Source organism: Engraulis encrasicolus, chromosome 5 (genome assembly GCF_034702125.1).
Source record: "Engraulis encrasicolus isolate BLACKSEA-1 chromosome 5, IST_EnEncr_1.0, whole genome shotgun sequence".
Lineage (NCBI taxonomy): Eukaryota > Metazoa > Chordata > Actinopteri > Clupeiformes > Engraulidae > Engraulis > Engraulis encrasicolus.
Window position 1 is genome coordinate 51309958 of NC_085861.1, and position 249337 is coordinate 51559294.

At 42.7% G+C, this 249337-nt stretch overlaps 10 protein-coding genes across 14 annotated transcripts; 3 read left to right on the top strand and 7 right to left on the bottom strand.

The window, feature by feature from the left end:
* Positions 1-3218: 3218 nt before the first annotated feature.
* On the bottom strand, positions 3219-12841 carry macc1 (MET transcriptional regulator MACC1). Its single transcript, XM_063199676.1, has 5 exons — positions 12755-12841; positions 10059-10175; positions 7813-9863; positions 7286-7474; positions 3219-4092 (listed from the first exon to the last, which is right to left on the bottom strand). Exons 2-5 carry the CDS (start codon positions 10171-10173, stop codon positions 3889-3891), a joined length of 2559 nt encoding a protein of 852 aa, XP_063055746.1. The 5' UTR covers positions 10174-10175; positions 12755-12841; the 3' UTR covers positions 3219-3888.
* A 5304-nt stretch (positions 12842-18145) lies between these two features.
* On the bottom strand, positions 18146-19955 carry LOC134448659 (transcription factor Sp8). The gene is made up of 2 exons (XM_063198323.1): positions 19935-19955; positions 18146-19569 (listed from the first exon to the last, which is right to left on the bottom strand). The coding sequence occupies exons 1-2, from the start codon at positions 19953-19955 to the stop codon at positions 18220-18222; spliced, it is 1371 nt and encodes a 456-aa protein (XP_063054393.1). The 3' UTR covers positions 18146-18219.
* A 5381-nt stretch (positions 19956-25336) lies between these two features.
* On the bottom strand, positions 25337-27105 carry LOC134448661 (transcription factor Sp8-like). Its single transcript, XM_063198324.1, is given in 3 exon segments — positions 25337-26361; positions 26363-26719; positions 27085-27105. Coding segments are annotated over 3 exon segments (1371 nt in total). The 3' UTR covers positions 25337-25368.
* Positions 27106-105403: 78298 nt separating this feature from the next.
* LOC134449841 (rap guanine nucleotide exchange factor 5-like) lies at positions 105404-130221 on the bottom strand. Its single transcript, XM_063199949.1, has 18 exons — positions 130141-130221; positions 129729-129882; positions 123603-123681; positions 122134-122281; positions 120320-120414; positions 118133-118199; positions 117304-117653; positions 116801-116958; positions 115122-115271; positions 109737-109834; positions 109286-109408; positions 108689-108867; positions 108118-108208; positions 107447-107497; positions 106680-106767; positions 106447-106511; positions 106112-106166; positions 105404-105522 (listed from the first exon to the last, which is right to left on the bottom strand). The coding sequence occupies exons 1-18, from the start codon at positions 130219-130221 to the stop codon at positions 105404-105406; spliced, it is 2151 nt and encodes a 716-aa protein (XP_063056019.1).
* A 1268-nt stretch (positions 130222-131489) lies between these two features.
* Positions 131490-140577, bottom strand: zgc:153896 (uncharacterized protein LOC569930 homolog). Its single transcript, XM_063199950.1, has 5 exons — positions 140331-140577; positions 138730-138875; positions 133974-134606; positions 133018-133300; positions 131490-132005 (listed from the first exon to the last, which is right to left on the bottom strand). Exons 1-5 carry the CDS (start codon positions 140575-140577, stop codon positions 131929-131931), a joined length of 1386 nt encoding a protein of 461 aa, XP_063056020.1. The 3' UTR covers positions 131490-131928.
* A 1127-nt stretch (positions 140578-141704) lies between these two features.
* gask1a (golgi associated kinase 1A) lies at positions 141705-150222 on the top strand. The gene is made up of 6 exons (XM_063199951.1): positions 141705-142044; positions 145842-145976; positions 146227-147471; positions 148156-148278; positions 148611-148714; positions 149306-150222. The coding sequence occupies exons 1-6, from the start codon at positions 142042-142044 to the stop codon at positions 149508-149510; spliced, it is 1815 nt and encodes a 604-aa protein (XP_063056021.1). The 5' UTR covers positions 141705-142041; the 3' UTR covers positions 149511-150222.
* A 4104-nt stretch (positions 150223-154326) lies between these two features.
* pomgnt2 (protein O-linked mannose N-acetylglucosaminyltransferase 2 (beta 1,4-)) lies at positions 154327-164034 on the bottom strand. 2 transcript variants are annotated; one of them, XM_063198326.1, is made up of 2 exons: positions 163953-164034; positions 154327-156554 (listed from the first exon to the last, which is right to left on the bottom strand). In XM_063198326.1, exon 2 carries the CDS (start codon positions 156511-156513, stop codon positions 154753-154755), a length of 1761 nt encoding a protein of 586 aa, XP_063054396.1. In that variant the 5' UTR covers positions 156514-156554; positions 163953-164034; the 3' UTR covers positions 154327-154752. The 2 variants fall into 2 exon arrangements, with proteins under 2 accessions (XP_063054396.1, XP_063054395.1); XM_063198325.1 differs by lacking the exon at positions 163953-164034 and adding an exon at positions 158517-158801.
* Positions 164035-168435: 4401 nt separating this feature from the next.
* snrka (SNF related kinase a) lies at positions 168436-195342 on the top strand. Its single transcript, XM_063199677.1, has 7 exons — positions 168436-168624; positions 170242-170546; positions 171359-171758; positions 179617-179758; positions 186138-186350; positions 188784-188918; positions 189434-195342. The coding sequence occupies exons 2-7, from the start codon at positions 170358-170360 to the stop codon at positions 191064-191066; spliced, it is 2712 nt and encodes a 903-aa protein (XP_063055747.1). The 5' UTR covers positions 168436-168624; positions 170242-170357; the 3' UTR covers positions 191067-195342.
* A 2197-nt stretch (positions 195343-197539) lies between these two features.
* ano10a (anoctamin 10a) lies at positions 197540-224794 on the bottom strand. Of its 2 annotated transcripts, XM_063199678.1 has the most exons (14): positions 224596-224794; positions 220741-220891; positions 218496-218693; positions 217669-217803; positions 217228-217347; positions 215385-215954; positions 214532-214587; positions 214291-214365; positions 213752-213937; positions 211993-212184; positions 210965-211093; positions 204313-204429; positions 203559-203575; positions 197540-198496 (listed from the first exon to the last, which is right to left on the bottom strand). In XM_063199678.1, the coding sequence occupies exons 1-14, from the start codon at positions 224611-224613 to the stop codon at positions 198445-198447; spliced, it is 2016 nt and encodes a 671-aa protein (XP_063055748.1). In that variant the 5' UTR covers positions 224614-224794; the 3' UTR covers positions 197540-198444. The 2 variants fall into 2 exon arrangements, with proteins under 2 accessions (XP_063055748.1, XP_063055749.1); XM_063199679.1 differs by lacking the exon at positions 203559-203575 and having other exon boundaries at positions 224596-224793.
* abhd5a (abhydrolase domain containing 5a) lies at positions 216439-242474 on the top strand. 3 transcript variants are annotated; one of them, XM_063199682.1, is made up of 8 exons: positions 216439-216518; positions 236078-236163; positions 236430-236558; positions 239000-239246; positions 239410-239564; positions 239703-239814; positions 240286-240472; positions 241038-242474. In XM_063199682.1, exons 2-8 carry the CDS (start codon positions 236124-236126, stop codon positions 241125-241127), a joined length of 960 nt encoding a protein of 319 aa, XP_063055752.1. In that variant the 5' UTR covers positions 216439-216518; positions 236078-236123; the 3' UTR covers positions 241128-242474. The 3 variants fall into 3 exon arrangements, with proteins under 3 accessions (XP_063055752.1, XP_063055750.1, XP_063055751.1); XM_063199680.1 differs by lacking the exon at positions 216439-216518 and adding an exon at positions 225208-225441; XM_063199681.1 differs by lacking the exon at positions 216439-216518 and adding an exon at positions 235893-235959.
* Positions 242475-249337: the final 6863 nt, after the last annotated feature.

Below are 249337 nucleotides of genomic sequence, written 5' to 3' on the forward strand. Positions count from 1 at the left end.
CCCAGCAGGTAAACGGCCAATTACATTGCGATGAATTCCATATAACCTGCCAAATTATGTTGATATAACAATTAAGATTCCTCTTACTGCATCCGGCTCATACTGTAAATAGGCATCAAACAAATATAGATTTTCGTTTTTTAAAAAGTATTTTTTTTATTGTACTGGCTCAGAATTACCATCAATAATCAATCATTTTGTTGCAGAATTGCCCATACGTTGGGGCCCACAACGAACTGTAGCTTAGGGGTCCATGGCCATCTTGATCTGGCCCTGGGGATGGGGGTATAGGTTGTTAAATGATCCAGGCCAGGGGTGCATTTCACGAAACTGTAGTGGCCCGCTACGTTACTTACTTTGTTGTTTGCAATGCAATTTCCCATTGACAGCTACCCAAGTTGCTAACTGGTTAACAACTACGCTTTCCATAAACACACCCCAGATTTGAACTGGGATACCCATGGGCAACTTGTCCATATGGTACTGAAGCGGTCATACATTAAGCACATTGCGCTCCAGTACCCCCTGACCTATAATTGCTCGGCCTGGCCAACCTCACAGACCAAGCTGTCATAACTTCAACATTTTCAAAGGGCAGTCTTAACCCACGCCTGTGCATCAAATGCCTCTGTATGTTACTGATGGAGGCTACAATCACTCACATGGTTGTTTCCTCAGAGCCAGGTACTTTGTTCTGACTTTGCTACCAGTGGGGCCAAGGACATGGCTAGTGCATCATTCCCACGTGAGAGGGTAGCCCAGGTAGCCCACCCACGACTGGGGAAGGGCTGGCTGCTGAGAGGCAGGGGAGGGCTGAACTGTTGGTGGCATCAGGCATCAGCCTGAGGAGCTCCAATTCTGAACAGCATCTTTACCAAACCCAAGTCAACCAGATTCTGGAATTGTCTATGTTTTATAGACATGCCCATTCCAATGGTGATTTGAAACTGCAATATCCAGCTGGGCCAGATTGACTTGGTCACACAAACTTCATAACGTATCACAGGAAGTATTTGTTGGGCCCAGGCTAAACTTTTCTGAAAATTAACAATCTTATAAATCCAGTAAGTATTTATATGCAACATTATGATCAGTAAAATAAACAGTCATCCAGACAGAGAAACTCAAGTCCAAAGTACATAATCTTCTCTAGCATCAGAATAATTTCTCTAACTGACTTCTCTAATAGCAAGTTGAAAGGAATGAATTTACTCCCACAAAACAGATAAGGATTAGTAGAGTACATAGTATAATAACGATTTCACTCGCTATTAACTCATGAAGTGTTTCAGTAAAACTGTGTCAGCTTAATACAAAATATATATACATCCAAGTTAGCTGTTTTGCTTATGTTTGTAGAGAATGTTGAAGTGATGACCTCTAAGCAGAATATTACAGCAGTTTTCCAATTGCAGTTGGTCAGGTATTAATGCTGTTGTAACCACTGCCCCTGGCTTAAGCTAATCTTTTCTGAAATTTGATTTTTGTGTAATGCTGGTGACAGACAAATAAACAGGCAAACAGACAGAGAAACAAACAACTTGAAAACAACACCACTAGTCACTTTGAAAACGTCAATTTTCGTCTAATTCACTTAGGAGGACATAAGAAATCACTGTTCTAATAAACAAATGTTTACCTCGGCGACTATAATGTTTAGTAGTACATACTTGTTGTAATAATGGCCTCAGTGTTTCACTTACACTGTCTATACCATTTTGATGTACAGTACATACCCTACTATACAATTCCAAGTTAGCCATTTTGCATGTGTTTTCATTGAGAGAGTGCTGAGGTGATGAAGCATTTTATTAACATCGTTTTCATAATTGTGTTGATGTGGCTGTAATAAATGGGTCAAGAGGTAGGCCTATTCCTTCTCTTGTGATCATTGGCACTGGAACCAGACTCCCACAACCACAGAAAGTACTAAGCAGCTTTACGTTGGATTTTGATTTATTGTCCACCCTCACCTGAGTTAGATTTGGCATTTCTGGCTGGATATAACACAGTACCTGCACAGCACACCAAGTACCAGCAGGGACAGATTACTGCATGGGCCTACTGGGCCCAGGGCCAGGAGCCAAGGAGCCAAGGAGCCAAGGGGGGGCCAGAGGGCCAAGTCCCCACACTACAAAAAAAAAACCCTACTTCATTATTGGTGTACAGTTTGTGTTCTCATATTGTGTTAAAATTGCAATTTTTAAATAATGTATTTTCATATTGGCCCGGGGGACAAATGCCCAAACCCTAATCGACAAGCGCACTAACATCTTTGCTGAACCCCCAAATCTTTTGGAACCTGGCGATGCCAGGGGGGGGGGGTGTTCTTGTTGTCTGGCCCAGTTGCCCAAGGAATCATAATCCGTCCCCGAGTATCAGGTAACATGGTGTCCAAATGGTGCAATTAACTTTTACATTCTAAAAGATATATTAACAAACTTGAGTCAAGCAAAGCAGATTCGCTCTCCCAGAAAGTAGCCTATAGTGGAACCTAGACACATGTCCACATCAAACTTTGACTGTCACTATATCTCTCTTTTAAAAAAAAGTAACAACAGGGTTAACTGAGGCCAACAGACAACAGGGCCAACAAATAATGCCAAAGCTTATCAGCAAGCTAGGCTTGAGCAAACATGACCAAGATGATTTCTCAAGAAGTCTAGGCCTACAAAGTGCACAGGACAACACTCATGCTGCATACTTAAAAGCTTAAGAGCTGTGAAAAGTACATCAGTGTTCAAGAGAATATTGTAGTGAGCGGTCATCTGTTTGGAAGGTGCAGGATTTAGTGCAGACTTCTAAACAAAAAGGAGAAAGTCTGCACACTTCTGGTCTTGCGTACAGTAGCTTTACTGGGACTGCAAGCTCTTGGTCTGTTAGAATTTCGTCAGGCAGAGGCATGAAGTGGGCAGATTTTTTGTTTAGAGAGAGCATTGTAAAACAATGGTAGTGGGAGGCCTAGAACCTAGGACCTAGAAATGTGGCATTTCTTCTTATTTTACATTTCTTGAACGGTTACATTTGTCTTCATATCAAATGTCACAGAAAAGTGGATTGAGACTTCAATTAATGAAATTATTGGAATATGTGTAAATCTGCTCTAGTAAGATGGCTAAGATGGCATTTCATCTTTGAACATGGAACATCTGTGGTGGAAGACCAAATGAATGGAATTATCCTCATGCACACTTTAACCGACACAAACAGCCGTGGTGTAAAATAGTGGAGAATATATTTATTTTTGTACATAAAGTGAAAAACTATATGTTGGCATTACATACTTACAACGTTGAATAAATGAATTGTCAATACAATGACAGTAACAGCATCTCAAAGCAAGTCGTAAGTGCACTGTAGTGTACCCAAGTGTTACTTTGCATTACATAACAACAATGTAACATTTTCTGGAAATGCAGAAGTGAATGTAATTGAATGGATTTGTGACACAAAGAGTTAAGATGATGAGATAACTACACAATGAAAAAACAAAGTGCCTTGAAAATTGACACAACGATACTGGCCGTATATATACATACATACATCTACAAAAAAACAGCACACTTAAGATAATGGACATTTTTCTTAGCTTCACTATACTTTATCATTCTTTTAAAAAATCATACATGGTAAAATCACACAAGGTAAAATTAGGAATATAACGCAGTGTTCAGCCAAATCAGGGCATCAGTACATTTGACGCGTGATCATGTATTTTGCAGTTTTTCAGGTGTCACGAGAATCTCTTGACCAGATTTCACATTATGACATAGGACGCTGGTGGAGCGAGAAAAAAAAGAAAAGATCTGCAATTTAGAGTAACAGGTCACTCCCAAGTACCCAGATAGTACTTCGAGCTGGTCATCTTCCCTCCATCCGTCACAGCAGCTACTGCTTTGTGAAGGCTGCTGCTCTCAAGATCTCCATGCAGTTGACTGTGATGAGGGCCCCGGTGATCTGCCTCCATTCCCGCGTCACTGGAGTCTTCATCTTGTCTAGGGCCAGGTGGAGGTCTTGGATCATGTCTCTGTAGCCTTCCCCGTACCGCAGGCTCCACAGATGGAGGAAGTCATATGCAGGTTTCCACATGGACTAAAAAACACACGAAAGAAGGTGACAAGCAGATGAAAGGTTAAAAAAATGATTTTAGTCCTGAAGTTCCATACAGTTGAGAGGTCCTGGCTAAGAGAACATTTGGTGTTGGGTGCTGGTGTGTCATCTTTGGCATCTTGTGAAATGCTGAAATTCAGAAGCTATTGTACATGTAGATAGTACATGTGGCAAAAGGTTAGTTGGGCAAGTTAAATACATGTGGCTGGGCACTGGACTGTTACACTGGTGACCTGAGCTCGATTCCAGTCCGGGTCATTTCCCGATCCTTCCCCGTTTCTCTCTCCCATCTCGTTTCCTGTCTCTCTCCCACTGTCCTCTCTGTAAAAAATATTTAAAAAATATCTACAGTCCAACTCCCTAACCATTAGACCATGGCTGGTCTCTCACAAGTGTCTTTCAGATCGGGACGATTGTGCAAGGCAGCATGGGATTTCCCAGGCTATGCCATTACTGAGATTCCACCCACATAGCTGCACTCTCGTTGTTAATCATTAGCAGCTCCCCATACATTTCACTTATCTGTATTTACTCTGCTTCCAGCGTGGTGTGCAAAAAAAAAATCATGCACCTACGCAAAGACTCACAAAAGTTAGCCTTCCAAATTTCATGATACAAACATTTAAAAGTTGTCCCATGCATCACAGTGTATTGGCAATCCATTCTAGAACATGTAGCACCCTAGACAGGTGTTGGAAAAGCCTGCTAGATGATGATTACTACCGTCATCAGGATATATTTCATCCATCTCAGGGCCTGCTTACTACTCCTGGAAGAATATTTCAGTGGTGGGATAACTTCACTGAGTGAAGAAGGAGGTATTAAAGTTATAAAAACAAAGAATGATCATATTTGAGAATTCTAAATCAACCATAACTATGTCACAGAATGTACACACAGAATGTAGAGTTATCAAAAGTTTTTTTCACGAAAAAGGTTATTCTGGTTATAAACATGAACTCAAACATGAGCTCACAGTTCCGTGAAATGGACCATTGTGGCACAAATTCTCTGGCTGTTTCACAGATTTTGCCAAAATTCAGTGACGGAAGACATGGAAATGCTTTCTGTGATGGACCCATGGAAGTGCTTTCTCTATATTCATACATTTTTATATACATTTTTAACTGACCGGAGGTGGAAAAGGTGCGTCTCAAAAGCATTTCTTTAATGAAAGGATTGTCAGTAAAGAAACGTTTCACAAAGCTTTTGTGACACCAAACACTGCCACAGATTGTGTTTTTGGGGCTTTTATTTTAGCACAAAACGTTTCATAGTTTATGAATGAAATTCATGAGTACATGTCATTAAAACCTCTTGTATTGACCGACTGGAAAAGGCTACATCACCACCGGTTTGTCAGTTTTCAAATGATAAGATTCACATACGTAGCGCTGAGGGAACATACAGAAAGCACTTCCGTGGGTCCATCATGGAAAAGACTTTCAAAAGACACAGACATTTGGTAAAGATTTTGCAAGAGGTTGAGTGAGTGTGTACTTAACCTCAGACACCACAGTCCTGAGCATGAGCCACTTGAATCACTAGTTTGTATTGGACAGTCCTGTTGATTGAATCCCTTCCTTATAGTGCATAGCTTTACTGATTGAATCACTTGCTTTTAGTGGTGTGTCTATGTGTGTGTGTGTGTGTGTGTGTGTGTGTGTGTGTGTGTGTGTGTGTGTGTGTCTGTGTGTGTCTGTGTGTGTGTGTGTCTGTGTGTGTCTGTGTGTGTCTGTGTCTGTGTGTCTGTGTGTGTGTGTGTGTGTGTGTGTGTGTGTGTGTGTGTGTGTGTGTGTGTGTGTGTGTGTGTGTGTGTGTGTGTGTGTGTGTGTGTGTGTGTGTGTGTGTGTGTGCGCGCGCGTGCACATGTGGTAATGTTTGTCTGAGAAAGAGTAGGCCATTTGCTGGAAGGTTAGGTGTCTTTATTTGTGTTTGTTTCAGAGTGTGTGTCTTTGTGTTTGTCTGGACCCACCAGGATAACCCCAATGTGTGCTCATGTGTGTAGTAGTTATACTAAATGTAAAGGTACATTTTTTATCCTTGGAAGTATAACAAGAATAAATGTTGTTTATATATAAACATAGTTCTGGAGGAAGTCTGAGAGTGATTGACAGCAGTCATTACTAGCTCCCGCCTTCGTGCAAATTTAAATCCCTTCTTCCCTCCTTCACCCGTCATGCGCGAAGGCTGTCAAAATTGTCCCACCACCTCCCCCTACTCCTCCATTCAACTAGATCACCCGAATACATTTCCCCTACACTTAAATGGGGGGGGAAAGTGGATCTCATACCGCATGAGCTCCATGTAAAGCACCCCAAGACCGAGGCCAGCTAACATGCCAAACATGCCTATTACTTATGCCTACTGCACACAAAGCACTGGAGGGCAAACTCATGAATATAAAGTTGTCTGGTTAATAACATGTTGTTAACCACCAAACAACTTTATATTATTCTTATAAGATGTAACGAACAAGACAGGCAAATTAAAGTCAATTCTGTGCGTGACCTGCAAAAGGCTATGCTTGAGTGAGCTCAGCATCCAGTGGAAGGATGGGCAACAGCACCACAAGAGCTAGATGCATGCGGGCATCTAGGGGGCTTGCATCAAACTTCACAAGAGTGAAGAATCGAGTGGCTTCAACAGATAACAACCAAATGGTTACCAGAGCAATGAAATTCCACTGAACCCATAGACACGTTTGACCCTGGGTGGCTGGGTAGAACAGCTTGCAAGTTTCTGGTTTGCTGTTATGTTAATATCGCACCATGTGCACACGTCTGTGTCAGGTGTGCCATCTCACACAAAATTTACATAAAGTACACATGGCAACACGTCATACACAAAATGCACATGAACATGCACCCATATCCTACGTCAAGCATATTCCGGGCCTTACAGTTATTCAGTTAAAGGGGAGGATTGCAATCAGAGGATTGCAGGTTCAAATCACACCCTTACCAAAACACCTTCATCCATGGCTGAACTGCCATTCAGCCGGGCACCTAACCCCACACTGCTCCAGGGCCTGTAACCAATACCCTGTACCTAAATAACTGTAAGTTGCTTTGGATAAATGCGTCAGCAAAGTGTAGTCACGTGTAATGTAATGTAATGCAATGCAATGCAATGCAATATGCAAGAGTGGACATGAGGTAGAGAGAGGACTCACCTGGGCGCTGACCTCTCCACTCTTCCCCCTGTGAGGCATCTCATAGGCTGCTATCTGGGCACTAGAAAGGCGTCCGAGCCGCTCTGCCAGTTCTCTCCACCTCACACCCAGTTCAACAGCAGTGGATAGGATCACAGTGTTCTGGATGAGATGAGCGATCAGACCCTGGGCGTCCATCTTCAACAAACCCTGAAAAAGAATGCACAGCATTTCAAACTCTGCTCAGAGTCCCGTGTTTGATTAAGTCGTTTCCCCCCCTTACCTGTGCTGCCCATTAGAATGATCATTTTCAGGAATACTTTCAAAGTAAACAGACCACTGTGATATTCACTGGAATGTCTGATAGAGTGAGCCTAGGTCAAAGATGTCAATGACTATCTGCATCTAATTTACATTTTACATTTACATGGGGAGGATCCACGTATTCATGTGAGAGAAGTGAAAATTGAAGCACATTTGGTCATGTGTTATACTACATGATTTATTGATACAAATGAACCACCACCACAACGCCACAATGAACTTACACTCATCAGTTCGTACTGAAACTTCATCCGGTGTTTGTCCGTATGGCAGTCTTCCTTCAGCTTCTCCAGCACACAGGCCACCTTCTCAGGCTCCGTCTCGGCGTGCCTTCGTATGGTCGTCTCCAACGTCTCCTCCGAGTAGCCCAGAGCTTTAGCGAAGGTCCTCCAGCTGGTGATGTGCTCCGTCACCAGCGTTTCGATGGAGGAGTACATGTAGGTCAGCTTCTTGAACGGAAGGGTCATGTTGTCCAGAAGGTTCTGCGTGGTGACCTTGATCCCGGAGAAGTCGATGACCTGTTGTCTGGTGATGAGCTTCACGTTCTTGCAGTGCACCAATCCCACTCTGCCGCGCAGGAAGCCTATATACCACTCTTTGACTTTGGACTGGCCCACAGACCTGACCTTCTCGCTTGAGAGGAGTGCCACAGTGTCGCCTTTAAAATACTCCAAGAGATACTCTACTCTTGGCTGACGTAAGACTGATTTAAGTGCCACGCCATACGATTGCACATTTACTGTGCGCTGCTGGAAAGGTGTGGTTTCTGGAACTATGTCTTCTGGAATGGTTGCCGAATGTACCGCTTCCCGTTGTTTTTCCACTCGTCTTTTGCCTTGTTTTTCGTGCCGCACAGGAGTGGCAGGGGGAGAGTTAATGGTGAAGTCCACTACCGTCTCACCCTCTAAACTCTGCAGCCGGATGTTCAAAGCAAATGGTCGCAGTTCACTCTTGCCCGATTTCAAAACTTCAAGGGGCAAATGGACAACTCGTCCTTGCCTGAGCAGATCTTGCTTTACCTCCTTGTTTTGATCCGCAGCCTTCACAACAAACTCGGCCTCAGCCACATCCGTTTTGATGCACATGTCCTTTAACTCGTCCAGACTGCATTCGTGCTTCCCCCACAACTGCAAGACGAGAGGCGGTAGGTTCTTAATGCCCCGTCTCACGTCAGAGTATGGAAGCCGGATGGGAACCTTGTTGTGACAGGAGATCAGCATGATTGCCTTGAAGGATGGATGGATGTGTTTGGGTCCATAAAAGGCCACCGTGACCTGACGGTTCAGATAGTCCCACACAGAGGTAGCAGGAGGCTGGAGCACAGACGCTTCCGCTGCCGCAACAATGTAGAGATGGGGCTTCAGATTATTCAGCTTCATCTGTAACATATTTTCCCGGATTTGACATTCACTGACCTTTTGATAGGGCCCCTCTTTCTTATGGGCAATAAATCCCACAAACGAGGTCATCACTTGACTTATCGTGTCTTTTTTCACCTCCGCCGCCACCTTCATCTCCAACAAGATGTCTCCCTTCAGGTTCAGGCTGCTCAGGCTCAGTTCCAGAAGAGGACTCACTGTGGTCACATAGTTGCTGTTGAGGCCTTTCGGGGGGTCCAGGCTGGTTTTCAGAGCGATCTCTTGAACATCCCCTGGCGAGACATTGCCCTGTGGTATGTGGACACTGATGTCCGAGTCTGGCAACTGCACTGAACCACCGCTGTGACCGATTTTGCATATGATGTGGGTGTCGGCCGCCTGGGTCTGTGCCCAACCTGGACTCTGACTCATCATGCCCAGGTCGAGGCAGGATCGCGTCAGCTGCCTGTGACTCAGCCAGGCCATCTTGTAGGCCTCACGGTCGTTCTTCAGCCATTCGAAGTCGGGGTTGAGAAAGTCTGGGCCGCCTGACGAACTGAGATTGCTGTTCTCCCTCTTGGGCTGCTTGTTCTCCAAGCCGTCCAGGATGTCGGAAGCACTCCGCCACTTTGCAGCCTGCTTGAAAGAGTTCCTTTTGGGTCGTAAAATATGACTGAAGTCATTTTCGTCTGAGGAAATACTGGCAGAGTCTTCGAGGTCACCACTAAACAGTCCCGACGGATCTTCCTTCACAATGGGTAGGTTATTGTTGGAGAGCACAATGTCATCCAAGAAAGGGTTTGAGGCTGAGAGCTCTTTCCAAAACGGGTTTGTTGCTTGTTTGTCTGGGTGTTGGACTTCTGGCTGCAGGATTGGCCATTCATGATGTTTAATCAGGTCACTGCTAATGTTGCTGCCTGAGAATAAAAGACGCAGTAAATGTTACAAAAATGACCATCTTTTAAATCAATGCTCATAATATTTAGTAACTTATGACACATTGGTACATGACACAATGCATGCATAACTACGGCGCTTTGTCTCAAAATGACATGGCTGAAAAAGGAATTAAATGTATTTGATGAAAAAATAAAAGTATAATTCAAGATTACCATAAATGTTGTTGTTTATGGTAACACCATCGTCAAGATCTATCAAGGTTCCCTCTGACCGGCTTCTCATCAGACTCCCTGTCCGATGAAATGACTTTGTTCTCGCAGCTGCCATACCTGTAATTGGAGGATAATTAACAGTTTGTCACTCTGTATTCAAGCACAAAGCTTAGTAGGTGTTGCAGTGTTGAGTCAACACTATTCTGAGGGTCCTATTCCATGTAGTGTTAAATTAAACACTTGACAGTTGAATTATGACTGTGGAAATGACACCATAAAACCAAGCTGGTTAATTCCACACTTAGGGAGTTGAACACTTTTGGAGGGTTGATAGATACATAGGTGCACTGGTGCAGTAGGCCTGTAATATTTTCAACAGTTTATTTTCAGAATTTATGCAGCTCATTCGCAAATGTAACCTTCTTCACTAATAGCCTAGCATACACAATCAAATTCTTTTCTTTTTTTAAAAGATTTGTTGTCTTTTTCAACTTTATTTGATGGGACAGTGTGAGAGGTGGACAGGAAACGAATTGGGAGAGAGACGGGAAGGGGTCGGCAAAGGACCCAGGCCGGGAATCGAACCCGGGTCAGCCGCATGGCAGGCGAGTACCCTATCGGTTGGCCACAGCAGGGCCAATCACCATCAAATTCTAAATATTCATCATGACTGGGAAAATTACATTTTTCATACATGAAAAGGTGGCTTTTCTCCATGTCCACTATTTTCAATTAACAGCAATAGACATTTTAGCTGCAAAACATGCGGTACTTTGGTCATATTAATAAATATTAGTTTATTACTTAAATATTCATGAAAAGATCAAATTTGGCAATAGGCAGCACAGTCGCAATGACAAACATAGCTGCAATATCTACTCTGGCCACAATCCTACATGGTGTACCTTTAAAATTATATCAAATGGGAGTGTGAATGCTGCTCAGAACAGTCTTGACTTAACAGTGCAAAATGTACTGTGGACACACACTTTGTGTTGTTTGTAGTGAAGGATAGCACTGAATTCAAGGGCCTTCAATCCAGAATGACATGTCAAATCATACGGTTCCAACTAATGTGGTCAAGAGAGGCCATAACAACACCAGAGTTGTGCTAATGCTGACCAAAGTAAAAGTCAAAGTGTGCTTTATTGGCAAAGGTATAGTATGCAATAGATGATTGAAATTGACACACACACACACAGAGACACACACACAGAGACACACACACAGACACACACACACACACACACAGACACACAGACACACACACACACACACACACACACACACACACACACACACACACACACACACACACACACACACACACACACACACACACACACACACACACAGTTCTATTATTGTCCATTACCTCTTGAATAGGCTATGTATAAAAACCTTCACACGCACAGCTCTTAAAAGTCCCCTAAAGATCCTTCAGTTTTCTGTGTCAGAACCCCAAAACAAACTAAACACAGGTTACTGAAAATGGCATTATCACTAATGGCAGGCGGTGTTGTGTTAATGGTGATGTTGAGAATGTGTGGAGCATAGTATTTACCATTACAGCTTTTGACAAAAGGATGCCCACCACGGTCTACTTCACAGATGCAGGATAGCCTATGTCTAAATAAGACTCGACAATAAGGCTATTCAACATTGTGGTGCAATTGTGGGGTATATTGATGAGAGAAACAGAGAGCTTCATAGGCTACAATATATGTTCGAATTGCTCACATCATCTGATTTCCACAATGGCCTGTTAGGCCATCCAACTGAATTTTGGGTAGGCTGGCTAGGCCATCAAGAAAGTTAAAGCCACTGTTGTGCGCGCGCGGCACAGGTTGGCACACTTTTACTCCACCACCTCGGTCAACATGAATCAGATTAGCAAATCATTTCTGTTGTTCCAGACAGTACGATCAGGTGCCAATTTTGGTAGCCTACTCTGGCACCACAACAGCGGTGAATTTAGGACAACGCACAATATATTGACAAAGAAAACGCAAAATAGCCTACTGTGGTTACTGAAAGGATACGGATAGGCTACCGCTGCCTAAGTACAGAGCAGAAAACAGATAACTGTATTTTGTAGGCTATGTTCTTCTTAAAAACCTGTGCTTGTCGCAAAAAAGAGTTTGATTTAACCTGGAGGCATAGCCAAAATGGTCTAGCTCTACTACTTAACTGCCGAAACGTCAAACACGCCACCGCAACACTGACATGAGTGCGTGGACCATGGCTGACAAAATGAGTAGGTACACACACACACACACACACACACTCCCAGACCACACCAAAACAGGTTAGTCTTGTCTGGCTTTCAACAAGTCCCTACAAAAAGCTACCCCTCTGAATAGGCTATTACATCGATGGGTGTCGAGTCAGCCAAGCCTATTCAAATCACCTTTCTTTAACACGCAACAAACTATCGAGTGGAGCAAAACACCTGTTCACGCGAAGGCGCAACCTGGCCAAGGGACGCTGGTTTTATTGCAAGAACACCTTTGAATTTGCCTACATCTTTAGAATGGTTTCAAATCATTTCCCATTTAGACAAGTCGGCTATAGTATTATAAACACAGACACATGGGAAAAGTCTGAGAAAATTCAGAACCCCGATATGCCTTGGCATATGTTCAGTAGACTACCATTCATAAAGATTTCATATAGGCTACTTCGTGGTGACTTACCTATGGCGACAATAGGAGATGTTTTTCACTTGTTAAATATATCCGACATAACTCCAGACACAAGGCGCGACTATTCGTTATGGTGAGGGAGTGCCAACTACAGCAGAAATGAACTGCCTTCATTTGCATATCAGCCAATGGGTTGTGGGTCTGGTAGTTCTACTGGGCATGGCTGACCATTTTTTTACTCGTAACTTCCTGCTTCAATGAAACTTCAATACCCATGACCCCGTCGCCCACTCAGCGTCGCACCACCTGAAACTTCAGGGGGCAGGTAGTTTCGGTGAGTAAGTGTGGTTTATGAATCAGTGTCGTTTTTGTCACCTTTACAATGCCTTAAAAAGTTGTGAAAGTTCTGCTGTGAAAGCCCTTTACGAGTTAGACTATATGAGTTTATGAGTCATGACCCACACATGCATTGAAACATTCAGTAGCCTAGTAACCTGTCCATTGGCACTACGATCTCTCTCTCTCTCTCTCTCTCTCTCTCTCTCTCTCTCTCTCTCTCTCTCTCTCTCTCTCTCTCTCTCTCTCTCTCTATATATATATATATATATATCCTATATATAATGAATAATATGATAATTGACATATAGCCTGTGTGTGTGTGTGTGTGTGTGTGTGTGTGTGTGTGTGTGTGTGTGTGTGTGTGTGTGTGTGTGTGTGTGTGTGTGAATTATCACTCACACAGTACTGTGTGGCCCATGCAAAGCCCATGGGTATGTATGTACAACCAATGGGATAGCCTGTAGTAGGCAATGCCGCTACCTGTAATAGTAGACCTTTTATTTAGAAAATATTGCGACCTTTAAACAATCATTTCATTTAGGCCAGAGTTGAGTGCTGTGTGCCCCGCTAGGAGAGAAGCCAGCACTGTGGAATGCAGCTAAGCACAGCTGAGGAGCTTATGGACCGTATCCACCTTTCAAGGCAGAGGATGGACCTTTACTCCAGGCTACCTGTTTCAATAGCAATAGCCAACTTTGACATCCAGCAGACAAAAATAGCAGCAGTCACCCAAGACAGAATTTAGTCACAAGTAGGCTACAATTTCATTTCGATGTCTAGTTAATAAGATTGATGTTTAATTTCCTACAATGTGTTCTTCGGCTTACTAAAGTATCATTGCATTCATATGGGCAGACAGTAGTCTATCATATTGCCCACAGCCTGCCTTGAATGCCTTTGAGTACTGACACTTTGCTTCAAGGGACTGACCTCAGCTGTTATCCGATTCTTGTTGACCATTGGAAATGGGGATGGCCTGCCCCCTGCTGGTACAAATCTGCAGTCTCAGAAAAAGAGATCTAAGCAGCCTAGATGTGCAATAATCTACTTATATGTGCTCTGCCATAGTTGGCCATAGCAATATACCCTCAAGTGATCTTCCCTTGTACTCCTTATTGCGTCCTATTTGCACAAGAAAATAATGTTTTTTCTCTTATTATTCTTGGTACATAGATTGCACAAATGCACTGCTAAGCAGATGAGGAGGCTTCAATCACATAATCTCATCATTATACTATGCATATTGCTCATTATATATATGTTTAGTAGTTATTATTTTTATGTAGGCCTATTCACATCTGCAAGTTGTCATGTAATAATGTGCACTGCATTGTCCCTGCTAAATAAACTCCAAATAAATAAATACAATTACACAAGGGATTTTGTGCTTTTAATGACGGGACAGTGAAGAAACGACAGAAAAGAAAACATAACCTCCTTGGCGTAGGTAATTAGTTGCAGAGGGAGACATTGTGTATAGATGTATGCTATGTAAACATTTGCTGGTATTTGTCATCAGAAATGTTTTGCACGATGGTAAAAACTGTGTCAGACTTGACCAAAAGAAGTGACATCATATTCCTTTTTAGACAAATTTAGCTGCTTACAAATATTTGCAGGCAGAACTGGCCTGAAAATGTTGCATGATGGTAAGAAATTGTGTCAAACGTGTCACCACAACGTGATTGTGGCACATGACCCAAACAACAGGTGCCACTTATATTCAGGTGCGCTTTATTGTCCAGAGATGCTCAAATACCAGACACAGACCAGCTACCCTTGCATGGCCAATCACAGGCAGCCTTAAATCTACATGATTAATGGGGAGCTTTTGGTCAGTGGAGGTTGTGTTGCATTGTTTATTTATTTTTTAACATCTGTTATTATTCTTTATTCCTTGAACTATTTGGCTTTGTGTGCCTTTGTTATTCATTTGACAGTAGATGACAACGGGAAGAAAGTGGGAGAGGGAGATGGGATATGGAAATGAGCCAGGCCGGCTCCAACCTGGGTCCCCATGGACATGCGAGCCCATTTGTGATCAGGACAGAAGGGACAGAAGGGACGGAAACCACGTATAGGCCTACAGTTAACATAATTCTATAGATTGGTTAGAAACAGTAGGCTATTCAGTGGTTATGTATACGTACGCTACTTTTCTTGGAAATTTCAAATTGAAGTAAAGTGATGTTATTGGACCAAAAAGTGTATGTGTGTGTGTGTGTGGGGGGGGTGTCCTTCTTCAGGCGTTCTCTTTTTATCTTGTCATTTTGTCAATGTCACACACTTATATGTTGTTGGGGCATTTTTTTTTAGCTTCGACTATGGTTCGCATTTGGTCTTGCATTGTTTCAATAAACAATCTGGATTGATTTCTGTTCAGTGTTGTATTCGGTTTTCATCTAGATGTTGTATTGATGATGGTTGCATTTGAATTCTGTGCAAAGCCTTCTCCAGCACATGCCAAATATTCTCAGTTGGTTTAAGGTCTGGACTCTGGTGGCCCACCCATGCGTCAAAATTGTGTCTTGTGCTCCCTGAACCATCTTTCAAAATTTGTGCCTTAGTTTTGGGACTTTTATGTAGGCCTGCATGTGGGATTTGGGTGCCTTGCCAAGCCATAGATGATGGTGTGTAGTCTGACCTGAATCCACATTGGCCCTACGGATTAGCGATTTGAAACGGCAAACTTGATTTCAAGAACTGCTACCCAAATAGATTATTATTGTTCCTGTCGGTGGTGGTGGTGTTGCTATTATTATCGGTGTTGGTATTGTTATTGTCAGTAGTTGGTTTAGCACAGCGTTGCGATAGGCCTCTACAATTGTACTTTTTATTGTGGGTTTCGCTTGGAAACCTTGCTTATAATCCTAAACCCTGCGTCTACTTGCGTGCATCTTTTCAACACGCGAGGGCGCAATGAGTGTTCTTCACAAAGGTGCGGCTGTGCCTGAGAGAAAATAGAGAGAGTGGCGACAAAAGCTGCAAACCTCCTCGAAAGTAAATAACCTAACTGATTTTAACCATGCATCTCGCTTTGATTATTATTATTATTATTATAATCTGGTTTGAGTAGCTAGAACTACTCCATAACTAATCCATACAGATATGCAGCCTTTGCTTGCATATCAAGTGAGATTGAACAATGTTTTAATTTTTTTTAAAACAACTCTGTTGAAGTTTTGACTTTTCCTGTCAGTTCTACTCCATTATAATAAGCACATTTTCAACAAAACTATTGTAGGCCTACTTCGATTGGGCTCTTTTAAAAGTCGCCTGTGGCTTCAACATAGGCCTACACGTGGAGGATTTGAACCTTCATAAGCCTACATTTTTCAGTATTAATTCAACAACATGGCCCCACTCAGTTAAATGTGAAATTCAACTCTTCGAGTGTTTAATTAGTCTAACACTTAGCCTATGGTTATATTTAATAAAGCATATGGCTTCACCATACCAATTCAACACTCAGAGTAAAATGTAGTCTAACACCGAAATCGAGTGGGAGCATGTGCTCAGAATATGTTGAATTGATACAGCAACGAAGTAAGTTCAAATCGTCCTGTATAATGTAGAGCTACAATTTAGGCTGGTAATTAAGTTATTGTCTGCGCCTGTTGCCCAAAACACCACCAAGTTCAAATGGTTGCACTGTGCTCAAATAAGGCATCATATGTCCATACTTTTCAATAGATTTCATTAGGATAAGTGTGCTGTAGGAGGCCTTGGAATGGAAACCCCGCTGAAACGCATCATACACAGTTCATTCCTCCTCCCCCCAAATCATTCGTAATAATAAAAAAAATACTGTGTCGTTAAATGTGTGATACCATAGGGCCTACTTCTCTGACTTCAATATCTCTAATTTCTTGTGTCTGAATGTACTGAATTAAGACTGTGTTTATCCTCATAAACTTTATTTGGAGTTAAACTGGACACTTTCTAAGGGCATTAATATAGGCATATAGGCTACATTTCTCCATTTTAATTTACAAGATCCATAGCCTAAAATAACATTTGTTAAATACGATGATGTATGATTTTCCATTTAATCTGTTGTGGGTTGCCTACCATGTTGAAGCCTTATATCATATGGCTGCCTAAAAATAGTGCGCATCAGATACCAGCTACATATAGCCTGATAAACCAGCCTTTTGCTGTTCATGTTAAGCTTTCGTCCATTGCCTACGTTTTAATAAAATTCATTGAGTCCAGATTTCGTCTCCATTTTCATTTTATTGATGGCTGAATTTGAGCCCAAATCTAGGAATGTATTATGGTGAAATTAATACTCACTTTACAAATATGTACATGCTTAAATATAAACGCAATGAATCACCAAACATTTCAACATTTGTATTTCTAAAATATAACCAGTAAATTCAAAGTGCCTGTTCATTACACTTCAGAAAACGAGGCTGCTTTTTCCATAAATACAACTCCAGCAGTATTGGCAAATGTAGGCCTATCACGAATGACAAAATAAAACGAAAACAAAACAAATTTCACGTCAATGACGTTTGAGTTATTTACTAGAAGAAATGTACACCTAAAGCCTCATTTTGCTTAAAAAAAAAAAAAAGTTTCTCCTGGACAAAAGTCACATTTATTTTACCTCCGCGTAACGACTCGCTAAACTATTGCATTATTACATACACTTCAATTCCTTTTTATACAAACTTGGATCAGATTCTGGTATTATAACACAGATATATTTCTCTTAAATCTTAAACATAAGAGAGCAAACGACGAAATGAAAACTACAAAAGAACACACAACTTCTTACAAATTGCCCTGGTAAAGGCACACGTTCGTCGTAAGCAGTGTCGCTCTATAAAGTGCCAGTTTGATGTTAAGAAAACATGTTCGTGAAATACTGCAGTTCTAATCACTTTATGAACTTTGAAAGAGTTTTCTGACCAATTGGTAGAGATTTATCCTCAAACCAAACCGTGTTCAGGCCACACGTTAATATTCATTTGCGTGCGTAATTGTTTTAGACAGTGCTTACTTGTCTTTAATTTAGAGACACATTTGGCAGCTCCTAAACCTTAATCAGTCTTATCTCTAGACAAACATAGTGCATCCTGCGTGTGGCCCAAACAGAGTGCATCCGAATAGTTCATGGAACATGTTAAAGCAATGTATTGTCACATGTTTCCTGCGTAAAATCTAATTTAGTCCAAAGAGTTGCTAAGAGCGCGTATGCTTGTTGTAGGACCGGAATCACGAGGCGACAGTAGGTCAGGCGTATGACATGGAGGGCTTCCCGGGGTGCTGTGCTCGCTGTCAGTGTCACTTCCCCGTTTGCCCCCACTGCCACCCGAACCAGATCCCACAGAACCGCCCGCACTGTGCGTTTTGACGTGTTTACTTAAATGGTCGCTTCGCATGAAGCGCTTATTGCAAACGGGACAGGCAAATCGTTTTTCTCCAGTGTGTGTCCGCAAGTGTCGCTGAAGTTCATCTGACCTCGTAAACCTCTTTCCACAGAACAACCAATTACAAACAAACGGCCTCTCCCCTGTATGCCATCGCAAATGCGCCTTCAGGTGAGAAGTTTTACCGTACACTTTCCCACACCCGGGTATGTGACAGCTGTGAAGTCCTTTTCGTCGTAGGCTCGCTCCCGCTGGACCCAACCTCTCCGCCTCCTGACAGTTGGGGCAGTCACAGGTGGCCCTCCCCGAGTATCGTCGCGCAGAGGAACGAGGGGATCCCGCTAAGGAAGCCGCTGCGCCTCCAGGCAACACGGTGCCACCTGTAGCGCCTAGTGGAGACGGACTTGAGTCGGGATAAGAGGAAAGCACTGGTTTGAAGCCATCCATCAGATGTTGACTGGTGGTCAGGAGATGAGGAGAAGGACTGCTGCTGAACGCTGAATGACTCAAGCTGGAGTAGTCCGAATTATAACCTCCTAGAGGGGAATGAAGTGACGTTTGAAGTCCCCCTGAATGCAAGGAAGGCTGTAACGTGGTCCCGTTTGGATTCTGGACGTCAATCCATCCTGCTCCAACATCCCACCACGTAGAGCCGCCGGTAGTGCCCACGTCCCCAGTCTGAATCCCCGGGTGGGGCGACTTGAACCACGACTCGTACGGGTGCGTAACGCTCATTCTCGGGTAAATACTTTGTAAACTGTCCACTGAGGTGTGCACTTTGGAAATGAACACAGGCTGGTGACTGGCCTCTTGTGAGCTATTTGAAACTGTCGCCTGGAAAACGGAATAGTCGTTTCCAAAATGCGAATTTGTAGGAGTACCAGGTGTTAAGGAAAAAGCACTTGATCCACCTGAACTGTTGCTTCCGAATGATTCCGACAGTCCCGATCCGTTGCGAGAAACTCCAAACGAAGATAAACCACCACCCAAATTGCAACTGGCTGTGGGTCGTTTCCAAGGATGAAAGCCTTTCCCGAACACAGCAGGGTTATCTGATATCGAAGAAGGTGACGGGCTTGGAGTCCCAATCTTGTTGCACGTCGCAGCCAACATGGCCAAGGGAGTCGATCCTAATCTCGGCTCCTCCTGGAAATAAAACGCAAAAGATGCAAAATGGTTAAGAGTTGAGTTGCTGTGAATCGCAAGAAACGAATAGTTATTTAACAGTCTTAGGACATACGTATTCCTACCTGCAGATCGAATGCAACTAGGCTAGCCCGCGGGCGAAAACTAAACTCTCAAAGTTTATGGCGAACCTGTGCTTTCTCCTCGCTCGAAAACACTTCAATGAAACTTTCTGGCGTGGTGATGTTGCGTTGCGCGCTTCGGTCAAGAGACTGTCTACGTTAAAGCATTATCAACCTGCCTCATTCTCCCCGGGGTGAGTTTAATCCCCCCGAGTGGATAATAAAGGCACTAATTAAACCCAGCAAGAAACTCCTTAGACTCACCCCGAGAAGTGAAGTTGCCATCACAAAAAAACCTGCCTTCAGTTGAGGTTCTTTTTATATTTATCAATCAGAGCACTGTTTTTTTAAAAGAGGTATGCCACACAATGATGAGATACGCCCATCTCAGCACAATTGTAGGTCCTCGCTGGCTTTGAAGGACCGATGCTACAGTCGACCAATCACAGAGAGCGGTGCTCTTCCTCTGGACTTTGAAGTGCGTCTGCCTCATAGGACACCAATCAAGATCTCGGGAGCTGCAATTGGCCGCAACCATAAGGTCAGTGGTGGAGCTTTTTCAACCATCGACTTTCGGCATCTCCTCCCCTGCGAGCTCCCCCTACTTTTACCCTTTTTTTAAGTTAAAGTTTCCCCTAAAACATGACCAGCATGGCGCAGAAAATGCTGCTTATCGGAACACGTGGGTTACTTACATCTGACACTAAGTTATCCACTTAATCGAAGTTTTACTTTTGACAAGTTTACAAAACGTTATAGCAACAGCAACTGTTTTGTCGTGGAAAGTGTACTAGCAGCAAACTGAAAACTAACTGGAACAGTCGCGCGCGCTTGTGTGTGTGAGAGAGTGTGAGAGAGAGATAGAGAGGGGGGGGCGTAGGCTACTACATGCGTGCGTGGGAGGTTTCTTAACTCCAAACTTACAGGCCATATTCACAGAATCACCATAAGTCATCCGAAGAAAGAAACGAGTTCTCTCTCTCTCTCTCTCTCTCTCTCTCTCTCTCTCTCTCTCTCTCTCTCTCTCTCTCTCTCTCTCTCTCTCTCTCTCTCTCTCTCTCTCTCTCTCACACACACACACGCACGTATGCACGCACGTACGCACACACACACACACACACACACACACACACACACTTCAATTTGTACAGTCATTCCATTTGAATGACCGCTTTTATCATTAAAATCATGGGCGACATTCGTTTGGTGTCGATTTTCATTCACCATAATTTGCCAGTATAGAGACGTTAATTTAGACTGAGCGTAACATCAACCAGGCCTGGGCTATATCTAACGTTTGAGATTTATTTATCAGTTAAACCATAGTTTGCAAACTATTCACTCGTTTAAAGAAAGGAGAAGCTCTGCCAAATCTATAGGCTACCAAGCACGCATACCATATTTTTTGGGGGGAAAAGATAAACTAAGTGTAGATAAAACACATGTTGTAAAGTTTCACTCACTTAATTGCCGTTACCATACAACCCAATTAATTGCCGTTATCATACAACCCATACCATAGACTAATGTATCCTCTTAGACGTCACCGAATGTGTGTTGTGACAAAACTGATGCAACATCATGGGTAGCTAACATATAGCCTACAAACAAGGAAACCTTTACGTAAGGACTTTTTAAACGGGTATGTAATTAATAGACAGTGTATACTGGAACGAATGCAGCAAAAAAGCCGTCCTTACCGTTTGTGTGCAAGTATCTTTTAAATAGTTATGTTCGTGGGACTTGTGCGTCCATCGTCATCATTTCTGTCGCCGCGTACGGAGGCAGCTGGAGCGCGCGGACGAACGCCAAGGGACTCCTTTTCATTGTGACCAGTGACCTAGCCTACTCACTGCCTCGAACATAAGCCTACTTACTGTAGGCTTGAAACTTCTGTTGTAATTTCCCAAATGTCCATGCTGCTGTACCCTTTTCCTTGCAAGCAGCACAGTCACATGTAACAAGTTGAAAATATGTTGTGGCTCTGCTGAATGCTGTGTGTTAATTTCTGTTTGTCAAACTCAGTTATTCAGTGATTCCACCACATAGGACCTGCTATCCTGAGTGGATTAAGTTTAAAACTGTTTAGCTTGTTTGAGGTTTACGCACAAGGTTTAAGTCGCGGGGCCATGCGTAAAAACATGTATTTTTTGAAGTTTTCGTATACACAATGATTGACTATGTAGTTTACAGCATATTTGAGTGCCTGGTGTATTAGAGATGTAACCTAATTTCCGCTGTGTGTGGTAGGTAGTACCCCAAAACAGCGGTATAGTAATGTTGCTGTGGGCTAACAGGCCTATACGAATTTTGGAAGTTTAACAATTATTTCATATTGACACGACCACCACATAGGCTAGTTCATATTGAGTAAGTGCACCAGTTGTGAAAGTGCTGTTTGAACTAATTTCAGAAATAAAGGCAAGGTGCTGCTGCACTAATCATTTATTTATTCATTTATACAAGTACCCCTTTTACATTACTTCTCCACGGTATATGGAGGAGTTGAGGCAGAATGCGGTGAAGCAGAGAGGGAGTATGTGTGGTGGTGGAGGAGGAGACGTGTGTGTGTGTGTGTGTGTGTGTGTGTGTGTGTGTGTGTGTGTGTGTGTGTGTGTGTGTGTGTGTGTGTGTGTGGGTGTGTGTGTGTGTGTGTGTGTGTGTGTGTTATGGAGAAGCAGGAGGAGATGTGTTATGGAGGACAAGGAGCTTTTATGCAGGACCTGAAGCAGGGTGCTCTGTGTGATGGAGCAGGGTAGGGCATATGTGGAGGAGAGCAGGAGGAGACGTGTATGGAGGAGAAGGAGGTTGTGTCGTGTGGTCAGAGCCAGAGCCAGAGCCAGAGCCAGAGCAGGAGGTGTTGTGTGGTGGAACAGGACAGGAGGCCGTATGTGGGGAGAGCAGATGTCCGCCTGCTCCCTTAGCTGCCAAGTGCATCCGGAGGAGAGAGAGAGAGAGAGAGAGAGAGAGAGAGAGAGAGAGAGAGAGAGAGAGAGAGAGAAGGAGAGGAGAGGAGAGTGGTGTCCACACCGTGACACGGGTCCAAATGGTGTGACAAAAGGCTGGGATGTGCAGGAAGCCTCTCTCTCCGGCTGGGTGAGCCTCACTGAGGGTCCCGCGCGCCCACTGCCAACCAGCGAGCCCCCACTATCACCACACCGCACCACACACCACACCATTCTCACACACATACGCTCTCTCTCTCTCTCTCTCTCTCTCTCTATCTCTCTCTCTCTCTCTCTCTCTCTCTCTCTATCTCTCTCTCTCTCTCTCCACACACTTACAACAAACAGCAAACATGGGAAACACAGATCTTTGCTTGTGTGTGTGTGTGTGTGTGTGTGTGTGTGTGTGTGTGTGTGTGTGTGTGTGTGTGTGTGTGTGTGTGTGTGTGTGTGTGTGTGTGTGTACATTGATACAGTGCTTTAAAGTGAGTAAAGTAGACCTAAGTTTAGTGAGTAATGTGCAGTAATGCACAGTAAGTGAGTGATATAGCTTTTTCATTCACCTGATCACCTCTGCCATTCACAGTCCCTTTATTTATTCATTTGAAGCATTCTTTCCTGAAAACAAAATAAATACTAGGCTATAGTCTGTCAGATTTGAATTCTTTTAGTGCATCAAGGGACATAGTAACAAGCTCACCCTAAACAGTTTAGAGTCTAAGTCATCATACGTATAGAGTCAAACAAAGCCAGAGAGGTTAAGCGAACTAAGAAGCTAAAGCTATAGCTGGTCAGTAATCATTGCTCCATAAATCTGTAGCCTCTTCCTGTAGAGTACCCCGCCGACGAGTCTATTCACTCACTTGCTGAAAACACTCAACTACACAACAACATGGCTGTGGCACAGAGCGTCTTAAGTGTCATTACAATTTTGATGACAATAAGGTTGTAACAAGAGGCTCTGCACAAAGGGGTCGACAGACATTTCACTTTATCTTGCATTTTGTAAACGTTTAATATGAAATCATTGCCAGAATGGAAGGTGTTTCGTGTCCTGGTGGTCATTATCCCTTATTTTGGCCAATCACATTAAATCGAGTTAACCAACATCTTAGACACACATCAGTGTTTGTGTGTCACTCGGTGTTGTGGGAGGCACTTGTTCTTAACATAATTGTTAGTTATTACTTGAACTGCTGTGTGGTTAGTGCGACACACAGACCAAATCACTTGTGTTTTGCCACCGATGCGTGAAATGCACATGTCAAACTTGATACACTTTCCCAGTGATGGAACAGACCACGCAACGAGCCGCTCCGCATGGTGGTAGATTAAAGGGGGCTGGGTGGGGTCCTTGGGGGGGGGGGGGGGGGGGGGGGGGGGGTCACAGATAACCTTTTGGTGGGTGTTGCTTGGGTGAAGGTGGTTGGGGGGGGGGGGGGGGGGGGAAAGTGGCAAAGACACAGGTGTGTAGTGGGCTACAGCTGAAGGAAAGCATTCAGGCAGAAATAACAATATAAATGTCTGGGATATAAACTGGTTAGTTAGTCTATTTGACTGGCCTAACCTCTGAGTCTTTGTCAAGGATTGATCAGACAGCTGCGTGTGTGTGTGTGTGTGTGTGTGTGTGTGTGTGTGTGTGTGTGAGGGAGATGGGTGGGTGGGTGAATGTAAATGTCTCCCTTGCCACACAAATAAATGGGGCTCTCCTTTCTCTCATCCTCCATACCCTTATTATATGTTCCTGTTAAGCGTTCGTCCATTGCCTACGTTTTAATAAAATTCATTGAGTCCAGATTTCGTCTCCATTTTCATTTTATTGATGGCTGAATTTGAGCCCAAATCTAGGAATGTATTATGGTGAAATTAATACTCACTTTACAAATATGTACATGCTTAAATATAAACGCAATGAATCACCAAACATTTTCAACATTTGTATTTCTAAAATATAACCAGTAAATTCAAAGTGCCTGTTCATTACACTTCAGAAAACGAGGCTTCTTTTTCCATAAATACAACTCCAGCAGTATTGGCAAATGTAGGCCTATCACGAATGACAAAATAAAACGAAAACAAAACAAATTTCACGTCAATGACGTTTGAGTTATTTACTAGAAGAAATGTACACCTAAAGCCTCATTTTGCTTAAAAAAAAGTTTCTCCTGGACAAATGTCACATTTATTTTACCTCCGCGTAACGACTCGCTAAACTATTGCATTATTACATACACTTCAATTCCTTTTTATACAAACTTGGATCAGATTCTGGTATTATAACACAGATATATTTCTCTTAAATCTTAAACATAAGAGAGCAAATGACGAAATGAAAACTACAAAAGAACACACAACTTCTTACAAATTGCCCTGGTAAAGGCACACGTTCGTCGTAAGCAGTGTCGCTCTATAAAGTGCCAGTTTGATGTTAAGAAAACATGTTCGTGAAATACTGCAGTTCTAATCGCTTTATGAACTTTAAAAGAGTTTTCTGACCAATTGGTAGAGATTTATCCTCAAACCAAACCGTGTTCAGGCCACACGTTAATATTCATTTGCGTGCGTAATTGTTTTAGACAGTGCTTACTTGTCTTTAATTTAGAGACACATTTGGCAGCTCCTAAACCTTAATCAGTCTTATCTCTAGACAAACATAGTGCATCCTGCGTGTGGCCCAAACAGAGTGCATCCGAATAGTTCATGGAACATGTTAAAGCAATGTATTGTCACATGTTTCCTGCGTAAAATCTAATTTAGTCCAAAGAGTTGCTAAGAGCGCGTATGCTTGTTGTAGGACCGGAATCACGAGGCGACAGTAGGTCAGGCGTATGACATGGAGGGCTTCCCGGGGTGCTGTGCTCGCTGTCAGTGTCACTTCCCCGTTTACCCCCACTGCCACCCGAACCAGATCCCACAGAACCGCCCGCACTGTGCGTTTTGACGTGTTTACTTAAATGGTCGCTTCGCATGAAGCGCTTATTGCAAACGGGACAGGCAAATCGTTTTTCTCCAGTGTGTGTCCGCAAGTGTCGCTGAAGTTCATCTGACCTCGTAAACCTCTTTCCACAGAACAACCAATTACAAACAAACGGCCTCTCCCCGGTATGCCATCGCAAATGCGCCTTCAGGTGAGAAGTTTTACCGTACACTTTCCCACACCCGGGTATGTGACAGCTGTGAAGTCCTTTTCGTCGTAGGCTCGCTCCAGCTGGACCCAACCTCTCCGCCTCCTGACAGTTGGGGCAGTCACAGGTGGCCCTCCCCGAGTATCGTCGCGCAGAGGAACGAGGGGATCCCGCTAAGGAAGCCGCTGCGCCTCCAGGCAACACGGTGCCACCTGTAGCGCCTAGTGGAGACGGACTTGAGTCGGGATAAGAGGAAAGCACTGGTTTGAAGCCATCCATCAGATGTTGACTGGTGGTCAGGAGATGAGGAGAAGGACTGCTGCTGAACGCTGAATGACTCAAGCTGGAGTAGTCCGAATTATAACCTCCAAGAGGGGAATGAAGTGACGTTTGAAGTCCCCCTGAATGCAAGGAAGGCTGTAACGTGGTCCCGTTTGGATTCTGGACGTCAATCCATCCTGCTCCAACATCCCACCACGTAGAGCCGCCGGTAGTGCCCACGTCCCCAGTCTGAATCCCCGGGTGGGGCGACTTGAACCACGACTCGTACGGGTGCGTAACGCTCATTCTCGGGTAAATACTTTGTAAACTGTCCACTGAGGTGTGCACTTTGGAAATGAAACACAGGCTGGTGACTGGCCTCTTGTGAGCTATTTGAAACTGTCGCCTGGAAAACGGAATAGTCGTTTCCAAAATGCGAATTTGTAGGAGTACCAGGTGTTAAGGAAAAAGCACTTGAGCCACCTGAACTGTTGCTTCCGAATGATTCCGACAGTCCCGATCCGTTGCGAGAAACTCCAAACGAAGATAAACCACCACCCAAATTGCAACTGGCTGTGGGTCGTTTCCAAGGATGAAAGCCTTTCCCGAACACAGCAGGGTTATCTGATATCGAAGAAGGTGACGGGCTTGGAGTCCCAATCTTGTTGCACGTCGCAGCCAACATGGCCAAGGGAGTCGATCCTAATCTCGGCTCCTCCTGGAAATAAAACGCAAAAGATGCAAAATGGTTAAGAGTTGAGTTGCCGTGAATCGCAAGAAACGAATAGTTATTTAACAGTCTTAGGACATAAGTATTCCTACCTGCAGATCGAATGCAACTAGGCTAGCCCGCGGGCGAAAACTAAACTCTCAAAGTTTATGGCGAACCTGTGCTTTCTCCTCGCTCGAAAAAACTTCAATGAAACTTTCTGGCGTGGTGATGTTGCGTTGCGCGCTTCGGTCAAGAGACTGTCTACGTTAAAGCATTATCAACCTGCCTCATTCTCCCCGGGGTGAGTTTAATCCCCCCGAGTGGATAATAAAGGCACTAATTAAACCCAGCAAGAAACTCCTTAGACTCACCCCGAGAAGTGAAGTTGCCATCACAAAAAAACCTGCCTTCAGTTGAGGTTCTTTTTATATTTATCAATCAGAGCACTGTTTTTTTAAAAGAGGTATGCCACACAATGATGAGATACGCCCATCTCAGCACAATTGTAGGTCCTCGCTGGCTTTGAAGGACCGATGCTACAGTCAACCAATCACAGAGAGCGGTGCTCTTCCTCTGGACTTTGAAGTGCGCCTGCCTCATAGGACACCAATCAAGATCTCGGGAGCTGCAATTGGCCGCAACCATAAGGTCAGTGGTGGAGCTTTTTCAACCATCGACTTTCGGCATCTCCTCCCCTGCGAGCTCCCCCTACTTTTACCCTTTTTTAAGTTAAAGTTCCCCCTAAACATGACCAGCATGGCGCAGAAAATGCTGCTTATCGGAACACGTGGGTTACTTACATCTGACACTAAGTTATCCAGTTAATCGAAGTTTTACTTTTGACAAGTTTACAAAACGTTATAGCAACAGCAACTGTTTTGTCGTGGAAAGTGTACTAGCAGCAAACTGAAAACTAACTGGAACAGTCGCGCGCGCTTGTGTGTGTGAGAGAGTGTGAGAGAGAGATAGAGAGGGGGGGGCGTAGGCTACTACATGCGTGCGTGGGAGGTTTCTTAACTCCAAACTTACAGGCCATATTCACAGAATCACCATAAGTCATCCGAAGAAAGAAACGAGTTCTCTCTCTCTCTCTCTCTCTCTCTCTCTCTCTCTGTGTGTGTCTCTCTCTTACTCTCTCCCTCTCTCTCACACACACACACACACGCACGTCCGCATGTGCGCACGCCCACACACACACACACACACGCACACACACACACTTCAATTTGTACAGTCATTCCATTTGAATGACCGCTTTTATCATTACAATTATGGGCGACATTCGTTTGGTGTCGATTTTCATTCACCATAATTTGCCAGTATAGAGACGTTAATTTAGACTGAGCGTAACATCAACCAGGCCTTGGCTATATCTAACGTTTGAGATTAATTTATCAGTTAAACCATAGTTTGCAAACTATTCACTTGTTTAAAGAAAGGAGAAGCTCTGCCAAATCTGTAGGCTACCAAGCACGAATACCAGATTTTTTGGGGGACTAGATAAACTAAGTGTAGATAAAACACATTTAATGTTTCACTCACTTAATTGCCGTTATAGAACAACCCATACCATAATATAGACTTGTGTATCCTATTAGACGTCACCAAATGTGTGTTGTGACAAAACTGATGCAACATCATGGGTAGCTAACATGTACAAACAAGGGAGACTTTACGTAAGGACTTTTTAAACGGGTATGTAATTAATAGACAATGTATACTGGAACGAATGTAGCAAAAAAAAGCCGTCCTTACCGTTTGTGTGCAAGTATCTTTTAAATTGTTATCTTCGTGGGACTTGTGCGTCCATCGTCATCATTTCTGTCGCCGCGTACGGAGGCAGCTGGAGCGCGCGGACGAACGCCAAGGGACTCCTTTTCATTGTGACCAGTGACCTAGCCTACTCACTGCCTCGAACATAAGCCTACGTACTGTAGGCTTGAAACTTCTGTTCTAATTTCCCAAATGTCCATGCTGTACCCTTTTCCTTACAAGCAGAACAGTCGTAACAAGTTGCAATATGTTGTGGCTCTGCTGAATGCTGTGTGTTAATTTCTGTTTGTCAAACTCAGTTATTCAGTGATTCCACCACATAGGACCTGCTATCCTGAGTGGATTAAGTTTAAAACTGTTAAGCTTGTTTGAGGTTTACGCACAAGGTTTAAGTCGCGGGGCCAAACGTAAAAACATATTTTTCTGAAGTTTTTGTATACACAATGATTGACTATGTAGTTTACAGCACTCCTAATTCCCGCTGTGTGGTAGGTAGTACCCCAAAACAGCGGTATAGTAATGTTGCTGTGGGCTAACAGGCCTATACGAATTTTGGAAGTTTAACAATTATTTCATATTGACACGACCACCACATAGGCTAGTTCATAGTGAGTAAGTGCACCAGTTGTGAAAGTGCTGTTTGAACTCATTTCAGAAATAAAGGCAAGGTGCTGCTGCACTAATCATTTATTTATTCATTTATACAAGTACCCATTTTACATTACTTCTCCACGGTATATGGAGGAGTTGAGGCAGAATGCTATGCGGTGAAGCAGAGAGGGTGTATGTGTGGTGGTGGAGGAGGAGACGTGTGTGTGTGTGTGTGTGTGTGTGTGTGTGTGTGTGTGTGTGTGTGTGTGTGTGTGTGTGTGTGTGTGTGTGTGTGTGTGTGTGTGTGTGTGTTATGGAGAAGCAGGAGGAGATGTGTTATGGAGGACAAGGAGCTTTTATGCAGGACCTGAAGCAGGGTGCTCTGTGTGATGGAGCAGGGTAGGGCATATGTGGAGGAGAGCAGGAGGAGACGTGTATGGAGGAGAAGGAGGTTGTGTCGTGTGGTCAGAGCCAGAGCCAGAGCCAGAGCCAGAGCAGGAGGTGTTGTGTGGTGGAACAGGACAGGAGGCCGTATGTGGGGAGAGCAGATGTCCGCCTGCTCCCTTAGCTGCCAAGTGCATCCGGAGGAGAGAGAGAGAGAGAGAGAGAGAGAGAGAGAGAGAGAGAGAGAGAGAGAGAGAGAGAGAAGGAGAGGAGAGGAGAGTGGTGTCCACACCGTGACACGGGTCCAAATGGTGTGACAAAAGGCTGGGATGTGCAGGAAGCCTCTCTCTCCGGCTGGGTGAGCCTCACTGAGAGTCCCGCGCGCCCACTGCCAACCAGCGAGCCCCCACTATCACCACACCCCACCCCATTCTCACACACATACGCTCTCTCTCTCTCTCTCTCTCTCTCTCTCTCTCTCTCTCTCTCTCTCTCTCTCTCTCTCTCTATCTCTCTCTCTCTCTCTCCACACACTTACAACAAACAGCAAACATGGGAAACACAGATCTTTGCTTGTGTGTGTGTGTGTGTGTGTGTGTGTGTGTGTGTGTGTGTGTGTGTGTGTGTGTGTGTGTGTGTGTGTGTGTGTGTGTATATGTGTGTGTACATTGATACAGTGCTTTAAAGTGAGTAAAGTAGACCTACGTTTAGTGAGTAATGTACAGTAATGCACAGTAAGTGAGTGATATAGCTTTTTCATTCACCTGATCACCTCTGCCATTCACAGTCCCTTTATTTATTCATTTGAAGCATTCTTTCCTGAAAACAAAATAAATACTAGACTATAGTCTGTCATATTTGAATTCTTTTAGTGCATCAAGGGACATAACAAGCTCACCCTAAACAGTTTAGAGTCTAAGTCATCATACGTATAGAGTCAAACAAAGCCAGGGAGGTTAAGCGAACTAAGAAGCTAAAGCTATAGCTGGTCAGTAATCATTGCTCCATAAATCTGTAGCCTCTTCCTGTAGAGTACCCCGCCGACGAGTCTATTCACTCACTTGCTGAAAACACTCAACTACACAACAACATGACTGTGGCACAGAGCGTCTTAAGTGTCATTACAATTTTGATGACAATAAGGTTGTAACAAGAGGCTCTGCACAAAGGGGTCGACAGACATTTCACTTTATCTTGCATTTTGTAAACGTTAAATATGAAATCATTGCCAGAATGGAAGGTGTTTCGTGTCCTGGTGGTCATTATCCCTTATTTTGGCCAATCACATTAAATCGAGTTAACCAACATCTTAGACACACATCAGTGTTTGTGTGTCACTCGGTGTTGTGGGAGGCACTTGTTCTTAACATAATTGTTAGTTATTACTTGAACTGCTGTGTGGTTAGTGCGACACACAGACCAAATCACTTGTGTTTTGCCACCGATGCGTGAAATGCACATGTCAAACTTGATACACTTTCCCAGTGATGGAACAGACCACGCAACGAGCCGCTCCGCATGGTGGTAGATTAAAGGGGGCTGGGTGGGGTCCTTGGGGGGGTCACAGATAACCTTTTGGTGGGTGTTGGTTGGGGGGTGGGGGGGGGGGGGAGGGGGGGGGGTGGAAGGTTGCAAAGACACAGGTGTGTAGTGGGCTACAGCTGAAGGAAAGCATTCAGGCAGAAATAATAATATAAATGTCTGGGATATAAACTGGTTAGTTAGTCTATTTGACTCTGGCCTAACCTCTGAGTCTTTGTCAAGGATTGATCAGACAGCTGCGTGTGTGTGTGTGTGTGTGTGTGTGTGTGTGTGTGTGTGTGCGTGTGAGGGAGATGGGTGGGTGAATGTAAATGTCTCCCTTGCCACACAAATAAATGGGGCTCTCCTTTCTCTCATCCTCCATACCCTTATTATATATATTTTCAGCATTATTATTCATAATTGAATGCTTGTTCTACATTCCAAACACAAGCTTTTCTGGTTTGATTTCTTACTTTTTATTCCCCCAAAATATTCGGAATGTGTTGGAGAAACTTCAGCGGCAACCGGTCAGATACATTTATGCATCTTTAATCAACGCCAATTTTCTGTTTTAAAAGAGTTAGTTAAAATGAATTTACATTAATTTTTGCATTACATCAAACATGTTCTTTAGTACATGATCCTTCGTATTTTTGTTTAATATTGGGGTTTTGAGAAAACTGTCTCATTGGATAGCACGTCCAAAATATTATAAATGCCAATATCTATTTTTGCTTAGGCTATTTGATTTTTTCATGTGTGATTTAGTTTTGTATTTTGACTGCTGGTGCAGAAAGAATTCTACCTTCGCATGTATTAGATTCCTTGTTTTAGAGATGTCATATTATGTAGGGGATAAACAATGAATGAAAAGTTTATATTTTTGATTTAAAATATATTCAACATAAGTTACGTAAACAAACACTTAAATTCTTCAAAAAATAATTTCCTACAGCCTAATTTGCTCTCAGAGACTGGTCTTGAGTGTTGAGGATGAGACGTGGTAGGTTACATGTAGGCCTATATGTGAGTATATGTATTTGGTAACACTTTATTTTAGGGATACATCTATTAGCACTAATACATACAACGTGCCTGTATAAGTAACTTATAAGGCATGTACAAAGCAAAATCAAACATTTGTTAGGCATGTATTCACAAATGTCTTGTTCATGTACAATAAGGGATTTATTACCAATTTAACCTTAGTAAGGACCTAGTAGGCCTTAGCGTTTGCTTAGTACATGCCTTACAAGTTACTTATGCAGGCTTTAACATTGTATGTATTAGTGCTAATAGATGTATCCCTAAAATAAAGTGTTACCGTGTGTGTTTCTTGTGTCCGTGTACAAGTGTGCGTCATCGGAGGAGCGATGGGTGGGGAGGGAGGGTAGAGCGAGGGTAGACTATGTAAAAACCTGGGAATATTCTGCAAGTCTTCTCACCCTGCAATTTAATCACTGTATACCCCGGGACTGTATTGACAGTTGTCCTGTGGAAGCTATTAAAGTTGCTGTCCAAGGTTAAATGAAATGGCAGTTTATCAGGGAAGCTTTGAGGGAAAATAAGCAAATCTACTGGTGGTGCCGGCTGATTAATGGGCTGCAGGATCAACACAAGGGCTTCATTAAGCAATACATCAGCGGAGTCATTTAACATGTCATCTAGCCAGCCAGCCAGTGTGCGTGCGTGCGTGCGTGCGTGCGTGCATGCGTGCGTGTTCTCTCTGTCTGTCTCTCTCTCTGTCTCTGTCTCTCTCTCTCTTTCTCTCTCTCTCTCTCTCTCTCTCTCTCTCTCTCTGTCTCTCTCTCCCCCTCTCTCTCTCTGTTTAATTGTGTTTATTTGTGTACATGTGTTTGTGTGTAGGCTAGCTGATTGGGGTTAGTCTGAATGCATGTGATGGCAGCTTGTTTACACGAGTGAACACAGGTGTTGAGCTGGTAATTTGTACATGGCTCAGCCATGTGATGCAGTGGGGGGCCTGCTAACTGATGCAGCTGTCCCAGGTGGCATCTTCCAGGCATTAGAGCACACAGACACGGGCCCTACATACGTGGATATTACACTACAAGTTCACAATATAAGAACTCTACACATCACAAAATGCACTCAAACACATCACTAAACACACAGATGCAAACACAGACACAGGCACACAATCACATTCAAGAGGTAATGGACAATAAGTGTGTGTGTGTGTGTGTGTGTGTGTGTGTGTGTGTGTGTGTGTGTGTGTGTGTGTGTGTGTGTGTGTGTGTGTGTGTGTGTGTGTGTGTGTGTGTGTGTGTGTGTGTGTGTGTGTGTTATTGTCCATTACCTCTTGAATGTGATATAGAAACATTTTCTCACACAGCTCTTGTTCCTTTGTAAATAATTAAAAGTCCCCAGAAGATACTTCAGCTTGCTACTGTGTCAGGAAGACCCCAAAACATCCTCAGGGGAACCGAAACGTTTTCTGAGGACCCTAAACTTTATGGGGAAGAACCTTCAAGTTCCTCAGAGAACCTGTAGGATGGTTCTCAAATTCCTTTGAACAAATGCCCCCTTAACCTCATAATAGGCCTGCCTGCTTGCAACTGAGAGCCCCCCTCACCTGACTCCTTTTCAATGCCCCCTATATAGGGCAGTGGCATGCACAGATATTTTGGGGGGCAGGTGCTTGAGGGGATGCTGGGGTGGGAATTGGCACTTCTAGCTACCTTGATAGAGTATAGAATAGAGTCTACTATTGTGTCAGGGCATTGTTGCCACAAGCTTTTGATCGTCAAGAATTTGTAGATAATCATGTCAACATGGACCACAGTATAAAAAAAGAACGTTCAAAAAGGACATTTTTTGTCCAGTAGGGCAAAGGGGATGGTGCTTTAGCACCACCTCACCCCTATCTGTGCACGCCTATGCAATATGGTTCCAGCACAATGACAAGCTGAAGCTGAAGCTTTCTCAAAGAACTTCTCTGAGGTACAGTATCTTCAATAACCGATTTGTCACCTGCATGTTCCTGGGAGAAATATTTAGGTTCCTCGGAAAACGTTTAGGGGTTCCCAGGAGAAGGAAGAGGGGGCAAGAAGAAGTGAAAATCAAATCCAATAGAAATATTTTTTTTAAAAATCAGAAGAGATTAATTATTTATTTCGTATCAGTCTGTTATATAAATAATAACAGATACAGAACTACAATCATCTGCTGAAATAACATAGAAAATACAAACTTCTAGGGGGAAAAACCTTACTACTCAATGGGTTAAACAGTAGCATGTTTTATATGTGATTGTTTTCTTGTGCATAAGTAAACAGATGCCAATAAAACCTGGGATCCCTGAGCACTCCCCCAATCACGGTGGTTTGTTTTACGGAAGCTGACTGAGCGATGGGGCCTTGGGGACACTTGGGACAAATGAGACGTGGATCACGGTGCATCACGCTGACGGATAAGGAGCTCGAGACTCCCACTAATGAAGAGAGGGCACGAGAGACCAATTGTATGCAAAGAGATTTTACTGTTGTTAATTGACACTAATTGGTTAATCTGATGTTCTCCCTTTTATTTAACAGCTACCAGAGAGAAGCTAACGGAACAGGCTCATTACGTTCAGCTCTGTAAGCAGCAGTGTCCAGGTTAAGTGGGTAACACTTAAGAATAGGGTTCACATGTTGGCCACTAATGCACTAATAATGACTGTCTCAATGAGGGACTTATAAGAAATGTGTGAAGGGCCTAGGTTACTTACCATACTTACCACACTTACCATAATATCAATAATAAATGCCTCATTGGCAGTGAACAAGGAATTTTGGGAATACAGGCCTAACAAATGATTGGTTTTGCTTAACACGTCTTTTAAGTCACCATACAGTCACTTAGACATGTGTTAGAGGCAAGTGTACTTAATTTTCCAATTCTTCTAACAACTGACATTACACAGAAGATTTGATTCTCTTTCTTTCTTTGTCTTTCTTTTTCTTTCTTTCTTTTCTATACATGCTCACATGTACACAGTTCCTCTCTGCCTTCCTATCGTGTCTCTGTTTTTAACAGACTGCTTTTATTGGAGATTGTTTTAGTGCTGTATTGAGCATTATCTGCATTCCAATTAGCATTTATCTTGTCCGTGTCTGTTCTCAATGAACACTTCTGATTTATTGGCCAGGGGCTACCTTTACTTTGTGCTAATAATTGGATGCTATTGAAAGGATGAGTTTCATTGATTCGGAGGATGACTGCAGATGTTACTGGCACAGGACATGGATTGTCGGCAGGCTACGCAGGCCGCCCGCCAGGATCGATGTCTGTGAATCTTCCCCTCTGCTTTTTTTTATTTACCTGAGGTCATATCGATTAAAACATGCAATAGTTCAGGGTGATACTGTCACGCTGTGGTCAAGTTTGGCTTCATTGAGTCTTTTGCTGTATCTATCTAAATGAAATGCATAAATGCAATGCGGAAGCACTCTTTTAAATATACAGTATCGTAGAATTGAATGAAGACATGGTGTGAATGAATGAACGTTAAAATATAAAAGTATTGGTAACTGAATGGGAAACTTCGGCAGCGCTCTCTGCCACCTTTTTGTGTATTCAGACAACAACTCCTCGGGGCAATCTGGTGTGTTTTTGATTCATGAGTCAAATCTCCATTCCCTGTTGCGGTGATGCTGCTCCGCTCAGCTCTGTCTCCACATAAATATCCAGTAGGCTCCAACTGGCTGCTGCCTGTGCGCATTAGATTTACCATACACCACTGTCAGAGCCTGGGCGTCATGCAGAAGGCAGAGCCTTGCATCTGATTGTATTGGTTTGGCGAGAGGAAAGGTCACTCATCGGACCAACTGGGATTCTTCTGCTTGAATGCAATCAGCGCAGGTTTGTTATTCTGGGTGGGGGCAGTAGTTTCTTTATGTGCTGGCCGAAGAGTTAATTTCCCCTGTGACCTTTTTTGTAATAAAAGCAAAGTATCTCTCGCGTTCAGATAGAGCAGAGTGGGATGATTAGCTTTCTCTGGTGCTTTTTTAGGTCTGTTTAGTTTGCATGTCTTATGTGTGTGTGTGTGTGTGTGTGTGTGTGTGTGTGTGTGTGTGTGTGTGTGTGTGTGTGTGTGTGTGTGTGTGTGTGTGTGTGTGCGCGCGCGCACGTTTATGTGTTTTTGTGTGTGTGTGTGTGTGTTTATGTGTGTTTGTGCTTTTGTTTGTGTGTGCGCGCATGCGTGTACCACTTTTTCTGACATACCAATTTATAATTAACCAGAAGAGTACTACTTACAATATATTTCTGGCAGTGTGTATGCCTTCCAAGTATAGTCTTGCTTAAGTGTTTTGAGTGCTATTTTGATGCCTGACCCCTTCCTTTCACCCTGCTTACGTCACCCCATAACCCTGCTCTTCCTTCACTCTCTCAGGCCCCTTAATCCATTCCCCTCGCTCAAAAAACAAATTCACTTACACACCATTTCATCAAATTTGTGGACTCCACCAGCAGATTTCACATCTTAAAATGCAAGTATAACATGTCTAAAATGCAAGTTCTATTTCCCTCTTTTGTTCCTCTTCAGTGAAATCACAGCACACGATTTCATGGAAATTCTGATGTTTGATGATGCTGTTTAGGGGCTCAAGATGCTAAACTTTCAGGGAATCATAGGCCTGCATCAGATGACCGAATCTATCGTTCTCCTCAATTACTCTCAGTGCCAGTTTTAGACACACGTCATCCACCTGTAGCCTGTAAACAAGAGCGTGAGAGAGAGAGAGAGAGAGAGAGAGAGAGAGAGAGAGAGATTAAGAGAGAGTGAAGCAGTGAGTAAAGAAAAAAAACATCAAGGGTGGAGAGAGCGAGAGAGAGAGAGAGAAACACACAGAACTGCTCTTTGGAGGGAAAAAAACTGGAGGTGAATGAAATGCTTTACTGACCCAAGGAATCTCCCCTTTTATTATCCAGCCCATTGTGTCCATGCCTCCTCTCCTTTGGATAGCCCCCGTAGCCCTCCATTCATAGCCAGTCACAGGCAAAGTGCATTATCCCCCCGCCTGGCCTGGGACATTCATGCCTCTTTATCCCATTGTGAGGGCCCCTGCCTCTGCCTGCTATACCCCCGGTGCCCTGCCCTGTGCAGGCTGGGAGAGGGGAGAGCCAGCGCAGCGCAGCGCGGGGGCCCATTGTGTGGCGCCCGGAGCCCCTTCATGTGCCCTGCTGGAGACTTCCTTTCTCATGTCAGGGGAACCCGTCGTGCGGTGTAATCCCCACTGCCCAGCGCCCAGCAGGGAGGGATGCTTATTAAAATGGGCCCTAATGGCTAGTTAATAAATACCTTCCCATTTTACGCCTATAGGGACTAGGCCCTCTAGGCCTTTTTTCATGTTGTCTGGTGCAAGAGAGACAGAAACAGACAGAGAGAGAAGGGTGTAGAATACGGACTGGCTGGTGATAAGACCGGTGGGAATACAGAAGGGCATGTGTTTGCTGCTGGTCATTTGACAGAAACAAAACACGAAGTTCCTTCAGAGACCAGCATCTGCAACAGTTTTTGGGGATAGAGACACAGAGTGTTACAAGGTGGATGTGTTTGTTTATGTGCATGTTGACCAGAGCAAGTTTCTCTCTGTCACAGGCATCCAAGATAGAAATGGGTGCAAGAGTGTGCATACTATCTATATAATACATACCTACCATCTATATCCATGGGGAAACCTGCAGGAGAGGCGTGGCCTATTTGTGGAAGTGGGGAGGGGATCCATAGACATATAGGCCTATTTGTGGAAGTTGGGAGATCCAAAGGGAGTCTGCAGGTTTTAGCAAGTGAAATATTAGACTTTTTAAGACATTATTAGACCACCTTGGGTTAAATTTAAGTATGAAAAATAAGGAAAATCAAACCCGGAATCGGGTTCAAAGGGATTATGTTTATTGTCTGACAAAAACATGACCCAGTGATTCTAGGGTTTCCAATAAAACTAAATTCCAATAGGCTACAATTAAAAGCTTTGCAGACCTACATCAAGAGAAGGTCTAGAAAGCAATGGGGATGGGGTGGGGTATTACAATCTATCAGCACAGAGTATAGGATGACCATAAGGTGCAATGCAATTCAATGTAATGTAATATGACAGATGCAGTTCTCAGTGATGCTTCGGCATATCAATCAAGGCATGGATTGTCTGAAGATGGATTTATTTTTTACATTTATACAGATAGCCTATTTTGTACTGTACTGTTCGTCTTAAATTTCACAATGTCGCTTTAGACACACGGTACGTCAAATACATCTGTATTTTAGACCTGTATTTAAAGTTTTTCTTAGGCCTTCAATTTAAGTTATGATTTTTTTCACTTTTTTAGACTCTGCAGACAACTTGATAAAGATTGTACAGGCCTGTGTAATACAGTATGACATACTATACTGTACAGACACACTATGAAGACATACTACACATACTATCTCCTACGTACTACTACTACTCCACAGGTCTTTGGGGAGGTTGGGGAGAGCTGCCTGCTGCACGGCCTGCTGGGTGATCTCATTAGGCGTGACACCTTCAGCCCTGTCACCCAGCAAGGGGGGGTGATGGAGGTCGGCCTCACAAGCAGCCTGCTCCAACAAACACGCACGCACTCACGCACACATACACGCACGCACGCACGCACGCACGCACGCACACACACACACTCATCCAAAAAGCTGGATTCAGATTTGCATACAAGGCAGTTTTTTGTGTATTAAAGAGTTGTGCGATGACCACAGAGCCATTCATCTAATGGGCATTACTGGATATTTATATACCTATGGTGTTTTGTCAAACAGATTAAAGGTAATTTGAACCAATTAGCTCGCACAATGATATTTGTTCCATCTGGGGGAAAAAACCCCACTGGTTCTCTCTCCACCACAGTGAAATGTAGTGTTCAATAGGCAGATGCAGAGCACTGTGTGTATTGATTTACAAAAAGTGTGATGGCTAAGGCTGAGAAAAACTGGTGCTATAATTGTAGAGAAGTAGTTATGAAGTTAGTGTTTACGGTTTAAGGATACAGACATACAGGTATGTAACTTTATATGCATTAACACACGAAAAACTGTAATCATAATGTCCAGAAGATAAAATTACCTAATCTCATCAGCTAGTCCAGCAACAAGGAACTTGCGCATACCACTGATGCTGAAATTAAAGAATTTTAATGCATGAAGAAAAGAAAAAAGTGCTAACAGTGTCGTGCAAAAACTTTCAGACCATCGCCAGTGCCAAATCAGTGCCTATTCTCATCAGCTACATTGTTTATTGGGACAAGTATGAGCCTACCTCATCTCTCTCTCTCCCACATACAGGTATGTAATCTCTCATGCCATCCTGTCAAATAAAGTCCAGAAATGAAAGGGTAGCATAGAGCCTGAGCAAACTTTGTCAGTCAGCCATTGCAGCTTTTTATATCTGAATGGGCAGTTACAGCAAACTCAAAGCTATCAGTGATGCTGAATAAAGCTAGAGTCATATAAATGACCGCAGAAGGTCACATGTTAATAGATCTGACGTACACCCACGTGAAACAGTTTTCAATAATGGTGGAGTGTAGAACAAGCCTATTCAGAGCTACGTGAAGAAGAAGAATGGTTGTGAAGTCTCATGTAGTTGTGGTCAATGCACAGGTCATACACGGAAATTGAAATTACGTTTTCTCTCTATACCATGAAAGGACATACAAAAGACATAGGCCTACACAGGACTGACATTTACAGACTAACATCAAATTGCAGACAGGACAAGTAACAGTGATGGTCCAATACCAGTAAAGTGATGAAGTAAATACTGAGCATTTAACATTGGTGAGTGACAGTGATGGACCAGTGATAACCAGTAACAATAAGTGATAGAGCAATAATTAACATTTAACATTTAACAAGGCATTTTCCTCATTCAACACTTAGAAAACAAGGAGTTTTTTAAGCGCTGAATGAGGAAAATGCCATGACTAGTTCACCACAACTACCATTGGTTCCACAGTTTCGTCAGTGGTGCGGTGCCAGACTGCACTTTTCCTGTTATAGTCTGATTTGCCAGGTCTAGTAGTTTTAGTAGTTTATTTCCCAAGTTCATGCTTGCAGCCTTTTTCATTAATATTTACCACCACCATCAAATTCTAAGTATTATGACTGGGAAAATTGCACTTTTCATACATATGAAAAGGGGGATCTTCTCCATTGTCCGCCATTTTTAATATCCAGAAAAATGCTACACTAGAATTGTGCTTGATTTGATGATTTTCGAAAGTTTAATCACATACAGTGTGTGAATATGAAGCACACACACACACACACACACACACACACACACACACACACACACACACACACACACACACACACACACACACACACACACACACACACACACACACACACAGAAGAAGAAGAGAGGGAGAGAGAGATTATTACAAAAAGAAAGCTCCTTCTCATACAGGAGTGTGTTGTGCTTCAATAATTCTCAGTAGGGATTTTTTTCCCAAGCTATCCCACCTGGAAATCTTCCTTACCGAGTGCAGCCCACTTCATCAAAGCTGAGGAGGACATCCAGGCTATCAGTGGCGGATCTCTTCATCAGATACAGACGTGTGCGGCAGCCTCTGGTGGACAGCAGGCCCCTGAGCAGGAGAGACTCGAACCACCGTCAATAAAAAGCAGAAGGCGCCTCGCCTTTCTCACTCTTTATCTAGCGTGCTTCTCTACTGCTGCCCTTGATTTCCTCTTCAGAAAATTGATGCAACCCTGAAATTGAGGACTTGACAGGCAATGGTTAGCATGATAACCATGCGCCTCCGATTTCCTCAGCCAATCTCAAGTCTCTCTCTCTCTCTCTCTCTCTCTCTCTCTCTCTCTCTCTCTCTCTCTCTCTCTCTCTCTATGTGTGTGTGCCTGCCTGTGTGCAATTACTCAGACTTTCAAATAGATACCCTATCAACTGTGAAGACAGAGGTGACAGCCGTAGGCTAGTATCACCAAGGGAAACACCAACATAATGATCACAGCAGCATTATGAACCTCTACACCACTATACTTGTATGAGTGGAACATCATTTTAGTCATCAACTATTTCATGGACAACCAGAGCCGTAACCAGAAATGTTCAAATACCGAAGACAAATACTGCGTGCTGCTGTACTGCATTAGGCTACTGTACATTTAGAATGCTTCAAACACTTCAGTCAAACTCTTAAGTTTGTTTTCATTAATCACTGTCTTGAGGATAAATGGAGGTAGCGTATACAGAGTGAGTTTAAAATTGTTAATCATATATTGATTTTCATTGAATTTTACATGACTGAAAAAATACAGAGCATATGACCTCTGTGTCCTCAATGGTAATTACGGCCATGTGGACAACTATATTGATCACAAAAGAGCAACCAAAATAGATAATATACTATGTAGACTAACTGAACTCAGATACTACAATGACAATGACGTAGTAAAACTATTTATATTGTGCAGCAAAGAACTCACCATTACAAGGTCAAAATGATTTTCTGCAAGCTGGATGCTCCATTCTGAGCCACAATCATTTGAATTTACTAGCATTTCTGGACATATAAATGAACTTGTAAAGCGGGGTGGTAGATATTTGTGTGCAGTAGGTCCTCCACATATCAGTCACATTTGAGCTTATCCGTGACCAAGTAATTTATTTTCTTTTTTTGCATAGATCTGGCTGAAGCTGTATTTAAGGGAATCAACACTGCTGTATTCTTGCCATCACCAACATAGACACTCCCCAAGTATATAGAGTGTTGTTTATCCATCCAATAGCAATGATCATGGGTAATACAAGCACCATGTTTTTTTCCCACATAAAAAATGGAATGTTTCTGACAGAGATTGTTTTTTTCCGTTCACGAGGAGGAAAAACAGCTGTGCTACCCTTTACAATGCATTAAGTCATTCATTCTTTTAGATAGTTCAATTGTGCGTGAAATGTTGCTGGCGACGAGGGTCTCTGGGGCTGGGATGATTAGGCAACATCTGTTACACGGGGACAAATCTGTGTCTTTGCTAATTAGCTGTCAGCTAAGGCCCCGGTGTGCCTGATGGTGTTTCGGAGCCGACTCAGGACCCACTTTCTCATACTGTCATCTGCTTGGTACTGCCAACCCAACAACAACACGCCTTACACACTATTACTTGGACACACACAAGGGGGCACACACACACTTTTATAAACACACACAGACACACAGACACACACAGTCTTGTTTTTGCAACATTGTTAGAACCTTCCATTGACTGCAAAGCGCATTCAAATCTAGTAAATGTTAAACTGTGCCCTAACCAAAACATTCCCTAAACCTAACCTGTCAGTAAACAAATGTTTTTGCACTTGAAGTTTTTTTTTCATCAACAACAAAACAACATATTTATAGCAGCTTTTCCTTCTTAGGATCCTGGTGTAGGTCCTGACTTTGACATCATTTTACAGTTTCTAGTCCTAACAATGTAGCAAAAACAAACACACACACACACACACACACAGACACAGACACACACACACACACACACACACACACACACACACACACACACACACACACACACACACACACACACACACACACACACACAAACCTTTCTCCCTGTCAGTTGAGAGCCAGGTTCCTCTTGGCACCTGTGATCGCCGGGCCTCAATACTGAAGTGTAATTACAGCAGGTCATCATAGCCCCGGTGACACACAAACACACACACACACACACACATGCACGCCACACACACACATACACACACGCACTCACACACACTCTCTTTCTCTCTTTCTCTCTCTCTCTCTCTCTCTCACACACACACGTAATTGCAGCAGGCAGGTCATCATAGTCTCTGTGGTAGACCACGTGCTCTGACCTTGTGGTGGACCTGTCATTCGCCATGTCAATACAGAATGCACTCCAGACACAAAAAGTCCTGCTGTTCCTGCTCCCACCAATCCCCTGCCTTATGTCCGCTGCGTAGTACAAACACACACACACACACACACACACACACACACACACACACACACACACACACACACACACACACACACACACACACACACACACACACACACACTACTAATAGGCATACTCAATTGGAGATGTGACTTTGTTGGTATAGGATGTGCAGGAAGAATGCTGTTAGTACAGAGAGCAAAATTAAGTAATAAGGCTCTCAACACCTCAAAAAGACTTGACCCCAATCTTGACAGAACACCTGACTGTCAAGTATGGTTCTGTTTAGAGCTGAAACAGTTGGTTAAAATGCAGGAAATTGCATCTAAGAAATATACATTTCATGAGGAAGTGTCCAGGTTTTTTCACAGACAGTTTCTCCTACTCAAGATGGGCTGTTTAGTCAAGATGAGCTAGGCTGTTACGCTAACATAGCCCAAATTCAAACCCTAATCTGCCAAAGGGTGCTACGATACATCAGTGCTTTTTAATGACTTTGTATTGACTAATTGTAATGGTAGCTCAGTTTGGCAAGTAGCTCATTTACACATAACTCCGACTAGAATGGCAAAAAGCAACTTTACACTCTAGTCAACTTCTCACAGCAGTTTTATCCATATGATTTTCGCGACAGTTTTCTGTTAGTTTTAAGCCCACATTTCCCCATTCATTTTTAAAGGGTCTGGTCATAATAATCCAAAAAGATTCCCAAAGGCGTCATCAAGATGGCCGCAGAGTAAGATACAGTGAGGAGAATAAGTATTTGATCCCTTGCTGATTTTGTTGGTTTGCCCACTAATAAAGACATTATCAGTCTTTAATGTTAATGATAAATTGTATTCTAATATGGAGAGACAGAATATCAAAAAGAAAATCCAGAAAATAACTTTGAAGAATATATATTTATTGATTTGTATTCCATTGAAGAAAATAAGTATTTGACCCCTCTAGTCAAAGTCACACTTTCATGTATGATGTTGGAGAAGGTGTTGTTCTTGGGATCATAGGCAGCATTTCTTTTCCTCAAAACACATCGAGTTGTGTTAATGGCAAACAGTTTGATTTTGGTGTCATCTGATTCCAGCACCTCCCAATCATATCTTAATCCAGTTTGATGTTCATTGGCAGACCTCAGGTGAGCCTGAACAGGTTCCTTCTGAAGCAGGGGTACCATACTGCACTGCAGGATTTTAATCCACTGTGGTATTAAGTGTTTCCAATAGTTTTCTTAGTGATTAAGGTCACAGCTACCTTGAGATAATTTCCTAGCTCTTCCCATACAGATTTAGGGTGCTTTATCTCTGTTTTTTCTGGTTATTGAATCCCCACAAGGTCAAATCTTGTATGGAACCACAGACAGGCCTAAGATTGATGGTTGATTATCATGTTGCATGTCCTAACGTTTGGAAGAAATGCACAAACAGTTTGCTCCTTAATATCCAGGAGCCCATTTCAGCCTTGTTGAGTTCTAAAATCTTGTCCCTGACATCCTTTGAGAGCTTTTTGGTCTTTCCCATGTTGGCGAGTTTAGTTTGATTGATTGACTGATTCTATGGACTGATTCTGCAGATTCAATGTGTCTTTTGTGCAGGTTACTATTAACAGGTGTGTTCAGTAAGGGTTAACGTTCGGCGAGAAGGTCGCTACCGTGGAATAGCAGCACGACAGAGAGAATCTTTAGACCCCGACGCGGAGCGGAGGGGTCTTGTTCTCTCTGAAGTGCTGCTATTCCACAAAGCGACCGACTCGCCGAAAGTTAACCCGCTTATTATATGGATATACTTAAATGATTCACACATGCGGGGTCATTTCTTTAGACCTATTTAATGTTAAGATTGTTGCTGCGCAAAACAAAACAGTGCCGTTGTGCTAGGTAGGCTAGCCAGGACAACAGGTGTTGTCTATCACAGCAGCTGATTAGAGTGACAAAAGACCGGACCCCCTGCGGAGTGATATGAAACATTCGCTTTAGCCACTGACTTGTATACAAGCCAGTGGCTTTAGCAGTGAACGTCTTGTTGCCATTGACAGCGGTAGCCAGGACAACGGGTGCTGTCTATCACAGCAGCTGATTAGAGTCTTGATGAAAAGTCGCTTTAGCAGTGAAAAGTCTTGTTGCCATTGACAGCGGTCTGTTATAGACCAACCCGTCCGTTATCGAAAAATAACAGACGTCCGAACGTTGGGGAGCCCCGTTGAAATGAATGGAGCATTCGACAGATGACGTCACAACCATATAATAAATTCAGATAACAAGTTGATTGGAAGTGCCATTTGATCTGCGGGATCAGAACTCTTAATGGTTGGCAGGGGATCAAATACTTATTTCCCTCAATGAAATATAAATCAATTAATATATATTCTTTAGAATTAATTTCTGGATTTTCTTTTTGATATTCTGTCTCTCCATATTATAATACATTTTATCATTAACATTTAAGACTGATCATGTCTTTATTAGTGGGCAAACCAACAAAACCAGTAAGGGATCAAATACTTATTCTCCTCACTGTAACTAAGATAGAACAACTTTGATGTACTGTTTAACTTGATATAATGATGAAAAAAGTCCACTTCAATCAGGATTTTTCTACTCACACTTAAAAAAAAACTTGTAACGTTTTGGGTGAAAATCCTTCTTCAGACAATTTTTCATATTTTTATCTTGTTAATTGGTTGTCCTGCTCCCACCCAGGTCAGACGTTTTAGATGTGCCAGCTGTACTACTTCAACTGGATATGATGACCAGCACAGTCACCATATTAAACCTAGAGACCGGCAAAAATATATAAAATAAAAAATAATCCTGTTACACACAAGCAGAGCACTGTGAATGAAGAATTTATGTCCTTTACGATGATCTCCTATGGTGACGTGTTAGAGTAGACCAACTCACCAGGAAAAACAAACATTTTCTGCCACTATTGACACGTTTGTCTAGTGGCCCAGCATGAGACTCAGTTAGTGTTGATGACTGTGTAGATTTAGGCATATGGGTATTTGGAAAGGTGGTTAGGTGACGCAACACCATCTAATGTGCATAAATTAATTAGTAATTAATGGTTGATTTGCTGCAATTAATATGCTTCTTAGATAGTCCACTAAAACCAAACGAGCAAAAAAAAAACCCATACAATAGTTGCACTGTCGCTGTCATTTCAGCGTACTGAAATTTGGAACGCCTAGTAATTAAGTACACAGCATTTATTCTCTGCTCACTTGTCTCCAGTCAGACATTTTCTTTCTCTCTCGCACCCACCACCTCCCCGTTCACCTCCCTTCCATCGCTGATCAGTCGATTCATCAGGCGTCCTGCCCTAGCTTCCTCTCCAGTTCACCTTATTCCTTTGCTCTCTGACCATCATAAGGCCGGGGAGTGTCCGCTCAGAGCTCACACATGTCTGCGGGCTCAGATACCCCTTCCGAAAATCGACCATGGTAAACCATGTTTTTTTTTTAGCTTTTTCTCCCCACAATTGTTGAATGAATCATGGTTCGTTTGACTATGGTTTAACAATAAAATTAACTGTGGTTTTACTCTGAAAACTAACCATGGTTTTATCACGGTTTATAATTATTCATTAAATTACACTGCTGGCGCTTTTTTATCGAACACACATATTGGTGACAGTCCTTGGAGCAATGTGGGGTTAGGTGCCTTGCTCAGGGCACTTCAGCCATGGGTGGAGGTGAAGGTAGAGGTAAGGGACGGATTCAAACCTGCAACTCTGTGATCTTCAGTCCAACTCCCTTACCATTACACCACGGCTGCCAACAAGTTTTCATTTTTTTTGGGTAACCATGAAACCCACAATTAACCATAAACCATAGTCACAAACCATGCAAACCATGAATAATCATGATCCATAGTTACCGCACGAATAGACCAAGTGTGACGCCATTGAAGCGACAGAGAATCGCTTCTGTGCAGCAAGAGCGATACGAGAGATTGAAGCGACTAGCGTATGTCCGTTACAAGCAGAAGGCAAAGCATTCAAACATTCCCAATGGCTGTGGTCACTGACCTCTATCAGAGATAGTCTAACCCAGGGGTGTCAAACTCATTTTGGTCCAGGGGCCGCATACAACCCATGAGGACCTCAAGCGGGCCGCATTAGTAACATTATCGCAAAAAAAAAACCCCATAAAGCAGAGGGTTAGTTTTCAATACTATCGCATTATCTTTTCAGCATGTTTTAAAAGTGTGTCGAATATGTAGAAAACAATGCAATACTGATAATCCTGTGCAAAATTTCATTGATTTCATTCATTCATTGGCAACTGTCAATTAATAAAATAGTGGACAGTTGATTTTGGCGGGGGGTCTGGGGGTCTTCCCCCAGAAAATTTTGTATTTCTTAGATGTAATTTCCTGCATTTTAACGCATTTGAGCTCAATACGAACCAATACAAACACAGTTACATTTATTATTTAATTAAAAACAATACCAATACAATACAAATAAGAAGTATTAACATTTGACATCTATATATGAGGTCTATATATGAGCTTTATCAAATGCCTGTCACAGTACAAATTCACCATTTATACTAGAAGTCTGATGTGCACTTTTCTACAAATACAGTGTAAGAGAGAGAGAGGACCATTGGGTTAATGTCATGCAGGTCTCGATTCTGCCCCCACTGGCGTAATTGCGCATATCGGTTAGTTCTTTTTAAAAAAAAGAAAAAAAAAAATTTTACAAAGAACATCCGGCCCGGATGTAAAAAAAAAAGCAAAAAAAAAAAAATATATATATTTTTACATCCGGGCCGTTTCGAACCTTCTGGCGGGCCGGATGCGGCCCGCGGGCTGTATGTTTGACACCCCTGGTCTAACCAGAGATTAAACACTTCGGGGGGAACGGGGGAAATTGACTACGCTAATATGGTGCGTGCTTGCATATATCCGACCTGTCCGGCAACAAGAGCCAATTGCTTGCTGAGCTGCACTGTCATTTATCAAATCATCTCGCCGCCTCGACGCATGCACTTTTACGATATCTCAAAACTAATCCGTATGCTCTCAGAATATGCTTCCGCTGGTTGGTTGCTGATGACATGTGCGGTTCACATCCGGTAACTACACTTCTGATTTTTCAACAGAGTCCGCGGACACTTGATCCGCGGCGCAGAACGTGTCTCGTGAAATTCCGTGCATGAGCAGTTCAACACATCAGTAAGAAAATTATGATTTACAGCGTTGCTTTCATATATACGGCCAATCTGAGATAGCCATTGTGAACTAGTTTTCATTGTGATTCCAACCATATGGGTTGTGGGTCGCTCCTTTGTTCCATTTCTGTGTAATCATTCATTTTAGGACGCCCAAACATATCCCCCCCTTCTGGTTTTCCAAAAAATCGCACCCTGGTCTTACTTATCTGAATTAGAAGCCCCGAAGACGCGTAGCCAATATGGCCGCCGAGTGTTCTATCTCTGCTTAGACTATCTCTGCCTCTATACAGTCACTGGCTGTCGCGGCTGGTCGCCGAATCGCGTCATAGAATATAGCCAGGATTTCAACTTCAAACTGTCGCTCTCGGCGTGCGAATCGCTTCTAGTGTCCAGAATCGCTTTTGTCACGCGACTCAATACAATGTCAATTACTTCCATCGCTCGCCTCGCTCATGTTGCGCTTGGTCTATTTGTGCGGTTAGTCAGGAACCACCGTTTTCATGGTTGAGCTTTTCAAGTGCAGTTGCTCGCTCACGCGGACCCCGTGAAGCACTTTTGATTATCAGTCCACCGCAGGACAGCTGTTCTCCAGAGCCGCACGATCACGGGAAGGCGGTTCTCCAGCGAGAACGAAGATGTATGCATACATGATTTATCCAAATTTCAGATAGTGAACTAATGAAATGGGTATTCCTGTGAGGTTGTGAAACCCTACCTTTAAACAAGTAGTAGGTCTTTTAAAGAATAGACAAATGAGGTGGAACATAGTATGCATTATTGGTGTATAGTACAGTGATACGGTCATATGCATCACTATAGGAGGTGCATTGCATTCAAAGAGGTTTTAATGTCTTTTGTGAAAAAGACGGATCTCAAAGATACTCAGTGGTCAGAATGGAAAGTTGTACAATGTGTCTAGAGAAAGCATGAGCATTTTATCACTGCATGGAAAAATCAAGCAAACAGTCAGAAGGTGAGGAATGGCAGGGCTGTGAATCGGAGAATGTCACAGCAATTGCGGAGCCATCATGGCCAGGTCTTGGAGGTGATTGCTCTGTGTTTATGCTGGGAGAGAGCCCGGGGGACATGGCTCACCCTCTATGCTCATCCCTGGGCAAACCTCCACTGCTGACATTTAAAGTGTTGATTTTTGAGCACTTATGCTAATTGTTGTAATTTTCCTGATGAGGCGGCCATTCGTATACCTTGATACAACGCAGATAGGTTTTTTTTTTAACGTTTTCCATCATGCATAGTCTTTTTTCTCTCCATTTTGTCCGTGCAGTGTCAGCTTGGAGTGGTACTGAAAGCCTGTGAAAATTGCGAGGAAATTGCATCAGATTGCCAACATTGTGAAAAGGTAAATTGCTTGCAAATCTATTTAAACCACTGGCCCTATTTTCATCAGCTATAGTACTTGGTATTCATGATTGCTTAATTGGCGACCTTTTCTATTGTGTAGTGCTTTCTGGTGTGAGGGAAAGCGATCTTTACCAAACCAATTACCCCCCTTTCTCTCCCTTTCGCTCGCTGCCACATTAGAACGCTGATTGCGGCAGTGAGTCCTTTTGTAAATGAACTTTCAGATGTATTTTTTTAAACACTGATGGAGAACAAAGTGTCATTTGTTTGTCCATGGTGTTGCATTTGAAAGCACTTTGTAAAGAGGTTTGTCAAAGCAAAGGGAGACTAGATGTCAGGGCCCTACATGGCAGCGGCGTGTCATTACCTTGCAGGCTGGCTTTGACTTCTGTAGGCCAATTAGGACTTCTTTTACTGTTTTTATTATGTTCTGTCATCACATCACAAACGAATCCACTGGAGTTTTGGGATTCCATGTGTGTGTGTGTGTGTGTGTGTGTGTGTGTGTGTGTGTGTGTGTGTGTGGTAGTAGTAGTAAGCTTAGTATTAGTAGTAGTCATTGTACTTTGTAGTATAGTAGTAGTGGTGGTGGGTTTTTTCCATTTTCAATTTATTGTTTTACAAAATAAAACAAGTATTGCAATTCTGCATGAAACAGCATTAGAAAATATACGTATATAGACATATTTTCACGTACACAAATTGGTATTTTTAATGACCTGAAAAGCGGGCTTTTAAAAAATATCAAATTTGACCTTTAAGCTCAGCCTACACCTGCACCTAGATTCCACCTGTGATTCCAAGGCCGCATCATCTTGCATCATTCACTACTATAGTGTTCGCTTGTGTCTGTATGTGCATGTGCAGTCTCTCTGTGCATATGCGTGCGTTTTTTGTAATGCATTACGGGGAAAGGCAATAATGTACGACTCCACATACAGTATGAAGCGTCTACAGGCAGAGGGAATAATCTTTTTATTCATTTTGACAGTAAGAATAGTGAGATGCTCAGGAAAGGAGTCAGAAAAACCCTGAACAATAATCTGCAGGGATGGCTCAATTAGATAGGGCAAGGGTGTCAAACACAAACTGAATGAGGGGCAACATCAAAATCATACATTTAGTCACGGTCCAAACTCAATATTTATTTAAAGAAATGCACCGAAATTGTGAGCATGCACTTAATGCGCATAGTACATTTCACACACATTCTTTTCCACCATATGTATAGGGTAGGTCAAATGTGCCAGCACATTCTGTGACACACCAAATTTCATGTTCAAGTCTTGTTACGCTATTCATTAATTGTGTATGTGGGCCAACTTTAATACGCATTTGAAATGATCTCGCGGGCTGAATGAAATGACTTCCCCGGCCACATTTTTCCCCCAGTCCTGAGTTTGACATCCCTGAGCTAGGGAGCTGAGCTAGGGAGCTGGATCTTGGCCCTAGGATGGGGACATGCTTGCTGCAGGATATGCATGTGTGTGCACTTGTTGTGCACAAACAAGTTGCCATGTGAATTTTATGTCAATTCTGCACACGGTAGAGCAACTGACACAATGTACACAGACTCGTGTGTACGGTACAATATTGAGAGTACCACTGTAACTCTCTCTCTCTCTCTCTCTCTCTCTCTCTCTCTCTCTCTCTCTCTCTCTCTCTCTCTCTCTCTCTCTCTCCACGGCAGTGCCCTTGAGCAAGGCACCTGTAATCCCTGCAGCAACGTATGTGTGTCTTTATGGAGATATTATTTACATTTCAGCTTTTAATGTTGTACCATGCAGTGCCACTATTTCCTTACAATACCACTATCATAGTACATTAAAACATGTTGAATTTGAAGATAGATAGATAGATAGATAGATAGATAGATAGATAGATAGATAGATAGATAGATAGATAGATAGATAGATAGATAGATAGATAGATAGATAGATAGATAGATAGATAGATAGATAGATGTTCTATTGTCCCTTGCCAAAGTTCAAGTTAAGAAGATTACATTTCACCTTCTCCCCTCTTTCTTCAGCGTTTAGTCTTATCATATACTGGATCTGTCCTTTGGCATATTTTTTGGATGATTTAATGAGGTTTCACGGTCGTGTTCCTTGTTAACCTTGGGTCTTTTCATCTATTACATTAACATTCTTCCCGAAAAGAGGCCGCAGTCATCAGGGCTGTGTTTGATTGATGGCCGGGTAATCTCGGCTGCCATTTGTCACTATCTGTCTGCTTGTGTTTTTCCTGATGAGTGCTTATGATAGGCATACTGATCATGGGATGTGTGTGTGCGTGTTTGTGTGTGTGCATATGCGTGTGCGTGTGCGTGTGTGTGTGTGTGTGTGTGTGTGTGTGTGTGTGTGTGTGTGTGTGTGTGTATGTGTGTGTGCGTGCGTGAGTCTGTGCATGCATGCATGCAACAAAGTGCTATCAATATGAACAAGCTGTTGTCACTGTTGTCCATGTAAATGACACTTGCCATTGATGACCGTGATGCTCCAACACAGAATAACTCAGTGTAGAACTCCTCACTATAGAACAGTGGTACCAAACTCCTTACTATAAAACACGGGTTCTTAACTAGAATATTCTTGGGACACACAATTTTCCAACATTATGTTATGACCCAATTGTTTTGTTACGCTGTCAACAACTGGTCTATTCATTTTAATCATCAAAAATATAATACAGTAGAATACGTCAGTAGAATACCTGACTGTAGAATACCTCACTGTAGAATAGGCCTACCTCACTGTATACCTCACCCTAAAATACCTAACTGTATACTGTACCGCTCCTCACAATTTCAGCCAATACTTTCACTGTTCTCTACTGGCAGGCATTTACACACACACACACACACACACACACACACACACACACACACACACACACACACACACACACACACACACACACACACACACACACACACACACACACACACCTTGCTCCACGTGGGGCCCAAAGTCTGGACCCCACGTGTTTTGACCCTTTTTTGCTGGGGTAGCTTTGTTGTTACCAATACAAGTAAAAGTGTAAAATCAGTTCCTCATTGACAGGTTAAGGTCAGGGATTGTTTTGGTTTGGACAGTTTAGTATTCTTTAGCTATTGTTGGGGTTAATATGAATGGAAGTCAATAGGAGGGCCTCACAAAGATTTTGTAGTGGGGCTGTGTGTGTGTATGTGTGTGTGTGTGTGTGTGTGTGTGTGTGTGTGTGTGTGTGTGTGTGTGTGTGTGTGTGTATGTGTGTGCGTGCGTGCGTGCATGCGCATGTGCGTGTGTGTGTGTGCGTGTGTGTGTGTGTGTTTGTGTGTGTGTGTGTGTGTGTGTGTGTGTGTGTGTGTGTGTGTGTGTGTGTGTGCGTGTGTGTGTGTATGTAGAGGGGCCCGTCATTAATCTGTCAGCTGAATCGGGGTCAAAATATGGAGCCAAGTGCAGAAAAAATCTTAAGTGCCCAAAATGATAAAGAAAATTAAAATAACATCAAAAGGTTGATGTTTATTTCTGGAGGGGATGTTTACATTTTGGATTTGTATCTGATTCACAACAATGCTGCCTCATTTATGTGTCGCATCATTTACTCATTACTTTGTGAGTGTGTGTGTGTGTGTGTGTGTGTGTGTGTGTGTGTGTGTGTGTGTGTGTGTGTGTGTGTGTGTGTGTGTGAGAGAGAGAGAGAGAGAGAGAGAGAGAGAGAGAGAGAGAGAGAGAGAGAGAGAGAGAGAGAGAGAGAGCGAGCATGCCGATCCCAATAAAAGTATTAAAATGTGTGCGTGCAATAACGCACAAGTTGATAAGCGTTCCAGGCTCCCATGGTGTTCTGAGAGAGAGAGAGAGAGAGAGAGAGAGAGAGAGAGAGAGAGAGAGAGAGAGAGAGAGAGAGAGAGAGAGAGAGAGAGAGAGAGAGAGTTTCCAGCTGACTGCTGTTCCCATGGTGTCCTCCAGCAGGAGGGGAAGCAGGGCTGAGCAATAAACTGGGTCTTTTGTCAGGCTGCAAAGCCCAGTCGAGTCCCCCCCATTGGGATTCAAGGGTGTCTCTTTCACCTCTCCCTGCACTGCACTAATCACAGCCTCGCTCCTTTTAATTGCAGCCATTTGGGGAATGTGCTGCTGCAGAGCACTCACCCTGATCCCCTGCCCTCAGCTCACCTCCCTTATCCATCTCTTACACTTGCACGCACGCACGCACGCACGCACATACACACGCATGTACACACATACACCCCCCACCCCTCTCACTTACATGAACATACTCCTTACTCACATAGTCCTTACACACACACAGACGCACGCACGCACGCAAGCATGCACGCACGCACGCACACACGCACGCACGCACGCACGCACACACACACACACACGCACACGCGCACACACACACACACACACACGCACACACACACATTTGTATTGTAGGCCTATTTGCCCTATTTGCATTGTGCTGTACACTAAAGGTACGATTTGATTTGAATTGTATTGTATTGAATTGAATGAAGGACTGAACTGAATTGAATAAATTAAGAACTGAACATCCTTTTTTTGTCTTCAGCTCCATTTGTTTTCTATCTGCACAAACTGTACCAAGTCGCACATGAAGCCAACATACAGTAGGCCTATGTGTCATTGTCAGATAAACTGTGTAGGGCCTATTTGCTGTTTTTGGAATACACTCTGACTTCACTCTTACTACACTCTCTATCTGAATACACCCACACGACAACGTAACAAGAGTTTTTTACTTGGTAAAAAAAATGCGTCGTCCCTGGCAACAGATCAGGAGTGCGTTTCTCGACAGTGTCGTTGGTAACTAAGTTAACATCTTAACTTGGTTGCAAAGCAATTTTCCATTGGCAACCTACTAAGATGCTAACTGGTAAGCAATAGGGATGCAAATTATCGATTCATTCATTAATCATTAGTTGATAGCCTTATCGATCGACTTACGATTAATTGATAAGTGGCGTTTTCGCCCCGAAATCTCAATGTTTCTCAAAAAAATGCCTACTAAATCTAAAGAATTTCTTTAAAAATTGATATAAAATATCACATTTAAATTAATTCTATTTCAATTCTTTAATCCTAAAGTGATTTAAATAATCCCACTATTCACACCCCTCTTCACACACACTCTTCACATGCCGATTTCACCTGGGTCTCTTGTCAGTTGAATTGTCGATTAATTGTGATTAATGTTTTTTAATCGATTAACACATTGATCGATCGATTAATCGTTTGCATCCCTAGTAAGCAATGATGCTTTCGAGAACGGGGTCTGGTAAAATATAGCGTAAAATCAATGCAATGCTTGCTGAAAACGATGCAATACACCTCACCTCTATGTGCGCTGTAAAACAGTACCACCGGATACACCAGAACAATATAGGAAGTATCGGTGAATCCCATTACACTCCTTAGCCCTACGCCTTTCCCCACGTGTAGGGGTAGTTAGACGGTGGGCTAGATTTCGTAGCTCCTTTAGAAAATGAGTTTCGTTCTCACTCTTGAGTGGCAACTTGATTTTTCTAATATGACCTCCTGACAATATGTAAAGCAATATTCTGGCTGTTGCCACGCTGAAAAGTTGCACGTTGATATTAAAAAATAACGAAAATAAAAAAGACTGGGGTGACGTCACATAATGCACAGTCAATGGGAAGTCTCCGCCCCTCAAAGTTGAAAAGGGAATATTTATCCGCATATCGGCCTTTTTTCATATGAAGATAATTCACCTAATCATTGAAACAACGTAGGCATTTCATTCCTGACCATTTTCCTGTTACTGGAAAAAATAACACAGCTTGCATTTCTTTACTGACAAGTAGTTTTTTTGGCGAATTGATCTACCCCCGTCACCTCATTGCTCTATTGCTTTGAGGGAACAGACCTGTCCTCTTTTTGACATTTATCTCTCGTTGCCCAATGATAGTCAGACAGTCGAACACTAACAGCGAAAAAGAGCACTTCTGAAAGTTTGAGAAAAATATTTTTGTTTGCATGTTCACAACAAGTGAGCCCACTTACCCCCCAACTTGTAACTTTTTGCCATGAAATCTGACGGTTCCGGGTAGCATGCACGCGCTAGCTGTATTCTGCCTCGTTGACTTTGCATTGACGTGACGTCACTCGGTCAGCTAGTTTTTGTTGTCATTTTTATAAATCAATGTGCAAGTTTTGAGAATGGCAACAGCCAAAATATTGATTAATGGGTTGTCAGGGGGTTATATAAGCAAAAATAAAGTTGCCACTCGTTAACACCAACGAAATGACAAGATATGAGACTGGGCCCACCACCTAAGAGGCATCCGGATTCACGTTCAGACAGATGGGTAGGGGTACGTCGAAGGGCTTTCCACCCCTCTGCACGGAGATTTTCCAACACCAGAGGACACCGGAGGGCTACAACAGGTTTCCATGAATGCATTGCGAGTTCATTTAAAAATTGGCGGCAAGCCGCGGCACCCACAACAGCACACAAGTTCAAGTATTTTCGCCGCAATTGACGGTTTTAAAGTGGTAATAATTATTCCATTGTACTAAGTTTAACATTGCCCTAATGTGTGATGTTTGAAAAATGTGTGAAAAAAATCGCTAGTAACGTCAACCTAATGCATGGAATTAGTGACAGCTGAGCTGTGAGTGTCATTCCATGATTGTTGAAGGGGTATTCGTAGCGGTTGTGTTTCAAGCCCTACACCTTACAGCTTCGTTGGAAAGCACGAGGGGCATGGGGAAGGCCTAGGGGTAGGGGTAGAGATTAGTAATGGGAAAGGCCCTATGTCACATACACTTCACACAGCATTTACCCATTGTATAGTGCATTATGAGCGTATTTATAATGAATTATAATGCACATCATAATTAGTAGTGGTGTGGATTGGCACTTCCCTCACGATCTGATTCGATCATGATTCGGGAGGTAGCGATTCGATTCGATTCGATTCTATGCGATTCGATCCGATCCGATTCAATTCTACAATGCATTGCAATGCATTACATTTACTGAAAGCAAAGCAAATGTTTCATCAGTCATGATGAGGCAATACAAGTAGTCAGATACTGAGCAACAATTTATTGGCTGTTTTCTGTATCAGTCTGGATCAGTCTGTATCAGTCTTGCAATGCTTTGAAGTAGGCTACTTTTATTTAATTTAACATTCATTTGCTCCCGAAATATCCACGGAAGTAATTGAAACTTTAAAAAAATTGCCGGATCGATTCTGGAAATTGCCGGATCGATTCTGGATCGTCCATGCCCCGCATTGGATTGCATCGCCGAATCGATCATTGTTGACACCACTAATAATTAGTCACAATGCATTATGGCTACACTCATAATGCTTCATGATGTACGTATCATATCAACAGTTATAACTATACATCTAGCTTATAATGCCTTATAATAAAACTGTGTAAACTTGCATAGTCTTCAAACATGTCATCATTATAACATGCAATATTGTCCCTTATGAAATCAAAATTGATCATTCTAAACAGCTGTGGTTGCCCCCCCAACAATGGTAATTGAATCAATTGAGTCTCTGTGTGTTCCTTGAAAAAAGTAGAGATCTTCGGAATGAAAATTGTGCCAAATGCATAGAATTGCCTGTGGTGGTTAGAAAAAGCTGTGTGTTAGAACTGAAATTTGAGTTAAAAGCAGGAATTGTGCTTGAAGTTCATTGGTTGGTGTTGGTTAATGGGTGACCTGTGGTCATAATTGTGTCACAAGTACCAGTAATTGTGGGCAAATAATAAAAAAATAACAGATCCAAAATCAGCCTACAAATATATGTTCGAATGGCTGTTATTGCATTTTGTAGGAACTTCAGCCAAAACTCCGGTGTTCTCCCTGCTTCCTTTACAAGCTTGAAAATGACAACTTTAAAATAAAGGCAACAACCTTCATCTTTTTTTCATCAGAAATTGAACTTCCACTATTTTTCAAAACTATCATGATAACAACAAAACAAAACAAGAAAGTAAAAGTAAAAGTAAAAGTTTAATCAAAGTTAAACCCGTGCAGTATTTTGGCCTAATTTTAAAGTTGGCTGTCTCATTTTCTGTTGCAAGGCGTTCTTTGTGAGTTGTATGTATATAGCTTTGGGTTTTGGACTCTTTATTGCAGCGTGTGTGAGCTTGTGTTGTATTTAATGGACCAGCAAACAATGTCCCGCAATGACGCTCTTGAAAGTGCCTGTCTGTCTACTATAATGGAGATAAGCTCATGAATTGCAGGCCCCAAAATGGGGAGCTCTGGACACTTTGGGCGCAGCCATTATGTAGAGCCAGGGTCACTAACCTGAGGATGGGGTGAGAGAAGATTTATTAAGAAGCTTCTCTTCTCCATCGTCTTCTTAAAGATGAATAAAAGAGTGACCTATGTGGAGTCATAGCTCCTAAACTCTCTAAACCTAATCTGTTTTTACACCCCAAAAAGCTCTGCATTCACCATGTCTGAGCGTGATGCCCTCTCTCTCTCTCTCTCTCTCTCTCTCTCTCTCTCTCTCTCTGTTTTCTTGCTTTCACTGTTCCACGATCATTCTCGTTTTTTTCTCTCTGTTTTTTCTATTTTTGTCCCCTCTTTCTTTGTTCTTCTCTTCTCTGTCCCCTCCCTTTTCCCCAACGGAATCTTTTATTCATTCTTTTATAAGTGCTTCAATCCACACTGTGGCAGAAAGGAGAGACTCTTTAGTTACCCTTTCTCTCTCTCTCTCTCTCTCTCTCTCTCTCTCTCTCTCTCTCTCTCTCACACACACACACACACACACACACACACAAACACACACACACACACACACACACACACATTTCTCATTCTGTGCCGATTTATCGAATGGTTAGGCTTGTTATTGGTTTCAATTTTATTGGTAAGTTTAATATCCCTATCTTGTGTGTGCGATGTGGTTATTGAGTGGGCACCTGTGTGTGTTGCATACTGTGAGTTTACTGTTATGTTTTGTATGTTATGCCAATGTTATTGTTATATTATTAAGTTGTTCTAGCGAAGCTATCTCTCTCGGCAGCCATCTTGGCGACGCCACTGGGGATCTATTTCAGATTAGTAAGACCAGACCCTCTGCTGGAAATGCAAGTTAAGGACTGTCCGATAACTGACGATTGTGAAAATCATATGATTAAAGCTCCCATGACATGTCTATCAGAAAAGCGTGTTTAGTTAGTTGCTTCTTGTGAAAGCGTCTTCTCATGGGTTATTTTGACACTGCGTAGGTGCAGTATTTCCATAATAAAACAAGGAGTACAGTGGCACGCAAAGCTGCAAGATGATTGGAGTAGGCTACTATTTGTTCGGTTTGGCATATTGATTGGCTGTTGTCAGTGGAACAGGTGGGATATTTACACACACCCACCATACTGCTGTTACAAACTGTCCCCATTCCGTCCTATGGGTGATTTTATCAGTCATTTTTAAGTAGTTAATGGTGAATATTTCGTTTACGTTTTTTGAAGAGTTTATTGTTTTAATGCTCACGCTATCAGTGCATGTTTTTCCCCTCTGTGCTGCTGCTGCGATGCATCAAGTGTATAACTAGACTAGAGGCATGTCGGCGTGCGCCCGGCTCCACATGCATTAGCATGTTGACGTCTCGGCCCTTGGGAGCATTGAGGGGGGTAAGCACAGCGTGAGTTTGTCCTCAACAGCCTCCGGGGCAAGAGGAGAGCTCCTCAAATCCCCACGGCAGTAAATGGCTCCCGCTGTGATGCAGAGCAAGTCACTTAACCTCTCCGCTGTTTGCTCAGTGCGATCCCTCACACACTCTACTCCCGGGCCTCAACCCAAACCGCACAGTTCAGCTGCCATCATGACATGACATGACTGACACCCGCTGGTCTATCGGTTGTGCATGCTTTGTTAGGATAGCATCTTAAAAGGTAGAGTGTTATGCATCTTTAGTAGTTTAATTCCAGAATTTATGATGAGAATTGTTTTAAAATTTAACCATCAATTTAAGCATTCATTATGACTTGGAAATGTACACTTTTCATACATGAATAGCTGGATCTTAATGTTCAGATTGGTTTAATTAATCAGAAATGTAAAAAAGTGGTATAATGAAACTAAATTTGGAAAAATACATTCCACCTCCACAAGGATGACATACGTCAGTTTAGAGCTTGCATCACGGCAACATTTCACTGCAGTGCTTTATGTGTTGACATCAGTAAAGGAGGCCTGCCTTCTCATCTGCTCCATCCGTAAGGGTGTTACTCCTGAGGAGCTCCTGAGGAGCTGGTTGGGAGGGAGGTGGAATTGTGCGACAGGTTCCTGTTTTTACAGAGAGCAGCGGGAACACTATAGCCTTCCACCTACCACCTTCCTCCTACTGTTCTACAATTTTACTCGAACATTCTACGGCTCTCATTGAACTGTGTTGAACATCCTGCAGCGGTGAGGGCACTGTGGCGCAGCACGCTAAGCCCCCCACACTTGGGCTTGCATGTCCACCCAAGGGGACCCCGGTTCGAGTCCGGCCGTGATAATTTCCTGATCCTCCCCTGTCTCTCTGTCCCACTCACTTCCTGTCACCATCTTTGACTGTCCTATCAAATAAAGGCATTACAAAAAATAAAATATCCTGCAGCGGATTTGTGACATCACAGTGCAAACTAAACATTTTGGTAAAATTCGAATCACTTTCTATACATGATCGCACTCCTCAAGGAACAAATGGTTAAGAAGAGCAGTGTGAACATTGTAGCAAAGTGCAGCAAAGCTCCCCCTTCCTAGTTCCTATAATCCCACCCATCATAGGACTGTTTAAAGGGCCTGGTTTATTATTGGTCTGTGAGCTCGGGTCCTCTGTCAGAGAGGGTTGGGGGGGTGGTGGATATGTAGAGAAAGAGAGAGGGGGAGGGGGGAGGAGAGATGATGGAGGATGGAGAGAGAGAGGATGGAGGGAGGGACAAAAGACAGGGAGAGAATGAGAGAGAGAGAGAGAGAGAGAGAGAGAGAGAGAGAGAGAGAGAGAGAGAGAGAGAGAGAGAGCCTACTAGACAGCTGTTCATGTACTAGCCTAACTTTTAATATGGATATGTATGTTAATATCGGCCGCTGGGGTTGACACAAGGAGCCTGCAGTGTAAGGCCCTGTTTTGAGCCCCACATCTCATTTAATCTAGTCTCCTCTCCTCTCCTCTCCTCTCCCCATCTCTCCTCTCAACTCCTCTCCTCCTCTCCGCCTTCCCCTCCTCTCATCTACTCACAAACTATCCCCTCTCCTCTACTCCTCTCCTCTCCTCAATGACTCTGCTCTCCTCTCCTCTCCTCTCCTCTCTTCTCCTCTCCTCCATGACTCTCTTCTCCTCTCCTCAATGACTCTGCTCTCCTCTCCTCTCCTCTGCCCTTCTCTCTTCTCCTCTGCCCTCCTCTCCTCTGCCCTTCTCTCCTCTCCTCTGCCCTCCTCTCCTCTCCTCTCCTCTCCTCTCCTCTCCTCTCCTCTCCTCTCCTCTCCTCTCCTCTCCTCTCTCTTCCATGGTTCTCTTCTTCAGCACGCCTATAAAGAGGGCCACAAAAGGAGCAGTGGAGGGGCCAGCTCCGGCCCCATCTCCCGTCTTTGTGTCTTGAATTAGTTCTGCAAGCAGTGAAAGTGATCTTTTCTCCTCCTCTCCGGCTGACAGGGGAAGTCTGCCGATGACTCGCTGAGCTCATTAGCACAAAAATCTGTGGGACAGATAATTGACTGATGCAAATCCTCACACATCCACACACATATGAGAGCACACACATATACACGCACACACACACATGTGCACGCACGCACGCGCGCGCGCGCACACACACACACACACACACACACACACACACACACACACACACACACACACACACACACACACACACACACACACGTGCGCACACGCACACACATGCATGCACACAGACACAGACACAGACACAGACACAGACACAGACACAGACACACACACACACACACACACACACACACACACACACACACACACACACACACACACACACACACAGCCTGGCCAAACTGTCTTGTTACAAACTGTTCAGTATCAGTAATATCTCACAGAATTGAACACAATGAACACAAAGGAGCTACCATGATAGTCGCAGAGCTGTTGTGCCCAAGTGTGTCACTTCAAACACACAGCAAGAGAGAGGGGACAAATGCTCACACATCCCACCAGAGCAGGTGTTGGACCTAAACCTAAAGTCTGCTTATTTACACAACATTTCAGAGATGTTGTCCTTCTGTCCATTTCAGTATGACTGTGCCATGAGACTGATTGAAGTGTTGCTCTGGGCCCTACCGTGGCCTAACGGTAGGGCACTTGCTTACTACGCCGGCGACCCGGGTTCGATTCCGGCTCGGGTAATTTGCCAGTCCTTCCCTGTCTCTCTCCCCACTCGTTTCCTGTCCCTCTCTCACTGTCCTATCACAAATAAAGCAAGAAAGCCAGCAAAAAAAGTATTTAAAAAAATAAATAAATGAAATCCTGCTCTGTAGAGTGGTGCTATGTCGCTGCACATCATAGTTTGCAATGATCATTCAACAGCTAGAGAGTCAAATTTAACACTCAAAGTGTTGGTCCTACCTACTCTATCACCGTTTTAATTACAAGCGCACAATTCACTGTGTGATGATGTTGTGGGGAAGCCCCCAGCACATTATGTAGTAAAAGCAGCCACCTTGACAGCAAACTCCATCAACACTAGGTCCCCTGAAAAGATCCAATATTTTGTATTGTGAAGGTAATTTCATGACTTGCTTTAATAAAATGGTATATGGCTAATTGTTTTTGGCGCGTTCCATGTCATATTATACATGAAATGGCACAACATAGCGTTTCCAATAACGATAGTCACAAGTCTCTGACATCTTCTAAAACCACACACACACACACACACATGCACACACCCTGACTACCAAATGTTCTACACTGTACAGTCGGTACAAAACACTTGCACCCGGCCCACAACCAGACGGTGGTCATCTACATAATAGCTGCCTAACTGCCATTGCTAAATTGACTGGAAAATGCCATTTTAATTGTCATGTTAATTGTAATGGACAAATTGTTAATATATTCTGGACATGGAATGGAAACATTAAATGGGACTTGGGTCAAAAGCATGTCGAGATTTCCTGAAAGATGATGACACTGACTGAGAGATTTGTTTTTTGGGGGATTTTTTTTCAGAAAGATTAATTTCTTGGTGATAAAACTTCTGTATATAGTTAACCGAGATAAATGTTATAGTTTACATAATTTGGAGTTTTATCCACTTTGCAGTAATTAAATTCAAATCAAAGGGAATAAGATAATGACTGAATGAGAGAGAGAGAGAGAGAGAGAGAGAGAGAGAGAGAGAATGAGTGAGATGGAGATTGTGTGTGTATATGTATTTGTTTTCCTGTTTTTCTTTTTCTATCTCTCTCTCTTTCTCCCTCTCTCTCTCTCGTGTGTGTGTGTGTGTGTCTGTGTGTGTATGTGTGTGTATATGTGTGTATATGTGTGTGTGTGTGTGTGTGCGTGTGTATGTGTGCGAGCGGAGGGAGATGGGGAGGGGTAAGGGTGGACTTCTCACCCAACTGCAATCTATTTCATCAGCAAAAGAATTTTGTCAAGCAGCTAAACAGGGCCCATTCTCCACGCTCCTGGCCCTCGCCGGCCTCCACTATAGAAATTAGCCCTTACGTCTCCTGCCTCTCACACATGGATACACACGCCTTTTTTTTAAACGTGGACACACAAGGCAAAAAAAAAAATCTTTTCTTCTGTCAGCATTCCGGCCCAACAATGGCTAGATTAGTGGAGGTAAGGGCCCCCAGCGGGGCGGCTCATTGAGGGCCAGAAAGGGGCCCTGCAGGAACAGCTGGTGGGGGTTAATGGTGGCTGCCCCCCCCCCCCCCTCTCCCCTCCCCCTAGAGCGCTCGCCTCCCTTTTGCTATTGTGTGGCCCCCTATTTCATGGGAAGGACGGAGACAGGGGACAGGGGACAGGGGAAGGCCACTGACAGTTTTGTGTGTGTGTGTGTGTGTGTGTGTGTGTGTGTGTGTGTGTGTGTGTGTGTGTGTGTGTGTGTGTGTGTGTGTGCGTGTGGCACCGCAGCTCCCTGGAACATCAACTAGGGTCACCAACACCCTACCCCCACCACCCAAATGTGAGCTGGTGGGGGTGGAGGGATTGAATGAAGGATAGGGATGGGGGGGTATAGAGGACCTATCCCCCAATAAATAAATAAATCAATAAATAAATCAAATACGTCACTAGCATCTCATCTATGGTTGCCCACACTGTGTAACAAAGAAGGTGGGATGAAGTCAGGGGAACACTGTACAGTACATGAAACATGTGTCCTGTGTGTCCTGTGTGTGTGTGTGTGTGTGTGTGTGTGTGTGTGTGTGTGTGTGTGTGTGTGTGTGTGTGTGTGTGTGTGTGTGTGTGTGTGTGTGTGTGTGTGTGTGTGTGTGTGTGTGTGTGTGTGTGTGTGTGCGCGCGCGTGCGTGTTTGTGTGAGTTTGTGTGTGCGAGCACATAAGTGTGTTCTGACCAGTGGTAGTGCAAATGATGAATTATAACTAATTATAACAATTTGAAATATTATTATTACAGTAATAATTGAATCAGTTACACCATAAATCAAGGGTAAGAAACACAACTGAATACAGCCAGTTGTTATTTTGCAAATTGATCTTCAATGTATTTTACACTAATGTGTCCACCGTTTTGAATGCTTACATTTCACTGTTTTTGTGTGTGTGCGTGTGTGTCTGCAAGCATTGGTGAGTGTGTGTGTGTGTGTATGTGTATGTGTATGTGTGTGTACTGTACTGTACTGTATGTGTGCATGTGTGTGTGCATGAGAGAAAGAGAGAGAGAGAGAACGAGTGTATGTGTGTGTGTGTGTGTGTGTGTGTGTGTGTGAGAGAGAGAGAGAGAGAGAGAGAGAGAGAGAGAGAGAGAGAGGTGTGTGTGTGTGTGTGTGTGTGTGTGTGTGTGTGTGTGTGTGTGTGTGTGAGAGAGAGAGAGAGAGAGAGAGAGAGAGAGAGAGAGAGAGAGAGAGAGAGAGAGAGAGAGAGAGAGAGAGAGAGAGAGAGAGAGAGCATGTTTGGGCATGGTGGCAAGAGTGTGCCTGGGCTGTGTCTGTCTGGCTGGCTGGCTGCGTGTGTATAATCCCCAGTACGGAGCACGCTCATTAGCCTGCTGATTATGACGGTGCTGTATGTGGTGTAATGTCTAATCGAGGCTGACACCTGATTCACCTCGCTCCCCAAATCCCCTCCAGGCAGATTGAGACGTCGCTGTGATGGGGTGATATGGAGAGATGGATGATGAAAGAGAGGAGAGAAGCTCTGGGTTATTTCCCTCTACATACTAGACACATTTCCAGAAAAAAAAACTCAACACTGTAACATGTATAATCCAAGCATGTTAAATCCAACTAGCCCGGTTCCCACACTGATTTTGTAGTTTTTGACCATGTAATTGCAAAAACAAAATGGCTGCCAAAAATGACAATTATTGGCACTGTATTTGAGATGTTTCTGGGATGGTGTGATAGATAGAGATGGATGAGTCTGGTTTTATATTCTCCTAACCGCACAGCAAAAATTAAATATTAGTCAGTCACCTGTTTTCAATAAAAATTATTGAATTGCTTATATTGATTATATCCATTTTTTTTAAAATTATTTATTTATTTAGTTATAACTTGTTATAAGTCTAAAAAATAGTGTTTCTAGTTCTAGTTACTGGGTGATTTTGTCTAAAATCAAGATTAACTAGATGTTTTTTTTATTGAAAATAGACAACAAAAGATGTATTTTATGTAGTGTATGTTATGGTTGCTTCAACTTCCAACTACTTTGGTGTTGAGTTTCTCCAGGAGAAAGCGGTCAGACTCAAACCCTCGATGTGATAACACAATTTACTAGCACCGTTCTAAACGCTCAAAGACTCTTCACAAAGATCTTGAAAACAAAAAGTCAAAGCACAATAAAACCAATATGAAAAACAAAGTAAAATCGATTAACTACACTCTCTCTCTCTCACTCTCTCTCTCTCTCACACATACACACACACACACACACCCACACAGTTTTACCAATAAGCTGACCACGAGGTACCCTAGGGCCCCACCAAATTTGCCCATTGTCGGGTCCCCCAAATCGTCAGCCTGCAAAAGAAATTTAAAAAACATGTAATAATGTATATATTTTTCTAGGGTACCGAAGTGGGTAGAACTGCTGCAGCACATGCACACGCACACGCACACGCACACGCACACACGCACGCACGCACGCACGCACGCACGCACGCACGCACGCACGCACGCACGCACGCACGCACACTTCCTAACCCTTCAGTGCCCCCTCACCCTCATTCTACACTCACACATATACAAACAACTCTCTCAGCGATGAGAGGGAGAGGGAAGCTTGTGGTGTTGTAACACCATACAACCCCCACCCCTCAACAAACACCCGCCCATATCATCACAGTAAACATTTCATTTCCTCAGCCTGTCACTGCTCTCTTTGTGCAGCACTTGTTGGCCTAGTTCTAATCTGAAACACAAACTCTTGTCTCTAGATTAAGTGTCTCGTCTTTCCGTGAGCATGTCAAACTGCCTGCCCGTGTGCCGTGTCCCCCCCCTTCTCAGGCCCTCTTCCTCCACTGTCACCGTGCTTGTCTCCTCACTTTTTGGCAAAGTCATCTTCTTTCTCTGGGTTCTCTAACTTGCCAATCAAGCTCAACACCCAGCCCACTCCGAGCATAGCCTATGTGTAATTGAGTTGTTTTTATCTCAGTTGATAATTACAAGTTTGTTGATTCATTCATGTGTGCATGTGTTCCATGTGTGCCAGCTTACAGTCAGTGTAATTATTTCGTACAGGACAGGTTTCTTGAAAATAGTTTCAGAGGATACACTGAGATTACATGTAGGGGCTTATAGTATGAGATCTTATAGTGCTACACGATAAAGGAATAAAGTCATTCGGAATTGAACAACCACTTCATTCTGAATAAAGTTTAATTCTGAATACGTTTATTTCAGAATTGTTAAAGGGGTATGCCACTATTTTGGGGCTTAATACAGTTAAAATCGTTGGCCAGGGTTTATAAAGGTGGTAAAGTGTCTTGTTTTTAATGTTAAGCGTTGTCTTGCTTTAAGACAAGTTAAAAGAGGGAATATGTCGCTAAGCTAGTGAAAGTCAATGGATCCATGTAGCATGCTACAATGCTACACGGATACATTGACTTTCACTAGCTTAGCGACATATTCCCTCTTTTAACTTGTCTTAAAGCAAGACAACGCTTAACATGAAAAATAAGACACTTTACCACCTTTATAAACCCCAGCCAACGATTTTAACTGTATTAAGCCCCAAAATAGTGGCATACCCCTTTAAGTGTTAATATGATCTCTTCAAAGCGGAATTCATTTTTAATCGGAATTAACCTTTAATTCGGAATTAAACATCCAATGTAAACAAGGCCAGTGACTACATATTTTCAGCAGTGGCAGGTCTGTAGAATAGAATTCTGAAATAAGATCTTAATATGCTGACTCCAAGCACTGCTCTAATGTATAGCAGATATACACTGCATATCTTCTGCCATACGCTAACACTAACAAAGAAGTCCTAGTTGGCGTTGTTAAACTCTTTACAAATATCTTTTAAAACCTTTTTCATCTCGTACTTTCTTGGTGTTTAAAGGACTATAAGTCTTAACTGCACAAAATATAAATGTTAGAGTTTCCTTTAACAGTGTGAGCACAACATGAAGCTATGGATTAGCTGTCATGCTCAGTGGTGCTCTTTATTGATGGCAGGGGAATGTGAAAGTAGTTGGTGACCTGGATGTAAAGATCACAATTTATTGCCCCGAATCAGTTGAACAATTTTATCAAAAGCCTATTCCGCGTTGACATTTTTTCCCTCATAAATCAGGCGGCAGCGGAGAGCCATCAGCTGGGGCTGCTGGGAGATAGATGAGCAGGACGAGGGGTCAGAGCTGATTTTTCACCCCCGAGGTGTTGTCACTGCTGGACCCAACCGCTGGCCTTCTCCTGTTTCATGGAATAGCTCTTTTTACTCGCTTATCCACTTTTTTTTATTCGTTTCAGTCTGTTCGGGTAGCCTCTTACTGCAGATGGGCCCATCGACAGGCCCATTAACTCTTTGCTGAAAGCACTCAACTACATCATAACAACATTGCTATGACAATGCAGAGGGTCCTAAGTAACTGATTAAGACTTGTTCATTACCCTTTTGGTGACAATAATGTTATAACAGAGGCTCTGCGCTAAGGGGTTAAACACATACACCAGGAGTAGGGAACCTTTTACATTCGAGGGGCCACTTCAAATTGCTCCAAAGGCCGTAAAAGTCCTCCAAGGGCCGTACTATGAACACAAACCAGGATTTCTCCCTGCACTTTAGGTCTATATTGAAGGCAGACACCTTTAAAACAGACGCCACTTTATCTAGGTCCCCTGAAATACACTGTAACTTAATTGTATTGCAAATGTAATTTCTAAGACTCCTTTACAAAACATGTCATATTTCATGTGAAGCTGCATAACATTAAAATTATATCAGGGGGCCTCAAGGGCCCCCGGGCCATATATTCCCCACCCTTGACATACACTAACAAGGCATTTACACTCTTCTGCTCTTTATCCACAGTTGGTATCAGCAGAGGTGGACTGACCTCTTTGTGCAGCCTCCGTTATACACATATTGCCACCAACACTGTTCTGTAATGTCATCACTATTGATCATAACTTTAGTTTGGAAATCTTGTTGACAGGTTGTTGTTATTGTGTAAAAAAGGCTGGCTGTGTATTCGAGGGAATCTGAAACACCAGCGACACAAAATATGGGTATTTAGTGACTGAGTTCAAATGTGTTATCAGCCAGTGTACAAGATCCCTCCCTCCATTGATAACCCCTTTCAGATAAGTAGAACTTCCTGTGCTGATGTTACAATTGCTTCCAGACTAATGTTAATTAACTATTTATTACTATACCGTGTGTGTGTGTGTGTGTGTGTGTGTGTGTGTGTGTGTGTGTGTGTGTGTGTGTGTGTGTGTGTGTGTGTGTGTGTGTGTGTGTGTGTGTGTGTGTGTGTGTGTGTGTGTGTCCGTGTGTATGCACTTTCTCACGGTAGCCGCCCGAGCTGGTGTGCTAATGTGAGAATATGTGTATTTGAAAGCACTTTGATTCAACCGTACCATATAGTTGTGGTATTTCTGCTATATAAACACAAGTCATTGTTGTTGTGTGAACAGCCAGTTCAGGTTGTGATATAAGTGTGCCATAAATCTTGATTCAATCTTAAAGTGATTGTAAGTTCTGTATAAATTCCATATTTTCATCATAAATAGTCATGGCCTTACCCTTTCCATATTTGAATTGAAATTGCAGTAGTGTTCCATACCATAGTGCTAAGCAGTCAGCATGGACCAAGTTAAAGACATTAAAGACACACAAAACACAATATGGCCTAGAGTCTAGTAATCTAGGACAGTTTATGGACCTAGATGACTAGACTCTATAGGCCATATTGTGTTTTGTGTGTCTTTAATGTGCCGTTACATGCGGATTGTGGAGAAGTGTCATGCAAGACAAACTTCTGTGCAAGCAGACAATAAAAGTTTATCTTATCTTATCTTATAAGTTATGAAATGTAACAAAAAACATCTACAGGTAGGCCTAAAATGTAACAGACCATTTTTAATGTCACCCTAATCGTACAGCTAATCTAATTTTGTTGTTACCAAAACAACAATGACTAAATAATAACTAATCAAAACTGAAATGTGTAACACAGTAGTAGTGTAATACTATGGTAGTAGCCTTTTGAATGGATAGTGAAGCATTCCACGGGTGGTGGAACAGGGTGTATTAGGAGGCTACATTGGGACACATGAGGCCTTTTAGAACAGTGCTGTGCTTTTCTTGATTATGCTACACATCACTCAAATGTCCTTGGAAGCTATAACCCTAACCCTTTTTTTGCACAGAGTCTATTTAGAAGGTCTGAATCTGAATCTGGAGCTTGCTGCTCCCTTGCTGTATGCATCATTGATTTATTAATTCATTCATCATTGCTGTCAACCTTTTTGTGAGCTCGCACAGTCACCCTCTCTGCACTGATTGAAGGCCTTCATTTGCTATGCACTCATGTAAAGCACCAGAACACTGACCTTGGCTTTCCAGCTGCACTCATTCAACCCACACCAACCCCCCCAAACACACACACACGCGCACACACACACACACACACACACACGCACACGCACACGCACACGCACACGCACACGCACACACACACACACACACACACACACACACACACACACACACACGTCACACCACCACACGTCACACACAGTTACAGGGCGGCATATGTCAACTCAGATGGAATCACTCGCTATGGGACTGCACCTGTTAAACTGGCTATCACGATATAGTTCCCAAATTGGTCTAGTACTGCACAGATGGAAGTCAGACACAAAAGGAAGGCAAGTCTGTCCCTCCAATCACAGCACAACATTGAAATCGTTGAATGGGGCCTGGCAGGATGACACCACAGCTATGCAAATAACAGCATGCAGAAGAAGTCTGAATAACTGTTTCTCACCCTCAAGCTGCTTTCTGACTGGTGCAACCAAGCACTACAGATCTACGTATATCTCTGCTTGACTATTTTGTGCAACTTGAGCTATTCTCCTCATAGTACACTTGTCCCAAATGGCAAAGTGTGGTTGTATATTTTCCACTTACGTAAATAGCACAACTTACTTTTTTCAGATGTGGGTTTTTGGCCAGCATGAAACCATTTCTCTCACCAGCACTACGCACTGGCTGTAAATTTTATACCGGAGCTGCGCACCTGTGCGCATCCGTCTACTTTTACCACTGCGAGCCACACTAAACTTCTCATGTTATGTAGTTTCATGCGACTAGCCAGAGGGTGTGTTGCCCCGGGCGCCAGTCAGTGTAGGATTGTTGGTGTGTCAAATGGGTTCAAAGTATTTAATTGCTTGTAATAAGCCAGCACAACTGTGTCATCACCATCAATAAGCCCACAACAATGACTCACATTCAAAAGACCAGGTACACACAGTATTGTGATTGAAGGTGAAAATATTTTTTCCCCTGTAGGCGTGTTCATCCAGTTTACATCTACCCAACGTTTACAGTGTTGACACAAGACAGAACATGCTGAAAAGTATGTCAACTACAATGTGTACATTACATCTTAAAGGTGCACTGTGTAATATTTTCAGCAGTTTCTTTCCAGAATTTATTCTGCCCATTCACAAATGTTACATTTTTTCATTATGGCTGAGAAAATTGCGCTTTTCATACATGAAAAGGTGGATCTTCTGTCCGCCACTTTGAATTTCCAGAAGTAGCCATTTTTTAACTACAAAACTGACTGTACTTTGGTCATGTAAATGTCACATTCAGTAAATATTCACGAACAGATCAAATTTGGCCATAGGCCGCTCAGTTTCAATGAGCAGCATAGTTGCAATAACTACTCTAGCCACCATCCAACACAAATGCACCTGTAAGGACCATACAGTGCAAATTTGCTCTCTGAAATACACCTGACACAAATTACTATCACTCTGGTTGGAATGCCATTGAATTGGGTTGTCATTTGTTGGCCTGGGTTCATTTTCAAACTGGATGAAATGATACTGCATCTTTATGATTTCTCAGAGAAAAAAACATTCCAAAGAGGTTTCCCAAAAAGAAGAGGTATGCCTGCTTTTCTACTTGCTTGTTTGCTAGGTTCCTGGGCCAATGTTGTGATGAAATAAATAGCCAATCAAATCAATCACAGGTTAACAATGGTCTCCAGACCAACGGGCAAGTTGTTGGCACAGCCCAGTTGATTCGAGTCAATCAAGCCGAAAGATGCGAAGCCTCTCTGTCCAGTGTCATTCATCTGCACTCAGGCCGGGATCAGCTAATGGGGGAAATTACTTTCTATAAGCTCTGACCGACAGGCAGTGATTGCAATTGGCACCGCATCCCTCTTTTATGGTCCGAGTCTAAGGCTCAGCGTCATGGAAGCAAAATAGCAGAAATCATGAGGAAGTGACTTCTGTTTTTGAAACATTAAACATTCAGTACACACATATAGTAAGAGTCTACCATCTTATAGTACATTTATCAGAATAGAGCCCTGAATCAGAGATACACATAGCACTGGCAAGATATTGAAGTCTGGAAAAGAAAGAAGAAAGAAGAAGGATTTAGGCTTTGGAGACATGTTTGAGGGTGTGATATGGCAAACACTGTGGCAAGCAGTATTTTAAAACACACACCTTTATGTTATTTGCCAATAAATTTCAGATACAGATTTTGTATAGATATATACATACTGTATTTGAGCATGAGAGCGCTCTAAAATAAGACACTATGTCAACTGGTGTTTGTGAGAGCTGAGAACACACAAGCATTCACAATGTTGTCAATACATACAATAAGTAGATTCTGTATGTGTAAAAGTCATCCTTTTCAGTAGACCCTCTCTGGTGTAAAGCCCAATTTGTTTGATAACAACCTGACAGCGCCTCATTATGTTCTTCTCTCAGCTTATGCGCCGTCCCGTCTGCCCTGTGACATGTGAATGTGCTGGGAAGGGTAGTCTTAATAACGACTCCAACAGCCCCCTCTTGATTTCAGCGCCACGCAGATGGGCGATGGGATGCGATGCAGCACTGGCCTGATTGCATAGATCCCTGCTCCTTGATTGTTGATTTTTGGGTTTTTTTTCTCAGGATGTGTGACCACAAAGTGTTAAATTATGGCCCCATCCTCCATTTAAAAAAGTGCCAGTCTCCTTTTGATAGCCTACATGTTGCTATAGCAACACAAATTCAAGCTTCCTTTTGTGTTATCAAGCTTTTTTTTTTTTACTCGCTGGAAATTCTGTTGTGCATCTGCATCTCTGTGATTACTGTGCGCCGGGTGCCAAAGGGTTGGGGTTATGAGAGAAAGACTATCATTATGGTGAATGGGGGTGGGTGAATACCCAGAGAGCTGAGCCAGTTCTAGGAGCTGACGGAAGAACAGTCCCGCATGTAAGAAGAGCTATCAGTCTTGAAGGACAGCCATTTCTGTTATCAACTAAAAATGATCTACAGTTTCAACAGCTTCATTTCTTTGTAAAGTTTGTTTATTTGTATCAATAAGCACCACTATGTAAAAAAACCCAGCTGTGAGAACAACAGGATTGTCCAGACATAAATTATATTTTGATGTCACTAAGCTGACACTTGAGTCTTTTTGCAGTACACACAATTTTCTTCAGGTTTCGGAGACTGTGTTTATGTGCAGTGAGAAGCTGTTTTGCAAGTTATGCAACATCAGCAGACATCTGTACCTTTAGGGAAGATATTTGGAGTACCAGACGTCTAAAACATGTGAACAAACTCATGTCCCCATTAGCCAAGATCTCCAGGAAAGGGCTGAACATGCATCTGACAACTTGACAAGTTTGAAATGCGCATTAACATTGAACACAGTTTCCCTTTAAGACAATGTCATCACAGCTATAAAATGAGGGGAAAACATGCACAATAAAACAAGAATTGTGAGTTATGGGGGTGGCTTAATTGGTCTTCTTTGCATCAGAAGGTGGCAAGTTCAATTTCCCCCTCACCTCTCCCTACACCTCCATCCATGGCTGAAATACCCTGGAGCAAGGCACCTAACTCCACATTGCATCAGGGACTGTAAACCAATACCCTGTAACTAATAAATAACTGTAAGTCACTTTGGGTGAAAGCGTCAGCTAAGTGTAACACTATGTAATATGGATCACTTTCATGTTTTCAGCCTTTCCTTCCTTTGGTATATGCCAATTATTCACAATGCATCAAAGACTCAAAGGTATCTCTATGAAATAAACATTCCACCAGTGACTTGGCTCCAGAGAAAGGCAGATAAGAGACTTTTAAAGGACCCCCTAGAACTGTATAATTAGTCGATGCTTTCTTTGCATGTCAATGGTCACTTCAACTTTGAAAGCTCTCATTGTCTCAAAAGTCTCTTCAATCTCATCCCCTGCTCCACGCATCCGCTTAAGCCTCACCATTGAGGAGGGAATCAAAGGTCCAACATGAAAATTAAGGCTAAGAGGCTCTTGCTTTTGCAAATCAAGGGCTGTTAGCTGTTTTTTTGTTTCCTCATCTCTGCTTTGTTATTTAATGCAGACTAGACTTAAAAGAGCAGCACAGGACAAATAACAGTAGGGTAGGCTTCCATCATATACGATGTCACATGTGTGTCTCTCATATCTCGAGCCCCTGACCTCTGCCTCCAATGTTACTTCTCAATTGATATCATCATTAGTATCCGTAAACATTCTCCTTCTTGATAGAGACAGTGTAAGGGCGGTTAATCTTTACAGGAATGTTCGGACAACAAAGCTGTAAAGCACATTTTTTTTCAGAATGCTGAAATACTCACTCCCCTAACTTGAATTGGAGAGAAGATCATTCAGGTGCATCCAGTGTACTATGTAATGATATGAGAAAGAACCTAAATGACTTCCAAATATAATCTCAATTCACGTCCTTCAAATGAATACTGTAGCTTCCCAATTTATTTTTATATTATGAACAAACGTTTTAATGTCATTATTGATGTGCACGAAGCTTCGCAGATGACTGGTGAAAAATATAACATTATAAAGCCAACAAAATCATTCTGAATGGAAGGTATTAGGTTAGAGGTCATTATAGGCCCTGTGCTGATAGTGTTTTGCTTCTGTCTTTGAAAGGGCTTCCATATTTATGCACCAAACAGTATACTGGTGAATGATTAAAAAAAATGTTTTTGAGATATTGTGTGTAAAGTTATTACATTATGTTTTATAATGTAATTGTATGTATGTCTTGTGTGGATAATCTGGACCTTGAGTCTGTTTAATAAAAATGTATACAATGGTTGTCATGATAAACAGGGGTTGATTTTTTCCAAAAATATGCAATGCGAAAGTTATAACCTGATCTCATGGATTCTACTTTTGTTCTATATCATGGCCAGTCTTTAATTCAATCATTTGTTGACAGGTGTCCAAATTGTTCAAAAAATATTTCTATATTTATTAAGGTCATGTCATGTCAAATCGCCTTTTCTCAAAACCTCTGCATGAAGAGGGGAACTTACCTACCTACAGGGTACTGCTATAAAACAACAAACATGTAAAGACACAGACACTCTTACTTTGAGAACATACTGTATGCCTTCCCCAAAATGTCATCGTAGTGCCTGGTAGCAGGGAAGTCGAGAGAGGGGAACAAATGGGTACTTTGTCCCGGACCCAGGGATAGAGGAGGGGCCTACAATTGGGTCCACATTACATTGCATGTGTTGAGTGGGGGGGACTTTTTGTGATGGCTTTGTCCCGGGCCCAACCAAAGCTGTCAGTGGCCCTGGCTGGCAGCATTACAGCTGGTGTATAATGATGGGGCAAAGCGGGCGGGAATGCTACTCCTCTTTCATTACCTACAACAGGATTTACGAGCAGGGATTCCCCTCAACCATCCCTTTTTATGCCATTGAGCACCCAGTAAAATATAATGATAATAGCATTAGATGAATTATGAGTATTGTTGTTTTGTTTCCATTCTGTACAAATGAAACACTGTATAGGTGTTGGAGTGGATGGTGTCCTAGAGAAATGCACCTAACTCCATGTTGCTCTACACTGTCTGGCACTTCATCTAATTCAATATGCTGTGGATAAGAGCATGGGGTAAACAAAGTGTCATTTCATATTGTAATCGTTGTCAGCCCGTGATCTCTTCTACTCATCTTCTATTATCTCATCTACTTTTTCCCCTTTACTGTTGTGTTATAAATGTAAAAAATAAATACACTTACAAATACAACTAACCACTCTGCTCTATCTGGTATCTCAGAGGGAATGAACCTTGGAATTTATTAGGGGATAAAACAGCAAATAAGGATGTAAAGAGAGAGAGAGAGAGAGAGAGAGAGAGAGAGAGAGAGAGAGAGAGAGAGAGAGAGAGAGAGAGAGAGAGAGAGAGAGAGAGAGAGAGAGAGAGAGAGAGAGAGAGAGAGAGAATGTGTATCAGCATGAGATTTTACTGGACAGCCGTCTGAGAAGCCATTAGACTAAAACCTTACTCTCCAATAATTATGAAGTGCAAAGCTCAGGACATAAATGAGCCCTTTGACCTTTGCGGTGGGGGCTGAGCAGTAATTCTGCTGGACTGTCTTGAGCCAAGCGCCATCCCATGTCTACCAAATGTACACAAGACAAGAGAAATGAACACGGGTAGAAGTCTATACTATGGCACAGTGCTGTAAGCCCACCACGTCTGGGCTTACATACCCATGGGGACACAGGTATGAATCCGAAGTAATATTCCAATCCTACCCCATCTTTCTCTCCCACTGACTTCCTGTCTCCGTCGTCGGCTATCCTGTCGCAATAAAGGCTTAAAATGGCCAAAAAACAAATATATATTTTCAAATGTTAAAAAAGTCCACAGCACACACATATGTGCCAATAAAATGTATTAAAATATCTTATTGAGTAGTGTCAATTAGAAGCAGAATCTTCAGAGGTAAGTACCTCTATACTGACTTAATTTCACTGTGTGTGTGTGTGTGTGTGTGTGTGTGTGTGTGTGTGTGTGTGTGTGTGTGTGTGTGTGTGTGTGTGTGTGTGTGTGTGTGTGTGTGCGTTCGTGTGTGTGCGTTCATGTGTGTGTGTGTGTATGTGCATGTGTGTGTGTGCGTGCGACTTAATTTCACTGTGTGTCTGAGTGTCTGCGTGTGTGTGTGTGTGTGTGTGTGTGTGTGTGTGTGTGTGTGTGTGTGTGTGTGTGTGTGTGTGTGTGTGTGTGTGTGTGTGTGTGTGTGTGTGTGTGTGTGTGTGTGTGTGTGTGTGTGTGTGGTCATGCCGACAGACAGAGACATATAGAGAGACAGATATAATAGTATGAGTAAGAGTAGCAATGTCTGTCTCATCTGTTGTGTGTGTGTGTGTGGGGGGGGGGGCTTAGGGGGCAGTTGCTTGTGGAGATATTTCAGGTAAGTGGAGTCGGTGTTTGCATTTTAAGTACATATTGACCTATGCACCCCACCACCTACACCCAACCCAGCCCAACCCACCGGCTCCTCTCCACCTCCTGCCCTGCCTCCGCCGGATGGATACTGCGCATATTAAAAGTTTTAGCTGGACCCTTCGGATCAAGCCAACACACACACACACACACACACACACACACACACACACACACACACACACACACACACACACACACACACACACACACACACACCTACCTCTCCTCCCCCTGTTTTGGACCCCAGTGCCACAGTCACATAAATCACCGTCTGTGAGTTGAATACCATATCGCCTCATCGCGCCGCTGCGGCATCACATCGCTTAGCTGTGGAGTGGGGAGAACAAAATCAAAAGGGTACACACTTTGACACACACACACACACACACACACACACACACACACACACACACACAGCTCTCCGATCCCTCAGCCAACAGCAAGTGCCCTCAGGGCGTTGCAGTCTTCAGGTAAAGCAGAATTGATGTGAGCTCCTGACTGACTTGTGTTAGTTTGGTCATTCTGAAATGTTTCTTTTCATTAAGCACTAATTTTCTGTAATTTCACTTGTTTAGGGCTTCGTGTCATATTATGTGTATCATCTATGTCAATGTCAAAGTCTATATTCTTGTTCATTGCACATTTGCTTGTGTTAGACTGCCTGTCTCTGAATTAAGAATTCCTGCCTTGTTGTGTCTCTACCATGTTTAGCTTATATTTAGGCTATTCACTTTTTCCCCCACCTACCTGCTTGCATCGGTGTCAGTGTTGATGGTCACAGGGCCGATTATGCCTATGTGCCTCCTCTTTGTTTGTTGTTTAGAATAGGCCTACAGTTAATATTTCAAATAAATAAATAGACTAAACAAATAAGAAGGATGTGCTTCTGTATGAAAAATTGAAGAAATACAAAAAAGGGAGTTCAATCTTTGTCTGGGGTTAGACTTTTCTTTCAAGATGTGCCATTAACGCGCGCGCAATATTAGGCTAAACTAAATTACACAACTTTGCCATGCTAGGTTACGAGACTATGGTACGCTACGGGCAAACCATTTGCGCTCTAATGGGCACCTGTGGCGACATCCTGCTTAGCGTCAGCTGAGGGATCCATCATCAGATGCCCTCGGGGTGTAAGATAACAAATTCGTTCTCTTTGAAGCTTACGTAAAAGCGCGAGAAACTCATCGGAAACCGCGGGAGAGCATCCGGATCTCGTGCATAGGAAATTATTTCGGCTCCCCTGAATTGCCTTGAGGCCAAAACAAACACTGTTTCCTGTTTTAAACTATCATGTTACATATCTGTATTTATTTATTTCCATTTGTTCAATGAAAAATTGGCATTTTATTTTGCCTCATTCTTACCTAAGCCGAGGGAGTATACTCGTGCACCAAGCTGCAATTGTGTTGCGGTGTTGGTGATGCAGTAGGCCCATTGCTGAGGTCATGTTTTTCTCTAACGGTAAGTCACCAGTAAGGGCATGGGCATGGGCTATGTTGTGAGATATATATTTGCAATTGCCTAGGCTACTTCTTCTCAATCACAAGACCTTTAAAACCAAACAAACAAAAAATCAGCTCCCACCCCAAAATTAACGTCTTAAGTGTTTTTAACCAGACCCAATAGCGTCCTCTTCAGGATAAAGGTAGCAGTCACAGCAGATATAAGCCGCCTTCTCTTCTCATGGATGGTAAACTAGCAGTGCTGCCATAATGTTTGGTGTAGTAGAGTTTGAGTTTAGATTTGGGTGCATTGGCAAGGTTTGATGTGATAATGGGTGCGCTTGTTATCTAGAAGGCTGCAAACCTAGGCTTAGACCAGGCGTGTCTACTGTTGGCCTGAGTTTGACATCCCTGGCCAGGGCCGCTGACATATTTGGCCAGGCCCGGGACAAAGTCATCTGTAAGGGCTCCCCACCTAATAAATGTGGACATTTGAGCCTTAGATTAGCAACAACATTAGTGGCAAACTTGTGTTCCATTTCTGCCTCCATGCACTTGGGATTCACTCCCTTTTGCCTTGTGTTCTTGTTTTCCCCTTTCAAATATGCAATGCAATTTGAGGAACATTTGTATATGTCATTATTGTTCAACTTCAGAATTGTCAACTGAATGATTAGGCTACTGTATGTGCACTATTCTGCGCAGATGAAGCCCTAAAGACTATGCAGGGATTATCATTCAGATCAGTGTTGAGTTCTTAATTGGATTAGGGCTGATTATGAAAAAGTTAACAATTAGATATGCCTATACCCTACCTAGAGAGAGGTTTAACATAGCTATCAGAGGGAGAAAATTGTAAATGGAGCTAGTTGTCAGATTGGAGAATATTCTTATAGCTTATTCAAATATTTTTGATACTCTTGACTGCATAAGCTGTTGGCAAACAATCTCCATTTCACTTTGTGTGTAGATTTTCTCTCAAGCTCCCCAGGTCAGCCCACTCTCAGTCATAGGCCGCCTATAAGATATTTTGTAAGTTGCCATTTTTGACATTTTGTCCAGCACATTTGCTGGATTTTTTTTAAAGTTAAGTTTGTAATAACACGTGAGTTTGAATGACAGGGTGTCTTGAATGAATACTTTCCTTCCATGCTTGACATAACAAAAGCATTGAGGCTATTATCAATCAAGCCCTGAGCCATATCCCTTCAATCATGCTGATATGACAAGGAAAATCTGATATGGCTTTGATTAATTAACACAGCAATGTTTCTTTGAGACAACATTTACCCTGATCAATAGTGTTCTGGTTCTTCGCAGGCTATTGATCTCATTTAGCCTTCTTCACTCCTCTACGGACTTCGACAGGAATAATTGTCACATCCCATTAAAAACAACTTGGAAAATATGTCAATGCCATATCCATTTTAGCATGGTGTTCATCAGACCTTATCAACCCAACCAGACCATAGTACAATACAGTATACCAAACATGGGAGACGTTGATCTCTGCAGGGTTTGGTAGTGCAAAGGAAACACTGTCTTATACCACAAGACTGACTAGATATTCAATTCACCACATCCCCCAGCTCAGTGAGAGAGAGAGAGAGAGAGAGAGAGAGAGAGAGAGAGAGAGAGAGAGAGAGAGAGAGAGAGAGAGTGCGCAAGTGTGAGAGAGGGTGCTTGTAATATGCCACCGTAACATGACGGCACACTGTAATCACCGGTGACCTGTTGGCTTGGGGTCAATCCCCCCGGCGCAGGGCAAGCAGTCAAGGTGGAGGGTGGGTGGGATTGCGGCGCTTTATTGTGCGACGGCTTGAGAAATGAGGGACATATGTAAATAGGACGTGGAGCGGCAGTTGATTAATATTGACTGCGGGCCACAGGGATAAGCATGGGTTAAGACTACAGATGGCCGCGGCGCCCCCTTCTCTAGAGGGAACTATTTATTAACCACTCCCTCCACTCAGGCTGTTAAAAAAAGGCACGCTACTGCATTACAGCAAACCAAAAACAAAGCACATTAAGAAAAATGTTAAGGGAAACCATGTATGCAGACATTTATTATGCCAACACCTTTGTATTTGGCGGTATGAACAAATCTCTTGTTCTTTCGGTTTTATTTTGGAAAAAAAAGTTTGCCAAGTAGGCCTACATACCGTTAGCCTTATTTTAGTTCAAGGTAACAAATCAAATTTTGTGAACACATTTGGATGATTATTTAACAATGCTGTCTTCTCTTTGCTTGCTCTATTCAATAAAGGCATGAAAAGTCCACCTCCAAACTACTTGGCATGTAGGATCATTACCCGGCCTATGCAAGTACATTATATTTCATAAACTTAGTTGCTATGTCACAACACCATACAGTACATTTTCACACAGCTCCAGCACATCTTAAACTGCAAAACTTACCGTACTTGGTCAGGGCTGTGTTTCCCAAAAATATTTAAGTAGTACTTAAGGCTATAGTACATAAGTAGAGGTGCCCCTAGGCAATATATGACATCTAAAAGATTAACCCCTTAAGATGCGGCCTTATAAATTAGCTGTTACCAGAATGGCAATGACCAAGTCGTAATGTATTACTGAAGGCCCCGTGCACTGTCATAGTAGTGTAGTACTATAGTAGTTAACTTTCAATGTCTATTACAGCGTGCCACAGGAGGTACGGCGTGCATTTAGGGGCTACAGGACCATTTCAGCCAATTTCAATATGCTGTTGTATTTCTCACGCAACCCTTGACTTGTCAGTACCCGATGATGCCACATTTTTTGGCTCAGCCCTTTCCGAGATATGCTAGTCTAATGGGGGCAGCGTTTGGTTACATTTTTTTTTTTAAATGTAACATAGGCGTACTCCAAATATTTTCCCAAAAGGTACCGCTGTTTGCTAGTTGTCTGCTGATGTTGTATAACCTTTCGGATGTTTTTGGGAATAAATAAAAATGTTTTTTAAAATGTAAACAAAGCGCTGCCCCCATTACAATGACCAGGATCTCAGAAAAGGCTGAAGAAGAAAGAAAAAAAATCTCAGGTACTGACTAGTCCAGGGTAGTGTGAGCAATACAACTGCATGTTGAAATTGACTGAACTGGTCCTTTAAAAGATACAATAATTTTAAAGGTCTTCACACAATATTTTTTTTCGCACATTGCGAAATTTTATTTGCACAGCCCTGACCTAGTACAGTACGTTTTGCAGTTAAAGATGTGCTGGTGCTGTGTCAACAAGTACTGTATGGTGTTGTGACATAGCAAAGGTAAAATAGTGTATGTATAAAGTTGTATTGATGATGTGAGGCCTATTTCTGATATAAGCTTACTAGCAAAGGGGCACCTCATACCTACGTACTACTTAGGCTTAAGTAGGCCTGCTACTTTAAAAAGAGTTTTGGGGAAAAGGAGGACCAGTAAATATAACCTTATTACTTATGTAGTAAGTAAATATTCATGAAAAGATCAAATGGGCAGCACAGTAAGCAATGCCTACTCTGGCCACAATCTTACGAAATCTACTTTTAACACTGATGCATTTACTGTCATAGAATGGACTGCCATGTGGTTCCTCCACTTTCCATTTCCTTAATGTTTCAGCATTAGAGCACCATAGCAGTGGAAAGCGGTGCCGCATATTTCTCACAATTAGTTCCCCCATAACATTCTAACTAATGGCCAATCACACGCACAGTGACACACATTCATTCCTTTTGTTTGTGTGTGCGTGCGCGCATGTGTGGGTGCGTGCATGTGTGCATGTGTGCATGTGTGTGTGTGTGTGTGCGTGCACGTGTGTCCGCGTGTGTGTTGTCTTTGCAGCACTGGAACGATCACTAAGCATCATCATCATCTTGGTTAATGACAACACTGGTGATTAATCAGCTCCCACTCTGACCCTCGGAGGACTCGCACCTGTTCACATCCAGAAACGGGGTACGCCTGGCTGCGCACAGTTTGTGCATCTGTAAGTACAAGACCCTGTTTAAACCTTTGAGAAGTATGGGCGTTTTCCAAGTCCCTCTAGAATTTTACTCAAACATTCTACAGTTCCCATGAAAATTTCTGATAGTATCGAGAGAACTCAAAAGGGCGTGTCTCCAAAGCTGATTTAGTCAGAGCAAGACGATACACATTCAAATACAGGGGAATATTCCAGGAAGCAGGTTTAGCCAGTTAACGAGTTAGTTAACTGAACAAGTGGCAAATCTACCCATAGAGTGTGTACAGTGAAAACATAAATCTCTTATTAAGATAATTACTCCTCTCTCTGATTTAACATCACTGACTTAACCACCTGTATGGATAGGCCTCAGGAGTCTATTCTATTGCAAAACTGCAGTAACTGCATGCTCTGTATCTACTCTGTACTGTGTGGTCGTTCTAGAATGATGTTGTATTATGGAAATATTCTGAAAATGGTTTCACTGGAGAGGTCCAACAGTTTGCGGTGTGTATGGTGTCTATCCAAGTGTATACCTCCATGCATGCCTGTGTGTGTAGAGTATTAGTTAAGAGTTTCTTTATGCTGCCTTGCCGTCTCCCCAAGGGAGCACAGATGAGGGTGAGGGGATGGAGGCTATTGCAGCAGTCTCCTCGCGGACAGCACTTGAGTGTGGAGGAGAGGGGGATGGCTCATCCAGTCCAGCCTCCAATGATGATCTCCTTTTGTGCATCTGTATTCTATATGTTGTTATAGGACAAAGGACCTCCATAACCTGACTGTCAGCCATTTGTCCTGTGTGTGTGTGTGTGTGTGTGTGTGTGTGTGTGTGTGTGTGTGTGTGTGTGTGTGTGTGTGTGTGTGTGTGTGTGTGTGTGTGTGTGTGTGGAGGTGCCATTTGTTTACAGGTCTCTATTGATTACCAATCAGTTGTGTAAAAAATCTGAATATATGATCTTGGTGAAAACAAACACCCAACTACTCTATCTACTTGCACACTAAAGGTTACAAACAGTGCTAATAAACACTATTCCGGGAACAAGTTCAATTCTCTCAGTGTTGAATTACCCCTTGGAGAGTTGAATTCGACATTATTCTACAGCGTGTATGGTTCCAAAGAACAGTGCTCAGAATCGTGTTGAATTAACTCAGCAAAATTCACTCTTTGAGTTGAGAGCAGTAGTACAAAGAAGAATAATGAACTTACTATACCTCCCCTTCGTAAGAACCACGTCATGTTCTTTACAACATCTTTTCTCACTCCAAGTGGTGAAGTCTCATTAGTCCTACTCCCCTGTCCCAACACCTAAATTTCAGTTTGAGTAACTCGGCCAGTGCACACGGCGGAGGAGCGCGGCGGAGAGAGAGAGCTGGAATAATTTAAAGACGAAGTCAGAATTTATGAAGATAATATTTCTGAGGCCATCAAGTGGGGAGATGTTAAAGTACACTCAATCGCAATGATCAGCCAGCTATCTTCAGCACACACTCTCTCACACACACACAAACATGGTGTGTGTGTGTGAGAGAGAGAGAGAGAGAGAGAGAGAGAGAGAGAGAGAGAGAGAGAGAGAGAGAGAGAGAGAGAGAGAGAGAGAGAGAGAGAGAGAGACTCAGTCGCTTATGTTTACTGCTGGCTGTCTAAGAATCCATCAGTCTTTCCTAAGCGTGTGCCTGGACAAGCATCAGGCAGGAGGGTGAAAAATCCTGCTCTGATGAGAACGTCACCAGCAGAGCTGCTCTCACCCAGCTCTACTGCAGCTAGCAAGCAAAACAGCCAATATGCTGTATATTGCAGTGCTAATTCAACACTCAGACTCAGAGATTCAAACTCCTCTGGTCCTGTACGACCTTAAAAGTTCAATGTTCAATTTTACTGTGTGTGTACAGTACAGCTTTAACTTTTCTTCTAACTTTCTGTATTCTTTTATGTATCCTGAGATATGTTTATCATCATACAGTAGTATCATAGAAAATATGATGCAGGTTATAAACAGATACACATGTACATGTAATAATAGTTTTGAATTCCCTATTGCAAATTCATTTAGTGCTTCCGGAGAAATTCATGTTATTCTAGCAACTGTTACATGAAGGAATATGACCATAAGTTTCAGTTGTGGGCAGGGCCGTAACCAGACATTTTCAAATACTGGGGTCAAATACTGTGTGCTGTACTGCATACTGTACATTTAAAATGCTTCGAACACTTCACTCAAACTCTTAGGTTTGTTTTCATTAATCACTGCCTTGAGGATAAATGGGGATGGCATATATAGACTGAATTCATCATTGTTGATCATAAATCGATTTTCATCATAGATACATTTTACATTACTGAAAAAAATACTGAGGACATGATCTCTGTGTCCTCAATGATAGTTACAGCCATGGTGGTGGTGCAGTGGCTCAATGAGTTAAGATGTCGTACCATTACATTGGCTACTAGGGTTCGATTCTGGGCTGAGGTCCCTTGCCGATCCTTCCCCATCTCTCTCTTCCCACTCATTTCCTGTCACCATCTTACACTGGCTACGTTTACGTGACGTTTTTAATTCAGAATTAATAACTCAGAATGAAATAGTTCCATTGTTTACTTTGATCTTTCATTTAATTCCGAAGTCTCAAGTGTTTGCACGACAGACATTAAAGTACGTTCTGAATTAAATGTCTCATGTAAATGTAGCCATTGTCCCATATTAAATAAAGGCATAAAAGGCCAAAAATATCTTTCAAAAAGTTTCTGTTTGTGTCATCTCTGATTTCAATATACAGGCCAATCAGTGGACAGAGGGAAGGCGAAAGCCGATGACATTGAACTCAGTATTTCACATTGAGGATTTAAAGACAGATTATGGCTAGGTCTCATTGCTCTCTATCACTTGACCTCTCTGTATTGGTTGAAGAATGTTTGAGTCATTTTATGAATGAAAAAAAAATATTGGTAAAAGTTTAAATGTACCAAGCAGTAATGTTTGTTTGAAGTAGTTATTGTCGCTCTACCCATATGTAGCAAACAGATGACAATGCAGAGGTTTCAGATACTTTACACAAAGGGAAATTATGTGTGTCTAAGTGTTTGATACAGTATATCAGTTCTCCATTGCATATCTTTTTTCAATAATGACAAAATGGCGTAGTTCTGTTTTCTTTCAATTCAGAGAACAACCTAATGGATTATTTTGTTATTGTTCCAGGTTTAATAAAAGTACTTCTGTTGTACACGTGCAACGTTACTCAAATGTTGGGATGGGGCAGGGCCAGGGCCCCTGTAGAATTGATCCTGATTGCTGTTGGGGCCCATGTATTAAACAGCCAAATGATTTTGCCAAATGAAATTTTTACTTGTAATGAAAATAAATGAAAACCAAAGTATGTGATGAAAAATTTACCTGTTTTGTCATTACATGTGCCTCCATAAAAACACTGGCCTCACCTCGACCCCCCTGGTAATTCTTGTCTAGAACCACCACCGCTTGTCTACCAGGAATGTGAACACCCGAGTACGCTGGTCGATGCCAAATACAGTATGTAAATTGCACTAGCATCAAAATAGCAAAGATTATATAGGCCTACATAGATTTGATAATGGTTTTTGAATGTCCTGTTGCCATTCAAGAACTACATGTCCCCACAAAATAGGGAAGATTATATACATAGATTTGATAATGGTTTGTGAATGTCCTGTTGCAATTCAAGAACTACATTCCCCCACACAGCCACATGTTCACCCACTACCTACTAACAGTCCTCCTTCCTCTGATGAATGGTGTTTGTGGTGCCTCTGCTTGTTGGCGAGGGCTGTTGTGCACCCAGTGTAGTGTAGCCTTCATGGCAAGGTCAACCTGTCACCTGTCCCTCAGCGGCACAGGATTCATGTCAATCTCATCAGCTGCTTGGCCTTGACCCTGGCTGTCCTCCCTCCCTCCCTCCGCTGATCCAGATGAGGCTACACACACAGTAAAATATGCAAAGCTAATTCAACACCCAGAGAGTAAGAGGAAAGAGAAGGGTGTTGAATTCAACCCTGTTAGTGTTAAATTAACACTGTAAAGATTACATCAAAGAGCTTTTGGATATCAGCAATGCCGGATCGTCATTGTAGCATCTGAGTAAATATGCCGCTTAAACACAGAGACTGCGTTTGATTATGGTTTTAAAAGTCAATTCAAGTTGCTAGTGTGCTGACGGCTTCTACCAACAGTATTTCATTGAATGATTGCTTACGTCAGTATTTCCCAACCCTTTTTGCCTTTTGTACCCCCAAGCCTTTTCGTTGTGCCATGAGTACCCCCTGTCAAGTTCTACACAGCTTTCTCTATCCCAATGTAACTAAGCTACATGTATTTAATAAAATTACATGTTTCCAAGTACCCCCTGCAATGTGTTCGCGTACCCCTAGTGGTACACGTACCCCTGGTTGGGAACCACTGGCTTACGTTATATTTTGTCTGACCAGGATATTAGTAGAACATTAAGAATATTACATATGAGTGAAAAACATGGCTTATCATGAGTTAAACCTACAGTAGGTTTGAGAGGAAAACAACCCACCTGAAATAGTGCTGGACTTTAACGTTTCTCTGTATACTGTGGACTGATCTATGGCCTGGCAATAGTCTGCTATGTTGTGTAGTGTTTGCACACATGGCCTGGATGATAGCCCTGTGCCACTTGTCCATCGCTCATTGTGTGTGTGTGTGTGTGTGTGTTTGTTCGTGTGTGTGTGTGTGTGTGTGTGTGTGTGTGTGTGTGTGTGTGTGTGTGTGTGTGTGTGTGTGTGTGAGTGTGAGTGTGCGCGCGCATACATGCGTGCATACGTGCATACGTGCATATGCGTATGCATGTGTGTGTGTGCATTGAGGCTCATTGAGGCTTGCCGATGAGAAAGTTCCCTGCCAAGGACCAAGTGACCAGCTGCAACCAGATGATCCCTCTGGCCACCTGCCACCTGAGCACAGACCTGGAGGGGCTGAGGAGAGGCAGAGAGAGCTCTGTGTGTGTGTGTGTGTGTGTGTGTGTGTGTGTGTGTGTGTGTGTGTGTGTGTGTGTGTGTGTGTGTGTGTGTGTGTGTGTGTGTGTGTGTGTGTGTGTGTGTGCTCATGCATGCATATTTGGAAAGACACTTTATGACACTTTATACACATAGACAGAGACAGGCACAGAGACACAGGCAGAGAAAGACAGGGATGGGACACGTGAAAATACAAGCAGAAAGTGAGAGTGGCCTACACAGAGATGGAGGAGGGGTGCAGAGAGAGACAGACAGACAGACAGACAAAGAGAGATAGAGCGGAAGGCATTCAAAGTGAGAGAAGGGATACGTTAGAAAGGGGGAGAAAAGGGGCACATGGAGAGCATCCTGGGCCCATGGTGGCCAGGAAGTAGAGAGCTGAGAGGGCTAGCTGCCTCACTGCTCCAACTCTAACAGTCAGTCGGCCCCCACCCCGCCCCACCGCACTGCACCGCTCAGCTATAGCGACTGCATGCTGCAAGGGACACGTGTGATTGGACCATTAGCGAGAGAGGCATTCTCTGGAAGAGAGAGAAGAGTGAGGGGAGATATGCTTGGCCATCATCAGTCACACACAGAGGCCAAGATGGAGGAGAGCCTTTTGCCAATGCAGTGCCCACTGCAGTGTTATTTTAGCACTGAGAGAGTTGTAGCAACACTAGGAGTGTCAGATCGGACTCATGCTAAAGTGTTGAATTGACACTGCCAAAAATGTACTGTGCCAAAAGGCCAAGATGGGGATCAAGCATTTTGGCAGTGGCGGTCGTCGACAGCATTTGGCCCGTAAGCGGAGTGGAGCAGAGTGTCAGGCTTCAATAGCCACTGCATGGGAGAGGGAGAGAGAGAGAGAGAGAGAGAGAGAGAGAGAGAGAGAGAGAGAGAGAGAGAGAGAGAGAGAGGTGTCTGGACTCACTGTGACTGAGATAGACAGACAGACCAGAGGAAGATCAAGTTGGCCGCCATGAACTGAAATGTAGGAGAGACACAGGGATGGGCGTGAAAGAAACTGAGAGGAGAGAGAAAGAGACAGAGGGAGAGAGAGGAAGCGAACGAGAATGCCCATGTGTGTTGTTGCTGTAGAGAAAGACAGAAGGGGAGAGAGAGAGAGAGAGAGAGGGAGAGAGAGAGGTGGCAGAGGAGCAGTTGGGTTGGCAGAGAGACGTGACCAAGGAGTAAGTGTGGCTGGCCTTGAGTTGAGAAGAACAGACAGAGAGGAAGCAAAGAGCTACAGCTAATGCACCACTGAGCAGATCACCACAGCTATTTATTTATTTATTAGTTTGTTTATTTGTTTCGTAACACTTTATTTATTGTGTCTCTTTTAGTGAGTATCGACATGTAATATTATGTACTTAGACTGTAGCCTATATATCTTACCCTAACACCTAAATACCACCGCAAGTTCTAAAGTACTAAGTAATAATAAGTAACACTTTTTTACACACACTATTTTAAGGGGGCCTTAATTATGTACTTAGTCATTAGGTACAGTGGACTAACTGGTGTAAGTACAACTGCAGTACATGTTATTACATTATATATTTTGTGGATGTAGTATGTACATACCATAATGACAATCATAGCCAACATGTACTGGGAAGTGGTTTTATAATACTTTGCCAAATACAATCAATTCTGAACTGAAGCCCAAGGCACCCATATGTAAATACACAAAAAAACACTTTCAGTATGATGTAATAACATGTAGTACAGTTGCATATTATTACACCAATTATTCCACTGTACCTAATGAGTAAGTAAATTGTAATTAAAACCCCCTTAAAAAGTGTTACCATAATAATGTTACATTCTACCTAAAGAATGTATCAATCTTGTAGTATAGTAAGTTATAGCATGCATAGTAAGATGAAGTGCAACCATTTATTTTATTATTTCAGGACAGTGCACATTGGTGAACTATACACAGTAAATGCAAGCATAGATAGTTGTCCGTCGCCATGATTTCATGACTTTGATTTCCTCCAGATACTGTATGTGTTATTATCACATAGAAAGAACATAAGGGAATTGGAATTCTGTGTGTGTGTGCTTAAGCGTGGGTGCGTGGGTGCATGCGTCCCTGTATGCCTGCATTCATCTGTGTGGAGAGGTAGTGGTGTAGTGTCTGTCAATGATCATGCCTGCATGCAAGAAAGTTTTATTTACGCTCGATCATCAGTTCATACAAACCAAGTATAGTTCTGACAACCACCCTTTCTCACCCCAAAACTTGCATTTCCATTATTCATATTCATATTCATATTCTGTTTTAATTAAATATTTTTTGTATTATTGTATTATTATGTATTAATCGTGTGTTAATAGGTCAGGGTTAGACAAAGTTGTCGAAGGTCCAGAAATATTGTTTTCACTTTGCCTGGAAAAAACCTATTCCATGATGAAGGCCAGCTGCTGTGAAAAATTGTATTTCAACAGCTTGCAACTCATGAGCGTATCAAAATTCTTTAGTGCACCTAATGAGAATTTAAGCCAAATTTGTTCTTGCTTGTTCTACTGTGAAGACTGGACTTCTGCATTCATAGGCATAATAAACAGCATTAAAATGGAGAGGCTTGGCTTTTTAACATATCAAGATAAATTATTTGTCTTTATGCCATTGACCTGGAAGCAATAGTGTTTAGACTAATAAATCAGGCCGTCTATATTTAATCATTAACTCACCTCCAAAGCCTCAACAGCTGTTGGAAATTAAAAACACTTCACCCCAGACTGAGTGATATTACAGGCAATCCATAATGCATTAGGAAGAAATTATAGTGATTTTTAACTGTCGCCGATTTTATTATCCGACCACCATGTCTGAGAGGGATCCACTTCCCCGGTGCGGGCAATATCAAGGAAGATTTATCGCTGCACAGGCGTCAGCCTAGTGATATTGAAGGACTAAATGAATGCATAACTGATGCGGCATGAAAATGCTGCCAAACTTTCAAAGGCGGTTTATGTGAATTGTGGTTGCATACTTCATTGCTTATGTTTCTCCCTGGCTTGTGAAATGCCGGGGGAGGGGAAAGTCTTGTTATCGTTAAACTTCCCCACCCTAGTTGGTGTCCTGCCCATCAACGCCTTGGCCACATATTTTACACAGGCATTGTAAATGTTTTCAGGAAATATTTTGTCAAAGGCTAATAACAATTATGTGGGATATTAATTTAGCAAAAAATATGACATGATGACACATTAAAAAGATAAAGACACAAATAAAATGCCAGAGCACACAGCTCCTTTCAAAGACGGCTCTCTGCCCTGTCTCTGTTGTGGGACGCAACCTGGTATTTGTGTTAGTCTGCAGTGAAGGAAAAGGCAGTGTGATTTAGAAATGCTGAGAGGTTCTCTCTGGGACAGCATGTCACACCCTGGCTTCTGAATGCACTAAAGATTAGGCTCATGGTAGACTTACACTCCTGCACTGGAGGGCGGCAAAACACATGATGGAGCGCAATATGATTGCACATCTCTTGGTGTTTGAGATTAATTTGTTTAGCGTGTGATGAATCCGTAGAGCAGGTGTATTGATCCTGTTCTCAGTGACCGGTGATAGATGTGGGCCAGTGTATTTATATTCCTGATGTGTATTGCATGTTAAACAGGCCTGTAGAATTGTGTCAGCTTGCTTATCCAAAGATAGTATACTACATTCTCTTCCTGTGTTCTCTCTGGCTAAATCCTTTGAGCAGTATACATACTGTATCACATAGCAAGTACATAGCGGTATGATTAGAACTTCATGAAAATGTTTAGTTCGCCCTATGATGTCTGAAATGACCTGCTGTTTTTTTGCCACAGTTTTATGGGAGCTAATAGTGCCATAGCCGTGCAGTAAATACATATTTAGTCAAAATTTAAGTTTATTGCTATATATCGCTCCGTCAATTTTGCAGTAACTGCATATGTTTACTAGCCAGGCCGCGCCCTCTTAGTGACGCAACACCTTCAGTGTTGCTTTTAGTCAGGCCAGGAGCAATACAAATATCGTTTCTGAGCTTCGGAAAAATCTGAAACTCCTCCCACTTTGTTGAGAGGCAAACAACCAGTAGCAAACCAAGGGAGGCGGGTCAACCATGCCATTTGGGAAATGTTAATTATGGTCTTGGTCAGACCAAGTCTCGAAGAGACTTGAAAGTCGATGATAATCAGGCTATGTTTACTGCAATGTGCAATCATGTGTATTAGGTCTTTGTGTATGTTTTGTTTTTGTGTATTCATGTAAGCTGTCAGACACCTTGATTTCCTTCTGAATTGATAAAACTTCTCTGCTCTAGGCCTACTCTACTCCAACCTAATAGGCTACCAAACTTTGAAGTCGTTTTTCTCAGTTTCAATGTTTGCGTAGTTACTGCACGTTGCCAGGTTCTAGGAAGTGTTCTATCCAGAATGTTCTAGGATGTGGCTATAGAAAAATCCCTTCCTCCTCAAAGGGAAAAAGGAAGGTACAGATTGTTCCCCAGGAGCCACAGAAGAACCACAGAACTTATTTTTATTAGGCCTACCTGACAATAAAATATAATCACATGTCCAGAGTCCAGAGAAGCACCATGTCTTTCTGTACAATTGTTTGTCACAGTGAGTGGCTAGTCAGGATTTGTTCACAGTATACACTTCTAATCCATTTAGAAAAACAATGTTGAGTGAAGTGCTTGTGGTAATATAGTGGTAAAGATGAACTGATCCATTACAACAAAACAGACTGTGAAACACAACTTATTAAGCAGCCAGTGAATTTTTTTTTATTCTGAATAACATATAGTTGTGTTTTTTATTTTTAGTAATATTTTCCTCCGAGCTGCCATTTTAAATTGGTTTACATCACGCTCATGACTAAAAGCTGCCAGACATGAACAAAGCTGTGAATATATAAGGACAAAATGTCTGCACATTTAGATTCTTTTCAGACTTTTGAAGAATCATGAAATATTCAGCTTTTTTTAAGTGGCACATCATGCTATGCACCATACCATGAATGAGCGCCCATGCCCATGCCATGGGGAGGTTTGAGTCTGGACTGGATAATTTCCCAACCCTACACTCCCTCTCCCCCACTGTCTTCCTGTCATGTTCTTCATTGGCTTTGTCTTACCTACAAAAAGGCAAATAAATTCATAAAATATTTTTTTTTAACCATTTGGTTGTTTAGCAGATATAAAGAAAGACCTGCATGCACACACACACACACAGCCCTAAAATGACTAGACCACATACGATACATGTATTAGTCCTACGACTTTGCAAAATAATTTTCCCATCACACTTTAATATTTCCTAAGTGTGTGCTCCTAAGTGTGTGCTGACTGACCTATGCCTATATGCTTGGTGTTTTAAATGTGATTATGCTGCTGTGCCGCTCCTCTATCTGCGCTGACCCTTCCTTGCATGCTCTACTCTGCTCGGCTCGTGTCTGGTCTGGTCCGTGATTAATACATGGGACTCGTGTGTGTGTGTGTGTGTGTGTGTGTGTGTGTGTGTGTGTGTGTGTGTGTGTGTGTGTGTGTGCGTGTGCGTGTGCGTGTGTTGATGTGCTGCATTTGTCACGAGTTGGGCTGTATGATGGATACGCAGAGCCTCCACCACTGAAGTTCATTAATAATTGGAATGTTGCAGAGTGTGAAGCAATGAATACTAATTATTCCTTTCACGGCTGACACCGGAACGTGAGCCTATCCATCAGAGGGGACTTTAATTTGGTGGAGTAATGGTTCTATCAATAGTACATTAATGCCGTCTTGTGAAGATATAGAGTTGAGTAGCATGGAGAGCAAGCACACCAACCAGGCTATGAAAGGAACCTTTTTGCCGTTAGGAATTGGGGGCACTTGGCTTTACAACTGCTGGGGTAATTAAGGGGAGATTAGAAGTCGCCAGGTCTTTAACATTTTGGCACTAATTGAATTGAAATATAGATGCAGATGAATATTGGCTTGTAGGAGGAGCCTCTCTCTCTCTCTCTCTCTCTCTCTCTCTCTCTCTCTCTCTGACTGTTGCACACGTTTACTGATAGAAATAGTTTGTGTGTGTGCGTGCGTGCGTGCGTGCGTGCGTGCGTGCGTGCGTGCGTGTGTGTGTGTGTGTGTGTGTGTGTGTGTGTGTGTGTGTTTTTAATAGTTTTTACCTGGCCCCCTGGAGAGCCCCCAGAGCAGCCCGAGGGGGTTGGGCCAGGTATTGCAATGAACCATGTCTCTCTCTAGCAACCTACCTCCGTGAGGCCATTGGAGCACACCAAAAAGTTTTGGCCCTTGCTCCATGTTGGGGCTCAAATCCTGGACCCCACATGTTTTGACCCCTTTTGCTGGGGTAGTTTTGTTGCTACTGGTAAAAGTAAAAAATGTAAAATCATTTCCTTGCTGACAGGTTAAGGTCATGGATTGTTTTGGTTTGGGCACAGTATAGCATTCTTTAGCTGTTGTTAGAGTTAATGTGAATGGAAGTCAATGGGAGGGCCCCACAAAGATATTAAGGTGTGTGCAGCTTATCTGCAGGGGGCGCCAAATACACAACATCTAGTGCCTCTTGTGTTGGCCCGCCCAGGGGCAGGTTGCCATCTTGGATTGCTCTTTTTGTTAATTACTTGTAGATTGAAACCACAACTGCTTGCTTGGTTCAACAATAATTACATGAACACTAGATGCCCGTGAGGTCTACAAAACCCATGGAGCCCACCTGGTGTTCTCAACTGACACTTGTTAATTTTCAAATGTGTCCTGTGAAATCCATTCATAACATTGGACAAGGTTTATTTATAATTATTTAGTGTACTTGATTTCCAAAACATTTTGTGACAGACACTTTACTGCACTGTTCATTGAACAGAGCACTGTTTGGCTAGTTTCTATGTTATTTTCACTCTCGGGACCAATGGCATATAGGCAACTAGACGATTGTCGACCTGGGCCTCGTTTCCCGATAACGATGGTTCTTAGCCTTACGTGTGTCGTTAACCAGTGATCCTACGAATGTTCTTAGATTTCCTACGACTGTTTCCCAAAGACACTCGTACATGAACGCGCGTGCACAGCCTCTAAGATCATTCGTAGCGTCGCTCTTAAGGATCGCTGTCCACATATGTGGTGCTGAAGTGTAGGCCTACTCGGAGTGAACTGCGACGTCATCTGCTGCTAAACCATTTACAAAATGTAAGGCGTGTGTCAGTATCAAAAGTAGTTTTCTATAAGGGTGGGGCTACATTTGTAGCAGTTTGCAACTATCGACAGGAGTTATTGTTGGCAAATGAAATAAAATGCACACACACAATGAAATCATGCAAAACTCCCAACTGACGGTAATAAACGCCGTTAAGACCCAGATAAATCGCGTGCACTTGGCTACTGCAGCTTAATATTTAAGAAGACAAGTAGGCCTAGGCCTAGTTGGAGTTCCAAATTGGGATGCGCAAAGTTACAACCTCAAGGCGTTCAAGGCTTGACAACTGTCGGGAGCACGTCATGCTGTTATGAAAAACAATGTCCATCAAAATTGACACATCCCCTCTCTGCCTTTTTGTTATTGCTTAGCCTACTAGAGTCGGAATAGAGAAAGGAGCTTGGCACATGTGGTGAGCGGTGCGCAAAGTACCGCGCGCTCAAGACTTTCACAACTGTGAGGACATTTTTGCACGGCAGTCTGCTGTTATTAAAACAAAAAATCTACACGAATCCCCATCGCGGCCTTTTTAATTTTTATCATAGCTTACCCTTCGCCTACAACTATCATGTATTTTCGGCGTCGCCTTCCCTTTCTTAGGCTACTTGAAAATGAAAGAGGGTGCAACAACTCGCTGACCATTTTTCTTCAAAAAATATAAAATAAATAAAGTTTCGGAAGTGGCCTTCCGACATCAACACTCTTGTCTCTGGTTGCCGAAGCCCCTTATTCATTTTGCCTGGTTCTTGTTCATGAAGCACTCACACAAATTATGATTGATCACAGTTTAATTATGCCCAGGTTTATCAAACACAGTCGGACTATTTTACTAGGCCTACCTGTCAAATATTTCCAAACACATTGCTTTTATTTTATAGGCCTACTACACATCCACAATTAATGTTACCTTCTTATTTTCGTTGCAGTGTCAACTGTGCTGCCATGATATTTAGGCTACACTCCCGTCTTAAAACATCAACTTGAAGCGCAAGTTTCCTCTTTTCCTATGGGTGTCTCCACTGTGCCATGCCTCTCGCGTCTTAAAACAGCAATCTTATGCGCAGGTTTCTTCTTTTCCCTTCATATCCTGTGGGTGTCTCCACTGTGCCATGCCGCTACGATCAATCTTAGCGCGTTAAGACTACTCTAGACCACTCGTGGATTGCTCTTAGAGATACGTGTCAACCTGCGATGGTTCTTTGCTAAGTTGGCTTTGGGAAACGCTTCGTGAGCTCTACGATGGTGTTACGTGTGAACTTAAGTAGCACGTAGCATTAAGTAGTACTTAAGGCCCTTTCGGAAACGAGGCCCTGGATAGTAAATATATTGAGCACACCGGGAGTGTGTCTATGTTCCCACAGCAGATTGGTCCCATAGCCCATTGGTCCCACATCACTAAGACTTTCAACATTAATTTTAGGCCCATTGGTCACACAGCCCATTGGTCCCACAGCATATTCCTGCCATCATGTTCCCACATTTCTAAGAATTTATTCAAATTTAGGCCCTATGTTCCATGTCGAGGAGAAAGGCATGTTCTCTTAGTTTACTTGGAAGTGTGGGAACATGGAGTTGTGGAGCATAGGGCCTACATTTGAATAATTTCTTAAAATGTGGGAACATGGAGTAGCAGGAATAAGGTGTGGGACCAATGGGCTGTGGGACCAATGGGCTGTAGGAACATAGAGCGGACCCAGAGCACACCATCTACTAACTGAAATTCTGTAGGCATATACTGTATGCAACTAGACCAGGGATATCAAACTGAATTTCACAGGGGGCCAAATTAAAATCTGGGATGGAGTAACAGTATAATCGGCTAAAATTGCACACACTGTACTACTACACTAAAGGTATATTTCACAAATGTATGGTAGCCTAAATGTGCCTGAACATTCTGTTGTAAACAAATGATTTTATGTTGGTCTCTGCCCACTTATATTCCTATGATTTACAAGATGTAATTGTACAGATCATGCTAATATTAATGCTTTACTGTATGTGGGCCAACAGACATTTGAAATAATCACACGGGCCAAAGAAAATGACCCCACGGGCCAGATTTGGTCCCCGGGCCTGAGTTTGACGGGGTCAGCCCAATGTTCCCACGGCCCATTGGTCCCACAGCCCATTGGTCCCACATTGCTAAGACTTTTGCGTTTTTTCAGAATTAGGCCCAATGGTCCCACAGCCCATTGGTCCCACAGCCCATTGGTCCCACATCACTAAGATTTTTTAATTTAATTTTAGGTCCGTTGGTCCCACAGTCCATTGGTCCCACAGTCCATTGGTCCCACATCACAAACAGTTCAATGGGCTGTGGGACCAAGGGACCCACTAGTTTGACGCCCTCTCGGTACTTCACATGGTAATCAAACATTTCAAACAAGCGATTTAAGGTTAGTGTTAGGTTTAGGGTTAAGGTTAGGGTTAGGGTTAGGTTTAGGGTTAGGTTTAGGGTTAAGGTTAGGGTTAGGTTTAGGTTTAGGGTCGTATGACGTAAGCGGTAAGTACCGAAAGGGCGTCGAACTAGTGAGTCCCGTGGGACCAATGGGCCTAAAAATTCAAATAAAAAAGCAATGTGGGACCAATGGGCTGTGGGAACAATGGACTGTGGGACCAATGGGCTGTGGGACCAATGGGCCTAAATAATGAAAAAAAGTCTTAGTGACGTGGGACCAATGGGCTGTGGGACCAATGGGTTGTGGGACCAATGGGCTGTGGGACCAGTGGGCCGTGGGACCAATGGGCTGTGGGACCAATGGGGCGTGGGAACATAGGTACGCTCCCAGTTTGACATCCCTGAACTAACAGTTTTCTACCTGGATGGCAAGATGTGTCCAAATTAGGCTACCCCCATGAGTGCCATAATTTCAGTGTGTGTCTTCATAGATAAAGAGCTCTAGATTGTGGACAAGTCACTGTGTTTAGTGAACTGCTCTACTTTAACAATGTGAACTGCTTGAACACAACTACTGTTGAAGTTGACTATTTGAGACTGATATCAAATGTAATGCAAACATTTAGAAACAGTAATGGCTTCCTGCTCTATTTTAATGGAAAAAATACCAACTGACATGTTGCAGTAAATCACTGATACTACGCATAGCTAGTAGGCCTAGTTGTCTTTTTTTTTCTTATATGACAAGTGGATTGGGATTGTGTTCATTAGCAGGCTACGTGACAGGTCACTACTAAAGGCATCATGGATTTAGCATCCTTAACTGACAGCTAAATAAACAAGCGCTAATTTCGTAAACAGACATAGTAATTCGCATGTAGCCTACATCACCCAATGTAGTAAGTTGTCAATTGTATGATAAAAATGGAGGTCTGTGTCCATTTAATACGCTAAGCTAACATGACATATCACATTGTTGACCAACTGCTAGGCCTAGCACACTAGCTCACATTCTTGTAAAAAAACACTGTCCTGAGTTAAGAGCCATCTTCACAACTCCCCCACCCACCCAGGTGACACATCAGGACGAAACTTCTGCTGTCCTCCACCATCCATCAATCACCACATTTTTTCCTGCCCCCACATTAACTTCAATTAAACGCTGCCAAGATGACCAGAGCTCGGCTATTGATTAGCGTTCGGCTTAGAGCAGGCCTTGTGCTTCTGGCTGGCTGTGGGGCCAGTTGCGTGTGACAGGGGGGTGGGGTTGCCATGGCAGAATGCAAATGTCCCATCAGGGTGCATCTGTTTCCCATGCTGAGGGGTCAGGCCCTAGCGGCTGTCCTTCACACATCCAGTTCACACACACATAAGCACACACACACACACACACACACACACACACACACACACACACACACACACACACACACACACACACACACACACACACACACACACACACACACACACACACACACACAGATCCTGTTGTGGCATTTGGTGCGGTTTGACAGGAGGACTTGTATCCCCTTCCTCACCTCCCCTCTCTCCCTCCCAAAATCATGGTGCCGAGATGGCCATGTGTCTTTTTTTCACAGATTACTTTGTGTTACAGGACAAGTGCCATAGTGCAGAGACCATGCATACATTTTTTGGCATGGGAACAAAGTCCATGTTAAGGTTCTGCGTCGTTCAATAGTAGCCTGTTTCGTCTGTGTCTGAATTCATTCAATTTTTTTTTCTGCTCAGAACCATTCACAGAGGCAGTATGGAATATATAGCTTTTAAAATGGATAACGTTACCTACTGTTACACCTGTAATTTACCTCCACTAAAATATAATGTATACAATACTAACTGATTTTATCTTTTACACACTTGAATCAACCTGTTCTCATATAATTCCGTGAGAAGAACACGGCCCCCTGGAACACATTTTCACGGCTTTTCAGTGATGGGCTCACAGAACTACTCCCACAGCACTCTGCATTTCAAGAAATACCTTTTCCACTGGGTCAATAACAAATCCTGTTACGGAATGAAAAAATGCAATAGCAATGTACGCTGTGCCCATACCAAAACAGTCCATAACCCTAAATTGTCCGTAAAGAAAAGTTTTTGAAAAATCTTTGAAATAAGAAATATCTTGAGAGAACATAGGTTGGAAGATGAGACTCTGGGAATTGTAGTAATATTGAGAAAGGACCCATCACAGAATTCAGACCAAGCCTGTGAAACCGCCACTGATAGGCCTACTGTACTCCACAAGGCCATGTTGACTTCTGTGAGTTGATTGTTGACGTTGATCATTATTTTGTATGTTAAGTGTGAATCATTTCCAAATGAACAGTGTACATGCAATGTGCCATTTCTACATGAATTCTACTTTCAACTAATTTAAAGTAGGCCCTATAGACACAACAATCCTTAAAACCAATTTAAAAAACGAGTAAAGGTTGTCTAACTCTGGGTTAGTCTGACAATGCTATGTTGTGAAAACAATACCAGAGATTCTTTAAGTACAGAGATATGCCAACATAATAGGTTTCTATGGGCACCTAACATGACCAGGTTCCGGTCTGCCTAAAGGGCCGTGTCATAATGCTCCTACAATGAATAGAACAGTCCTTAGGTCTGCCTAAGGGGGGCCATAATAGAACCAGGAAACACTCTCTCTGACAATACAATGTATAATTTTCTTTTTTCTTAAAGTGAATCATTTAAACTCATTTACCCTAACATTTGGATGTTGTGAATGCGGTCTTGTGTACGGTCTTAGTCTATTGGAGCAGAGCTGTGATTGCATCCCCATCTGCCGACAGAGCTGCAGCCAGGCCCGTTAGTTCTACACCCCATCAGATAGGCTAACGTGTCCTCCGTCAGAGCATAAAGGCACATGCACTGCATGCACTACATGCACTACATGCTCCACACCATGCACGAAACATCTATTACATGCTACACCACTCATGCACTACAATTATTAGCCCTGGACACAAACAATGATGACAATACAAACTCAATGGGAAGTGAAGCTTGAATTGGATAAAATTAAAAAGAGGAGATGCCTGATCATTTGACATACAGGGCATTTCCTGGTGGACCAAAGCAGGGATCGAGGGATATTTTTTTCGATTTTCCAGGGACTGGCCCACGACTTAGACGGGGCCATGCAAAAATGTCCGGCCGTTTTTAGGTCCCAACCCAGTCCTGCTCGAAAAACTGAAAACATGAAATGCCTCACAGTTACTTCTTAACACTACAAACGGATGACCTCCGCTAATCTCCGGATAATCTCCATCAGAGCATAAAGGCCCTCTCTCATGCCCCACATTATTACACAGGTCACAACCATTACTTTTTGCAAGAATATACCCCTCCCCACACCCCCTTTTCCAGAAACGAATGTCCTTCATTATGCTAACCAAACACTAACCTGTGCAGCGTGTATAGCCTACGTATACAACGCGGATTCATTAGCGAGCCAATGAAGCGTCATGCCTAAACACAATTACGCATCCCGCGGCGTGTCAACTCCACGACGCCACCGCCGTAAGTGATCGGTGTAATTACAGCTGATGAAGGAGGCAATTTGCAAAACAATACAGGTACAGATGACTGTGACCCCGAGGGGGTTTATCATTATGAAGCACGTGTTCCAACATGTTCAGCTCGCATCTCTCCTTCTGTCATCCACTGTATAGGCTGCTTATCACTGTCTGTCAAGAAGTGACCAAAACCAGGGGCCACATTACAGAACAAAAAAAAGTCAGATGCGAGGAATTCAAAGAATCCTAACTAACAGTTCCTGACCTGTTGACAATTTCCTTTCCTTTTGCATTATACTGTATCTATTATGTTAACATAGGAAATGTAGCTGTTCTAGCAAACTTATTTTTTGGTTGGCAATCCAGATCTGCCCTTAAGTGACCTCCTGAAATTGTGGACCTTCTAAGAAGCCTGTGATAAAATGGTGATGAGATGACCTAGTCTTGATCTTGGTGATACTCTCGGTAATGCTATGGCAATGTTGTAATGCTGTAGTTGAGTCTTTTCAACAAAGAATGAAAGGGGCTCAGCTACACAAAGCCCCCCCCCCCAATACTATACTGTGACTGGCTGCACATTCTACCTGTACTAACTGAAACACACACACACACACACGCACACACACACACACACACACACACACACACACACACACACACACACACACACACACACTTTGTACCTGCACTAACTCAAACACACGCACACGCACACACACACACGCACACACACACACACGCATGCAGGCACGCATGCACACACGCACGCGCTCGCATGCACGCACACAAACATGTTACTGTTGCTTATCATGCCTGGTATATTTGAATGACTGTCCTGAAACAACTACCGTAGTTACCAACCCAAATGTAAATATACACACTTTTAGCTGCCTAGCTCTGATTTAAACTGTTTTATTTATTTCTATGCGTAAATATTACTACCAATAAATTAGAATGTCATGCTTGGACAATGTAAATAATGTACACAAATTGCTTTAATATTTATTTCACAATTATTTATTTCACTATTTCACAATGCTACTATTACCATGTCAGAATTGTCACACTCTGATATTTTGAAAATGCACAACAAATACCTCTTTTTAATATATGTTCTCTATATGTCTTCTGTTGTCCAGTCTTGCACTTTAAATGTCTGTATGTGGATTGCATGGGTACTGTGTACTGTATGTGTACTGTCTATGTCTATACCTAAAGTATGTCTATGTCTGCAATGGGTCAGAAAAGTAAGAAACGTAATTTAAATTCTTTGCATGACCAGTGCGCGTTAAGAAATTAACAATAAACTGATTTGACTTGACTTGACTTGACTTGAAGGTGCTCTGCACCAGCAACTCAAACAGAAACTCCTTCACTGTTGTTGAGTTTATGTAAATGTAGATATAATGTTGGCTTTGCTGTTTGTTTGCCTATGTATTTATTTATTTGTTGCAAAATGCTAACTTACTGCCTACTACCTTCATCAGAGTACAACTCACAAAACGTAATAGATGCGGTATGAATGTTGATTGTAGGCCTACACTTTTTCAAGGTGAAAACAGTTTTCAAAGTGAGGTGCTGCCCTCGTGTGGTACATTATGCACTCTACAGCTCAATAGTGTCAGAAAGGGATGTTGTATGAAGTGTGTAGCTCGTAGCAACACACGATTAACACCTTCTCTGTGGCAGGAGCACACTAGACTACAATACTTTGCTATTTGTTGAGCAAGAGTTCCTGTCATTCTGACCATAACCGTGCACTATGCATACTCTGATAAATATGGCCCTGGCCTCTGTCGTCCTGGCTGGTGTGCTGAATAAGGACATGAGCTAAATCAAATGATTGTCTGGATGTCCAGAAGAGCTTTTTTTCTGGACATGTTAACAGACTCAGATTGTGAAAGGTCAAGCTGGTGCACTTTGTCATGGTTTCTTTAAGCATTGGTGAACAGAACCTACTTTCAGTTTTTTCCCCTTGTTTCGCCCACTACATGAAATTATTCGATGCTGAAATTGGCAGAGGTCTGCACTCTACAAGTAGCTTATCAGTATTTTATTTGTTGTACTCTGAAAATAGATACACGACTCAGCAGTGTGAAGTGCTTAAAAACACTAGTCGACAGTAAAAGATGACCGACAGTCATTTCTGAGTGAAGTCAAATGCAATGCAAACACGTAGAGACGGCAATGTCTTACTGCTCTAACCTCATAAACAGACATAGCGACTGACATGTAGATGTCAAGAGCTTTATTCTGGACATGTAATCACAGAACATCAGAGGGAAAAGGTCAAGCTGGTACATGCCGAGTGAACCAGTACACAGCGCTTTCCCCTCAGGAGATTATCTTCCTCTTGGAGAGCACCAATTGACTTTGAAATGAGCTCACTTTGACTTCTGGCCTCGTGTGACCCCTGGCATGCTAATGGCTGTGTGTAATGCACGTTAGACTTGCTGACTGTCAGCATTATGGCTCATCAGCTCATCATTTCCTTTATCTCAACAGGTACAGTCAGAACATGTGTACAGGTTCTTATTCTGTTTCGTTTTTCGATACAGGAAAAGGAAGGAAATTCTGTGTTTTTATTTTGAAAGTTTTTTTAAAAAAAATGGTTTTGTAAGTTAAACAATCTTTTAAAAAATGCCTCTCTCGGAGGGCACATTGGGCCCCCCACATTTGGGCTTGCATGCCCATGGGGACCCCGGTTCGAGCCCGGCCGGGGTCATTTCCCAATCCTCCCCCATATCTCTCTCCAGCTCATTTCATAAAAATCCCAAAAATCCCCCAAAACATACTTTAAAAAATGCCTCTCTCGGGTTGATCATAACTTTTAAACCTACTAGATGACATTATAGCAAAGGATTACTTTGGATTATTCTGGGTATATATACCTAGCCGGGATACTTGTATCATATAAAGGCACTTTTATACACTCGCCACTCGCTTCCTATCACCACCTTCACGGTCCTATCATAAATAAAGTAAAGAAAAATAATATAATAAAAAAAGTATGATCACATGAGCACATACACAGTTGGCGGTCATAATAAAACATTAGTTTCAGGGCAGTGATTCTTGCTAACCAACGTCATCCTTGAGCTTGGTTCAGAAGAGGTAGGCTATGTAAACAGCTATGTGTCTTTGTATTTATTCATATGCTATGAAGCATTCCCTTGAGGCAGTTGCCATGGTGACAAATGTGCTCAACTGCCAAAATAATGATGGAGTACAAACGGTAGGCCATAGGTCAGGGTCCTGCTGGTAAAAAAAAAAAAAAATGCACGGCTGGTGCAATCTACACATAGGATAGGAGGTGTTTAGAATTCATGATTAATTGGTGAGTGATGTCAACAATGTAAACACTTGTCCTGTGGATGCCCTGTCTTGTTGTTCCTGTGTGTGTGTGTGTGTGTGTGTGTGTGTGTGTGTGTGTGTGTGTGTGTGTGTGTGTGTGTGTGTGTGTGTGTGTGTGTGTGTGTGTGTGTGTGTGTGTGTGACGCGCGCACGTGTGTGTGTGTGTGTGTCTGTGAGACGCGCGCACGTGTGTGTGTGTGTGTGTGTGTGTGTGTGTGTGTGTGTGTGTGTGTGTGTGTGTGTGTGTGTGTGTGTGTGTGTTTGTGTAAATTGACCCAGATCATCAGCACACCAACATTCAACATCACTCTACAACCAGCCACCAATGAAGTGGCCAAACATGACTGTTGTGAGGTTGTTAGTGTGGGCAGCCTAAGAAATGCACAAATCATCTATCATACACCAAACATTCAAACTGTAATTTAGTCCATAGTGAATTAAAACATAACCAAATAATACTAATCAGTGAGCACCACCTAGCTACACCACTTTAAATATCCACATAAAGCCGAATGTTATATTTGCAAAAAACACCTATTTATTTATGAATACAAACAATGTAGTCATACTATGTAATGTACAGTATACTCAATATTTTCTTTCACTCTGACATTCAACCCCTAGGCAATAGCTAATCAGTGACATGGCCACATCAAACACACACCAGCCAGGAGTTGCTACGTTTTCACACACCAATTGTTCCCCAGGAAATAAGCAAAGAACATAAATAACATAACATAACATAACATAACATAACATAACATAACATAACATAACATAACACGCACACGCACACGTACACACACACACACACACACACACACACACACACACACACACACACACACACACACACACACAAACACACACACACACACACACACACACACACACACACACACACACACACACACACACACACACACACACACACACACACACACACATAATGAAAGAAAAGTGCAACGAATTTACATAAGTAAGTGTTGAAATTGCAATGATAATAGACCCAACCAAGAATATGCAATGGATGCCAAACCGTTTTGGTCGATATGTTATTATTATCACTCCTTGTAAATAAACCACAGACAGTGATACTGGAAGCATACAATCATCCATTGGCTCCTCTGCAGCTTTTGTGATTGTCTTTAGAAACTGATAATTTACCAATTTACTATTTGACCAATGTAATGAATGACAGTTAACACATTATTGGTGTAAAACTAAGAGGCCTTAAAGGTGAAGTATGAACCTTTTGTCCTTTATTTTCAAAGTGTATGTCTACTGTCCATTCACAAATTTGGTCTTTTCAAGAATATTTACTACCGTACGTAATGCAAATATTTACTGGTCTGTCCAAAATGCTTTTCAGCCAAAGAATTCAAAATGGTGGCTATTGAGAAGACCTGCTTATTCCTGTATGAAATATACAAATATCTAAGTCATAATGAACACTTACAAATTGATGGTAGTGGCAATGTAAACATGAAAAAGACACCTTTGTGAATGGGCAACAGAAATTCTGGAAATAAATGACAAAAAATTACATTCCCTATCTTCAGAATATGTGGAACTACCAAAGCCACACCATTCACTCGTGAGCTATATGCACAAATTAATACATGTCAGCCTTGGAGTAGTCCAATTTTCAATTTGGTGATCTGCATGTACTGTACCTGTTTTGACTTGCCTGGATTTGTGGAACAAAGACCGTCATACACACACTCAGACACCCTTGGATATTCTTGTGGGAAACTCTTGCTGTTTTCCATTCCAATACAACAAAAGAATGTTAAACTGAACAAACCAAACCCATCCTTCATAATAACCTCTAACCTGATGGCTGATGCACACACATGCGTGCATGGAGAGACACACACACACGTTCGTACACGCACGCGCGCGCACGTCACACAAACAGAGAGCACTATGTCCGAGGCTCCAGCCTGTGGGACAGGTCGAAGAGGGTCTCCTGACTGCTAATGATGTGCAGGTGTCTGATGCAGCAGCTCGTGTCCGGGTCGTCCTTCTGTCTCCCTCCGTCTCCTGGACAACAGAGACACTCTTCATGATCATGACTGATGAAAAGGACAATTAGGTGCGATATAGTTGTCATGATGAAAGGCAGAATGACACGCTGTGACCAGGGCAATGGAACGGTGCTAAGGCTTTAAACATTTTTGACAGAACTACTTTCGAGCTGTGCATAATAAATGGTTTTAATGAATGCCCAGCAAACGTATCAAAAAGTAGCATAGAATTCCAGATGTTTATGAGGGTGTTGTGATGAAAGGCAGAATGTAAGACAGTGTGTGCATTCCAATGTGCAGTCTTCCGTCCTCCACTTTTGCTTGTGGCCCCGCATGTTGCTGACGCCCCGCCTCCGTGGAGACAATTAAGTTTCCCCGCTGTCAGCCTACCCACAACAATTTTTGGGAGACTGTTCTTCATTCACTATCCCAATTGCAAATGAAGCAATGTCATCAGAATTGTGCTTTTGCAAGATATTGAATTAATTTTCTGCAGTCTGTCGGTGACGTCATCATGAGGTCACAAGCAAACAAGTGAGCAATGAAGGACAGAAGTCCGCATATTGGAATGCACCTAGTGATTGACTCAGCGGTCGCAAACTCACCCATCGGATCCAGTTTACAGTGTTTGATCAGGCGTGCTGATTCTGCCATCATGTGCTGTTAGGATAGAGAGAACACCACAACAATCTTTAATTAGGCCTACGCATCCCTAACCTCTTCAGCTGAACATTGGGCCAATAAGCATGTTGTTTCAGCCCAGCTTTAGTCATGGCTTTTTATCTTGCTTCAGGTAATGATTTTGTATTTTCACAATGTACATGACAGTCAAATCTATTGTTCTACACATGATAGACACACATTATAAACAAACATTCCCATTGTTCCTTAAAGAGTTGTGGTACCCACAAAGTCTAAGGACCTCTTGTAGTCTACTCACCAGCTTGTCAAAGTTGAGCAGATTGTCAAGAAATGTCTTGTTGCCCTCACGAACAAAAGTAATGTCTGTGGTGAAGTAACAGGGGCACCTTGATATTAGTATCATCCATGAGCAAAAGACAGTAGCAATTTACCGTATAGGGTTATTAGAAATTATCTAAGAGAAGATGATTGTGTTTTGTTCAGACTTTTGTCAGTTTTACTGTTAAAACTATCCAAATTAGCTTTGGCAACCTTTGAGCAGCAGAGGCAGGAAGGGAATCTTGGGGGACTTCATTTGGCTGAAGGTGGTCCTGTAAGTCTTGTGGTTGAAGGAAGGGTCCTATGGCACAGGACAACAGTCAAGGCAAGTCAAGTGTACTTTATTTTCAAATTCTTCTATTCGACTGACATTACACAGAGGGTATGAAATTGTGTTTACCCAGACTCCACATGTGCAATTTAAACGAAACAACACACACACAACAAAATCCATGCACACGTCGTTTTTTACAGTAGATTTTAAATAGTTGGATTAAACAACAATAAAATGTAAAAAAATGGGTTGTGCAAACATTTTCTTGAATTCCCTAGACTGTCTATCTAGACTATAGTTTTTAAAAGAGCACGTAATACATTTCTCAAGCCAAATCTCATGGGGACTCCCCCAAGTGTGTAAAGTAAAGTAGATTAAAGTAGGCCTACTTTTATTAATCTAGACGGAAATTAAGGGTGTGTGTGTGTGTGTGTGTGTGTGTCTGTGTGTGTGTGTGTTTGTGTGTGTGTGTGTGTGTGTGTGTGTGTGTGTGTGTGTGTGTGTGTGTGTGTGTGTGTGTGTGTGTGTGTGTGTGTGTGTGAGCACAGAGCATCACACCTTCTCTACTAATGAGTTTCCCTTCCCTTCCTTCACTTCCCTTCAACTACTGTGAAAGCCCATCTGTTTTTGTCTTTTTTTTTATTATTTTATTTTGTTTTTCTTAAAGCCCTCAAACTGTAGGGCCGTATGCATGCACATTACTCACGGTCAGACTCTCCAACTCAGAAAACACCTTGCGGAACTTCCAGGACACTTTCTGTGGAGACAGGAGGACAAGGAGGGGGGGTAGACAGGATCACACAAAAGGTTACAGACAAACTGTATCCAATAGTGGTGTGCATTGGCACTGCCCTCACGATTCGATTCGATTACGATTCGGGAGGTAGCGATTCGATTCGATTCAATTCTACAATGCATTGCAATGCATTACATTTCTACTGAAAGCAAAGCAAATGTTTCATCAGTCATGATGAGGCAATACAAGTAGTCAGATACTGAGCAACAGGCTGTTTTCTGTATCAGTTTTCAATGCTTTGAAGTGCTTTTATTTAATTTAACATTCATTTGCTTCCGAAATATCCACGGAAGTAATTGAAACTTTAAAAATGTACTGCATCGATTATGGAACTTGCCGCATTGAATTTAATTGTCCATGCCCCGCTTTGCATTGCATTGCCGAATCGATTATTGTTGACACCACTAGTATCCAATGAAATGTATCCACTACTGTCTCTATAAATCAAACATTCTAAAAGAACATATGCTATGCTAGTCACAAAACCTACAGATAGGCTAACTCTAACCTTGACATCACAGAAGAACCAAACAGCATCCACATATAGATCCAGGCCAGGGGATACTGTAGGCCCTACTTACCTCCCATGTCTGACTCAGGCGACTAACGGCGGCGGTGTTCAGGCCCATGATGATGGCGAAAAAGGAGCTCATGTTTCTTTGGGCTTTACAACTGCAGGGTAAAAAATCCCAAGCAGAGTGATTATGGCCGGGGGCCCAGGGCCATGAGAAAAGGCATTACAACCATCATGGGCATGTTTAACACACAGTATATTAAACAAGCATAATCATAAGGCCTTTTCTGAGGTTACTACTGTGATTTTAGTGTGTGTCTGTGTCTGTGTCTGTGTCTGTGTGTGTGCATATGCACGTGTGCATTCATGTGGCCCCTGAACACAAATGAGTTTGACACCACTGGTCTACACTGATAGCTCAGTGTGTGGAGGCTTGAATTTCGTCCTTGTAAGTCACTTTGGTCAAAAGCGTCTGCTAAATATAATGCAATGTGTATCTGTATGAGTCTTCAGGAGGGAGGTTTACTAATGGTCTACTGCCAAACTCTGATAGTTGCCATCTGTTACACAAGTCCATTCAGGTTGCTGTAGCATTACTGCACTATGACCTCTCAAAGTATTCCATGCTTGTTACTCACTGAGCAGCAACCTTGATGAACTTCTTTAAAAGTTGCACTCGTTTGCAGAGCGCAGAGCAGAGCAGGAGCTCTGTCATGACCCATAGCTGCACCTCACTGCAGCGCTGTAGCATTCTCTCCAGCGCCCCCGTGTGGCCCACACAGGTGTCACGGCTGCAGGTGAAGCAGATCAGCTCTGGCTTTGAGAAAGAACAAAGCACATCCCCATGAATAACACAGCTACAGCATTCGTCAGTTCCACAAAGTGGAAAGCACACACCACCTAATACGACAGTATGTAAAACTACCAAACCCTGCAGCTGTTTTTTTTTCTTTGTGTAAAAAAGCACATACACCAACAACACAGCTCAGCAGCAAAGCCAGTATACCTTGTCAAGATTTGAATATTTTTCCCTTTTGGTAAGGTAGATATCTTTTTAATAAAGGCCTATTTTAATTATCAGCCATTATATTGATCTATTAATCAGTAATTAACAAATAGGCAGAAGCTCCAAAGAAGTGCAAGCAAAAAAACAACCTTTTCTCAAAATCCAAACTCTTATGTAGGCCATTGAAAGATGATGGTTTGCCATGCTGTAGAAAAGGAGCCCACCGTACCTCCTGTACGCACTCAAAGAGACTCCAGTCAAAGTTGGTCAGGGTGACTGCCACATCCCAAGCATTCAGGCTCAGCAAGTGGGCAGTCCTCTGCTGCTGAAGGGCACTATCACTGAGAAGGGTCTACAAAGCAAGGCAAATAAATAAAGCTCACACGTGTTACAAGTGACACTGTAACACACTATAGCATATTGTATTACCAGAGTTGTACTTGAATAGATGCACAATACATTTTGAAGTGTTAATTATCCACTTGGATATTAAAAAGCTCTTCTACTGTAGTTGATCCTACAAGGGATTTTTTTTTATAGGAGAATAAAAATGTGCTCCCTTGGTCTCTTAGTGTTGATCCAACAAGGCAACATTTACTGAGACTCAAGTTTTGTTCTGTTTTTTGAACTGTATGAAGCATCAGGGATTGATACAGACAGATGGCATCGTGGCATCTTACCAGAACTGTGGTCAGGTCTCTCCTGTAAACCTGCAGTCTCTCTACCGAAAACACACAGTTTGGGAAAACCCTGTCTTGAGGTTGAAGCAGCAGCTTCTCTGGGGGGGGGAGAGAGAGAGAGAGAGAGAGAGATAGAGAGAGAGAGAGAAGCATAAAATGTAAAGCACACATCATGGGAGACACAACAAGAGATGGAAATATGTCTCTTCAGAAATAATTTATAAAAATCCTCTGCCACAAATGTGATCCAAGCCGTACTGAATATGCTGACTGCCGTGAACACTCAAAACGCGTAGGCTAGGGCAGATACTCAGGGAAGTCACCCGCATTGGACGTAAGCTGTAGCAGGGTTTTTACTTTCTGAACTCAGCGTTGACACCTCTGGTCCTGTTTGGAGAGTTACCTGTTGAGCCTGCTGAACTGGGTAAAACAAATCCACAAATATCTCTGCAATCCTTGATTTTATTACACACATAGAGCTTAAAGGAGCTTCTAAGCAGAAGAAGGGAAATCTTGTTGGTGCAAATTTGGAAGATTTTGGAAAGTCTGGGACTGTTTTTTTAACTACAGTTTGAGTTGGATCTAACCAAGACAAAATGGCTGGTGGGAAGGGGAACAAAGAAAGAGGGGAGAAAGACAACGATCAATCTATATCAATGGCACATGTACAAGATCTACTTGAACAACAAAAACTTTTTTACAAAGAACTTTTATCACAGCAGGAAAGCAATTTTAAAACTTGTGTTAGCACCATTATGGAGACGTGCAATAAAAGGATTGATGAGATGCTAAAGGACGTGCAAGACTTAAGAACAAGTTTACAATTCACACAAAAGGAGTTGGATGATCTCAAATCTGAAAATAAAGGAATTCACGGCATCTGCAAATCACAAAGAGCAGATATTGATCGACTGGCTGAATCCATGCTGATACTGGATGAAAAATCTGACTTCCTCGACAGGCAAGCAAGGAGAGCAAACTTAATCATTGATGGAGTTCCGGAGGCAGAAAAAGAGAACAATTTAGTCACTGAAGAAAAGGTTCTGGAAATTATCAAGGAGAAACTCAACCTGGACACAAAGACAATTGGAGTGGAACAAGCGATGCGAATTGGAGAGGTGAACATCTCTAGAGACGGCACTCAAGGCAGGCCACGTCCAGTCATCGTGAGATTTCATCGTACAAAGGACAGAGACAGTGTGTTTAGGAATGCAAAAAAGTTGAAGGGGACGAGGATCTTCATAAACGAGGACTATCCGGAGGCTGTGAGACAAAGAAGGAAGGAACTTGTGCCCAAAATGAAAGAAGCCAGAGAGAGGGGGGACATTGCCTTCCTGCGCTACGACAAATTGATTATCCGGAAGGGACAGAAAAAAGATTCTACAGACCAGTAATTGGACATGACCCTCCAGAAAAAAATGTTTTTTTCTGTTTTTAATGACAAATGTTTTCTATTGCAGGGCTACCCAAAAAGGGGCTCAAGGTGGCTCACTTGAACATTTGCAGTTTGAGAAACAAAATCAATGACCTTGAAGAACTCCTAACCTCAAACTCTGTTCACATTCTGGCTATCTCAGAGACTCATCTCGATGAATCTTTTAGTAATGCTATGATGTCCATTTCAGGCTTTAACATGTACCGGAGAGATAGAAACTGTCACGGTGGTGGAGTAGCCTTTTATGTTCAAGATCATATTCCTGTAAAAGTAAGAGAAGACCTAGAACCAACTGACATTGAAATAAGGTGGTTGCAAATTCATTTGCCTTATCAAAAAGATATATTGATTGGTTGTTGCTACAGACCTCCTAGTGCAAATATTGGTTATATGGATAAAGTCAATAGTATGCTCGACCAGGTATATGACTTAAGCATGGAGGTCATCCTGACAGGTGACCTAAATGTAGATTGGCTACTACCACACTTGCTACGTGTACATGATGTTTTTGAATCGGATCTAATAGATCGGATTTAAGTAGATCGGATTAAGAGTTATTTTGCAACGTGTATACATGGCAATTTCACTTAAATGCGATTAAACGTCTGGGGAAAATAAAGCATTGCGATTGGACTGAGGACGCACGTGCTGAGTGAGCCAAATAAGGCGTGGGGGCGTGGTCGCCAAACCTCCAGGGAACTACTGGGACACAAGCTTATCTTCAGCCCGAAAATGAATTCCCTCAGTGGACTCAAGGCTGGTAAAATCCCCTTTGGGTCTGGTTCTTTCAAATGCTAGTTAGCACCCTCCTAGCTTAGAAAAACGAACTGGTGAAAGGGTGATGTGGAGTAACTTTGTTGTGCTTAATTACTTCGTGGGGCACTTTTACATCAATATATGAAAGCCACAACATTTATAGTCGCTTAGGGACTTTAAATTAAGCAAAACTTTCATGTGAAAATCAACAGGAAGTGCCGCCATCTTTTTCTCACTGACAAAGAGCACGGGCTCTTGGCGCCATCGTGTGGTCAACGAGCATGCGTGGAACGACCGGATTTATTGTAATTCTGATTAAAAGGTTACATGACAGAGGAACGTGTTTAATCGGATTTAAAAGAGGAATAAACCACCCACATTAATCGGACTTAAGTTTAAATCGGAATAAACTTAAATCCTGTTCGGTAAGTGTTTACATGATGTTTTTAAAGTGGAATTAAGTTTTAATGAGATTTAAAGTGAGTTAAACCGGATTTAAATGCCTCATGTAAACGTACCACATTGTCCCTTAAAACAGAGGCTCATGAACATAGCCAATTCATGTAGTTTTAAACAGATGGTGAAGCAGCCAACTAGAATAAGCATTAACAAAAGAGGTATCACAACATCGTCATGTATTGACCATATATATGTCAATAGAGAAGAATTATATTCGAAGGCCATTTCAGTTCCTGTAGGCTACAGTGACCACAACTTAGTGGCTATTGCAAGGAAGGGAAATGTACCAAAGGCTAAGCCAAGAGTCATTTTGACTAGGATCATGAAAAGGTTTTCTGAGGAGGCTTTCTTAAATGACATTTGTAAGACAGACTGGTCAAGTGTACTCAAGGAGGAGGAACCAGATGTAGCATTAAATGTATTTATGTCTAAGTTTGTGCCCGTGATAGACCAGCATGCGCCAATGAAAAAGATGACCGTAAGAACTTCTGGCGCACCTTGGATGGACGAAGAACTGAAACAACAGATGGCACTGAGGAATGAGGCAAAGGCAACAGCTAATAAGACGAGGAGTGTAACTGATAGAAGAAAATATTGTAAACTAAGAAACTCTGTTACTAAACTCAATCTGAAGAAAAAGAAAGCACACTTGACTTCACAGTTAAGAAAATTTAGCAGTGATGGGAAAAAACTATGGAAAACGTTGAATAGTTTGTTGGGGAATAAAACACCAACACAACCAACATTCATTGAGAATGATGGGACATTCATCACAAACCCAACAAAAATTGCCAATCACCTAAATAATTATTTTCATAACAAAGTAGCTAAACTAAGGAGAGAGCAATTATCAGGGGGGAGTCATGACTCCAACCTTATGATAGGGAAACTAATTAAGGAGCAATCTTGTAGCTTTCAGTTTGCCAAAGTGGAGGAGGATACAGTGAGCAAGTTAATTACTTCATGTTGCAAGGACCAGCAAGCAGGCATTGACAACGTAGATGGTAAGTTTCTGAAAATGGCAGTGAGTTACATCTCCCAGCCCATTTGCCACATATTTAATGTTAGCTTAAAGAGTGGCATTTTTCCCCAAGCCTGGAAGGAAGCAAAAATTATACCACTACCTAAAGATAAAAAGAAAACTTTTACACCACCAAATAGCAGACCAATAAGTTTGCTTCCAGCACTTAGTAAAATATTTGAGAAAATAGTTTTTAATCAAATTCAGCATTATTTTTCTGAGAATAATTTATTAACAGAATGTCAACATGCCTACAGAAAAGGATTTTCAACATGTACAGCTTTAACCCAAATGACTGATGACTGGCTGCGAGAAATCGATAACAAAAAAATCTGTGGTGCTGTCCTTCTAGATTTTACTGCAGCATTTGATGTCATTGATCATAGCCTGTTACTTCAAAAGTTTGAGAGATATGGTTTTAAACAGTCAGCACTAAATTGGTTAAATAGCTATCTGACAAATAGATCCCAAAAGGTATATTTTAATGGTAGTTTCTCAAGCAGTGTGAATGTAGACTGTGGGGTGCCGCAAGGCAGCTGTTTGGGACCTTTGTTGTACTCTATTTTCACAAATGATTTACCTTCAGCGATACAAAATGCAAAAGTTGTAATGTATGCAGATGATACTTCTATTTATACATCTGCAAAAACATCAGCTGAACTGACACAAGTTTTGAACAAGGTGCTAGGAACAATAGAAAGATGGGTAAAACAAAACAAACTCGTTCTCAATATATCTAAAACCAAAAGTATTGTTTTTGGCTCTAGTCACTCATTGAGTCATGACCCAGCACTTAATCTGTGTATTAACAAAGAACAAATTGATCAGGTAAAGGAAGTAAAGCTACTTGGAGTCATCATAGATAGCAGACTGTCCTGGTCTAAACAGATTGACCACATGGTTAAGAAAATGGGTAGTGGCTTGGCACTACTCAGGCATGGTGGCCAGTTTCTCACTCAAGAACTAAGGAAAAGGATTGTATGCTCTTTGGTTTTAGCACAGATGGAGTACTGTACGATTGTGTGGTCTAATGCCAACAAAGATCACCTTGCTAAACTTCAGCGAGTCCAAAACAAGGCAGCACGTCTTGTTCTTAAATGTTCCTACACAACAAATATCACTTACATGCATTCAATTTTACAGTGGTTGAGAGTGGGGGAAAGGCTTCTCGTCTCTTTACTAACATCAACTTGGGCAGTTTTACACAACAAAATGCCATTAAATCGCTATAATCTCCTCTGTAAAAGTTGTGATATTCATACATATAACACAAGGCATGCAACAGCAGGGAGACTGAGCATCCCAAAGAGCAATACTAATGCATTTCTACGCACTGTTGAATATAGATCAATTAAAGCATGGAACAATTTGCCAACCAAATTAACTATATTGAATAGTAAAGTGGTTTTTAAAAAACAGGTGAAAAAACATCTGAGCCTATCATATATAAACTAGGTTAGTGCAGAGGTAGAGATGTTTGTCACAAGGTCCTAAACCATTATTATAGTAATTTATGTTTATGTTTATATTAAATGGTTTTTTGTTTGTTTTTTTCTTTTTTTCTTTTCAATGTATGGTGCTTAAATGAATGTACAGATTTGTGTAGAACTTTTAACTGTGTTTGATTTTATTGTTGGACCCCAGGAAGAATAGCTGGGTTTACGCCCAGCTAATGGGGATCCTAATAAACTAAACTAAACTAAACTAAACTTACCTCCAGAGCGAGAAACCGCAGCTATCACAATATCTTCCTGAGGGATGTCAAGTCGATCAGCCAATACTGAGAGCAGTGCCTCTGCTCTGGCAGAGCTCTTTGCCTTGACACTGACGTAGGAGTCCTCACATACATATATGCAGTACAGCACTGTGCAAAGAGACAGTACAGATGTGGGAAAAGATACATTAGTGACACTCAATCTGAAAACGTACTATGAAAATAAAAAACATACATCTACCAAGAACTAAATTCCTCATGGAAAGGAAACTGTACTATATGAAATACATTGTAAAAATCAAAAGTTCCCTGGAGAGCCTTCAGTTTGCTACTGTAGAGGAACCCATAAAAGTTCTATGAGGACCCCATGTTTCAACGTGTTTTGTTAAGTTTCTCCAAGGAACTTTGGAATTCTTCCCAGAACAATAGATGCTTTAGAGCACTTTCAGGGTTCCTCCACAATCCAACCAAAGAGTTTTGTCTCTTAACGTTATAGACATGGTATACCGCCCTACAAAGGTAAAGTGCAGTAACTACATATTTTGTGAAAATTGAGTTTATGGTCNTGTGATGCTGTGACTCTGCGTCTTCGCATCACGTGACTGAGTCACATGACCACCAGCCAGGAAATGGCTGCTTTTGTTTTTAATGTTTGAATGGACCATGTCTGAAACTAGAACTGAGATCGCTAAAATGCTTGCTTTTGACCTTTACTTTTCATCATGTAGTTTGCTGAGATCTTGGACTGCTTTTAAACACCTGCTTTTAAACATGTGAGTGATTTCCCTGCGAGAGGGTGAGTGCACGCACCAAACTCGCTACATTGTTGCCAACTGTTTGATTTCAATGTCTTTACCACCTAGCGAAATGCTAACAAGTTTTTAAATGCCCAGTACGTTCAATAACAACGAGCAGACAGTCTATTTGAAAGCATTGAATGTTTATTCACTAAAGTAAGGTTAAAAGTAACGGTAAAGCAAAGTAGTCTCAAACATGTACCTTTTCTCCCGGCATCTCTGGCTGCAGTGTTAAAGGGGCGCGCACCTCCACTGTCATGCCTGAAATACTGTTGTTGCCGAGTGGGGCACGTTCGCGCAATGCGCTCGTGCGTGAGCTCAAAATGGTTTCATCCAATCTAAATCAATATTCGCTCCTAAAGCAATTTGGTTTTAATATTTTTGTATGAGTGTATTATGTGCTTTTTCCTGTATTAGGAACTTGTCTTTTCTTTTCAGTTAATGTCTTTACTTTGTCTAGAAAAGTCTTTTCTGTATTTTAACCCCTAGTTTGCTGTAATATTGGTTTGTGCCAATTAATAGGGGAAATTGATCTGTCTTTAAAATGTCCTTTGTTTCAGTTAGAAAGAGGCCAGCCATGCGTGCACACTTATGTGAGTGAGAGCCTCAGGACTCAGTACAGTGAGTCACTTTATTGCACAAAAGTTATTTTGATTTAACTTTAGTTGCTTACACTTTTGTTAGTTATTTTTTTCTCTTTTCTTTTGACCCTCGTGTCATTGTTTGTTTATTGGCATTTTTGACATTAGTTTATCTCACTGTAAATATATGCACGGATTTTGGCTGTGGGAAAAAATAAAAACAACCCTCAACTTTTGCGCAAAACCTTCTTGTGGACCTGCATTTCTGCCAGACTTGCCTGTCACGGCTACACATCTTCACATTTGGTGGCAGCGGTTTTGGGAGCCAGTGACCAGCAGAAGTGCAGACGAACAACATCCAGTCCAACAGAAGCAAGATGGCAGAAGGAGGAGCCAACCGTGATGTCGACAGTGATGAAGAGTACAGAGATGAAGAGGAACCACATCACTAGCACTGACCTGCAGACGGCGACAGAGGAGGGGGCTGGGACGCGACGCTCAGGCAGTTCATGCAGCAACAACACCAGCGCAACATGCGGCGAGAGCAAGAAACCCAAAAGCAAGAGCGGCGGCTGAGGGCCCTTCAGCGTCGGTTCGGGCTACTCCAGTCATTTTTCAGTGCGGAGCGGCTGGACGAACAGACGCCATCCGGACCCATCAGCCCGACAACATCTCGCACAGCCAGCGTGGACCCCTCTGACTACGGCGCAGGAAGAATGAGTAGAGTGAGCAGTGTTTCCTCCAACCTCGTGACGACATCGGCCGAACAGGCCCCAACCCCATTTCCAAGGGTATTGGCCGTACCAAAGGTGACCCCATTTCAAGAGGACCAGGTGTTGCGGGGGGGCGATATTGACTACGTGGTGGTCCACAGCGCCACCTGGGAAGACCACCTGAGCCATCTGAAGGACTTCTTCTATCGCAGTCACCAGGCGGGCTTGGTGATCATCCCGGGCAAGTGTCAGCTGGCAAAGACCGACGTCTGCTACCTGGGCTACGGTGGACAAAGTGGATGCCATCCGCAGCTGCCCTCGCTCCACAACCAAGAGGGGCATCCGATTCTTCCTGGGGTTGATCGGCTGATACCTGGCAATGCAGCCCTTCCGCTTCGTGATGAAGTATCGCAGTGGCAAGTCCATGTCATTGCTGACTTCCTGACCAACCTCAATGAGGAGGTTCAGTCTTAAGTGGGGGGGGTGTGTGATGCTGTGACTCTGCGTCTTTGCATCACGTGACTGAGTCACATGACCACCAGTCAGGAAATGGCTGCTTTTGTTTTTAATGTTTGAATGGACCATGTCTGAAACTAGAACTGAGATCGCTAAAATGCTTGCTTTTGACCTTTACTTTTCATCATGTAGTTTGCTGAGATCTTGGACTGCTTTTAAACACCTGCTTTTAAACATGTGAGTGATTTCCCTGCGAGAGGGTGAGTGCACGCACCAAACTCGCTACATTGTTGCCAACTGTTTGATTTCAATGTCTTTACCACCTAGCGAAATGCTAACAAGTTTTTAAATGCCCAGTACGTTCAATAACAATGAGCAGACAGTCTATTTGAAAGCATTGAATGTTTATTGAATTAAAGTAAGGTTAAAAGTAGCGGTAAAGCAAAGTAGTCTCAAACATGTACCTTTTCTCCCGGCATCTCTGGCTCCAGTGTAAAAGGGGCGCGCACCTCCACTGTCATGCCTGAAATACTGTTGTTGCCGAGTGGGGCGCGTTCGCGCACTGCGCTCGTGCGTGAGCTCAAAATGGTTCAATCCAATTTAAAATAATATTCGCTCCTAAAGCAATTTGGTTTTAACATTTGTGTATGAATGTATTATGTGCTTTTCCTGTATTAGGAACTTGTCTTTTCTTTTCAGTTAATGTCTTTACTTTGTCTAGAAAAGTCTTTTCTGTATTTTAACCCCTAGTTTGCTGTAATATTGGTTTGTGCCAATTAATAGGGGAAATTGATCTGTCTTTAAAATGTCCTTTGTTTCAGTTAGAAAGAGGCCAGCCATGCGTGCACACTTATGTTAGTGAGAGCCTTGACTCAGTACAGTGAGTCACTTTATTGCACAAAGTTATTTTGATTTAACTTTAGTTGCTTAAACTTTTTGTTTGTTATTTTTCCTCTTTTCTTTTGACCCTCGTGTCATTGTTTGTTTATTTGCATTTTTGACTTTAGTTTATCTCACTGTAAATATATGCACGGATTTTGGCTGTGGAAAAAATAAAAACAACCCTCAACTTTTGCGCAAAACCTTCTTGTGGACCTGCATTTCTGCCAGACTTGCCTGTCACGGCTACACATCTTCACAGGTCTTCATTACGCCTCCTTTATTTTGTGACAAAGCCTTATGGTCCAAATATGCCCCCATTTCAGAGATATTGCGAAACCAAATTGTCAGTAATATCCAACCTAATACCAAGGCTTTGAATGCTTTTTTCTCAGTTTCAATGAGTGCGTATACATGCAGTTCAGTATCCCGAATATGATCGGGATATTAAGTATCCCGAATTTGCGTTTGCGCATATAAACACTTCAGTATCCCGAATAAGCCCTTATTCGGGATACTGAGAAATCGTGATATGCTAGGTGGAGTTTTCCGAAAGAAGCCGGGATACTGACGCATGTATACACCTTATCCCGAATACAGGGGCTTCCCATGGAACGCTGTTGCTGGTATCCAGGCTACACGCATTTGAAGAGAATTCTATAACGGCCAAGAATGTAGACTGGGATATAACGTTCTGTGCGCATATAAACACCTTATCCCGAATATGATCATAACCGGGATAAGCCTCATATTCGGGATACTGAACTGCATGTAAACGCACTCATTGTTGGTGTAGTTACTGCACTTTGCATTTGTGGGACAGTAAATAAGGTTTTCACTTCACCACACCCTTAATTTAGAGTAATCTATAGATCTTAATTCACTGATATCAAAGCAAACATCAATACCTACCCTCCCTATCTGCTTTGGGAGATGTTTTGCACTGAGGCCAGTTGTCTTCAATACTGAGCTGTTTGTGCAATGACTTGCTCTAAACAACAGAGGAGTGAACAAATGTCAGGCCGTGTGGTCACACTAACAATCAAATTGTCTTTCTCTCTTGGTAAGGACATTCAGACTGATCACCTCACTCATACAATGCAAAAAAAAAAAATATGCATTCCGAATTCCTTTCATAATTGAATTCAATCTGGAATTATATGGAAAAACAACAATGGGATTCACATGAGATTCCTGAATGAAAATGATCAAACTTAATGTCCATCTAAAGCATGTCTACCAGAGGTGTCAAAAGTAAAAGCAAATTCCTGGTGTAAGTAGCACATGATATTACATAGCTGTTACAGCATTCACTCCATTGTACCTAATGAAGATTGCTGAAAAACACTGCAAACCTAAAAAGAACCCACCACAAATCCAAACCAGCACAGAGTCAGCTGATTGTAAAACAAGAAAAGAACTCTGGTTACTCATGTAAGTTACCTGTGTTGCAAGTAAACTGTTTATTTCTTTACTTGTACCTTTGACATCTCTGATGCCTACTTATAGAGACAACAATTGTCTAACCTTTTGCGGAGATGAGAATGTATCCACAATACTACTGCAAAGACAGGGAAAATCAGAAAGTTAATGAGGGATCAGTACACAATTGTTCAATAATAATGAAACAAAAACACTGGAAAACATCAAATGGGAAGTGCAACATCTACAGCCAGAAATACATCAACATCTAACCTCAGCCATAACTCAAACAAGTCATTGAAAAGACGTACAAATGTGGTGCACCAGACGTGTAAAAATTCACAGATTACCAATGTTGTATGGAGAGAAAGCTCTGTAATGTTCTAAGCTCCGTCTCTAGTGAAGGGTAGTTACAGAGGTCATCCAGAACACAACGGTGTAGACTCTGAAAAAGAGTTGCAGCACATGATACAACCCCATCATACATGCTGGAGTTACATCTTCACGTGTCACATGACATAAAAAGTACAACAGTGTGAAAGTGCTTATTGTGCTTAAATTTCAAAACTTGCATGAGCATTGGCTGTATGTGGGGATTATGGAGAGTGCGTGTGTGAGAGCATGGATGGCTACAGTATGCATGTTGGGCATGGTCTATAAGTCTGTATTGTAGGGTGCTCCTACGTAGGGCAGCCTCCTCCGGTTATTGAAAAGATGTAGAGAGGCGTTAAGGAGATGAGGGCCCAGGGCCGCTGATGGATTTGCCTGGGCCTGGGGCAAAGTTTTCTGAAAGGCACCCCACTCAATAATGCAATGGGGTCCCGATTCTGGCCCCTCATTGAGCCCAGGACACCTGACCCCTTACCGCCCCCTCCTGTTTGCTTCCCTGTGAGTGCCATCTAGAGACTGTCACTAGTAACCAGTAACCCCAGTATAATAGTTATAATAGGAATATGAATAGGAATGTTTCATAACAATGCAATTCATTCAGCAATTCAGTCATCATTCCAAGCATGAGCATTTTAAGCCCTGGCTTTTCCTCCCTTGTGGTTGCTGTGGGCCCGCGTTCAGGTCTTTCCTGGGTCATCATGTCCCAATCCTACTATATCCCGTATCTCTCTTTCCCATTACAAAGGCTCAAACATCAAAAAACAAATATACTGTATGTGTGCGTGCATATGTGTGCCTGCATATGTGTGTGTTTTTGTGTGACTTCTGAAAAAGTGCTCTATGTATAGTTTGTGTAAGTGTTTTTACATTATTTTCACTCTGTGTGTGTGTGTGTGTGTGTGTGTGTGTGTGTGTGTGTGTGTGTGTGTGTGTGTGTGTGTGTGTGTGTGTGTGTGTGTGTGTGTGTGTATCAGGGCTTGACACTGGCACTAGCCAACCGGCCAAATGCTGGTAAAACTTGGCTGTGGCTAGTAGTACTTTCAGTGTCACTAGCCAATTTGGCTGGCAGTTTATATTCCATGGTGTAACATACGCATCATAACCTTTATGCTGCTGTTTGCCCGTTGTGTATCAATTGTTTGTATTTAAGTTCAAGAAAAAGCTCAGTAACTCAGTTTCTATTTGCTTGATATACTTCCATGTACACTCATCTTGCTTTAGCACCTCATCTTCTGAGGTTAGACGTACACATATCATGCTAAAAAAAAGATAGAAAATCAGTGGCTAGTGGAATACCTGAATGGCTAGTGACTCGGGAAAACCACTAGCCACAGTGGCCAGTGGGTGAAAAAGTTAATGTCAAGCCCTGGTGTGTGTGTGTGTGTGTGTGTGTGTGTGTGTGTGTGTGTGTGTGTGTGTGTGTGTGTGTGTGTGTGTGTGTGTGTGTGTGTGTGTGTGTGTGTGTGTGTGTGTGTGTGTGTGTGTGTGTGTGTTTTAGTGTGGCTTCTGAAAAAGGCCATAGTGCACTTTGGGTTGAAGGGCTTTGCCGAGCGAGCCCTATGGTCCTGGTGGGGGAGACTGCAGCAGTAATATTAATCGTAGCTCATAAAAAGTTGGTCAGTAATTGTACGTTCATGCTCGGATTTCACCATGAAAAGTAGAAAGAAACAGCACCAACATCTTTCCAGTTATTGCCAAAAAACATGGTTGCATAATAGCCTCAGCCTGAGTGTAAAAAATTCCCCTCTTTCCACATTCAGAGTCGCTGACTTACCTTCATGAAGAGAGTGATGAAGTCATTGTCACGACGGAGGAAGTCTTTGTAGAGAGAGGCCCACCGCGACACAATGTGCAGGACCTTACGTTTCCTAAGCAGAGCTCCAGACGTCTCCTCACACACCACACCACGCTTAGACGAGTAGGTGATAGCCAGCAGGGTTAAGGAGCATTTTATGAAGTATTTGAAGAACAAGCTTCAAAGTACTTTTTGTGTATTAGAAGTAGGCTATTTCACAAGGGATTGCATAACATAGAGATTTTTTGTGTAAGACATCAAAAGTCTTCAACATAAAAAAGAAGACATCCAAATTGGCTGACAAATTCACTTCTTTGACTTAGATGACCTGGATGAATGCGCAATGGAATGGCATGGGCATGGCTATTTGTCGAGTCTAAGTTCACATGTACTTAGACATACAAAGCATTTGAGATTGAAGACCTGTCAACCCATCTGTACATTATGGTACAATACATTACATTACATTACATAACATCTGGCAGACACTTTTGCAATACAGTGACAAGGGAGTGCTGGGGTGTTTAGACATGTATCAGACAGGTACAGTAGACAGGGTGTGGTGAGGAAAATAAACAATACAGCATACCACAGGGATAGGGGAGGGGGAAAAGTCTCATGCATACCTCAAAATTATGGAGTGCACAATATGGAGTCATAGGGTGTGTTCCAATATGCAACCTTGCGTCCTCAACTTGTGCTCGTGGCCTCATACCAGGAAGTAATACGCCATGATGACCTCACTGACAACAGCATTCTATTTCAATATCTCCCAAAAGCTCAATTGTAAAGTCATTTTCTCATTTGCAAACTGGATGGTGAATGAAGAATAGTCCCCCAAAAATCGTTTTGGCTAGTCTGACAGCGGGGGAACTTAATTGTTTTCTACACGGAGGCGGGGTATCAGAAAAACATGAGGACACAAGCCAAAGTGGAGGACGCAAGGTCGCATATTGGAGTGAACCCATAAACTTAAGCTGGATCTCAAATGGTGCACTTGTGCACTTCAGTGTTCATGTCTTAGAGTGTATGGAGTATTAATTACGCACTCAAGTACCCGAAGTGCACAAGTGCACCATCTGAGACACAGCCTTGATGAAAAGCCTCTGTACATCCGTACATTCCAGACACACACACCATGTGAAGAGACACCACGTCCTCAACAGGGCAGTGGGTAGTGGGAGTAAAGTTGTAGCCATCCGAATCTCCACAGGCAAATCCATCTATTAAATGAATCTTAATTTATATCTTAAAATTAAATTAAGTAAATGCATGTATAAACTAATCTCAAATATTACATAACTTGACAAGTCATGATTTAACCTTTGTGTTTAAGTGAGTGATATTATTTCCGAATTATTACATTGGGTTTTACTAATGTAAGGATGTCTTGGCCCTCTGGGTATGGTATGATGTTATGGAGACGTGTTAGGATTTCAGAAGGATATTTCCTCAGGAGAGCTTGGCAAAGGTCCTTGGTCGACATGAAGAGCATATAGGTGAGCAGAAAGTCCTGCAGGAGGATCTCTGTAGGGGAGAGAAAGAGTGATCAGACCTTAAGAGAGCTCCAGTGAATCAACATAGGAGAAGACCATAAAGCTGCAGGTTTAGTTAAAGTCATAACCAGCAGAAAACAAAAGAGAACAAAACATGCTGAGGCTCTGTGCGACTGTTTTTTTTAAATATATTTTGATTTTAAATACATTTTGATTTTCACCTTTATTAGGACAGTACAGTGATGAATGGGACAGGAAACGAGTGGGAGAGACGAGGGAGGTTCAGAAAATGAAAAATTGAGAAACGCCATTACCAAGAAATTGAGACTTTTGGGGTTAAGTCACATAAAACAGACAGAGTGCAAGAGCAAATATTTCTTTTAACATATCTTAATTAGCTCTATATGTATTTACACTGAACCCATGTAATTGTGCACATTCAGACATTGGCGATTCCAATTAAGTCTGGGCATCAGTGGTTCTTCAAATATTGATTTGCTAGTCAATTGATTACCTGGGAGTTGATTAACAGGGTAGCATGAAATTGTTAAACCGGTTCACAGTAGCCTACCACTTTGTTTTCACTGTGCTTCCACAAGCCGTTAGAGAAAGACAAATCTCAAGAGATCTTGGGTGTGCTGACACCTAAACGGAGCAGCCATTTCAGCCGATTTCAGAGAGCATCATCATCAGCCAGTTAATGACTTGTGCTCTTCAGTGCAAGCAACGACGGCTCACATTTAATTTGTTCCTCTGCTGCTCAGAGGACCTAAGACCGGCCTGTGGTCCTTTAATCTATTCTTAAACGATCCCTACTGCTGACTGACTGACTATTGTCTCATTTGGGCTGCTCTCCTCTGCTCTCTCTCTCTCTCTCTCTCTCTCTCTCTCTCTCTCTCTCTCTCTCTCTCTCTCTCTCTCTCTCTCTCTCTCTCTCTCTCCTACTACACAGACTACACAGACACATACAAACACATTTGCTATAGATGGTGTAAAGCATGTGTGGTGGTAAACAAGTGACTTTTACAAAAAAGTGTATCATCTGGCTAGTCCAGTAGTAAGGAAGGCCGAATGTATTTTAGAAAATTACTTCCATCCCCTGCATTAGGAATTCCAGTTTTTACCTTCTGGTTCCCGCTTTAAATGCCCATTAGCTAGGACAAATACCACTCGCCTCCAAAAGAGTTGTCGCCTATCCATCTGTTTGGAATAACAGCTAATAACCTGACTTTCAATTAATCACTTGGCTTCAGAAGTCACTCATATGAAAGCTACAACCCTTCCGAAAGAAAATATATGTAAATAAATAGAATTCATGCACCAAAGACAGATTGACCCTTTATTGAACACAGACAGGGCAGATTTTCACAAGACAAAAGTTTTGTCGCCTATGGAACATAATGTGAAAATGAGCAGATAAGTCACTTCAAAACACTTCAAATACGCAGATTGGGTGTCATACTTAATCACTGAATCACTCTCACCTCTCCAGAAAATCGACTTTGGCCTTAGGTGTATGTTTAGGGTCATTGTAGTCATGGAAAGCAACACAATGAAAATCAATGGAGTTCAATGAGAGATGGTGACATATTCGCTATTCGTAGAGCAATACATGTTTAACTTCATGATTTAATCAATGACAAAAGCCCTCAAACACCTGCGGCATGCATGCAGCTCCTCATAAGAGCTGTATCTGTACCATGTTTCACTTTATGCACCATTTCTCTTTTTTCATATTCTTCATCTCCAACACCATATAGTTCTGATGCTATCAGTTCTAAAATGGTTGATCTTGGGATCTTGATTTCAGAGTACGAGTCCCATTAGCCTTCATTTTTGTCAGAATTAGGCCTGACATACTCTTGGCTGGCTTTTTTGAGACAGGACAGTGGGAGAGACTTCTTTGGTGTTAAAGGTGAAGAATTTGGAAAAAATACATGGTGCCTAAAGTCAAACATGGGAGGGATACAGCTCTTATGATGAGCTGCATGCATGCTGCTGGTGTGTGAGGGCTTTTATCATTGATTACATCATGAAGTTAAAAATGTATTGCTCTACGAATAGCAAATATGTCACCATCTCTCATTGAACTCCATTGATTTTCATTGTGTTGCTTTCCATGATTACAATGACCCTAAACATACACCTAAGGCCAAAGTTGATTTTCTGGAGAGGTGTGAGTGAACCAGTGATTAAGTATGACACCCGATCTGCGTATTTGAAGTGTTTTGAAGTGACTTATCTGCTCACTTTCACATTATGTTCGATAGGCGACAAAACTTTTGTCTTGTCAAAATCTGCCCTGTCTGTGTTCATTAAAGGGTCAATCTTTCTTTGGTGCATGAAATTTATTTTTGTACATACATTTTCATTCGAGAGGGTTGTAGCTTTCATATGTGTGACTTCTGAAGCCAAGTGATTAATTGAAAGTCAGGTTATTAGCTGTTATTCCAAACAGATGGGTAGGCGACAACTCTTTTGGAGGCGAGTGTAGATATAAGAATTCATTTTGTACCCTCTGCTATTCAGCTGCTAAATTAGAATAGCCATGAGTTGTATGTTTAGCTATTTTAAGCCCTACTCTGTAGATCTTTCTTTTAGATTACTCATTTATCTTAACCCCACCTTTTTATGCGTTTTAACGGTTATTTATGTCTGTTAGGCCTACAGTAAATGTTTTGTGTGTGTGTGTGTGTGTGTGTGTGTGTGTGTGTGTGTGTGTGTGTGTGTGTGTGTGTGTGTGTGTGTGTGTGTGTGTGTGTGTGTGTGTGTGTGGGTGGGTGTGAGAGGTGTACCACCACTGCAAAACAATTACTGGGACAAATAAAGGCAACTACTACTACTACTACTACTACTACTAGTCAAGCATGGTAGTGGGACTGACATGGTTTGGGGATGTATGAATGCCGTCAACATTGGAAATCTGAATTACACCTAAAGAAACATGCATGTCAACATGCACTGTGACAACTGAAGCAGATCATGATACTCTCCATTTCATTCAAATCTCACACCCATCTTTTTTAGCCAGGAACAGACTCAAAATGTAAAAGTTCAATGTAAAGAAAGGTTGAAACGCACACAGAGGACCTCCCTTTTAATCCCTTTTCATTTCAAGATGTTTCGGGCCAACATTGCTAACTCCTAGCTGCCAAGACGTCATAGTGTCCCAGCCGCCGCAGCGCCCTTACTACTCGCAATCCAGCCCTGGCAGGGGGCTCCCCTAGGTGGCCGCTGGTCTCTGCCTGAGGTTTCTTCCTGACTACAGGGGGTCTTTTTTCTCAGACCTCACTGAGCTTTTTTTCCCCCTCACAAACTATGAATCAAGCGAAAGGGAGTTTTTCCTCACCCCTGATGCCACCAGGGGCCGCACCTGAGCGCCCAATCTCTGTGTGACTATCTATGACTTATGATAGGCCCAGCCACTATGGACCTTACACATCTAAGAATCCTGGTCCTAACCTACGTTGACCTTATGACTCTACATTCTCTGTCTATCTCTTCTTCCTCTGCCTTCCTGCTTTTTCTGCCTCTCCTCTATACCTCTCCTTTTAAATCTATCTCTCCTCTCCTTTTAAATCTATCTCTAACAATGTTTTTTCCCATTTGTTAAGCACTTTGAGTTACATGCCTTGTATGACACAGTGCTATACAAATACAAAATTATTATTATTATTATTAAATTATTAACATGGCCCCCTCTCAGAGTACAGGATTTTAGCCTGGGATATACTCACTTTTGTTACATGTTGTAAAACGTTAATGGCTGTATTTAGTTTTTTTGTGAGTGAACAACAAATTTAAGCGGTTATATATGTTTTTAACAGGTCACTAATCATTGTGTCGAAGTGAAATTTCTTTAAAGGGACACTGTGTGAGATTTTTAGTTGTTTATTTTCAGAATTCATGCTGCCCATTCACTAATGTTACCTTTTTCATGAATACTTACCACCACCATCAAATTCTAAGTAGGCCTATTCATTGTGACTGGAAAAATAGCACTTTTCATAGGCCTACATAAAAAGGGGGACCTTCTCTATGGTCCGCCATTTAGAATTTCGAAAAATAGCCATTTTTAGCTGCAAAAATTACTCTACTTGTACCATACTAGAAAATATTTATTTATTACTTAGTAAACTTTCATATAAAGATCAAATTTGGCAATGGGGCACCTAAGTCACGCCCTTCTACTTCCGATCCGTGGGGCTGGAGCACTCAAAATTTTGAATGAGAGTTAATGGAGCGAGTCAAGCTAAATCCTCATCCCGTTTGGCATGTGCTCCGGATTTCACATATGATGGCAGTGAATTTGAAAGGTTTGGATTTGTGTCGTAAGACCACTCATTTTCGACACGCAAGAAACGTTATTTTAGCTTTTGTGCAAAACTATGTTAGAGACTACAACGTGCGCCGCATATTTGACGTGAACCGAGGCACAGCCAACCCTACCGCTGCACCGCAGCTGAAGTGGCTGCACGTCGAACATGCGACTTCTGTTGTGTAGTCCAAATAATTGTATATTTTTGCACGCACACAAATCAAAAATCGCTTGCCAAGTGAAGTCAACAAGCACACCATTGGTTATCATTAATTCTGAGCTACAGCATATGTGTGATCGACGGGGGAATGCGAGGTGGATCGGAAAAAAGCTTTGGTCAGTCCATTACAACACAGTCAAAAGTTTTGGCGTTCCCAGCCCCATGAGCCGCCCGGAAGGGGTGGAGACTTAGGTGCCCCATAGGCAGCCCAGTTTCAATGAGCAGCATAGTTGCAGTACATTTTTCGACCACTTCCTGCACAGTGTACCTTTAAGATGTACTTACAAATCTGCAAAAAAATGAGGGGTGTACTCACTTATGTGACATACTGTACAACGAGTCATATTTTCTGGTCTGATCAGAATAGGTTTTTCGGCCACAGATGTCTATGACTAGTAGTTCAAAATGGCGGACTTACTACGTAGCCTTCATGGGGAGGTTCCACCTATCCATGTATTAAACGTATAGGCTACATTTCCAAGCCATGATAAACTAGAAATTGATAGTCGTGTAATAACGATTAAGAGAGAGGATTACATTTGTAATTGGGCAGCATACATTTTGGAAACAAACTACTACTTTTTGTAGGGAACAAACTACTAAAAAAATAACACACTAGAAGTGTAGGAAAATGGGGCATCATTCTAAATTAGGCCTACCAGACTGCTGCAACACCTATTCAGGTCAGAACACAAATGTATTTACTTAGCAAATAGTCATGGAAAAGATCTAATTTGTGAATGTTCATTAACTTGATATAATAACTACAAAAATTACACACTGGAGGGACCTTTAAAGATTTTCCCAGTTTTCATCCAGTGAGCAAGTGGGTGTTTGTTTCAGAGTAGAGTGGCTGAACCCTTCAAAGTGTCCTCTCTCTCTGGAAGAGACTGAATGGAGGCTGTAGAACACCATCAGCAGGCCTGCTGCCAGGGGACAAATGGGTATGGTGTCCCGGGCCCGGGGCGATAGGGGCCTCATTACATTGTATGTATTAGGTAGAGGGCCCTTTCAGATGACTTTGTCCTGGGCCCAGCAAAATCTGTTAGCGGCCCTGACCATCAGTCAGGAGGAGGTGGCGGGGCGTGACATGACAGACAGACAGCAGCGTGGAGTGGAGTGGAGTAGCAGATGACTCCTCACATGGCTTTTAAGGGATTAGAGGATTACTAGAATGACTAGAATTAAACCCTATTCTTACCTGCCAGTCAAACGTTGCTCAGTTTAAACAAAGATGCTTATAGCATCACTTAATAACATGTTGTTAAAAAATATGCATGTTATGTTATGCTGCCAGATGTTTTGCCCTCACAGTTACTGCTATGTTGGGCACATCTAGATATGGTACATGAAAGTTGTGATTAAGCACAAAAGATTAACATTTCAAATTTTGGGGGGAAATCCTTTCATGAAATGCTTACGAGAGGGATAATGGAACATCCATGGGAGAGTGATGTGTACAACGATAGTGTAGAGCGTGTACAGTATGTGATGGGGTGATACGCAGACTGGGTGAACTGATGAAATAGTGACAGGTCACCTGAGTCCCTGCTGCTGGTGCTACTGGGGTGGTCGTCCAGCCTCATGTGGTCCAGGAGGTGACCCAGTGCCCTGTGAGGCGCGGCGGCGGCGGCACTCCAGGCAGAGCCATAGCGACGACACGAGACTGATGAATCCCCAGGGCAATCGTCATCCTCCAGGGAGGAGAGGGAGCGGCTGTGGCTGCTACAGCTGCTGCTCCTGCTGCAACTGTCCTCCTCCTCCTTCCCCTCCTCATGCTCATCCTCCACTCTCCCCTCGTCCTCCTCATCAATGTATCTGAAGTACGGCACATCAAATGTTGGCAGGGCAGCTGGTTCTGCTCTGCTGCTGATGCTGCTGATGCTGCTGTTGCTGTTGTCATCCGTTCTGCTCTCCTCTTCATCCTCCTCCTCATCCTCCTCCTGCCTCACCAACGCTGCAGCCATCACCTTGGTGTTGAGATAAAAGTCCAAAGGCTGTCGCCACTGCTGCTGCTTTGTCTGGCTGCCCATAGCCCGCGCAATTTCATTTGCTCACTCTCTGTGTCAGCATCACCCGAGGCATGCAGGCGGTGCGGAAGGTGGTGGAAACCTCTGATGCTGATGCTGGAGCTGGAGCTGGAGCTGGAGGCGCTGAGGGGAGTGGGAAATCCCGCCCCTTGACCACCCTCCTCCCTCTGCTCTCTCTCTCTCTCTCTCTCTCTCTCTCTCTCTCTCTCTCTCTCTCTCTCTCTTAAGCTTCTCTTTTTCCTTTTCTCTGGCTGTTGTCTCTACGGCTGCACAATATGCAGAGTGAAATTAAGAACATAGGATTGAGAATAATTTCTAAAATTGAATCTGGAGTAATGCATGTTAAACCTGTAGTGTCTCTCCTCACCATTTCATCCTTCTGTTGTTATTGGAGAGGGAACTACCCTCTCTGACGCAGCACATACGTACATGTGCCGTTTTATTACACAAACACACACACACGCACACAGATGCAGCCCTCCCTTATGTACACTCAGAATGGGAGGGGCCACTGGGAGGCGATGACAGAGTGGTTTCTCCCTTCTCTCTCTCTGTCTCTCTCTCTCTCTCTACCATGCACAGACTCTTTCTACCGTTTTGTTATCTTCAGGTACCCTTATTTATATCGCAATTGAGTGCACATATGTGCCGTATGTACTTGCAAGCCAATTCATGAAAAAAAATAATCAGCTGTGAAATGAATTCACGCATCAGCAAGCCACTTAGTGGAGTGTAAAAAAGACTGAATATTTTGCGCAACTGCACATGCATGTGTGTGCATACATTGGGAGTGTGAATCGTATGATCAGAGATTTAGTTGCAGTGCTTCTCATCCTCAGTTTACTGAGTACCGGTGGAAGGATATGATGGCACATCAAGTCTAGATTGAATACATTTCCCTCATTTGGATGCTGAGCAATCCTTCTAAACACTTTTAATCTCTTCTGGATTACCACAAGCACATTTTCAGATCTTCTGAAATATTATTCCTTAAGCGTATTTATTTAGTATTACTTTAAAGTTTCACTCGCACACACAGAGGTGTGCAGGCATGTTTTCCCCCATTTTGCCCATTCTTCTTTCTTTATTATCACTCATTCAATTCGATCAGTATCATGAAAAGATACCTTACTGTAAAGCAATCATATCACTGGACGGAAACATAAAAAGACTTGTTGCTCTATCAATATCCACACTTTTCCTACATGTTAGTGTTCACAAGGATTTTCATTGTCTTCAATGTTGCAACATTTTATTATGTATGTGTGTTTCAATTAATACATTCAAGGCAAAACAGTGATTTCACACACTAATTCTCTCCCAAACTTAATATTGCATTTGAACAAATACTTACATTTAGATATTTACATTAGACATTACATATTGTGTGGCAAGCAGAGATGATAAAATACATTAAAAATAAAGGTCCTTGTTGCCCATCACAGAAGGCTCAGCTTGTTCTGAGCATTTCACTTTCTTTTTTTAATTACATTACATTACACTTAACTGACACTTTTATCCAAAGCAATTTACAGATATTACAGGGTATTGGTTACAGTCCCTGGAGCAGTCTGGGGTAAGGTGCCTTGACCAAGGTCACTTGAGCCATAGAGTGAAGAAGGAATTGATATGGATGGGGATTGAACCGACAACCCCATGATCTAAAGTTCAACTCCTTAACTATTACACCACACCTGCCTCTTGTCCACTTTATGTGAAACAGGATGCTATAAACATCAACACAGCTAGTAGCAGAAATGACATCTGATTCCTTTCACCATGTCCACCTGAAAGACAAAAAAATATCATCAATGAATCGGCTTATTTATGATACACTTGCATACCTTTGCTGAATATTTCCATTACGTCCTTTCATGGTATAGTCATTTTATGTCATACTTTGTACATAGACTTCTTGACTTAGTATTTACAGGCTACACAGCTTGGCCAAGTGTCACACAAACACACACACTAATATTTAGCTATAGCCACATTTAGCTATAATTACGGCACAGATTTGGTGTTGAATTATTTCAATAAACTTCTGCAATGTCTGGATTACATTTTCAACAAGATGTTATATTGATGATGGTAGAGTTTGAACACTGTGCAAAGCCCTCTCCATCACATGCCAAAGATTCTCAATGAGGTTGAGGTTTGAACTCAGTGGTGGCCAATCCTTTATGTATGTGGTCCCGGAGCCACTCTGATGCAATAACTTTCTTATTAAATAATTCAACTAAACAACCATGTCAAAAGACACATCTCGTGGTCATATAAAATGTGTTAAATCTATTTGAGAAGGATTAAACCTTGGGCATCAGCTATCACCGAAACGTTTGGTGCCAAGTCCAGGTTCAGCTACGTACAGTATGTGCTCAAAGAACGGGCACAGCTGACTACCCGAATATAGTTCATGAACAAATAATTATACTGTTTTATTTTTCTTTCCTGATGGCATGGACATTCTCCAAGATGACATAGTCAAGACTCATTGGGCTCAAATTTTGAAAGCATGGTTCAGGAGCATTACACAAGGATTGGGATATGGTGGAGAAGGCTTTACACGGCATTCAGATTCTACCATCATCATCATCAATACAAGACCTTGGTGAAAATACAGGAAGGAAATAAATCCAGACACTGCAGAAGTATATTGAAATAATACAACACGAAATGTGTGGCGTCATCAAAGCTACAGGCGGTGCAACAAGATAATAGTGTGGGTGTGTGTGACCATTTATGGGGTGATGATGATGGGGACTTCTTGTGGCCACACTGTGTCTCTTGTGTACATACCTGGTGCTGTTGTTGGTACTGGTGGTGGTACTGGTGTTGGTACTGGGTGTAGGTCATCAAAGTTGTCCACGAGCATCCCCTCGGTGTGAGCCAGAGAGCCGTTGTGTGGGGCGGGCACCACTCCCATTAACTTGCACATGAGGGCATAGATGTTGACGCTGTCGAACGGTTCGGCCAGGTAGCCTTTCTTGAAATCTGGCCCAAACGCACGGAAGATCATCTTCATGTCCATCTCGTCATTGTGGAACCCGTGGTCTCCTTTATTCACATAAATGACGGCTCTCTGTGGACAACAAAGATACCACACATTAATAAAATATAACTGCACTGTAGCATCTTGTCAATTTAGCCAGTGGTCCCCAAACTGGAGCTCGGTAATCCATGAGGGTGGCGCAGATACAGCAAGGGGGCCACAGACAGAATGGATTTTTTTATATATACAAACAGGGGAAAACATAGGTCCATAGTTAACATGACTCCGTAAATTTGTTTCAGTAGTAACAGTAATCACTTATAGAATTCAGCAATATTAACGGACAAATAATGTTTTACTTTTGGGATATGGATGGGAAGGGGTCGGTAAATTATTCTTAGGTGAAAAGGGAGTCCCAGCAGAAAATGTTTGGGAACCACTGGCCTACTATGTGAACCATCACCTCCTATAAAGCCCATACATGTTACTTATCATAGCTTCCACACAGCACAATGTGTGAAATGTTTTGCTCTTAAATTCAAAGAAAAAATATGGGATATCACTGTAGATTTGTCTCTATTATCTTTGGCATCTTTTTTAAAAAGCATATAGCGATGTCCCACCTAATATTGTTGTGCCAACATCCACATTGGTGTACAGAAGGCCTACATTGCTGTGAGTTTTTATTCATGTGTGACAATGTGTTAAAAGCAACTTCCATCTCCATGTCTGTTTATTATCAACACAAGTAAAGCCTACTCACTGAATTCAAGTTGTAACCCAAGTCTCCCACAAGAATGAGATCTTGGATCCGGCTATTTTTGGCTATGTGGAAGTTTTCAGGAACGTCTTCTTTCCTGTACACAGTCAGATTCGGATGAGCATCCTTCAGCTGGTTGTAGAGTATTTCCTTCTGGCCTTCCCTGGGTCTGATCATCGCGAAACCGCCATAATCAAGCAGCTCGAAATGCACTGACTTCAGGAAATTAATGTAGTTGGATAAAACAATCTCTTCAACGCCATGGAACTTGTTCTTTTGGATGGTGGTCATGCCGTGGTCAGATGTGATGATAACATTGAGACTGTCTGTTAGTTTATTCCGCACGATGGCATCTCTGAGGTACTTGAGTATGCGATCAATCATCTCGATAATCTTCTTTCGTTCGGGAGTCTCGGGACCCTTGTTGTGGCCCACGTTATCAGGTTCACCAAAATACAGAGTCACAAAATCAAAGTCCTCCTTGGTGTACCAGTCCATGACCTTGTCAATATTCTGTTGCCACTCTGTCTCGTTGTCATCAGGCATACCGTAAGACTCGGTCAGAGCTCGGTTCACCGCTTGCCCACTGTAGTTCACGCCCCCTCCAGGATAGTAAAACGATGCCGTCTTCAGCCCCTTTATGAATAATAAACACAATGATGTTTTTGTTAGTATATACCATACATGTTAGTTTTTTCAACACTTGTTCATACAATTCCATTCTTATCATGCTATATTTTGTACAGTAAATTGAAATATGCCGTGATGGCCACCTTGAATTTACAAGTCATTTTTTATTTTACCCTTTTCACAATAAAAGCAACGTTTTGGACTATGAAAGGCATTTTTGTGTGCCTCTTTGAGGCCTATATGGCACTGTGCCATGTATAGTATTGACCTACGTACTGTATATCTTCAGAAGATATCAAATCTTGACCATGGTCATTCAATTTTTCCATGTGTCAAAATGCTATTTATTTATTTATCACTGAGTTTGTGTATTTATTTACACAGTATACGTACTATGCATTCTATGCTGGCTGTAGTCTGTGATGAAGTGACCATTACTAGGGTTGCGGGTGGGTGGTTGACGTTTAAGGGCGTTATGCAAAAAAAAAAGTTTATCCAATTCCTGAAAAAAATGATGGAAAAAATTGGGAAAAAATAGAAAAAAATAAAGCACTTAGTGGTCCGTGGAATTTCGCCTTATTTTTGCCATTTCATCAACACATTGCATAGGCATGTCACACCGCAGGAAAATGAAGTCACACCACAGGAAATTCACTGCATTATGGCCATTTTAATCCTCTTGTATACATGACTGACATCTGAGCTCATGCTAACTTGATAATGATATTGTGTTTAATCTTAATACGTGTTTTCATTTATAAAAACCTTTTTTCCTTCTATAAAGGCAGTCACACCACAGGACACCATAAAATGAACCATTGCATTGGGTGGCAGAAACATTGCAATATAAAGACATAGTTAATAGTCACCTTAAACTTCCACAGCACTCTCAAATAACTGAGGTACTGACTGGTTAGAGCCAGTCTTTAAGACCCTTGTAGTTGGCCTTGCAGCTGCCCATTCACAAACATTGACATACATGTCACCCCACAGGACTCAATTTGTGTTAGGAAATTGAACTTGTAGTTAATATTGCTCTCTTGAGTTTTTTTCACATTCACATATCTTAATATGAAGTTAATATTCATGCAATCATGCCAAATGCTTCATACAGTATTCAAAATGTTGTTATATATATTATATATTATTATATATTATTATATATAATATTCCAGGTTTCATTAATGTTACAGTCACACCACAGGATATTTGACATATAAACCTTACATAAATCTTAACATAAATGTTTCTTCTCATCTAAGACTAATATGAAACATAATGTACCACATCGTCTTTCATTGACATTTGTTTTTTGAAGGAAAAATAACAGTTTTGTAGGTTTTTAACCAATGTTACGAAAAAACAAGGCGTCACGTCAACCACCCGGGTACACTCTGTCACACCAATGAGTCAGGCTCTTTGAAAGAGTAAACGTCTGAGCACCAGTTTCATACCCCAAAAGGTCTGGCTCAGGTTTTTGTCACCTCTGTCATCATGTCACCACAGGCCCGTCACTAGGTTTGAGAGACAGGTGGGACTTAGCCCCAGAGGAAGAAAATGTGCGCGTGCAGCGCGCGCCAAAACATTTTCAGCTCACCTGCTAAGGTTTTGTCTATGAATTCATTATTTTAAGAGCAAAGAAATCCCGCACACTGTCCATTCCACCAACAAACTTTAATACATTGTTTCGGTCATCTGACCTTCTTCATGTTGTATTTAAGTTTGGTGGTGGAATGGACAGTGTGCAGGATTTCTTTACACTTGAATGACAATCCCACTGGGATAATATCCTACACACCTGCCCACCTACAGAGGTGTGCAAAAGCGTCTTCTTGAACAATTATTTTAAGAGCACCATACAGATGTTTTAACACTAGTTACAGTGTTTTTTTTTTTATTCACATTTCAATGAACATTCCTTATATGTAAGCTAAACAAAACATTTCAAAATGTTTCAACTGATTAATATTATGTACAGAAAATAAAATGATAAGATAAAAATGCTGAGAGCATAATTTACACAAGGACTAGGAACTATAAAGAGTCTCCAGGAGAAGCAGTGGTCAGGAAGCGATTCATTCAAGGGTGGGAGACGTGACGCCTTGTTTTTTCGTAACATTGGTTAAAAACCTACAAAACTGTTATTTTCCTTTAAAAAACAAATGTCAATGAAAGAAGATGTGGTACATTATGTTTCATATTAGTCTTAGATGAGAAGAAACATTTTTGTTAAAATTTATGTAAAGGTTTATATGTCAAATTTCCTGCGGTGTGACTGTAACATTAATGAAACAATATATAATAATATATATATAAATTAACCAACAACATTTTGAATAATGTATGAAGCATTTGGCATGATTGCATAAATCTTAACTTTAGATTAAGATATGTGAATGTGGAAAAAACTCAAGACAGTAATATTAACTACAAGTTCAATTTCGTAACACAAATTGCGTCCTGTGGGGTGACATGTATGTCAATGTTTGTGAATGGGCAGCTGCAAGGCCAACTACAAGGGTCTTAAAGACTGGCTCCTAACCAGTCAGTAACTCAGTTATTGGAGAGTGCTGTGGAAGTTTAAGGTGACTCTTAACCTCTTAATATGTCTTCATATTGCAATCTTTCTGTCACGCAATGCTTAGGTTCATTTTATGGTGTCCTGTGGTGTGACTGCTCTTATAGGAGGATTTTTTTATTATTATTAATGAAAACACATATTAAGATTAAACACAATATCATTATCAAGTTAGCATGAGCTCAGATGTCAGTCATGTATACAAAAGGATTAAAATGGCCATAATGCAGTGAATTCCCTGTGGTGTGACTCCATTTTCCTGCGGTGTGACATGCCTATGCTATGTGTTGATGCAGGACACATTTTCCCAAAAATGGCAAAAATAAGGTGAAATTCCACAGACCACTAAGTGCTTTATTTTTTTCTATTTTTTTCCAATTTTTATCCATCATTTTTTTCAGGAATTTGAAAAACATTTTTTTTTTTTGCGTTACGCCCTTAAACGTCAACCACCCTCAAACAGGTTCCTTACTTGGAAAACTATGCATCCCCGGCAGATATTAGGTCATTTTTACTCCATTAGTAGCTTTTTTAATCAGTTCATGTGTGTTTTCAAACTGTTAAGACAAATATTAAAGCTCAACTATAATTTCAAGACAATGTTAAAATTGATTTATTACACGAGTATTGTGAGTGAAAATTGGTACTACAAGTAAGTAATTACACTTTTGTCGAGGTGTTAGTCTCAAAGCACAATCCTCTACCTGTCCCCCCCCCCACACACATAACATGTTGTTGTGCACCCTGCTTTTATTGCTGTGCAGTAGGATATAAGTGGCATTAAACAATAAATAAGCAAACAGGAACTTGTATTCAGATTAACTTGCCTTCTTGGTGGTTCGTATTCAGTGCTTTACTGCATTTATTTTTGGAAAAATGTAAAAAAGGGGGGCTAATACTAATGTAGGGGGGGCTAAAGCCCCCCTAAAATAGGCCTAACGACGGCCCTGTGTCACCATCAGGTTTTGTGTCTGACGGTGCAAAAGCTTGGCCTACCCTCAGGACCTCAGTGAACTCCAGTGTGGAACTGTCATAGGATGCCACCTGTGCTATAAAGGCAGTCATTAAATGTCCTGGCTCCCAGCGCTTTATCTCTGTTTCAAGGGGGAAAAACTAACTACTACTAACTAACATGGGGAAGGAGGCATACGTTTTTCACCTATTGAAAACAGAGATTCTTTTACAACAAGCTCTGTCTAACACAAAATATTCTGTGGCTGTCCAAAAAGAGAACAATGGCTGGTATTCAAGGGATATAATTCAAACAAAGGCTGGCACTCAACGTGTCAATACAAAAAACATTTTTTATTTTTGTCTGATGGTGTTGATTAAAACACAGCAAGAGCCTATTTTATGGACAATGCAAAATACTGGGAGGTTGTTCTATTACATTGCTGCACAGCCAATACCTTTGTCTGAGATAATATACTTCTATATTTTGGATTTGAACTACTTACTAAATTAAAACCTGTTTTAGCAACATTCTCAAGAATCAGTGATAAACAAACTCTGGGCGATGGGCTTCATCTCTTATCTCTTAAGTGTCCTCACCTGATTCTGTGCCGTGATCCAGAGGGGTAGGGCTCCGTTGTCCCACCACTCTGATCGCTTCATGGTCTTTTTGTGAGTGATCTTCAACAGCGTCGTGGAGTTGAACAGCATGTTATGGACCACCCCATGGTCCTCAATCCATCTTCCTACATGCAGAAAATTACACATGTACAGTAGATGGAATATCATTATTCATATGCTATCAACTGGTGAGGAGAAATATTGTTTTCTGATTGTCTGACAAACTGGCCATTATTCACCTGTACCAGCACAGTTACAAAGTAGTTCTGGTTAAATAAAAGCAATGATAATAACAATAACAATAATAATGATAATAATATATTTTTTTAATTGTTGGGTAATGGCTGGTTTGGTAATATGCCAATAACGTGATGGAAATGTTGTCATTTCTTGTCATAGAACATTGTTTGGATATGCATCAAAGCAACACCTGAACTCGAGTCCATAAGTCTGACTAGTCTTAATCTTATCGTTGATAGACTCTAATCGATTAAGATAATGACAACTTTAAAAGAACACTCTTATCTCAATGGTGACCCAGCAGATTTCCTATACTGGTGGTATGGAGGCGTAATGAGGAGGATATGACCATAATCATGTTGGCCTTGAACCCACCATTTCTGTTGTTTAGTTACGTAACGAACCTTGAAATAGAGGTAGAGTCCACCTGGTATATCAGTACGTCAGTACTTAACACGTTTTTTTTTTTTTTTTACCTTGAAAGATGGACATGTTTGATGCTAATTTTGTAGGATTTTTTTAAACATCTGACTCTAAAATGCATAAACGATCAGATGGGTAGATGGGTAGACAGGTTAATTACCTTCAATCCGAAGAGGTAATGATAGTTAACTTCAAACTGTTTTCTAAAATTATTTCTGAAGCTGGGATTGTCTGATTGACGATCCGTACTGGTACAGTCAGATGACATGTTGCCCTTTAGAATGTTAGTAACCTGGCTTCAAAAAAGTTACAATCCCACGCAGGGGGAAATAATGGATACAATGTTAAACCTCCAGGTAAAAACATGGGGATAATATAGAAACAGTGCAGCAAGATTGTAACCTTTGAATTTAGGTTGTTTTCGTGAATGGCTGATATGTGGAGGTAACTGATGAACATGTAGCTTATAGTTTTCACTCTGAAGCCTCCCACAGATATTAAATATTCAGCGGACTGTTTAGAATTTCATGTAACATTGTTGCATTTCTTGAACTGGCCTAAATGTTTACCTATAGCTATTATTCCTGTGTGTTGAAATCTGTAAAATGATCTGCTTTACAGTATAAGCACTCAGCTTCAACATTTGTCTTCAGTGGTATGGCTGTGAACCATTGATGGTATTCAGCGTTTTCCTGTTTATTACATATCATTTTATTACATTACCTTCAGCTGTTATGTAAAGTGACTTAGGCCTACATTTATATTGCAGGGTACTGGTTACATTCCCTGCCTGGAGCAATATGGGGTTCGGTGCCTTGCAAAAAGGACACTTTAGTCATGACTCATGGCCGTAGATGGTAGGCCAAGTATAGTATCAGAAGCTGAAAACACTGATGAATGGCAAATGAGCAGCGTACCTGTGATGGTGGTGAAGTGTGATGGGGACGTCATAGTGATCATCGGTGGGCTGATGTACTTTGCCTTCACCCCGTCCACGACCAACTGGTCAAAATTAGGGGTGTCCACGTCCTGATCGTAATCCCACCTGAAGCCATCGAAAGAAATGAGCAGCAGTTTGTTAAAACCCTTTTTACTTTTATCGCCTAAATGCCTGCATTCCACATAAAGGAGAGCGCAGAGGACCAGTGCGAAGGCCAGCCTCATCTTGACGAGAACAGGTGCGTTCTAGAAGGTGGGTATGAATGTTGTGCTGTTGGAAATCTCCAGCAATTTATAATCTGCACTGCACTGAACATCTGATAAGATATATGGCCAGACCTACCGAGGGCACATTGCCCCCTACTGTCTCCTCAGAGTGACCTTTCAACAGGTGTAGGCCTATACTACAAAACAAAACCACAGGATTCTGGCATAGGCACAATGCACGTGTAATGTATAGGGCCTGTAAAATGTAAATAGTTTAATGTTTTACAAGGTTACTATTATTACATTTCATTATCCTTTGGATAATAGATGTGCTGAACATGCATGCAATAAAACTATATGACTGGGGATGCCAGCTAGGCTATTTCTTACAAGGGCATACTTAATTCAAGGTAACACACTGTGATTGAAGGTTGTTCATGACAAAGTCACAGGAAATGCTCTCATTAATGCAAATATTTGTTAAAAATCTAGTAAAAGGTTTCAGTAATTCGTTCAAAGGGTCAGAATGGATTGAGAAAAGCCTTGCCTATAAACAACAGCTGGGCAACAGCTCACAGCCTATAGTAAAAAGTAGGCCACATGGGCAGTCCGTATTTACCCTAGAAGTCAACTAAAGCAGTCTCTGCCTCTTTTGCATTTCGGAGCCCAACCCCTTTAAGGTTTCAGATTTAGACAACTAAAACATTTTAATCAGAGGAGCATATACAAATCATTATGACACAGACTATACATAAATAAACTATAAAATGAAGTCATGCCCATTATTTATCCCAATGTTATCATTTACCTCTAGTGCGGTCTTTTTGACCGTATATGAATGTGACTGTACAGTGATAAAAGTGTTACTTTTATTGAGGAAGCCGGCAAAGAAAGATGTAGAGACCTATTTTCCTTCGATCCATCTTTTTTTTCTCCCCCTCGTTTGTTGCCAGACCGAGCGTTCTCAAGTTTCACTGCATTCCTTTTAAGAACCTATCCTATCCTTGCAGACACACCGCGAGCCTTTACAGTGGAGTAGGCTAACCTTTCATAGGAACCGGTCCAAAACTACAAGTTGAAGAATTGCTATAACTTGGCAGAGAAGTCCATTTCGGCTTTCAGCCCCCCACACGTCTGCCTGCTGAACTTTTCGCGATTCCGAAGATGGCTTTTTGAGCTTTGTAGTTAAATTTTGTAAATATTGTGTTATGCACTGCGTGCAATCGAGCAACTACCGTCATATACAATAACATAGGTTGTTTTCCAAAATAAAGCAACGAAGCGATCACTGATGGCTGAACTACTTTTAGTAAGGTGATGAACAATGCTGAAGGAGGCGTTCTTCTCGTGCGCGCTTTCGTGGAGAAAAATGCAGATGATGTGGCAAGCAGCGAGCACATGAGAGATGAGATAAAGTAAACATGTTGGAACCGCATATGCATCAAAAGAAGCCACAGGTCTGCAGCGTTCATTTGTCTTACGATGGTAAGTGCATGTAGCCCACACGGCGGCATACATCGATTTTTGGTAACAATACCAAAAGCTGTCCATTTGTTCATGCGTAAACAATGCATGCAGCCCAATTACCCGCGCGTAGCCCGCCGGCTTTATCGTGCAATGTGAAATAGCTCACTGAAGATGTGAATTTCAAATAGCCACGAGTCCATGCCCTATATCAGCCGCATCCAGACGTCTAAAGCTTGGAAATGTTGTTACTTTAAATCTCAAACACAATAAACAAGGGTATATTTTCTTGAAAAATATGTATTTACATTAAATTTGTGTATTCACAATGATACCTGCATACAGATAAACTAATTTGATGGTACATTCTGTTTGATTACTAATTAGATGTTAAGCGAACAGGATATTAATACAGCATGGCCCATATTGTGTAGCTGATGAGTGATGAGTTTTAGGAACCAAAGGAACAGGGACAGATTACTGCAGGGGCCTACTGGGCACAGGCCCAGGGACCCGAGACTTAAGGGGACCCTGAGGTCCAAGCCTGCAAAAAACACTTAATTATTGGTCTATATTTGTGTTCTCATATTGTATTTTAAATTGCACTTGGAACTACTGTATGTTCATATTTTCGTTGGGGGAGAAATCCCTGAACCCCCAACAACAAAGGCTTTCTAACATCTTGGTTAAACCCCCAAATCTTTTGGAACCTGGCGATGCCATGGAGGGGGGCCCACTCTTTTTGTCTAGCCCAGGCCCAACGTACAGTGCCTTTGGGATCTGTTTGGATTTTTATTGCGCTTGTATTTATGTCTCACTCTCCACGGAGAGAAATAAAGTTAGAACTGCTACTACTGTTGGACAACTCCGTCAAAATTTTGTACATCAGCTCTATGAATAGTTGGTTCTATGTCAGTGTGTGTGTGTGCGTGAGAGAGAGAGAGAGAGAGAGAGAGAGAGAGAGAGAGAGAGAGAGAGAGAGAGAGAGAGAGAGCATCATACTACTTACATGTATGTGCCTGTCTTTGAGAGTATGAGTACTGTCATTCCCTCATGTACTGAATGTGGACATGTGCGTGTGTCTGTGTACTTGTGTGTGTGTAGCCAATGCTGTCGTAGTAATGTAACTCTGCAGTAGTTACAACGTCCTATCAATGAATAGTGAAGTGTTTCACAGATAGAACGGTGCCCATGATGAGGCTACATGGTCCAGCGGTTGATTAGGACAGTGGTTTTCAAAGTAGGGGGCCGGGGACCCCTGGGGGGGCACGAGGGGATGGCAGGGGTGCCTTGGCAGGCTGGCAGGAAAAATGTAGCAAAATAAAATGAATAGATTAATAAATTGAAAAACTTAAGTAAGTCAAAATAAACCAAAAATAAGCTTAACTATCCCAGGGGAATCATTTTCTTCTTTACAATGTTTATGTATTATGCTTTCTGTAGGCTAGTACTTGAATGGAGAATGCACCAACTTCATCGAGTTGTGAAACCGTGTGCACAGAAAAAATAGTGTTGCACGGCCAATGTCAGGGGAGCCTTGGCTCAGATCTAGCGGTATATGGGGGCCCTGTCATGGTAAAGGTTGGGAATCCCTGGATTAGGAGACACAGTAATGTCTCCAGTGGAGTTTAACAGGCTACCAACCATGTACAGCACACAGAAGCCCAAAGAAAGGTCAAGGAAACATTATTAAAGTTTAGATTAGACATCCTTCACCTCCTAATCACCTTATCAAGTACAAGGACAGCAAGAGGACTTTAACCTGGTCAACGTTAACCAGGCCGGTGGTCACCTAATGGCTCCACTCAAACTGGGTCAACATACAGTCAAAAGTACAAGAGTATAAGACGTAGTAGAATGTAGATTCACTCTTAAATGAAGAAAATCACATGTAGGCCTATTTTGTATTTCTCACCTCATCTCATCTCACCTAACCCAGCCCATGAATGACATTTTTTCTTTTCTGGAAGTTTCCTTTTTGGTCTTTTTTACTTTATTCATGATAGTACAGTGCAGATGGTGACAGGAAATGAGATGGGAGAGAGAGATAGGAAAGGGTCGGCAAAGGCCCCGCCCGGGAATTGAACCCGGGTCAGCCGCATGGCAAGTGTGTGCCCTACCATATGCACCATAGCAGGGCCCTGGAAGTTTCTTTTGTTAATACTATGGCCATGATGAAACTGTTACTTTATCCTTTTTGCATGGAGCACTGCATAGGGTGCGAGTAATATCGCTTTGTACGCTTTATCATGCACATTTATAGTGAATGAATAATCATTTTGCATTCAACCTTTGAGTGGACAATTACCTAGGCTGGGCGAATAGCCGAATGTTGACTCCGTCAATCAGTCTGGCAAAAGCCATGAGGAAGCCGTCTCCGTGGACGATGGGAGATGGTCTGATCTTACTCTATCATTTAAATTAATTGAAGTTCCAAACTCAAATTAAAACCCATATTGTGCTTTATTAGCATGCCTGTTACGTTATAGCGTCGCAAAAGCATACAAATAACAACCTTATCTTACCTTACCTTACCTTAACCAATCAGTAACAGAGCTCGCGGGTGAGTTCTACGTCACCACTCTCAACTGTTTGCTGATTGGTGAAACACTGAGAGAACCGAGCTCGAGGCTTTTGCCAGACGATGTGCGGAGCCAAAATCTTTGGGTGGAGTACAGAGGATGGTGTCGCGAGGCTAACAATTACCTGCAACTGCCATCAATAATTTCCATCAACTGCACTAATCAGTGGTGTGACACACTTTACACTGTAACTTTGTTGGGCTTATTTTCAGCCTTTAGACTACTTATGTGAGTTTAATGTCTAATTCTGTGAGGTCTAATGTCTGAGTGTGTATTTGTATGTATTGAGTGTGTGTGTGAGTGTGTTCGTGAAAGTGGTTCAGGGTTGGAGGAGGTTCAGACTGAAAGGTGTGTGTGTGTGTGTGTGTGGGTGCGTGCGTGCGAGCGTGCGGCGAATCTGTGCAGGCATGTCAATCTTGTGTGTGGAGGATAATGAAGGCCTCTCACTAGCAGTGATTCTGGAAAAGTCATAAAGCAGCCAGGCAGGCCAGCCACAAGCAAGAAAACCCCATATACTTGAGAAATTCCACCCAGTGAAGTCTTTCTGAAGCCTCAGCTTAAGCCAAGATAGTTATCAAATTCAGCACATTTTGTTTTCTTTAACTCAGTGTCTGTTTTTTTATTCAGAAGCCATGCAAAGATGTTCACATATTTACCATTTAGTGAGTTCCATGAATACTGTGTTAATAGGCCTGGTTTGCCTAGATTGTGCTGCAAATGTAGCCTATCATGTGAATATCCAGTAAAAAGACAGAGAAGCTGAACGGGTAATTGAAAAGGAAAGAAATGTATAATTCATATCTATGCACAAATATGTTTTGTTGTAGTGCCTTCTTGAAGTGTTCATACAGTGACAAAGACACCAGACCAAAATTGATGTGTGTGTGTGTGTGTGTGTGTGTGGGGGGGGGGGGATTATTCAAAATATGGTTGTGGTTCATTACTTAGTTGGTCAGCCTGTTTCTCAATTCACGCTTCACACAATATCATCATCCACTATCCACAGCAGTTATAGATGGAATTCCACACGATGTCACTGTCCAGCTACAAATGCATTTACTGCTCTAGCATTTTATTTTATTTTTTAACTGTTTAAACTAACGTTGGTTTCGTTCCCTTCCACATAGGCTCTGAGATCACAATTTAAGATGCGCATTGCCGCCTTGTAGCAATACCTTTTATTAAAAATTTCACACTATTAAAAACTAACTTTATTCTGTTTCCCCCCTTTAATAGGCTCTGAGATCCCTAGTGAAGGTCTGTGTGAAGAGGCGTTCTGTGGTGACCTCCTTGGCTCTCTTCACCCTGTCTGTGGCTCTGATCAACACTATCCCCCTGTTTCCTAACACCACAGTCGCACCACCCCCACAGGTAAGGCTGTGTATTTATAGAATTTTGGTCATGATTATAATTTTCACTCAAACAATAAAATTGAGTTGAAACAACTATTTGCCATTTTTTTCTGAAAGTGAAGTGATCTAGAAGGAAATGCACAATTACTGCACAAGTTAGCTAAATTGGGTGACTGAAAACATTCGTTTAATTATTATGGACTATGAGTTAGTTTCATTAACCAAAATAATTGCGATCATGATTATTTTTTCCTTCAATCTATTCACAGGGTCTGAAGGTGAACCTCAACCAAAGATCTCTTGAGAAGAGAGGGACTCCTGAGCGGAACCACCGCCCTCCTCCTCCACTTCCAATCTCTGGACACGGTGGGGCTTGGAAACGTGAAAATGGACAGAATGATGCTGCTGACCTGGCAATGTTTATGTCTCACAACAAAAAACGGAGAGATAAAATTCCCAGCAATCTAGTGCACGTTGAGTCTCAATTAAAGCTCAAACGCAAAACAGAGTTTTCTTCAGAGAAGAAAAAGGGGAGGCCTTTGAGCAAAGGGCAAGCCAGCGCCAACTCTTTTCACCCCACTTCCTCTGAAAATAAGCTATTATTTGTCGAAAACAAAGCTACCTTCTTTATTAAACATCAACCACTAACATTTTCCATGAAAACGACTAGTGTCTCCCATCAGCCTGCTGGAACACCAGACACTAACCCCAAAGGTGCAGGTCATCACAGGGAGAAGCACACACATGATGGGAGCCATGGCAACATGACTGTGGCAGAACCAGAAGCCACCCAACAAAATGACAGAGAAGTCTCTGGAGAGGAGACAGCACATGAAGGAAACCTGAAAGGCTCGTCAACGCCATGGAAGAGGCCCCATCCCCTTGACGGAAAAGAGAGCATTCCAAGAGAACAGATACTGGACAGACAGTCTGACATGTGCAACATGCCATCAGATGAGGACACATGGAGCAAGACCACTCTGGAGTCCCTGCCATGGTTAAGCAAGGACGACGTAAGCAAGATGGCGTTCCTGTCTGGCTCTAAGGTCCTCAGCAAGGCAAGGCTTCCGGGACACGGACAGGTCCTACAGGTTGCCTTGGGCTCTGGCGAGGCAGTGGGCCCGCAAGATGAACACCACAAGCAAAGCTGTCAGTCGGGCTCATGCGCCCTCATCAAGCGTCCCGCTGACTGGTTCGAGGTGCTGGCCTTTCACCTGGACCGGGTGCTGGGCCTCAACAGAAGCCTGCCCTCTGTGCTCAGGAGTTTCCAAAGCACACTGCTCCCCTACCGGTACACCAGTGGGACGGCTAGACCCGTCGTCTGGTGGGATCCGGGCATTCATCACCTGGATGAGGTAGACAACGACCAGAACTCTGTCTCTCTGAACTGGCCTCGCTACCAGAAAGGGCTGCGGAGCAGGTGTGGGTTGGAGGCGTCCCTGAATGCCACACCCTGTGTGGGGGTGCACCACTCCGAATGGGGCCGCTTGGCACTGTTTGACTTCTTGCTTCAGGTAAGATGGTGGAAGCTTTATGATTTTTTTGGGTTCATTTGTTTGTTTTCTGCGATAGGCTACCTGGCTGCAGACGCCGTAACATTCTGGATAACTTTGTTATTGCCTTTTGTAAGCGTTTGTGTAAATCTTACTTTAATCATTGCATCTATTTAGGGGCCTGTACTGTATCTGTATGTTATATATATCTCTAACATGGCCCTGACTTAAATAGAGTTCATGACCTACTTTTTAAAAGTTGCTTGAAGACATGCTAAAGATTTTAAAGATATATCCACAGTAAGTCATCTCTATTATATCCCTGAAACCTTAGAACCTGAAACTCTGTGCTTCTGTACAAACCATGTTGCTAATTAACATGTTCATACAGGCAGGCAGTCACTTAGTCTTTGGCATGTGCAAGCAATAAATAATTATGTGAATGAAGGCGTGCTCAGAGTCTTTGACACTGGCATAGTCAGCATAGTTGCAGTTAACTTAAATGTAATTTATTTTAATTTATTTTTACTCCATCTTTGCTTGTTGTGTGGTGGTTATGTGTTAGTCTGTAGTGAAAAGAAAGCTGCTGCATAGAATTATTTGAATATACGCATGTGAATCATGTCACCAACCGACTTCCTGTACACTGGTTGACACAACTCTGAATTCCATGGCTCTGGGCGCCGTGGTCATGTTTTCCTCCAGGTGAATGATCGTTTGGACCGCTATTGCTGTGGATTCAGACCAGATCCTTCTGACATCTGTGTAGAAAATATGTTGCATGTGAAATGCCAAAGCCCCAAGGACCTCCTTCTTGTGCACATTCTGGCAAGTACATTCTCACTGCATTTTGAATATACACCACAGTGTTTTTATCTTCTCTCAAATGCCATCATACTACAGCATGTCCAATAACCATTTACTCAAAGTATTGTGTGAGTGTTTTTATGAGTAGTCATTTGAGTAGTTTAAAGAGTAATGTTTCATTTACTTCAGTACAATTTTGAATGTGTACAGTGTTTTTGTTATATTTCCTCAAATTTCTTACAACGTCAGATACAACAAAATGGAAGTCATTGGAAGGCTACTACAAACAACCAAGCTCCTTCATTTTCTTCTTGTCTACTCTAAATTGAGCCATTTTCCCCCCTTTGTTACAGGTGAGGAAAGCGGAGCCTTCCAAACTGGTTTTTATAGACAATGCTGGTCGGCCGAATCAGCCGCTTGACAACCTTAACTTTAGATTGGTGGAGGGCATCGATGAGTAAGTAATCTGACCACATAACCTTGGCACTCCACCTCAATACAGAGTTGCCGAGACCAGATTACTGACTTGACTTGGGACCTCTTGTCACTAATATTCTTAATGACATACATAAGCACTGTACATAATGACTCAAGACTTCACCACAAATTGTTATGCATTTCAATACAGAGATGAACAAATCAGTTTACTAGGTTTATCTAATCTTAGATCATCTTAATTTGAGACATTGACATCTGGTCCCTACCATACTCTCACATACCCGGTACATAATGGCTGATGAGTTCACCTTCTCTAGGATGAGTTGTTGAGATTGTTGAACTGAAGAGTTCAGATGCAAAACCCCCTAAGTGCCATTTCAGAAAATAATCTTAATTCATTTTTATTTAATACAAAGTTATCAAAATTGCATTTTTTGTTATTATTATTTATGTAATATAACTATTTATATGTATTATCAAGTACATGAATGTAAACCAAACCAACAACGGAGTTGTCTAAAAGAAGAGAACTTCTCTATAGAAATGCAGGTCTTCAGAAATGGAATTAGGGGGTTTTGCATCTGAACTCTTCAACTTCTCCCATTGTCAGGTTCCCTGAGCGGGCGGTGAGTGTTCTCCGGTCCGGCTGCCTGGAGAGCATGCTGCTGAGGTCCTTATCTGCGGACCGGGAGCTGTGGAGCAGCCGGGGGGGTGCTGAGGGACTGAGGCCCATCGTCCACACTATTCAGAGACGTGGGACCATCCTGCTGCAACACATGCAGAACAGAAGGCTGAGACTCAACAAGGACCTGTGACACAACTGGACAGAGAGCACAAAAAGATGCAAAGGAAATGGTGCAGTTTGTTGAAAACACGAGATGAGAGGATAGTAGTCATATTATAAGCAATGTCAATGGAGTTGCACTAAACAGAGGATTAAAATCAGGTAGAAGAAGTGGAGATACCAAAACTAGATTTCGGGACAACCCCCCTTCAAATCACACCCTGTGTCTGAAGCCCTGTGCATCCGTGGTAAAAATGATGTTGATCAGGTCTAATGTGCTGTACATTTGTGGATCAGTGGATCAGCGTCTAAGAAAATGCTAAAAAACATGCAACAGTAGCTGCCCCTGAGGACTGTAGGCAGACTGGGGAAAACATTGCATGCCAGATTACCTGTGCAGACCTGTATGTCAGAGATGGGTCTTCAGCACTTTTCAGGAAAGTGGAACCATCCAGAGGCTGAAATTTAACAAGGACCTGTGAGAGAACACTCTTCAGCAGAACAAGGGGGAGACTTTTCAAAAGATAGTCTCACACCAGATACTATGTTGGTGTGAGACGTCAAAGAGGTAGCCTTGTGAAGCAAAATGAATGTGCCTGGTGGCAGAAAATATTTGCTGTCCCAGCACTAGACCATCAGGGATCATCAAAAAGGATACAAAACCTGCAGCACTCTCTCTATGTGTAGCAAGATTTTTTTTCTGTTTGAGCAGGAGTAGGGAATTGTTGGGGAGGGCTTAGCACAGTGACTGGCTGGTCATTACATTACACTGGCAGCGGTTCGAACCATAGGCTACATGTCTATGGTTTGAATAGTTGAACCGTTGGTTCCATATGTTCACCGTTTGTTAACAATCCCTGGCTGCACAACACTGGCTGTGCACTGCTCAACATCTGATTGTTGTGAACGGCTGTCGGGTCAAAAAAATAAGCTCACATGGTTGGCTGCATAGTGTCTTGCCCCTCCTTAGAACACAAATGTAAACGAAAGCTTCACCGCTGCGGTGCCAGACTAAACTTTTCATGGTACAGGCCGCGTTTGTGACTGCGCATTTCTGCGCAGCACACATGCGTAATGCAAAATTATGATGCATTCTGGTTAGAAAAATGCATTGAAATGACAAAGTGCGCATGTGCCATCACGAATGCGGGCCATAGTCGCATAGTGGCTTGTTAGTCTATTCAAGAGGGACTTTCAGGTGCTGTTGTTGACACATAGCAGGGTATTTTGATAAACATTTGTCTGTTTTATTCTGTTTATATACAAAGTCAAACTGAGTTTTTGGAAAGATTTGTTTTCAGAGGAAAAACCTCAGTTTGTGTATAAATGAAAGACACAAATGAAGAAGTTAGAAATTAGTTGTTGTAGACAATATTCCACAACTAAAGGTCTCATTTCCTTGAGGTTTTTTTTTTTTTACCACTTATGAAAAAACATTCTTCACTAAGCATATGTGTCTTTTGCATTCATTTATGTGGGTGGATTTTTATTGCAAAGAAAATAACTGTGGCGAAAAACATTGAAACATCTGGAAGTAAACTTGAAATGGAACAAATAGTGTTTTAAACTAAGCTGGTTCTTTCTGGATTTCATTAATATTTTTTTGAGAAATTTGCCAAAATAAAACTGCAGTGCATGTTGGGTATTGACTACTGGCTGCTTTGTCCTCATTTGACAGCACACAACCAGACAATCAATAGGGGTATTCCAAGACTGTGGCTCAGTAGCAACCTATGTTACATGGAGGTAGAGGTATATCTGCCAATATGAGAACCTGGAGCAATCACTTTCTTAACTAGAAGCACTCAGAGAGCGCAGACCTCTGCCAAGGAAGCTGCTTGATAGAACATTTGACTGTTACACCCTAACCGCACGAATAGACCAGGCGCGATGCGATTCAAGCGACAGAGCGATTCAAGCGACTAGGCTACAGTATGTCCGTTACAAGCAGAAGGCAAAGCATTCAAACATTCCCATTGGCTGTGGTCACTGACCTCTATACAGTCATTGGCTGTCGCGGCTGGTCGCCGAACCGCATCATAGAAAGTTGAAAGGATTTCAACTTCAAACTGTCAACTACAAAGTCAATTACTTCCGTCGCTCGCCTCGCTCTTGTCGCGGTAGGTGTATTTGTGCGGTAAGTCTTCCTGCCTTCTTTTTGTGGAGTCCCCGAAATTCAATTTGTGGTCACTAGGGGCGTCTAGCTATATAGGCCAGCAATGGTGAAGAATCTTCTAAAAAGTCCTGGTTCCGGTTCGTGATCCGGATCACCACCAAAATTGAATTACTTGTTCCTTCGGTCGTTACTAACAACTCCACAAAGTTTTGTCCAAATCAGTTGATTAGTTTTTGAGTTATCCTGCTGACAGAATCTTTCAAAAAGTCCTGGTTCCGGTTTGTGATCTGGATCGCCACCAGTATTGAATCACTTGTTCCTTGGGTCATTATCAACAACTCCACAAAGTTTCATCCAAATCCGTTGATTCGTTTTTGAGTTATGCTGCTGACAAACAAATAGACAGACAGACAAACATTACCTCCTTGGCGGAGGTAATAAAATGACTAAAGCAAGCTATCTATGTGCAGGTTTACTACATTCAGCAGGTTCACCACTTACGTACGTACGTACGTACGTACCTACACGTTGCATTATATTGTTGTTTAGCAAGACTAATTGTGTACACGAACATACTACAGTGCATGTTGTAATATTCACTCAAGAAAAATACAAAACACTAAGACAACATTATTGGGTGGTGTTAAGACTGAGGTTTGCTCTCTGCAGTTAAGTACCGTATGCCTTGTGGAAATCTGCAACACAGGCCTCTCTTGGCTTTTCATCTGGTGCCGCAAAACATTGGAGTAATTAATCTGATGAAGAAAGCATGTGTTGAACATGAAAACAGGAAGCAATAAAAGACATGAGTACATATGACATGCATCTACTGTAAAGTAAAACAGATACTTGATTTTCAGAGTGTGCCTGTTTGTAATTACAGTATCTTTTATGTAAGTTGTTCCCTTGCATATTTAACTGATCCCTTTTATAAGAAAATGCCTCTACACATTTGTGTTTCTCACAAAATGCATGAACTAGTGTATTAAAACTATAATGGTATTGTATACTATATTGTAGCCTGCTATATCATACTTTGGAAATATCTTCTCTTTTTTATTTTAGCACGGGCAAGACCACAAGGTGGCAAAGTCAGATGTCAGGAAAACCAATATATGTCATGAAACACACGTCTATAATGCATGGGTCATCAGTTATCCTGATATACCAGTGTATTAGAGAATGTGGCACCATTCTAAAATAAAACTCAAAATGTAGAAACACCAAATCACTTAACAGTAGAGAAATGCATAATTGCCTACAATAAAAAGTAATTTGCACTGGATCTCCTTATTTGTATGATAATGATGATGATGATATTAGATAGATTAGATAAGGGGTCTTTTAAAAATCATGAGCCATGAATGGTATGGTTGTACTTCTGCATGTATTACAGGGTTTCAATAATTAACCTTTTACCTGTCTAAAAGCTTGCTGTTGATCCTGACACACGTACACACACTGGATGGAAGATTATTTGTGGTGCATCACTGTAAGGTCCACACAAACCGATCATTAGATGACTCTTGACATGGCATAAAAAAACAGTCATACACAATTTTAGACAAATAAAAAAGCTTGACAATTTATTCAAAACATATTTCATTTTAAATAAATAAAATCAGAGTAAAAACAGATCCGAGAACAGTACATCTACTGGAATTCCCCAACTCTACTGCACTAGAACAACTTATAAACCCAAATTAATGGAATATAACCAGCTCAAAGACAGTTATGATTCCAAGGCCATTAAGAAATACAGCTGTGGAAGATGGCAACAGAGATGAAGCTGAAAGTGAAAATCATCTCCAGAAATGACATGTCATCTTAAACCTTGACATTGAAGGGATGGAAGAAGTGTCATTAAGCATGTACACCCATCTTGATATCAGTTACTTTGAAATGTTTTGTTACAGCTAGTATTAAAAAAAACATCTTACAAAAAACCTTGATGTGCAAAATGGCCACAAATATATCATGAACATTATTTATTTTTTTGACATATCCACTATAACTACTTCAACTCCAATCATTTACTGTCAAACAAAATTCACATTAAAGGGACTCAGTAGTACAAAGCAAACAATATTGCATCATATATTAAAATAAATATTTGTTTTGATAAATAACACTTTAGTTTTCTCACTAGTATCCAGTACACCTTACCTGCCTTTTCTACATCGGCCTCAGTCTTAAACCACCATGGTATTAAAAAAAAACCTCAAACCTAATACACTTTCCATATCAAAAAGTAAAAAAAGTTAAAACACTGACAAAAGTCAGCACTATGGCTGAACAAATTTTACACTCATATTTTGTGTGGCACTATATGTCCAAAATAACATCCATCTCTAAAACATCTACAATAAGGACATGTAACATGAAATATTCAACCAAATCATTGACAAAAAGCAAAATGCCATTCACATACAGTAATGTTTTAGTTTTTCAAACAAGTTCATAATGAGTGTACAAACTTGCCTATTTGTTCACTTAGGGATAAAAGTATTCAAATAACACAGGATAAGATGTAAATCTCCCTGTGCGCACACAGCCTACACAAAGCTTGGTGTAAAACCCTCTCAGGGTGCCATGTTGCCATATACCACACATTGGGGGAAGTGGGTTCAGATCTGAGGTAATTTCCTGATCCTTCCACCATTTCTCTCCCATTAATATCCCGTCACTTAATGAAGGCATTAACACCCCCCCCCCCCCCCCCAAAAAAAAAAAACAAGCAGTTCAATCAAAAGGGTCACAACTAAGTAAACAAGGAAATCACTTACTGCAGTATAACAAAATACTTTCCTAGGAGACTGCAACCATTTCAATTAAATTGGTGAATCTGTTCCTGCATCATCAATCACAAACTGCACTGAAAACCAAAACCTCATTGGCAGAAGTGGTTTTCTTACAATAACATCTCCTTTGAGTTAAGTTTTGGGATGGAAAAGGAGTTCGTCTGCACCCTCGCTTGTTGCCCAGGGTTTGGTTGTGCTGTCTTCCTTTTAAATCTTGGTATGCTTTAGAACCATCTGATCTGTACAATTCTCCTCTTGCATATGAAATCAAGGACCTCAAACACTGACTATTCACTTGGTTTATGATTGTCTTTAAACTTATTAAAATTGTACAGGGACAACAGTGTAGGAGCCAATCAGGTTTTACATAACAAAACATCCGCAAAAGGCCCCAATAGGGACTTGTTGAAGATGCAACGCACCCACACCAAGTAGGTCGTAAAGGGTTTGATGTTTTCTGAGAAAGTGTAGTTCTGGTGGGGAAGAATGTAAGGCATGTACGTGTTCTCCCCCTGCTCTTGAATCCACACCTCGTACTTCACTTCGCGCACCTTCAGGTACTTGAGATTCCAAGGAATTTGCCAGGACACCGTCAGCTTGGCCTCGTTGGTGGCCTGGACTGATGTCTGGCACCTTGGCTCTCGCACTCTGCCGGGATGGACGGTGCTTGCGACTTTGGCCCTTTTTGCATTTGGCTTGATTTGTAAAGTCCTCCTGAGGGACGCCATTAGAGACGGTATGTCAACGACGGTGTCCTGATAAATTCGGAAAAGCCACTCTGGGTTGCGACAACACAGATGCCTGGCGACTTCCCTGCTGGCGAGAATGCGCTCCCGCTCCTCCTTGTCCAAATGAGCGATGCCGCCTTGATCCCACGGCCGCTCGGGATAGGCCACCGAGTTCTCTGGGATGGTGTTCCTCCAAGCCGTGTACTGAAGATCCATGCCAGGCAAGGAGGCGAGAGTCTTGTAGGGAGTGTAGTGGTCAGGGTTGACCGCATAAGGGAAGAGCTCCACCACCGCCGCTCCTCGGGGCAAGAACAAGGAGGTGACGAGCTGCGCTCCGTGCATGCTAACTAGCATGGCCGCCCCACTGATGACTTGCACCACGTTGGCGAACGACTGGTCGTCCAGAGACACAGTGACAGTGCGCATCTGGAACTCTTGAGCCAGAGCCAAAATCAACTCGGCTTCGTTTATGATCAGCCTGTTGATGGACCGGCTGAACACCACAATGTAATCGTCGCCAGTGTTGTCTCCTCTTGTGATGTTCATCCTTTCCATCATTGTTTTAGCGAACTGCCGGATCTCATTGCCAGAGACCAAGATGTTTGCTTTAGGCCCTTGTGGCTGTACAAATCCATACTGGTACCAGGTCGTCATTTTTGACAAACCGACATATGATTTGGTAAAGCACATCAGCTTGCCAAAGTTCCTCAGTTGTTCTTTGAGGAGTGGCTGCTTGCTGCTTAGCAACCGATACAAGTCGAAGTGGACGCCCTCGGCCCAGCCTTCCATGAAAACCAGGCGGGCTTCGTCATCCAAGTCGGAGAACTGCTGCATGGTGTAGAAGATTGGCAAGAGGTCGTCGTGGAAGATGTGCATGAGGTTGTCGGGGTTGAAGCGATTCATGATGAGCGTGACGTCCGGCACGAAGACGGGCTTGGCCATGAACTTCAGGGCAGCCGCGGGCAGCTCCAGGAAGTTAAAATACTGTGTATTGTGGTCCTCGACAGAGGAGAGGTCGAGCAAGGCTGGCTGGAAGCGCCGAGGACCCAAGTTGGGGAGCATAACCGACGAGTTGCCATGGAAGAAGACAAACTCCTCGGCCTCCGTGCAGTAGCAGAGGTAATCGAAGCGGCAGATGCGGTCCGTGTGCATCTTGCCCGAGCACACCATGCGGGTGCCATGCTCCTGCAAGGCCAGCAGGGCGGCGTGGTAGTCGATCATGTGTACCTGAGACACCTCCTGCGACTGGCGCGTGAGCTGCAGCTCCTCCTCCAGCTGGACCGCGTGCTCGCTGAGGTGCACATACTTCCACAGCAGCGCTGCCACAATGGACACTAGCAGACCGTTCAAGATGGCCGCCACGTTCATCCTACAGCCAAGGGCACGCATCACGGCAGCATCACCTCTCTCTGCCCACGCGCTCTCTTCACCTGACAAGACAACAACAGCATTATTACGGAATGTGTTTCAAGAAGTTGCAAAATACATAATACCTTATTTCACAGTACAATTGAAAAGAACACATGGGCCCACAAAAAAAAATGTATTGGGCATGGCAAACCCTTACTTATGTGTATGGACAGTACCAGAAAAAGTGTAGCCTACAGTCTGTTTTTCTTCTTAAAATAAGAATGGCACAGTTTGGGATCTTTGATTGGAGGAAGGTTGAACTTTTCAAGTAACTCAGAAGCACATTTTTCCATTTTAGCCAAATGCACTATGGTCAATGGCATGGACCTGTTTTGCAACAAGATTGGAAATTGGGAATATGATTGGCAACTGTGAATACTACGATATTCCCAAGTTTTGGTTACAGGCAGAAAACAGTGTCATCTTTTCGTCTGAAACCCAAATGTTTTCGGTGGACAAAAAAGAGAATTTGGCTTACTGTTCCAAAACTTTTTGAGGGGCCTGTAGAGATGATTTTGCCCCTGGATGGAACGTATACCTGCCTTGAGAGCATTGAAATGAGTGCGACATGAAGGAAGACGATTAAGCCCTTCTTTCAGTTCCAACCCATAATCAATTCAGCTTGACTTCACAATTCAAACTATCTCTGCAGTGATGAAAAAAAACTAAGAGCAAATGTTATGGAGATATTTAACTCCTTATAGGCAAACGTAAGATTTTTTTTTTTTTTAAAGCTACTTCCTCCATCTTTACAGTATTTGCCTTTATGAACAGGGACGGATCATGATTTCATGGAGCCCTGGGCCAAACAACAAGAAAGGGCCTCCATGAATTTGTGAGGTTCCAAAAGGTTTGGGTGTTTACCCAAGGTGTTAGAGAGCCTTCGTTGTTGGGGTTTAGGGGGTCTCTCCCCTGAGAACATTTCAAAATATGGCAGTTAAAAGTGCAATTTTAACACAATGTGAGAACGTGATTACAGAATAATAATTAAGTGTTTTTTGTAGTGCAGAGGCCTGGCCCCCTCGGCTCTTCAGCCCCTGGGCCTGAGCCTGATAGGCCGGTTCAGAACTTCGTCCTCCTTTATAGGCCATTGATGCAGAAACCATTGTGATTGAGGCACCAGGACCAGTTTTGTCAAAACTGTGCATATGTGGTCCGAGACCAAAAGTGGCCCACATAACTGAACCTGGCTGCAGTGAATGGCCAAAGAGCATCAAGCTCCTCCAGCACTGTGTTGTCTCTTGGTGAGCAGGTTCTGGGGAGGGACAGATGATGGCTTTCTCCAGCAGGAGGGTGGTCATAGCGTGCACAATGTCACCCTTTGTTTCCCACTCAGAATGGGGGCATTTCTGAAAGACACTCACTGTGGAAATACAAGACCAAACGGAGACCCAACAAAATGCTGTAGCGAGCACTGCATTTGCCCAGCCAGCTACTGAAACAATGACAAACCCACACGAGAGCCATTTAGCATCCCTTATCTCTGCCTTACTCAATCCTACTGCTCTATCCGTGGCCTGCGTCTGAGAATAGCACAAGGTTTTGCCTATGGTTGTTCCACATCCATGAAAAAATTGCACCATCGTGTGCTGCCCTTTCATTAGAACTGTGGCACCAAGAGGTCAAAATGACAAGGTTGTGTGCTGTCGTCGGATATGCGATGAGGAGAACACTGTTAACCTTCCCGATTATCGTAAATAGTCAACACAGGCTGTTCCGTAGCACATCCAATCTTATTGTGTAATACGTTTCAGTTAAAAATTAAAAAGGGAATAAACGTAGTGTTTTCGGGTAGCCTACTAAAATGGGCAACTAAACATTGTAGCGGCTGAAGACACTGCGGGTCTATTTTGAGTACTGCCAGTAGGCTAAGCAGCAGCAGCGGGCATGCCGCGGCAGCAGATAACGTGATTTTTGTAAACAATGTCCCTTTTGGCATACATAAAACAACTGTTGTCAGCAGATATCGACAGTGCACTTACCGGTAGAGTGGAATAAGAATCACAATTTCAGCATGTAATGTAGCGAGATGCAGAGCTACAAACCCGATAGCCTGGGGTTTTCGGCTTCACGCACCACTCGGAAGAAGCGCATTGAGTCAGATTCATGACATTGTATAACCGCCGCAAATTCGGGAACTATTTCGGAATTCATTCATTCCATCATCGTCTAGTGTGGAATTATTTCATTATTTATTCAAGTGGTTGCGCAGAAATTCATCTAGTTCAAAATATGGCAAGTCTGCATGAGAAATGTCTCTCGTCACCCACAGCGATGGCAGATCTCGTGAGCAAACCACGCGAGATAGTCGCCTCCAAGTTAATAGGCTCGTTTGCAACCACGCAGCAAAAGATTTGATCAAAACGTGATTTGCTTGGTCATAAAAAGGAGGGGATAACTGCGTCGCAATCAAGCTGGACACATCAGGACGACCTGATTTCAACAGCGGCAAAGAAGGTGGATCTACAGGTCTGTGGGTGGATCTACCTTTTTTGACAGCGGGTGTACCAGGGCGCCCTCTCGTGGAATTAAATCATCATGGCACTAATTCCATGACGTGCTTACCAATGTCGGCACATGCTTGTGAAATCCGAGACTCTCTGCCTCTCGGATAGAAATCGGATGGTCTTGAGGTAGAGACACAGGTTACTCGGTGAGTCATGGTACAACTCTTAGTTAAATTTGTGATGATTTGGCTTCACTTCCATGTTATAATTCAGTTAATTAGTGCTCACTTTAGGCTATTCATTTTGTGTTTTGGGACCAAAGTCGTCATTCAGATAGGACCGTTTTAAAATTACTTAACAGCGCCAACCCATGCTGCGAGGATTGAACCCAGGTGTTCAATATGTAGCTTTACCATGGCGCGCCAACCACAAAGGCCACTCTGTTTCGTGCACTTTCATACATAAAAGACAACATAAGTCTCTCGCACCTGGTCTGTTTCCACATCAACCATCAGCAACTAAAGCCTCCCCGTGTTTCGGTGCAGTTTCGAACCGGGGACCTCTTGAATGGAAGTCAGGCGCGCAACCACTACTCTAACCGTCGAGTAGGCGGCCCGCGGAATAATACTGGTTTTGTAACCTACGACATACACTCCTAACGTGGCGAAGATGGAGCATCTGACGACAGGGTGGTTTGTTTCTTTTTTTTTCTGTTGTAAGTGGGTTGTGCGACCATACATATGGATGATACCACTCTGAGTATGCTGCATTTGAGCATGAAATGCATTTCAGCATGTAGAAAATGAAGCACGTTCAACTACACACACATGAATCACATGAGCTATGAACACCAATCACGGCAGATTCCTCACATCATGGAGGAGGTCTTCTGCCCAGCGCAGTTGGTTTCAGCTACTGCGTGGCAGCTTGACAAAACTTTTGTTCCCGCGATGGTTCAACGCCATGTGACACGACTGCCACGCAGAGGTCACTCCCTTCAACTGCATCGTGAACGGCAAATTCTAACCAGGATGCTTCACGCGGACACACTGAGCATGCTCGCTGCCTAGCAAATTTTCAACCTCGCAGGAAAGACGCTGTCATGAACGCCCTTAATGAGCAGATGTGATGTGTAGGCCTAGGGTGCATCCCAATATGTGACCTTGCCTCCTCCACTTGTGCTTGTCTCCTCGTCCCGCCTCCTGGCCCCTCCTCCGTGGAGAAAACAATAAAGTTTCCCAGCTGTCAGCCTCGCCACAACAACTTTTGAGGGACTGTTTTTCTTTCACCATCCCAATTGCAAATGAGAAAAAGACTTTACAATTGAGCTTTGGCAAGATATTGAAATATAATGCTGTTGTCAGTGATGTCATCATGACGAGAAGCAAGTGGAGGAGGCAAGTGGAGGAGGCAAGGTCACATATTGGGATGCACCCGTGATTTGTAGGCCTAGTGTAGGAGACTGTCTGATGTAGCCTACAGGACCGTAGACATTTCACTGATCAAGCTGCCTGGTATCCTGATATGTCATATTGATAGCTATATTTTAGGTAGGCTAGTTGGTTGAGGGGACAGCTGTAGTCATCTAATGGTTGGTCTTTAGTTGCAGGTTTGAATCCCATCCCGATCAAGTTGAATGCTCATCCATGAGTGCCCTTGAGCATAGTAGGCCTGTACAGGGCCGTATTACCAACCGGGCGAGTGGGGCTGGCGCCCTGGGGCCCATGGATCCAGGGGGGGCCCAACAACAATCCAGATACCGATGTCGATGCTGATTGCGATAGAGCCCTCTATTCTAGGATCTTCTTTAGTTGTACTTCTTTAGTCTATAAGGGTTAACTGAAATGGGCTGGGGGGAGTGACAGCAGTCAGAGGGCCCTCGGCCACAGGACATAGGAACCAGAGGGCCCCTGGTCCATGTCGTACAGCAACCAGAGGGCCCCTAGGCCATGGAGGACGGCAATCAGAGGGCCCCTGGGACATGGGGGATGGCTATCAAAGGGCCCCTGAGCCACGGGATATGGCAACCAGAGGGCCCCTGAACCACGGGATATGGCAACCAGAGGGCCCCTGGGCCACGGGGGACGGCAATCAGAGGGCCCCTGGGCCACGGGGGACGGCTATCAAAGGGCCCCTGAGCCACGGGATATGGCAACCATAGGGCCCCTGGGCCACAGGAAACGGCAATCAAAGGGCCCCTGGGCTATGCGGTACGGCGACTAGAGCGCCTAGGGGGACAGCAATCAAAGGGCCCCTGGGCTACAGGATATGGCAACCAGATGGTCCCTGGGCCATGCAGTACAAAAACCAGAGGGCCCCTGGGCCACAGAATATGGCAACCAGAGGGCCCCTGAGCCATGATGTATGGCCAGAGGGCCCCTGGGGCATGGGGGACGACAACCAGAGGATCCCTGGGCCATGAGGAATGGCAGCCATTGTAAGAGAAAAACCAATATGGATTTTCCAGTGAACTCAGTCCTGCTAAAAATCACAGAAAGTCGCAATTGGCTCTCTGAAAAGTCGCTTAAAGACACCAGGTGACATCATGACATAACGTATGATGTCACAGCACCATGCACGCAATGCCAATCTCTAGAAAACGTGTGGGGACGGTTATGTCTGTAGTAGAAGAAGACAGTACTAGCGGATTTTTACAGATCAGAGCTAATCCGCAGCACTGATTCACCGTTAGAAATGCTTCTGACAGCGGCGCAAAGCTACAGTTATGTTGAGAACAATGATTTTTGTCACTTTAAAGACGAGCAGTCAGATTCACCAAAAGGTTGCAAAAGTTGCTAAATGTTTTTTTGTTGCTAGGGACGCCCACAAGTGCGGACGTTTTTCCTTTCCAAAACCCCGCCACTCCGAACAGGGTTAGGGTTAGGGTAAGGGGGTAGGGATATGCACCCCCGGTTTCGGAGTAGCGGGGTTTCGTAATGGAGAGGTGTAACCCCCACAAGTCACTAAATCTAACGGCAAAGTTTCTCAATTGACAACACCTGCTTCGTGACCACAACGTATCCTGGGCCTAACGCTGGCCCCAGTAGAGAGCTGGTAGAACTTCTGTGGGAAGTGATTTCGATAATGATTCACTTGTCATGATACCTATTAGTTGTCTTCGGTGAGAGTAATAGACAAGTAGACACTCAACTTCGGAACACCAGGTTTTGTACCACTTTACTTTGTAGATTACGCTTCCATATGTCCCACAGTTAAGTGAAAATTGAATCTAATATTCTTAAATCCATTTATCGAAACTTCTATCTAACATATGGCTGATGAAAGTGCAGAGCCAGATGTTAAATTAGGTGGAAAAGAAAAGTTTCGAATTGAAACGTTCAATTTTCTAATTGACAAGCTTGTGTCCTGTCTTGACCATCGGTTAACTGCATACACACACTTGACCAATCTTTTTCATGTTCTTTTCATGCCTGATATGTCAATCAGTGAGCTCACTTCAAGGGCCGAAGCACTTGCTAGAGCATATCCCACTGATCTAACCATGAGCCTGGCAGATGAACTTGTTCAATTCAAATCATTCATTCCAAAAGAACAAAGATGCCCAAATACAATATGGGCTCGGAGCGGGGGGGATGGGGGCCTTGCAATCTCCTTGCCCCGGGGCCCAGACCCACCTTAATCCGGGCCTGTAGCATAGATACCAGTGTTTTTCAACACTGGGGTCAGGTCCCCCATAGTGGGTCGCCTGAAATTCAAATGGGGTCGCCTGAAAAAAAAAAGCCAAATAAGATTTAATTTTAAGTTTCAATAAAACATAACTATGTATGCTAATGTGATTACAATTGTAGATTGGTTTGATAGGCCTATACAATCTTGGACATTAATATATATCTATATGTTTCATCAGTCGTTTTTGTTGTGTACAGGGTGATGGGTTCCACAGAAATTTGGGATGTCAAAATGGGGTCCCAGGCCAAAAAAGGTTGGGAACCACTAATCGAACCCTACAATGTCTCATGGACTCTTCAGTTTGCACCACACCCATTGTGCCATCTGGCTGGCATTTGTGATGGTGCACCATGGGTTCTAAAATGTGTTTGGGGGGTCTAACAAAATTAAGACAGACTTGGGCGAGTAAAAAAGCCATATTTGGCAAGACCAGTGTCCGAGTGAAAGACAATTTCGAGTCCAACTACTAGTAAATCTATAGACTAGTGCAGTGGTTCTCAACTGGAATCATCTTGGGACCCACACTTTTCTATGGATATTACATTGTGATTTTTCTATTTGCGCTGTCGGAAGCTGGTCAATTTGTAATTATCATATGGACTGTATCAGGATGATGTGTGCAGGAGTCGGAGAGGTAATTAGGTTAGGTTGAGGAATGATTTAGACCAGGGGTGTCAAATTAATTTTGATTCAGGGGCCACATACAGCTATTTTTTTTTAAAATTATGTTTATTTGTCTTGTTTTATTTTTGTTTCTCTCTGTACAGTGTCCTTGAGTGTTTTGAAAGGCGCCTTTAAATAAAATGCCTTATTATTATTATTATTAAATTGATTTAAAGTAGACCGGACCACTAACGCTATCATGAAATATTGCAAATTTCTGCTTCATATTGGAATTGTACTGCTAGTCAATCATCTTGAGGTGCACTCCTCTGTACTGTCTGTTTTCTCTGTGAACTGTCCAATGTGCTGTTTTGTTTATTTCCTAATCTCTACTGTCTATGTTGACTTGTTTTGGCCCTAGTGATTGAACTGAGAATTTTTGTTATTCAGCAAAGGGCAAAAAAATGTTGCCTACTTTTTTACATTATTTTTCATCTACAGGTCTGGGGCTGAATTAAATCATCTCATGGGCTGTATCCGTCCTCCAGGCCTTGTGTTTGATACCCTGGTCCACCTCCATGACACACCCTAACCTCAATGTACCACTCTGACTGTGATATTTGGTTGTACATAAGCAATGGCTGTCAAAAACATCACAGAAAAGGGAACACAACATACCTTTTAATTGGCCTATGATAATTCCCCATCCTGGGACCACAAAAACGTTGACCAACTGTGTGTCCTCCCATCATCTCCTTAATGCCTTCCTCCATTAGAAACTGCTCATCTTCCGGACCACCTTCTTTATGCTTGGCATGCCTAAATAATTTGTGATTAAAATGGACAAAGGGGTCAAACTTGACAAAAATCTCACAACTTACTTGGATAAATTATGTTTTTGAAGACCATGTTTTTGAATACCTAATTTATTGAGAGTATAATGGTGAAAATGTCAATGTGGGATCGCGAAACAAAACCTTTGAGCCAACTATATAACATGTCCAAAAGAGGCCAAACAATAAAACAGATGATTAACTAGTTTGGCATAACTGCATTTTCTTGTTTAAGATTAATGAAAAGAAACGACACATACTTTGTATGGACATTATTTCTAACTGGAATAGTGTCTGTCAAGTCAACTTCTAAATTGCCAATGTACAACGCACCTTTGAGAAGACACTTTGTTCATTTGTGCAGTAAGACCATGTGCCATAAAAATATATTACACATTAAAATATTACACAGAAGGACCCCTGATTAATTCAAGTGTTAAATGACAAGTTTAGTACTGTGCTCTAGATCTAGATGATTTGGCATTTTAAAAAAATGATAGCAGTGTTTAGCTTGTGACTACCCACAAAATGTGAAGGCCCAAACAGAAGGCTTATTGAAAGAGGTTGTCTGAATGGATGTGAGGCACTCTGATTTTGGTGAGAAAAGTTAAAAATCCTATGGATTTTTGGATATGGGGAGAACAGGGTTAGTTGTCACAAGTTATGGTTGTCACACTTTTCATATCTCAGCCTCTGAAGGTTGCTGATCAAAACCGTTGACACAGAAATGTTTGTGTCACAGGACATCTACGTTGATATTGGAGGTAGAAACATAATTGCCTACCCTTGAGGTGAGACAACATAGTGTGTTTTTCACATGAAAATGAACATCTTTTTAGAAGTTCAATGTTTTTATTCTCACTCATTGCACTATGGGCTGACATCAAAATCAGTGTGGCCATTTGAAAGTATAAAAAGTAAGCTACCACTTTGTTTCATTTTTTCTTAGCTAGGGCAATCCATGTGGGAGCTAGACTCCGAAAGAGTTAAACATGTTAGTTGGGGTTGTTTGTCATACTGCTACCTGGGTTGGTTGTCACAATACTTTTCACTGTATGTGGTGATGGCATAGCATGAGGTGTTTTACATTCAGTTGTATGAAATAGGCTACAATACATTTGCATTTTTAACCCCTTAGCGCAGAGCCTATGTTATAACCTTACTGTCACCAAAATTCTAATGGCTATGTCTTAATCTAAGGCTCTTGATACTGTCATAGCAATGTTGTTATGATGTAGTTGAGTATTTTCAGCAAATAGGGAATAGGCCCACTGGCAACCACATCTGCACTAAGAGGCTACAGTTCTATATAGTGTAAAACGTGGAAAATGGACCATTTGTGATGACTCTGTATGCATGAGGTAAGTTTAGATTCACATTTCATTGAAATTAGAAATGTTGTATCATTTTTATTTAATATTACATTTTCCAATTTCCCCCCATAAAAATAACATTGTGACAACCAACCCCATACGGTGTGACAACCAACCACGCAACGGGGTCACATTTGCGCAAGGTGCCTTTGAGAACCCATATCTTTTGAAGAGAATGGATTCTAAAGACTATATAAATGTACCTGACACATGAAGCAATATACTTGCAATATGGGTCATTTCACGTGAAATCAGACACTTTGGGACCCGACCGACACCGATTTCAATCATACTTGCTGTGCCTGTTTAGTAGCAAGGGGTAGGGTAGGACACTATACATTCAGCCTTGATTATATCAGTCAGTGTAAGTCACAAAAATATGTCTGAGGTGTTGTTTGAAAGCTCTTTTCTGGCTCTAAAAATTACACACACAGCATGGAATACAACAACCTTCAGAATATGAATTATGATACATTGAAAAATTAAAAATTGAATATAAAAAAACGTATATTTAAAGTGGCCGGTTTCTTGTCTAAACATAGCCTGTAAAGTCATAAACAACACCTGAAAATGGGGTGTTTGGTTCGTTATTCATTTCAGAGATAATGGGACATAAAGGCTGAAATGAGTTGTAATGAAATAGTAATAGAGTCTTGTCAGGGACAGGACTGGACTGGCCATCTTGCATAACGGTCATCTTCCCGGTGGGCCCTGCACCCTTGTCGGTCCCTATTCCAGGTACTCAAAAACTACACAGCTTCTGCCCATAGTCAATGGACACAGTGGAATCTAGACCCTTTTCAGCATTCAGAGAAGGCAGGGTTGAAAGAATAAGCTCAGTAAAGGAATGTTCTAAATGTTCAAGCATCAAAGGGTATGTTGTAGCTGTAGCCTATATGATGGCAACTAGTGGCTAGCATGTGTTGAGGAATGTATGCCGAGCACTGCAGAGGTGAAACTGAACTTCCTGCATCCTCATGGACCATCTCCATCCTTCACATATTCCGATAGAGATGCGGTCATGCGATTACTATGGTATTACCATATTCATATTCAGTCCCATTATCTCTGAAATGAATAAAGAACCAAACATTCCAGGTGTTGTTCATGACATTGCAGGCTATGTTTAGACATATTTAGACATTTTAAAATGTAATTTTTTTTTGATATTCAATTTTTATTTTTTCATTTTATGATAATTCATATTCTGAAGGTTGTTGTATTCCATGTTGTGTGTGTAATTTTTAGAGCCAGAAAAGAGCTTTCAAACAGCACCTCAGACATCTTTTTGTGACTTACACTGACTGATATAATCTGAATGTATAGTGTCCTACCCTCATATGTAAACTTTTGCTAGTCTGTTTCTCCCTTAATATTGATGTCAGATTCACACAAATGCAGTTCTGGGGTGCTACCTACTAAACAGGCACAGCAAGTATGATTGAAATCGGTGTCGGCCGGGTCCCAAAGTGTCTGATTTCACGTGAAATGAGCCATATACTGTTTTCCCTGAAATTAGATTTAAGTTTAAAAAAAAATGTGACAACCAACTGCAGTCTCCCCCTACACGTTAGTGACACTACTAATCAAAACCAGTAAAGCCCATCAATAGTTTATGCACAGAATTAGTAGATGATAGAACATATCAGAACTATTCATGATATGAAACGATTTGAAACAGTCCCGTTGTAGCAAATGGGCCTAAATTTGGCCTTTGTTAATGAGGTTTTTAATTGAGAACTTTTATTTTGTCTGAGCCTTAGGGCCAAAACATACCAAGGCGGAACGGAACGGTCGCAGGACGGACGCGGTCTTTCTGCTTAGTTTTGGCCGGCGTGCTTTTCTCTGCCTTGCACACTGACAGCGTCGGCGTGCGCGGCCAGTCCTGTTCAAAACCCTCCCCACAGCTAAAGCTAGCATGCTACTTTGCCATTCATTTGAATGAGACACCGCCGGTCGCCGGCGTGAAAAATACGCTAGAGTTCTATTTTCCAAATGCAGCGCGGCGCAGAGCCGGCTCCCGCGCCGCTGACGCCCGACTACCGCCGGTTGGTGTGTAAGGACAGATAGGTTTCAATGTATTTTCACCGACGCCGGTAAAAAACGCGGCCGTTCCGCGACGCTTTACCGCCTTGGTGTGTCAGACCCCTTCTGGTTCATAACACGTTCATTCAACATATCATTCACGGCCTTCGCTAGGCAATAGCTGAGCACAGACTTGCACTATCACAAAAAGATTAAAAGATTAAAAGAAACTCCACAGCCCTAGCCTAGAAATCTAGACGCCCCTAGCGACAGCTTTTTGCTGTACGGCGTCTAGATTTCTAGGCTACCACAGCCCCTTTCTTTCTCCATTTTGTAGAACAGACCATGTTGTTCATTAGGGTGCATGGACTTTGGGACACAGAGAGTAGGCCTACATGATGATGGGGTTTTGCACTTTTCACCTAAAGTGGAGACCTACCTAGAGTAGGCTACCACAAGGTGGCGCAATAAGGCTATTTAAAAAATTAGACACACAGAGTTCTTCTTCTCAAGGAATATCATAAGGCATACATTGACCGAAGTGCAAAAATGTTGGATTGAATGAGGCAAACGCATAAAGTAGCCTAGCTAGAGTGGTGGTCGGACATAACCTCGTCTCTGTCTCTGTCTGTCTCTCTCGGTTGCAGACCCATGGGCCAACCCTGAATATCACAGATGGAACAACGTATTTGACCAACATTTGAACTGTGCAATTTTCTTAAGTACCACATTTCACACAAAGTGTCTTAATCACGTCGTCGGTGCCGGAATGAGAGAGTCCTTTGCTTAGTGTAAATTGTCAGAGTACAGTTTTGAATGGTGATATGAGAAAGTAGAGTAGGCAAACGTCAGAAAGCATATTTGCAACATGACTGACGTCAAAGCAAAATGCGCCTTGGATTCACTGCGCCGCCGCAGCTGTTTAAGGGGAGGAGAGCTAATTCGCTGAGTTGCAGTTCTATCAACATTTGTGTACTACCTTTCAGCACCGTCAAAGTGGCCCGTGCAAACGGGTGGTGAATTTCACGCCTTTCTGTTGTGTTTCGGGTCGACGAAGGGCAGTTTTATCCTTGTGCACAGGAGCTGTGCGGGAGGCTTTAATGTATGCCGGAGTAAATGGTAAGTCGTTATAACCGTTAACTTTACAGCTAGCTAGCTTAGGTTGCACCAAATGGGATGAATGGTTACGTTAACGCACGCTAACCAGATAGCACACTGGCCGACGTTTTGTCGCTGAGGTTAGGTAGGTAAGCTAGCTCGCTAGCCGGGGATGTCTTATTTATCCATGTCCCGAGAGATTACATGAAATTATAGGCACGTTTCATTCCGTGCTCGCTTTAGGAACTACTCAAACGCCTTCGTACACAAATTTGGTTGAGCAGTTATCATCATACTTTTATTTCGATGCCCATCCCTAATGGCTAGTTCTGTCTGTCGCGCAGTGTTTAGCCAGCTGGCTAAACTGAAAGATGTCAGCTACCATATTGCAATTAGGGTGCTTCTCGTGCCACAATTTATCGTCATGCAGGGTTTTAGTGAGAAAGTTCTGTCTGGTTTAGTCAATAAGCCTGATAAAATATGTTTGTTTTTCATTTTAAGATGAGTAGTATGTTCTGTGGAAATATAATCATATGTATAGGGTAACCACAGTTAGCTCTGCTACTACACTCTGGCCTACAACTCTCATCCGTAGCTAACATGCTAGCTACCTTCCCACCTCAAGTGTCAACCAAACCTCTTTGGTGTCAACTGCCTAGGCTGCTAATATCGCGTATGCATAAGAAGCATTAAAATATAGACATCACATGCGGCATTAATAAACCGCTACCATTAAATGAGAGTAGAAGTCATAACGATGATAACATCGTTTCAAACAAATGATCTCACAACATTGCTTTCAGTCATAGGCAACGAATGCTGGTGGCTGTCATTGCTGGTAATGGTTATCTAGCCTAGAACTATGCTGCCTTTCTGTACTAGTAAGTCCTCCTACGTTCCATATTAGATGCACATTCATTTGCATTATCCTTAATCATCACTCATAATGGAGCATTTGAAATCATCGCCGTGAAGTGGGTTGTCTGTTGAGAATCAGATAGAGCAGCGAACATCACACTGCGGGTTTTACCACTAGAAGTCAAGCTGACTAGCTGACTACCCAACCGGTAGCTAGCTTTGCAATTTACCGGGAGGTTCATTGTGTGTAGTTTTAACTTAGCAGTTACTGTTCCTGGGCTTCGTGGACAACGGTGGGCGAGCTGGTTGTAAAATTAAAGCATTTAGCTGATTGCTGTTCATTAATCTTTATCTACTACTACTTCTACACGCACATTATGTCAGTCATCACTTGGAGCCTAGAATTAAAAGGGAAAGTGGAGTTGAAAAGGGATTGATTGCATCTTCGCTGTATGGATTTGTGTTATGCAACAAGCCAACCACTAGAAAGTTATCTTATCTATTTACCCTTGTGGTTATGGTTGCCAGCAGTTGTGCCATGTGATGCCATGTCATTGTCTGTAGCGGTGTGTGTCTCAATATATAAATGCCATGCACAGTGCTTGTTTTGAAAATTGGAAGCCCATGCATATGCTTTGTAATCGAAAAGATATCTGGTCATTTGCTGATTCAAAATGGTAACAGTGTTGACGGCATACGTTTTATTACAGTTTGTCAAAGTATGGTGTGAAATGAATTCCTTGTAGTTCTCATGGTACGCGTCTTTATTTTCTCTGTCAGGAACCTGTCACCATGGGCTTCAGGTCAGCATTTTGTGGGCTGAAGTGAGCTGGGCACCCCTGCGTGTATAACACCACATCTGGGCCTTCCGGCTGCCCACCTCTCCCAAAGGGGCCATGGCAGGTTTCAAGCGAGGCTATGATGGCAAGATCGCCGGACTATACGACTTGGACAAGACGCTGGGGCGCGGCCACTTCGCCGTGGTCAAGCTGGCGCGCCACGTCTTCACCGGCGAGAAGGTGGCGGTCAAAGTCATCGACAAGACCAAGCTGGACACGGTTGCCACGGGACACCTTTTCCAGGAGGTGGGCGGATGTCACTCTAGCTTCCTGTTTAAGCAGGGTCCTCTCTATGATTAAGCTGTACAAATTATTGGTTGTTCCAAAATGTACATGCCATATGACATAAGTTATGTGGACATGGGGGCACCTCTTCCAGGACATGGGTGGATAAGAAATAAGCCTAGGGAAAAAAATGGTGTTACTTCATCCCGTCACATCATGGTGATAGTGTTGCACCCTGTGACAATTTTATATGTTAAGATGATTCTGGACTAGCTAAATACAGATATCCCCTGTTAAGCCATGTTACTGTCCACATGGCAGCAGTGAGTTTTAAACATTAATTGGTTTTCATTAATTTGTATCAAATCTACCTGGTTAAGCATGGTACTCTTCATGGCGGATGCTCAATTTATTGTCACAACCATTTATACTAAATATATTTAACATACCGGTAATGCATTTTCATCTGTACTTTTTGTGATCATCACACTCAAATGTTGTATTTGTCCATTGTGATACTTAATATACTATTTTTGCTTTATTTGGAAATGCACTCTATTGACAAAGGTGAAGATCATACCAAGTGGTTGGTAATGCATTAGATCCTACCAGAGGAAGCTTAATTTCTTATTTCAGTTCTTCCAGGATATTTTTGCTTATTATGTGAAACGCCTGGACAGATAAACTGTTTATCAAGTCCTTTTCTCCTCATTTCTGTATCTGTGATTCACAAGCCACCAACACAACTGACCATGTTCTTTTTTGAGTGAGTTATTGACTGACTTGTGTGGAAATGATGAAGACTCATTTAATCCAATCCAATTCCCCCGAAGGTGCGCTGCATGAAGCTGGTGCAACACCCCAACATTGTGCGCCTGTACGAGGTGATCGACACACAGACCAAGCTCTACCTGATCCTGGAGCTGGGCGACGGCGGCGACATGTTCGACTACATCATGCGGCACGAGGAGGGCCTGAACGAGGAGCTGGCCAAGAAGTACTTTGCTCAGATCGTGCACGCCATCTCCTACTGCCACCGGCTGCATGTTGTGCATCGTGACCTGAAGCCGGAGAACGTGGTCTTCTTCGAGAAGCAAGGCCTTGTCAAGCTCACCGACTTTGGCTTCAGCAACAAGTTCCAGCCGGGCAAGAAACTGACCACCAGCTGCGGCTCGCTGGCCTACTCTGCCCCGGAGATCCTGCTGGGGGACGAGTACGACGCCCCTGCTGTCGGTAAGTAGTCAACAATTGGCTGCAGTGTTTCCCACTAAACATTTGGATGTCAAGGTGGGTGGGGGGTTAAAACTGCTGTCAGAGACTTGACATATGACTTATCATTGGAAAGGCTTAGTTGTACTGTGTTATACAGTTATGTTTTAGCAGGTTTAAAAAATGAAATTTACAATAAAAAGCTTTATCTCTTCAGTAGGCCTCAAGTTGGTGGCTATAACTACAAAGTGGTGGGGGAAACCATCTTGCAGTGATCAAGTCTGTAACCTTTGAGCTGGTTAAGTAAAACGCAGGATTCAGGGAACTCCGACAATTGGGTGTCCGGGGGATTTAAAGACATTCAAGAAGAGATTGGTTCAGTGTTTTTCGGTACATTGTGAGAGGATGCAGGACAGCTGGGGCTACTTGTGGACAGTTTCAGCGTGCTCAGTTTGACTGAGACGCCACCGACAGTCGATGGTGGACTCTGATTGTTTTGTGCTAATTGCAAGCAGGGTGTATGGGGGGTGGCCAGCAGTGAGCTCACACACCTCTAGATGGATGTTTCAGAAGTATAACATTACTATTGCCTAATGGTCAATTCTAAATCTGTGTAGCAAGTTTTCAGGGAGGGCATGGCACGGTGACGACATGACTTTGCTGTCCTATTATGTGCAGTTAATCAAAATAAAAGCCAACCTTTGGTTCCATCGACAGCCCTCAGCTTTGTCAATGGGGCAGTGAGACTATTCTTTTCAAGTCTGCCTTGTCAGGCTACTGAATTTCAATTTCACAACTGCACCTAAACTGTGGGAACATTTCTGTTCATTTCTGTGTTTGACTTCAATGTCAGTTCCGTGGGTTTGCTGTGCGTATGTCGTCTACGTTTCATAGTTGACATTTAGCAGGAGAGGGCAGGTTCCATCCTGGGATGTGTTTTCACATGCACGCCAACTGTAGCTCGGCTGACACATTGACTTTGACATTTGTTAAAGAATCCGCTAGGCTAATTGTTGATTGTAGTTCAGTGTCTGACTAATGTTTGCTGGAAATGGCTCCTTTTGTGCCTGCTTGCCTGCATGGTGTGATCAGCACACTGTCCTTGGGTTTTAAGCAGTAAGGGCGAGCCTGAGCTGTATGGGAATCAGTCAAAGTGGACAGTACCTAATTATTGACAGTGCCGTTTGTAACAAGCATTGCACAGAGGCTTGAAATTTTGAATTTCAAAATATGCGCACACGCACGCACGCACACACACACACACACACACAAACGCACACAAGTAAAGGTCTCTTTGATCATATGGCAAAATTGGTAACCAGAGGTGTTTTTTGTTTTGTTCGTTTTTTCCCCCCCAAAAAATTAAATGGCTTTTGTCATTGTGTTTTGAATCGGGCCTATAACTAACCATCAGCCCCTGTATAAGGGCAAGACAACTTTGGCCAAATGTATATCGGAAAAGTGTTTGAAAAACATGATTCTGGGATAAACAACACCAACATGTAGGGTCCTAGTACAGGTTGGCCCTAGCCTAATTATCATCGATGTTCAAATCTCTTCGAGACTTGGTCTGACCAAGAGCATACCAATTAACGTTTCCCAAACAGCATTTTCCAAAACCGTATTTGCAGGAACTTGGAAAGTACTTGCATTGCTCTTGACCTGACTAGTTGTAACGCTGAAAGTGTTGCGTCACTAGGAGGGCACAGCCTGGCTAGGTTGCCCCCCCCTTCAGTGAACCATTTGCTCCGCTCCTGCCCAAGGAGCTAAGTGGCTCTCCTCCACTGTAGCCATATCATCCACCAGTTACACGGGCACTGCCATGCTAGCATTGGATTTCCGGCTGTGCAGTGGAGTCCATAGACTTCAGTGGTGACCGTTAACCGGGACTAGCAGAGCAGAAATTCAAAATTATATGATATTTGGGGGACTTAATAAAGTGCATGGACTGGGTAGGGACAACATTAAAGGGCCGTACACACACATCGCTGCTATTTACTAGCTTCTTCGTTCGCTGAAAGTTCCCGCGGCTTTAACTGCCAATGCACAGGTGAGAAGTACCGAACTCTGCCTTCCAATTGGTTACTCGCTTACTCGCCTCGCTCGAAGATTAAATATTTTCAACTTGGGATCCGCCCACATCGCATCGCTTGTACAGTACTCGCCTACTCGCCTGCTAGTCTCGCTGGAACACATTGACATTCTATTGAGTTCATTCGCTGAGCGAGTAACTAGCAGCGACGTGTGTGTACGACCCTTAAGTGTTTCTATTGAATATTTTCTAGATCAAAATGATGAAAAGGGATTGTGTGTGTGCAGACAGAGTAATATTGTGTCCATGCGCCACACAGGAAAGGGTCCTCAGAGGGCCGTCTGCTGTTAATTGTAATTTTCCTGAAGTCCCAGATGCAGTTCGGGTCAGAGGCGGAGGATGCTTAATCTGTCTTCGTTTGCAGTGAGCCTGCCACGCAACCATACTTGGAGATTTCTGTTCAAACAGTCCGCTATTGACATTAAGCCAACTTGATGAAATCCATCGCCCTGGGATTGCTATTGGGATGTTCCTCCACCAAAATGATTTCCGACTTGAACGCCAGATCAATATTCTATCTGCGCTTTTCTCACTCATGCACTTTCTCTCTTCCCTTTGTGAGCTCTCTCTCTCTCTCTCTCTCTCTCTCTCTCTCTCTCTCTCTCTCTCTCTCTCTCTCTCTCTCTCTCTCTCTCTCTCTCTCTCTCTCTCTCTCAGAATTCACAGAAATTCCATCATTTTTCTTATTTGAATATTTACTGATTTATTACCATTTGAGGTATCTGGTGGATCCCTCCTTCAGTAAACCATGCCTACGGCACACTAGAAGTGTGTCTCTGCTTGTGTGTGTGCGCTTGCATTTATATTGACATAACAAATGTAAATCAACCATAACAGGGGCAAACGTTGCCTGAATTCTTGTCTAGTAATTTTGAAGTGTTGCTCTATGAAATAGGCAGACATTAGGACGTCCCAAGAGACATCAGCATGCATTGATTTGGATCTTGATTTGAGTTTGTATATTGCTTTAATGTTGATACTGATAGTTTGAGATTCATTTTGGACAATATCACATATTTTGACTTATCTCAACACGTGAACCCAAGACACTTGTAGTCGTAGAAGAGCCCTCTTTACAGCAATGGACTGGGTTCAGCCAAGGTTTCTTCTTGTCTAAAATCTTTAAGGGAATGTGGAAGGACAAGCTTGCATTATCCTCCTCCTGTGGAATAACGACAAGAACCACAATGTCACTTTTTTTGTCAATGGAATGAAACATCCTCTAAGTAACTAGACTGATCGACTGGAAAGCACACAGGCACTGAATCCATCACTGAAGGAAAAGCAAAAAATCACAGCTCAACTACATGTCTTTCTGCTACAACTACAGCATCATAATTTAAATATGTTGAATTAAGTCAAGTCTTGGTCATGACTCATGATAGAACGCTGGTGCGTGTGTGTACGTGCATCAGTCAGTCAGTAAGTTTTTGAATTGAAAGGGCAAGACTGGAGTGCTGGGAGTGTGGCAAAGGGAGCTATGATTGGAATGCCTGGTGTGGTGCTGGGCGCACCCACCCACCCACCTTCAGGTTTCCAGCAGTGTAGCTCGCCTCACAGCTCAGGTAGGGGAGAAGGTGGGCGAGCTCTGCTCTGCTCTGCTCTACAGGTGAGAACTGGCCGGGCTGGTCCTGGCGTGCCACAGGACTGTCTGCTACCTCAGGTGTGTAAAGGGCAGAAGGTGAACTGTCAGGTTTCTTTCTCTCCCAACATACACACATACACTTTCTCTCCTTTCATGTGCTTTCTCGCCCTCTCTTTTTTTCTCTCTCTTTCTTGCTATCTCGCACACTCTCTCACCCCTCCCTCCCTCTCTCTCTCTCTCTCTCTCTCTCGTGTCATACCAGGTGATGTTATGCAACAGGTCTATCAAGTGGATCGACCTCTAAAACTTTGTCCCTCTTGTACAGTTGCAACCCAGAGAGGCCAAGCGAAGTTCATAGCGAATTATCAGTTTGAGTGCCATGCTTAAGCTTAAAAAGTGTTCATTTGTGTTTTTATATATATTTATACCACATATACACACACACTTAAGGCCCCAACTTGGGTCGAGTGGTTGAACTCATCTGTCATGCGGTGGTGTGGGATTGTTGCATGATATCTCCATGAAGCTCTTGAGTTGAGAGGCGTTTTTACCGGTTCACCTGGCTGGAAACATTTTTTAATCCGGAACATTTGGTTCAGTGAACGTCTCGGATCAAATATAATGTTTAGTCTCTGAGTAGGGGGAGGGTTAGCCTCAGGGCATGGTTGACATTTATTTCTAAAGCAAAGCATGTGTTGCCTGCATTGACGTTAGTTACTTTAGGTTGTTTTTGCTGCTATTATCAGTGTACGTTTGTATGTGGGTGGTTGACATGACGCCCTGTTTTTACGTAACATTAGTTAAAAAACCTACAAAATTGATATTTTTTCTCTTGAAAACAAATGTAATTGAAAGAAGATATGGTACATCATGTTTCATATTAGTCTTAGATGAGAAGAAACATTTTTGTTCAGATTTATGGAAAGGTTTATATGCCAAATGTCCTGTGGTGTGACTGTAACATTAATAAAACCTGAAATATATACAGCTATAAAATAAACCAACAACATTTTGAATCATTTATAAAGCATTTGGCATGATTGCATAAATATTAACCTTATATTAAAAAATATGGATGTGAAAAATATCCCATATAGTCCCTGGTGTGTGTGGGGGGTGGGGGTTAAAGGAACAATAGCAGAAAGAGCATTAGGGATATGTTTGTGCAGAATATTGATCCTGTTATTGTATCTTACAGAAATGTCACACCAATGATGTCACACCGCAGGACACATTTCCCCAAAAATGACATTTCCCCACTGACATCCCCATTTTTTTCCCTATTTTTTTTCCAATTTTTCCACCCATTTTTTCAGGAATTTGAATACGTTTCCTCCTTTAAGTGTGTTACGGCCTTAAACGTCAACCACCCATGTGTTTCTCAGCAGCATTATAAACAAGGGTAATGGATTTGTTTTGTATTGCATTGATTTTGCACAATTTTAGTTTGGGTGGTCACTTGCTAATATCACTACACAAACAATGCAGTGTGACAGGAGTTTTTTGTCCTCCATCCTTTGCATCTTGAATGGCTCAATGTTGCATTACATCCTGTGTCTGATGGCCTTTGTGTGCACGTGTCAGATCAGCTGCCTCCCGAGTCCCATATGTGGCTACTTGAGACTCAAGGACCATCCAAGTCTAGTGCAGATGTCTGGTGTGCTTCTGGTTTTGACACCCAAGCCTTTGAATGCAAGTGTAAACTTTTTAGAGATACCAGATTTTGATCTTTGCTGTGTCGCCCAGACATATGCTCTTGGAACCTGAACCACCAAGAGGGTCAATGTTGATATTGTGATGCCAAATTAAGTTTTATTTCACTATGGCAGACTTGCACACCATGTGTGTATGCAATGTTCTGTTCTTTGAAAGAGCTGTGGGTGCATCTGACCACATGCAACAAGCTACATGCATTAAGGCAAAAACCTTCCAAAAATGTATTAAAAAGTGCACATGTAGACTGACATGGAAAACTAACCTTTCTGTGTTTTCATCCCTTTCCTTGTATGCTCCCCCTCTCTCTCTTCAGTAGAGGAGTGAGATCTATTACATGTTTGGTGGAGTTTAGTGGTCTGCATGTTGGCTTAAGAGATGCTCTACACAGGGTCCAGTCTGCCAGAAGGTCCTGACAGCTCCTCTTAAACGAAACCAGCTGTAACCTAATGCAGAGCCCACCTTTGTCATGTCCGGTGCCACTAGTGCCGTCTTTCAACTTATGGTATGGCTCCCAACCCAGCTTTAGCCACGTAGGAGTGCAGGATTTGGGTAGTTTGTACTTGGTTGGCCTACAAGACGGGTCTCACGTTAATACTTGTAGAGGCTGGTATTAAGATTAAAGATTTTATTTCTCACTTTCTTTCTTGGGTTTGCACAATTGGCAATGAAATGCCAGGCAGGGTCCTCCGCACCCCACCGCATGGCTCCATGATCTGCTTTTGATCTAAGATTTGTTCACACGTTTTGTAATTGACATGCTGTTTTGACTGTTGATGTCATGTGGAGCTTGCTCACACTCTCTCTCTCTCTCTCTCTCTCTCTCTCTCTCTCTCTCTCTCTCTCTCTCTCTCTCTCTCTCTCTCTCTCTCTCTCTCTCTCTCTCTCTCTCTCTCTCTCTCTCTCTCTCTCTCTCTCTCTCTCTCTGTGTGCTAGCTTGTGGCACTGGCTGGAGATGAGCAAATGAGCTGACCAAGAAATATGTATATTTTTTTTTTGTTTATTTTTTTTTAATCTCTGGTTTAAAACCAATGTGATTGCCGATCCATATCTACTGTGTATGATAAGGTTTCAAGTTGTGTGACCGTTCTGCATCTCACACATAAAGTAACACAAGATGTTTTGTGTGACCGTTCTGTATTTCACACAGAAAGTAACACAAGACGTTTTTCCATAGAATGGAAGGCTGTCAGATTTCTCTTCCTATCAAAACGGGTAGACGTACAACAGTTACTGGAAGTGAATGCAGCCATTGAAAGAGGCCTAAATACAGAAACAAAAAGAGAATTATGTGCAATGCTATTTGCATTGTCAGTAGCGTCCACAATTGATGTTTGAGAAAAAGTCATAAAGAGATGCCAGTACATTTTATTAGTAAAGAAAGTAAACTCATTTTAATTTGTTGCTCAGCCTTGGATTGTGACATTGGGATCTGTGCAATGTCATCCGGTCTTTGTGTGTGCTTACAACCAACTCAAAATCCCATGTAGTGCAGCTGCTGGCAGGTCTAATGTGTGTTGCTGCCACTGTGATGTAATTATTATTATGGACTGGAGTATAAAAAATGGGACATGTCCCACCTGAAGAGGGAGAACATAAACTGCACGGACATAACGAAAGTGGAGAAAGCTTCAGTGCCTGGAAGTAACAGACTATATTGCAAAGCAGGTGACCAAAGCGATGGGAGGCATTTTTGCAGAACAAGACGCTACAAAAGCCACAGTTTGAAGTTAAACTTCAGCTAACTAAATGGGAATGAGCCATGGCAGCAGTTTGGCAGCAGCCGCTGCAGCCAAATGGAATGTCGGAATGTAAGCATCTTGCTTTGTATCGAACCTACTTTGCCACTTTTGCTGCCTTTGGTGGCTGCTGGCCTGATGTAGTCTAGCACAGCTTTATGCAGCTTTTGGCGATTTTAGTGTGTACGTTCATGCAGTAGTGTGAGAGGTAAGAGGCGACAGGTAGAGAAGAGCCCTGTATGTGCTGGCATCGTGCTTTGAGAGTTTAGCAGAGGGGAAGACCCGTCAGTGGTGGTTTGGACATAATGCAGCATGCAACTCCCTACGTGAGGCACAGCTCAGCACATGACCCCCAGTGGGAACACAGTTCTTGGCAAACGCAAATAACAGCCCGCCTGCCCTGCTTGAGGCCACTGCTGGCAGGTTCCCTTTTTAGAAATACCAAGGTTTTAGTATAGTCTTCTCTTCCTGGCAATTGTTTATGTCGATAAGGTGCGGAGGCTGTCTGGGAGATGCCATGACACTATGACACGGTCATTGCACTCTGTGTTCTCGTGTCTGTTATGTCAGCATGGGGTGTTGCTTCCAGCATTCAAGTAGATGCATAGGGAAGAATTAAGATATGCAACAAGGTTGCAGGCCTTCTTGCTATAATATAACTGAGTCTGAACTTGAACCTTGTTTGCATGTCTGGGTAGCAAGTTTACTACCTATGTAACTTGACCTTGAAGTGTGTTTGTGTTTGGTCCACAGATATCTGGAGCCTGGGCGTGATCCTCTTCATGCTAGTGTGCGGACAGCCGCCTTTCCAGGAGGCTAACGACAGCGAGACCCTCACCATGATCATGGACTGCAAGTACACCGTGCCCACACATGTCTCCAATGACTGCAAGGAGTAAGTGTATTCTTCTCTCTCCCCCTCCCTCCCTCCCTCCTCACTTTTGCTGCTCTGTGCAGAATGATCAAGTCAATAGGCTATAGAATGTTTAGATCCCAATGGAGATAACCTGCTGTCGTCGGTTGTCACCTGCCGGAGGTGTGCCCTCCAAGTGCTCTCGTGCTTCATAGCTGTTCCTGATTTATATATATTTTTGGGGCTTTTTAGCCTTTATTTCGATAGCATTGTGAAGTAATGGCAGTTGGGGGAGAGATGGGGAAATTACTGGCAAAGGACCCGGACCGGATTCGAACCCGGGTCGGCCGCGAAGCAGACGAGTGCCCCACCATTAAGCCACGGCAGGGCCAGCTGTTTCTGGTTTAAACACCAGACATCTTATTTCAGGTCGATGGCTGTGTTGAGCTGAGGTTTGCTGGAAAAGTAAAGGGTGTCCGCGCCCTTGCCAGCCTGGTGCTGATTGGGTAGCTGTTTGTTGAGCGATTGACTGTGGTCTGCCATCTGTGGTGGTGTATGATAAAGGCCTGAGCCTGTGCCAGAGCCACTTGTGCTCCACTGCCATGCTTCTGGGCTGTGTCTTCAGTGCACCATGCTCTTTGGCATGTGGTCATAGACATTTTCTAGTGCTGCTCACAGACTAACTGGCTTATCCATGGCAAAACCTGGGCCAAGTGAAGTGCATGCCTAATGTAACGGCAGCCCAGCTCAACATAAACAATGTGAATATAGCCAATGCTGCTGGAGCACAGTCCATAATGGAGTGCCGATTTGCCACACTGCCCAAGTCATGTTTAAAACCATTTTATGGTGATTCATCCATCTACCCGGGGCTTAACGTTAACTTTTTTGCTCACCGGACACTGTGGCTATAGTGCTTTTCCCAAGTCACTAGCCAATTTTTAGCCTTTCTAATGGCCAGGATTTTGTTGTCGTTTTTTTTTTTTTCTTCAGAGTTTTTTTCTTTGGAGTGCCATTCCAAAGACAAATTTACATCTCCAAGTGGCTAGTGAGACTAAAATTATTACGAGCCAAGTTTTACCAGCATTTGGCCAGTTGGCAGGTGCCAACATCAAGCCCTGCTTGTACCCTTGTATATGTATAATCTGATTCTAGTTTTATATGGGCTATTCATGCTCTGTGTTGATCCTAATAGCCTACCCACCATTTGAAAACAATAATTGAGGGATTTTGCACATTTTCTGTTTCCTTTCTTCTGTTGGCAATTAAACAAACATGCTATTATTGGATCTGTTATGTTTTTCTTCTTCTTAGAACTGTGTTTCCATGAGAATACCCATGAGATTGCAGGATCATGCAGCCTTGCCATCTGCAATCTGTCTTGTTCTGCACTGCAGCTTGTGTGTTAAAAGCACCATTCGGTACTTTGCTACAACTGGCCTGCAATCAGTGATTCACTGTTAATGTGTGCACACTTGGAGTTGGGATGTAGGCCAAAATGCCTTCACCCAGCGGAATCATGAAGTGTGTGTTCTTTTATTGTGACTCCAGTTTTGCATGTGCGGTTAGAAATAGTTCCATATTGGGTTGCCGCTTTCACCACTGTTTTTGTTACGATACAAACTCAGAAGTTCAGAACCGTTACAAATGTGTGTCCTTGTTTATGGGGTCGCTTTGTGTTCACATATGGCACATATGCAGAATGGAACAGATGAGAAAACAAGCATACTGTAAACAAACTGTTCCAGAGATTGTTTGAACAAGACCCAATATCACATCATCCGACCATTCTGGAACAGTTTGTTTTGGGCTGAAAGAGAGGGTGATGGCTGTGTTCACATCGTACCCAGCCAAACCGTGCCGCGGGGGAAAACGATCCATGCTCCGTTTCATAGACCTAAGCTAGATGTGAACGTGCCCTTAGATCAATGGTTCTCAGCCTTTTTTGAGCAAATGCTCCCTTGACCCCTCCACAACCCTTCCAATGCCCCCTTGAACTCATCATAAGCCCGCCAACGTCCCCTCAGTATTAAAAAATGAACATAGACTATTATACCCCAATTGCAACTAAATCCAACTTCTCTCAGCTGTCTCCTTCTCAACTCCTTCCAAAGGCTTCCAAACGCCCCACTGGGGGTTATTGCGCCCCTGTTGAGAAATACTACCTTGGATGAATGAAATGCACTGATCTGGCAGACTGAAGAGGCAGGAGGTCCTCAGACTGCCCAGCTGATGCAAGCCATTCCATCCTCAGCCAAGCCTTGCTGTGCAGCTTCTCTGTCGTGTGTGTGTGTGGGTGTGGGTGTGTGGATGGGTGGGTGTGGGTGAGTGTGGATGGGTGGTGTCAGCAGCAGGGCTCATCACTCCGCTGTAAGCTGAGGGGATGGGCCGGCTGGGCAGTAGGCTACAGCCGCTCTATGTACTCTCTCCTCATGCTGAATCACAGAGATGGCTGCACTTCACTAGCCAGTCGTGCACAGGCTCTGGAGCCCTAGTGATGATTCCTGGCCGACCAACATAACTAATACTATTATATAGGGCTGTAACAATACACCCAACTCGCGATTACGTTCGTATCTCGTTTTTGTTTTTGTTTTATTTTTACCTACGGTGCGATAAAGGTTTGATTACCTTTATTCACAATTAATTCCCTTGTTTCACGATGTTATAAATGAAATTACTACACCAGGTTTTATATAGAATGAATGGGTTAAAACAGGCTACTCCAAATTAAAACAAGTTTTACAAAAATAATGATGGTGATTTGAGGCTTGGAAGGACCTTGTATCATGTGGTAATTTTCCCGACTGAGAAACCAAACTTTGAAAGGACGTATCACGATTCTGCCTTCTTGTACTGAGATTTCCTGGCACTGCCTATCATGATTTCTTGGTTCAATACAATATCATAACAGCCCTATTGTGCTATACTGGCTAACTGGTATTTCATGGACCATTATGTTTATGCAGTATGAATTGGCTAAAGCCTTGCTGTATTGATTTCCTGGTAACGTAGACTGTACAGACTGTATGGCTATTAGATCATCGCATGGGCTGAGAATGTAGTGTCCGAGAATGTAGTACACTGATGTATTGTCATCAGCTTGTGCTTTTTCTGTCAGTATTTTCTCTCCCGTTTACATAGGATTTTAGTATTGTAAATATCACTTACAATTGTAATCGACCAAGTGCCATGCACACAATTGTTTTTTTCTCTGGTCTAGCTTACCTGTTGGTGTCAAAACTATAATCAGGTTTTATGGCTATGTGGTTTATGTTTGTTCTGTTGCTCTTCTTATAGCCAGATCCCCCTACTACATCAGTAGCAATATAGTAGTGTGTTTCTTCAACAGTTCTGCTTTTTAGCCCACCCTTGGCATTAAGCAACAATATATTTTTAGCGGTAAATCCAATACCATATGTTTTTGTTTCTGTCCACTTAACTGCGCTTCTGATTGTGCCCGTCAGGGGAGAGTGTGCGAGAGCCCATTCTCTCTGTGGGTTGTTTGAGCATATGTGGTGGTGTTCAGGAGCGGCTAGCTGGCACTGGCATCACGAGTGTGTGTGTGTGTTTACAGCGTTCCTGTGAGGATTCTATAAATATATCTAAAGCTTTTTTTTGTTTTGCTCCAGCAAGCAGCAAAAGGGGGGGAAGCAAGCAGCCAAATAGGAAACATGCACATCCTACCATGTTTACTTAGAGCAGGAAAGCGGGATGGGGTTTTGTTTGGATAGGCTACATGGCTGTGATTTGCAGTTTCCTTTTACTGGGCATTGTAACAGCCATCTTATAATGCAAGTTACTGACTGGTCTTCAGAAAGATGAGATGGCTGTTACTATGGGATGGGCTTTGTTTGGATAGATGGCTGGGGTTTTAGTTTAGTTTTACTAACAGCCATCCCATTCCATGATTCAAATGAAATCACAGTAAAGTAGACACACCCTCCTAGTGGCAGAAAATATTTTTGCCTCGAGAGTTGGTGTAGTAAACTGCAATATTACCACATAAACAACACAGAATGCAGCAAGAGAGCAACAACGGTGATGGAAGAAATTTTGTGGAGTTTGTATAGAGGAGCTGGCGACAAAAGAGACAAAACCGATGTGGGGGATAAGAGGCCATTTGGAGTTAAACAGTTTGTAGTTTAACTTCAGCAAATATTTTGGTAATGAGAGCTATGATGCGGTTGGGCAACAGCCAATCAGAATACTTGCATTCTGCTTTTAACGTTCATACTCTGTCACTTTTATCGCCCGTGTCGCTCTTGCTATGAAACACACACCATTAGAGGAAATGGATGCAAAACCCACCCTTCAAGCACAACTGTGTGTCTGACTGTGTGTAGTAAATGTTGCAGTGTTTCCCTCAAGGAATTTTGTTGATTTTGTGCAGACTGGGGACTTACAAGGTTGTCCACTACAAAATTAACATGATTCCTTTGCATCTTATTTGTGTGGCTTTCTAGCTTTCTTGCTCGTTTGAATGGAAGACACTGGGTGAATTGTCCATTGTGTCATATGCTTGACTGTAATTTCATTACATTTTGAAATCAAGCGCAGATAAAGTGTGTTGCTGCAACAGAATGGTCATGGTGGGAAGGATGTTTTAAGATGGTTTCCCAAATACAGTGGCCATGCACAGACCCCATGAGGTTTGAATGTGGCTATGTCATGTGACGTCAGACACCTTTTGATTCAGTGCCTTGGAAGCAGATATAACTTAAGTAGCATCTGGTGGGACTATAGACATACATGCCAATGCGTTCTATTAAACCGGTAGTCTGCTATACGTGTGTTTCAAAATGAAACATTTACGTTCTTGTGAAAGACGGTTAATTGGGCTACTGTGCACACACTCCTCTGACTGAGTTTTTGACCCTCTCGTAATGAAAGTGAAGCCAATTTTGCCCACACGCCAAGCCAGACACACTGCCAAGATTGCCTCTCCTCTTGTGGTCATAGTTTAGTGTTAAGGATTGGCTTGGACAAGGATAAATTCATTTGAAATGGTCCTGGGAAGCTATGGCCTAGTGGTCTTCCAGAACATCCACTCATTTGGGCTGTGACATTTCCATTGTCTTCCATTTGTCTAATCTGTTTCATGAATTTGAGGTGTGCAGGTCCAGTGCAGAAGCAAAGATTTTCTGGCATTGTCAGAATGGAAAGAATTCTCAGGCTTTGAAAGAATTCTCTGGCCTTGAAAGAATCTGTGTTGCTGATGCCAGAACTAAAACTCAAATCCAAAGTCCGTTTCTGACCATGTCTCAGCCAGACATGGCTTTAAATAATTGAAACATGTACCGTGAAAAACATGTATCTTCATTGTTTTAACAGTAAGACTTGATTGTAATCTGGAATTATTCGGTCATCATAAAGGGACAGTGCATGTTGAGGACCGAGTGACTGTGGGACGGAGGGACACTCTCCGGAGAGCATTTGGCTCGCTCCTAGCTGATCCAGTGGGTGGACTGTGTGTGCGTGCTTGTGCTCTGTGTGTATCCAAGCATGTTGAGTGCTGATGTGATGTGGTGTGTGTGTGTGTGCACTGTGCAGTGCAGGCTCAGCTTGCTGCACTTGTAGCGGATGCTTGACTGTGCTGATGTCTCAGCTGGCATCCATGAGGTCCATGTCGACACACATCAGTTACACCAACAGTACTCGCATGGACACAGCACACTCCCTCTACCCACCACCCCCTCAGTTGCACAGTACAGTGCAGGGCAGTCCTATAATAAGCCTCAGGCACACTGCCCTGCTATTCCACTCACACTGTCCTCATGTGCTCAAACAGGCGGAAGAATTCAGTTGTGTAGCTGAAACAGTAAGCCAATATTTCTGTTAGAGCCTGGGCAATATTATCACACAACTTTATCACACAACCTAGAATGTTTCCTGGCGTGGACGTGCTGTTCTGCAAGGGTTGATGGTGGAGGGAGAATGTTGTCTGCGTCTGTCTGCCGCCAGCATGGAGAGTCTGGAGGTGGGGAGAGCGTTTTCTGTGGCCGAGTGGTGTCCCTCTGCTCCTACAGATTAGGCCACTGGAGCACATGAGGAGGCTGGCATGATCCCTTGTTGTAAGTTAAGAACTACAATGAAAGATTCCTTAGGAGTTTTTTTAAAAAGACCTGTGAATTAAAACCCCTTGATTTCCCAACATGTCGCATGCAGGTCTGGAAGACAATCAGACATGGGGCCTGAAAGCAGGCATGATGTTGGCCTAAAGGGTGGCACTTCACATTTTCCTGTAGTCTTGGTGTAGTAACTTCTCTCTCTCGCTTGCTCTCCCACAGTCTCAAAGCGGTGAGCGGGCATCCCTGGAGGAGATTGATGTGGCCGTGACCTATAGTATCTTTGACCTTAGTCTAGTAGGGTAACTATTGTCTATTGTCTGTCTCTTCCCCTCCTTTCCTCCCTTCTCCAGCCTCATAAACCGTATGCTCCAGAGGGATCCAAAGCGGCGGGCGTCCCTGGAGGAGATCGAGGGCCACCCGTGGCTGCAGGGGGTGGACCCATCTCCGGCCACCAAGTACAGCACGCCACTCGTCTCCCACAAGAACCTCTCGGAGGAGGAGCACAACAGCATCATCCAGCGCATGGTGCTTGGGGACATCGCAGACAGAGAAGCCATCGTGGAGTGAGTTGTGTTTTACAAGCAATCATAGAGCACATTATGGAGCCAGCCATGGTGTTAATGGTCAGAGAGTTGGTCTTGCAATCAGAAGGTTGCTGGTTCGAATCCCACGGCGGAAGTGCCCATGACCAATGCATCCCCTCTGCACCACACACACGTACACACACGTACACACACACGTACACACACACGTACACACACACGTACACACACACGTACACACACACGTACACACACACGTACACACACGTACACACACGTACACTTATTCCAGATGAAGACATACCCTTTGCGAAGATTAGCCCCCACCTCAATGCAAGCCTCTTCAAATGTTCCTCCTCACGTAAAGTTTATAGGACACTTGTACACACCTAATGGCTCTATTGTATGGATTATTTTTTTTTTTTTGGTGGTAGATTACCTAAGAATTCATTATTATACCATAATTACCAAGTACTAATGAACTTATTGGCATTAGTTGTCGTTGTATCAACTTGACGTCTGAGTGCAAAAAAAATAAAATCATTGACCCACATGTCACCAGCAGTCAAACTTGAAAATCATTTGTACAGCAATTGACACTTTTGCCACTTCTGCATTCCGTGATTTCATCTGCTCATAAATGTTCAGTTTGGGTTCTCCTATAGGCATGAACAGTGACATCCGCTAGCGCACACACGCGCACACAGGCTCTGTGAGAGAGGCAAGGGGGCAGAGTGCCATGAGATACTTGCTGACCATCTGTCCTCTAACCTGCTCCCCTGCCAGCAATAGAGCACGGCCCGTATGGCATAATGACCACCAGTTTGTAAAATGTTTAATCATTTTAACGCAGATTCCTACTTGCTCAATTGGTAATTGTCATTACATTACATTACACTTAGCTGATGCTTCTGTTATCCAAAAGCGGCTTGCAGTTATTTAGACATACAGTAAGGCAGTCTTACCGGCCCTGGAGCAATATGCAGTTGGGTGTCTTGCTTTTAGGGCACTTCAGCTATGGATGAAAGTTTAGGGAGACCACCCACATTGCAGGGATTCAAACCCGCAGCTGTGAACCCATTTAAAAAATGCTGTATAGCAGTTTTGTGTAGTATTTTTTTTATGTTTTGTGCATTGTGTTTAAATGTATACTTGTGTGCACTTGGATTCCATTCTCTTCTTTGTAACACCATTTTGCAGTGCCTTTTTACTACATGTATTAACATGTAAAATTAATTACTTGCACTTATACTGCATACCTAACCTTAACCCTAAGGTTCAGCGTAAGTAGGCTTACATGATGTAACATGTTACATACAGTAGTTTGTTACACTGTACTTATCAACCCTAGGGTTAGTGTAACCCTATTCTATGCTATGCTATGCTACGCTATTCTATTCTAACACATTTTAACAGTCTCTTAAAACGTGTTACTAACACTTAATTGATCTAATTATAAACAAGACATTTACAGATATTTGTAAATGAGTAAGAACCAACCGATGGCCACACAGTGGAATGAGAATTGGCTCTAACTGGACGGGTTTGATATGTGTTTGCCTACTGGATACTTCTAAATCCAGTGGTTTCATCTTTTCATTCCCTTTGGACGACAAACTTCCAGGACTGCTGCAGCTGTGCTGTGTCTGCTTTGTTCGCATAGTACTACTTGCTCATTTACAAACATTTGTAGGTTCAATTCAATTCCAATTTATTATAGTGTGGTATCTCTATAGTATGGTCTCTGAACACTTTACAAATGCATGATTAATATTACATGAAATATTGAACAAAAGATAAGATAATGGTGAACAAAAATTATATAAGTAGAAAATAAATGATCAGAGTCAAAAATCAAGTGATTAAAATTTCAGTTTGAAAATAAAAATACAATTTGCTAACAAAAATAATTTGAAAACATTAATGTTTTCAGCCTGGCCTTTAAAAATGTCCACAGAGCCAGCATCCTTAATGACACGTGGGAGGCCATTCCACAGTGTTGGGGCACGGAATGCAAGTGTCCTATGACCTGCTGATTTCTTGTGCACTGAAGGGATACTTAGAAGAGCAGCATTTGCAGAGTGCAGTGGGCGTGCTGGTATGTAGGGCTGAAGGAGCTCCCTAGGATGCTCTGCAGGATGCGGATGACGTTTCCCAAATGGTCGAGGCCAGAAAAGCCTGTGCCAAAGTTTAAACCAAACATATTCTTGTCCCAATAGAACATCTCTGCTTAAACCACATCACAGCTTTGAACATGCCTCTACCCAGGGTCGTTGGAGATGCTCAAAGTTGATTGCTTCCCGACAAAGTGGGTGGATTTCCCGATTTCTCCGGAGCTCAGAAACGATATTTGAATTGCTCCTGGCCTGACTTAAAAGCACTGTCACTAAGAGTTCGTGGCCTGGCTAATTTAACGCGTTGCCCTCTGCTATTCCATTCTGCTCTGCCAAACAGGGCCCTGGAGACCAACAAGTACAACCACATCACGGCCACCTACTACCTGCTGGCAGAGCGCATCCTGCGGGAGAAACAGGAGAAGGAGGTGCAGCCGCGCTCCTCCAGCCCCAGCAACATCAAGGCCCAGTTCAGGTAACCCACGCCACATGTCTCTGGCAGGTATTCCCAAATTTTTACCATGACGAGGCCCCTATATACCGATACATTCTAGCCAAGGGCCCCTTTACATAGCCTGGGCGAATAGCTGACTGTTGACTCCGTCAATCAGTCTGGCAAAAGCCATGAGGAATCCGTCTCCGTGGACGATGGGAGATGGTCTGATCTTACTCCATCATATAAATTAATTGAAGTTCCAAACTCAAATTGTGCTTTATTAGCATGCCTGTTACGTTATAGCGCCGCAAAAGCATACAAATAACAAAACGAAAGTGTGAATATAGTTACCTTAACCAATCAGTAACGGAGCTCGCGGGTGAGTTCTACATCACCACTCAACTGTTTGCTGATTGGCGAGAATGAGTAGCATGATACTCATTGAGTTCTGAAAATAAACAACTAAAAATCTTACACAGTGTACCTTTAAGTCCTCTTGTATGTCAGAAATTCCAAGAAATTGAAATTCTCCCTCTTATTTTTGTAATTATCAGGCAGTCATGGCCGACCAAGATCGACATGCATCAGGACATCGAGGACAGCCTGGCTTCCTCCTCCATCTCCCACGCGGGCGGCCCGCAGTCGCCAGCACGCAGCGCCGAGAACCTGCTGAACGGACACCGGAGCAAAGGGCTGCTGGATCTGGGTCGCCGCGACGACGCCGGGAGCAGCAGTAGCGGTGTCGGTGTCGGTGGCGGCAGCAGTGGCAGCGAAGCATCAGGTAGCGGCTGCTCCTCTTCCTCCGCCGCAGCCTTGTCGTCCGCTTCATCCAACACCCTCCTCAAGCCAGGCGGCCTGCTGAGCTGCCCAGCCTCCACCTCAACCAAGCAGCGCGCCACCTGCCTCTTCCGGGTGGAGGAGGACGAGGAGGAAGGGGAGGACGAGCAGGAGGCGTCTCCACTGGCCACCGCCCAGCAGCAGCAGCAGCAGGTGGTGCTGCGCCGCAAGCCGGCCTCCTCCATCACCAACCGCCTGACGTCGCGCAAGAGCGCGCCGGTCCTCAACCAGATCTTCGAGGAGGAGGGCGAGTCGGATGACGACTTTGACATGGACGAGAGCCTGCCGCCCAAGCTGAGCCGGCTCAAGATGAACATGGCGGCGGCGGCCGGTGGCTCGGGTGGCGGCGGCTCGGCGGCGTCTTCAGGGTCTTCAGGGTCACCGGGCGCCACGCAGAAGCAGCGCTACCACCGCCGCAAGAGCCAGGGCCGCGGCTCCAGCTGCTCCAGCTCGGAGACCAGCGACGACGACTCTGAGAGCCACCGCCGACGCCTGGACAAGGACTCCGGCTTCACCTACAGCTGGAACCGCCGGGACAGCAGCGAAGGCCCGCCGGGGAACTCGGGAGGAAACGGCGGCAGCAGCGGCGGAGGACAGAGCAAACCGCCGGGGGAGGGCAACTCAGGACCCGACCGAGGCAGCCCCCCTGGTGGGGGTGGGGGTGGGGGTGGTGGTGGTAGTGGAGGCAGTGGTGGCGGCGGTGGTGGCACTAAAGGACAAGGCAGCAGCCCCTCCAGCTGTTCCAGTGGCAGTGCCAACCGTTCATCGGGGGGCTCCTCGTCACGCAAGGCATCGACGAGGAGCGGAGGTGGGGAGCTGGTGGAGAGCTTGAAACTCATGAGTCTGTGCCTGAGTTCGCAGTTCCAGCAGCGAGGCGGTCGTAGTAGTGGTGGTGGCGGTGGGGGTGGTGGAGGAGGGGGCACACGCTTCATCATAGACCCTCAGAGCCTGTCCAGCATCAAGGTGCAGGAGAAGTCGGCCTGGAAGATGTGCATGGGCTCCTCCACCTCCTCATCCACCGGGAGCCTGGACCAGGTGGGGCTCCCCACCAGCGCGCTGGGGGTCGGGGGAGGGGGGATGCCGGGACTCGGCAGGGCTACCACCATGACGGACACGCACCACCACCACCACCACCACCACCACCACAACAACGGCACCACAGACCAAATGGCCTCTGTGCTGATGATGAGCGAACTGGGCTGCTTGACTAAGGAGAGCAAGCTGAATCTGAAGAACAACGTGCTCCAGCTACCTCTGTGCGAAAAGACCATCTCTGTGAACATCCAGCGGAGCCCGCGAGACGGCCTGCTCTGCACCTCCGCCCCGGCCAGTTGCTGCCAGGTCATCTGAGCAGGACTGTGCTTCCCGAAAACACCTCAGTGACAGCACTGAAGCCCAAGTACTGCTCAAGTATGAGATGACTCATTAGCAATGCTGCCCTGCAAAGGCAAAGTACAGTAACCACAGGTTTTGTCAAAATTGAATTTAGACTGAAAATGGTCTTCATTACACCTCCTTTATCTTGTGACGAAGCCTTTTAGTCCAAATGACATCCCGTTTTAGAGATATTGCAATGTCAAATATGTTGTAAGTACTATATCCAACCTAACACCAAGGCTTTGAAGCCATTTTTCTCAGTTTCATTGTTGGCGTAGTTACTGCACTTCGCCTTTGTTGGGCAAAATGTATCAGGAATAGCCATCATACACATAAACTACCTGGAGTACTTTTCCTCACACATGCAGGGAAATTGTTTTCACATAGTGCATGTGCAAGGAATAGTAGTGTAGGTTTGATGAACTATTGCGGATATATTGACAAGGGGGGACCCTCATACTTGCGTAGTAGTTTTAAGCCTTAGTAGTACTGAAGTGTTTTGGGGAAACTCAGGCCTGAGTTGATCTGATCTGAGGGCAGTAGGTGGCTCTGGTGGGCAGTTGACTCTATCTAACCCTTCACTAAAGCAGGAAAAAAGGAGCATTCAGGTTGAAAATCACAGTTGAAAATGTTTAGGAAACCAACTGGTTTTGTATGGAAATCGGGTCACTTTTCCTTGTCTCTACCATTCCTCTTCTGTAATGGTCAGTAGTGTTGGTTTGAACTGGTCTCCTCTACTGCTTTAAACTGTTTTTGTTTTTTTTTTAACCAGAAACTAGTTAAGATCCAGTAGCTCTTATGGTTCTTTTTGATCCTATTGGTATTACCTGCTCTTTCTAGTAACCAATAGAGCCCATTTCAAGACCAGTAGGTAGAGTAGAGACCAGAACAAGTGTTCCAATTCTCCGTAAAGTAAAACCATTTGATTTATTTCTACCTGTTTTCAACTTTAACTTTTCACCTGGAGTTTTGCTGTTTCTTTCCCCTGCGAGGGGAAAATGCAGAGTGCACCCCCCACTCCCCACGGCTGGCAGGTCATGTGATCTGATCTGAAGTCAGGAGACGAGTGGCTCTGGGGACAGCTGGCTGGCTGGCTGGCACCACCAATGACTTGTACCTTCTATGGGGACACAACATCATGGGTCAACGGATTTTGAAGTTGTTTTGCAACTAAAAAAACATGGGATTTGTCTCGATTTGGACGTTGACAATCAGAAACTTCCACTAGATGATAAAGGGTGTTTCATGTACATATTCATATACATGTTCATATACAGAGTGGGTGTTTCTGATCAGCAATTGTGCAAAGAGAAAGTCCTGTTTTTATGATGCAGATCCACGGCTGAAAATCCTTCAAGTGTGATTAGAAGGGAACCTTAGGTCCATTCTAATGTCCCATCCTTGGGCACCTTCTGACCCCCTGGCTGTAGCAGCTGTAGTGTAGCCACCCTCCTCTCGGCACTCCTTCACTAGTCGGGTGAGATTCCTCCTCCTCTTTTTACACCTCCTTCTGCCCACCCTCAACCTGTACTTGCCTTCTGCGTGGTCTTAAAGCCTTCCTCTGCTGACTTATTTATTTCATTTCTTTCTTTGTGTCCTGACTGACACCTGTTTAAGGTGCATGCTGCTAGCTTTGTGTATTTTCTTCTTCCTATTTCATTTGTTCTCCTTAAAGTCCCCCCCCCCACAATTGTCTTTGTACTGGCCCTTTTGGCTTCACTAAAATGAAAAGCTCTTATAGAAGAAATTCCAAGGGGTTGAAAGTGTTGAGACAAACTTGCGTAAAAATGTTTATTTTCAAAATTGTAGCCAAGCGGGAGGATGCGTTACACAGCTAAACATCTGGCCTGAGTGGCACCATATGGCTAATTGGGCAAGCACTTACATGACTCAAAAGATCTAACTTAATCAAATCCTAAATATGAGTGGCATAGATTGTAAACTGCAGAATGTAAATATCTCTTTTCAAAACCCGAAGCTGCAATTAGCTGAGGAGCAATACTGACAATAGAGAGGCCTTCACAGTATATTTTTTTCTCCATTTTACCCACCAATTCAATCACAGGCTCAATAAAGTCTTAAAATAGACGACCAAAATGGGACAGAAATATGTGAATCCGTGGAGAACATATTGTTTGTGTATTTTAAACGATTGTCTTTTTATTCTTATTTTTGACTGGGGGGATGAATCTGATGTTTTAGAAAGTGCTTTTAGTCATAGACAATCTGTTTCTGTTCATAATCTTTTTTTAAAGCAATATTTTAAATTAAAGATGTTTTTAAATTTGCAATTCAGCTGTATAAATAATCCTTTATGTTCAGGTTAGCGCTCAAGACAATAATTTAATTCCCAATGGAAGAGTGTGGATTTTGAAAAAGAAAGTTCTTCCATCTAATTTCGTTGTATACGTCCTAATATTAACAGGACCCCTCCTAGGTCTGTTTGGCATCTGTGCTTTACTACTGTACGATTGAATGCAGGAGTCTTGATGGGAAAACATATTATTCATCACTGCCCGCATGGAAAATGGCCATTTTGTATCTGAAAAAAAAAAAGAAACACTCGATCGGGGTTGACACTGCTGGTCTTGCAGTGTTTTTTTTTTTTTTGCGCTTCTCTAATGGTGCAACACCACCACCACCACCACCACAAGGACATCACAGGAACAGAGAGACACTGAAGGAGTGCTTTGTCTGGCCTTACCTACCCCTTATTTCAGGTCTAACAGGTGTTTGTGTGTGTGTGTGTGCCTGCTTGCGTGTGTGTGTGCGCGTGCGTGCGTGCGTTTGTGCGTGTGCCACACATGCATGACATGACACCAACAGGACGGTGCGTGCAGCCTCGTAGCCATAGAGCTGAGGCTGATGTTTTGGTGCGTCTCCACTTTACTGTCGGTGCTCTCTCTTCTTGACATGTTCTTTTGTTTCATGTCCTCCGCTTGACCTCTTGCTTTAGTCCCTGAGACGAGTGCTCGCCAGCTAGTTGGAGAGGAAGGGAGGGGGTGTAATTGGGAGTCGGAGTGTATGTGTAAATGAATCGATGAATGTGTGTGTGTGTGTGTGTGTGTGTTTGTGTCTCTAAATGTGTGTGTGCGTGTTTGTGTACATATGTTTTTCAGATATTTTATTTTTGGAAAGGACTGCTGTTTTTAAAAAAAAAAATGCTTTGTGACAGTGGGAACTGGATTGTGGTGGAAGGCCTGACTGGTATGGGTGATAACCCAAAGAGGCCCGAGGCCTCTCAGTCCAGAGATGTAGTGTAAAGACCTTTTAACACCAGGTGACTTGCACGTCTAAAGCCAACCCCAGGGGGGTATACTAAGAGCATGGTTAAGTGATAAGCCAGGCTTGGTTAAGCTATTGGAAATGGTATATCTGTTAATGGATGTACCTGCAGGCATCATTACATTAACAAAACGAGGACTCCAGGCTTTTCTGTTTGATGATTTACCTCTACCACAAGGTTAACTACTTAACCAGCTTATTAGTATAACCCCGTGGTGACTTGCACTTCTAAAGCCTGCACACTTTAAACTTGTCAGGCTAATGAACAAGAGCAATCTAGTTGGGTGCAGGGGGTGAGAAAAAAAATCCTGAAATCTATTTAAAAGGGCATTGGCAATAAGCTATGAGTTGCAGCTATATGTAAATAAACGTTTTGTTTTTTGTTTTTATATTTCCAAACATGTACACATGTACAGCCTTGGGATGGCTGACTTGACTGTAACAGAAAAAAAGGATTTATCATGAGGTTTTTTCCCCCTTCTCTCTGTCTCTTCTGATCTGAAAAGTAAATATACTGTAAATATAGTTGTATATATGGTGCTCTGTATTTAGAATCAGAAGTCTTTGCCATTTTGGTTTGTAGCTGTAAAAGAATACCCTTATTAGTTGAGTGTCTGAAACGGAGGTGAGAAAAATACAGAAGAAAAAAAGAGGAGATTCCTCATTGCTGTATCCCCATATGTCAGTCGCTGCCCCTGTCCTGGCCTGATTATATACAGGTGGATGACGTGCATGTGTTTGTTAGTTTAATATTATTGATCCACATACAGACAGGAAGGTTTTCTTTTTTTATGAAAAGAAGAGAAAAAACACCACTAAAAATGTTACTGGACCAAAACATGTACTAGCATAAATGGATACAAACTGAAAAAGCAAAAATAATTTCAATGTTCAAAATGTTGTCCTCAGAGGTAACATATAGTTATGGTAATGTCGGAAAAAATAAATGTTGTGGAAGATGTCATTTCCATCTGTGTTCTTTATTTTGTTCTCTGCCCATGTTATGCTTACTGTATGTGATTAAATCACAGCGGAAGTCTTTGACATTTGGTAGCCTAATGTAAAGCCACCACTTTCCTGGACGAATGGCATGAAGGGGTATTACATTACATTACGTTTCACTTAGCTGACGCTTTCATTTTATTCAAAGCGACGTAGTTATTATTTGTCAGGGTATTGGTTACAGTCCCTGGAGCAATGTGAGGTTAGCTGCCTTGCTCAAGGGCACTTCAGCCATGGATGGAGATGTCAAGGGGGATTCAAACCTGCAACCCCCCAGATTGAAAGACCAACTCTAACCACTAGGCCACGGCTGCCCACTTTGCAGTTACTGATTACTTTTTTGACTTGACCTGTATGGCAAATGAACATTCTATCAGCAGACCCAGTAAAGTCATACTGCAGGGTGGCTTGGTCAACGTTGCTGTTCAGGCAATGGAGCCCCATAGGAGGAGTGTTGGGTGAGAGTGAACTGAAAGTTGCATAGTGTTGCTTTAAGACCTCAACGTGATCCAAGAACCCCTTCTGCCCTTCACATTATTACAACTATAAAAATGAAGCGTGTATGAGGTTATTGGTACTGACAGACTGGTTACTCAGAGAGAGAGAGATGCATACAGTAGGTAGATAATATTGTGACTGGAAGAAGCCATCAAAACTTGCTGCCTGTTTCTTTTAACCGTAAATGGAAATCCTGGAAAAGTCATTGAAGTAGAAAGTGATATTTTCCAAACAAAACTACCATCATCTGCATGCTATAATGCACTGAACTTGGTTTAAAAAAAGAACAATATCATACCAGTTGATGCAGTGGTTCTTAACCTTTTTTGAACAAACACCCACTTAACCTCATCATAAGCCTCCTAAGGCCCCCCTGACCTCATAATAACCCTGCCAATGGCCCCCTTAGTATGTATGTATATACATAAATATATATAAATAATAGACTCATGTCCACAATGGTAATTAAGCCCCGCCCCCACTCAGATGTATCCTTCTCAAGGCCCCCCTAGGGCTCCCCAATGCCCCCTGGGGGACTGTACCGCCCCCAAAACATCCCCTTTATTCCACCCACGTAGGGTGTTGTCAAGTCCTGTAACATTTCCTTTCAGCCATGGCCCAGCTGTGGCTCAAGCAGCTGGGTACTTGACTGCTACACCAGCGACCTGGGTTCGATTCCGGCCTGAGGTCATTTGCTGATCTCTCCCCTCTCGTTTCCTGTTTGTCCTGTCAAGAAAAAGGCAAAAAGCCACCCAAAAATACGTAGAAAATACTTTCAACCATGTAGTGTATGAACATGTAAAAAAAATACTAGGAAAGAAATGGGAAGCTGAAGGCGAAAGGCCGAAGGGGACTTCAAGTATCCCTCTGCTCTGCCCGACCTGTCTTGTGATGACAGCCACTCTGTCCTGATTAATGTTCGGCTTGTTCTGGCGCGAGATCTCCAGTAACCCAGCACCTCCCCTGAACCAAACCCCCCACCCATTTCCACTACACTTACATACACAGTCATGTACAGTAGTAATGCCTTTGTGGAGGACCTTCTGTTGACCCATTTTAACCAAACAAAAAAATCCTACAGAATGCTCAACTGTGTTCAGACCAAAACAATGCCTCAGCTGGAGAAGAAATGTGTTGGCACGGTTTAGTTCAATACCGGTATATCACAAAATGACCACAAAAATCATGTTAGCCCCTCACAAGTCGTGTTTTCTCAGGTTTTCCCATTTTAGTGAGGTCATTTGGCCTCTCAAGTATGCCAGTGCAAGTACACACACACACACACACACACCCAAAGGCATGGCACACATTTATGTAAGCTCTTCCATTTCGCTCTAGTGTTGAATGACACCAAGAGGCAAGGTTTCCAGGAACAGTTGGGGGTGATGTAGAGTATATCTATGTGTGTGTCCTACAGTCACACACACACACACACACACACACACACACACACACACACACACACACACACACACACACACACACACACACACACACACACACACACACACACACACACACACACACACACACACACACACACACACACACACACACACACACGTTTTCCAATTACATGGTCTCAAACACATGGGACACATTGATCCTGTTCTATACTTCACACACACAGGCACCACATTGAAGCTCTAGGACACATCAGATTCGTATGTAGCCTATTTATTCCATGATAGAGCATCTATACTTGGCATAACTTTTTTTTTGCAAAGAATCTGAACTTAAACACATAATATGAGAGACCATAATACTGTAACATTTGGTATGTGACATTTAAAGACATTGTCTGGCATTTAAGCAGATAGTCTAAAAATAAATAGAAACCATGAAGTTGTTGCTTGTCAATGCTTACAAATGGCATTGCTCAAACAACTGGCAAAATAGTTTTAACCGTTTGAAGTAGCAAGTTCTCGGCTGAAAAATAAGGATTTCTAATGCTTTCGTGCCAAACCGTGAAGAGGGCTTTCCAGTGTATATGGAGTGCCAATGGTCCTGAGATAGTGGGGAATATGATGAAATTATTTTGTTTTCAAAAGGTCCGTCTTAACAGAAGGCCCCTTATATGGAGATGCCATAGCCCCCACATTGGCGGCTATACGTACAGTAGAAGATATGGTCATTCTGTTTTGCTCTTTAAAAAAACAAGATGGATCCCATTTTTGCCCAGCAATGTGAACGGCCTTCAGCATATACTTTCCATCACTTAGTCTAATGGGAAGTATTCATGAAAAAAAAACATCTATCTTTTTTCAAGATTTTGGGTTATAAATTCTTACCCCGTCTTTTCAACACACTGCAAACACTGCATTTCCATGACACCGCATAATAAGTACTAAAACGTAATACAAAAAGTGCAAAACAAGGTGAAGGCCACTGGATTATACTGTAGCTAGGTCAGGTAACAGCCAGAAACTTGCCAAGCCAGTTGTATGTAGAGCTGCATGCTCGGTGGGCCGAGGAGTGCACTCTGCATTCTGTCCAATAGTGTACTGTAAACACGCCCCCACTCTTGTCTACTATTTCAAGGAAGATCCTTCAACTTCAGCATCTGTCAGCGTCTCGTCTCCTCACTTGTCAGAGGTACTAGAGGTTTCCAAGATTTTCTGAAAGGAAAAAACAAAAAAAGAAACGTTAGAATGTCATCATAAACTTTGTTTCAGTGCAAGCAGTTCTTCAAATTAAATCTTCTGAACATCGACAGGCCCAGGAGAGCAAATGCTGTGATTATTTGGCTACAATTCTTCAATTGTTCAATTAGTGAAACTACATTGTCTAGATGAGGCAGAGCAGTCCGACTCCTCAGAATACTTAAAAACACATTCATGGGCCTCATCCGTTTCTCTAGACATCTTATGAATGAGTTATCAGCAATATGTTCAACCCCAACGTTGAATCAATCTTGAGGACCAGGACATGCCTTCAGGATGCTGGAAAAATGGAAGCAACATGAGTCATGAGGCCAAAGGACCCCAAACTGGCATCCTCCGGCAACACTATCTACTAGATAGTATCTAGGCACATAACCCATTTCCACATAACAAAATACAGATCAACATCAACATTGAAATGCTGAAATGGTTTGGAAATGCATATACTGTTCACCATAACAATACATGCTTTTGCACACCTCAATTCTAATGGGTACATTGGATGTAACGTTGCCTGGTTCACACCAGGCCGCCCACTGAATTGCTCATAGGGGAGGTGTGATTTACCATCGCTAGTGGCCCTTTATTGGCCGTTATGAATGTACGTGTATCATTTGGTGTATAGGTGCAATCCTGTCAGTTGTATTCAAACAAATTGCAAGCTTCCATTTGTCGAGAAATGTCGAGCTGACCACACACACTAAGTAATTACAGTCCTAAAAAAGATTAGCCTGATTATCATCGACTTTCAAATGTCTTCGAGACTTGGTCTGACCAAGACCATAACCATTAACGTTTCCCAAATGGCATGGTTGACCCGCCTCCCTAGGTTTGCTACTGGTTGACTTGTGTCCGATAAAGTCTGGGTGGAATTCCCGGGTTTTTAAAAAAATCAGAAACGATATTTACATTGCTCTTGGCCTGACTAGAAGCAACGACAAAGGTGTTGTGTCACTAGGCGGGCCTGGCCTGGCTAAAAAAAGATGACTCTGGAAGCGATTGTAACATAGCCCTATTTCATAACACCAAGACATAACCTACTACTACCAGTACCAGTCCACTACTAGACATAACCAAGGTGAAGGGGCATTATGGTTATGGTAAACCAGGGGAGAAATATCCCCCACACCCTCCATTGCACAATACACATACACTTTATTTCAGGTCTCATCTGGCTGAGACTGGCTTGAGGGAAATCTGAATGACAGAAACATTGTGAGCAATAAAATGCATGTGTATTTTGCGGTGTGTGAGATATTAGTCTGCTACAGTACTTTGATATGCATGCATTTGAAATTGTCTGAAAAAACTAGTCAGCTTTGAGTTGTCAAAGTTCTGACTCGTCCTGATCTTGCCAGCGTTCGGCTACTGCTTTTGATGTGTGAATCGGCAACAACATCAGCAGCTTTTCCATGGAGGTTTCTTTAGTCACGGTACATTACTTCCAGCTCCACCATACATGGCTGTTTGCAGACAAACTGTTTGCAGTGTGTGTGTGTGTGTGTGTGTGTGTGTGTGTGTGTGTGTGTGTGTGTGTGTGTGTGTGTGTGTGTGTGTGTGTGTGTGTGAGAGAGAGAGAGAGAGAGAGAGAGAGAGAGAGAGAGAGAGAGAGAGAGAGAGAGAGAGAGAGAGAGAGAGAGAGATGGAATCTGCAGGTCACGCAGGTTGAATGGAAGGCTCAGTTGGCAAACAAGTCAGGGTGCCATTCAGACGGAACAATGTGCCAAAAGTGATGCTATTGCATAACTTCCTGACCTGATCTGCACCTGTCTCTGGCAAGGCCAGAAAACAAAAGTACAATCAGAGTTGTAGATAAAACATAATATTTCTGCAGCAAAATATGGATACAGGTTGCTGTATATAAATATAAAGAAATATACAAAAACTAGATTCCATCCTCACTTATTTGGTGAAGCTCAAACAATATTTTGACTTAAGGTCTTATTAGGCGTACTATTCGGTGTGTTGACATTTCTTTTGTTTTACACATTAGTTCTGCAGTCATCCCTGCTGAAGGGTTTAGGAGTGTGCTATCCTCCACTCTGGCAGTGGTCTGTGAAGATGCTCTTTTGTCAAAGTATCCTACCAATAGGCTGTTAACATATGACAAACCCTACTAACCCTAACTCTTGCCCATAGGGATGTAACCGCACCGCATTGTAATGGTTTGGGGGCAGCTGTGGTCTAACGGCTAAGGAGATACTCTTTAGATCAGAGGGTTTCAATCCCACCCTTCCACGTGGTCTCCCTACTGTACTCCATGGCTGAGCTGTCAGCTGAGTGTAATGTAATAATGTAATGTGGTGGTAGGACAGCTCAGAGCGTAGGGTGAAATGAGATCTTCCAGAGGCGTGAGTGGTGTGAGCCATCCTCTACTCTGCTGGCGTTCTGGCGAGATACACTTTGTCGAAGTATTCTACCAATAGGCTGTCAATGTAATATACCCAGAGACCCTATAGCACATTGTAATGGCTTAGTAGGACAGCTAGCAGTGTAGGGTACAATGTCCAGAGACACACCGCAACAGTTCTACATTGTAATGACTTGGTAGGACAGATCGCAGAGTAGGGACAAGACACCGGCACCGTGACCTTTCCTCGTCCCCGGGCCCGTCACCTCTGTGTGCTGCTGGAGGCTGGCCAGGCCCGGGTGCCTGGCTGTTAACAGGGGCTTTCCATCAGACGGGCCGCAACTATTTTAGGCTTAGCCCCGCATGAGCAGGAGGGAGGGAGGGGGGGACTGAGCTACAGTACCAGTGTGAACTCGCCATGGTTACTGCTGATGCCGTGGAAAAAAAACGGAGTGTGGGGCAGGTCAGCTGGCAGATGCGATTGATTGGGTCAGATGTGGGCAGCTGATGAAATCTACGTGGTCAGAGATAAGACCAGTTTTACATTTCTCCCCCGTGATCACCACTTAGTCTTCCACACATTTCTCATGCTCCAGTAACTGAGGTCATCTGCGCTAGTTTGACACTCAGGGCTGGGGGGTGTCTCTAACTTCCAGTGGTGTAGTGGGCGTGGTACGCTGGGGGTGTCTCCTGTGGTGAGATTTTAAAAAGAAAAAATCTGTCTGTGTGAGATTTTTAAAAGAAAAAATCTGTCTGTGAATACAAAAAGGGGGTTGACATGATAGGTTGCCTAATTAATTGATGACCTCACAAATCGCGTACCCCCACTTTAAAAATTCCCACTACACCACTGCTAACTTCCTAACATACTGAAGACACAGGGCCTGCATGCAAAATACTGTCATTGAACTTTAACTATTGGGCCTACAGAGGACAGAAACTTAACTATACTACCTGTAGAGGAAAGTGGAATTGGTCATTACTTTTCAAAACATATAAGCCTAGCGTTATAAACATAAACCCTCTCTGCTAGCGTGGAGGAAACCAATCCTAATGCTGCAAGGTCAGGTGTTTTCAGGAAGTGAAAGTCTGGTATGGTTTACAGAACGATACAGAGGATGCAGAGTAGTGTCTACTGTAGCCATAACCAATTAGCCCAGATGGTGTTTTTGTCTAAAAAAAAAAAAAGTTGAAATGAGAAAAAAAAAATCTTCAGAAAACATAGGATTGTGAGTAGATAGAACTGTGGGAACATAAGGCTGATCCCTACATAAATGCTACAGAGGACGCAGAGTAGCGTTGTCTCTGAGCAGCTCAGCACACTTCATCATGCTGATATTTAATCAATGGGGCCTAAATCAGCCCAGACTCCAACCTAATGGAGAAGCCCTTAATGCATGGAGGGATAAAATAAAGCTTGCCTAAGAGAACTGCACACACTACTGTACACCCCAAATATACTTTTGAATAATCATGCTGTACTGTATGTTATATTATTTTACGAAGTAGAATATAGTGATGATGCTCCAACAAAATGGTGTTATCCAAATTAATCTCAAGAATGATTTCAATGAGAGAGTATCAATTTTGGTTTATGGCTGCTGATGTTAATGTACAGTTACAACATCAATGCGTTAAGGAAACCGGTGATACCGCGTTGAATTTTTCATGTCTATTGTTATGGCACCCTAAAAAAAGAAACCTTAATGGAGAGATTCATAAAACATTGCTTAACAGAAACTCCGGACACTGCAACTAGGGATGTCAACGTTGATTGATTAAATATAATTCATTGCAATTAATCACCAACTCAACTGGCGAGAGACCCAAGTGCATGTGAAGAGTGGGAACATTTCAATCTCAACATTTCAATCAATTTAAATGTAGCACTTTCTCTCAATTTTAAGTTTAACATTTGTTTTTCTTTGGTGAAACATTGACATTCGGGGAAAGAAACGCCGCTTAGCAATTAATCGTAAGTCGATTGATAAGGTCAATCAACTAACAATTAATGAATTAATCGTCAATTTGCATCCCTACTATAACCAAATTGACTTTTAAACCGTCACACTGTATGTTACATTCTTTTGTATAGTATAATGATGATGCACCAACAGACACCAATAAAATGGTGATGGTCCCACTGAATCATACAGATTAATTTCAATGGTACAGTATATCTGAAAAGAATATAAAAATTGTTCATAGCTGCTAATAAGTGTGTATAAGTTGCAACGTCAATGTATTAGTAATGCTAGGTTACACTTTTCACAATATATTGTCATCAATATATTATTATTACTATTAGTAGTAGTATTAGTACGTAGTTAGAGATCCGTGCCATCCATTTAAGATGTTACTCTTGGTTAAAAAAGAATGACCTGGTACTGTGCATTTCATTTTTTTTTACAAATTAAAACGGCAAATGAAAATCCAATGCTACACAAAATCCCACTCCAAGAGTCTTCTAAAACGGTCATGTTAAAATCCTGATGCACGTTAGGTACCACAAGTAAACAACAATGACCTCCAGGAACCATAAGGGCCACTGGCCACAGATCAAGCTTTTCTCTGTTACCACAAAGTCGTCACAAACGCAGACAGAAACGGCAAAACAACTCAAACTGCTGTACAAAATGCAACAACTCTTCGCATCCAACAACTTACCGACCGTGAAGTCTCATCTGCTTAACGACAACAACGAAGAAAACATTTATGAAAAAAAAACCAATCAGAAAAACAAAACAAACAAACTAAGAAAAAGCATGTAGTTAAAGTTGCCTACCAATTACATTGCTGAGGAAACTAGTGGGCTTAGTGTCTATCGATTGGAGATGTCTCACTCGGACTCTACGGGCATGAAATAATAGCCATGCTAATTACTTGGGGCTCTGCAGCTCCATCTTTAATCCCATAAAAGGCTGTCAGACTGCCTGCCTGCCTGCCTGCCATGCGGTTTGGATGATTCATATCAATATCTATTATCATCACGCCACTGCTCCCAATACTGACAAATGCAGACTTGTTTTGCTGGCAGAAGATTAAAGATCCAGAAAAAAATAACTCGCAGAGGAAATACATTTACTTTTTTCGGAACGAGTGGCATACAGAATGCAAGCTGTTCTCCTCATCAATTTGAGTGGCATTTCAGGGGGCATCAGTGTAAACGAGACCCTGTGTATTACTTGTGTAAATTCATACTAGAAAGACAGGAAAGAAAAATCGATTTTGTGTGTGTCTTTGGACACTCGTAGGCACTTTGGTAGAATGTGTTTTTGAACACTTGGGTAAGTAGCAGTGCATCCACAGCTTGGATAGCCCACAACCTCCTGCCATTCAAACTTGAACTCACTTGTTTTCAGCTGACAGAATACAGAAAGAGGAGTGGAGTAGAATGTAAAATATCTTTGCTCAAACTCACTTTTTTCTTCAGGGCCTCTAAGGACTCAAACTCCAGGCGGGCCAGTTGAATCTGGATGGGCTTTGGCACATCGGGGATCACAAAGGCCAGGATGAACTTAGACGCCAGGAGAATGTGCTGTGGGTTTGGGTGAGAAGAAACAGAACCATTCATTACATGTCACCCTTCCACACAAACACGAATACACACACCAACACAAGGACAAACACACACACACTTGGCATCAAACACACTTGGCATCGCCCCAAACCTCCATTTCCACCTGTGGAAACATTGTCCTGTCCTGATTTTACAGCAGTTGTCAAAGCAGAGGTAGTCCAGAGAGAGCTGAGTTCAAACACTCCAACGGGAGAGTGTAAGAGTTCAAGCAGGGTTATGAGGGAAAGAAAAATGATGAAAAGATGAAAGAGAGGAGAGCCTAAGACAGAGAGGAGTTTGAGTCAGGAAGCCTTGAAATACATGTTACAGTTGTAACACCTAATCTTGCCAACCAACACTATACATGTATTGCTCATGTCTTGGAAACTGGTGCTTTTCGGCAATTGTGGGTATAAGTATTGCATTATACGAACAGGAATGGTGTCTCTTAACTCCCCCCATCCCCCCATGTTACAGTAGACCTGGAGGATACTAGAAAAAGTAAAATATATATATAGTTTGCTCTCAATAAACTTGAATAGAGCACACTGCTTGCAATGTAATATTTGTTCTGCACGTTTTAACCAGCTCTCTTTTGTGTAACTAAATTTCAAATGGTTCCTTTCATAGCCAGCTATAGTAATGGAGCAGCAGGACATGTCTGCCATTGCATCTGTCTGTTGATTGATCGTATTTGTTCAGTGGATTATGAAGAATAAAGACTCCATATTGATTCCAGGGTGACGGGAGAGAAAATGCTTCATCTCGACCCCTCCACAATCGACTTGCCATGCCTTTCTTCCCTCATTATGAGAAAAGCAACATCACTCTTTCTTCACAGCTCTCTCTCTCTCTCTCTCTCTCTCTCTCTCTCTCTCTCTCTCTCTCTCTCTCTCTCTCTCATCAGTGATCAGTGATGATGATGATGAGGGTTAGTGACTGTGTGCACTCTGCAGATCTGGCATGACGCAAGTGGAATGTGTAATTTCCAGCCCCTCCCTCTGCTGTTAGTGCAAATCAATGTGCTCATCTGCAGAGAAGAATGTCTAGTCTCCACATCTTTTTGGTCCCATCCTTTCCAAGACCCTGTCCACTATAATGACAACATGTTGTGTTGTTGTTCATGTTTTTTTTTTAAAAACATCTTCACATGCTCTAAATATCACCCCAATGAGGTTACAGATTAATACAGATGAGGAACAGATTAAAGGACAAAAGTTTGTGGAAATGATTTGCCTCTGTGTTAAAACAGCAGCACAGCTGGTGGAAGACCGGTGAAAAAACTCACTCACACTAACATGCTCACAATGAAGCGATAGCTGGCAATAAACATATGACTGGAATAACCAGGTAATATGGTGTTTACATGCAGAAACCTAATGAGTGAGGCAGCTTGGGTGTTTCCTTCATGTGCATGACATTCAATTGTGATTCAAAGCTTGATTACTTGATTATTGTTACATATTATATTGCATTACATTTAGCAGCCGATTTGAACAAAGCGACTTATAAAGACATTCAAACAATACAGAGTGTGAGGTCAGTATTGAGTATAGCAGTATACAGTATATGGTATACAGTATACTTGATGCTAAAACGACAGAAAACTGTCAGGTGTTTACATGTCTTGAAGGAATGGGGTTATTGGGAAAATCCTTCCTGTCCTAAATCGGATTTCTCATAAAGCAACAACTATATTGCGTTTGGTGTCCATGCCGACTACTGCACGTCCGTCATGAGACACTCAGTTTTAATGAGCCTCCAGGTTTTGTGGTTTTGTGTGTGTGTGTGTGTGTGTGTGTGTGTGTGTGTGTGTGTGTGTGTGTGTGTGTGTGTGTGTGTGTGTGTGTGTGTCTGTCTGTCTGTCTGTCTGTCTGTCTGTCTGTCTGTCTGTCTGTCTGTCTGTCTGTCTGTCTGTCTGTGTGTGTGTGTGTGTCTAAATTATTGATATCTGCATGAATTTATGTTTTTTCCAAATTCGCCACGTTTACATCGAACATTTAATTCCGAACTAACTCACTTTAACTCTAAATAACGATTTGAAAACGTCATGTAAACACTTCACAATTCAGAATTAAATGAAAGATCAAAGTGAACTTGACTGAACTATTTAATTCTGAATTATTAATTCAGAATTAAACACATCATGTACCGGTAAATGTAGCCATTGTGAATTTAATTACGCTACAATGAAGGCAATTTGTTTTCATTGTAATGGCAACAAAAACTCACTTTACCTATCCTATCCTAACCTATCCTATGAAAAGATTTAGAAACAAAAATAGTATTTGAAAAGTAAGATACTATTCACGTAGTGTACATCAGACCAGTGTACGTATAAAAATAAAAAACGAGTGTACACATGGCACTTGAGACTTGTGAGTGCAGTCTGGGCCTGGCTGTTAAGCCCTCCTGTCATCTCTCTCACACTTATCACACCCCTACAGGCCCTCTGCCATATCGGCCTGATTAACCAATCCCCTCACCGGCCGCTTTCACACTTGGACTGAACAGCAGGACACAGCGGTGGGCGCACGGGAACACACAAGCGGCTTGGCTATCAAGACTTGGAGAGGGAGTAGTCTTGTCCCTCTCTGACCTTAGTCTCTCTCTCTCACACACACGCACGCACACATCCACACACGCACACACACCAAAGCAAGGAACAGCGAAAGGTAATCTTATTATCTTCAACACTTTACTTAAAGGGATTAATCTCTCATTCCCTTATTTAAAAATAACCTACAATAGTTGGCCCACAGTGTTTAGGCCTACAACACCTCAGCATAACAAGCCAATAAGATCACATAGAGTCTTCTTGGAAAGAGCTAATGTTATCATAATAGTTCAAGAATTATGCAACAAGGCATTATGCAACCTGTTAAAGGAATCCTTTACTTGTTCAAAAAATACATTCCTTGTCCTTCAAAACTTAAGTAATTGATAGTCAATAGTTGAGTTCTAGCTACTCAAAAAGAAAAATGTGGTTTGAGGCAGGGAAACTGGTCAAATATAATGTTTTCCGAGACAAATGCAAAGCTAACAGTCAGACTTCTACTACTGACCCCAAAATGTGCAATTTAAGGTAGACATATGAATCTTTCCCTGGGAATATTGGCAGCAGTTAAAAGGCTCTCCACTTCTTTACAGTGCGCAGGCCCTGGCTGAAGGGGCTTCCATTGAGCTCTTCTTCTATTAGCGTTGCCTGCCTGCCTGGTCCCGAGACTTATGCCGTCTCCGTGGCTACGCTGTTGCCTGGTTACTGCTCTCTGAGGCATGCCGTGGTGTAATTACCTGCGTATCATATGCCCTAAAATAGGCAGCGCACGGTCTGAGCAGCCAGACATCAGTGCTGACAAGGAGACGCAAAACAGTCCCTGGCAAAAAAAGCCCCCAGGCGGCTGCAGAAAGACATGCTTCCAGTTCATGTAGACAGAAGTGGAGTCTTCCACAAAATCCCAGTCTTCTCATACCCCTGTAGGCCTGGTTGGAATTTGGTCTTAACCCCATTGAGCCAAACTAATATTTTTTTGTTTGTTGGTTTTTAGATGCGTCCTAGCATCTCTATAAGAGGGTATGTCCATCCGTCGGTCTGTCAGTCTGTCGGTCGGTCTGTTTGAAACGCTTTCTTTCAATTGTCATACCCTCCTGTGTCCATAGGGCGGCAGTGCCTAGACGGGCGCATCTTTGTCCGCCTGTCGGACTTGTTATGAAAAGCAACTAGACATAGTATACAGATACTGCTTTTGATTCTTGATTCTTTGATTTTTAATTATTATAATCATCACCATCCTTTTCACACAGAGAAAACAATAACCACCTTCCCATTCCAAAAGAGTTTCAATGTTTAACTCCTGCTGCAAGTCTACCTCCAAAACAAATGCAAAAAGAGGAAATAGCTTTGATGATTTGCCAGCTCAGCACACACCTGCAGCAACACACAGACACATTCTGATGGACATGCCAGGACTGTCTGCACACATTACTCAGCACCAAACAGGGTCGGTGTGAGGCAAGCATTGGTTAGACCAGGGGTTCTCAACCTCGGGGTTCCGAAACCTCCACAGGGAGGGGCGAGTGCCACATTCAAGAGCCACATTAAACATTTATTCATGTATTTACATAGATAGTTATTTGCCATGTATGATGTGGACACCCATCATGGGGCGTCCCTTAAGAAAAAGGTTGGGAACCACTGGGTTACAGCATTGCATCTCAAATAGTGAGGTGTATGCCCCCTCAATGTTGTACTGTTCTGCACATTATAGTCTTACAACTGCTTGTCACAGACCCCCTGGCAACGTGCCGTGGACCCCCAGAGGTTCCTGTGGCCCCCCACTTCTACTGTTTTCAGGCCAACCAGAACAGAGACGGTGCCTGTGTCCACACCAGTTACGTTCTGCACTAAAGTGCTTACCTCCGAACCGCCCGTGTTCATACCATGCTCTGAACTTTTTCTGCATGTGACTGTGCTACCCAGATGAACCTGCTGACGTTCACATTGTCATCACGGTTCGCAAAGAAAAAACAAGTATTTTGCAACTTTCCGGTTCGCAAACTTCAAGATCTGGGGTGTGAACACAACGGCCGGTTCACAATTAGGTGCGGGAATGGGCACCGGCACGGTTCTCTGTTGGCCTGAATGCGCTCAGAGAGAACCTCTGGGTTAGAGGCATGCATTCAAGCGGGTGGCTAACAGTGCATGGGCCAGACCAACTGCCCCATCAGCTAGCCAGTCAGAGCCCCATGCCAACAGCTCCATCAGTCTGGGGCAGAGAGAGTCGTGGAGCCATCCCCCCCTGCTTTTGGCTCGTTTCTCATGCGCACTGGCCACACAAAAATCGATGTGACCTAATTAGCCAGCTAGCAACCACTGTGTGGTCTTAATTAGTGGAAAAACACGAAGCGACACACACGGCACAAATCATTTCAGTGCTGTTTGTTTTGATTTTTTTCCATGGCAGGAAAGAGAAAGATACATGTATTAGGAAAAATGTATTTTGCCAAAGGGAGACACTTGAGTCTTGTGAGGTTTCTTGAATGTTACCTCAAAAGGGTCACGAGAGAGAGAGAGAGAGAGAGAGAGAGAGAGAGAGAGAGAGAGAAAGAGAGAGAGAGAGAGAGAGAGAGAGAGAGAGAGAGAGAGAGAGAGAGAGAGAGAGAGAGAGAAAGAGAGAGAGAGAGAGACAGAGAGAGAGATAGCGTGTGTGCGTGCATGCGTGTGTAGAGAGAGAGAGAGAGAGAGAGAGAGAGAGAGAGAGAGAGAGAGAGAGAGAGAGAGAGAGATTCACTTCTAATTTAGAGGCTAATGCATGAAGACTGGCATCTCCCTCCATGGCGGAACAGTGGATTATCCAGGCTGAGGACCAGTCTATGCTATCTCTAGTCTATTTCTATCTACATAATCAAATAACACATGCACACACAGGCACACACAGGCACACACAGGAGAGAGAGGGGCTGGAGCCATCCAGTCCGTCCACAAACTACAGAACAACTCATTGGCGACACATGGTGGCTGAAACGCCTTACTACAACATGCCCACAAGTCTGCCAATAACTACTGTTTAACTACTGTACTGTCTTTTGTGTCTTCTTTTGATCCAGTACCTGTTTAACACAACGTGTGTGCATTGGAACACTTCTTTTTAAGCGATATGGTCTCATCTATGGAACTCAGCTAATTTTACACCTCCTCTTGAGTTAAATGATTGAGTTTTACCTTTCTACTTCCAGCCTTTCTCTGACTCTGGCAGTGCAAATATTACTTCTAGGCTAGGATACATCATTGAACCTTACACAGTTAGCTGGAACAAAAATATTCAATTTAGAAGACTTCTGGGACTTCACCTTTTTTCTTGGTGCTCATCAGTGTAGGGGAGCTCTCAAGTTTAGTCCAGGAGAAGTTCTGAGGAACTCAAGGTTGCGATTTTTTATCGTATCGATACGCCCTGAAGAAGACCTTTAAGGCTGAAACACGTAGCCAATAGTAGCCAAATAAAAAAGTGCCTTAGAACTTCTCTTCCTGGACTAAACTTGAGAGCCCCTACACTGATGAGCACCAAGGAAAAAGGTGAAGACCCAGAAGCACTCCAATTATCTGCTTGTATTCAATTTTAATCTTCTAGCTTGTAAATAAAAGCACCATCACCAGACTAAGGGCCTCTGCACACTGGTTCTGCCAAAGTGTGGCGCACTGCTCTGCCAATGGTTGATTCCACTGTTTTCAATACAACCCATGACACCGGCACAGATGTCGGTAGATGTCCAGACAGATGTCGGTAGATGTCCAGACATCTGCGCAGGTGTGCGGGGTTGTATAGAAAATAGTGGAAGAAATTGAACGTTGGCAGAGCAGTGCTCCACACCAGCGGAACCGGTGTCCAGAGGGCCTGAGAGAATGGTGAAAGAACAGAAAGGTAAAACTCACTAATTTAACTGAAGGAGAAGTATGAAAGCTTTTACACCACTGTCAAAGTTAACACGATATCACTTTAAGCTTAAAAATATTTACCTCAACACAGACCACCAGTAGGATGAGCTGTGTGTCTGACTCAGGGAAGTAGGCCTTCACTTGGGGAGACAGGCCTATCAAGGCACAGTTGGTCACCACAGCAATCACGCTCATTGTCTCAAATGCCAGCTGGAAGTCAGAGAACAGAATTAAAGCATTTGGTGAAATCTTCTGTCATTTTGAAATACTACCTTCTGGAAACATAGAGCTTTCTTCCCCCAAAATGCTGTATTTCCTTTTTTTAAATGTTCAAAAAAGAAAATATCAGCATACTGTAGTTTTTTTGGGAAAACTAAACAAAAATACACTGGACCTTTAACAAAAGAAGTATGAGAACTATTATTGATTTAAAACAAAAAAAACATATTTGGAAAGTAGTTATTTTTGTCTTATTATATGGTTGTGACGTCATCTGTCGAATGCTCCATTCATTTCAACAGGGCTCCCCAACGTTCGGACGTCTGTTATTTTTCGATAACGGACGGGTTGGTCTATAACAGACCGCTGTCCAGGCAACAAGACTTTTCACTGCTAAAGCGACTTTTCAACAAGACTCTAATCAGCTGCTGTGATAGACAGCACCCGTTGTCCAGGCTACCGCTGTCAATGGCAACAAGACGTTCACTGCTAAAGCCACTGGCTTGTATACAAGTCAGTGGCTAAAGCGAATGTTTCATATCACTCCGCAGGGGGTCCGGTCTTTTGTCACTCTAATCAGCTGCTGTGATAGACAACACCTGTTGTCCTGGCTAGCCTACCTAGCTATTAGCTGTTGCCTAGCGGTGTTCCACAACGGCACTGTTTTGTTTTGCGCAGCAACAATCTTAACATTAAATAGGTCTAAAGAAATGTCCCCGCATGTGTGAATCATTTAAGTATATCCATATAATAAGGGGGTTAACTTTCGGCGAGTCGGTCGCTTTGTGGAATAGCTAAAGATTCTCTCTGTCGTGCTGCTATTCCACGGTAGCGACCTTCTCGCCGAACGTTAACCCTTACTTAATATAAAGGCACTAATGTATTGGCACCTGCCACACTCCGATATTGGAGGCGGGGTCTGCGAAGGGCCTCTTGAAGACACAGCACATCTTGAAGGCATCTGAGTAGACCTCTGTGATGTTGTTGAGGACCACCAGCACGGCGGCCAGCGGGTAGACGCAGGAGAACAGGCTCACATAGCCAAACAGGAGAAACTGCTCCAGGTAGTCATCAAAGGTGCCCTTCAAACACACCACACCACAACAAATAATTTTTTTCTCATTATAGACAGTCCACACACTGATAAATGCTCCCAAGCTTAATTGAATTAGTTGATATTAAGTGAATTGATTATTTAAGTTCGAGCACTTTATTCCATTGGCATAGGCATCGGATCAAATATGTATTAATAACAACATGTATTATGTGAATTGTGAGCAATGGTTTCACCCAAGCTGGGTGAAAGAGCTTTTGGTAGGGCAGTTTACGAACATATGCCTACTCATAATTAATTGCGTAAAAGTTTATAATATGTTAATTTCCAGTGTAATTAATTAATCTAATTAACACGCAAAATTTGCAAACCTAGTGAATATAGGAATACAGTCATAACTTTCTCCGTCTCTCTGCTTCGGCTATATATAGACAGTGACAGATGCAAAATTTGTCACGTCTATTCTTCCCAGGTGTGAAAATGAGATGCAATTAGTCACACTGAGTCTAGGCTGGCAAGCCAGACTACAATTTGAAATGCACTGTTTGGGGTGGTAACACAGGTTGTTGGTGGAACAAATGATTGGCGTTCAAAGTGCTTAAGTGCACATAATAGTCAGCCATGTTGTCACCATGAAAAAAAGAGAAAATATTAACTTATTACATAGATAGAACGTTGTGATTGGAAGACAAATTCATGGCCCAGGCATGATTATCCACCATGTGACTTTAATGATAGGCCAACCCTTCATGCAAAAAAATGCTGCTAAGGTTCATCATTCATCTAAGGCTGACAGTTTTTTAAGGCGTCTTACATTACTTTTTTCCAAAGCGATGAACAGTTATTTACAGGGTATTGGTTACAGTCCCAGGAGCAGTATGGGGTCAGGTGCAGTGTTAATTTCGTCAACCATGACTATGACTAAAATATTTCGTCAATGCCCTTTTTTGATTTTCGTCGTTTAGACTAAGACTAAGACTAAATTGGGAAGGCAATGACTAAAATAAGACTAAGATTAAAATTGATTTTCGTCATTGTGACTAAGACTCAGACGAAATTTTAAATAGCTGACGAAATTAACACCGGTGTTCAATACAATTTAGAAAAAGAGAACCAGTGTGTGAAGAAGGTTTATTCTGTACAGTCAATGATATATGTTAAAAAGAGAAGCCGTGTGCAGAGATGGTTTATTCTGTACAGTCAATGATATATGTTCAGAAGAGAAGCAGTGTGTGGAGAAGTTCTATTATGTACAGTGTCAACTAAAATGACTAAAACTTGACTAAGACTAAAATTGATTTTCGTCATTTAGACTAAGACTAAGACTAAATTGGGAAGGCAATGACTAAAATATGACTAAGACTAAAATTGATTTTCGTCATTGTGACTAAGACTATGACTAAATAAAAAAAAGCTGACAAAATTAACACTGGTTAGGCGCCTTGCTCAAGTGCACCTCAGGCATTCAGTACAGTAGGGAGTGGAAGGGTGGGATTTGAACCTGCAACCTCCTGATCTGAAGCCCATCTCCTTAACCATTAGGCCACGGCTGCCACGCAGCACTTGCTCATCCAGTAAGTGAGCCCCTTACTTACCAGATATGTGCTCATGTCGGACTCCAGCAGGACCTGCTGTGGCAGAGGCAGCTCCTGCTCCTTCTTGGCCACCTTCTGGAGGCGCCGGTGGGCCTTCTTGTTGCGGCGCCGCTGCAGCCAGTAGGGCAGGAAGGCCTCCATGATCTGGTTGAGGATCTGTGACGTGATCAGCAGCGTCGCCAGACTCTAGATTGACAACAGGAAAAGGAAATGCAACAAAAAAAACTTGATGAGTATATTTATGACCATGCCAGTTACTGTACAATGACTGCGTTGACATGCACTTCAGTATCGCAAACATAATTGGGGCATGAAGTATCCTGGCTTTGCCTTTGAACATTTAAATATCTTTTTCTTACTTCTGACCGGGCAGTGTCTGATTTCACGTGAAATGACCCATATGATCATTAGTATATTTTTTAAGTAACATTATTTAGCATTTTATATGCTATTAACAGTTTGGCATGAACATTACATGCACACACATTCATCTAGAAAGAATCAGCAATATATTGTGTAAAAATCTCTTATTTCCTTACCTGACGAAGTAGCACCATGTCTTGCATGACAAAGGCAATGTAGAAGAGAGACGCGAAGCAGTTGAAGAAGTTGAACTATAGGGGAAAATGAATACTTAATCACACATCTTGCCTTTAGCCTCCAGTGCTTAAGTATGCTTACATTCAACTTAGCAATGGATGACTTATGAAGATCATCCACAGCAAGCGATACATAATCAATTCTGAATGATGAAAGTGTACTGAAGTTTGACTCACTCACCACCAATACTTTTAACACCAGATGATTCTGATATGATGATTCCAGTCTGTAGTTTTCTTCATACATAACACAAAACAAAGAAAGAACATGAGCTTGTAATGTCATTTCCAATATTTTGTACTGGTTACTGGTTAAAAACTTTCCATATGACTGATGCTTGGTTGGCATTGTTTTTGGAAAATAAACAGAGTATGCAAACTATGGATGCATTATGCCTGCGGAGACTCTCGTTCACCCAGGTGATGTATGCATAAGGACCACAAGGCATAAGGCAAACCCACACACAAACACAGACAAGTAGGGATGGCCAAAGCGAAACAGGCCTTTTCGAGCCGCTGTCAAGATCTCGAAGTGCAATGTTTTGAAACACTGCTCCAAACCAGAGAGGAAAAAAACAATATCATTATGAGGATAACGGCATAACCACGTACAGCAGTATAACTGTGAAGGGAACTACTAACGGTTCTCTGAGGAACCTTGGAGTTATTCTCAGAGCTTTTAGGTTTCTCAGAAAACATTTAGGTTCTCCCGCAGTGCAGCTGAAAGTTTGAAATTTAAATCTTTGAACCTTGAAATGAAGAGTTCATTTGCAAAACGCTGTATCTCCATTTTGTAGAATGTTGGGAAATTTACATTTTGTATTGGGCATTGCATTGGATTGCATTGCAAAATGCATTTTAAATAGGTTCAAAAACTATGTTCTCAAAATATTTGAATGGCAAGAATTCCCACATAGGTGATAGGACCTCTGATCAGTCATTTTCAATAATAAAATGCAAAAGTCAAAAATGGTGGACACACCAGATTGCAAATAAATGCTTGAAATGTTCAGAGTGTGTGGTATGACACTCACCCCAGTCTGTGAGGAACTCGGCAGCGTATCGATAGAGCAGGTTCAACACCTCGATGATCACCGCGTAGATGATGCTGGGCACGAACAGCAGCACGCCGGTCCAGAAGTTGGGCTCCAGCTCGTACAGTGCCAGGCACCAGGTCTCCATGTCAAAGTAGACCATCATGATGCAGAAGGACAGGTACAGGCAGAGCACCACGAAGGGCACAGACACCAGGTAGATGCGCAGCTGCCGTCTGCTGTTGGGGTAGATGGGCTCCTCGCGGCCCGTGACGGGGTTGAAGCCCAGCACGCCGTGGAAGCCGGCCCGGGGCTCCTCAAAGGCCTTCTGGCGGCTCAGCGTGCCCCAGCCGTACGCCAGCGAGGCGCTGGTACGCTTCCACACCTCCAAGAAGACGGTGGACCAGACCAGGTTGAAGACGGCAAACAGCACATACTTGTCGTAGTCCTCCCAGTCCCAGAGGTAGTAAGGGATGCCAATGAGAGCCATGGGCACCATGGCCAGGGTGAAATACTCCAGGAAGCCAAAGTAGAGGGCCAGGCCTTCACCAAAGTAGTGCCTGATGACATCTGTTTGGGTGAGAGACAGAGAGACGTTTGGCATAAAACAAAGGGCTTATGTCTGTGGTATGGGAGTGAGTGCAACTTATGAATTGCTTTTTTTCCCACCTCTTTGTTGTTTGGTAAATGATCTTTATCAGACAGACATACACATGTTTTCTGTATTGCATTGGTTTATTTTTCCTTGTCTGTACTGTACTGTATGTGTTAATGCACCATACATCACATTGAGTTGAGGAGCAAAACTAGGGCAGGCCATCACTGTTTCTGTAAACAAGCCGACATACTGGCAATAAGGGCACTGGATTCAAAGGCCTGTTATTTCAAATGACCACGTTCTATCATATCTCACCGGGGTTTTTTTCCCCAAGGACATTAAATGATGACTTTGTAATGTGCTATATAAATATGTTGATTGATTGATTGATTGATTGATTTCCATCACACTTCAAACTAGCAACTTTAGAACACTAAGTATCTCATCTGCCAGGCTGAAGGGCTGAGAGTCATCGCTATCAGCTGTACCAGGGCATGGCTGGATTTATGGCAGTTGACTGTAGCTCTTGAAGCAAGGTAACCAATCACTGGGTTGTGGTATTTACATACTTCGAATTGCATAATTTCTGTCTGACATCATCACCACCGATAATTAGGGTTCAAATTCTACACCGGAACTAATCTTATATGAATAACCAACCCCTCTAAGCAAATTAGCACTTCAGAATCACTACAGTATACATCCTCCTTGGAATAGAGTATACACAGACACAACTGACACAAACAGACACAACTGTTTGATGCAGCACTGTGCTGAGGAGTATTCCAAAAACATGGTTAAGTGATAAACCTGGCTAAATTAACCTACATGAAGTAGTAAACCAGACAATATTTTGCCCACAGGTGTCATTTAGTTAAGAATAGGAGAACTCCAGGCTCTTCTATTAGATGATTTACCACTACCTCAAGGTTAACTTAACCTGGTTTACTACTGAACCATGTTCTTGGAATTACTCCCCTGGTATCACATTCATCTCACTTTGCCAGGGGGTTAGGTTGCCATCTCTGACTGCTATTGCTTTTTGCTTTTTACTTTGTTCTTTCAAGCACATTCTACAATCATAGCAGTTGCTACAATGGCATGTGATCAGCCACATCATACTGTACGATCACCATCATTGACGTGTTTGCTCTTGTTTTTTACTCCACATTCTGAGAATTGGTTCTATTTTAAAATTCAAACGTTATGAAATGAATTAAGTGAAGCAAATCGATTAAGACTTACCAAGTGGTTGAAATGAGAGCCTGACCTTTTTATACCAGGAAAAGGAGAGTCTCTTCAGCTCCTCCTTGTCATGGAGGGGAAACACTTGGAGGAGAATACTTTTGGACTGTAACCTGCGAACTAGAAGGGGGAGAAAGGCACAACATACATTTTGTTAAATGAATATCAGTCATTAAGATTCATTAAGAAACATGTCATACATCAACAGACTACACATTAGATTACCCACACTCTTAACGGTCTTACTAAAAGGCAGAATTTTATTCAGTTATGCTTCAGTTATACAATACTTACAAACACTACTCGCAAAATACAGTACATATTGCAGAACACATCTTTCCAAGCAGAAACTTCCCATTTTAAAATGGAATTCAGGACTTCATGCGCAGATAATGATAAAAGAAACAAACGGGCTTTGTACACATGTCCTTTGTGACTTACTGATGGATTTGCCAGGGTAGAGCTTGGCTTTGGGATATCCAGGCACGTTGGCCTCGTCTCTGGCTCTGAGGGTGTCCAGCTCGTGTTTGATAATGTACTGGCACTCAGCAACACTCAGGAAGCCATCGCCATCCTCTGAGGACGAGAGACAGACACACCAGACGGACCACTCACTGTCACTGACACTGTTTGAGGATTATAAAATTGATGCATTCAAACACAAGCTGCAAGGCTATGCATCGGCCACCATTATTCGTTGATACATTACATTACATTACACTTAGCTAATGCTTTTATCCAAAGCAACTTAGTTATTTACAGGGTATTGGTTACAGTCGCTGGAGCAGTGTGGGTTTAGGTGCAATGCTCAAGGGCACTTTAGCCATAGAGCGACATAGGAAGTGGAGACCTGCAACCCTCTGATCTAAAGCCCCTCTCCTTAACCACTGGGTCACAGCTGTCCATAGCAAAACACGTCCTCTAAATTTCTGATACTTGACGCACATTACCAGCATTGTCATGGGGGTGATGCTTACACGTCTGTATAGAACACAGTAACGTGCGTAAGTGACTATGTAAGCTTGTGTTGACTATGTAAGAGCCCTTATTGATGGCTGTAAGGAAACAGCAACTGTAGGTAGCAGCAATCAAACTGCTCTCAAAGCAATTTAACACATGCTCTAAAATACATTTTAGGATGCACTTTCATGTTTTCTTAGAGTGAAGTTCTGTCAATCCGACTGAACTTCAGTTTTCCCAGAGGATTCTTTTTTTTCCCCGTTACATTGTTTCAAAACACTCTGGGAAAGAGTAAAAAAGATGCAAACCTTGAAAGTCTTTGAAGTTGTCTCTGTTGGAGTAGGTGAAGCCGCGCATGGAGCCGTCGTTGAACTCCTTGAAGAGGCCCACGTCCTCGGCCCCGTCCAGCAGCCTCCGCAGGCTGGAGCCCACCAGCAGCACGTTGGGGTTGCCCTTCTCCCCATCCGGCCCCCCCGCTAGCAGCTGCTCCACCAGCAACTCAGACCCTACACAGCAACATATACTGTATAAACCACTCGCATAATTACATAACAATACATTTAGCAACTCAAACCCCACACAGCAACATATACTGTATAAACCACTCGCATAATTACATAACAATACATTTAGCAACTCAAACCCTACACAGCAATGTATACAGTTTAAATCACTGCCATAGATACATAACAATACATTTACTGTAGCTACTCAGGCCCTACACATCAATACACTAAACCACTGTCATGAATGCTGTTAACCTATATATAAACGTAGTTCTGGAGGATGTCAGAGAGGGATTGACAGCAGTCACTACTATCTCCCACCTTCGTGCAAATTTAAATCCCTCCTTCCCTCCTTCACCTGTCATGCACGAAGGCTGTGGGAATTGTCCCACCACCTCCCCCTACTTCTCCATTTTACTAGATCACCCGAATACATTTCCCCTACACTTACAATGGGGGAAACCGGATCTCATCCCGCATTTAAAGCACCCCAGGACCGAGGCCAGCTAACATGCCAAAGATGCCTATTGCTTATGCCTACTGTACACCAAGCACTAGAGGGCAAACACGTGAATTACATTTAGCTACTCAGCCCCTACACATCATTGCTTCCCTTTCTCCCGATACTGCCCCCATATGTCCATTAGCTAATAGGGATCCTAAATATATAATACCAAAATACCAAATGCATCATTAGGCCACATAACATTTTTCTACTCAGCCCCAACACGTCAATGTACATGTAAGTAGAGTGCATTCATCATTACATTAATACATTTGGTAAGTCAGCCGCTGCACACCACCACAGCATTGCATTACATCACAGCAATGCATGTTTAGCCTTGCTTTAGCCATGTTTGAACACCCATGAACTCCATGCTTTAGCCATGTTTGGGTGTTTGATGTCATGGGGAAGTGGAAAGGCAACTGGAGCATCTTTTCCAAATGACCGTCCGTACTAGTTTGGATCAAAACAGTCTCAAAACACATGACTTAGCTCAAAAACGCCCATTCACCGCAATTCAAAATTTCAAGCCTGCTGTGCCAGCCTTTCAAATAGATTGAATTAAAAAAAAAGCAAGGAAGTTATGGTTGTACAAAGGCAGTGCAAAAGAAGAGCTGGAAGTTTTATTGATGCACCCTGTTACAATTAGACACTCGACCCCTTCATATACCACTGTACCACATTTAGTTCAGCCCCTAAAGATCAACATGTCCTGTATATCAGTGGATCATATCCGTTGAGGAAAAAATCTTGCACTGTATTGCAGTACCAAAACTGCAGTGCAAAAGCCTGCAGTGTGATACAGTCGCTCCAGTGCAAACTGCAGTTTTGTCTGTGTACACAGCAGTTATTTCTATCATCAGGTATAAATTCTTAACTGAACTGTAATAGATGGGATAGGCAATCACACCCACATAATCTAGAGCATGTGGCATGCAACAGAAATAACTTAGATTCTGCTATTATAGCCCACCCTGTTACGGTAAGGACACATAGGAGGCGAAGCGAGTGAAGCGAAGAGAGGCGAAATTCAACCGTCATCAGGTCGTCACAGCAAATCAAATAGAATGGAACAGTTATGTTGTTGATTTGATTGGGCCGCAGCAGGCGAATTCGCTCCTCATTTGCATAACATTAAACTTTCTTTCATAATTTTGCAGCGCTTCGCTCCTGTTCGCTTGCTTCGCCTCTCTCATAGGAATGAATGGCGAAGTTGGTTTCGCTTGGCCAAATTCGCGTCTATGTGTCCCTACCTTTACACTTTGAAAGACCAACATTCTGCCCTACAAAGGCAAGTGCAGTCACTATGCCAACATTGAAACTGAGAAAATTCCTTCAAAGACTTGGAATTAGGTTGGATATTGTAGATACTGAACATTTGACCACGCAATAGACTTAGACTTAGACTTCTTTATTGTCCATTAAACTTACATAAAATGGAAAATTTGCTTTGGAAATGGAAAATTTGCAATACCTCTAAAACGGGACACTGTTCGATCATAAGGTTTTGTCACAAGATGATGATGACTGAGGGCATCTTACCTCCATCCTGTTGCTTGTCTCGTATCCTACTCAGCAACCACTGAACGGCCTCCGCGTTGGCGTCATGTGCCAGCTCCAGGACCACCAGTGGGGTGAAAGGTGTCCCATCGCTGTCCGAAACTGTCCAGTCACTTTGCATCTTCCCACCCTCCTAAGGAGTGTAAGACTATTAGACTAGTGTAATAAGACTATTAGAGACTATTGTTGACACATACAAATAACTTCAGACAGACCCAGAAGCAGGACTCATGAGTTATGACTGATAAAGTACACTGACTCACTGACAATGACACTGACAATAAAGATCACACAGTATTCCATTAGTGAGAGAGGTGAGGTCGAGCAGACTGAGTCAAGTCACAAGTTCGTCCAAGTCGCACCCAAAACAAGTCGAGTCTAAGGGTGCATCCCAATATGTGACCTTGCCTCCTCCACTTGCCTTCTCCACTCGCTTCTCGTCATGATGACATCACTGACAACAGCATTATATTTCAATATCTTGCAAAAGCTCAAATGTAAGGTCTTTTTCTCATTTGCAATTGGGATGGTGAATGAAAAACAGTCCCTCAAAAGTTGTTGTGGCGAGGCTGACAGCTGGGAAACTTTATCGTTTTCTCCATGGAGGAGGGGCCAGGAGGCGGGACGAGGAGACAAGCGCAAGTGGAGGAGGCAAGGACACTTATTGGGATGTACCCTAAGTCTCTTCTTTCTCGTCCTTAACAAGTCACCATGTGTAACTGTAATCATGCTCTAGTTCGCCACTTGGGGCTCGAACCCGCCACCTACCAGTCAACATTCCAGTTGGTGCATTGGAGGCACAGCACCATACCACTGAGCTAAAGATACAGTCTGATAGCTCGGTGCTACCAATACTGTATGTAGGAGGGAGGTTGACTAACGTTCTACGCCAAACTCTGATCAGTGGCATCCGTTACACATGGGTATATTCCATTGTCCAAACTCGTGTCCTCGACATGCGCTCATGGACTTGCGCTTCGCTGACGCCCGCCTCGCTGCAGTAAACAACAAAGTTTGCCCACTGTCAGCCTCGTAGGCGCAACAACTTTTGGGGTACATTTCCCAATTCAACGTCCTGATTGCCAATGAGAAAAAGACCTTTGAATAATACTTGTGCCAGATATTGAATTAAACTTCTATCAGTGAGGTTTTGTGACGTCATCACGAGGACACAAGCACAAGGGAGGATGGGAGTTTGGATAATGGACTTTACCCGACGTATTCGTCGGTGCACAACAGCAATGTCAAATGAATAGCATCCAATCCAAGTCCAGTGGCAAGTCAGTCCTAATCAGAGCCATCTAATAACAGAGTTGCGCAAACCGGGGACCAGGAAGTCGGTTGGTGATGTGATTCGCGTAGATTAAAATGTTTTTTTAACAGTAAACTTCTGTTCGTTGGAAACTAACACAGAACCATCACATACCAAACAAAGATTAAGTACAAACAAATTACATTACCTTTACCACATTTTCTGTGTTCTACGGCCACATCCTAGAACTAAGTAACTCTAATAGAACTAAAGTCAATGGGGATTTCCATGTTAACGCTCCGTGAGGCTCCATGAGAGCCGCCATTGCTGTGGAAAGATTGGACCATAGAGGTCTATGGGAGTGACGTAACTCTGTTATTAGATGGCTCTGGTCCTTATTATGTCGAGTCAAGGCCGGAAACGTCCACATTGAGATTGGAGTCTGACTCGAGTCCAGGTCATGTGATTCGAGTGCACATCTCTGATTAGTAGAGTTTAGTATTATTGTCCCCTGGGGCACTTTTCACAGTTGTCACGTCAGATAGGCATACTCACATCACTCTCATGCATGATATAGCCAATGCATAGGATTCATACAATACATAGTACAGTCATGGGCAGTCATGGGTGAGCGGTTAGGGCCTCAAACTTGTAGCCCAAAGGTTGCCAGTTCGACTCCCTACCCGCCAGGTTGGTGGGGGGAGTAATTAACCAGTGCTCTCCCCCCATCCCCTTCCATGACTGAGGTACCCTGAGCATGGTACCATCCAGCCGCACTGCTCCCTTGTGGCACCATTGGGGGCTGCCCCCTTGCATGGGTGAGGCATAAATGCAATTTCATTGTGTGCAGTGTGCGGTCAGGGTCGGATTAAGAAATTAAGACCCCCTGGGCCAGACATTGTCTTGGCCCCCCCACCCCCGCTGATTGGACATGCTCTAAAAAGATAAAAGACGAGAGTCTTAGCTATTAAATACAATTTATTTAACGTTTTTTATGTGCTTCAGAGGCAGAGATATTTAGGTTTCTATAGACTGAATAAATGGGCTAAAGCCCATAATGCAAAGTATTTCCGACCATATGACTCAAACAAATAGCCGTTCAATCATTTATGACTTCACATTTACAGTATGTCTGATTTCAAACACTATAACGTGTGATTTTTTTCTCTGCAAAGCGGCTTTGAGTACCAAGAAAAGCGCTATATAAAACCGATCTATTATTATTATTATCATCACCCTAGTTTAGGTGTAAATGGGCTAGGCCTAGCGTAGATGTAAATGGGACACAAGCTAGGTCTAGCATAGGTGTAAATGGGACATACGGGATGCTACGACCAGCGTAGGTGTAAATGGAGCATACGCCCTTTTGGCTCCAACAGTGATGCCCTCTTAATTAGGTCTTTGTTGTTATGTTGTTTTATTCAATATAGGTTGATTTCTTATATGTATTTTTAGGTACAGTTAGATAGAGCTCATGAAGATTTGCAAAAATGGTTTTGAAGGGCAGTTTGGGTGGCTGCCACAGGGCCAAGTTGGCCTGGCCTCTTGGGACCTCTGGCCCAGTCATTAATACACCCCTGTGTGCTGTGAACACTTGATTGCTGTGTCACAATGACAATGGTAGTTGGAGTTTCCCAGTTAGGCTTTCACTTCACGTCACATAAACCAGTCCATTGTACAGCACCGCTATCTATTCTGTTGTAGATTGATGACAGTATCTCTAATATTTTTGATGAAGACAGTGTGTCCTATGTGATCACTTCCTTATAAAAGTCACAGAAGTGTTAGGACTGGCATAGCCTACTTACAGTAAGCAACAGACCAGTTCCATTTATGGAGAAGGTTCAGCTCCCCCTCCCCCAAAAACTCATCCAACCAACTGTAATAATAACATTCCAGAGACGGTGCTTTTATATTATATTAATATATTATTATGTTACTACTAACCTATGTCTGAAAGGAATTAATATCTTCAGAAGAAATGATTGAACGCTGTCTACATTTAAAAGAAAGTCTATCTGCCAGCACAGACCCTGGCCTACCTCAGTAGCCTACAGTAAACAACAGTGTAGAGCTGTACACGCCAATAATGCTAAGGATAACAAAGATTGGCGTGATATGGTATGATAGACGGTAAAATCATAACGTGCATGACATAGAAAACAACCCCAGGTTGCTATGTATTGATGAGTACTAGTGGAGACTACGTTTGAAATTAGGTTAGATGCAACACCAAGGATACAACCATTGGGTTACATAGCCTGGGTGGGTAGTCTGACAGGTAACATTGTTTCAAAAGGTGTGTTCCACTTCATGAAGGTCCTTGTCTCCCCAAGGCGTACATGTAACTTCTGTTTCATCTGTAGCCTATTTTTGAGCACAAGCAGTCACATGTCTTTGTCAAGTCTTCTAAATTGTTGCCATTTTAAACAACGTCTAGGAAAGAGCCTTCTGTACCGGTACATTTATAGAATATCACGTCATGTTGTTCATGCTACTGTAAGCTATCGAACGCAAGCAAACGATACATTAGGCCCTGCCATTCAAGCAGCAGTTCATTTTTAACTGTTTGCTAGCATACTCACCGTATGGCTGAACACCATAAGTGTGGAGTCTAAAGAAACAGCTTATCAAGCAAGATGACAGTTGTCCATCTGTTGTGTAAACCAGAAGGTAGATCACAGCTAACTTGCTGCGGACTGACTGACAGTCCCATAGAGTAAATAAACCAGAACTGTGCAAAGTTGGGTTCGCTTCCTCCTCCACGTCACCGAAAAGTCAGCGCATGGCTGTTATGGAAAGCCGTTTGAGGTTTAACACCGGTCCAGAATGGACACTTCAGATAGGCTTACATTTCAGAAAGGCAGGCTGGTGTTATTTGGCGGCTGAAATTATTTATATATAATTATATTATTATATACTGATTATAAGTATATATTACTAATGGGAAATCTCATTTCAATATCGTACTCTTACAGCATTATTTTACTTGATTTGAGGATTTGCATTGTCGATGTTCTAATTACATGAACGCATTGAGTAGCCTAATTAAATACGTTGTACATTAATTGAGTACATTTTCACTTTAATTGTCATTATGGATGCATACATTTACCAAATGGATGCGTCTCTAATAAATGTGAAACGACTTGCCATATGGCATCAGCCTAGACAAATCCATACCAGAGACTTATAGGATAAGGAGGACTTATTTGCCCATATAAGTGAAACCACAGACGTCTGTGTCGTATTTACATTCTACTCGTTGAGACCACCGCAGATATTTTGACAGAGACATTAAAGTCCATTCTTGGATGATTTGCCAGCAGCGTAGAGGATCTCTCGCGCTTGCTTGTGGTTGCGTCCAGTGACGTCATACGGTGCGTAATGCGCTTGAACATGGCCGATGAGTGTGAACCTGTGGAAAAGCGGTAAGTCGAAATAAACACATAGCTCTAACGGGGTTAAAAGATAGCCGACACTGTTCTTATTCACTACATATGCATTCTAAGTTACTGCTTACAATGTAGCCTACGATAAGGTTTAAAGAACGTTGTGTTCCTTAATCATATGCCAAGCCACACCACAGGCTACTGTTGCAACTTTGAAGCAGGTTTTGTGACTCCGACTCAATAACTCCAAACTCCAAATGTAACCTACTGCTTCGTTCCAAATTGGTAGCTACAGTAGCTTGCCAATTAGGCATAGATGTATGCCATTGGGAGTCAGCTACTCTCCACCTCAAAGACAGCGGGACGAACGAGATGTTATGAGTACGAGGAAAGAACTTTGATCGAACAAACTACACCTGGAAACTGTCAAAGATTTGTACTTCTAGGCCAGGGTTCCATCCGGCCCGGATGTGAAAAAAAAAAAAATTGTACTTTTTTTTTTTTTTTAATGAAATAACCGAAATGCGCAATTACGGCCCTCGGGGCAAAATCGAAACCTGCATGACATTAACCCAATGGTCCCTCTGTTACACTTTATATGTAGTAAAGTGCACATCACACTTCTATTATAAATAGTGAATTTGTACTGTAACCGGCATTTCATAAAGCTCATATATTATAGACCTCATATATAGAGATAACATTTTAATACTTCTTATTCGTATTGTATTGGTATTGGTTGTAATTAAATAATACATATAATAGGATTTGTATTGGTTCCTATTAAGCTCAAACTGGAAAAGGGATGTTAGAATGCGTGAAAAGGCAGGAAATTACATATAAGAAATACAAAATTTTCTGGGGGAACACCCCCAGACCCCCTGCTAAAATGAGCTGTCCCATATTTAATTAATTGACGGTTGCCAATGAATGAATGAAGTCAAGGAAATTTTGCATAGGATTATCAGTATTACATTGCTTTCTACATATTCAACACACTTAAAACGTGATAGTACTGAACACTAATCCTCTGCTTTACGGTTTTTTTTTTTTTTTTGCGATGATGTTACTAATGCGGCCCGCTTGAGGTCCACATGGGTTGTATGCGGCCCCCGGACCAAAATGAGTTTGACACCCCTGTTCTAGGCGCACCATCATTGAAAGAGGCATGTCAACACAACACAACTACAGTACACACTAGAAAAGTTCACGCACTCTTTTGTAACCATGCCCGATTCAACTTAATTTATCACTAGAACACTAATTTCTGAGAAATATGATAAATTAACTATTCCTATAGGCCTATTGTGCGCTGCCATTGTTGTGTTGACCTGATGGGCACATTCAGACGCTAAAATACAGTGTCACAATTTTGGAATATACAGGCGCTGGAGTTTCTGAATCTATGCTCACGACTTGATCATTCCGCTTCAACAGCCGTTCCAATGCATTTCAGCTTGTAGAAGGTTGGAAACAGTCCAGCTCCCACCACTTCGAAATGCAACATAAATGCAAACATATCTGTGAAGAGCCAGTTCCTTTCTTAATCATGTCATGCCGTAATTGTCCACTGTGTGGCACTATAATGTAATTGGGGTCAGAGCCATATGGCTCTGATTGGGGTCACACCAATTTAAGGGGTAACCTTTGTCCAGGTGATAGTGTTGCCTAACCTGCGTGATGGGGGGGCTTCACTCCGTTAACTGCGCGACTCACTGCATCACGACGCAGTGAAGTTAGTATCGAGGCATAAATCATCCTTCCCAGAGGCTAATTTTTTTTTTCCTAGTACAAGGACGCCACAGATGGCCAAACTCGGCTTCTCATTGGTCAACCTTCACAACTTCCTGTGACAGGTTAGGGTTTAGGCATGGTTTTTGGTCTGGGCACAATTCCGCAACAAATTTGCCAATACCTTGCTTATTTCGCCCTTCTTGGCAAAGTAAAGAATCATAAACATTGCTTTCGTGACAGGTTAAGTTTAGGGAAGGTTTAGGTTTAGGCACATATCAAAAGTGTGGCGAGTGTCGGCGTGTTGTCGGCTTCAAAACTCTCCTGTGGCACGTGTTGGAGTCTTGCCGCTCTGGAAGTTAGACCAATCAGAGGCCACCTGTGGCGTCCACAGGCTCCGCCCTAGTGATGACGTAATGGCTTCGGCTCAGCTACACTCACTAGTGCATTCCCCGAGGATGTAGGGCAGTAATGGGTGAGCGGTTAGGGCGTCAGACTTGCATCCCAGAGGTTGCTGGTTCGACTTTCGACCCGCCAGGTTGGTGGGGAGAGTAATCATGACTCCATGACTCAGGTACCCTGAGCATGGTACCGTCCCACCGCACTGCTCCCCATGGGGCGCCACTGAGGGCTGCCCCCTTGCACGGGTGAGGTATAAATGCAATTTCGTTGTGTGCAGTGTGCAGTGTTCACTTGTGTGCTGTGGAGTGCTGTGTCACAATGACAATGGGAGTTGAAGTTTCCCAATGGGCTTTCACGCTTTCACTTTCAAATTTTACCTCCTACTAGGTAAATGCATTGGAACGCCTGTTGAAGCGGAATGTTCAAGTCGCAAGCTGGGGCAAATTTGAAGCAACCCGACTTTGTCCCATTGAACATCGTGATGTCATCACAGCAATGGCAGCACACATCGATATGAATAGTTTATGTTGCACATTACTCAGTAATCATCTCTCTGTGGTCAAATAGAATTGATTCGGACAGTTTATGGGTTGCAAAAGTTGTAGTTATATTGGCATTGCTTTTTTCAAAGATGATATGTGGCTATGAAAAAATGCATGGTGTTGTTTACGCCTCGTTGTTTACATTGCTGACATCTTGAGAAGTGGATATGTAAGCTTATTTTTGTCCCTCCATGTTTGTAGTTTGTCTGACTTGTTGGTTGGAACGCTTTCAAGTGGGAGGTAGCTGACTCCTGGTTGCATATTGGGAAGCTCCTACCGCTGGGGAACGCACCATAAGGCCAGGTAGATTCAGGTAGAATCTGGATCCCGCTACAGCGGGAACTCCACCCACTTTGTCGGGAACTAATCAACTTAGAGCATTTCCAACCGTTCTGGGTAGAGGCGTGTTCAAAGCAGTGACGTTGTTTAAGCAGAGACGTTCTATTGGGGACTAAGAAATGGGTCATTCCATGTCAATTCACACGCCTTCCCCACATGACCCTCTCCGATTTGCCCGATATCTCACATACAGGTACCTTTTAATGTCAATTGAAAGAATACCAAGTATTAGCACCCTACGTCTAACGGTTGTGGAGATGAAGCCCTCCAAAGTGTGGGTGCCACACCCACTTTTCAAGCCTGTGAATTGCATTCAAAATTTACAAGCAGATTTTGACATCTCTAGTTTTAGTTTGAAGGAAGATACAGGTCTAAAAATCACCATGGCCCCTCATTATGACCCTGTCTACCAGATGATGTACTTACAAATAGCATGCCTTGGTTATTTTTGGCTATATTAAGCCTTAAAAATAGAATTTGTGAAAAGCGTGATGAAGAGTCTTGCCATTTTGGGGTTCCAGATCTTGGAAACCATGTATGCTTTGGGAGTTATAATTGATTTTCCATCATATTTGGGAACTGAACAGTGTATTCCAAAAAATGTAGGGCACTCAGACTTTTAATGATGGAATAGGAGGGACTCAAAAACAGCTTTTGGACAAAATGACCTTACGGTACCCTCTACTTCAGGCCTCAAATTAACCATGTGGGCACTTGATGACTGGAACGCCCTTTTAACCCCATGTACAGTAGCACTGTATCAAACATTCAAGCTTGGAAAAACTTTGTTTTTCAAGGTTCTTCATATTAATCTTGGCCTTCAAAGTATATGTTTTTGTCTATGTCTTATCACAGTGTCTGGTTTGTCTGCTGCCATCTGCTGGTCAAAAAACGCAACAACAGTGTAATGTAAGAAAACAAAAGGGGCTGGAAAATCTTGCCCATAATTTACCAATAAAGTAGCCTAGAAATCTAGACGCCCCTAGGGGTTAAGCTCGCTAGGCTACCAATAAAGCACTTTAATTCTACAGTATATTGCTTTATATTAATTATGATTTTAACGAGCATTATGCAGAATGCTCAATCATGATTACATTTCAGGACACCCCCACCCCCATGTCTGGTAGAAATGTAGTGCAGGGTGAGGCCATCTTGGGACTGGCATCATTATTGAGCATTAAGCAGTCACACTTAGGAAATTATTTAAACTATAAATATTCATCATGCTTGTTAAAATCATAATTAGTATATAGCAATATACTGTATAATAATTACAGTGCTTTATTGGTAAATTATGGGCAAGATTTTCCATCCCCTTTTGTTTTCTTACATTACACTGTTGTTACTTTTTTAGACCAGCAGATGGCAGCAGACAAAACAGACACTGTGATAAGATATGGAGAAAAACATATACTTTGAAGGCCAAGATTAATATGAAGAACTTTGAAAAACAAAGTTTTTCCAAGCTTGAATGTTTGATACAGTACTACTGTACATGGGGTTAAAAGGGCGTTCCAGTCATCAAGTGCCCACATGGTTAATTTGAGGCCTGAAGTAGAGGGTACCGTAAGGTCATTTTTTCCCAAAGCTGTTTTTGAGTCCCTCCTATTCAATCATTAAAAGTCTGAGCACCCTACATTTTTTTGAATACACTGTACAGTTCCCAAATATGATGGAAAATCAATTATAACTCCCAAAGCATACATTGTTTCCAAGATCTGGAACCCCAAAATGGCAAGACTCTTCAGCACGCGTTTCACTAATTCAGTTTTTAAGGCTTAATATAGCCAAAAATAATCAAGGCATGCCATTTGTAAGTACACAATCTGGTAGACAGGGTCATATTGAGGGGCCATGGTGATTTTTAGGCCTGTATCTTCCTTCAAACTAAAACCAGAGGTATCAAAATTTGCTTGAAAATTTTGTATGCAATTCACAGGCTTGAAAAGTTGGCATGGCACCCCAACTTTGGAGGGCTTCATCTCCGCAACCGTTGGACGTGGGGTGCTAATACTTGGTATTCTTTCAATTGACATCAAAAGGTACCTGTATGTGAGATATCGGGTCAGTGTTTCCCACAGAAATTTTGGAAACTATGGGGGCAGCAGGGATTTTTTTTTTCGGGGGGGGGGGGGTCTTCTCACGCAGGCCTTTGGGGGGGGGTGTATTCACACAGCGTGAATGCAAAACGGCAAAACAATGAGTACAGTGTGACATTGGCGCATGGAGCAACTATAGGCCTGGGCCAACATTTCAGCCATTTATATTTTGAGAAATAAGGCTACCCATTTTACCCATTACATGTATAATAGTAGTACATTGTCATTGTCAAAAAATGCAGTACAGTGAATCATTTCTGTTTACAACACAGTTTCATTTGTCCCTCATACAGGGGTCTATATAATGAAAACAATAATAAAACAAAATAGGAGCAGAGATAAGAATTTAAGATCACTGTGTGTAACGCATAGACAAAAAGGGTCTAAGAGGGTAGGCTATGCCTTTTCCCCCACACACATAGGCGTACACATTCTACATGAGGGGTGCTGGTCACAGGGCCAGTTCAAAATTCCTTCCATTAAAAGGGCTGAACAACATATTACACATTTATGTCTATATTCACATTCATTACACATTCATTTCTACATTGTATATGCAGCCCGATGTCTCCTCTGCTGCGTCAATGAAGGCCTGTCACATTACAACTGTAAAACAAAGCCTGGGGAGTGTTAGTAAACTCATCCCAACTGTCCCTCCTCTGAAGTTTTTTTTTATATTGCTCCCAAACCCAGGAACGCAGGAACTCATTTTGACCAGGGGGGCCTGTGGTCGGCGGAGGTTCTGGAGTCCTCTCCCAGAAAAAAAAACGTGTTTTTTAGATGCAATTTCCTGCATTCTAATCAATTTTAGGATGAAGAATGGCGAATCCCATCTGACTAACTTCTTCATGTTTTATGTAGCCTAACCAAGGATTACTAGATTTTACCTTTTTTTTGTTTAACATTTCACTTCAAAATTATTAAGTTCTTCTTGCGGAAGGGAAACGCGCACCTAATGTGGAGGTGAGGGCGTGTTCAAGAGCAAATCGCGCTACCGTGACAGTTTCTCTCTTCTCCATGGGCAGTCTACAATGTGTGAAATTAGTAGAACTAAATGACTAGGCTATGCGATGCACTTGTGAGAGGTGACCGGGCTTTCAAACAATTTAGATTGTCTTGCAATTGCGACTGTGTATCTCAAGATGCATACGATCAGGACAACTGCCCTGTCTCCCCGCCCGCGCACAAAACACGCACGACCACAGACCTGTAGGTCTGTGCGCACGACACACAGACAGGCATACTGCTTCCCGTATGTGATTACACTCTGACGGCCAAAGAGTTTGTGCTGTGATCGGCGAGAGAAGTAGGCTAAGCGCCAAAGCAGCTCGTGCCATTGCTGGCTATTGATACAGGGAGAGTGTAAAAGATACCTTTAGTTTGCATTTGACGTAGGCCATAGGCTAAACGGTGGTCAAATCAGCAGCAAGAGGCAAAAGGAACAAATCGCCACCCACTACAAAAGTTCAAAACATCTAACAATAGAACAGCCATTTCACACCGCGGCAATTCAACGTTGGCAACAGTTGATAGACAAGCCACGCACAACATCGGCTGTGCTACAGATTCACCCCATAGCAAACTCCGAGGCTAAGATAGCCTAGACTTCACCAGCAATAGGCAAGACCTAGCCTACCAATGTGCTACTACGAATCCAATCTCCACGGCAAGGAATAAAAGCCACTTCTTACCTGACACGATGCACAATTTTGGTGACATTCCCTTCTCCCGTCGCACTTTAAATTCACCTAATTCCTTGCTTGGTCCGTGTTTGATCACCACAGTGATGAGACTTCTCTTCACAACAAGTTAGCTCCTCCAATGGGTGTATGTTGATGCATGCCCAAGCCAACATATCGCTGTTAATACCACATTTATTACTACCTTGACACCACAAGCTAAACAAAACAAACATCGCTCCCGCGTCACTGGCTGCACCGTTCTACACCACTGTTCCGGTCTGGTTGGGGTCTAAAAATCACTCATTTCAAACCAAAATTGCATTCACATTTCAAACTACTTATAAGTATTAAAAAAGTAGAAAATATTCATATTTTGTGTTTCTATTTTAGAATAATAATGAGGGAAAAAAAACTATGTCTGAATTTAGGGTAGGCGGCCTAATACACAAGTGGTAGAAAGGCTAGAGGCAGCTGCGTCTGTTGTCCAGCGACCCCGTGCACCCCACTTCCTGTGTCCCTGCCCAAACCCAAGTTAACTATAACAGCTTGACTAGGCTTTTGATCCCCTGTCTTTCAAGCACTTTGTGGTTTTCTCTATAGGATGTATTTACTCCAGGAGGAAAATGCGAAGGAAATCGTAATTCGTTTTAACAAAAACGGAAATCGTTTAAAAAAAAAAAAAAAAAAAAAAGAATTTTTTTTTTTTTTTTTTTTTTTTATCATTTTCGTAAACTATGGCGGCCAAATTTAAACTATGGCGGGCCGCCATAGTTTCCTCAATGTATGGGAAACACTGCGGGTTAATCGGAGAGAGTCACCTGGGGAGATTGTAGGGAATCATGTGAATTGACATGGAATGACCCANATGTTTGGTTTAAACTTTGGCTCAGCCTGTTCTACCCTCGACCAGTAGCAAACCAAGGCAGGTGGGTCAACCATGCCGTTTAAGAATTGTTGTGATGATCTTGGTCAGACCAAGTCTCGAAGAGATTTTAAAGTCATGATGATAATCAGGCAAGGGAAGACATACAGTTTTGACTGTTGTGCTCTGCGTGTGCATAAAAACATCTGTCGTGTTTAATTTGCGTTTCATAGACTATTAATCTGTGAATGATGCTGATTTGGGATGTACTGCTACTGGATGCACTTCAACATTGCAGTGAGCCACAATAAATATTCAAAGAACAAAGACTTCAAGTATGTATATTCATGCATACAAGTAATTCCATTTGCTGAGCAAGCACGTCAGATTGGTGCCCATACTACCTATCCATCTAAGGTTGACGTAATATGAGGTATTTGCTGATTTAACTGAACCAGTAGGCTCATTCAACTTTGTGCAACAACTATATGCGCAGATACAGCGACGCATTCTGGGCTGGAAATGTTGTATGATTGTTAGAATTCTTGTTCGACTTCACCAAATTCAGTCATGCTGTGATGGCAAATTCTCTCTGGTGTCAAACTCTCGTGGGATCAAAGCGATTCCAGACAGACTGTGCAACTCCAGAAGTTGCAATGCTTTTCTCCGTTAATGTCGGTATTAGGCCTACCGCGTCTGTGGTTGGCCTAAAGTTCACTGACATCTGTTTACTGTACACACGTTGTCCCACACCCCTAAAAAGTTTGCAATGCACCCCACTGAAAAGTTTGCAATGCACGCTCGTAGATCATCAAACTAGTGCTAGCTAATCGTCTCGTTCAAATATGTGGTCGACTTTAAATGCACTGTGTTAGCACCACCTGTGCTGTGACTGCAAGTTCTCACTGAAGGACTCAGTCGTCAACAAAAGTTGGTCACGGTCCAGCATACAATAGGTGTACCGGTATTCGATTTTCTGCATCGTCTGCCTTCGCATGCAGACAACAATGCATTCTGGATGAAAATGTTGCATGATGTTTAGAATTGTTGTTCAACGTACCAAATTTCAGTCAGGTTGCGATGACAAGTGACATGTCATATGATCTCAAACTATTGCGGAATCAACTATTGCGGAAAATGCAGACTGACCTTGCAACTCCTGCAGCTGCTTATCCATGTTGATGCTTGTCTGCATACCGCCTCCGTGGTGATGCACCCCTGAACTGGTTTGCCAAAAGTTCACTCATATGTGTGTGAAGGCGCATTGTCCCGCACTCCTAAAAAGTTCGCACTGCACCCCACTTCAGCTCCTCCTCCCCACCTGTCCCCCCACACCTCACACGGGGTGTGCTAGATTCAATTGGTGCGAGCTCATCGTCTCATGTAAATTTGTGGTAGACTTTAAAATGCGCTGTGTTTTATACCACCCACGTTGTGACAAGTTCTCGCTGAAGTACTCTGTAACGTTGGTCAACGACAGAAAAGCAACGTGTGTCACTCATGGTGTCAAACTCTCAGGATCAAAGCGATTGCAGATGGACCGTGCAACTCCTGCAGTTGCTTATTGGTATCACACGTATCATGCCGAACTAGAGCGTGAACTGGAAGGCTCTCCTGTTTGAGCCCAGAGTGGCGAACTATCGCAAGATGACATGGGTTACACTGGTGCCGTGACCCAGATGGGAGTGAGGTTTTAGGGTAGTGACTGAGTGTCATGACTGCACTGGGACCTAAACCACCTGGGCATTTTTGGCTTAAACTGGCCCTTCTGCATTTTTGTCATCTGCAGTTCCGGAAAACAAGTCGTGTCGTACAGTGTGAGCATTGTGCTCGTATCCGACTCTTGGCTCGTACAGTGTGAGGACGTGACTCGTGAGACGTCAACTTTACAAACCCTGAGATTCCCTCGTACAATGTGAGCAGGAACTGAATACCCGCGACTGAAAATATTGCACAGTACCCATATATGCCCAGCTTAAACTGTGGGCCACTCCGTAAGAAAAAAAAACAAAACGGTATTAGCCCCTGAGGACTGTCGATCCAATGAAAATGCGCCGTATGCCAGATTAACTGGTGGGTAACCAGAGAAGGTGTAAGTATAAGAGGGGTCACGCCCATTGGTTCCTTTTGTACCATCAAAAACTTGCAGGTCCACCTCGGTGGCGATCGCGGGCAAATCATGACTGGGAAACCTGAATGGCAGTCAAAAGAGCGAAATGCTCAAATGCTTTTTTTTACTCCATTTTTCATCAACCTCATTAATACCAAATGTTCTGTTAAGAACTATGGATTGTATTATTTCATAATAAAAGAGAAGATATTGTCAAGTTCTTTGGGTGTTTAGTCTTTCCATCAGGGCACAAGGGCTAGCATTCTGCTAATGTGTAGGGATTTGTCCTCAGAAATACAGCTTGCCGACTCAGTATAATAATCTAGTCATATTATGACTCAAATGAATCCTTATTATGAATAGTTTCAAATGTAATATTAATATCTTGTGGTAAAAAAAATATACAACGTTTAACAAAAATATTCATTAAGTCACACATCTCGCTGAATAAGTCCCACTGGGTATGAGATGATGTGTTTGACAATTGACATTTTCAATTTCTGAACCCATGACAAAGCCCCTTCAGAAGGAGTGTTGCACAGTCCAGGCCAGGTCCAGAGCATTTTGGAAATGCTGTGGTCATTTGAAAACTCCCTAAGGGGAATATTGCCATTTTAAAACTGGGTAAAAGGACACATGTTGTGAAATCATGGGCACAGAGTGAAAACTGTGAGGGATAGTTATGAAATTTACTCCACATAGAAAAAAAGAACTGCTCCGTCTGTTATACAGGAACGAACGCCTGTCTCTTGTGTCACCGCTGATACTTCTGCTTTCTCCTCTGGAAAATGTAATCTTTGTTTTATGTTTAATCTTCTATTTATCAATTGCCCTTATCGCCATTTTATCTTGTCACAGTGAATTGGTCGCTGCTATCATACTGAGTGCCTGTTTGACATTTGTGACAGGTCCTGGTGGATCAGTAGCTGGCTTCCTTCATGGTGCCCGACCTCTATGAACCAGCTGAAAGATGCTGAAGAGAAGATTCTACTCCGTGAGTATCGGACGCTCTACTGCTTTACTGAATCTACCTGTTTGATTTTTAGATAGTTTTGTGATGTTTATGCCTTTTATCTCAGGAGAGAGAGAGAGAGAATGAGTGAGAGAGAGAGATTGGGAAGGGTTGTTCACAAATTACCTTGGATTAAAAAACCTAAAGGTTCATTTAGTGTCTTTATGTCTTTTCATTTATAGAGAGCTCTGTATTCTGTTGGTTTACATAAGTGAAAGTTCTATATCTGTTTTTGTTTTCTCTTCTAGCTGTGAAAAGTCCATTCTCCAGGCAACTTGTGCCAATCTCAGATGGCAATGTGCTGTCAACGCTCACCTTCAGTGGCAAAGCCGAGTGTGACTCCACCCCCCTTGTGTTGCTCCACGGATTTGGGGCAGGTGAGGGAATCTGAATATTTCTAACAATATTGTACATAATGTGTTCATGCTGTTGTATTACTGTATTGTATTATTGTCGTCATTATTTCCATATTCCTGATGTACTCTTGGGTCTCTACTGTAACTTTCAGAAGTCAGAGGTTTGTAAGCTTGCTTTGCTTTCCTGGCGAAACTCCCTTTGTCTAAGGGGCCCTAACAGTCTGAGGGTTGATTGGTTTCCCATCCTCCCAATGTTGTCTGTGGTGTAGAAGAGATGAGTTGTAACAAACATCCCCTCTTGAAGTCTGTTATTGAACTGATTATTACGGCTATTGAATATGACTATTACTGCCTATGTGTGCAAGTCAACTTCCTATTGTCCTTTTCTGTGCCCTCTGGCCTTGTGATTTAAAGGGGCACTCCACCCATTTGCATTAGGCTTTCCATTGCTAGACACCCAGTTATACTTTTGAATGGTCGTGCAACACTCCCAATTCCCCCTGAGACAGGAGAAACCCGTATTCACCTCTTAACACTTCCTCCTACAATGATGTAAAAATCGTCATTTTGCATTAGTGTAGGAGGAAGTGTAAGAGAGGTGGATTTCTGTTGAGACCATAGACATAGACTAACCTAGACTGGCAATGGGCCTCGAAATTTTCGGATTTCTCAGCAGTCAGACCAAAGCAGACCGCCATCTTGGTGAAGACTCCCGTAACCACAGACTTTTACGTAATGACGTCATCAGTCCATAAGCAAAGTCCTTCCTGTATGTGAAATGAGCTTCTAAGTGTCGAAAATAATGTGATGCTTCGTTTGCCGTATGTGTTGTGTATCTATAATAATATATAACACAACATCATATAATACAACACAATACAGCACAGCATAATGTTGCACAATGCCATTACACGTGAAGACGAGGGACTGTCATATCTTTCAGTCTGGGCTCGTGATGTTGCTAGGTTACCATCAGCATCTTCTGAGAAGCTTGCACAGTCAGCTTTACTAAACGTACGGGTTATATACACACCTATATACATAGTTGTCAATAACTCCGAGTAAATTATACCAAATACCAAAGTTGCATACACACAAGCATGACCTATTCAGTATCACAAAATATCCTCAAACCGTAAGCTGCATTGCTGTAACGAATAGAGTGTCGGCAGGGTTGCCAGATGAGCTGATGATCGTGTGCCCTTTTCTACCCGAAGACCGCCTTCCTAAACGGCCCGATTTGGCAGGAAACCGTTGGATCTGGCAAGACCGCTCAACTTCTGGGTCTCTAATAAAATGTTTGGTGGTAGTGAGGGTGATTCCTTTCCTGGAGTGACAATATAGATGTTACGATTTGTCAAAATCTTACAGAAAATGATTGAAACCCACTTTTATAACGTTGTAGTCACAGTTTGAAATCGTATGCATTCCTATGGCTCACAGCTCACTAGGAGGAGCTATGTCTGTGGGAGGAGCCAATGGGGCGCGAAAATCGCAAAGATGGCTGCGCCCAGTCAATCCGAAATTCTGCTAGTGCCTTGAACCGCCCATTGCCAGTCTAGGTTAGTCTGTCTATGGTTGAGACTACAAGCCTTTTTCCCACTCTTTCAACCCCGCCTATAGGGGCTTGGACCTAATGCTCTAACAGACCTATCACAGATCAGTGTGCCAGTGCTTTTGAAATCACTGGCATTGAGACTCCAGTAAGTCACTGGCAGAGCTGCCTGGGTGTGGCCTGGGGAACGTAATCATTGCAATGCTTTATGGGGATTGTTGTCACAAATCCACAAGCACTAAAAAGTCATTTTCTGCCTTTTCTCAGCCAAGAAGGCACCAAATTAGAAATATATGCTACTATTCTACTACATATGACCCACTTTCAATACATATTCATGTCTCCACTGGTGGAATGCCCCTTTAAGGCTTGACCTAGTTGATGATCGAAACTTTTATTCATCTATTTATATTTTATATTTATATTTTATTCATCTTGCAAAAGCAAAATTGTCCACGGAGGCAGGGCACCACTGTGTGACCTCCTGCCTCAGTGTTGACCCGCCTCCTTAGAGAATGGTGCTTTTGCAAGATGAATACGGTACGAATACGGAACGGTAGGAAGTAGTTTGACTTGCACTCATTGACACCACTGCCAGTAGCGATCCTACAATAACTGGCACCCCGGGCGACTACCCCCCCTCTGGCGCCCAGCCCCGTAATCGCAACTCTGAACCCCACCAAATCAATGAAAAAACATGAATAAAGAGATATTAAAAATCTCTAATGCCATGTTATTATTGCAATAGCATTGTAATAGTGTGGAAATAACATGGTAATAGCGCAAATTGGACATTTTTGATGTCATTGGGGCGATACGATGGTGCCGCCCCCTCTCGTGTGCCGCCCGGTCGGCCCACCCCTAGGACCGCCCCTGATCACTGCATGTTGCCTCACTTCCTGTTAAGGCGTGGGGCTCTGGGTGCTCAACCTGGACGCCCTGTCCCAGCAGCGGTCGCTGTACACCTTTGACCTGCTGGGCTTTGGGCAGAGCAGCCGGCCGGCCTTCAGCAGCGATGCCCAGGAGGCCGAGCTGCAGTTCGTGGAGTCCATCGAGCAGTGGAGGGCCGCCCTGGGCCTGGAGAGCATGATCCTCCTGGGCCACAACCTGGGAGGATACCTGGCAGCTGCCTACGCCCTCAAATACCCTGCCAGGTACTTTATAATACATTACATTACATACAGAATGCAGTAGGATAGGGTCATTCACTTTGGGTCCTGACATACACAGATTTAATTTTTACAGCCATGTATGATAATGTGCTATACAAATCCTATCTACAGTATTGCTATTGGTTTTCTTCACCTCACCCATCAGAGTGAAGCACCTGATGTTTGTGGAGCCGTGGGGGTTTCCACAGCGGCCCGACCCGGCGGACGAGCACAAGCCGCTCCCCATCTGGATCAAAGCGCTCGGGGCCATGCTCAGTCCCTTCAACCCCCTGGCGGGGCTCAGGGTTGCTGGACCACTTGGTACATTGCTATTTAAATTCACTAACAGAAGACAGAATAGACTAAGGCTATTAGTGTATTCTGCTTGTCTCTGCAACCATAACCTCCGCAACCATGTGTACGGCATGCTCAAGTGGAGTCATTTATCTTTGGCTTCAGGTCCAACCCTTTTGCAGACACTGAGGCCGGACTTTCAGAAGAAATATGTGTCCATGTTCGACGACAGCACCGTGGCTGACTACATATACCATCTCAACGTGCAAACTCCAAGGTCAGTCCATGCTTTTTTAGGTTCAGGTGTTAATTTGAGTATTAAAAATTGAATATGGTTTTCAAGACTTATTTCATACATTTGACACAATTTCATAAATTTCTCTCAACCCTATTCTGTAAGCAAGATTAAGACTATACCATGTCTAAATTTCAACAACTCACTGAAAGCCAAGTATCGGCCAAGCTGTAGTATCTCAACTAGTTTTAGTACTAGTGCTAGTTATAGATGTGTGCCAATACTACTGTGAATGTTGGAGGTGATGTGAACCTGTTTGCTACATAACGTGTGAACACGGATTTTGTTCATCTCCACTGATGAAATGGTCTCAAAGAACACCTTATGGTAAAAATGACCACATCCCCAAATGCAAATAACCCCAATCCATATTACAAACCCTGTCAAAAGTACTGTCGACACAGGGAAAAACTTAAATTGCAACACTTGTGTTCTGTTCCTGTTCTCCCCTAGTGGTGAGACGGCCTTCAGAAACATGACTATTCCTTACGGCTGGGCCAAGCGGCCGATGATCCAGAGGATCGGCCTCATCCAGGCAGACATCCCCATGACCGTCATCTACGGCTCCCGCTCCAGCATAGACGGCTACTCTGGCAAGACCATCAAAGAGCTACGACCAAACTCCCATGTGGACATTATTGTAAGTCGATGTCGAGTCGATGATGATAATAATATTAATAGTATGATATGATGTTAAAAGCTGCTTGTATAGCACAAGTCATAGAAAATGTCTTTATTTTGATATGGAACATGAAATCACCAGCTTTTTTGCATGTCGTAAACCATGGCCTGTCGACTCCCAGCCTGGCATCATCTAGTATCTGCAATATTCACTGTTCTGTCAATGGCTATATTTTTTCCTAAATACAAAATTCTCAAGAATACAGGGAATACAGCAACATTTAAGTGGGATTACATAGTCAACGCATAATGGCGCATACATGGGTGCAGTGCTTCGCTTCAATCGCCATTATTCATCATGTCAAAAACACGTCCTTTCAATTTGTGATTCTTGGCGTGCGTTACATGCATTGTCATTGGGGCAGTAATTGCGCCACTGTGGAGAACAAGGTAACGTGCGCAAACAATGCATGTCGACACTCTTTAGTAGCTGAGTTTATAGCTCATGCAAGTTTGCGTTGACTATGAGGGCCCTAAGCTGTCTCAGCTATTTCCTTATTCTGCCACCTGTGTGTGCCCATCAGGCCATCCGTGGAGCCGGACACTACGTGTTTGCTGACCAACCAGACGACTTCAACCACAAGGTGCTCCACATCTGTGAGACGTTAGGGTGAAACTCTCCATGGACACTTTCCGTAAAGGTGGTTTCGTTACTGAATGCATCTAAGTTCACCCCAAATCCTGATAGAAGACACTTTCAGGTTTAGCCTTCAGTCATTAGCAGATTTACCTCATCGTGCAGGTTAACCTAGCCATGTTCATCACTTAACCATTTAACTCCACTGGCCTCTTTTAATGCTAGATACCACTTGCTCAGGGTACCCAGTACTCGGAGCTCGAATAAGTCTGATCCATAAGCCAGAAATAAGGAATACCTAAAACCTTCAATGAAAGTGCCTTCTGAAAACCCATTCTGTTTATTCTGCCCTTGTAGAAGAGCCCTGGCTGAGGGAACAATTTTCTGCTCAGTGTTTTGTTGTTGTTGTTTTCAGTCTGGAATTTCAGTCTTTTGTTTCAAATGTTTGTTGTTGTTGACCACACATGAGTTCAGATATTTGTATATTATTTTTTTCTTTTCTTTATATATCACATGCAATGCCTTACAGTCGACAAAATGGTTGGCAATGCACAAATGAGATGCGTTCTTGCACTTACAAATGAAGGTAATAGACATATGATAAATACAGTAGTTGCATGGACCAGGGGTTGATCGGGCACAAATGTAATTTTCCTGAATCACGGAAAGGTAAATCACAGAATTATGTTAACACTGTGTGCAGTTACATGTGAGGAATGCAAACGAGTTGTACTAGCTCCTCATTCATTCCAAATGTGGTTGTGTTCCGAGAATATTCTGGATGCAGTACACTGCTCCACACGTGTAAATGGAATATTTCATTACTTGATTCCATCTGAATACTGACAATATTCCATTTGAAACTGGAATACTCCGTGCATGTAAACTGCGCTCACCGTGTCATCTCTCCTATCTTAATCTCATCTACCTCACACAGATTACTAGCAACCATAAACCCGAGTGTCTGTTATAGACACTGCTTAAATGCCACAGAACAGGTCTCAGATCGCCCGGTATGCTTATACTTACCTTTGTAACAGATTTGTGTTTAACTTGTATCAAGGAATAAGATTTGACTTAAATTTCATGCAGCATTTAACCTGGATAATATTTGTTAGAATTTGAATGGCCACGGCTACATGATGTTTTTAATTCCGAAGTAATAATTCCGAATTAAATAGTTCCATGGAGTTTACATTGCACTTTCCTTTTAAATCCAAATGTTGTGTTTACATGATGTTTTGAAAACGGAATTAAGCTTTATTCAGAATTATATTGAGTTAATTCTGAATTAAATGTCTCATGTAAAGGAGGCCATTGTGTTTCAAAAAGATCTACCGGTAAATGTGTATACAAATTAAACAAATGTGACATTTCAATAACATTTGAGTTGTTTAATTTTTATAGCCAGAAATATCTAAATCATGACACTGCAGTGACTACACAACTGGGTTGTTCCCTTTTTTCATTCCCTTAATATCCTTAATGTCCCAGTAATTTCAGAGACAGTTTATGGATCTTTTAGAAAGAACCAATGAAAAGAAACAGAATAAAGTTTAGCAGTGTTCTGCCCTGTCAGTTCCTTATCTCACCACTAGAGGGGTACACAGACAAACACACGTTAGGCATCCCTTGGAATTCTGCTGTTGTGGGATTCTTTCCTTTTTCAGTGATGCAAACGACAGTGGCAGTGATGCAAACTCCACTCCACTGTTAGTCAGCTTTTAATATGAACAGCTGGAAACATGTGGCCACATTTTGAAGAGGCTACAACATTGGTTGTAGTTGTATTTTTCTGTGTTCCTCTGTATTACATTCCTACATATTGATCTTTTCAAGCGGATGGGGTATAGTTATACAGTATGTTCAGGTATACCATCTGCATGGCCATCATTAAAAGGCCGCCATGATATACTCAGAAACACAATGTAGCTTTTTGCCTCGCTGTATCTTCTCTCCTGCATGATTATGTTTTATCTCATTCTGTCACAGATTAAGGGGTTCCATCTCTAAAATGTGGAACATGTTTCAGGAGGTCAGATCAAAGAAATGAAAAAAATGACTAACGTGTACATGTAAAGAAGCGTGTATAGCTTAATGCCAGAAATGATTCAGAACCTGTACAGCATATGAAGCTTCCACCCACTGAGTAAGCAGTATAGATTGATGCATTATTATCACTGAGAAACCTGTGTAGCTTAATGCGTTATATTGGTCGTCTTCATATGTGCGATGCTGCATGTAATGGTTCCACCCATTGACTAACCTGTATAGCTTAAAGCATTAGGAGGTATACAGCGCCTTCGCCAGACGACTTGAACCAAGTTGCTAGGTTACCAGCCCCGCGCCTATATTATCAGGGATTTTTTTTTTCTCGTCCATCCCCATCGCCCAACCCTCATTGCCTCATTTTATTCCTTGCGCGCACACACACACACACACACACACACACACACACACACACACACACACACACACACACACACACACACACACACACACACACACACACAAATGAAATGGGATGGTTTGCAGATTATTCCAGGTGCCGTGCCAAACATTAATAGGCCTGCTTTATGGTGTTTAAGGACATTGGGCCCTTGATTATAACATTATGTTCTACTCACCCCTGTAATGTTTGTGTCATTTGGAGCTCTGCCGAAGATATTCTGTTCTGGACCCACTTTCTATGGGTCATTTTTTTGCAGGCACAATTTTTTTTATTGATCCATCAAGGTACGCTACCGCTCATAGCACGTAGGTGCATTGCTTGTTTGGAAATTTTTCGGTTTTACGGGTAATACAGTTTTTGAAAGGCAGATGTTCTTGATGTGTCATCATCACATCCGCCTTTATCAGTTTTGTTTTACTACAGAGTCATCTAAATCTGTGCCCATTATATGAACACATTGAACACTTGAACGTCTGTGTATTGAATCCATATGGTCCGGATATTGTCTAATTTCTCTCTGCAACTCTGCTAAAAGCCTGTGCGTGAACCATCCAATTTGATTATAGTGCCATTTGAAACGTATAAGGGGAGAAACCCTAACCCTGTTCACAGAGAAAAAGTAGAATGTGTATTACCTTAGAGGTTGATGATGTATCTCCTTTTGTCATTGCCAACTTCTAAAAAAAATATCTTTCTTTTTTTTAGATGTTATTATCATCATTAGTTAGTGTGGGTTTTGTCTTTTAAGCACATTCAGTGGCAATTGAATATTATGCTATATTTCTTAGTGGTGGAAAAAATGAATTGACAAAATATGTATTTTAAACACAGGGTGGGTGTGTGTGTGTATGGGGGGGGACACTATCATTGTGAAAATAGAGTGGAACATCAATGTTCTAAATTATCCTTTGGTCCGTTTAAGATAAACATCAGTCACAGAAAATAGGTAACATATTATGATATCCATATTAGTCTGTTTATTGTTCTCTTCTCTTGCATTCATTCTACTTTTCACTGACTGAACACAAGATTTATCTGGTTCACTGTCAGACACCAAATGTTCTATTAAAGCATGTAAAACGATTTAAAACACACACAAAAAATGCACACTCATCCAGACACACCTCAGTAGTGTGAATTTTATCATCACCAACAGATCAAAACAAAGAAATGGTCATCAAGCATCAAAAATTCATAGACATGGACATACAGGTAAGTATACTGTAGGCTTCTCACATGACCGAAGGACTAATGTAGCTTGTTCTTGTAGCTGTAGAGGCAGAGAAATGTGCAAGATTTGGTGCGGTACATAAAAGACAATGGACAGGAGCGGGAACATCAGCATTAGCTAAATCAGCTTTTCCTGTGTGTGTGTGTGTGCGTGCCTGCGTGCGTGCATGTGTGTGTGTGAGAGTTGCTATTTCACCTGAGCAGCGCCACTGTGCTCCCAGATCAATCTCAGATTCGTGTGTGTGTGTGTGCGTGTGTGTGTGTGTGTGTGTGTGTGTGTGTGTGTGTGTGTGTGTGTGTGTGTGTGTGTGTGTGTGTGTGTGTGTGTGTGTGTGTGTGTGTGTGTGTGTGTGTGTGCGTGTGTGCGTGCGTGCGCATGAGTGAGTGCATACAGTCCATATGTGTATGTGTCCTGTGTTATACTTGTGTGTGTGTCTTGTGTTCTACAGGAGTCTCCCAGATTCCTCTCACATGACTCACACTTCACAGTGAGTCTCAGCTGGTCTGACAGCCGAATGGGAAATCAATCGCCACGCCAAAAAACTGTGTCATTTAGCTCAAACTGGCGGGGGGAGAGCAGTACTAAAAATATACGGGCTATAAATAAATGCACACAGATGAATGGTACTGTATAGGAATGAGATTGTGGTGACAGGGACATGTGAGATAGCAGGTGCACGCTGATGTGTTTTTGTAATTGCACATGATCTACTTAATTCACATGTGCTGTGTGCACTGTTCATATGTCATTACTTCAATATAATGGTGGGTGTCATTTTCTAGCCTTGCTACACAGAAGACACATATGGACTGTATGCACTCACTCATGCACAAAGACACACACACAAGCTCACAAGCACACGCACGACACACACACACGAACACGAATCTGAGATTGATCGGGGAGCACAGTGGCGTTGCTCAGGTGAAATAGCAACTCAGCTGTATCCATGGTCACAGGAAATATCATGTATTATCTGAGCTTGATAATACTTTTTTATCCAGACAGCCACCACAAATCTGCTCAATCTCACCACGCCTAAAAATGCAATACAATGGTCACATACAGTAAGTGCGTATATTAAGGTTGGACATACAGTAGGTATACAGCAACATACTAAATGCATGCCGTCTTTGTGTTTCCACATACAGTTTGTGAAGAAAATGTTTGACTCATCCATGTATGAAACAATACTATATAATATATTATGCCTATATTGTGCATATACTATGTGACACATGATAACAACTGTTTTTCCGATGTATTTTTTTTAAATGTGTGTTCCATGTGTATGTGTTTTACATGTATGAATATTGCATAATAGTAGGCTATATTCATACTGTATATGCAAGAAGCATAGTGTACATGCACACTGGAATATTTTATTTTAATTTTTAAACCCTATTTTAGCATCCCATGATAGGATGGATAACCATCAATAAGAAAACCCATCGTTTATTTATATGTTGGAGCACCACAGTTTGTCCTGTACAATGTCAGTGCATTAGGTTGCTTGTACATAGATACATTTCAATGTGGACAGTGAGTAAAACAAAGTGTCACCTCACTGGCTGTTGTAAAGCATCTGTGTGAAAGCTTGAGCTCCTCTCTGGCCCCCTGTGCCGACCATGGCAATCAAAGGGCCGATCTGCACTCTCCTCTGAAACAAAAACAATATTCTGTCTTCCTTTTCTCAATTTCCCACTGAAATACAGGTATACGTATAGCACACACGCACTCACAGACTGTCATTATGAATGCATTGGTGGATCACCAATAAGCTTGCAAGTGTGTACAGTACCCAAGCTGAGGCCAACACTGCAGTGTGAAAACCGTGTGTGTGTGTGTGTGTGTGTGTGTGTGTGTGTGTGTGTGTGTGTGTGTGTGTGTGTGTGTGTGTGTGTGTGTGTGTGTGTGTGTGTGTGTGTGTGTGTGTGTGTGGGTGTGTGTGTGTGTGTGTGTGTGTGTGTGCGTGTGTGTGTGTGTGTGTGTGTGTGTGTGTGTGTCCAGAGTGGGTGTATGTGTTTGCATGTGTGTGTCAGTGTATTCCTGCCAGCCTAGCACTAATAGATCTAATGCTTCCTGAGGAGCGGCCCGGAGCTGCATTAGCGCTGGACGGCCCATTGATTTAAACAGAGAGAGAGGTGGGGGGGAGGCCGGTCTGGCCTGGCGCGCCACTGCTATAGCGGCCCTCACTTCCTGCCCGTTAGCCCTTAGGGTTATCTCCCCAATGCAATTACAGCCGCTTTAAAAGTGCATTTTCAGGAGGAGGCGGGCGGCGAGTAATCAAGGGCTCAACCGGCATCCCTCCCAGTCCCAGTCTACACCACCTCCAACCTCCAAACTCCACCGTGCATTGGACAGTTGACCAGCCATTCCCAAACTCTGAATACCACGGTCCACTTTGGAACGATAAAAGAATCCACAACCCACCAAGCCTTAAATCACAATCACAACTCAACACGCTAGGACTATTTCAGCACACTATTTTCCAAAAATACACTCCTAACATTTATCAATTTGGTGCTCAAACAGTTTTGAATTTGTTTGTTGTTTATATTTCCCTATGTCCCAGCTGTGGCACATATATTTTACATTTTACACCAAATCACTTCTTGTGTCAAAAACCTTGGTGTGATGTTGGACAGTAATTTCAGTTTCAATCAAAAACTAAATCTGCTTTTGGGCAATTTAGGAACATTGCTCAAATTAAAGATTTTGTATGTAAACAGGATTTGGACAAGTGAATCCATGTTTTTATTGAGAGTTCACTATTGCAATACCCTACTTATAGGTCTCCACTAAAGGTCACTCAGGCAGGTGCAACTAATCCAAAATGCTGCAGCAAGAATTTTAACTAAAATAAAAAAGAGACCTCATCACTCCAGAAGTTAGGTCATTGCACTGGCAACCAGTGAGATTTAGAATTGATTTTAAAACTCTTCTGATAGTTTATAAGTCACTAAATGGCTTAGGCCCTAAGTATATTAAATATGCTTGAGCAATATCATCCTAATAGATGTCTTAGGTCTTCAGAATTTCCTCTACTGGTTGTGCCTAAGGACAAGTCTAGACAGGGTGAAATGGCATTTAGTCATTATGCTGCAAAATACCAACTTCCTGTCCAAATTAGAACTGCCCCAACAGTTCTTTTAAAAAGAAATGTAAAGCAGCTTTATTCTCATCTGCCTTTGGTAATAGTTAATCATCTTCTATCTTTAACCCAACATGGATTATTTTTCTTCTCTTTTCTTTTTCTTTCATTTTTAGCACATTGAATGACAATTGTGTATGATAATGTGCTATACAAGTCATTTTGATTGATTGATTGATTTGATTTACAGTAAAATTCAAATTGCATAGCAAATCGAGGATATTTTAGGACACAGCCCACAGTTTGGGAATCAGTGGCGTAGACACCGCACCATCATCCCCCATCCCCCCATCTGCCACGCCCCAGCATGGAAATGGGTGCATTACCGTGGCAAGGAAGAGCATAAGTGGACACTCGATCTGAACGCCGCCCGTGAGAGGAAGAGAGGTGGGGTGGGGTGGGGTGAGTGGACCGGAGAAGAGCACATGAGAAGGAAGCCCCATTCAGTTGGTCTTCTGGTATGACACTCTTGCTCACTTAGATTTTTTAATAGCATTGAAGGGAAAGTGGGCCTCCCTTTAAGTTTTTAATGGACTTGGGTTTCACTTTCCCTGTGAGTGATGAATTCCTTACTGTGCCTCATTACAAATGTGATCAGGAGGAAGAGTAGGGTAGAAAAGAAGTTCTTATGGTCTTCAGGTGGCTGTTTTCAGTTAGTAGGTCTACATTAAATGAATCGGTTTCGGACAATAATGTGTAAAACATCTCAGTGGCTGAATTTTTCTAGCTGAGTCTTGGTTAAACGTTGTTTTTAAATAATGAAAAAGGATGGAATAAGTGGCAATTGTGACGCCTTCGTGGTCATCTTGAATCGACACTACACACTAAAGACCACTGTGCACTTAAGACCACTGTACACTAAATGTCAGTGCACTGACACAAGTGCACCATTTGAGACACAGAGAATGTTCATATGGCCAACTTTAAAGATTTTATTTGTGCTGTAACTTCTGAACGGCTGGACAGATTTCCACTAAACCTTGTGTGTTAATACTCTAAACTAGGAGGGCAAGGCAAGGCCATTTTATTTGTATAGCGCATTTCATACATACATGCAATATGTTCATACATACATGCAATTCAATACATGCAATTCAATTGTAAAAATAAAATCACAAGGCATGGAGGTGAAATCGAATAAAAAGGAGTAAAGACAAAATTAAGAAATAAGGAGAAAAGACAAATGAATTTGCTTGTTTTGTGTTTTGAGCTTGTTTATGTATTTGTATTGTTACTTTCTACAGATGAGGATGCATTGCTAAGTATGTAAAGAATGAGGAAAACAAAAATCATCACATCCACAGTTGTTCAGTGAGGTCAGTGAAATGCCATGCCCTTCTGCTTGTAAGATCTCTATTGTATTGGCCACACACAGTAAACTCTGCAGTGTTTGTTTAGCACTAGAGCAGG

Coding starts and splice junctions, on each gene's coding strand:
- macc1 (XM_063199676.1), bottom strand. CDS start 10,173: ATGGCAGCTGCGAGAACAAAGTCATTTCATCGGACAGGGAGTCTGATG. Junction 7,475..7,812: donor TTCAGTACGAACTGATGAGT/GTAAGTTCATTG, acceptor ATTCTTTTTCAG/GGTTTGTTGAAGATGGACGC. Junction 4,093..7,285: donor GTGGAGAGGTCAGCGCCCAG/GTGAGTCCTCTC, acceptor TGTGTTTTTTAG/TCCATGTGGAAACCTGCATA.
- LOC134448659 (XM_063198323.1), bottom strand. CDS start 19,955: ATGGCAACTTCACTTCTCGGG. Junction 19,570..19,934: donor TGGCAACTTCACTTCTCGGG/GTGAGTCTAAGG, acceptor TTTTATTTCCAG/GAGGAGCCGAGATTAGGATC.
- LOC134449841 (XM_063199949.1), bottom strand. CDS start 130,221: ATGGGCAGCCAGACAAAGCAGCAGCAGTGGCGACAGCCTTTGGACTTT. Junction 117,654..118,132: donor CAGAGATGCCGGGAGAAAAG/GTACATGTTTGA, acceptor GAGGTTGGTCAG/GAAGTCAGCAATGACATGGA. Junction 116,959..117,303: donor TTGAAATGGGGTCACCTTTG/GTACGGCCAATA, acceptor CGCCGTCTGCAG/GTCAGTGCTAGTGATGTGGT.
- zgc:153896 (XM_063199950.1), bottom strand. CDS start 140,577: ATGAGGCTGGCCTTCGCACTGGTCCTCTGCGCTCTCCTTTATGTGGAA. Junction 138,876..140,330: donor ACACTTCACCACCATCACAG/GTACGCTGCTCA, acceptor TTCTGCATGTAG/GAAGATGGATTGAGGACCAT. Junction 133,301..133,973: donor TGGGTTACAACTTGAATTCA/GTGAGTAGGCTT, acceptor TGTTGTCCACAG/AGAGCCGTCATTTATGTGAA.
- gask1a (XM_063199951.1), top strand. Junction 147,472..148,155: donor TGTTTGACTTCTTGCTTCAG/GTAAGATGGTGG, acceptor GTTTTCCTCCAG/GTGAATGATCGTTTGGACCG. Junction 148,715..149,305: donor TTGGTGGAGGGCATCGATGA/GTAAGTAATCTG, acceptor TCCCATTGTCAG/GTTCCCTGAGCGGGCGGTGA.
- pomgnt2 (XM_063198326.1), bottom strand. CDS start 156,513: ATGCGTGCCCTTGGCTGTAGGATGAACGTGGCGGCCATCTTGAACGGT.
- snrka (XM_063199677.1), top strand. CDS start 170,358: ATGGCAGGTTTCAAGCGAGGCTATGATGGCAAGATCGCCGGACTATAC. Junction 170,547..171,358: donor CGGGACACCTTTTCCAGGAG/GTGGGCGGATGT, acceptor ATTCCCCCGAAG/GTGCGCTGCATGAAGCTGGT. Junction 186,351..188,783: donor GACAGAGAAGCCATCGTGGA/GTGAGTTGTGTT, acceptor TCTGCCAAACAG/GGCCCTGGAGACCAACAAGT.
- ano10a (XM_063199678.1), bottom strand. Junction 215,955..217,227: donor GCTCTCATTTCAACCACTTG/GTAAGTCTTAAT, acceptor TCACCCAAACAG/ATGTCATCAGGCACTACTTT. Junction 213,938..214,290: donor ACATGGTGCTACTTCGTCAG/GTAAGGAAATAA, acceptor TTGTCAATCTAG/AGTCTGGCGACGCTGCTGAT.
- abhd5a (XM_063199680.1), top strand. CDS start 225,398: ATGCGCTTGAACATGGCCGATGAGTGTGAACCTGTGGAAAAGCG. Junction 236,164..236,429: donor TGAAGAGAAGATTCTACTCC/GTGAGTATCGGA, acceptor TTTCTCTTCTAG/CTGTGAAAAGTCCATTCTCC. Junction 239,815..240,285: donor CTCAACGTGCAAACTCCAAG/GTCAGTCCATGC, acceptor GTTCTCCCCTAG/TGGTGAGACGGCCTTCAGAA.